A 288,358-nucleotide genomic window follows, 5' to 3' on the forward strand; every position below is an offset into this window, starting at 1 on the left:
AGCCTCCTTCTCTTTACTCCCCACAGCCCATGGCATTATCCATAGGGAGAAGTGAAGCTGCAGGAAACCTAACCTGTCTTTTGTTTGCTTGTCTAACATTTCCTTCATCTGAACACTATGCTTCTCTACCTGGGAGCCAAATAAGTTTTGCATCCATGCATTTCAACTTCCAAAACATTCAAAGACAAGACAAAACAAAACAAAACATTAACCTCCTTCCATAATGATAAGCAGACAAGGACATGACTGTGTAGATGCATTTAAAGATCCATCAGAAATATCCTCAAGTGTATTGTCAATAGGATTTGAGAGATTATGAAACAAGAGTAGTCATGGAAAGAGAGCAACCATAGATCAAGAACATGTGAGATTAAATGGAAATGGTTTCTGAATATTTAAAATTACAATTACAGCAGAAAAGTGTGGATTGGAGACTGAGAAATGTGAGTTGGAAAATGAAATGTAGAATACACTTCAATTCAGGTTTTTGAAAAATAAAGAGAATAAATGGATGAAGAAAAAGACATGTTATAGAAGGGAAGGCTGGAAACAACACGATTATAAGAGGGCAAAGGAAAGGCACCAGAAGCTGTAATAAACCAGAATTCTCTGAGAAAGGGATTTCAGATTTTATGGTCAAGCAGGCAAAATTAAAGGTATCCATATATCCTGGTGTTTTTTTAAAAAATCAACATTAAGGAAAAATCCTATAATTTCGCTGGCAGAATAAAAGTATCACATGAAGATTGTACAAAGTGGGAAAAATAATCAGACTGCTTCTTTTTATAGTAAATTCCACAGCATAATATAGCAATCAATAGAATTATGAGAACTGATGATTGTGACATAGATTCAATACTCATTTAAGATACTCATTTATAAGGGTGATAAAAACATTCTTACAAAGGAAGGTAGTTATAAAGTTTAACAGCCACATTTTTGTCCTGAAGGCTACTTAAAGAATCTCTGCAACTTCTGGTAGATCCAACCACTGCAACTTTATGGTAGATTCAACCACTATGTTTTCAATCTTAGACTTCAGTACTAAGATGGGGATAAAGAAGATATTGATCCATAGAGACTAAGACACAAAGACAAGTCAATAGCTGATGAGGAGTGAATATTAATATTTTTGGAAGCTAGAAAGCATGTGGGCATATTGTAACTCACACGAATAAACTGAACCTGAAACTCATCCTAAAGCAGCAGTTGATAACCCTCAAAGGCTCAAAGTTTAGACACAAAGATACCTCTCTAAGCAAGGGTGCTTACTTGGACTAGCGGTAAGGTTGATCAAATGTCTGTCTATAAAGTAGGTAGATATCTGAATCATCTGATCCACTCTGTGATTCTGGTGTAAATCTAGGAAGTTTGCCCTCTGGACACTCAAAACCAAAACTAGTCTGGATTCAAGATGGCAACACAATGGGACTTAACTGAAAGTCTACATTTTAAAAATGGTGAGTGCAATTGTACATATATTTGATCCGTTAGAGTTGTCTTAGGGCTCATTGATGTTCTTTTCTTTATTAGATCCCTTTTTTCTCTTTGTGTTTCATTTTGCATAGTTTCTATTGCTATATCATCAAACTCACTGAACTTTTCTTCTGTAATGTTTCTAATTGGCTGTTAGTTCTATCTAGTATATTTTCATCTCAGACACTACAGTTTCCATCTCTGTAAATTTTATTGGGTTGCTTTTATATGTTCTAAGTCTCTGGTTTTTGAACATATGAAATACATGTATAATAACAATGTTTAATGTCATTTTCTGTGAATTCTAACTTGTATGTCGGTTAGTTTCTATGGATTCATTTCCATTGATTAACTATCATTTTGTTCTTCTTTCTGGAAAGTTTCCTCTGATCTATCTTGTATGTGAATATGAACAAATGATAAAACTGACTTAAAGCTATTATTGCCATCATTATTATTAATGCAACCTTACTTTAGTCATCAATATTGAAATAATGATTTCTGTGATGTAAGTAATAGTACAAGAAAATGTTTGCTGCCATAATATATATTTAATTTGTTAGAAAACATCCATTTCTACCTCACCTTCCATATAGCATCCTAAAAGGCATTTAACAGCTGAAAAATAACTTACGATTTAATTCTTGGCATGATTATTTCTTTGAGAGGGATCTATTTACTTGGATATAACACAGTGACCCCCTCCATTCATTCCCTCTGGTCTGCATAAGCATTCTTGTCTTTTAACATCCTCAGAGTTTTATTTGATTCACAGAACAACATTGCTAACCTTAAATAATTTCAGCTCAGGACACAGATCTTTAAAAATAAATTTAATTTTATCTTGCAATAAAGAATATTTGAACATTATAATTGAAGAGTATTAGGATTTATAAAGCCAGATGGTATATGCTTAAATTACCCCAAAAGTATCGTAAGTATTATATACCTTTTATATACTTTAAAAGGAGAAGCTCATTCAGATTTTTTTTTGCAATGACCAATTCCATTTATTCTGATAAACTCTATGAATGGATTCTACTTTGAATCAGTGTTTGGATATATGAAAAGACATCCTACTGGTATTTTATTCATTCTCACCGCTCAGCTTACATCCTGCAATGTTTTCTTTTTCTGAGCTCCTTCAGTAACAGTGTGTGTGGGTTTGTGTGTGAGAGAGACAGTGCTGAGGGCGTGTCTTTTCATGTCCCAGAAATACCCACCCATTCTTTTATCCACCACCCTGAGGGGGACACCAGTATCTGCTGACCTCTTGCAGCTTGCTTGTTCCGGAAGCTGTTTATTATGTTTCCAATCTCCTGCCACCCTTTTTCGTTCAATCTCCACTTCCTGGATCATTTTCTTCCCACCTCATACTTTATTTTTTCCAGTCCTCCTCTTGTAGCACTGACAATTTTGATTTATAACATATCTTGCATGCCCTTCTCTTTTCCTTGAACTGGTAATGTATTTTCTTTTTCACCCCTATTGCCCATGTCTCTGAGTCTAGCTTATTTATTTCTCAGTCCTGAACACAGCCATCAAATCCCTTGTAATTTAGGCTCGGAGGCTTTTCACTTCCAATCTTTACCATGACTCCATTTTTTGTATTTCATATTTTGCTCTTAAAACTAAACGATTCCCTAGCAAGCCTGAGCACCAGCCCCGGACACCGCCTCCCCCCAACCCCACTCAAATTTGCTTCTCCAGGATTCTATTACATCAGTGCATTCATTTGGGGGATTTTCCTTAGTCCCATTTCCAACCCTAATTAAGTCTGCCTTGCTGCTTTCTTCTGTTCAGTCTCATCTCCATAGACCTATTTTCAGTTCCAAGTGCTCCAGATGGAGCCATACACCTGCACTTTGATGGTGGAAATGTAAAAATGTGACATTTGTGGCTCTGAGAATCTGGATGTCAAAATCCAAAACGTGTTTTATTGTAAAATGAAACAGTCCTCTCTCTGCCCCAACCCATTCCTTGCTTGTAAATTGTTTAAAGATTTGGACTACAGATTCTCTTTTCTTTCCTTTCCTACTTCTCTGAAGTGATGATGTGAATAGGCCTTGTTACACGCGGGAGAGTAACCCATTATTTCTCCCAGATAGGTTCCCAGGATTTGCTCCAATTTTACTCTAATTTTCTCCCAGTTCATGCCCACTCCTTGGTTCCCATCCCATTCTCATATCTGGATACACTACCACTACTGTGTAGACCAGCTCCTTGCAAACGTCATCAAACTCAAAATGTTAAATATGAAGGTAAATGAAACACTGCTTCTCAAAACTCTTCTAGTACCCCTAAAATCATTTTGAAAAACAATGTCCTTCTTTGCTTGTTTTAAAGTTGGCATCTAAAATTTTTCACATGCTGAATGCTGGCAAAAGACATAATTGCCTGCATACTCTCTCTCTCTCTCTATATATATATAATAATTAATTATATATTTTATTTTATTATTTATATTTTATTTTATTAATTACATATTATTTAATATATACTTATTGTATGTTAAAATGTTAATATATTAATATTTTAAATATATTTAAATTAAAATATTGAACCTGCAGATTCAGATCATTGTATTTATGACATCCTGACTAATTAAACTAATACATATCCCTTAGGACATTTGCTCTTAAGGTTTAGTGCCTATGCCAAACTCATGAGTCTAGAAATAGTTACTGAATTATTATTATTATTTATTATTATTAATTTTGTAAGTATAGCCAGCAATGCATTCTTTTGAAAAATTATTATGCAAAGTCCACAGTTGACATTAACATTCACTCTTAGTGGTGTACATTCTATGGGTTTTGACTAATATATAATGACATGTAGCCACCATTATAGTGTCAGACAGTAGTTTTACTGCCCTAAACATCGTCTGTGCTCCGCCTATTCATCCACTCTTCTCTCTCCCAAACTCCTAGCAAGCACTGATCTTTTTACTGTCCCCATAGTTTTGCCTTTTCCAGAATGTCGTCTAGCTGGAATCATACAGTCTGTAGCCTATTCACACTGGCTTCTTTCACTTAGTAATATGTGCTTAATGCTCCTCCATGTCTTTTCATGGCTTGATAACTCATTTCTTTTGAGCACTGAATGATATTCCGTTGTATTCATTCACCTACTGGATGATTGGATGACATCTTCATTGTTCCTTAAGTTTTGGTGATTATGAATAAAGCTGTAATAAACATCTGTGTGCAGGGCTTTTTTTTTTTTTTTTTGCAGTTGCAAGATTTAATAGAGTGAAAACAGAGCTCCCATACAAAGGGAGGGGACCCAAAGAGGGTAGCGGTTGCCTGCTCAAGTGCCTGGGTTTATATCCCGATCATTGTCCCTCCTGCTGTGCTCTCAGGCGATAGATGATTGGCTTTCTTTACCTCCTGTTTTTGCCTAATTCGCATTTTAGTGAGCTGTCTTTACTACCTGATTGGTCGGGTGTGAGCTAAGTTGCAAGCCCCATGTTTAAAGGTGGATGCGGTCATCTTCCCAGCTAGGCTTAGGGATTCTCAATTGGCCTAGGAAATCCAGCTAGTCCTATCTCTCAGGCCCCGCTCTCAACAGGAAAACCCAAGTGCTGTTGGGGAGGTTGGCCAACAACTGTTCTAACTGCTTCCTGCTGAATTGGGACGTAGTAGGGGTCATGCAGTTGAGATTTCCTCGGGAGGGGTGCCTTTGATGTCATTAACATCGGAGCAAGGGCTCGCAGGCCAGTCCAGGGGTCCCTGGTAGATCTTAGTCACGGACTGCATCTGGGGCTCCATTTGAAGAACCATTTGTAGCTTTACAGCTTTGATTCTGAAAGAGACAAGTTTAACAAGGAGGTTAAAGATACAGGGTCCAAAGAGGAGTAACAATATAATAGCTGCTAGAGGTCCTAAGAAGGGAGAATCCAGGGCATCCATTGGCTGAGGAGGCCCGAGCAGCCGGTGTTTTGAAGCTCCTCTGCTCTATGTTGTATTCGATCTCGAATTTCTTTAACTTTCTCGGTGATGATTCTGGATTGATTAACGTAATAACAGCATTCTTACCCTAAAACTAAACAGGTTCCCCCTCTTTCGGCGGTTATCAAATCTAAAGCTCTTCGATTTTGAAGGACTACTGCTGCTAGGGAGTTAAGTTGATCTTGCAAGGTGACCAGGGAGTTGGCTACCCATTCCGTGTCACCATTTAGTTTTTGAGATAATTTGTAGAACTGAGTAGAGATTGTGATATCGCCAATGCCAATACCTAGTCTGCCTAGCACTCCTGCTCCGATAACAAAAGGAAGAATGGGTACTCTTTTGTTGCAGGGCTTAGGTACGACATAACTGTATAAATCTTGTTCAGTATAAATGGTCATGGGGCACGAAGAATGAGAGGAAGCACATAGATTCTGAAGAGCCATTCAAACAACAATAGGCTGAGGTACCACAGACAAAAAAATATTCCTGAGGGTAGGCAGACTATTTGTGTGGGAGGAGTTACCCACCTGATGCATTGGGAGTTGGTTGTGTCTATAGTATTGTTAAATTTTACACAGGCAAGGTTTGAGGTATGGGTTATTTCCAGATTGGAAACAAGAGGTCCTACTAAAAAGGAAGTGGTGTTTATTTTTGTGCTGGAGTTTTTCCATTGTTCAGGTATAGGGATTGAAATGTATGGCCTGAAGTACAGGGGGAGGCACATCCAACAGTTAGTAGGGTTTTGGGCCGAGACCTTATGGAGCCTAGTGAGGGTGGTATTAAATAGGCTTACCAGGCAAGTATGGGTACGGAGGGTTTCATGTAGTTTTGAGAGATCTAGTTCTTTTTAGGGGCTAGGGGCACTATGTACCCAGGTCAGTTGGGAGATTACTTCCTTTACGTGTTTTTCTCTTGCCTGATCTTGAACTCCACCCCCATCAGACATACCGGTATGGGTGAAGTAAGTCCAACAGATGGTGGCTCCAAGTCCTCCAGGACAACTAGGATTAATAATTTTCCCTGTCCAATAATGAGTATGTGCATACGTGCAAAGAGTGGCAGAGTTATAGCAGTTGCGGGGCATATGGGTGTGGGCGGTGAAGGTGGGGTTTCCTTTAGATAAACTCCTATATGATGGGGCATCAATATTTCTGGGAAGCTGCATTCTTCAAGAAACTCTTGGTAAGGGGAGCTACTGGTCGTACAGTGGCATGGAGGGGGTGCAGTGAGAGTGAAAGGGGTTACTGCCTTTGGTAGGGAAAGGAGGCGGAATCCTTTAGTTTAACTTGAACAGGACGGGCATTCTTTGCTCATCCATATTGTCCTTCTGTGGCCTAGACTTCAGGGTTAATTTCTTCCTCAAGCAGGGGACAACAAACGGGTGTTCCTTCTCCTGTGTTTAGGTGTATAATGGCCCCTGCTTTTGCTAGAATGTCTCTCCCTAACAAGGGAGTGGGGCTTTCCGGCATAATTAGAAAAGCATGTGAAAAGAGTAAAGTTCCCCAGTCACAACTTAGTGGCTGGGAGAAGTGTCAGGCCTCTGAGCCCAAGCCAAGCCATCGCATCCCCTGTGACTTGCACATATACACCCAGCTGGCCTGAAGTAACTGAAGAATCACAAAAGAAGTGAAAATGCCCTGCTCCGCCTTAACCGATGACATTCCACCACAAAAGAAGTGAAAATGGCTGGTCCTTGCCTTAAGTGATGACATTACCTTGTGAAAGTCCTTTTCCTGGCTCATCCTGGCTCAAAAAGCTCCCCCACTGAGCACCTTGTGACCCCCACTCCTGCCCACCAGAGAACAACCCCCCTTTGACTGTAATTTTCCTTTACCTACCCAAATCCTGTAAAATGGCCCCACCCCATCTCCTTTCACTGACTCTCTTTTCCGACTCAGCCCGCCTGCACCCAGGTGATTAAAAAGCTTTATTGCTCACACAAAGCCTGTTTGGTGGTCTCTTCACATGGACGCACATGACAAGAAATATCTAGTGACTGACTGTCCTAGGACCCCTCAGATAGTGACAGATCTGGAGGACAGTTGTCCAGGACAGGAGAGTAAGACTGAGAAGGCCACGCCAGTGTCCCGGAGACAGTTAACCTTCTGGCCCTCAATGGTCAATCATACCCAGGCCTCTGTGAGGGTGATGGCATCAGCTGGTGCTTGCCCTGGGCACCCTCAGCCCTGCTGCTGGATCATCTGGTTAGTGGCTTCTGACTCAGAGGACCTTTGTCCCCTGGGGCAGTGGGCCTTCCAGTGATACTCTTGACATAAGGGGCAGGGACAAGGGGCCAGCTTATTTCTACTTGGACAATCTTTTTTAAATTGTCCTTGTAGACCGCACTGGAAGCAAGCCCTATTAGGCATTCGATTTGCCCAGCTTTTCCTTCTTCCAGAGCCTCCAAAGTCCCTTGCCTGAGGGCCATGACTAAAGTGGTGGCCCTTTTTTTTTCCTCCCGTTTGTCTTGTTCCGCCTGCTCCTCCTGATCTCTATTATAAAAAACTGAGGTTGCCAAGTTCAATAGGGTTTCTAAGTTTTGCTCTGAGTCTAAGGGGACTTTTGAAGAATACCCATTGTGTTTTTTCCTCAATCACCTGGGAGGAACCATCTATTGTCCTGTCCTGAAGGGAGTTCCTCCTAGGTCTGGTCGGACCTTTGTATGGTAACTAAGATCTAAATCCCTTGTAAGGAAATCTGCTGGGTTAAGGGAATTATCAGTGGTTAGTGTTAAATTACCTTTTTCTAACAGAATAGCCCCATACTTTAAGATTTTTGAGTTAGTAAGCTACCTTTTTTAACTTAGAATAATTCTGAACTGGTGAGGTGTGCTCACAACGAGGTCTCCTCTAAAGTTATTTTTCTACTTTCTTCTGTTAGCAAAGCAGTTGCTGCTACAGATTGAATGCATCCGCGGGTTACTGGGTTAAGCATTTCTGATAGGAAAGCTACGGATTATCAGTGGTCTCAGTATTTTCAGGCTATGCCCTTGTTTACACTGACAACAAGGTAGTGTTGGAATGTTATAGGGTCACAGAGAAGACCTTCAATGATCAATTATAGGTTTTTAATTTACCCTGGCTTTTAAAGGAATAGGGCACACCATTTTTTACTATTTCTTTCTCTTTTTTTCTCTTTGACTCCCTCTCTCTCCTCTGTCTCCCTCTCTCCTCTCTGTCTCCTTCTCTTTCCTCTCTGTCTCTCTCTCCTCTCTGTCTGTCTCTCTCTCCTCTCTGTCTCTCTCTCTCTCCTCTCTCTCTCTCTCTCTCCCCTCTCTGTCTCTCTCTCTCTCTCCTCTCTCTCTCTCTCTCCCCTCTCTGTCTCTCTCTCTTTCCTGTCTGTCTCTCTCTCTTTCCTGTCTGTCTCTCTCTCTCTCTCCTGTCTCTCTCTCTCCTGTCTGTCTCTCTCTCTCCTTTCTGTCTCTCTCTCATGTCGGTCTCTCTCTCCTGTCTCTCTCTCTCTCTCCTGTCTCTCTCTCCTCTCAGCCATTACAAACTTGGGACCCTGGCAAGGGTGGTGGGTAATGGGTCCCACATAACTGCCCACGTCGAGACCTGTATGCCTAAAATGGGAGGGATACCAGGGACAAGACTCCCTGGGTTTATAGTCTAGATGCCTGAGGACACAGGGTGGAGCTTCCTTAGATCCCTTTGGAGATACAACTTGCTAGAGGAAGTGAAAGTCTGAACCATTAGTACCTAGGAGGTAGGGATCAGAGGAAGTAGATTCAGAGGTAAGGAGAATTTTGGGGCTACACTTTCAAGAAAGTCATGGTTGGGACCCAGGAGGTTTGAGTCAGAAGGAAAGGTAGGGGCACACGCATGGGCGACTGTTGAATAGAGAGTTCTGGCTGCACCATGATCTCAACCAACTAATGCCAGGAGTTCAGGACGACAGCTTTCTGCCTCTAGTCGGCCCTCGGTTTCCCCAAGAAAATTGAAAGTGGAAGCTGGTTCCAGGCAGGCCAACGTTCCCAACCCACAAGGGTTAGGGGTTATTAGAAAGCCCTTCCCCAGACAGCCTCACACCTGAGTCTTAAGTCCGGCAGCCACACTAATCGTTTTTAACTGGCTGACAGGTGCCCGGTATTTTCCTCCAATTCGAAGGAAGGATAGGACAGAATAGCAAGCAAAAGTGGTCCAATATTACTCAGCACTTTGGAGGTCCCTTCGTGGTCACCAAAATGTTACCAGTGGGTTCTTGCTCCCAGAGCTCCCAAGATGGTGGCGGGCTGCTTCCAAGATGGTGGTAAGCCTCATGTTCTCTCACCCGGGGTTCTTGGCCTCATGGATTCCAAGGAATGCAATCTGGGGCCATGGGTGAGTGTTATAGCTCTATTAGAAGCCGTGGATTACAGAAGAGAACCATGGAATTCAGTGACTAGTGTTCAGTTTGATTAGGACAAACCCAGGCACTTAGCTGTGCAGGAACAATGGCAAGCCTCTAGCCCGATCGGGAGTGGCAATGGGTGCCTTGCTGGATCTGGAGCACAGCAGACACCCTGCCGGATCTGGAGGGATGGAACCAGTGGTGGGTCTGCAATGGCGGCAAACAGCAGTGGTGGATGGTGAGCGAAAGCTCAGCTCCAGCCGTAACAAACACGGACCAGAAGAGAGTGCAGTTGCAAGATTTAATAGAGTGAAAACAGAGCTCCCATACAAAGGGAGGGGACCCAAAGAGGGTAGCCCACAGGTTTTTATGTGGCTGTAAGTGCTCTACTCATTTGGATAAATACCAACAAATATGTTTGCTGGATCATATGGTAAAAGTGGGATTTAGTTTCATAAGGAAATGCTAAACTTCCAAAGTGGCTATGCCATTTTGCATTCTGTTTGATGTTTTGTACACTTTTATCTTCAGGACCTCCAATAGCATCTGGCACACAGAAGATACTAATCAATATTTGTTCATTACTGAATGACAAGAAGCACCTGTGCAGTGTATTTAAAATGTGGATGCCCCAGCTAAATCCCTAGAGATTCTGATTCAGTGTGTCTGGAGTGGGTCCTAGGAATCTGCCTGTTCAGTCAGCACCCATGGAATGCTAATGTGCATGGTCTGGAAACCACACTTTGAGAAACACTGGGAGCTCATTCTGGCAAACTTCCCTGTGTGGTCATGTCAGGGAGAGTGGTCTCAGCCACTTCAGAAAAATGGCAGTTCTTAATTCATACTATTTCTGTGTCCCTGTGCTCTATATGGCTACTACGTTGTCTTTAAAATAAACAAGGCTTTCATAATGGGAGGTGAAATTGCTTTTTATTCCAAAAAATATTTAGTTGAATGAAAGTCAATGAATATAAATGTAAATTTAGAACACAGAACGTTGGATCAGTGTGCAAGACAATGATGTTGGAAGGGATATATTGTTCAAGCATAACATAGACACTTAAAGTCTACAGAACTATTCAAATACATTCCTGCAACAAATTCAAAACTTGTACAGATAAAAGCCACAGGAATACCCTAAAACAAGGCAGTCTCTTATATAACCACAGTGCAATGATCAAAATCAGGAACTTAGCACTGATACAATGCTAGGAGGTAATCTAGGGACCGATTCAGATGCTACCAATTGTGAGACTGTCCAAAATCATGCTTCAGTTGTCCTGTTTATTGAATCTCTTTTAATCTTTTTAATAAGCAGTTCTTGAGTCTTGTTATGGCATGAGCACTACTCAACTCTTTTGTAGGATGTCTTTAATTAGGGCTTTTCTGATGTCACTTTATGACCAGTTTCAAGTTATGTTATTTTAAAAAATGTTTAAGTTTAAAAGCAATGTATTTATCATTTAGCTTAAGGTGGATGGCTCAAGCTGGTGGAAAGTGGATGGCTAAAAAGTGTTGGAAAGGTTTCAAGATGAAATTCTGATTTTCTATAAGATGAAAGATTTTGGTGAGAAATAAAAGAATTCTGTAGATCAGGGGTCTTTCTTCACATTACCACTATCCTAAGCTGAGAGAATAGAGTCTGACATAATTGAATCTATCTTTTTGTTTTTTAACTTTCATCCTCTCTTTTTTGCTTTCCTTTTCCCCATGTTACTAAGTTTTTGGGGAAACCAAGTCATTTCTCCTATAGAATGTCTGCACTGTAGAATTTATAGAATGCTTATTCCTGCTGTAGTTTTTAAATGAAATTCCCTGCAGTAGAGAAAATAGTACTCTGGTGATAGAGATGTCAAATCCTGGGCCCAATTCTAGCACAGTTACTTAAGCAAATGTTTTGTAAGCCTTTAGCAAAAATTAAGAGGCACTTGCTAAAAGTCAGCATGGGTTTTCTAAGTACACATTTTGCAAGGTTTTTCACATTCTTTTTCTTGATGCAAGACTGGTAGTCTTAACTAAAGTGTTTAGTCATGTTAAATCTGTATTTCAAAAAAATGATCGGCAAAACCTTCTTATTTTTAAGGATAGAATTCACCATCTCTCAGACACCTCTCCTATGTCAAGAACTTCATGAACGCCAACTGGAATTCTCTCATGATCCTACAAATCAGAAGTTAGGCGTCAGGCAGATTTACATTCAACTCTTAACTTTCCCTCTTCCTAGCTATGAGAACTCAGGTGTGTGAACTAACCTCTTTAAGTCTCAGTTTCCTTATCGGTAAGATAGTGATAATTATAAGACCTGCTTTACATAATGTGTAAAAATTATTGTGAAAATTAAATGCAGCTAAAAATTTTAATGTACTGCTTTGCACATAGTAAGTTCTCAATAGCTGTTTGCTATTAGTTGTCAGTGTTTCCATGGCACAGATGAGAATACTGAGGGTCCTAGAGGCTAACTCTCTGGAATAAAGTCTCTCAGCTCCAAATTTGGGAACCATCATCATTTCCACAATACCTTGCTGCCTCCTTGTGGACAAGCCAAAAGAAAATGTGAGCCGAAAAGCCATATAATTCTACAGATTTGTTTCAAGTTCAATAACCTTCAAAGGTTCTAAAAAAAATTAATCAATGCCAAAGGTAGAGTATGATATCTGTAATAGAGTGGGTCTTTATTGCCATCTCATCTGTGTGGAAATAGGGCTAAAATGAAGAGATGTTTTTCAGATGGCAAATGAAAAGAAACAACTGCAGATAATGATATAAGTGGGTTAGCATTTTTTTTAATGAATAGATTAAAATAAAAACTTAAATTTAAATGATGAGATTTAATTCACAATAAATGCAGATTTCTGAACTTGGTCTCAGAAAGAACAACTTTACAAATCCCAGATAAGTTATTTTTAGATCTTGAGCTTGCTGTGAAATGTAAAAAGGGATTTTGGTTTAACTGTTTGAATCCCTCCCTGTCGGCCCTTCAGTGAATTATTTAGTCCATAGTAAGAGAGATAATGGATTCTCCAAGTGGTGAGTCCCAAGCTCAGAGATTCCACAAGAGTGGATGGCACTGAAGAACTCCGCCTTTGTCACTATGGCACAGCATTGAACAAAAACCATGCCCCTCAAAGTTTGTGCTGTGTTGCAACCAGCTGAAGATAAATCAGATGCTGTTTTGTAGAGATCTCCTTGTCCTGGGGCTTATTGAGGCAATTCCATGATCATGAAGTAGAACAATGCATACAGCCCATCCAGCAGAGAACCAGAGGACTCCAACTTCTCCATGGGAGCCCCAGAAAGCTGCTTCTGAGTGCTCTTCTCCTTCCTCCCCATCTGGACGTCAAAAGAACCAGTACTAGACCCGATAAGTCCACCTTGGTTGCATGGGGGTGGTTTGTGTGGTAACAAATGAGACTGTCCCAGCAACTGAAGGTGACTGCTTATGGAATTACATGGAGATGTTGTTATGGAAGCACATATTCAGCCCCTTCTATAATAGGCCAAATTGTGTCCTCCCAAATTCATACACTGAGTCTTAACCCTCAGGGCCTCAGAATGTGGCTATATTTGGATATGAAACCTCTGAAGAGGTAATTAAGGTACAATGAGGTCATATGGGTGGACCCTAGGCTGGGGGGTTATCAGAAGAGATCAGGACACAGACACACACAGAGGGACGACCATGTGAGGGCACAGAGGGAAAACAGCATCTACCCAAGGAAGGGGGCTTCAGGAGGAACCAGCCCTAAGACACCTTGACCTCAGACTTGCAGCCTCCAGAATGTGAGAGAATTAAATATCTGTCGTTGAAGTCCTGCAGCCTGTGGTACTTGGTTACGGTATCCCTGGCGGACTAATACAACTTCTTACAAGGCAGCTCATTTCAACATAAAAAAAATTTCGTGTTGAAATCCCAACATACTGAGGCACATCGACACATGAGCTGATCTGCTGATAACTCTCTGTGCCAAATAGACAAAACCAGGGAAGGTGAAGATTAGAAGAGTCTGGATTCCAGCCTCTCACCTCCTCCTTCTTTTCCCCACACCTACAATCCCTGAGGATTCTTTGCAAGACAAAGTGTAGAAGTCACTGAGCTAGCACAGGTATCCGCAAACTAGAGGCCACTGCAAGCCACATTGGCCCTTCATGTTAAAGAAGGCCCATTGCAACCCACTCTATTGATTTCAGGGTCCTCTCTGCTTTATGGTTCACATTTGGAAAACCTCTTGTAAAATTAGCTTATTACAAGAGCATACGTGCCTCAAACATTCCCAGCATTCTCCAAGACAGACAGCATTGTGTGTTTTCACACACCAGAATTTTCATCATGGAAGGTGCTCGGTGATGGGTGGAACCTCTCTGAGAACCAGTTTTGAGGTTCTGGGAGCCCAACCACGTGGGGTCTTCTATTCATGAAGCTGTGGCATTCCTCATGCAGATCAGTCCAGATACCTGATCACCTTTTCTTATACATTATTAAACTTGGATCTGTGTGGCAATGGACTAGATGCAGTTGGGTCTTCAGTCATGCTAGGAGATCCTTAGGATAGCTACTGCCCTTTGCTGCTGGGTCGAGATGTGCTTCATAACTGTACCCTGCCCAGCCCCTGCCACCCTGGCTAACTCATAAATATTCTCACATGTGGTCTGTGATATTCTGAATATATACATATATATGATACACACACATGCACATATATGTGTGTGTTTTATGCAGGCTTCATTCCATAGGCTTGATTGAGAACGAGTAGAAATGTGATTGGACAAAACACACACACACACACACACACACTCACACACACACGTATAGGTTTTTGGCCCCGGTTCCCAACTCATAACTCCATAACCCTTATTGCAGTCTTTTGTTAGAATGTTGGGGCACTTAGGTCTCAGAAAACAGAACCTCTCTCTTTCACTGAATTTCTCCTGTCTTCTTTTCACCTGCCCAAGGCAAGATTGTAATCCGATTGTGGATCAAAACACCCTCTTTCTAGAGAGCGTTCTGCCCCATACCTTAGAGGAAGGAATGCTACCCAGAGATGCCAAGAAAAGTCTGAATAGACTACTTGCTGGGTTTAGAGCATGGGTGTTTTGGGTCCAATTGCATTTGTACACAGTTGTCAATCTTGCCTATATAATGAAGTCTTCATAAAACACCAGGAGGACTGGGTTCGGAGAACTTCTGGGTGGCTGAAAATGTGAAGGTCCCTGGAGGGTGATTCCCAGGGAGGGCATGGAAGCTCTACACTCCTTTGCTCATACCTTGCCTTATATGCCTGTTCATTTGTGTCCTTTGTAATAGTCTTTATAATAAACCACAAATGTATTTCTGTGAGTTCTGTGAGCCACTCTAGCAAATTAATGGAACCGAAAGAGGGGGCTGTGGGAACCCCAATTTGAAACTGGTCACTCCAAAGTTCAGGAGGCCTGGACTTGCAACTGGTATCTCAGGGTAAATCCCTGTAGGATCTGACACCATATCCAGAAAGATAGTGTCCAAATTTTTAATTAGAGGATACCCAGCTGGTGTTCACTGCTTAGTATGTGATATGGTTTGGCTGCATCCCCACCCAAATCTCATCTTGAATTATAGGTCCCATAATTCCCACATGCCATGGGAGGGACCCAGTGTGAGGTAATTCAATCATGGGGGCAGGTCTTTCCTATGCTATTTTCATGATGGTGAATAAGTCTCACTAGATCAGGTGATTTTATAATGGGCAGTTCCCCTGCACACTCTCTCTTGCCTGCCACCATGTAAGCTGTGCCTTCCTCCTCCTTTGCCTTCCACCATGATTGTGAGGCCTCCCTAGCCATGTGGAACTGTAAGTCCATTAAACCTTTATAAATTACCCAGTCTCGGGTATGTCTTTATTAGCAGTGTGAGAACAGACTAATACAGTATGCATGGGGAAAACCCCCACATTTTGTCCCAGAAGCCTTCTCTGTTGATTGTTGCAGTTTGAGAGCAGAGAGAAAACATGGTTTGAGAGTTTTTGCTACACAGGGTCCCCTCACTCCATGATGAGCAGTTACCCACTAAATATTTTTCCCTCAGTCACATGGAAGAAAGAGTATGCTGTGAGTGGATCCCTGGAAATCCTCCCAAAACTCATCTTAGGATCGCATCCTAACTCTCTGCTGTCACACCGGATGGACGATTTTTGTGAAAGTAATGGCAGCCCTGAGTTCATGGCAAAATAACACATTACTGTGGAAGGACAGAGGAGGCTGACTCCGTAATAGCTATTCTTAGGTGTGTCAGCTTGGAAAGAGAGACAGGGAATCATATGGAGATTACAGAGATTGCTTCCTGGCAGTGGCCCTATAATTAGCCTTGTAGAAGAATCCCTTCCAGTCTTTTGGGTATAACAGAGACATCCAAGTACTTGCACTGCATGCTTACTACTGAACTTCATCTTCTATCAAGGCTGTTTGAGAATGCCATTTTCGTTTGCCTTGCTGTCAAAGAGCTTAAATGCCTGTGCCCTTCCCTTGCTAGGAACACACATCGCTTCAAATGAAAGCTGCAATTATCTCCAGAAGAGTGCAAGATGGGGATTAGGGTGAAGAGAGAGGGAGAGAAATATCAGCTTTCAGACTTTGCCTTTGTGATAACTATCTTATTTATCTTTTAGATGGTTGTGAAAAGCTGAAATTATGGAAGGAGACAAATTACTATTTATCCTCCAGGGAAATTCAAAAAATTCTGGAAATTCATTCTTAATAAAAAACAAATCTATATACTTATAAGTTTTATCTCCTTCAATTCCAATGACTAAAATTGTTAATTTTAAATTTTGGCCTATTTATCTCTAGACTTGACTATTTTTCCCCTAGTCAGATAGCTACTGAAAAAAGAAAGATGGTTATGAGATAGTTATTTGTTTAATTTTCAACGTTTTCTTAGGTACTGCTATGTTACATTTTATAAATGACTTGGGGATACACACACACATATACATACATCTCTCCATATTTATTTAAAAATCTGTCTAGCATTAATGCAAAAGATAAAGTATATAAGGAAAAACAAGTTATAAATTTGTTTTAAATTATAGGAAGGCTACAATTCAATTCACTCTTTGAAGCCTTTTGAAAGGATATCATAAGATGTGTCAATACATTGCAATTAAATTCTATTTCACTGTATAATTCATTTGTACTGTGAAATCTCTGATGTTTCCTTAATTGATACATCTTATATCCATTTAAAATATACAGTAATTATTTGTGTTTATATTTGATTTGCCACCGACTGAATTTGGATTTTTATTTCCCTAAGTGGAAATTGAGCTTTCCATTAAAACAACCAAAGTCAATTTTTTTGTGCCGACGGTTTCAAGCAGTGATGAATCACCTAGACTTCACTTTATCTGTAGCTGTGGAAGATTAAGGTGGTCACAAATTCTTTTCAGTTCCTCTCTCCAAGAAAGGAAGTCTATTTGCCTACCCTTTAAATTGGGGCTGGCCTCCACATTTGATTTCACCAATAAAATAAAACAAAGTAATAGTGTTAAAGTGCCAAGTCTGGACTTCAAGAAGCCCTGTAGTTTCCACTTCCTCTGTTTAAACACTGGTATGTGAACATGCCTGGGCTGGCCTCCTGGAGAAAGTGAAACCACACGGAACAGAGGTGCAGCCATCTTAACTGTCCCAGCATTCCTAGGTGAGGCCCCATCCACATGACTGAACCCAAAGATAGCACAAGCAATAGAGATGAGCCATCCTAGCTGAGCTCTGCCCAAATTAGCAAACTGCAGTATCATGCATTAAATAAACAACTGTTGTGTAAGCCACTGTATTAGTCTGTTTTCACACTGCTAATAAAAATATACCTAAGACTTGGTAATTTATAAAAGAGGTTTAATTGACTCACAGTTCAGCATGACTGCAGAGGCCTCAGGAAACTTACAATCATGGCCGAAGGGGAAGCAAACATGTCCTTCTTCACATGGCAGCAACAAGGAGAAGAATGAGAACTGAGCGAAGGGAGAAGCCCCTTATAAAACCATCAGATCTCATGAGAACTTACTCACTATTACAAGAATAGTATGGGGGAAACCATCCCAGTGATTCAGTTACCTCCCACGGGGTCCCTCCCACAACATGTGGGGATTACGGGAACTGCAATTGAAGATGGGATTTGGGTGGGGACACAACCAAACCATATCAGCCACTATATTTTGAGTGTATAGTACTATGCAGAAACAGATAACTTAGATGGCATCTCTCTACTAAACAATTAACTGAAGACTTAATTACAAAATATATCAGTGCAAAGGCTGATAAAAGATAATAATGCAGGCCGGGTGCGGTGGCTCATGCCTGTAATCCCTGCACTTTGGGAGGCTGAAGCAGGCAGATCACGAGGTCAGGAAATCAAGACCACTCTGGCTAACACGGAGAAACCCCGTCTCTACTAAAAATATAAAACATTAGTCAGGCAAGGTGGCTGGCACCTGTAGTCTCAGCTACTTGGGAGGCTGAGGCAGGAGAATGACATGAACCTGGGAGGCAGAGCATGCAGTGAGCTGAGATCACACCACTGCACTCCAGCATGGGCGACAGAGCGAGACTCCGTCTCAAAAAAAAACCAAAAACCAAAAAACAAAAAAAAAGATGATAATATAAACCTAAGCTAATGTAGAAACTGCAATTATGTGGCAATATTTACCTTGTTCTTTTAGAGAAAAAAAGCCAAAATTATAATTTTTTATATGTGATAAAAGCAAACAAGTTTATTGGACAAACAGATTGTCTCCTAGAGCCAGTTTTTAAGAGGGATTTGTCTCATAAAAAGTTCATATAGCAGCTATATTAAAGAAAATGCAAAAGTTATTTTTTATTTCTGATTTTGGCTGGGCATGATAACTCAGGTTTATAATCTCAGCACTTTGGGAGTCTGAAGTGGGAGGACTGCTTTAGCGCAAGAGTTTGAAAATGTAGTGAGCTATGATAGAACCACTGCACTCCAGCCTGGGCAACAGAGAAAGACCCTGAAAAGAAGTAGTCAGAGAAAGCTGGAGTTACAGAAAGCCAGTCTAATGTGAAATGGGTGAGTATTTCTGGGGAAATATTTTGATAAGGAAACCAAGCTTAGAAAATCTAAACAGTTTGTATATTTACTATGCCACTTGCACTATTTTTTCCTACATATCCATTATTCCCATTGTGCTTTTGTTGGAGTTTGTGGTAATAAATTCAGTATTGCACAGTTTGTCCATGAATACCTTTAATAGAGTTATTCTAATGGTGATGGTGTTGGTGTTCTACAATTGAAAGAAGAATCCTGATTTACACATGTGTTAAGATAGAAAGTCATTCCTGACTTTGTACACACACACACACATGCACACACATACTTTTTATCAAGATTTATTTCATGAAACATTAAATGTTCAATGGTGTAAGCAATTATTCATTTGAGACTTTTTATTTCTGCAACTTAGGACAAGAAGATACTATTTTGGCTCAGACAATACTGTGTGTGGGTTACCCGTTGATAATTTTAAATATGAAAGAATAACTGCAGAGTGTTTGGGCAGTTCCAGTTTTGAACATCATGGCCTCCCTAGGGACCTGCGAGGACGAATTACATGTGAACTGCACCTTGAGTAGCATTCACTCATGTTGAATTAAACAGCAAAAAGCATCTACTCTAAACAAAGCTTGTAGTGTGTAAATAGCTGTCAGACACCTGCTTTTGCTAATGATGATTTGACATGAAATTCAGGTGTTCCTGGAGGAAGGGAGATTGCATTAGTGCCCTGATTTCTCAGCCCTTCCTGAAACCAGGCCCTTCACAATGTGACCACATTACAGCTTCTCTCAACAGAAGACAGGGGATAGTTCACCCCTAAATTTTGACTTCACCTTATTACTTGGTTTAGCCAATGGGTGTCAACAGTGGCAGAGATTTTGAAAGTGCTTGTGCTTTTTCTTGTGCTCTTGCTGTTGGCCCCCATCCTTAGATCATGCCTGAGCTACCTTGCTGGAAGATAAGAGACCTATGGTGCAGTTATCTCAGTTGATAGCCATAGGAATGAAGTCAACAGGAAACCAAAATACCATCTAGCTGAACGCAACCTAAATATGCAACCCATAATCCATGTCATGAGTTAGACAACTGCATTTTATTTCAAGCCATCAAGGTAAGGTAAAGGGTGTTTGTTGTGCTGCATTATTGTAGCACTAGATAACCAATCTTTTCTTAAGCATACCCTTGTTTGATTGACAATAGTTGTCCCTCAGTATCTAGAGGGGATTGGTTTCAGGATCCCCATGGATTCCAAAACTTGACAATACAAAAGCCTTTATATAAAACATCATAGTATTTGCATTTAACTTACATACATCCTCGTATATACAGTCAGCCACGTTCTACATCTGTGAATTCAACCAATATTGGATCCAAATATTTAGAAAAATCAAGTGCATCTGTAGTGAACAATAAACACCTATTTTTCTTGTAAATAGTAACAACTATTTACATAGCATTTACATTAGATTAGGTATTATATGTATAATTATGTACCACATAACAATGTTTTGGTCAACAACAGATCACATATATGCTGCTGGCCTCATAAGATTATAATGCCATGTTTTTACTGTACCTTTTCTGTGTTTAGCTATGTTCAGATACACAAACACTTACCATTGTGTTATAATAGCCTACAGTAGTGAGCACAGTAACATGCTGTCCAGGTTTGAAGCCCAGGAGCAAGAGGCTATCATGTATAGCCTAGATGTGTAACAGGCTATACCATCTAGATTTTTGTAAGTACACTTACTGATATTCACACAATAACAAAATCATTTAATGACACATTTCTCATGAGGACTAAGCTCTGATATTTTATCTTGCCCAAATTCCCATCTAAGGGGTCTGGGTAGTCATGCTTTACAAAACATAAATTCTCATCGGATGGGTTTCATTTAACCCTATATATTGTGATCTACATTCCAATAAGACTCTGACATAACATTATGTGACAAAAGAAGAAAGTGAAAATATTTTACCCCCAAGCATGTTTCTTTGCCATATCTTGAAATGGCCCTGCAAACCTGTCCTTTCTGGGGGAAAATTTGCATCTGTAAAGAATGTCTATTAACATAGCTAGATCTTTTTCTTCCAGGCCCTCCCAGTTCTGAAGAGATTAACTAAGAGTCTGGCACCTTTTAAAGGTCTGAATAGGAAACATTTGTCGTCTATTGTCTCTAAAGGCTGCCACCTTAAGACTTCAAAAGAATCTTGGTCTCCACGATCTTTTATCTTAACCTGAACATCTCCTTTCTATCGATCCCAGGTCTTTAGACAAACTCAACCAATTGTCAACCAGAAAATGTTTAAATTTACCTGTAGCCTGGAAGCTCCCTGCTTTTCTGGTTGACAATTACAATAACGCATTAACAACAGGGCTATGTTCTGGGTGTCGACAAAAAGAGTCAAACTCTGTAAAATATTTGGAGACATTTATTCTGAGCCAAATATGAGTGACCATGGCCCATGACACAGCCCTCAGGAGGTCCTGAGAACATGTGCCCAAGGGGATGGGAGCGCAAGTTGGTTTTATACATTTTAGGGAGGCATGAGACATCAATCAAATACATTTAAGAAATATATAAATGCGGGACAACTCAAAGTGGGTGGGGACATTGGATGTAAAATTAAATGGCAACATGGCAAGCCTAACTTGGGAGCCAAGGAGCCCCGCAGTGAAATCCTAGTGCAGTTACTTATCAGTTTTAGATGCTTGTAGAAGATCCTTAAATTCTATAAGCATCAGCTTTCTCATAAAAAATGGAGCTATTAATATTACTTCCATGAGAGTGTTGCTTGGAGAATTATTAAATTCAATGGTATATTCAGAATGCTTAGCAGAGCACCTGGCAGATATTTAACTCTTCAATAAATTATAGTTATTATTATTAAGACTGCTTACTCCTCATAGAAGCCTGAAAATTTGGGAGAAGCAGTTTATTGAGAAGAAAATTAACATTGAATTTTGATGAGCGATGCAGAAAAGTAATGAATTACCATATTTGTGACACAGAGAGTTACCTCTTTTTGAAAATGGGGCAGATTATTTTTATTATTTCATCCTGAGGGACCCATGCCCAGGGAATCAGAGGAAGCACAGCAAGGATTGAGGTCTCTCATTTGAAACAGGATGTAAACACATCTGAGGAACAAAGATCACTCAGGGCAGTTTTTAACTATGTTGATTAATCATACAAATTATAATGGATGGTGCAAACAAAAATTGCTGATGCTTCCAAAATCATTAATAATTTCTGTAGTCACGTAAAGACTTTGGGAACTATTAAACCATCAACTTTTGTATCTTTTTCATTCCAATTCCAGTGATAAAAATAATTGCACATTAGGGAAAATTCAGACTATATAGAAAAGTAAAAACAAGAAAAAAATGGAAATCTCTCTTTTCAGAGCATAAATGTTTTCTCCCAATCTTTCTTCTTCTTGACATTTAAAGGAGAGCCATAAACTACACTGAAAATTATTTTACAGAAACTCAAGACTTTTGCCTTTCTTTCTGCAAAGAAAACAATGTGTTATTTCATTGTCTGTGACAGAGGACGTTGAACAATGAACTCTCAGATTCCAAACAAAACATTTCAATAAAATACCAAACTTACTGTTTGCACCCTTAGAATTGCTATAATAGACCTCGACATTTTCGAATCCTTGTTCTACTGAAAGGTGAGAGGAAAATGTGCACAGTTGTCTGACATGAACAAGATTGTATTAAACAGCCCTATATTAGTAGGTTGAAAGTATGCTGATGAAAAGCAACTAACACAATGTGTTGAAATAAGAAAGAAAAGTACACTTTCTGATCTCTCTCTCTCTTTAGAAAAGCACAACTCTAAAATTTGCTTTGGTTTTTAGTTTATGGACACTCTGACATCTCTTTTCTTTTTTAGGGTGTTCAAAAATGACCTCAGAATGCTTCATGTGAGCTCAATCATCAATAATTGTGGTAGGAGTTTATTGGATGATCTGATACCCATTCTAATTAAGCACATAAAAGTACACTGGATTCCTCAAAATTATATCCAGAGCCATCACAGGTTACAGATCCAACAGGAGGTTTGATGAAATACACACTGCTCCTAGCTGAGAAGGCTGTTGAAAACCTACATGAACAATGGCACTTATAGGATTTAAGGTTAACTCAGGGCACCCTGGATTGAAGAGGATGACCTGAGTTGAAGTGAATTCTTAAGACCCCATAAATACAATGTTTTGTAGGGGGCCGATATAACCCAATTCATGCCTGATGCTCCTAGATCTCTAGTCTGATTTCCACCCTGCCAACCTCTCCAGTAGTCAACTCTCAGTGTGCACATGTGCTTAAGTGGTTCTGAGCCTCTCAGTAAACAGCCCAGGACAGTAAGGGCCAAACAAACCTTCAAGTATATAAAGGAAATTGCAAGTGAACAATTCCTGCAACCCAAGATCTAAGCCCTATTAAGAAAATAGATGCCTATTTATCATCTCCATTCACGTGCCTTGCAGGGGCAAAGAAATGACTAAAGACAATCTTGCAATGTATGTGCCAAAGACATGCATTTCCCTTTGAATTATCTGTGGAGTTAATTTCCAAAGATGCAACAGAACATAACAGAGCAATGGATCAGTGCCTGGCAGATCCATAAGTCTTACACTAAATGCATGACTGGTAGTCTACCAGATGACAGAGGGATTCTTCTTCATACCATTGTCCTAGCTCCGATTTACAAACAGATATTAAAAATACAGAGGGCAGATTCTCAAATCACAACCTTTCAAAGTTAACATCGAAAGAAGCCATAATAATCACATTTGTTACTAGACAGTACCTTATTTTCACCATGTATTAGTTAAGCACTTAGTTGGCTCCCCCATGCTTTGCTAGCAACATATCACGATTATGAAACTTCATAACCAGTGTCCACTCACTATATTTGAATTTCATTTGTTATGACTTCAGCTAGGTGGATGACTGACTTGCTAGACAAATATATAAAAGCATATTAAATGTATGCATAGGCAGCAGTGGCTTAATAGGATTTCTCCTACATTTCGGTATTTCACTGAAACATGCTTTATTTTCACAGTATGCTAGCTGTTAAGTGCAGGCACATGAATGAAAAAGGAATTTGGCCATTTCCCTATCCACAAATGTTATTGTTTCTACAGCTGCCTCCTCCATTTCTGTGTCGGGCTTAACCTAAAAGAAAAATTTTAATGTGAATGGAAGTCTGCACCCGGGCTCTGAGAAAGTGTGTGGAAGAAGATGGTAGGTGTGCTCATGGTAGCATGCACATCATAGGTCATAAACAATGAAGCACCTGTCCTTTACAAATATGAAAACTCAGCTATTCATGTTAATCAGACTCTTTGTCCAGGTTTCAGTTCTTTTCTTTGCCCTGCAATTTAAAAGTAATCACAACTAAATAGGATATATGGATCTCCAATCCATAAGATGAGGTGATTAGGAACTGTTGTTTGGGACGCATTGGAACAGGTGGAGATGATTAGTCTAGAAAAGACATAGCTTGCTGTTGAAATATTTGAAATTCACGTAAGAGAGGAAGAGAACTCCTCCTGTTGCGTTCCAGGGGATAGAGCTAGATCTCATAGATAAAAGCCACAAGGAGACAGAGGTAAGAAAAACATTAATATATGCTAAATAGGAGAATTCTACATACAGTACTATTTTCAGAAAGAGCATTAATACAATATCTATTTATATTCAGACAATTATCCTAGAATATTATAGTTTTTTTATAATTGTGTGTCTACTGTATACCACCTAGGAAATATTAAATACTATTTTTGTTATTGCTACTTTTATTTTTATTATTAGTTGAGAGCTTTTCCAGACATTAATAAACTCTTGGCAGACGTAGATCATACATCAGTTGCTCATTCATTGTCACCTCTATGAGCGTATTTCTGATAGTAGAAGCTCAGTTTGTGTTGTGTAATAAATAAAAAGGAAACAATGAAAGCAAATTACTCATTATTGCCTTATGGTTAAATAAAGATTAAAAAACATTGGAAACCATGTAGAGAAAGCAGGATATAATTATATTAGAAACCACTGTGTAACCATCACTAATATTAAGCAATACATTTAGTCCTGACAGCTCCTTGTAAGTGGAAGGAGACATATTGCCAACTTGTACTATCTACTGGAAAATGTAGACATTGGCAAAGCTGTCAACTGTCTCACAAGAGAGGCTAAGGGGCTTCTACAGGTATCCTCCAGAGATATTTGTGGGTTCAGTTCCAGACCACCACAATAAAGAAAATATCACAATAAAAGCAAGTCACACAATTTTTTTGTTTCCCAGTGAGTATAAGAGTCATGTTCACATTGTACTGTAGTCCATTAAGTGTGTAATACCATTGTGTCTAAAAAATACACACACCTAAATTAAAATACTTTATTGCTAAAAAAAATGTTAACAATCATCTGAGCCATCAACGATTTGTAATCTTTTTGCTGGTGAAGGGTCTTGCCTCAATGTTGATGGTTGCAGACTGACTAGGGTGGTGGTTGCTGGAGGTGGGGATAGCTGTGACAATTTCCTAAAATAAGACAACAATGACATTTGCTGCGTTGGTTGACACTTCCTTGCATGAAAGATTTCTCTGTAGCATGAGATGCTATTTGATAGCATTTTACCCACAAGTAGAACTTCTTTTAAAATTGGAGTCAATCCTCTAAAACCCTGCCACTTCTTTATCAATTAAGTTTATGTAAATATTCTAGATTTTTTTTGTTATTCCAACAGTCTTCACAAGTATATTATATATTATAATCTTCACCAGTATATTCCTTCTCAAGAAATAATTTTCTTTGCTCATTCACGAAAAGCAACTCCTCATCCATTCAAGTTTAGTCATGAGGTTGTAGCCATTCAGCCACATCTTCAGGCTGCACTTCTCCTTCTACTACTCTTACTATTTCTGCCACATCTGCAGTTACTTCCTCCACTGAAGTCTTGAACCCCTCAAAGTCATCCATGAGGCTTGGAATCAACATCTCCCAAGCTCCTATTAATGTTGATAATTTAATTTCCTCCCACAAATCATAAATGTTCTTAATGGCATCTGGAATGGTAAATCCTTTCCAGAAGGTTTTCAATTAACTTTGCCCAGATCCATCAGAGGAATCACTATTTATGGCAACTATAAATTATGAAACATATCTCTTAAATAAGAAGACTTGAACGTCAAAATGACTCCTTGATCCAGGGGCTGCAGAATGAATGTTGCGCTGAGAAGCACAAAAAGAACACTAATCTCTTTATACATCTCCATGAGAGCTCTTGGGTGACCAGATTCATTGTTAATGAACAGTAAATGTTGAAAAGGGTCCTTTTCCTGAGCAGTAGATATCAATAGTGGCCTCAAAATATTCAGTAAACCATACCATAAATAGATGTGCTATCATCCAGGCTTTGATGTTCCATTTCTAGAGCACAGGCAGAGAAGATTTAGCATCATTCTTAAGGGCCCTAGGATTTTTGGAATGCTAAATGAGCATTGCCTTCAACTTAAAGTCACCAGCGGCATTACCCTGTAAGAAAAGTTATCTTGTTCTTTCAAGCTTTGAACCCAGACATTGACTTCTCCTCTCCAGCTATGAAAGTCTTAGATGGCAACTTACTTCAACATTAGGCAGCTTCATTTACATTGAAAATATGTTGTATAGTGTAACCACCTTCATTAATGATCTTAGCTAGATCTTCTGGATAACTTGCTGCAGCTTCTAGATCAGCACTTGCTGCTTCACTTTGCACTCTTATGTTATGGAGGTGGCTTCTTTTCTTAATCTTCATGAGCCAACCTACACTAGCTTCCAACATTTCTTCTGCAGCTTTCTCATCTCTCTCAGCCTACATCGAATCAAAAAGAGATAGGGCCTTGCTCTGGATTAGGCTTTAGCTTAAGAGAGTATTGTGGCTGGCTTGATTCTCTATTCAGACCACTGGAACTTTCTGCATATTAGCAAAAAGGCTGCTTCACTTTCTTAGCATTCATGTGCTCACTGAAGTAGCCCTTTTAATTTCCTTCAAGAATTTTTCCTTTGCATTCACCACTTGGCTGTTTTGTGCAAAAGGCTAGCTTCTGCCCTCTCTTGGCTTTCGACATGACTTCCTCATGATCATTTCTTGCTTGTGATTTAAAGGGAGAGACTCTGCCTTTCACTTGAACACTTGACCTTTGTAGGGGATTAATTGGCCTAATTTCAATATTGTTGTGTCTCAGGGAATAGTGAGGCTTAAAGAGGGAGAGAGAGATGGGGAATGGCCAGTTGGTGGAGCAGTCAGAACACACACAACATTTATCAATTAAGTTTGCCATCTTATAAGGGTGTGATATGTGGCACCCCAACACAATTACAATAGTAATAACAAACATAACTGATCACAGATCACCAGGACAAGTATAGCAATAATAAGAAATATAATAATAACAAAAACTTTGTGAGAAATACCAAAATATGGCATAGGGACACAAAGTGAGCACATGCTGTTGGAGAAATTATGTATAGCTTTGCTCAATGCAGGGTTGCCACAAACCTTCAATTCAGTAAAAAATGCAATATCTGTGAAGCACAACAAAGTGAGGTAGGCCTGTGTTTGGATGAGCACTGGAGACCAAGAAATACCCAAATAACATTTAAAACACAGAGGCTTAGGGTTACAGATGTGTGTCATTTTAATCTTCCTTTAATAAAATTATTTATTGTATAGAATGATTTTCTTTAAATAATACATGCCCTAGAGAAATTACAATTTGATAAGCAAATGTTTTGCATGTGTTTTTGTTATAGGTAAGCTAGTCTACAGACTACACTAGGTATGGGTAAGCTAGTCTATATGCTATACTATGTATGAGTAAGCTACACTAGACAATACATTGGATATATGTAATCCAGTCTATAGGTTATACTGGGGATGGGTAAGCTACTCTACAGGCAGCAGTGGGTGTGGGTAAGCTAGTCTATAGACTACTTTGGGTATGGAAAAGCTAGCCTATAGGCTATACTGGGTATGGGTAAGCTAGTCTATAGACTACACTGAGTATGGGTAAGCTAGTCTATAAACTACACTAGGTTTGGGTAAGCTAGTTTATAGACTAAACTGGATATAGGCAGTCTATTATATACGTTATACTTTATATGGGTAGTCTATAGACTACAGTGGATATGGGTAATCTAGTCTATAGGCTATATTTGCTTTGGGTAAGTTAGTCTATAGACTACAGAGGATATGGGTAATCTAGTCTACATACTAAATTGGGTGCTAGTAAGCAGGTCTATAGACTCCCCTGGGTAGAGATAGGTAGACTAGTCTATAGAATAAACTGAATATGGGTAATCCAGTCTATAGACTATACTTGATAAGGATAAGGTAGTCTATAGACTACACTAGGTGTGGGTAGGCTAGTCTATAGACTGCACTGGGTACTAGTAAGCTTGTCTGTGGACTCCTATCAGGGATGCATTCAGATATGGAAACGTGCATAATGAACATGAGCAAGTGTAAGGCCGAGCCAATATTATTGCTTACAAGTTCTCAAACAGAAGGGTCAGCAATGCCTTTTTGTTGTCCGCCGAGTCTACTGGAATAAGCTTGAGTCTTTCACAATTGCCACACACAACGCAAAGCAAAGCAAAGCAGGATAATTTTACAGCTGGGCTTACTCATATTTACATAATCCAAGCCTCAGCATCTTTCTATCTCTTCTTCTAGTGACAAATAATGGTAATCATAACAAAAACCTAGTAAGACAAAGTCATTATTAGAAGTCCTTTGGCAGATAGAATCCCATATAAAATTTTTAAAATAATCTGTGGTCAGGTTGAGCCTACTTCCCAGAATTTGGGATGATTAATAGTATTGGCAGTTTTAACAGGACTAAAACATTTTGGCAAATCAAATGAAATGGTTCTAAATAAACATACTACTCATTTTGATCAATCAAAATTACTCAGTGAGTATAAATTCAGTGGTTTTAACAGAGGACAAATTTTGCAAATTTTAAAAATAGGCTACCTCTTTAAGCACTATATTAATGTAGACATAAAAATACATAGTATTTTTTGATTCATACATTTATAATATTGATAATTACGACTAGATAAAACATAATGTATTTATGCAGTTAAGAGTCATGCATTAAAATTTTTTCTTATGTGGGTCAATGATGAAAAATTTTTGTTGGTTGGAATTAGCTGTTTATTATAACATGTCTGTTGCATCGTGTGTGTGCGTGTGTGTGTGCGTGCACGTGTGCGTATGTGTTTACTTATCTATGGCTAATAGTTTTCTCTGAAAAACTAAGATGAAGAAAGACACAATAAATGTGCAGAAACTATATTTACATAATTGTCAGGGTCTCAAGAAACATCAGGGAAGTGTGACCATTTATTTCCATCTTCACAATTGCTTCTCTGTAATTAAGCTGTGCTTCTTGGTGAAGCCTTCTTGAAATGTCAGGTATTTACACCTGTTTCGGATGGTTGTCATCGGTGGTATTTTAGATTCCCCAGATTGTTTGTTAGGAGAAGTACTAGTGATGTAAGACACCAGAACTGTCCAGTTTGTAAAAATAAGCAGGGATAATTCAGATGGCAGAGACTTGATCCTGGGTTAGGGTGAGTCCTTTGTTTACCCAGTGCCCATCAGTCACAGCTGTGCTACCAAGCAGCATGTTTAAACTTTCATTAATACATCTATGACCTTCATGCTTAATGAGCCTTCAGGGGTCTCAGCAAGCTACATTTTGAAATAAACCTCATAAGGAATAAACAAGGAAATTGGAAACAGGCAGAGGAACTGGCAAGAGCATTTGGTAGTGTAAACCAAAGTCTAAACTATCAGTAGAAGCCAAAGTGACTCAAAATATCTCATGTATTTTACAAAACAGATGCTCTTCAGTTTAAGGAGAGAAACGAAAAATCTCAAAACACAGTCCAGGAAAAATGAAACCTGAATTGTACCACAGTAAAATATTATTCTTGACTTTATAAAACATTTTTCTCTACATACTGGACTCTTTAATAACAGAACTTATTATACCATTTAACTGCTACAGAAAGATGAAAGCTATTTAAAATATAGCACACCTATTATACATTGAAATTAGGAGATTTTTAGGCCATTAAAATATCCCAGGAAAGGAGAGGGTCCAAATTACTAGACTAGTTTCATGGCTTCACTGAGCCCTGACAGATCAATTTAATATTTGAACATCATTAATTTGAACATTTCTTATGTAATTTAAGGCTCACACTGCATAATACAGGGATGCATTCAGGATTTGGACTTGGAGAGATCATTTTAAAAAGCCATTAAGGTTTAGAAATAGAAGAAATTACAGTGGTTAGTAAAATACTATGGAATATTCTGCAACATGCCTCAGTTGTAAGGCTACCAGATCCTGAAGATGGAGTGAAAATTGATACAAACTAGTCGGACAGGTTTCTATACTCGTTTCAGAGCAAACATTTGTATATTTTATTGATTGTGTATATGAAAGCTAGAGACATGTGTCATTACTTTTCCCAATCGCCTTTCTCCCAACTGTTTTTCTTGGAAGAGTCAAGGTTGTTACAGGAACGCAGAAATCCATTGGAGGAACTCAGAACTGACACTACCTACTAGACACTTAGTCTTACAATGATCTTCCCCTCTTCTCTCTTTTCCTTTTCATTTATAATAGAAACAAAATTTATAGATATTTAAAACACATATGCTTTCCCCAAAACATTAAGGCACAAAAGGCATTCATTTTATGCAAATTGATCATAATCATAGCCATGAAGCAAACATATCTCATGATGGTTTTGATCTCCAATGTTTTCTCTTGCAAATAATAGGTCTCTTAATCACGTTAAAGACCTTTGGTCCTGTAGCACATGTCATTTTAAAAAAATGTATCCACAAGAGATTTGACACAAGGCACTCTTGATTGTATCTATTTTTTATAAGAAACAAAAATAACAAGGTCTAAATTGCAAATACACTTGATTTCCTCTTACTGGTACCTTTAAGAGGAATCAGAGTTGTGTTTAGAAAAGGTGTTGAGGTGTGAAAGCTGTAAATAATTGGACTCTCAAAATATGAAATAAAACCTAAAGTGTGGATAAGTTAAATTTGGAAAAGTGATTTCTGTTGGACTTCATTTTGTCTAGACTTTCTCATTTCCCATTACGTAATTTGTGATATGACACTAAACATTCTTGCACACATAAGAATTTAAGATCCCTCTTATACAATAATATTAGAAGACCCCTATTTAAAGAACATTTTCATTGTGAGGCTATTTTAGTAGATCCTGCACACTTAATAGTGGAGATAATGATAATTTTTTTTATGGGAATGATGAGGCAAATGATGAGATATGTTTACTCCCTGATGCATCATTTACCTAGCTCAACAAATGTGTGGAGTTATTGGATTTTGTTACTTATATGGGTGTGTAGAAGGGAAATCTTCTTGCTTTCTGCCAGTCTTAAGGGAGCATTTGAATCTGATAATGTCCCTGTGAATAGTCAAATAGCTATTTATCAGTTCTATCCCATACTTAAGTCATTTGACCTCCTAGTCAATATTATGAGAGTTGTGTATGAACTTCCTCCCCTAAAAACTTCAGAAGTCAATGGAATTTGATGAAAAATAAGGGAATGAATGAGGAGGAAACTACTCCAAGAACAAGAATCAACAGGGTTTTTTTAGGGGGCCTGTTCACCTTTATAACACCCCACTTTTCCAAATGACAACACTTTTTCTAGTGATTAATTAGGATTCCAGCAGAGTTTTCATAAATTTGGAATCTAGTTAAAAGGGGAATCATTAAATCGATAAGTTCAAACTAGTTTTCCTAGGTTATCTTCCTTTGAAAGTGCTCAGTAAATAAAGCAATGCTCTATACAAACAGTAGAACTACGGATATATATGTATCTATAGCTATACAGATATAGATATATAAGATTCTCGTAGATGACATCATTGTCATATATATTATATATACCTACATATGCATGTGTAGGTGGAGAGATCGATCTTGAAATTGAATTAAATTACCCTAATAATTCAGTTTTATTGTCTTTTATTTCTTTTTTTTTTTTTTTTTTTTTTTTTTTTTTTTTTTTTTTTTGAGATGGAGTCTGGCTCTGTCACCCAGGCTGGAGTGCAGTGGCGCAATCTCTGCTCACTGCAAGCTCCGCCTCCCGGATTCACGCCATTCTCCTGCCTCAGCCTCCCGAGTAGCTGGGACTACAGGCGCCTGCCACCACGCCCGGCTAATTTTTTGTATTTTTAGTGGAGACGGGGTTTCACCGTGTTAGCCAGGATGGTCTCGATCTCCTGACCTTGTGATCCGCTCGCCTCGGCCTCCCAAAGTGCTGGGATTACAGGCGTGAGCCACCGCGCCCGGCGTCTTTTATTTCTTATTTTTCTTGTTTTCTCTTGTCTTCTTTAATCTCTTTTTAATGCTAGCAATTAAAGACTTAAGAGACTCAAAGTCCTAAAATGACATAGCATTTAAATGTAAGCATATTTTGGAAATTCTAAGATAGCTGTAGAACTTATTTTTTACATAATCCTGAGAAAAAACTATGGATTTTTTTTTTTTATCACAACAGTTGAATTACACCAAGTCATTGTTTCATTGGAAATGGAAATAATATTGACAGGTTCACTTCACTCTTTGGACTTATAAATAACAATCTGAACTTCTCACCTCAGGTTCTACCTGGTTTTGTAAGTATAAATGTAGACTGTAACGTAAACTTATCCCTCTGTTCTTCAGTCAAAACTCGGGAGCATGAAAAGCTCATAGAACATCTTTCTTAAATTCATGTAGCCATATGTATTCATAGTAGATATATATATATATCTCCCCTAGATAGAGTGTTACTGATTTTTTAACATATTCTGTTCATCTTTAGGTATGGAGGAAAGTTTTCAGTCCACAGCAGGTTTGCATTTGACAGATTTTCAAGTAACCATTATTTTAGCGAAATGCATCCAGTTAAATTCAGCCTTTTTTTGTTGATTTTAGAAACCAGGGGTTTTCTTTATTTTCCACATTGATGAGTAGGGAAAGGGGTATGAAAAAGCTACTGAAATTCTGTCTAAATGGGAGGGGCTAAAGATATGCTCAAAGTTTGCTTTGTTTGGCTTTGTTTCTTTGAAATGTACACAGGGCAAGTTGGGCCATGAAGTAAAAACTTCTGAAACCTGAGGTTGATAAGCATTCCCAAATCACATCCCGTTGTGAGATGCCAAGATGACAAGTGTTTTAAGGAAGCACCTGCTTGTTTAGGTGTGACACAGGGCCACATCACAGAGGCATCATCTTTTGTTTGTTTGAGACAGGTTGCCACTCTGTTGCTCAGGCTGGAGTGCAGTGGTGCCATCATAGCTCACAGCAACCTTGAACTCCTGGGCTCAACCCATCCTCCCGAGGATGACAACCTAGGACTCAGCAGTTGTGTTCATTGCTTAAATCATGGAGCAAGAACCTTAGAATACGTTGTATTGTGAAAAGGCATGAAGATGCTCAGAGTACATCCATGAAATGGTCTTATTTGTTTTACATGTGATTATTAGCATTCCAAGCTCTATATTTGAGGACAAAGGATTCTTACAAAGCAGCATTGTTTATAAAACATTTAAAAGACAAGCAAATGATGGGAAAATCCTCTAAGTCATATATACTATACTTAGCCCCTTTGTGCTGTGATGGAAGGCATATAGGTACTAGTTCAATGTTTATAATAAGAGCTTTATAATATAATGTGAAAAAATGAGTGTACTCAGATAAAGAAGATAATTGTGCATTCAAGAAATTTGCATCATCCCTTTTTTCTACATTTTCTTGCCCCAAGTATTAATAAAAGCTTAGGTGAATTTTTAGAATATAGATTTTTTCCCATTGTTACTGTCATCTTTATTTAGCAGTGATATTTCAAACTATTTTGAGATCTTTAGTATACATATGGGAGATATGAAGGAACAAATAACAATGGTATTCTATCTGTTTCTTCTCTGAGAAATTCAACAGGTCGCTAGTGAAAGGACTGTTTAGTTGTAATAACATTTTACTATGGAACGTTATCAGTTTATACCGTGTGAGGTGTTCATTTCTGTCACAGTGAGGGAACATGCATCCTTGCTGTGTTCTCAATTTAACTTAAATCTCATGATTTCATGTTTTGAACAAACATCTACTTAATTCCTGGCTCCTACTCCCCACCCACTGGGAGCCCCCGTGCAGCTGCCGTGATTACTAATCCAACTGGCGATGGTTAGGGGAAGGTATTAAGTGAAATTTTGACTTAAGAAAGGCTAAACTACTTACAGTGCAATAGCATTTCCCCATAACATGTAAAACACGTAGAGAAATAAATAAATAAACAAATAAATAAATAAGTAAAGTCAGAGAACAAGATCACTCTTTATCCAAATAACACAGGTTGGTTTTATTGCTTTAAAGCATAGGCACAAAAATCAGCCTTTGGTGGAAGACTTGGATTTCAACTTACTATTGCCAAACGGGTTGATATAAGAGAATGTGTAGTATGCAGCTATGTATAGATGTGTACCTGAGATGTGTAGGAATCTCGAGAACTTTTTGGATGTTTCTTCCTGTGATGATGGAAAGACCTGGTAGAATTACATAACAATTCGGTGTGAGTCCTTAGCAGCGATCCTTCCTTTTTTCTTTTTCTTTCTTTTTTTTTTTTTTTTTTACTGTATGACCAAACTGATGGAAACAAAGGTAGCATGCTGATTCTGTAAGGACGCGGTGTAGGAATGTCTTATGCTAGTGAGTCCATCATGTGCTAGTTCCATTTATTTATTTATTTATTTATTTTTCCTGAGATGGAGTCTCACTCTGTTACCCAGGCTGGAGTGCAGTGGTACAATCTTAGCACACTGCAGCCTCCACCTCCTGGGTTCAAACAATTATCCTGCCTCAGCCTCCTGAGTAGCTGGAACTACAGGCACCCGTCACCATGCCTGGTTAAGTTTTGTATTTTTTTTTTCAGTAGAGATGGGGTTTCACCATGTTTGCCAGGCTGGTCTTGAATCCTGACCTCAAGTGATGCGCCTGCCTTGGCCTCCCAAGGTGCCGAGATTGCAGATGGGAGCCACCACACATGCTGGTTCTTAAGAACAAGTGAGAAGATTCTGTATTGTGAAGTCAACCCATTGCATTAAATGTGTTGTTTATATTTGCTTCAAAATCTGCTTATGACAAATTCGATGTCATTTTGTGTTGCAATCTGGTGTCTGTAGGGTTTGCCTTGCAGTTTCATGTGAAATAACATTTAAAAAAATGGTTTGTACCTATGTAGAGCTTATTCTAAACTCAGAGTGTGGATTGGTGTCTTGGGTGAGAGCTGCTGTGTGTTTTCCTTCCTGGGCCACCCTTCCTCCTCCAGACACTTCCATGTGGCTGGCTGCGGCTAACATCAGCCATCACTTATACATAGGGTGAGAAGACTTGGGATTTGGTATCTCTACTACTTGATCTCACTTGCTCCCCTTTCTTCTTAGTGCATGGAATTTACTTCCTCTGTAGGCAAGTCAAGCCTCCTCCTCTTCAGTCTTCAGGCAGTCTGAGACCTTTCTAGCCTTGCAATCTCAGAATTGCAGCATTTTATTCTCTCAGAATTCCTCTGGCAGTGCTGCTGAACTTGAAAAGCAGTATCTGGAGCTTTGTATTTTCAAGGCTTCTTTTGGCTGTTTGCCTGGAATTGAGTCCACCTACTAATGTTTGCTCAGGTACCTAAGTCATCCACACATCCTGTTCTTATCTTTAAGCTGACAATCCTAAAATGAGAGCCATGTCATCACTGTAATCCACGAGATGAGAGCCAAGGGTACAAAGCCTGAGAATTCAAAGTTTAAAAGTCTTATTTAGGATGTTTCAATAAAGGACACCTACTTATTCCTGCACAAACAATTGTGGGTAAAGAAAGAGATGGAACACCTTTTGAAATGCATATGGGTAGGAAACCATTTTTTTATTTAAAAACGTCATTTTAAGCTAAATGTGACCCTAACACACAGTGCCCCCCAAACACACACACACACACACACACACACACACACACACACACATTTTATTATGTGACATAAAAAAGTGCATTACTAAATCAAACAATCATTAAGTAATTATTTGACAATTATAAACAACTAATAACCTCTAAAATGTTTGCTAAAGTTGCAATGTTTAAAATGTATGCCAATAACTAGCTTTTACATGGTTAGCATTAGAAAACCTTATGCTGAAGGAATTGTTCTTTCTGAAGTAATTTGATTAATAAAGATTGCTGCTGTCTTGTACAAGATTCTTGCACAAGTTGGGAGAAGATTCTGCTGAGAAGGGAGAAGTCACATGGTGGTCTGGTGAGGAGGGCGGGACTAACAGCCCAGAAGTTCCAGAGCTTGTGCAAGGCCCCAGCGCCAGTAAATGTGAATGATAAGATGAGGGTTGAGCTGTCTTGTTTCCGTGCCTGAACCCTTTCCCCTGAATTTCCCAGCCTCAAAAGGCTATGATTCTGCTTTTGGTCCTGTGTATAAATCACTCCAGTTCTCCACACATGTCTGTTCAAGGGTAAGGACATCCCTCTTAGCATGGAAATGTGATTAAGCCCAATTAAAGCCATGAATCATTCCCAAACCTGCAGGACATCCCAGTTTAGCTGGGGCTCTTTAGAAAAATTGCAATTCCACAGCTCCACCTTTAGGGTAATGCAGACCTGTCACTGAGCAGAATCACAAATCAGAATGGGAACAGGGACCAGTGTCTGTGTTTGGTAATCAACTGTGGTTTAGTTCATCCTACTTCTCAGTGACCTCTTCCATTCACATAGGTTGCTATCTCTTATCTGATCACCCTCCATAACCAATACATTGGCTGAAATGATGGGAAAAATATTCCAGCTCTGCAGTCATTTTGTTTATTAGAATGTTGTGCTTGGGCAGCAATTCTATCCCCTGGGAAAGACTGAGAAAGGTCCCCTGTGGCAGGAGGTAGCATGATATGATGCAAGACGCTGGACTTTGGGTTCAGAGACAAGTTCCGATCCTGACTGTGCTCTCTGCCAGGCAATTAACTTCCTACATTTAAAAAATTCTACAAACTCATACAAATACACTTACCTAGTGTGTTGCTATGAAGACAAAATATTATTTACAGTACCTGCTCAATAAATACGAGGGTCTCATGAATCTCCTTCAGAGGGGGAGAAAGCAGAGGAAACCCTCTACTCTTGAACTTCTCCTTTTTTTCTTGAGACAGGGTCTCACTATATTTCCCAGGCCAGAGTGCAGTGGTGCCATCATGGCTCACTGCAGCCTCGACCTCCTGGGCTCAAGCAATCTTCCTACCTCAGCCTCCCTAGTAGCTGGAACTAGGAGTGTGTGTTAGTATGCCAGGCTATTTTTTTGTTTTGTTTTGTTTTGCTTTTTGTTCTTTTTCTTTTTTTGTATAGACAAGGATCTCACTATGTTGCACAGGCCAGTCTTGACCTCCTGGCCTTAAGCAATCCTCCCACCTCAGCCTCCCAAAGCACTGGGATTACAGGTGTGAGCCACTGTGCCCAGCCTTGAACTACTCAACTACTCTTATATTTATGTCAAAAACCTTACCTGACCTCTACATCCATAAATCCATCCTGCGAGATATATGTGTATATGCACACACGCACATCAAAAGTTGAGGATCATTTATGTATTCACATATTATTTTACTCATATAGAGCTATGCATAAAGAGTTTGAACCAGCATAGAAAGCTCTTTTATTTTAAAAATGAGATTAATAAAACATCCTGATAATTACTGTTTTCTAGTCTTTTGATTTTAGCTCATACAATTCTGCATGACAAATATGTTTTCTCTTTATTTGTTTTATATGTATACATGGTTTCTGTGCCTTAGTAAAAATGCCAACCAAGTTTATTTTTTTTCTTCTTTGAAGAATTTTTGCAGAGCTATGAAGGAAATGTAGAAAATAAAAGATAAGTTACTACATGGAATAAAATTCATAAAAAGCCCTTCCCTAGTATTTCTCCAAGTAGCATCAGTTGCATATTTCTGCAGAGTGCTAAGTTAATATTTTTGATAATTCAAGGATTCGAGCCACCATCCAGTTTCATTCTGCAGATGTAGGATAGTTTAACTGCTCAAGTAGGTCATAAAATACACCATTTATAAAGCATTTAGCTACACTGTACCATGCAAAGGATAACGTGTTAAACAAAAACCTTTCTTAAGGAGTTTGATATTAAAAGCATTGCAATGCAATTATTCATCCTCAAAGATCTGTGTTGCAGAATTCACAGTTTAGATTAGAGAATATCAAGGGGCAGCACTCCGAAGTGTGGCAAATTGGGGGAACTTCTCCTAGCATCTTGCACTTCATGATAACTGAAACTAAGTGCAGGGCTGGCTATTTGCTATTCTATGTTGCAGTTAGACAAAGCTAATTAGCAACATTGTGCTCAGTAAATATGTTTCAACATACATTAACCGATTATCCATCAGTGAAATATTACACAATTAATTTTATAATATAACTGTCAACAGCAGAGATGACAGGCATGATTTGAAGCAAGAGCCTACCAGAGTATGTTTCTCAGCCTTGGTACTGTTGACATTTGGGGCCACATGATGCTCCATGGGGCTGTCCTATGCATTACAGGCTGTTTTGCAACATTCCTAGTCTCTATCTTCTGAATGCCACTAACTCCCCCACTCTCTGTCCCACCACATTGCGACAACTCAGGATGTCTCCAGATATTGCCACACGTCCACTGCGGAACAAAATTGCCCTGGTTAGAGTCATTGTAATTCTCAAATTGCCGAGTTTTACATTAGTATTTTAAAGCACCCCAGGTCATTGGAATTTGCAGCCTAGCTTGACAAAATCGGTGGGCTCTTCTTGTACAACTTAAAGTCAGACCTACCAACCTGGAACATCAGCACCATCTGAGAGCTTGTCAGAAATGCAGATTCCCAGACCTACAGACCCAGAGTCTGCATTTTACTGAGACCCCCAGGGGATTTCTTTGCACATGGAGTTTTAGAAGCCATTCTCTGGCTCGTACAGCCTCCTCTTCTCAGAGAAGTCTCCACAATTCCCAGGTCCCATTGAGCAGACAGTCCAAGCAAGCAGATATAATGGTTGCACCTCGTCACCCTCACGGCCTCACAGCAGACTGAATTGGGGAAGATGCCTGACATGGTGGATGCAGTGGGTGGATGCAGCATCTGTCAGTTACCAGGTAAAGAACTAATTAGATTCTCTCTAGAGAGTTTTTGTTACTGACAAGGGCTCCAGAGATTGTGTTGGTTTTTGTTGGAAGACAACAAGAAGCAAATACTTGGGGCAAAGCTGAATGACCTGAATGGCAGATATTGACAGAGGAACCTGTCCTGCTCAGGTCTTGGCTATCTCTGCTCTCATTTTTCTTCCTTTCATTGTTTTCTCTCCCTGTCTCAGAGATTTTCCTTTGCCTCCCTGTTGCCCTTGGTGCCCAGCTGTGTGCGTGCAGTGCATCAGCTATTCTTGGCTTGGCCCAACCCTTGGGTTGGGTTGGCATCAGCTACTCTTGGGTTGGCCTTTTCCTGGCAACAAATTATACTTGTGACGAAAATGAAAATGTGTTTTACTTTAATAAAGTTGGAGGATGGTACCATACTGTATCATTAAGTTATAATGCAAATTCTATAACTGCACATTGTCTATTGGTTGAATGCTTATGAAGAACCATTTGGTGTTTAAAGAGGCATAAAAATAAATACCTACTTTACTGTCTAATATTGTTTTTAAAGATACATATGGGAAATAATCCAAAATAAAGAAAAGGAGAATTAAAAACAACTTGAGTGTTAGTAAGTAAATGAGCAAAAAACTTATATTTTGTCAACTGATAGAAATATCATACAGCCATTAAAATGATAATCCCTAAATTTGTATAACAACATTGAAAATGTTTGTGTCAATTCAGCGACAAAGGCAGAAACACAATTTTATCCATGGCAGGCAAGATTGGAGCTGTAAAACGTGTGGATGCACAAGAAGATTGGAATGAAACACAAAGAGTAAAATTTGGTGATTTAACATGAGATGGTGCACATTTTTAGATTTTTGCTTTCATAAAGTTAGATGATTGGTAAAGATGTACATGTGTTTCTGTCACCTCTATCATGTCTATCACCTCTTTTCATGTTTCTTGAAGTGTAGTGCTTCTTAAACCTTTCCTCTACGTAGGCTGAAAAATTCAGTAGACCATAGATACACTTTAATGTTAAATGAGCACAAGATGGCACAATTTTTAGTTGCTATCTTCTTAACTAATTGTTTTTCATTCCACCGTAACAAAGAGATGTTTTCAGGTGTACCTAAGTGCAAGAATGATAACTACTTTGTCTATAAAATTTGAAGTGTACTTGTCTATAAAATTTTAAGCTTTTATTTATTTATTTTAATTAAGAAAAGGGCAGCTATGAGGAGCTTGGCTGGGGCTGCATTCAGAACCCTGCTGCAGTTATTGTGAACTGTTGTGGACCCTTACATGAACTCTGTAAGCCTTGCTTTGTTGGCCATAAAATGGGGATGGCTACAATAGAACTGGCATCAAGTTATTTGTTAAAATTAAAGGGACCATTTAAATAAAAAGCACAGTGTAGTGCCTGGCAAATTATTACTATGGAAAGCATATTGTCTTTGTTGTTTCTATCTTATGTCAAACAGTAGATCTGTGTAAGGCAGATAATTATATGGTCAATGACTTACATTTTACTATATTTTCAATCTTAATATTTTATTATGATCTATAATCATTCCTATTTGACTATCACTTATTTTTATTAAGCATCAATGCTTTCCTAATACACTTCAATATTATCGAGATGATTTAATGGAAATCATGGAGACTGTTCGTTTATACTTAAATTAGTGTCTACGAGGCATGCAGACAAAACTATTTGTTAAGAAGGCCTGATTGAAAAGTACAACCCATTTTTTTACTACTTTTGACTATAATACTTTTTTCTTAATTTTTCTATTATTACATTTATATGACCTAACCTATTGAAATTACTTCCTGACACCAGCAATTCACATCTTTCATAATTTTTGGATGCTATTGTTTCTTCCCCTGAAGTGTGCCATTATCAAGATGAAGCCACTACAATAGTATTAAATATCATGGCACATTCTTATCTTTGGTCAAATAGAATTTTACAGTCAGTACTCTGGCAGTAACTGCACCATCTCAGTCTAAATCTGTTTTGTTATTCTTAATATATTCTCAATAAAGAGAATAAGATAGTTATGTATTTTACTTTAAATAACTAATTTTAAGCAAAGCTTTCACAAAAGAGGATTTCATTAGATAAAAGTATTAACTCTGCTTACTATTTGAATGCATCTCTGAGCTTATAAATGAAGTCAGCAAGGAAACAATGTTCAGCTAACTGAAATTTTATGTAGTAACATCCAGTGGAAGTGCCATCACATTCATTAATGAAAACATCTTATGTTACTTCTTGGGCAACAGTTCCCATTGAATCTGTCTTGCTTCACTGTGTCTTGAAGTGAAGTGTTATCTACTGTTTGTTTCAGACCATCTTTTCAAGGATGTTTGTATAGCAAAGAGCTTTGGAAAGATAGACTATAGTATCTTCTTCCAGAGCAAAGGGCCAGAATGTCCACCACTGCATTAGTCTGTTCTTGCACTGCTATAAAGAAGTACCTGAGACTGGGTAATTTATAAAGAAAAGAGGTTTAATTGGCTCACAGTTCTTCAGGCTGTACAAGAAGTATGGTGTTGGCCACCTGCTCTGCTTCTGGAGAGGCCTCAGGAAGCTTACAATCATGGCAGAAGGCAGAGGGCATGCAGGCATATCTTACATGGCCAGAGCAGGAGGAAGAGAGAGGGGGGAGGTGCTACACACATTAAAACGACCAGATCTCTTAAGAACTCTATCACAGGAACAGCACTATGGGGATGGTGCTAAAGCATTAGAAATTGCCCCTGTGAGTCAATCACCTCCCCCAAGGCTCCTCCTCTAACATTGGGGATTACATTTCAACATGAGATTTGGGCAGGGACACAGATCCAAACCCTATCCACCAGGATCCTTAAGCATGGGATGCCTCTTCTGTAACATATCCACTGCATTTGTAGGAGTCCATTTCAGCCTATCTGCTTCAGCCCTGTGGGACTTCGATGCAAGCAGAGCTAATGAAAAATGTGATGCTTCAGCTTCTTTTTGTACCATGAATAATAATCTGTTCTTTATCTCTGACCCAGGAGTCTCATGTCTTCAACTAGCACCTGTGACATTGTGGCAGACTAACTAGTAAACTTGCATGTAGAGTAAAATCTCAGGCCCTTCACAGTTCTTGATGTGTGTAGGTGTCAGCATCCATAGGCATAAGATGCTGGGATGGCTCTTGTGAGAAAAAAAAAAAAATTCTCAGAATTTAAATTTAGAATGGTTTCTTGTCAGAATAGTGTTTATGCTCTTTTTGCAAAGATTTTCAAATCCACTCAATCCATGTAGTTTTACACTAGCTGCAATTTTAGTTCTAACCGTTGAGGATTATTTTTTGGGTTCTGTCTTAGTCCGTTTTGTGTTGCTCTAACAAAGTACCTAGAATGGGTAATTAATAAAGAGCAGAAATGTATTTTCTCACAGTTCTGGAGGCTGGGAAGTCCCAGATCAAGGCACCAGCAGGTTCAGTTGTTTGGTAAGGGCTGCATCTTCCAGAAGGGAGGATCACTGTGTTTTCACATGGCAAAAGGCAGAAGGGCAAGTGAGCTAAATGCTACCTGCAGCTTCTTATATAAGGGCCTTAATCCCATTCATGAGGGAGGATCCCTCAAGGCACAGCCACCTTTTAAAAGCCCTACTATCTACATTGGTAGTGTTACATTGGTAAAACCTGAATTTTGGAGGAAACACAATCCAACCATAGCAAATTCCTTGCAAAAACTTATGTGTGTGTATGTGTGTGTGTGTGTGTGTATATATATATATATGTGTGTGTGTGTATACGTATATACACACACATATATAAAATTTTTATATTTTATATTTTATAAAATCTAAGGATCCATTTTATTTTAATAGAAACATTCTTAATCCTGACTGCACATTAGCCTGGGAGAGGAGGACTTCTGAGCACAGTGGCTCAAGCCTGTAATCCCAGCACTTTGGGAGGCTGAGGCAGGCAGATCACAAGGTCAAGAGATAGAGACCATCCTGGGCAATACGGTGAAACCCAGTCTCTACTAAAAATAGAAAAAGTAGCTGGGTGTGGTCACATGCAACTGTAGTCCCACCTACTCAGGAGGCTGAGGCAGGAGGATCGCTTAAACCCAGGAGACAGAGGTTGCAGTGAGCCGTGATTGCACCACTGCACTCCAGCCTGGATGACAAGAGCAAAACTTCACCTCAGAAAAAAAAATCGATAGACCAACTCTATCAAAATCTCTTATTAAATCCCATAAGACCATTTTAAATATGTTGCCAAGTTTAAGAACCATTGGCACAAAGTCACAAAATGTGACAGTTTTCCTTCTTGTCATGTCTCTTGAAGTGTAGTGCTTCTTAAACTTTTAGATGTGGCCAAATCACTTGAGGGTCTTGTAAAAGTTCAGGTTCTCATCAGGTGGGTCTGCAATGGGTACCCAATAATCTGTATTCGTAACAATCTCCCAGGTGAGGCCATGGCTTCTGCTTCAAGGTCTAAATTTTGAGTAGCAATGTCATAGTTGTTATTCTCGTAAAGCAAAAGCAAAACAATACAGAACAAAAGAAAACATAACCCAAGCATCAAGTGTTTCAGGTCTTGAGATGTAGTACATGCCCTTTTCTCTTTCCATTTTTTTTTTTTTTTTTGTGTGTGTGTGACAGGATCTTGCTCTGTTGACCTGGCTGGAGTGCAGAGGTGCATTCATTGCTCACTGCAGCCTCGACCTCCTGGACTCAGGAGATCCTCCCACCTCAGCCTCCTGAGTAGCTGGGACTATACGGAACACCACCATGCCTGGCTAGTATTTGTGGTATTTGCTGTAGAGATGCCCAGGTTGATCTCAAATTCCTAGACTCAAGTGACCCTCCCACCTTGGCCTCTGAAAATGCTGGGATTACAAGTGTGAGCCACTGCACTCTGCCATGGTACATGCTGTTAAAACAATCTTTTTTTTTTTTTTTTTTTTTTTTTAATAATACTAGTGATCTGAAAGCTAAGGTGTGGAAAAATAAAGAAATGTTGCTGTCAGGAAATCAGCAAACTGTCTCTTTATAAAATGCACTGATTTTTGCCACTGAAATCAGCATTTGCTACAGAATGAAGCCCATACAATTAGAATTTTTTAAGCAACTGAAGCCCCCCTGCCTGGCATTGGCATTTATGTAGCTGAAAGGGAGCATTACTCTAGAAAAATGCTTTCTTTCTGTAGCACATTTTTCATTAAGACCACATTGTCACTTAACTCATATTGCTTAAGAATACCATCCTGGAGACAAAAACATTTCAAAGGAATTGTACCATGACATTCCTACCATGTGGGTCATTACAAATTGCCTTGCTGTGGTTTAAAAGCAGAATAATTGAAACAGAAGCACAAGTACAAGCTCTAGAAGTATCTTCCCAGTAGGGTTTTACCCTACAGGGTACAAGCAATAAAATCATTGAGCACAGAGATGGAAATAGGCTTTGGCTCAAATCACACACACACACACACAGACACACACACACCCCCCTCACGTTCACACCTGTTTCCCTTTCTGGCTGGAGGTGAAAATTGGAATGCTATTATAAGTTTGTGCAGATGACTATAACTGAGAAATCAGGCACATCACAGGGAGATCATTGCACCTACAGCCTCATTCTTTTTTTGAAAGCTGGCAGGGTACATGCAGTATAAAATGAAGGATGAGACGGCATGTCTCCAGCAGGCCAAAAAAGGTTAAGGGGGCACTGAGGAAGTGTGGGAAATGCTCAGTTGCTCTCAGAAACAAACAATGAAATAAATACAAATACTGGAAAGAGAGACGGAAGCATGGTTGTAGCCTTAGCATGTAGTCAAGCATCCATAGGCCATGCCTCTGTGTTACTTCATCATCCATCCCCATCACCCCTCACCAGCTCTGCAGAGGAATTCAAATGTGTGTGTTTCCCCATGAGCAGCTACTGCTTTTCTTTTCTCTTTAGGTGCTCTCTCTGATTTTGCAAGAAAGAAAACAATTTAACAAAGCAATTGTTAATTGCTTTGGGACCCTGCACTCATTCATCCTCTGGCATATTTGGAGACTCAGTTGTAATAAGAATGAGATGGCCAGGCTCTGCTTCCTCTTTTTTTTTTTTTGTCCAACATCATGGTGCTGCTTCACAGGTGTTATCAACAAGAAGGTAGATGTGATGCCTGTGGCAGATTGGAGTCTTTAAATCCTTTAGATGTCATCAAGTGGACTGCTCATCTGGCTAGGAGTCACAGAACTCAATGCATCATCCTCTGCTTGATGGACTCATAGAGGGTGCCTGCCTTTCTTTTTTTTTTTTTTTTTTTTAAATTTATTTATTATTATTATACTTTAAGTTGTAGGGTACATGTGCATAACGTGCAGGTTTGTTACATATGTATACTTGCGCCATGTTGGTGTGCTGCACCCATCAACTTGTCATTTACATCAGGTATAACTCCCAATGCAATCCCTCCCCCCTCCCCCCTCCCCATGACAGGCCCCTGTGTGTGATGTTCCCCTTCCTGAGTCCAAGTGATCTCATTGTTCAGTTCCCACCTATGAGTGAGAACATGCGGTGTTTGGTTTTCTGTTCTTGTGATAGATTGCTAAGAATGATGGTTTCCAGCTGCATCCATGTCCCTACAAAGGACACAAACTCATCCTTTTTGATGGCTGCATAGTATTCCATGGTGTATATGTGCCACATTTTCTCAATCCAATCTGTCACTGATGGACATTTGGGTTGATTCCAAGTCTTTGCTATTGTGAAGAGTGCTGCAATAAACATACGAGTGCATGTGTCTTTATAGCAGCATAATTTATAATCCTTTGGGTATATACCCAGTAATGGGATGGCTGGGTCATATGGTACATCTAGTTTTAGATCCTTGAGGAATCGCCACACTGTTTTAAATCCTCAATAAAATACTGGCAAACCGGATTCAGCAACACATCAAAAAGCTTATCCACCATGATCAAGTGGGCTTCATCCCTGGGATGCAAGGCTGGTTCAACATTCGCAAATCAATAAACATAATCCAGCATATAAACAGAACCAAAGACAAGAACCACATGATTATCTCAATAGATGCAGAAAAGGCTTTTGACAAAATTCAACAGCCCTTCATGCTAAAAACGCTCAATAAATTCGGTATTGATGGAACGTACCTCAAAATAATAAGAGCTATTTATGACAAACCCACAGCCAATATCATACTGAATGGGCAAAAACTGGAAAAATTCCCTTTGAAAACTGGCACAAGACAGGGATGCCCCTTCTCACCACTCCTATTCAACATAGTGTTGGAAGTTCTGGCTAGGGCAATTAGGCAAGAGAAAGAAATCAAGGGTATTCAGTTAGGAAAAGAAGAAGTCAAACTGTCCCTGTTTGCAGATGACATGATTGTATATTTAGAAAACCCCATTGTCTCAGCCCAAAATCTCCTTAAGCTGATAAGCAACTTCAGCAAAGTCTCAGGACACAAAATTAATGTGCAAAAATCACAAGCATTCTTATACACCAGTAACAGACAAACAGAGAGCCAAATCAGGAATGAACTTCCATTCACAATTGCTTCAAAGAGAATAAAATACCTAGGAATCCAACTTACAAGGGATGTAAAGGACCTCTTCAAGGAGGGTGCCTGCCTTTCTTTAAGGCAGCTTTCTGCTTCATTTTTCTTTTTATCAGACTGTAATATCGAGCTGACTCCGAAAGTGGTCTATAATTCTGTTAGCAATACTTCTGTGTTTCTATACAGAACATTCATGTCCAGCAGCCCCAGAATTGATATATTGTGGCTGATCAGAATAGAAGAAGCCCTAGGGCACTGAACATGGAGCAAATAATCTGCTCCCAAGCTTGGTCCTGAATCAAATCCTTTGACCTGAACTAACCTGTGATGCAAGCTTATTTGACTGTTGTCTTCAGAAGGGTTTCTTCTGCAGGTGTGAGGAATAGCATGGAATATCATTCTACTGTGCCATTTGGTGCAAATTGCTATCACATGACTCAGTTATTTAATACAAAAGAGAGAAAGAGGGGAGAGAAGATAAAATTGGTTAGAAAGTTGAGGGTTGTTATTTCATACAGTGACTCTTTTTGGACTCTTGCTAAGTAAAATATGAGTAACAAGTACAATATTTTTGTTTTCAATAACCTCCAGTTCTCTGAAGGCTGAGCTGGCTTTCTGGTGGCATCTTGAAGGGGGATGGAATGTAGCTGAAGTCTATGCCAGAGAGTAAATGAAGTGGAAAGCCTGTACCTTCTGTCCTGGTGCACCTTGAAACAAAAAATGGAGAGAGAGTGTGGTGATCATAGAGCAGGATCCTCATTTCCCCCAATTATTTTGGGATGGAGCTACATAAACATTGAAATGGCATAAAGATGCTGTGGAAACTTAGCACCTGTGTCTCTCATCTCTGCTGGAGAGGTGATGAGGCTCTCAGAGAAAGCCAAGTCTTGCAAAGGCTCGTGATCTCTCACGGTTTGAGAGGAGTGGGGAGATGTTATCTGAGGGCTTGCTGGGTTAGGGGGTGGGAATTGTAGCTCACCTGAGCCATTCTGTGACATGTAGTGGATTGCGAACTTTATGTATATGTGAATGTGGAGACACAGGAATGATGACTAGGGGGTCAATATGGAAGGGAAAGTTGCTATATGCAAACTTGGAGACTAGTGACACATGGCTGGGGCTGTGAGCTTCAGGGTAGGATGCTGGCACATTCACCCAGCAGGATAGATTGGAAAGATCTAACCCAGTCCAGGAACCAAACTCTACAGGTTCCTCTGTGGCACAGAAGAGTGAGGATTCATGGCACCCACAAGGTTTTAAGACTCCCTTCTTCCCAGCACCCTAAGGTCATTGTAGATTGCCTATATATATAGATAGTATCATGGGGAGAATTATAGGGCAATAAAAAATTAACAACTGAGTATTGACCCAGGAGTCAAGTCATTCAAGAAACTAAACAGAAGAAACTGTCACACTCTGAATTGGTGGGTTGAAAGTTTGTGATTATCTCACACTCTCAATGAGGTGAGAAAGATTAGCCAGGTGTGATGGCTACTCAGGAGGTTGAGGCAAGAGAATCACTTGAGCCCAGGAGGTCAAGGTTCAGTGAGCCATGATTATGCCACTGCACTCCAGCCTGGGCAATAGAGCAACACCCCAATACTAAAAAAAAAAAAAAAATGGTTAGATCTACTTTTAAACACATAAAAAGCACATGTTTTCTTTGTGCATCTGAGTATAGAATGAGAACATTTTCAACTGAAGACTACTAAAATAGAAGGCAGGTTCCTCATCTCACTTTCTGACATTTTATGCAAAATATAAACCCGCTAATTGCTTTTTCAATAAAGCCTTCAAAGTAACATTGACATGTGGGTGATTTTCAGTGAGAGGTTGAAGAGAATTTAAGGTTTAGTCATACACTGCAGTCCCAGAGGAAGAAGGGTGACCCTTAAGATAACCACAGGGATCATTTTTGTCTAGGCTGAGAAGATGGTGGTGAGGCTTCCTGAGCTATGTGTACTAGTTTACCCTTAGGTCTTTCAGCTAGCTCTGGGCAATAAGGCTCCCACATGGTCTGATAAAAACACCACCGTGCTAAGTATCAGAGAACAAACTTAGAGTTGCATTATTAAAAACATATTTTTGCTGGAGAGTTTTACCAAAATGAAATGTCTTGCTTCTATTGGTCTTAGGAGAGATCTGACTGGTGTAAAAACATAGGGTTACAGAAATTTGGAAATGCAGTCATTTATCTATGCATATCATGCTTTCACACAGATTTCTTTCCTAGGATGCCATTTAAAAATGCATATTTTGGGTAAAAAAAGTAAGCTGTCACACATATAGACTTCTCCTAGTATTCAGCTTAAACATGCGATGATTTGGGAGAGTTGTTCATGTCCCTAATGGTTTAATTGCTAAGAGAATCTTTCCCATCCTCCACTTAACAGTTACAAACAAAAGCCCTTTGTTTCACCAGATATGTGCTTGGGAAATGGTCCATTTTAACCACATCCCATCTGTAGGGCCATGTGCAATTTTAAGCTTTAATAATTTTAGATGAACACAGGACTGATGCAAATGCCTTATTACTGTTCATTCATCAGATTTCAATTCTTTGAAGGAACTCAGGGTCAAGTCTGGAAACTCAATTTACTAAATTGCTTAGCAACACCCAGAAGGCATTTTAACCAATTAGAGACTTATAAACCTGAAACCTGGAAATTTCAGAAGAATGAGTAAGACATTTGCTCTTAATAGAACATGCTTCCATGGGTAGGATGGGATTGTTTCAATTGTAAGCACACGTGAACTTATTGAATCTTAAGGTCACCCATCCACCAAATAAATACCACAGACGAAATAATCTACCTATATAATATTTGGGGAGTTTTTTGAAGTATTGTGTCCAAAAGGCATGTGACAGGTATTTTTGATTGCAGAAGAATAAACAGAGGCTCACTCACATAAAGTTTTGAGTATCAAAGTTATGTGTTATCAGTCCATAGTGATATAAATAAATAATTGAATAAATAAACAAATGGAGGGAGAGAGAAGGGCAAATCTCCTTTGCAGAAGAATTCCAATAATTGATGTAGATACTCCATCCTCAGAAAGGTGCAACATGTTTCCCACACCTTAAGCGTGGGCTGTGCTTAGTAACTTGCAGTGAGTAAAGTAGGGGAAGTTGGGAAAAGTAACTTCAGAGTGGAGAAACCTGACGAACACTACTTGAGGTTGATTAAGGTCAACCTCCACAGTGATAAGTCATATTGACAGCATGTACCTTTGATGAGATATGATGAAAATGGCATTTTACTTCTATGGTCTTCATGCCCAAAACCTACAGCCTTTGTTGAATCATAATTAAAACATCAGACGAACTCAAATTAACAGACATTCTACAAAATACTCACCCAGTACTACTTAAAACTATCAAGATCTGAAAAATAAAGAGAGGGAGAAACTGTCACAGCCAAGGAGACATAAAAACTAAATGTAATATGGTATTCTGAATGGGGCATTAGATAAAAATAAGGAAATCTGAATAAACTATGGACTTTTGTTAATAATAATGTATCTACTTTGGTTTACTAATTTTGACAAATGTACTACACTAGTATAAGATGTTAATAATAGGGGGAATTGAGTGTGGGGAACATGGAAACTCTCTGTACTATCTTTGTATTTTTCTGTAAATCTAAAACTATTTGAAAATTATTTAAAATTTATTAAAACTATTTGAAAGTTTATTAAAAAGATTTAAAAAGTTGTACCCTGTCTAATATGGTTTGCCTGTGTCCCCACCCAAATCTCATCTTGAATTGTAGCTCCCATAATTCCCACATGTTGTAGGAGGGACACTGTGGGAGATACTTGAATCATGGGAGCGATTTTCCCCACACAGTTCTTGTGGTAATGAATAAGTCTCATGATATCTGATGGTTTTATAAGGGGTTTCCCCTTTTGCTTGACTCTCATTTTCTCTCTTGCCTGCTGACATGTAAGATGTGACTTTCACCTTCTGCCGTGACCGTGAGGCCTCCCCAGCCATGTGAACTGTGAGTCTCTTTTTCTTTATAAATTACCCAGCCTCGGGTATGTCTTAATTAGCAGCATGAAAATGGACTAATACACTGCCAATGTGATTTTTATAATAATAAGTGTTTTCTGCAAACAGCAGCTCCCATCTGATGCCCTTCATCTCAGAATGTCCTCTTGTTCCAGAGTGGATCTCATACATCCCGTACCATCTCTTGTAGGATTGCCCAGAGCTTTTGCTTATTTAACTGCTGTATTGTTCGCTGAGTTGGCATGCGTAATTCCTGTGTCTGCTACTATATGGGATACTACACTAGTATATCTCGTATAAACACTCCTTCTTCACTGGACTTTTATTGGCACTTCTGCTTTGGTACTCTATGCCTTCTGCCTTAAATGACACCTTCTTATGTACATAAATCTCTCTGCCACCTGTTTTATAACGTCCAAGAGAGATATATTAATAGTTACTCATCCTTCCTCCTTCCACGGTGTCTAGTGCAATTCATAACCAGCAGCACAGTGGGCACGGCACGTACTTCAAAAATACTTATGAGTCTGCACAATTAATTTGAGGATCTTAAAACATTTCCAGAAAGGAATGGCAGTTCTGAATCCTTGGAGATTTCCTATTTCACTATCATTATTCCAGCATTTTACTTTTAGAATTCTTTCAGGGAGATAGAAAATTGTCAGCTCATTCTTAAAGATATTCAGGGAAGGCAGTTCTATCAGCTTCAGCAGGAGTCTGTTTCAGAATATTAAAACTAACTATATCAAAAGAAACTTTTCTTCCTCTTTCACCTAGTTTGTGTCTTAAGCCACTTCCCTTCCCTCAGCCCACGCACATTGTTTTCAGCTGAGATAAAAATATAGCTGAGTGCAGTCCTATGTGGATTTGAAGATCATTAAGTTTCTTCACAGCTTTCTTTTTGCCAGACCATGATCATCTTAATCCATTTTCTATGCAGGTGGGGTTTTTGGTGATAATTTGTTTTTGGTGATTAAGAAGTTGTATGCTGTCTGATATGGTCTTTTTTGGTCATTAATTGTTTGAATTTTAAAAATTTATCAGCATCTCCATTGTCTTTGATGTCTAAGGTAAAAATCTGAGAATACTACTACTTGATTAAAAAAATTAAAATAATATTAGGAAGAAGAATGAGGAGGAAGAAGATAAGGGGATGGGGAATGACAAGAAGAAGGAGGACAAGGAGAAAGAAGGGAAGGAAAAGGAGGAGGAGGAGGAGAGAGAGGAGAGGAAGGGAAAGGGGGAGGAGAATGAACTACTAAAGCCATGTGGTAAAAAAGACATTACTTACATTAAACATTTATTATTTTGTAACTGAAAATGTACTAAGTTACTTAAAAAAATTACGATCTGCAGTGATCTTCTTGATCTTAGCCATGCCACCTAATCTTCCAAAGCCTTGTTTCACTCATCACTCAAGTGACCTTGCACCACTCAAGTGACCTTGTGCCAATAGCTATCAATTTTGAATGACACCACTAAAAGTCTCTGCCTTCCAGGAGAAAGGTATTGTGGGCTTGGATGGAATACTGCATGTGACTTTGAGTATATTTCTTCATACAGGGGAGTCAATCTTAATATTTCATGGAAACGTTGAGTAAGCAGAGAATAGGGATGAAGCTGTATGTCCTCTGAGCTATGCCAGCTCTAGGAGAGATACTACATCAAAGGGTGGAAGTGAGAAAAATACCTAGAGACTCTCATCATCAGCTTTGAGGCAACACTAGCAGCAAAGGTAACCAACAACTCTGCCCAACATCAGTTCTCCTAAAACCAGATTTTCTAAAGTTTAATCCGTTTTTAAAAAGTTAACCTAAAATCCAACTCCCTTATGAGTGCTTTTGTCTCCGAAGCAAGGTGATCATTATAAAACTGAACTTCAATGTATTTTGATCTTCTGGTGAGGAAGACATGATTAACTACATTGGGCTTCACACCGCCCAACCCACATTTGGTTGATATTTTAGGCAGAGCATTTCTAAAGCTTTCTGGTCCAGATATTGAGAAAGGGCTATCTAGAGATAGAATGTTGCAATTGGCTTTTGAGCATGACCACATACTTTTACAAAGGTGTAGAGCTACCCTGAAGGCAATAGATATATTCACTCTCAATCATTCTGAGAAAAGGTTCCTCCTGAACCATGAATTAAGATTCAAGGGAGGCCAGGTGCAATGGTTCATGCCTGTAATCCAAGCACTCTGGGAGGCCAAGGCAGGTGGATCACTCGAGGTCAGGAGTTCGAGACCAGCCTGGCCAACATGGTGAAACCCCATCTCTACTAAAAATACAAAAATTACCCAGGTGTGGTGGCACATGCCTATAATCCCAGCTACTCAGGAGGCTGCAGCAGGAGAATTGCTTGACCTTGGATGGCAAAAGTTGAAGTGAGCTGAGATTGTGCCACTGCACTGCAGCCTGGGCAACAGAGTGAGACTCTGCCAAAAAAAAAAAAAAAAAAAAAAAGACTCAAGGAAACGGTCTGAGATGAGGCAAAGGAAAACATTTTTCTTTGGGACAAGAGTGCAGTCTGACTCAGACTCTGAGAAATGCAGAATGCATAAAATATTTTCAGTTGTTGGAAGATGAGGAACTTCTTGCTACTGGGGTGTAGGCAAGGTTATTGGCAGGGCATTGAGTCAGCAAGGGGCCTTTGGCTTTGGATAGGTGAGGGTTAACACAGTCAGTAGTTATAAGATGTTTTGTATTATGTAAATTCCTTCCATTATTCCTGAAAACTTCATTCACTTCCTGCTAATGATTTCAGCCTGGTTTCAGTGGCTCCATGTTGAACTTAGACAGGGTCCATCCCCTGCCATAGAGTGGCACACAAGACAATCTTTCCCCCTAGCTGGGACGTGGTGACAGGAGCAGGAGGGTATAAGGAACAAATCACATTTTAGTTAGCAATACCCTATTGTTTCAAATATTTTATTATCAATAATATTGCAAAAAACATCCTTAGAATCAAGTCTTTCTTCACATCCTTGACTATTTCCTGAAGATGCTTTTCTTGTCAAAGGGTATGCACAGTTTTGAGGCTTTAGATTCTTGTCCCTATAGAGGCAGCAGAAACAAAATGGTAAATAAGAAACCAATTGATCTGTTCTTGAGCACACCTGAGCCAGCACCTGGGAGCCTCTTAGAAATAGCTGTGGGATACCTTGAGAGAGGTTAATCTTGAGTAACTGGACTGATAGAAAATAATCTATCACAATGATATCATGAAATAGAATTAGCTTTGTTGTTGTAGTCTGTAGCACTTTTATTAAGATGTAGTCTTAGTCATGCCATCTTTTTAGCATTTCAATAATATATGTTTATTGTGTATAATATTCAGTGTGTATATGTATTTGTGTGGGTGTATGTGTGTGTGTGTGGTTGAGACACAATAATAAAATGAATGTGTGTGAACCTACTACTCAATTCATCAATGAGGACTTTACCACAACTGAGCAATCTATTGAGTATTTTGCTCTTGAGTTTTGTGAAAATATCATTAACATGTACTCTTCTATAATTTTCTTCTTGCATTTGGCACTCTTAAGATAATTTGTTTTGTTCATGTAAGGATAGTTCACTTATTTTCATTGCTGTAAAATATTCCAACCCACGCATATATATTTTATTTATCCTAGTCCTGTTGATAACCATTTGGGTTTTTCCAAATTTTATCTACTATAAGCAATGCTGATTTGACATTCTTTTTCATATCCCCCACTGCACCTGTGCAAGCATTAATATGAGGTATATTCCTCTTAGAAGTGAAATCGTGGAGTCATTGGTTTGTGACTATTCAACTTTACAAATTAGAGACACATTGTCATTCAAATAGCTGTGTCAGTGTACACCCCAATTGCCCCAATGGTATGTAAGAGTTCCAGTGGAAACATACCTTCCCTACTATTCAGCATTTTCAGTCTTAAGTTTTATCCATCCAGTGGGCATGCATGAGATCTTTTTTAAAATTACCCTGAACACCTTTTCACATATTAATGAGCATTTTGTTTCCTGATCTGTGAGAAGTTTGTTATGTGTTTTCTCCATTTTTATTCTAAATTGTTTGTCATTTTATTTTTGATTTAAAGGAATTCTTTATATGTCTTGGATACTTACCTATTATAAATTATTAGATTTGCAAATATCTGTCCTTCCTCCTCCCCACACACACTTTATGATGTCTTTGATGAAGAGGAGTTCTTAAAATCAATGTGGTTGTATTTATAAATCCTCTTATTCGTGGTCTGTGCTTACTGTGTCTTTAAAAAGTGTTTTCCCTACCCAGGGAAAGATCATAGTATGTTTTTTAATAAAACTTTCTTACAGTCTTGTTTCTCACTTTCATGCCTGCCATCTATCAATAATGAATATTTGAAAAGACATAAGAAGTGAAGTCTTGGACCCTTTATTTTTTCTATTGATTACCAATTGTTACAACACATTAATTGATGAGACCATTCTTTAGTTGAGAATCTGCAGTGCTGCCTTTGTAATATATCAAGTTTCTATACATGAAATGGTGTGTATCTCGATCAATATACTCGTCTGTTCCAACAGTAAATTCGCCCTTCTGTGAATCAACACTTTTTATTGGCCACAAAAAGCATTTAATGTTTCATTAATGTGTTTCGCTGGATAGTTCTTGCATGTTTTTAAAAAATTTTTATTTACTACTGGATACCATGTATCTAGTAACAGTAATTAAAAAATATATTTTGTTTGTTTCTAATAAGTTTAAGTGCAATATAATTTTTATATTGATCTTGTGATAGGCCAACTTGTTAAATTCTCATATTTGTTCAGTAATTGGGCTGTGGATTATTTGGGGTTTTCTATGTAGCAATCATTTTATCTGTAATTCATGATATTTGCTTTTTTTATTCCTTATCCTCCTTTTCATTTGTGCATAAATTCATTTCTTTATGGCATAGATTATGGCCTTCAGTGCAGAATAGAAATAGAATTGTCTTACACTTGCTATGAACTGTAGATTTGTAGCAGTTTATTAAGGAAAGATGTTTACTGGGCAACATAGCAAGACCCCATATCAGAAAAAAAGCAAGAAAGAAAGAAAGAAAGAAAATAAAAGGAAGGAAGGAAGAAGAAGGAAGAAAGGAAGAAGGAAGGAAGGAAGGAAAAGATTAGCTTGATAGACAGAAGATACTTTTGAAAATATAGAAAAGCAATTTGGCAATAAATCTTTATAAAATATGGTGCATTTTATACTTTATTAGGGCATATTATTAACGATTTAATGCTGAATTATGAAGCAGACTGTTTCCACATTATAGTTCCTAATATTGAAATCAACTGGCTGTTAGCAGTAGGATTGAGATACAGCACACACAACAATTTATTTAATACTTTGGATGCTATTGATAAATACCAGTTGCTAGAATCACAAAATTTCAAAAAAATGTTTTTAATATAAATTTGCTAAAATGTAAATGCTAGCTTGAAGTTCATACAAGCAACACAGCTTTCCCAGAAGTGACTTGCTCCATAAGGTGAGTGAGAGCCCAAGGTGTTGCTCCAGGTAGCTGTCAGTGGAGAGCTGTGGGGTAAAATAGACTTGAAGTTCAAGACAGCAACCAGACACAGCCTGGGGTTGAGCCTGCTGGATGTGATCTACTTTACCTTGGGGCTACGTTGTGTATGTTTATTCTCTGGCTTTCCCAGCTCTGCTACAATAAGCTTTGTTAGCTTCTGTGACACTTACACAATAATCTCCATGTGTGAAGCCCCCAAAGTGACTTTCTGAAAAGAACGCACACAGATTGAGATCAGATGCTGAGCATCCCTCCCCAGCATGCCCTCTGTTGCACTCTGATGTATTCACACTCACCATGAAGGGCACAAGTGCCTTTTGATCTTCAGGAGGAGAATATGATCGCCGAACAGGTTTTCAGTCGTCACACCCTGCAATACTCTAATTAAATGGTCAGCATGTGCCTCATCAGGGCATCCACTCAAGTAATCTATTTACTGGATTATTTTAATATGTCAGAGTTTTTTTCAACTCGAAAACGGCCAATGCATCTCCAGAAAGGCATAAGAGCTTGGAATGATGCCCCTCTTTGTGTAATACATCTCTTCATGTAATACATAATTAGCAGTAAGAACTCTCTATTTATAACAGTAAATTATTTATTTCCAAGAATCGAGTTCATGTGATTTCTAATTCACGTCATCTTGCTATGAGGAATGGAAGTCTAACATTTAGATGGGGGTAAGGCACCCAGTCTTCTCATGCCTTTTTGCATCCTGAAAGATGTCACCATAGTGTGCATTTCACGGTGAAGGTGACCACCACGACCATTCCCTTGGCAAAGAGAAAAGTCCATTTATTTTGTACAAAGAGGCTGAAATGTAGAGTCCATGAACTTACTTCTCTTTGTCAATGCAAGGCTCTTGTTTCATAATAAAATAACATATTCAGGAAAAGAATTGTATTGAAATGTCACTCTCATGGATTTCATGAGGTTCTGAACTTAAAGTATTCGAAGGAACAATGGTACTGTCAGGTCCTTAGGCTTTGCCTTTAGATCACATGGTTTAAAAGGGAAAAAAAATCAACTGCCAGTGAACATAGGCTCTGATCTCTCATCACTCTTCATTTTTAACGCCTTTTAAAATGAAATTATTTGGGTTTAATACATACATAATCTGGAAATTCCATACGAAAATAACAGAAGTCATGCGCTATAGACTTAATGTTTGTGTCTCCTCAAAATTCGTATGCTGAAATCCTCACCCACAAAGGAATGGTATTTGGAGGTGGGGTCTTTGGGAGGCGATGAGATCATGAGGGTGGAGCCTCATGAATGGGATTAGTGCCCTTATAAAAGAGGCCCCAGAGAGCCCCCTCACCCCTTCCAACATGTGAAGGCACAACAAGAAGGAACTGACTTTGAACCAGAAAGCAGGTTCTCACCAGACACTGAATCTGCCGTGCCTTGATTTTCCAGCATCCAGAACCGTAAGCCATAACTGTCTGTTTATAAGCCACCCCATGTATGGTGTTCTGTTATAGCAGCCTGAATGGGCTAAAACACCATGGATGGAAAACTAATCCTATTGATCATGATACAATTTTTTAAGAGTAAATTAGGAGTTTGAGGCTAATACTTTTTCAGGACCTATTACTGATTATTTGATATTGATGATTAAATTAGGAAGCAGAATCTTTCCATATTATAGTTCATAATACTAAATTGATCATTTCTGCCAAGCATTTTCCTAAGGAAAAACAGTAAAAGAAAACATCATAGGTTTAAAGCTCCTAAGAGCTTTAAACCAGAGAAAGTCCTATTCCTATTAATTAGCACCCCCAACACATTTTTTTGACTATGATCCCAAGTTTCAGGGCTATTTGAATGTATACAATTTTCTATTAAACAAAGGTCTAATTTAACTGGCTTCTCACTAGGCACAGAGTTTTTCCTCATCCTTATAGGTTAATAAGAAGTGGTGATAGAAATCAACATGAGAAGTTATTATCAGATGTGAGACAAACAGACAGAATGGGGGGGGAGAAAGAGAGAGAGAGATTGATTCTGTTTTTCCTTTTCATCCTTTTTTTTTTTTTTTTGACCTGGAACTCAGAGCCAAGTGTCCTTAGCCTAAAATTTTAAAATATAAATATTCTTCTGTGGGATTTCCTTTATTTGAATCATTTGATAGCAAACATTTTCAAATATTTATATTATAAAATATTAAAGAATACAATGATATCACTTTACCTGATATATCGTACTTTTTAGAAAAAAAAAAAAGTGACTTAATCTAACCTTCAAACACTCAGGAATTCTGGACCAAACATCAGCAACCCTTTTCTGTAAAGGGCCAGATAGTAAACATATTTTGGCTTTGCAGACCATGCGGTCTCTGCTTTGCCTACTCAGCCCTGCCACTGAAGCATGCGAACAGCTGTAGACAACACTGAAACCAATGGATACGGCTGTGATCCAATAAAGCTTGATGCCTAGACATTAAAATTTAGAATTTTATATATAAAAAAGAGCAGTGGTCAGGAAGATGCAACTTCTGACCTTTGTTCTAGACCACAACCGGTATCTAAGGTGAACAGGTACCCTCAGAAACCTGCATCCAGCCACTCTAGTGTTGTAGGGCTCTAGACAATTTAGAAGAACTGTGTATCCTGTGTATGTCCTGTGTATTGACCTCCTGTGCTGTTCTGTATATTTAGACTGTAAAAATACCTTTGTCTGTGCTTGGGGTTGGGAGCATAGGGGTTATATGTACTGGGACTGAGGTTTGGGAAAGAAATCCCATATGCAATAACACACATAACCTCATTATATCAAGTTGGGAATCCCTAAACTTGTATTCAAGAATGCCGAAGGGACAGCTCGATGATTCATTAAGGGGATGATTTTTCCCATGAAACCAAAAGATTGTTTAGGTTTACTTAATGAGATACTCATTCTACCTTTTATGTTTTTTTTAACATATGTTTCATCAAAAATACATTGTTTTTACGTATTTTTTGAGAAATGTTTTTTAGCAGTCTTTGGCCAGAAGTTGTTGAATTCCACCAGACCCAAAATGCTAAAGCTCTCCAATTAATGTTTACCCTGCCACCCTCAGATGTCTGCCTTCTTCTCTTAGCCTATGAAACTCTTCCCAAGTATCACCAACAACTGCCTGATGACTAAATTCAATGATCTCTCCTCAACTCTCAACATGTATAATGGAATAACAGGGACAGGTCTGTGTTTGGAATGGAGAGAGGAGGTTATAATTATCATCATTTTACATCTTGGTTGATTGGAAGAGTTGGTATAATGTTTTTCAAATAATTGCCTCTGATCGTCAAATTCATTGTTTAAAGATTACACATAAGCCTTTTTTTTCTACTTCACAATAATGTATTGTTTATTCACTGTGTATGCTACACATTGTGGCTGAGCCCTACAGAAACAAATATGTCTTCTGTTCTCTCACACATAACTAATTAACATTGAAAATACTCTTTTCATTTATTTGAGCTGTATTAAAATGCATTTGGTAAGCTACTATATCCAGTTTTATTATTCTACCAAGAGTTTTAAAATCATTAACCATTCATGTCTGCCATGTTCAGAAGCTACGGTGAACACTTTGACTTAAATGTCAGGATTTTGAAAATCTCCAAATTATATGTTCAACATTGCTTTAGCAAAATGCATTTTAGAGTTATAAATTAACATACATATCAAATTGTCAAATACGTTAACTGCACGCATTTTCAATTAACTCACCACTTAAAGTGTGGATATGATATGAAATAAATGAAAGTTGATTATTTTAGGAGTCATTTTGCAATGTGACTATAACTCTGGCATTTACACTCAGGTAACAGATAATTAAATACCAAAACATCATGACTACCACATACATTTAATCTTTAAAATTAACTCACAGAAGATAGCTTCAAACGATGATTGCATCATCTGTAAATGACTGTAATCCAACTTCATAAATATTGATGAATTTGTGAGGTTTGAAATCATTACTATTGTTGAATTTTACTACATTTCATTTGCATTTCCAAAATTAAAATTCTTCTATGGAATCTGGGAAAGTTCCATTATTAAAGTGTCCCAAAATGGGTCACATGCAATAATCTAGGTAATAAGAAAGAACAGGCTTATGCACAGAATATCCTTACATGCATTCAACTTGATTTGTCTCTCAAGTTTGCCTGAAAAATCTGTCTCTTGACAGCCTGCAGACATAGCCTGAGACAATTATTTCCTGCAAGCACATATTCAGCAATCCAAACAAATTTTTGGTTATATTAAAATAGCAATCCTCTTATCACAAACATCAGAACTGCTCCTAAAAAACTGTTTGTATAGGGAGATAATGGGGCCACAAATTCTGGGAGCATAAAGAGGATGGACTTTAATCAACCTGGCACCTAACTCAAAGCTAATATGATGCTGTTTTCATAGGCCAAAAAGCTATGTGAAGAAGGTAACTTTACTCTCACTTAACTTTAAAGCACGTGATCTTTGTGCTGTAAAGGGTTTCATTTGGTTGGTTTGTGTTGTAAGAAGTTTATGTTTTTATTTGTTGCACACGGGATGCGACATATGATGGAGACTGCAATCCCTTTATGGCTTTATTGCGAAGCTGGAGAACTATCAGTCAAGCGTTGCCTAAAGCTTTTTGGCTCTAGAATTAGGAAGGTGTCATTGGATAATGTCTTTAGTACTGTAGATATTAGATCATTACCATGTATTGACATTTTTATCGGGAGAGTCACTCAAGGGAGAGGGGTAGTGAACTGAATACATTTTGTTTTGTAAATTTAATGAAAAGACTTAGGGATCCTTACTGCTGTTCTTTGGTAGAACTCTCATATGCATCTATTTATGCATGTAGATATGTCATGAATTTATATAGCCCTAAAAGAAAAGAACATCAGACTTCGATCACTTCCATTTGAGCTTTAAAGCTATGATAGATTTTGTACAAACTTGAGCAGAGACTAAGCATTCCTATCTAAGTTAGAAGAATTCAGCTGTGTGAATGTACACACATCAGTTGTTGCCAATTTGAGGGCCTGCTCCCACCCAACCATTTTACCCAGACTTGCACCAGAAAGAACACTGAGTGACTGCAAAGAATTTTATCAATCAAAAGATGTAACGCAACAAACTCAAGCTGGTTTGCAGCATACATTTCATACTAGGAGAAATAATGTAGTACTTGACACTCTGGGTCCAAATACTTCCAGATTTGGAAGGATATGACCTGATTGTGTAAGCCTCCCTAATAATGTTGGAGGTGGGAGGATCACCTGAGCCCAGGAGGTGGAGGCTGCAGTGAGCTATGATCGCACCACTGCATTCCAGCCTGGGTGACAGACTGAGACCTTGTCTAAAAAAAAAGTGTAGCAGTTAATAGTATTGCCTATTTCATAATGTCAGTTCTTCATGGGCATTTTCTGACTCCAGGAGGCACAGATTGGAAACACCAGGCAGTGAGTTTGCCACTGAACCTCAACCAATGAGGGCTGGAGTTGGCATAACATATCCCAGCTCTGTGTCCCTCAATTGTGGTCAACTTTGAGGCATGTTCCAGTTTCTTGGGAGACTGGACCCTTGTCCTCTACAAGGGTGCCCGCTTTTGAACATACCGTTTACTGATTTACTGGCTTTTCTCCCTTCCCTGTGTCATCTCTCCAAGTTCTCCTTGGGAAGAATCACCTCTCACATAAATGATGTACATTCTAAGCCTTGCCTCAGAGTCAGGGGTAACAGCTTCATTCAGGGAAGTTAAAACAAACACATTGTGCTCTCGATGGAAAATTAAGACCTTCGGGATTCAGTGAACCACATGAAGACATCTACCAAGTGCTAAAACTGCCACCTAGTAACTTTCAAATTAACACCTGGATAAGAAATGCATTTGATAAATTGAGACCCAGTGTACTGTCCATTTGACTACACTATTCTATACAATTAAGTAGAATGATACCACTTTGATCCTGCATCTTGTATAAGGAAGTTTTGATTCAAGCCTCTGCATTGTTGCTTAAAACACACATACAAATACATATTATCTATATGTAGATACACATATCTACTTTGCTCCATGGAGCAGCACCTGTGTTATCTAACTTCAGGTGTCACATATTTGTTGAGAAAACAGTAGGCTGAAAACTTAATCTGGGCTGCAATATTAATTGTTCTGATTCTATGAACCAAGCAAAGGTGATCCATGTTCTGAGTTTCAAAGAAACTTCTTTGGAACACAGCTCCTAAAAGTTGACTGTGCCTAGGTACTTCACCAAGAAAACTCACAAAACCCACTGGGATTCTGCTTTCCTTTGCGCATCTAGCTGTTTCCAGACTTGGGGAAGATGTTCACAGTATCTCTCAGCCTCCATGAGTCAGCTATCTGGACCAGCACAAGGATACCACTCATTCTTCTAACCCTGTACTGTGAGTGCTACACAGCCAAAGTTCAGGATCTCCCCTGGGTCTTCAGCTGAAGTTCTTGGTAAGATGAGATTTATAAATAGGAAACAAGTGAACATCAGCAATTATGGCACCAAAAACAATGGCTTGCAAATTGAAAGAATAAGAAAAAAATCTGCCTCCCAGACTCAATTTCCTGCAGAGTCCAGCAGGAGACATTCAATATATGGCATGACCCTGAACGTAGATTGGGAAAAGCCATTTTGTGAGTATAGACATTTAGAGAACATAGTCCATGCCACAGTGAAGACTTGTCAGGAAACGTGACACACTCAAATGGGGCCAGTGTACTACAAAGCAGGTTACACGTCTGGATTTTTAACATCAAAATGAACTTCCCCTATTTATCTAGTACTTATTATTTTAAATTAACAAATAAAAATTGTATATATTTGTGGTATCCATTATGATGTTTCAATATATGTATAGACATTGTGGAATGGCTAAATCAAGCTAATTAACATATCCATTACTTCACATACACATCACTTTTTAAAATAATGAGAACACTTAAAATCTACTCTTTTAGCAGTTTTCAAGCAGACAATACATTGTTATTAACTACACTCAACCTGACTACAATAGATCTCTTGAACTTATTCCTGTTGTCTAACTGAAATTTTGTATTATTCGACCAGCATCTCTTCAATACCCCCTCATCTCCAGGCCCTGGTAACCACCATTCTACTCATTGCTTTAATGAGTTCAACTTTTAGATTCCACATATAGATGAGAACATGCAGTATTTGTCCTCTGTGTCTGGTTTATTCCACTCAACAGAATATCCTCTAGGATTATACATATTGCTGCAAGTGACAGAATTTCCTATTTTTTTAAGGTTGAATAGTATTGCATTGTGAGTATATGCCACATTCTAAAAAGTCTATTCATCCACTGATAGACACTTGTGTTTTCACATCTAGGCTATGGTGAATAATGTTGCAATGAACATGGAAGTGCAGCTTTTACCCCATTTTTCCAGCAACAATTGTAGTAGCAACAACAAAACTTAAAACATAATGAACATGTGCTTTTGTACTCTATTTAATTGAGAAGCATTATTTAAAAGGCATTGCCATCTAGGAAATTATGAATCTGATTTCCCTTCCTTTGGATATATACCCAGAAGTGGGATTGCTGGTTTAATTTCAGATTAGTATTTCTATTTTTAATATTTTTGAGAAGCCTCCATACTGTTTTCCATAATGGCTATGCTAATTTACATTCCTACCAGCGGCATGCAAGGGTTTCCTTTTCTGCACATCCTCGCCAACACCAGTTATTTTAATTGTGTGTTTGTTTGTAGTTGTGACTTGCAAAGCCCCTTGTACACAGGTGGCAGTCAATGGATAATAAATGGTTCCCTTGAGTGAGAGAATGGAGTGTGTGTGTGTGTGTGTGTGTGTGTGTGTGTGTGTTTTATGCCGTATAGTAACTTTTTACTAATCCCCAATTACTCCATTGTACATACACTTTGTTTTACTTGGTTCTAATGATATAACACAAAAGAACTTATCTCATTTTCCTAGCAACAATAATAGCAGCAATGACAGGACACAAAAATAATGAACATGTACTTTTGTACTGTGCTTAATTGGGGAGCATTATTTTAAAACATTGCCATGTAGAGATTTCTATGTAAAGAACACAATTTGGAAACTGATGAATTTATTCTGATGACACCAATGCTGCCTTATCACCATCTTTCACTCTATTTTAACCTATACTAGTCCAATAATCAATAAAAGATGGTATTCCATAGAGTGTCCCCTTTGAAAATGAATTTTTGCTAAATAAACTAAAATTAACAACTGATGACCATAAAGGTTTATGAGTGATAGGGATTTAAAAATGGATACCTAATGCTTTCGTGAAAACAGTTTGATGATGATAAACTGAAAAATTTGAAAACTTAAGCGCAAGCACTTTATGTTCCGTCATTACTAACACATGGCCAGTACATGATAATACTTCATTCATTTCTACTTTTTCCTTAGTTTCCATTAAGAACTTCTCATATTTCTTGTTCTCTAAAGCTTGCATGGATGCTTTAATTTCTAGAGCTCATTGGTAGAAATACAAATGTCTTTCTAGTAAATGTTAATGAGCACTCTGATGACCATGTTGCTGTTGGTATTTGAAACTGGCAGAATCAATATTCAGGGCCTTCTGGTATATAGGCAAACATATCTGACTTGAAATTCCTCCAAGTGATTTCAACAACCCAGGACATTCCATTAAGAGGGCTTTCTTATCTAGGGGCAGTCCCATGACACAGACTCCAAGACATAAAGTGATAAACTTTAGTGAAGTTCATTATCTTTCAATTCTATTAAAAAATAGCTGACTTAAAACTGATCTTATCAATTATTTATCATTCTTTGGATACTGTGAGATTGCCTAATTCCCAAGCTCTTAAATATGATTGTAAAGATTGTTTGTTTTCCATCCAAATGCCTTCTTATAACAATCCATTTTATATAAAAAGAAATAGTGACTTCAGTGATTTTTAACATGAAGTATTGGATCTCTTTTCCCACCGTTTATGACCAAGAATCCTCAGTTAATGCTTAATAACTTTTATTGTCAAGACATCCTTTTTAATTTCTAACCTAACCTTCCCTTGTTGGCATTTAAATCCATTTATTCTTGCTCTAGGAAGATTAAGAAGAGTTGGCCAGAGTTCTCTTCATAATAACCCTTCACTTACTTGATGACAATTACTGAATCACCCTTCATGGTAAATGTCTCCAACCTTCTTCGTGTTCCCTCATTTCCTCTCTTACTATTGCTCATATATGTTATTTTAGATGCAGTCATAGTATCAAAACAGGAAGTGGATTGAGTACAAATATCTCTTTCTTATCACCATCTTTAGTTTACATTAAGAAGTTCTCACATTTCCAATTCTCTAAAGCTTACATGAATGCTTTAATTTCTACAGCTGACTGGAAGAAATACAAATGCCTTTCTCGTAAATGTTAATGAGCACTCTGATGACCATGTTGCTGTTGGTATCTGAAACTGGCAGAAACAATATTCAGGGTCACTGGGTTTAGGCTCCTCCTTTCCTCTTCTCTGGACATGGCTTCTTAGAAAGGTTGACCCTGGTGGCCACACTCGAATTACATTAGCACTTGGTCTCTTGGTTATAGCCGATAGACCCAAGGCTGCACAGATTGGACCACTGTCACATGTGTTCAGGAAATTGACATTTGGGATTGAGATTCCAAGGCTGGGATTTTTGGAAGCTGAGTTGTGCTTGTGGCTACTTTTTAGGAGGTGCCCAATCTTCTTCAGGTGAGGTCTCTGGAGTTGTCCCTGTTCCTGAGACTCCTGGTTGCTGGTTTTTGGTTTTCTTTTACTTCAAATTTTTCAGTTTCTAGTGAGAAATCTAATAATCCTTCCAGTAAGTTCCCTTTTGGGGCTTCAGATAGCAAAAACTGATGTCTACTTCTTGAAGCCAAAAGTATTCTAACTCATGTTTTGATGACTCACCTGTCAAAAAAGAAAAATAAAAGTGCTTCCTGGGGTTCCCATGGAGTGATTACATGACCACACAAACACTTCACATTATGTGACCCTGTTATTCTGAGTTAAAAGGTGGAATTATCCACATCCCTTCATGTTATACAGACATCAGAGGTGGTACAGATCACAGTTTAGTGAAGTAACTTGTTTGTACATTGGTCTCCCATTTCCTGTGAGGTTTCTGAGGGAATGGAGAGGAGTTTATGAGCTTTTGATTTGTGGTATCCTTCACTGGGGCGAGGCCATGGTAGATTTCCAACACATTTATTAAATGAAAGTTTTAACAAGTCAAATTAGTCCCTTGCTAGATCCATGTATTAGTCCATTCTCACGCTGCTATAAGGACATACCCGAGACTGGGTAATTTATAAAGGAAAGACGTTTAATTGACTCACAGTTCAGCATGGCTGGGGAGGCCTCAGGAAACTTGCAGTCATGGCAGAAGGGGAGACGAACATGTCCTTCTAACATGGCAGTAGGAACAGAAGTATAAGAGCCAAGTGAAAGGGGAAGCCCATTATAAAACCATCAGATCATGTGAGAACTTACTATCACTAGAACAGCATGAGGGAAACCACCCCCATGATTCAATTACCTCCCATCGGGTCCCTCCCAGAACATGTGGGGAGTATGAGAACTACAATTCAAGATGAGATTTTGGTAGGGACACAGCCAGACCGTATCAATCCATGTAGGTGATCTGGTCCTTTCCAAAGAAAAGAGCATTTCAGGCACTTTGACTGAAATGTTAGAACCAAAAGAAGAAATAACTTAGTGCGTATACCATGAAAAATATTTAGGGTGGAGGTATGATACTATATTGCAAACCTATCATGAGAAATGAACTATGATAGATGCATTTTACGCATTATCACTGCAGTAACGAGGTTTGTTTGGGGAGGTTGAGATAGAACTTTTTAAAAAAGTAATAATTTAAAATAATGAAGGCCTTCATGAGATAGCATTTGCACACATAAGTTGTAATTAAGTTGTGATCAGACCAGTAATAAATAATAAAAAGATATCAGAACATTCACTGCTTTGAAGGTTAGAAGGAAGTAGAAATAGAAAGGAAACCAACTTCTGTTCCTGGGGGAGAAGAATGCAACAGAAGCTTTGGGAGCCACGGAGTGAGTCTTACAGATGTCAACTACATGGTGATGAACGGAATTGTGCAATGAATGGAGAATTACAGTGAGGCACTGCTGTTAGGTTAAGGTGCATATAGGTATCTCTGTCTCATATAATTGACAAAGATTTTTTTTCAAACAACTGAATCTTATTCATACCTTTATTCCCAAAGGATGATTAATTGTATTCTCTTTTTACTCAAAGGGGATGATGTTTAGGGCTTTATCACACATGGGTCACAGTAAGTTTTCACTGATGAAGATATAATTCAGATGAGAGTGTGAGCAGAGAATGAGGGGAAATTGGGTGTATACTATCAAGGGGTACTGATATTTAAAAAATTAAATTGTTCAACATAATCCTTTCCATTCAGGCAAAATGTGTTTCTTGTACAAAATAGAGAACAGGAATGCAAAATATTTTATTTTCTGCATCTTTGGAGAGCTAAGGATGGAATAGAAAGAAAAAATGTGAAAAATAGAGAAATTGTGTGACAGAAGAAAATAATGATGGAATGAATACAGGAATGAAGATGAGGGAAAAGAAGACAGATGCAGAATGGAGACCATTCAGATACAACAATGGCAGACAGGCAGACAGACGATGCTCATGCCCACTAAGAGAAGATGGTCATAGACACAGCAACCTACAAGAACCAAGTTTAAGAATATGCAGGCACAAATGTAGATTAATTCACATAGGGTTAGTGAATATTTTTGGAGCCTGGTGGTTAAGCATTTCAGCTGTGAGGTCAAATTCTGGTTGACATCCTGGCCAGGCATTGAGTGACACTGAGCAAGTTTCATCGGACTGCCTCAAATCTCAGTCTTCTCACCTGTAAAATGTATGTTTAAAAAGTATCTACTCATAAGATGTTGTGAATTAAGTGAAATAATGAATGTGAAGCCCTTCATCTAATGCCTGACACAATCTAACTCAGGAGACAGTATTTCAAGTGCTTACAAGTCGGACTACAGAGAGCAAAACTAGATGGAGTTTTGCCAAAGTATGAAGGGAACATACTTTTCAAAGGGGAGATTCTCTCACCTCCAAACACTGATACACCATGCAGGGGACCTCTAGGTGTTGGCAGAATGTCATGTTTTTGAAGAGATGCTGTATCACAATCTGACTGTTATGTTGATTTTTAAATGTTTACAACTTATTTGATTTTTACAAACACTTTGCAGGACAAATGAACACATCTGGGGCTGTGAATATCTATCTGAGCATGCCTGGTGACCCCTGTATTAAAAAATATTTTCTCTTACAGTCACTGCTATAATGCCAGACCACTATGATTACTAATATAATTGTGATTATTTTACTTTTCTTTTGGGGGCAAGTCACTATCTTGGTGCTTTGGAGCTACCAAGACTATAAAAAAGGAAATATAATATAAACCATCAGAGAAGCTTTAACCTGAAAAATAAGTTAATATGCACAAATATTTACAATTAAATGATCTACAAGGTCCACATATTTTATAAATTTCTATGACAGAGGGAGATTTCTTTTTCATTTCAAACACAACCATGATTGTGTTTTCAAAAAAGCAGCCCCTTTGTGGTGGTCCCATTTTAAATGGATTTTACATTTAGTGCCTCTAGAAAGCTTGATATATGCTAGTTTATCAATGTCATTATCGGCATCATTATTTTACATAAAATCAGACAGCCAGCATATTTGTGTACCTCAGGACTTAAAACCTGCTTTAAATATGTTACATTTCATCAAGGTTAATGAGCTTGACACCAAATATGCTAATTTAAAGGTGGCAGGCATACGAACAAAGGAACAAAGATACTGTGTCCAAGGAAGTTTGTTGCAATGAGGGAATAAAGGTTTTAAATGTTAGTCAAGAGGGCCGTTGTTAAGTGACTTCTAGATAGTACAGTGCTGTTGTTAAAAAGAGTAAGTGAATAATAGTTACTAGTTATATAGCATTTGTTATGTGGGTGACATTCTTCTACTTCCTTAGGTGCTTTGATGTAAATAATCCTTATACTTAGCCTACAAGGCCAGTGATATTTCATGCCCATTTTACAAAAGAGGAAACTCAGACCTAGGAAAGCTATCAGTAATTTATCCAAAATCTCACAGGTTGGAAGTGGGGGAGGCAGAATCTGAATTCAAGCAGTCAAGATTTGGGGTCAATGCTTCTAAATACTATGATAAACTAATTTCCTAGAGCTTTTTGTACTGGTATGTTACCTGACTCCTCTAATAGTAGTGAAAGTTGCAAAATGAAGAATGATATGTATGATGCAATTCAAGTTACTTAAATAAGGTAGTAATACCTAATACATACCTATCTGCACGTTCTGTGCCTAGAAGGATACCCAGTAAACTCTTCACTGAAAGCATTGTATTCCGAGTCTCAAGTTTTCACTTTTGATGTTCATTTCCTTTTGTCCTATTATAAGTATGGATTTTTGCAAGGTTCTTCAATACTCAAGAATTACCGTGCTCTTTCTGAGTTTACTTGTTTATTTATTTAGGAACTCATTGTTTTACACCCAGGCAGCCTATATTGTTCTCCAATTATAACTTCTTTAAAATTCTTATAACTCTTGTGAAATTTTTCCTCTGTCCTTTCCATTATTTTGACTTAAACAGGAACTGTTGGCTGTAGACATGAGCCTCAGCCTTAGTCCTGTGAACTACACAGTCCCCTTCAATGAAATGCACTTTCCTTTTGCCAGCTTGTAAGAGGTCATGTCTGGACCCCTATTGGGGGCAGCCTGTTGGTAACCCAGGTAGCAGTTGATGGCCAGGAAGGCTACTCTTCCTATGGTCTGGCTCTGAGCAAAGTGAAAGCTGTGGCCAAATTCCCCTTTTCATGTCTTGGGAGAACTCTTCCATGGTTCCTTGGACATAAAGTGGTGCGGGATCTATTCAGACTCACATCCATTGGCTTGAGTGGCTTCTCAGGTCTCCAGTCTATAACAGAGAGGGTGCAGAAAATCCTACCAGAGAAGAGACTTGGATGCCTTTGCCCCAAGTTTTAAGGATGTATTATCATTCTTCTAAATTACTGTTTTTTGTTGGTTTATTTGTTTGCCTGGCAGCACAGGCAATAAATGCTAGGTTTTCCCACTCTGTCCCCTGAAAATCTCAGGCCAATTCAAGATCTAGGGCATACTTTTATACTTTTCCAACATACTGTGGATGTGATATTACCAAAGAGGAATAGATAGGAATGGCAGTGTCCAAGCTGTCTTCCTTTCATAAGGCTACACAAAATATTCTCAGTGGCTACATTGTCTTAAAAATATTCCAGCAAATAAATGTATCCTAGTTTGTTTAGTGTTTCTACTCTTGCTAGATGTATAAGCTGGTAATTTTCACCATATGAACATCCTTACCCAAACGTTTTAATTCTGCTTTAAATAGTTTTTAGCATGGATTCATATAAATTTGGATTCTGAGTCAAAAGGCATAGGAGTTTCTTTCATTTGCATACATAGTTCAAAACTGGTTTCCCAGAGAGTTATACTAATTTATAGGATTGCCTGCAATGTTCAGTTCCTCTAGCCATTAATCTCACCCATGACAGCATGAGATTCCTTGTAAGCCTCAATTAGGAAAAGAATTACAGCTGGGGCCTTCCTCTTTTATTCTGTAAAATCCAAAATTTTCCTCATAAAGTTCAAAGGATCTTTTTAATAACAACAACAACAACAAAGCTTAAAGCAGGAGGTGGGAAATATATAAACAATTCTCTTAAACCAAAGCCTTCCCTTTTGTCTTCTTTCTTTTGCCTCAAGATCTTTAAATGGTTGCCTCCCATGGGCTTCTCCAGGTTTTGCTCTTCCCTGGAGATTTCTAGATACCTTAGGGGAGAGTTGTTTTTCCAGTGGTACAACCCATAGGCAACTGATTTGTCCAGGAAACTGGCTGATTCTCTAGTACATTTCAGAAATGTGAAATTGCTTGGGGTCTTGAGCCACATTTTAACTTTCAGCAGAGTTTCATAATGAACTAAACAGCGATGTTTTGTTCTAGGCACTTTTCATCCACAGCTGAGTTTACAGCTAAAAGATATTTGGTCAGGCATTGTGGTGCATGCCTGTAGTCCCAGCTACTCAGGAAGCTGAGGTGGGAGGATTTCTGGATCCCAGGAGTTTGAGGCTACAGTGAGCTACGATCGCGCCACTGCGTGCCACCTGGGGTGACACAGTGGGACCCTGTCTCTAAAAATTTTAAAAATGTAAAAAATAAAAAAGTGATGAAATCCAACCTGAAGAAATTGAAGAATCTTTGTCCCTGCATTCGCAGGCTCTAATCATATTTAGGATCATTGTGCTGTTGAAAAGGAAAGTCTACCCAGGTAAGTAAAAATGCTTTCTCTTTGAAAATATTTAACTACCTTTGTGGCTTAAATTCTATTTGTAGCTTATTTTAGTTTCCAGGAAACTAAATTTCATTAATAAGAAAGAATTTGACACGAATTTGGGCCCCATGTAAACTTTTTTTCTGAGATTCCCTAGTGAAATGAATAAACACCCCTCCCTATATAAAATGGAGATCCTAAGATTCCTCTAGCAGAAACCCAAGCTTCTGTATAATCACTCTCATTTCTGTGATATTTCTTCTATTACTTTTCATGAAATACTTTATGCCATGCGTTGCTCACAGTGGCAAAGCTTACACCACAAAAGCAAAATAGAGATCCAGACACTAACAGAATTGTTGTAAAACGATCTTTGTAATTCAATCCACTCCACTGTATTATGATCTCCAGGCTTTGCTTTACTGCTCCAGGATATCTTAGACCTTTTTTTTCTATGCCTTTAAGATTTCTCTCGGTCAGGAGTGCAAATATTTGTGAACTTGCCCTATCACATTTCCACAGTTAGCCTCATCAGACGCCTAGCTGGAGAAAGTAGATTTTTCATGCACAGCCTCAGAAGGTTTTTTGCCAGTTCTCGTCTTCTGAGCCAATTCTCCAAACTGGCATAAAAACAATATTCGTGGTATTTTTAATCTTAAACCAAGCTGAATAGACTCTTCTGTCACTCCTTCCAGCTTCAGGAGAGGGATTGTTACACCTTAATTTGAGAGGCATGCATTGTAGATTTTCAGAAACACACAGTCATTGTATCAGCTTCTTTTTTCATACTTTAAGGGAAATGGAAAGTAAACATTCTATCCAAAATATTATTTGTATTCTTGCTTGACAGAACTCCAAAAAGTCTCAAGAGACAGATTTAATATACACCTTGGTTGAGCGTTGCAGCTCCAATATATTTTTAAAGATAATGACAAGCAGCCAGGTTCTCAGCCCTGTTGCTTTTGCCAAAATGGAAGGGAATGTCTGGAGAGGCTTGAATTCCAAGCTTTGGGTTCAACTAGACTATCTTCACTGCAGAGTTTCTCAATCTTGAACTGTCGGGACTGCAGCTGAATAATTCTGTGCAGGAATTATTATTGAGATCCCTGGCTTTTCTACTCGCTGGATACCCTTAGCACCTGAAGCACTTCCTCCCACTGCAACAAGCCAAAATGTCTTCGGGAGTTGCCAGATATCCCCAGGGTGGAGGGAGTGGGGAACAAAGATGGCCTTGGTTGAAAACCATGACTGTAGTCTGTGCCTTTCCAGAAATCACACTAGCTACCCAGAGGGATATTACAGAGGACTCTTCTTCATATACTTGTGTTTAATCATTTTGTTCCTTAACCCTGTAGAACTATGCTGTTCAATGTGGTAGCATTTAGCCATATATGAATGTTTAAATCAACCAAAATTAAATCCCATTTAAAAACCCATTCTCTGGCCATATGTGGCTACTGGGTATTGCATATTAGAGAATATTTCCACATCCCAGCAAATTTTATTGGACAGTACTGATCTAAAGAAAGCATTCTCAGAGGGAGACAAATCATTCCCAAGGGACAAAGAAAGGGTTCTTTCTTGAGAAGGGCAAACCTCCTTCTATTTATAAAGCACAAATATACATAATATATATTTTACTTACATAGTGTAAAATGTGTATGCAACATGTCTGTGGTGTTAAAGTTATCTGTAATAGGAATGAGTTTAGAAAACAAAAGATAAAACCCACCTTAACCGGGGCTTATGAAGAAACACTGGTTATGGATTTATTTTCCTCTTTTGAGTTATAATTTGGAACTTGAAGTGCTAGATTTGCAAATGCATCATCGCACCTTTAAGATCCTTTAATGCCATAATGAAACCTCTATTCTTATTTTCCCTTTTACTTATAGCTTTCAAACAATGTAACTGAAGCTACACATTTTCATTTAACAACAGCTAAAGAAGCTTGTGGAATTTTGCAATTCACATTTTAAGTTATTGGAAGCTCCTCTAACTAGCTTAATGATTTCTAAACAAAAGGATCCTATTCGAAAATATTAGATTAATTTTATATGATAGCATGTGTATTAGTCTGTTCTCACACTGCTATGAAGAAATACTCAAGACTGGGTAATTTATGAAGGAAAGAGGTTTAATTGACTCACAGTTCTGCATGGCTGGGAAGGCCTCAGGAAACTTACAATCATGGCAGAAGGCAAAGGAGAAGCAGGCGTCTTCTTCACAGGGTGGCAGGACAGAGTGAGTGCAAGCAGGGGAAATGCCAGATGCTTACAAAACAATCAGATCTTGTGAGACTCACTCACTGTCAGGAGAACAGCATGGGGGAAACTGCCCTCATAATTCAATTTCCTCCACCTGATCCCGCCCTTGACACGTGGGGATTACGGGGATTCCAATTTGAGGTGAGATTTGGGTGGGCAGACAGAACCAATCCATATCAACTGGAATACAATGTTTTGATATTTTAAATTTAATTAGAAAAGAAAGTTATAAATAATATTTTGATGATGAATTAATTCATATGTTTGGTTTAAACAAGAAAGTACCCAACTCATCATTGGAATGATGGGTTATTTGTAATGGACATCTGTCATTATTTTCTGGCTGGATATCTGAGGTCATTTTTGGGTTTGGGGAGATTGTTAGCCATGAGTCTTAAGGGAAGGTAAAGCTCTACTTTTTGCTACCAAAGCAACAAGGTTAGATTCTGGCTACCCTTGACCTGGACAATCATAGACCCATGACCTAGTATTGGTCATTTGGATATTCTGATCCAGGATTTTATAGTGGGGGCAGATGACACAGAGCGTGTCAGTGGCAGTTTGGAATTTTGATCAGCTGCATAATGACCTTGAGTAAATCTTCTTATGATAGCCAGTATTGACACCTGTATTTTGCATCCAATGATATTTATCTGATAAAAGTATTCTCCATAAGGTACAACTCTGGTAGGAGTTCTAGGGATGATTTTATGCAGATTTTGGTCAGGCTACCATAGAAACTCCTAGCCCCATCTCCAAATTAGTGCAAGCGCAAATTAGCCTGAGATAATTACATGAAAGCATACCATGGTGAGTTGGGCAGAGGAGGTAAAAACTTACAAATAAGAAGCTATTTTTCTGCCAAATGGTCCTTAATCCAAGGAATAATTTCTCCAAGAGAAATATCCAAATCTGTGTTAGACAGTGAACATTACTGAAGCTAGATTCCAAGTAATTTCCAAAGTAATTATACAGTTTCACTTTCCCACCACAGATGTATCTGAGTTCCAGTTCCTTCACACTCTCACCATCACTTGATATTATCAGTCTATTTTAGCTATTCTGATGTATGTACAGTGTTATGTACTTTCAGGTTTTAGCCCTTAATGCTAATCATGTTGAATATTTCTTAGTATACTTATTTGCCATTTGTGTATATTGTGTGGTGAAATGTCTGCTCACATACGTTGACGATTTTAATTGGATTTTTGCATTATTATAAGTTTATAAGAGTTCTTGATGCATTTTAAGATTTTGTTGAATTTCTGTCTTTACAGTCTTTTTTTCCATTTTCTTAATATCTTTAGAAGAGCAGAAGATTTAAAATTTGAAATTCACTCATCTTTTTTCTGGTTTGTGCTTTTCAAATCACACTTAAAAATTCATTGTATAAGTTGAGGTCACAGTTTTCTCCTTATAATTTTAGCTTTGGGGTTTAGGACCGTCTATGATACACTTAGAGTCAATTTTTGCATAAGTTGTTAAGTTGAAACTTAGATTCATTACCTTGTTTATACCAATGAATAGGTTTAAAAATTTACCCACATATATTGTTATACTACTACTAGCAGTCCTCATTCCCTTTTTTGATTCCACGTATCCATCTGATGCCATTTTTTTAATGCTTGGAGAAATTCTTTTTACATTCTTTGTAAAAGATTGCTACTGGCCATAAATTTTCTCTGGTTTTGTCTAAAAAATTTTTATATTTACATTCATTTTAGAATAATTTTTGTGCTAGATAAAAAATTCCAAGTTAATTTTTTTCTTTTAATGTTTCAAACATGCTAATCCATTGTCTTCTGACTTGCGTGATTTCATCACACACCTGGGCCTATCATGGGTAGGGGGGAGGGGGGAGGGATTGCATTGGGAGTTATACCTGATGTAAATGACGAGTTGATGGGTGCTGACGAATTGATGGGTGCAGCACACCAACATGGCACAAGTATACATATGTAACAAACCTGCACGTTATGCACATGTACCCTACAACTTAAAGTATAATAATAATAATAATAATAAAAGATATCTGAAGTGATGACTATTTTTATTCTTCTGCATAAAACGCACCTTTTTCATCTAACTCACTTTAAGATTTTTCACTATATTGCTAGGTTTAGTCAATTTGCTAAGAATTTGTCTTGATGTAATTTTATTATGTTTTGTTCAATTTGGAGTTTATTGACCTTATCCAATCTTAATTTTACAATTTTTAAAACATAAGAAACCATCAATCATTATTTTCCAAATATTTTTCTGTCCCATTTCACCATTTTCTACTTCTAGGATTACAACTGAACTTTTACCAGGCCATGTGATATTGTTCCACAGTTAATTACTCCTTTCTTTCATGCTTTTGTCTCTATGACTCAGCTTAATAATTTCAATTACTGTGTCTTCTGATTCACATGTCTTTTCTTCTGCATCTTACAATTAATCCTGTGCAATGAATTTTTATTTCAGATATTTTATTTTTCATCTCAAGTATTTATATTCAGTTCTTAGTCTTCCAATTTTCTCCTTATTATAATCATGCTTTCTTTTAAATCCTTGACCATTTTGATTATAACAACTGTTTTAAAATCCTTTTCTGCTAATCCCATCACTTTAATTTCTGAATCTGATTCTATTATTTTTATCATGGAAAATAGTTTACATTGTCTTGATGTTTGGCCTTTCTATACAATTTTTAATTGGATATGGAACATAATGCATGTTATTTATTTTAGAGTCTAAATGTTATCTTCCTTTAGGAGTACGCATTCTCACCTGAGGTAAATTTAAGTTACTTCTAGATAGAATGGATGCTTTAAAGGGTTGTTATTAAGCTTTGTCAGGACATTGCTACAGTAACCATTAGCCTAGGTTTAGTTTAGCCTTAACACTAAGACATGGTCCTACCGCAGTCGATAATAAGGCCCTAGTTCTTAATTCTATACTCTGAACAATTTAAACTTTCACACCTCAATACCCTGTGTACGCTCTGGAAATTGTTCCGCTTAAAGATCCCTGGAGATTTCTGCCCAGAATGATAGAATTTCATCAACTATATATATATGTCCTTGTTTGTAGAAAACACTTAAAAGAACCTCTATACAGATTTTTAGAGGTCTTTCTTTACGAAGTTTTGTTTTCTGGAACTCTGTCCTGCAACTCTTGCCACCTCAGCTTCCCTGAACTTTGATCTCTGTTTCATCAACTCATTGATTGCCTTCCGCTGTTTTTAAAGCCTGGAATGTTTCTCCAGGTGCAAAGGGCAATTGTCAGACTCATACACATAAGAGATCCCATTTCTGTCTTGATCATTGTATAATATCTAAAAGCAATTGTTTCATATATTTTGTCTAGTGGTCTGTTTATTGCTTATCCCTTTTTTTGTCTAAAGCATAAATCCCACTAATCCTCACAAGTTTCTGATATAAACATATCCTCAATATCAGCATTGATGTCTCTGAGTACCTTTCATTTTTTCCTATCTTATTTAAAGTAGCCACCATGCAAATTACTCTCTAACTCTTCATCTCACTCAAATTTTCTTACAAAACTTCATAAATATAAAAAACATATTTCTTACTTATTGGTTCAACTCTTTATTACATTCCTTCCCCTTAAGGCACTTGGCTTTGCACATAATAGGTGCTGTAAAAATATGGGAATTCTAATAGGTACTTAACGCTCGATTTGTGGAATGGTCATTCTACCAATTAAATTTGTAAACCTAATCTTATATATTCTTTAGTATAAGATCACCTCTTTAAGGCTTTTTCTTATCTCTAATTTTGACAAGAGGATAATTCCATATGCTTTAGCTAAAAATAACAAAGTACAAAAATAAAGTTCACTGGATGACCTTTATGCCTCAGGAAATATGCAGAAGATTACATTACAGTCATTGTGTTAATCCCACAGGTAGCCAACTGACTTTAATCAACAAATGTTACATGTCTTTTCCTGTGTTCACAGTGCTATATAGATGTTTAGTGGAAGTGGATATGGAAGTATTAGACCCATTTCCTCACAATGAGCAAATGATTCAGTGGCATGGCATATTATAGGTAAAGAATCCATGGAGATTGCTTTTTTTTTTTTTTTGGTCAAAAAATGGGAATGGTGGTTGATTCAGCTAGATGGAGAAACATATCGTAAAGATAGGATGATCATAGTGTCTTTTATTGTCTTACTAAGAAATTTTAGTTATTTTAATTATAGAGAATCTCTTGGTATTATTAAGTAGGAAAAGAGATAAGACAAATTTCTTTTGGAACTGGATTAAGAAAAAAACTAGTAAAAGGAAATAAGAGGTTATAATGGTAGCATACATGACAAGTAACAATGGCTTGGTTTTGGTTGGTGTTGGTAGAATGGTAATTAATAGAGGCAAAGCTGAAAAATAAAATGAAAAAGAAAAATAAATGCACTTGGAATCCTATCAGATATAAGGGCCTGGAGAAAAAAACTTTACATTTCCTGATCCAAGAGCTTGGAAATCAATGATGTCACTACAGGAAATAGGAAAGTCACACCCAGGGAGTGTTTAGGGGAAAAGAGAGTTCAGCAATGGGCACATTGAGATGTCAACAGCAGCAAGACATTCAGGTGTAACTATCCAGCAGATAGGTGGGGATACATTTCTGATTCACTCAGGAGTTTGGTTAGGGCTAGAATACTAGATCTGAGAGTCATCTGTAGAGGCCACACAGATCACTTTTATAAGTTCTTCCCCTTTCATAACATGGTAAGCCAATCCTCAGTAGCATAGAAGAGCTAAAAAACAGACATTCATGGCATAATACCTATAAAAGTGAATTAAAATTTGTATGTCTGAAATTGCAGACTCCCTAAATTGCCACCTTTTCAGGCTTTCTAATCAGGCTGTGATCATTAAGTTCCATCTCCTTGCTTGCTTGTTCATTGGCACATAGCTATGTTTATCTTGTCCTGAGACACATCAACATGCTGCTTGCCCAGCATCTTATAACAATGATTGCACATTTTTACTTCTGACCATGATCCTTGATGTCTGTTCTTACTCTTATTCAGTAGCCACAGCCCAACCTCATAAAGTAGTGGATTATCAAGAGGGGATAGACAGAGCAGGCTGTTTATCAAGATTTGATCCCAAATATAACCGAAGTATATCCTTAAATGACTTTAAAAACCTACCTGAAGTTCGGGGCCATAAAACATATTTATATTCAATGCAGTTCAAAACAAGAAAGCCTATAGAAAATGAAAAGATTACTGTAGTTATTTTTCAAATCCTAAAGCTTTAGATTATCTCATAAATTTTGGATTGAAGAAAAAGTTGGGAAACAGGTTACAAAAATAAGTCTCATACCCAGAATTGCCTTTTGAAATACTGTGCTAAGAAAATATTATGGATGTAATTATAATTTCTTTTTCATGGGCATGCTGCTGTTTTAGATATATTCTTCTTATTGAAATGCACGAAGTCTTTCTGAAATAGGTACAGCACATCAGAAAGAAAGATCTACCTAAAACTTGAGGTTTTACCATTTGGGCACAGGATGGTGCCAGCCACATTTCTTTTTGGAAAATCAGACTGAGAGAAAGGGGAAGCTCTTTTCCTGCTCCTTATCTGGCTCACAGTAAGCTTTAGCAAGGAGCGGGCAACAGGCTGCTCTTTCAGAAATCATCGTGGGAAGACACTGGGACCAACATACTAGAAGTGTTGGGAACAGGGCTGGACAACAGAGAAGGGGAACAAAGGCTCAGACACTATTGATGGGGAATTCTTGAGGATGTACCTAAAACTTATCTTAGCTCCCATGGCTAGTGCTTAAGGTATTGATGACACCCACTTTGTATAAGATTCTTTCCCTTTCACAAACTGAGATCCAGCAACTTCCTGCATTACTGAGACTGGCTCTTCAGCAACTTAAGCACCATCACCATAGGCACTATCTCCTCCTTGTAGGTCTTTTCATCACCGCTGGCACAGAACAGTAAGTTTCCATACCGAGTGAGTCTTATCAATAATTCTCTACCAGCACGGAAGATTGAGAGGATAATTTGAATAAAATAATTTCACAACACCACAGCTGTAACTAACTGGACTGACTAAACAGAATGTACAGACAACAGAATTTACTGTATTTGAACATAATTAATTTAGTCATTTGATGAATTGCTGGTGGCTTCTAAATACAAAGTTCATGGTTAGACATCAGAATCAGAAAGAAAGAGCCAAAAAGGTGTAGTCTCTGAATATATTTTTTAAGGGTTGGCAAGCATTTGTTTTAGACTACCAAGACAGACATTAATCAGAACAATTCTTCTCGAGTGGAGGTAAATCTTCCTCCAGGGGACATTTGGCAACACAGGGAGACATTTTTGGTTGTCACAGCTGGGAGAAGCATGCTACTGGCATCTAGTGGGTAAAAGCCAGGGATGTGGCTAAACATCCCAGGTGCACAGGCCTCCCTGTGCATTAGATGCCGGCCAATTAGATAATTCAGTTCATTAGATAATTTGGTGGGAGGAAAACAGAACTAGAAATGACCTTCAGTTCCCTTTCAGTAGGCTAGTACTTCTCACTTTGTACATTTACAAAAGTGTAGAATTTACCAATGTCCCTTTCTAAAATACGGTTTTTAATTCTAGTTGCCAATTAAAGTGTAACTAAGATAGAAAAGCTGAGTATATTCAAGTATTCTTCATATTTAGTCTTGATTCTCTCTACACTTACCTCTCACCTCTTATAATTAATTAGAATTAATTAGTTAATTTCATTATCAGTGTGTTCTGTGAAACACAATTTCCTGAAAAGCCTTTTATTCTAAGGGAATCATATTTTTTTAACTTGACATCTTGAGCAAAAAAATCCCATTAATTTCTAGTAGTAAGGTAAATGTTTATGGTTTCCATTTGCTGTCATCGGAACATAGCATAGCTCCCAACATCTGCTTCTCAGTGGAAATGTTGATTCCTTCTTCATCTCTTCTTAAGAATTGCATAAACATTCAAATCTTTTTATTTCTTGAACTTCCAAGTGTTTTTCACTTTGTGTGATCATTAACATGTCTTGTTTTGCACCTTGAAATGTTCAACTTGTTACCTCTTACATACCTCCTTAAGTGTTATATATCGTCATCACCTTTCATTCTGTGGTGGAGTTGCTGCCACCCATGAGTCATGGAGCATGGAGAAGAGGCATCACAAATGGTAATCATTTGCATCTCCAGTAGGAACTAGCACACGCACAGGCTCACAGTAGAAGTCTTAGTCAAGACATGCTTGCCGGCAAGTAAAAGATATTCCTCTAAGCATTCTTTGGCCAAAATTTTCCTCTATGAAATTTAGGGATTTGAGGACAGGGAGAACAACTGAACCTCATGGGAGGATGAAGTCTTGAACCTGTAAGGCGTCAAGGATAGTGGAGCAGGTAGTTATGTTCCATGACCCTCTCTTGACTCTCTTTAAGAGGCCCATGAAGTTTTACCTTTTTTTCTCTCTTCACTTTTGCTTCCCTTTTCTCTCTCCATGGATGTTGTCTGCTTCTGCATTCTCCCAGTCTATACATGGCTGTCAAGATCCCTTATATGTCCTGGGACTTCTGATTAACCAAGTATCTCTGCTGAGCTAATGTACCTGGTGCTGTCCTTTTTGAATACTTGGCATTCATTCATACATACATGCATACATACATAAAAGGAGAAGGAACTAATATGGGCTGATGGCATGGTAAAGGAGTATATTGAAAAGATAGTGAGCATCTCACATCATCACCAGGAAAACTGGAGAAACAAACTTGGAGTGTGGGTGGAAATAATGGGAACATTTGGAAGACAAGTCTCGCAGGCATTACCATGAAAAAGTTTATAACCATGGTGCTCAGCACAGGAGGCTGGATGAAGTCGCTGTACTTCCATTCAAGCAGCACAGATATATGGCCCACTGGTCCCTGGAAACTGAACGTTGCAATCATCACTTCCTTAGCTACCGGGAACTCTCTGTCGTTCCTGATTCTTTGGATCACCATTGACAATCTCAATGTCCTCTTGGGAGGTGTCTGGTCACAGTGTCCCATGCCATTTGGCATGTCAAACATGGTGATTTGTTTTCTGTAATAAGAGGTTACTTGTTTTCTGTTACCGTGAAAACAAGAATGGCTGGTGTGTCCCAAATATGGGACAGGGTTTTCAATGCCAAGTGATAACAGTGGGCCCATGCATACAATTTGAGGTAATCTTATTTCAAAGTCATCCTTAATTCCAGACTTAATACAAACCTTAATTCCAAGTGCAATTTTAATTTCCCTTTGCCATTTAATAGAATACATTTGCAGGTTCTGTTGATTAGGATATCAACATCTTTGCAGACCATGATTCTGCCTACAACAGTGATTTATTTAGACAGTGTGGACATAAAAGTATATTTTGTTTAAGAGCTCTAGATTTGGAGTCAGAAGAATAATCTTGCATACTGACTCCAATATCTATTAGTGATAACCCTGGACGATGTTTAACCTTCTCCTAATTTCTTTAATTATAAAATGAGAATTGCAGCACCTAATCCAATTTGTTTGCTAATACGAAGCTAGGTAGTTTCTATAAAAGGAATGAGAAGCTTCCATGGAGATTATACATGATGCCATTGGAACCAGCTATATCTTGCTGTGAATGGTGGATGTCTTGTTGTTTTATTTTTTTTTTTTTACTATTATACTTTAAGTTCTAGGGTACATGTGCAAAACGTGCAGGTTTGTTACATATGTATACATGTGCCATGTTGGTGTGCTGCACCAATTAACTCGTTATTTACATTAGGTATATCTCTTAATGCTATCCCTCCCCGCTACCCTCCCCACAATAGGACCCGGTGTGTGATGATCCCCTTCCTATGTCCAAGTGATCTAATTGTTCAATTCCCACCTATGAGTGAGAACATGCGGTATTTGGTTTTCTGTTCTTGCAATTGTTTGCTGAGAATGATGGTTTCCAGCTGCATCCATGTCCCTACAAAGGACACAAACTCATCCTTTTTGATGGCTGCATAGTATTCCATGGTGTATATATGCCACATTTTCTTAATCCAGTCTGTCACTGATGGACATTTGGGTTGATTCCAAGTCTTTGCTATTGTGAATAGTGCCACAATAAACATACGTGTGCATGTGTCTTTATAGCAGCATGACTTGTAATACTTTGGGTATATCCCCAGTAATGGGATGGCTGGGTCAAATGGTATTTCTAGTTCTAGATCCTTGAGGAATCCCTACACTGTTTTTCACAATGGTTGAACTAGTTTACAGGCCCACCAACAGTGTAAAAGTGTTCCTATTTCTCTACATCCTCTCCAGCACTTGTTGTTTCCTGACTTTTTAATGATTGCCATTCTAACTGGTGTGAGATGGTATCTCATTGTGCTTTTGATTTGCATTTCTCTGATGGCAAGTGATGATGAGCATTTTTTCATGTGTCTGCTGGCTATATGAATGTCTTCTTTTGAGAAGTGTCTGTTCATATCCTTTGCCCACTTTTTGATGGGGTTGTTTTTTTCTTGTAAATTTGATTGAGTTCTTTATAGGTTCTGGATATTAGCCCTTTGTCAGATGAGTAGATTGCAAAACTTTTCTCCCATTCTGTAGGTTGCCTGTTCACTCTGATGGTAGTTTCTTTTGCTGTGCAGAAGCTCTTTAGTTTAATTAGATCCCATTTGTCAATTTTGGCTTTTGTTGCCATTGCTTTTGGTGTTTTAGACATGAAGTCCTTGCCCATGCCTATGTCCTGAATGGTATTACCTAGGTATTACCTAGGTTTTCTTCTAGGGTTTTTATGGTTTTAGGTCTAACATTTAAGTCTCTAATCCATCTTGAATTAATTTTCGTATAAGGAGTAAGGAAAGGATCCAGTTTCAGCTTTCTACTTATGGCTAGCCAATTTTCCCAGCACCATTTATTAAATAGGGAATCCTTTCCCCATTTCTTGTTTTTGTCAGGTTTTTCAAAGATCAGATGGCTGTAGATGTGTGGTATTATTTCTGAGGGCTCTGTTCTGTTCCATTGGTCTATATCTCTGTTTTGGTACAGTACCAGTACCAGTACCATGCTGTTTTGGTTACTGTAGCCTTGTAGTATAGTTTGAAGTCAGGTAGCGTGATGCCTCCAGTTTTGTTCTTCTGGCTTAGGATTGTCTTGGCAATGCCAGGTCTTTTTTGGTTCCATATGAACTTTAAAGCAGTTTTTTCCAATTCTGTGAAGAAAGTCATTGGTAGCTTGATGGGGATGGCATTGAATCTATAGACTACCTTGGGCAGTATGGCCATTTTCACAATATTGATTCTTCCTATCCATGAGCATGGTATGCTCTTCCATTTGTGTCCTCTTTGCTGAAGTTGCTTATCAGCTTAAGGAGATTTTGGGCTGAGATGATGGGGTTTTCTAAATATACAATCATGTCATCTGCAAACAGGGACAATTTGACTTCTTCTTTTCCTAACTGAATACCCTTTATTTCTTTATCTTGCCCTAGCCAGAACTTCCAACACTATGTTGAATAGGAGTAGGAGTGGTGAGAGAGGGCATCCCTGTCTTGTGCCAGTTTTCAAAGGGAATGCTTCCAGTTTTTGCCCATTCAGTACGATATTGGCTGTGGGTTTGTCATAAATAGCTCTTATTATTTTGAGATACGTTCCATCAATACCGAATTTATTGAGAGTTTTTAGCATGAAGGGCTATTGAATTTTGTCAAAGGCCTTTTCTGCATCTATTGAGATAATCATGTGGTTTTTGTCTTTGGTTTTGTTTATATGCTAGATTACGTTGATTTTGTGTATGTTGAACCAGCCTTGAATCCCAAGGATGAAGCCCACTTGATCATGGTGGATAAGCTTTTTGATGTGCTGCTGGATTCAGTTTGCCAGTATTTTATTGAGGATTTTTGCATCGATGTTCATCAGGGATATTGGTCTAAAATTCTCTTTTTTTTTTTGTATCTCTGTCAGGCTTTGTTATCAGGACGATGATCTGCTGTTAGTCTGATGGGCTTCCCTTTGTGGGTAACCTGACGTTTCTCTCTGGCTGTCCTTAACATTTTTTCCTTCATTTCAACTTTGGTGAATCTGACAATTATGTGTCTTGGAGTTGCTCTTCTCGAGCAGTATCTTTGTGGTGTTCTCTGTATTTCCTGAATTTGAATGTTGGCCTGCCTTACTAGGTTGGGGAAGTTCTCCTGGATGATATCCTGCAGAGTGTTTTCCAACTTGGTTCCATTTTCCCCGTCACTTTCAGGCACACCAATCAGACGTAGATTTGGTCTTTTCACATAATCCCATATTTCTTGGAGGCTTTGTTCATTTCTTTTTACTCTTTTTTCTCTACACTTCTCTTCTCACTTCATTTCATTCATTTGATCTTCAATCACTGATACTCTTTCTTCCAGTTGATCAAGTCGGTTACTGAAGCTTGTGCATTTGTCACATAGTTCTCGTGTTATGGTTTTCATCTCTATCAGTTCTTTTAAGGTCTTCTCTGCATTGATTATTCTAGTTATCCATTCATCCATTCTTTTTTCAAGGTTTTTAGTTTCTTTGTGCTGGTTACGTAGTTCCTCCTTTAGCTCTGAGAAGTTTGATCGACTGAAGCCTTCTTCTCTCAACTTGTCAAAGTCATTCTCCATTCAGCTTTGTTCAGTTGCTGGTGATGAGCTGTGTTCCTTTGGAGGGGGAGATGCGCTCTGATTTTTTGAATTTCCAGCTTTTCTGCCCTGCTTTTTCCCCATCTTTGTGGTTTAATCTGCCTTTGGTCTTTGATGATGGTGATGTACTGATGGGGTTTTGGTGTGGGTGTCCTTTCTGTTTGTTAGTTTTCCTTCTAATAGTCAGGACCCTCAGCTGTAGGTCTGTTGGAGTTTGCTTGAGGTCCACTCCAGACCCTGTTTGCCTGGGTATCAGCAGCAGAGGCTGCAGAAGATAGAATATTGCTGAACAGTGAGTGTTGCTGTCTGATTCTTGCTCTGGAAGCTTCGTCTCAGGGTGTATCCCACCATGAGAGGTGTGAGGTGTCAGTCTGCACCTAGTGGGGGATGTCTCTCAGTTAGGCTACTCAGGCAGTCTTGAGCAGGCAGTCTGTCCGTTCTCAGATCTCAACCTCTGTGCTGGGAGATCCACTGCTCTCTTCAAAGCTGTCAGACAGGGTCATTTACCTCTGCTGAAGTTTCTGCTGCTTTTTGTTTAACTATGCCCTGTCCCCAGAGGAGAAGTCTACAGAGGCAGGCCGGCCTCCTTTAGCTGTGGTGGACTCCACCCAATTCAAGCTTCCTAGCGGCTTTGTTTACCTACTTAAGCCTCAGTAATGGTGGGCGCCCCTCCCCCAGCCTCGCTGCCGCCTTGCAGTTAGATCTCAGACTGCTGTGCTAGCAATGAGGGAGGCTCCATGGGCGTGGGACCCTCTGGGTCAGGTGTGGGATGTAATCTCCTGGTGTGCCGTTTGCTAAGACCCTTGGTAAAGCACAGTATTAGGGTGGGAGTTACCTGATTTCCCAGGTGTTGCATGTCTCAATTTCCTTTGGCTAGGAAAAGGAATTCCCTTCCCCCTTGCGCTTCCCAGGTGAGGCGATGCCTTGCCCTGCTTCAGTTCTTGCTGGTCGGGCTGCACAGGCGGACCAGTGCCAACTGTCCAACACGCCCCAGTGAGATGAACCCAGTATCTCGGTTGAAAATGCAGAAATCACCCATCTTCTGTGTCACTCACGCTGGGAGCTGGAGGCTGGAGCTGTTTCTATTTGGCCATCTTGGGCACGCCCCCATGGTCTTGTTGTTTTAACTAATGTGAATGGGTCACTGAACTTACTGTTCTTCAATTTCTCATCTGAAAAATGGGCACAACTTCATAAGAAAGTTGTGAAAATCAAATGAGACAATTTAAATAAAGATTCAAAGCATCATGACAGATAAATATAGTGAATACCTAACATCAGAACTGCAAATACCTATTTTCAGTTTATTTACACCAAGAATTCTCAACTTTGCACTACTGATATTTGAGGCTGGGCATTTTTGCATTGTGGGGGAGCTATACTATGCACAGAAGAATGTTCAGCAGCATCCCTGGTCTTTTCCTACTAGACATTAGCTGCTTCCCTCTTCTCCTCCCCACCCAGTTGTGGAAACCAAAATATCTCTAGATGTTGTCAAATGTCTCCTGTTGAGGACCAAATCACTCCCTCTGTTGAGAATCACTTACCTAGGCAAATACTTATTTGAGTACTATCTGTTCTTTATAACATTTAATTGGAAGTTATATATTTAGCTAATATATAAAATATAAGCATATCTATACTTACATGCTGTCTTATGTATGTAATAGGTAGCAATTTCTTTTTTCTCCCTACATTAGGGAAAAAGAGTAAGTGTGACTTCTCTAACTTTGTTGCTGGCAGCAGATAAATATCTGATTTGTTCAAGACCAAAGAGCCCATGTTTAACATCCCATTTACTTCGGGATATTCTTTCTTTTTTAACTTATCTACATTCATTTTGAGGCAATTACCACAACATACTTATCAGTTTAACTTAATCAAATGTGTGTGCATTCCCATTTTGTTAGAACACAAATCCAAAATAACAAGTGAATGGAGAAAGCTTATCTTTTTCTCTAAAACCTTTTACTTCTGCTATTATAAAGATGCTTCATGCTGTGTCTATATAAATGCAAAATGCACAGGAAAGCTAAAGCAAGCTCGATATTTTAATTAGAGTTAGGCTTGGGGAGTGGGATGATAATGACCCTAGTTTTCACTTTTGACCTGAAAGAAGATGCGAATTATATATTCTAGTAGGTGAAAAAGGGTCAGTGTGGGAAGTTTCTCAATTAAATTTCACAAGATTGTATGGATTGTTGATTAGATTTGCAGCATGAAACACTCCAGAAAATTTACCCACCAGTGGGCTTAGCACATGGGGAAATATTTCAGCAGTGAGGTAGCCATTGCAGCGATCACTTGGACCAAGAAAGTCTTTCCACATAAACCAGAGTCCAAGGGATTAAATTGTAGAGGTGAAAATGGCACTAAACCCTGTGACACAACCATCAGAATTAAAGAAATCGTTAGCCGTCTGTGTAGTATCCAAGTATTGGCATCCTATCCAAGCAAAATTAAGTAGGCCAATTAACTGTAGAAGGACAGGAAGCTCCCAGCTAATCCCATACTCTCCAGAGTTTCTCCAAAAGTTTGTGTGATAGCTAGACCACGGTTAGAGAGCAATACAAAATGGACCAAGCTGAGCAGAAAGCTTCAAGGACATATAACCCGGAGTCTAAGAGGTTAGATCCAATGGGTCGGTAAATGGTGTGCCCAGTAACTGAGGGATAGGTGATAATTGATAGAGCACATTTACAGGCTTCACAATTGTTAAAGAGTTTTAACAACCATGTCGTCATCCAAGAAAATTACATCAATCCTGGAAAATGTGATCAGAAGCCTCAGAGAGGAAGGCTATATTCATCAGGGTTCTCCAGAGAAACAAAAAAATAGAAAATCTATAGCTGTATCGAAATCTGTATTGACATCTATCTCTATATCTATACCTACATCTATACATATGTATACTTATCTGTATCTATACCTAGATCTATATATCTATATTCACATCTATGCCTATATTTGTATATCTATATCCATATCTATACCTATATCTATATGTCTATATCCATATCTATACCCATATCTATATTCATATCTAAACCTATGTATCTATATAACTATATCCATATCTATATATAGCTATCTATTGTGGGAATTAGCTCATGAAGTTTTGGTGGCCAAAACGTCCCACCATCTGCTGTCTGCAAGCTGGAGACTTGCTCCAGCTGAAGCAAGTCAGCTGAATTCCAAAGGTCTGAGAACAAGAGTCACTGTTGTCCAACTGCAAGAGAATCTGGATGTCCCAGCTCAAACAAAGAGTGAATTCTCCCTCCCTCCACCTTTTGTTCCATTCAAACCCCCAACAGATAAGATGATGCCTGCCTGCACTGATGAGGGTGATCATCTTTACTCAGTCTACGAATTCAAATGCTAATTCCTTCTGGAAATACCATCAAAGATACACCCAGAGGTAATATTTTACCAGTTCTCTGAGTATCTCTTCAGCCCATCAAGTTGACATGTGAAATTAACCATCACAAAGACCATGTATTCGATATAAAAGGACTAAATCTTGGAAAGGTTACCAAAGAGGGACACAAGTGAAGAGGAAGAGTAAGAACCACAAAGAGGTAAGCTGGTATCAGGAAGAAGGTGAAATCTAGTTTTCAGATTTGAATCACAAGATCAGAGATGGACCAGTGTCCAGCATTCAGGAAAATGTTCAGCTGATCTTCACGATGACCTGTCAGACTTGCAGAATGTGAACTTGGGAGCTGCTCTAGAGTCAGAATCCCACTATGGACAATATGGACTGGTTGTGTGTTTTGATCACAATCTAGAGACTTAAAAGTGAGTTTGCTAAAAATACTAGCCTGCCAATGGTCCCATGCTTAACACTAGCCTGCTAATGGTCCCATCCAATGAGAATACTTGGGAGACAGGTCTAGCAAGCATGACCATGAAAAAGATCATAACCACTGTGTTCAGCACAGGAGGCTGGATGAGGTCGCTGTACTTCCATCCAAGCAGCATGGACACATGGTCCACAGTCTCCTGGAAACTGAATGTTGTGATCATGACTTCCATAAGTAGCAGGAATTCTCTGTCATTCCTGATTCTTTGGATCACGATTGACAAACTCAATGTTCCTCTTGGGAGATGTCTGGCCACTATTATTTAATAGTTCTATATTTGACAAACATATTTCAGGAGAAGAAATCATGCTTTTCTACTTAATTTTAATGAATATTTGTTTTCCAAAGCATGAATAGCCTCGGGTAATATTTTACTGCCAGTACCATCAAGATAAAACATCCCTCTCCATATAAATATAAAAATAGAGAAAGCTATATCAATGAAGGACTTTCTGTCAGTGAAATTATTAGTATTATTCTCGTCTCTTGAATAGGAAATTCAGAGACTGTAAGTAGACCAGAGTCACTGAACCACAAAATGCACTCTGAAAGAAAATAACCTTTATTATCTTGCCAAAGGAAAGTAATGATGATTAGTATACGGGTATGTGTCAGGTATCTATAAGGGTCTCCAGACCAGCCTAATAATAATAGTATAGAAAATTAGAAATGAAATGGTTAAAATGATAATCAACAGAGGAGGAGAAGAGTGAAAATTAGCTTTGAACAAAGGAAGATAACTATATGTTGTCCCAAATGTATTTACTTGGGAGGCTAACCCTGCATTTTATCCACTGAAGATTATTTTGTGACTCAGCATCTCCAAGCTTCACACCAGCAGCTGTGGCCTTTGAAGAGGAAAGAACAATGGCTCTAAATGATCAGCTTTTCCTAGTGGCTAAATAAAAGTGAAGACTGTGCAGCTAATGGGAAGGGTTGAAAGGAAATATACAGATGCAACATTTGCAAGAGAAATAAAATGAGGTCAGATTGCATATCTGACAGACCCTTGACAAAGTCTTGGTGGGTAAATTCCTGGACGATGAAGCTAGAGACTTGTGGAAGATCTAATTCCTCCAAAGTCATCCTTTCTCACTGCCATGGTGCTAGGAATTGTATTCATTAGAGTATTTCCTTTATTTTTTGCTTCTTTTTATTTTTTTTAGAGACAGGCTCTGGCTCTGTTGCCCAGGCTGGAGTACAGTGGTGTTATAACAGCTAACTGAAGCCTGGAACTCCTGGGATCAAGATATCCTCCTGCCTCAGCCTACCCTCACATGGATGGGACTACAGATGTTCACCACCATGCCCTGCCAATTTCTTAATTTTTTTGTAGAGATGGGGTCTCACTATGTTGCCCAGTCTGGTCTTGAATTCCTGGGCTCAAGTGACCCACCCACCTCAGCCTCCCAAAGCACTGGGATTATAGACACAAGCCACCTTCCCCAACCACTGGAGTGTTTTCTTAATGTCAGCTCGAACTGGATAGAGCCCACTGCAGCTCAAGGAGGTCTGCCTGCCTCTGTAGACTCCACCTCTGGGGACAGGGCACAGTCAAACAAAAGGCAGCAGAAACCTCTGCAGATCTAAATGTCCCTGTCTGACAGCTTTGAAGAGAGTAGTGGTTCTCCCAGCATGGAGTTTGAGATCTGAGAATGGACAGACTACCTCCTCAAGTGGGTCCCTGACCCCCGAGTAGCCTAACTGGAAGGCATCCCCCAGTAGGGGCAGACTGACACCTCACACAGCTGGGTACCCCTCTGAGACGAAGCTTCCAGAGGAACAATCAGGCAGCAACAATGGCTGTTCAGCAATACTCACTCTTCTGCAGCCTCCGCTGCTGATACCCAGGCAAACAGGGTCTGGAGTGGACCTCCAGCAAACTCCAACAGACCTGCAGCTGAGGGTCCTGACTGTTAGAAGGAAAACTAACAAACAGAAAGGACACCCATACCAAAACCCCAACTGTACATCATGACCACCAAAGACCAAAGGTAGATAAAACCACAAAGATGGGAAAAAAAAACAGAGAAGAAAAGCTGAAAATTCTAAAAATCAGAGCGCCTCCTGCCCTCCAAAGGAATGCAGCTCCTTGCCAGCAATGGAACAAAGCTGGATGGAGAATGACTTCGATGAGTTGAGAGAAGACTTCAGACGATCAAACTTCTCCAAGCTAAGGGAGGAAGTTCAAACCCATCGCAAAGAAGCTAAAAATCTTGAAAAAAGATTAGACAAATGGCTAACTAGAATAAACAATGTAGAGATGTCCTTAAATGACCTGATGGAGCTGAAAACCATGGCATGAGAACTACGTGATGAATGCACAAGCTACAGTAACTGATTCGATCAACTGGAAGAAAGGGTATCAGTGATTGAAGATCATATTAATGAAATGAAGTGAGAAGAGAAGTTTAGAAAAAAAAGAGTAAAAAGAAATGAACAAAGCCTCCAAGAAATATGGGACTACGTGAAAAGACCAAATCTACATCTGATTGGTGTACCTGAAAGTGACGGGGAGAGTGGAACCAAGTTGGAAAACATTTTACAGGATATTATCCAGGAGAACTTCCCCAACCTAGTAAGGCAGGCCAACATTCAAATTCAGGAAATACAGAGAACACCACAAAGATACTGCTTGAGAAGAGCAACTCCAAGACACATAATTGTCAGATTCACCAAAGTTGAAAGGAAGGAAAAAATGTTAAGGGCAGCCAGAGAAAAAGGTCAGGTTACCCACAATGGGAAGCCCATCAGACTAACAGCAGATCTCTCGGCAGAAACTCTACAAGCCAGAAGAGTGTGAGGGCCAATATTCAACATTCTTAAAGAAAATAATTTTCAACCCAGAATTTCATATTCAGCCAAACTAAGTTTCAAAAGTGAAGGAGAAATAAAATCCTTTACAGACAAGCAAATGCTGAGAGATTTTGTCAACACCAGGCCTGCCCTACAGGAGCTCCTGAAGGAAGCACTAAACATGGAAAGGAACAACCAGTACCAGCCACTGCAAAAACATGCCAAAATGTAAAGACCATCGATGCTAGGAAGAAACTGCATCAACTAACAAGCAAAATAACCAACTAGCATCATAATGACAGGATCAAATACAAACATAACAGTATTAACCTTAAACGTAAATGGGCTAAATGCTCCAATTAAAAGACACAGACGGGCAAAATTGGACAAAGAGTCAAGACCCATCAGTGTGCTGTATTCAGGAGATCCATCTCACGTGCAGAGACACATATAGGCTCAAAATAAAGGGATGGAGGAATATCTACCAAGCATATGGAATACAAAAAAAGGCAGGGGTTGCAATCCTAGTCTCTGATAAAACAGACTTTAAACCTACAAAGATAAAAAGAGACAAAGAATGCCATTACATAATGGTAAAGGGATCAATGCAATGGGAAGAGCTAAGTATCCTAAATATATATGCATCCAATGTAGGAACACCCAGATTCATAAAGCAAGTTCTTAGACTTACAAAGAGACTTAGACTCCCACACAATAATAATGGGAGACTTTAACACCCCACTGTCAGCATTAGACAGATCAACAAGAGAGAAAGTTAACAAGGATATCCAGGAATTGAACTCAGTTCTGCACCAAGCGGACCTAATAGACATCTACAGAACTCTCCACCCCAAACCAACAGGATATACATCCTTCACAGCACCACATCACACTTATTCCAAAATTGACCACATAGTTGGAAGTAAAGCACTCCTCAGCAAATGTAAAAGAACAGAAATTATAACAAACTGTCTCTCAGACCACAGTGCAATCAAACTAGAACTCAGGACTAAGAAACTCAGTCAGAACCACTCAACTACATGAAAACTGAACAACCTGCTCCTGAATGACTACTGGGTACATAACGAAATGAAGGCAGAAATAAAGATGTTCTTTGAAACCGATGAGAACAAAGATACAACATACCAGAATCTCTGGGACACATTTAAAGCAGTGTGTAGAGGGAAATTTATAGCACTAAATGCCCACAAGAGAAAGCAGGAAAGATCTAAAATTGACACCTTAACATCACAATTAAAAGAACTAGAGAAGCAAGAGCAAACACATTCTAAAGCTAGCAGAAGGCTAGAAATAACTAAGATCAGAGCAGAACTGAAGGAGATAGAGACACAAAAAACTCTCCAAAAAATCAATGAATCCAGGAGTTGGTTTTTTGAAAAGATCAACAAAATTGATAGACCTCTAGCAAGACTAATAAAGAAGAAAAGAGAGAAAAATGAAATAGATGCAATAAAAAATGATAAAGGGGATATCACCACCAACCCCACAGAAATACAAACTACCACCAGAGAATACTATAAACACCTCTACACAAATAAACCAGAAAACCTAGAAGAAATGGATAAATTCCTGGACACATACACTCTCACAGGACTAAACCAGGAAGAAGCTGAATCCCTGAATAGACCAATAACAGGCTCTGAAACTGAGGCAATAATTAATAGCCTACCAACCAAAAAAGTCCAGGACCAGACGGATTCACAGCCAAATTCTACCAGAGATACAAGGAGGAGCTGTACTATTCCTTCTGAAACTATTCCAATCAATAGAAAAAGAAGGAATGCTCCCTAACTCATTTTATGAGGCCAACATCATCCTGATACCAAAGCCTGGCAGAGACACAACAAAAAAAGAGAATTTTAGACCAATATCCCTGATGAACATTAATATAAAAATCCTCAATAAAATACTGGCAAACCGAATCCAGCAGCACATCAAAAAGCTTATCCACCATGATCGAGTGGGTTTCATCCCTGGGATGCAAGGCTGGTTCAACATACACAAATCAATAAATGTAATCCAGCATATAAACAGAACCAAAGACAAAAACCACATGATTATCTCAATAGATGCAGAAAAGGCCTTTGACAAAATTCAACAGCCCTTCATGCTAAAAACTCTCACTAAATTCGGTATTGAAGGAATGTATCTCAAAATAATAAGAGCTATAATTGTGACAAACCCACAGCCAATATTATACTGAGTGGGCAGAAACTGGAAGCATTCCCTTTGAAAACCGGCACAGACAGGGACACCCTCTCTCACCACTCCTATTCAACATAGTGTTGGAAGTTCTGGCCAGGGCAATCAGACAGGAGAAGGAAAAAAAGGGTATTCGATTAGGAAAAGAGGAAGTCAAATTGTCCCTGTTTGCAGATGACATGATTGTATATTTAGAAACCCCATCATCTCAGCCCAAAATCTCCTTAAGCTGATAAGCAATTTCAGCAAAGTCTCAGTTTCAGAGCCTGTTATTGGTCTATTCAGGGATTCAGCTTCTTCCTGGTTTAGTCTTGTGAGAGTGTATGTGTCCAGGAATTTATCCATTTCTTCTAGGTTTTCTGGTTTATTTGTGTAGAGGTGTTTATAGTATTCTCTGGTGGTAGTTTGTATTTCTGTGGGGTTGGTGGTGATATCCCCTTTATCAATATCATGAAAATGGCCATACTGCCCAAGGTAATTTATAGATTCAATGCCATCCCCATTAAACTACCAATGACTTTCTTCACAGAATTGGAAAAAACTACTTTAAAGTTCATATGGAACTCAAAAAGAGCCTGTATTGCCAAGACAATCCTAAGCCAAAATAACAAAGCTGGAGGCATCATGCTACCTGACTTCAAACTATACTACAAGGCTACAGTAACCAAAACAGCATGGGACTGGTACCAAAACAGAGATATAGACCAATGGAACAGAACAGAGCCCTCAGAAATAACACCACACATCTACAGCCATCTGATCTTTGACAAACCTGACAAAAACAAGAGATGGGAAAAGGATTCCCTATTTAATAAATGGTGCTGGGAAAACTGGCTAGCCATATGTAGAAAGCTGAAACTAGATCCCTTCCTTACACCTTATACAAAAATTAATTCAAGATAGATTAGAGACTTAAATGTTAGACTTAAAACCATAAAAACCCTAGAAGAAAACCTAGGCAGTATCATTCAGGACATAGGCATGGGCAAAACACCAAAAGCAATGGCAACAAAAGCCAAAATTGACAAATGGGACCTAATTAAACTAAAGAGCTTCTGCACAGCAAAAGAAACTACCATTAGAGTGAACAGGCATCCTACAGAAAGGGAGAAAAGTTTTGCAAGCTACTCATCTGACAAAGGGCTAATATCCAGAACCTACAAAGAACTCAGACAAATTTACAAGAAAAAAAAAAAACAACCCCATCAACAAATGGGTGAAGGATATGAACAGACACTTCTCAAAAGAAGACATTTATGCAGGCAACAGACACATGAAAAAATGCTCATCATCACTTGCCATCAGAGAAATGCAAATCAAAAGCACAATGAGATACCATCTCACACCAGTTAGAATGGCAATCATTAAAAAGTCAGGAAACAACAAGTGCTGGAGAGGATGTGGAGAAATAAGAACACTTTTACACTGTTGGTGGGACTGTAAACTGGTTCAACCATTGTGGAAGACAGTGTGGCAATTCCTGAAGGATCTAGAACTAGAAATACCATTTGACCCAGCCATCCCATTACTGGGGATATACCCAAAGGATTATAAATCATGCTGCTATAAAGACATATGCACACATATGTTTATTGCAGCACTATTCACAATAGCAATGACTTGGAACCAACCCAAATGTCCAGCAATGACAGACTGGATTAAGAAAATGTGGTATATATACACCATGGAATACTATGCAGCCATAAAAAAGGATGAGTTCATGTCCTTTGTAGGGACATGGATGCAGCTGGAAACCATCATTCTCAGCAAACAATTGCAAGAACAGAAAACCAAACACTGCATGTTCTCACTCATAGGTGGGAATTGAACAATGAGAACGCTTGGACACAGGAAGAGGAACATCACACACTTGGGCCTGTTGTGGGGTGGGGGAGGAGGGAGGGATAGCATTCGGAGACATACCTAATGTAAACGATGAGTTAATGGGTGCAGCACACCAACATGGCACATGTATACATATGTAACAAACCTGCACGTTGTACACATGTACCCTAGAACTTACAGTGTAATAAAAAATTAATTAATAAAAAAAGAAAGTTTTGATTTAGACTGCCTATGTGGCCTCCAGGAGTAGATGTCTGGAGGCTGCGTATTATCATACAGATTTAGGGCTTAGCCGTAGTGGTAAGGGATATGGGGATGTTAAAGACCCCACCTACTCTATTTGCTGGAATAAACATGGAAATGAATCAACCATGTAAACAAACAAACAGAAAGTCATAAAGGTATTCTAAAAATAAAAGTGAACATTTATGTCATCTTAGTGTAAGGGTGAATTTCAAAGCATAATACGAAAAGCAGATGTCGTAAAGAAAAGACTTGAAAAAGCAATTCCTTCTACACTCATTAAAAACATCTATTGGTCAAAACATATTTAAACATCAAATTGTAAATGTCAACATGGAGGAAATATTTTCAAATTATGACACATACCAATATTCATAGTACAAAATGAGCTTTGTAAGTCAAGAAAAAGAAAACTAACACTGTGCTATAGGCTATTTATTAAAGAAATATAAATATATGAATGTAAGTCCAACTTCATTGTAAATTAAAGAAATGCAAATAAAATATAGAAATGTGTGTATATATGTATATATATATAATTCCATATAAAGAATATTTTTGTAAAATAATAAACACATGCCATATATTTAGAAAGAAGCTCTAGAGAATATGTAACAAAATATTAACAGTGGTTGTAATCATTTTATCCAAACATTATTATAATACTAAATATAATGTAAGTAGGAAAATTCTGGTAACTCCTCTTCCATTTATTATTGTCTATAATGAGCATACATTCATGGTTTCATTTCAGAAAGTAATTTTATTTTTTTGGTAGAGACAAAGTCTCACTCTGTCACCCAGCCTGGATTGCAGCCTTGACTTCCTTGGCTCAAGTGATCCTCCTACCTTAGCCTCTCCAGTAGCTGGGACTACAGCTGCTCACCACCATTCCTTGCTAAGTTTTTAATTTTCTGTAAACATGGGATCTTGCTATGTTGCCCAGGCTGATCTTGAACTACTGACTAGACCAATCCCCTTGCCTCAGCCTCCAGAAGTGGTGGGACTACAGGCGTGAGTCACCACACCCAGCCCTCAGAGAGTATTTTAAAGGATTTTTTATCATGTCAGTGGGCATGATACTGTTCTTTTACCTCACCTTAACTGCCCTTTGGATACAAAATGATTCATGTGCCCACGTGACACAACAGAAGATAGGAAGCAGTGAAACTGAGGAGAGGAATGAAAGTCAGAAACAAAGCTATGCAGCTGTCCAGGACTTCTGTCAATCATAGATATGAGAACCAAGAATGCATAAAAGGAATCAAGGAGGAACCATGCATTATTTTATTTATATTATGCAAAATAGGTTAAAATCAGGACGATGAGGTAATTTGCAAACCTTTGCAAATCAGGGAATCCCTAATTCCTTTCATGCATTCTTGGCTCTCATATCTATGATTGAGATACCATGGCTCATGGCACGCCAACAGTGATCAAGTAAAGGAGACAAGTATATTAGAAGACAGTTAGCTTATAGAGATTGATTTAGGGAAAAACAGGGAGAATAAAGAAGTAATATCCAAAAGAATGACAAAGTGTGGGTTGGAGATGTGTTCAATTGAGTGTAGTTGATGAAAGAAAAAATTAGGGAAACCATAGCATCTAGTGGAATTCTGCTAAAACCCTTCCATTATAAAGTTCTGATACCAGCATATACCTCTTCTATTAAGAATTCAGCTACAGCTAATGAAATATGACTCAGCCTTAAAAAGGAAGGAAATTCTGACACAGATTACAACATGGATAAACCTTGAGCACATTATGCTAAGTGAAATAAACCAGATACAGAGCAAATACTGTATGATTTCACTTACATGAGGCACCTAGAATAGTCAAATCCATACAGACAGAAAGTGGATGGCCATTGCCAGGGACTGGCAGGAGAGAGGAATGAGGAGTTATTGTTTAACAGGTACAGAGTTTCAGTTTTGCAAGATGAAAAAAGTTCTGGAGAAGGATGGTGGTGATGCTTGTACAACAATGTGAATATCCTTAGTGCCACTGAACTCACTTAAAAATGCTTAAAATGGTCAATTTTATGTTATGTGCATTTTACTACAATAAAAAAATAAGGTAGAGAATATTAAGTCAAAAAGCATGAAAGAGTTTTCTACCAAAGCAGTTTTAGATATGATTGGAGTTCTCAACCAAGCTATTCCAAAGAAGGCAAGGTTATCTGTGATGAAGTTAACATATGACTTTTTGTATTAGTCTGTTCTCATGCTACTAATAAAGACATAACAGAGACTGGGTAATTTATAAAGAAAAAGAGGTTTAGTGGACTCAGTTCCATATGGCTGGGGAAGCCTCAAAATTATGGCAGAAGGCAAAGGAGGAGAAAGGCACATCTTACATGGTGGCAGGCAAAAGCCTGTGCAGGAGAACTCCCATTTATAAAACCATCAGATATTGCAAGACTTATTCACTACCACAAGAACAGTATGGGAGAAACTACTCCCATAATTCAATCATCTCCACTTTGCCCCACCCTTGACACATGGGGATTATTACAATTCAAGATAAGATTTGAGTGGGGACACAGCCAAACCATATCACTTTTAAACATAATCTTATTTAAATAATCAATTACAAATTTATTGAAAACATAAGGCAGTGACCCCATAATAACACTGCTGAAGGAGACCCATGAAGTTTTAATTACACTCAATTATCATTTCTATTGAGCCAACAGATTCAAATAAAAGGGTATGGGGGTGCAAGAGACACTTGATCTGAGGAACCATGCATTATTTTATACGTATTATACAAAATAGTTTAAGGATGATGAGGTAATTTGAAAATTTTTGGAAATCAATCTGTATATGATTGTCTTTTTAAATGTCTCCTTGGATCATGATACTCTTTGACATATTTTACTCTCTGAGAAGAGAAAGGTATTTCCAACACTCTAAATGCTGTATTTCACTGATGAACTGTCCCATCCAATACTCTGAATCTTCAATTGCCCTGAAATCCATATTTGGTAGAAAACTGGGCAACATGAGTTTTCCCATTGCAGTCTTTATGTGACTACTAGGCATGCCACAAATGGCTTCCATGTTAGTGCCAGCATCTAGATGAGGCAAACACAGTGGCACCTGAAAACTCAGAGATGCTAGCAATCATGGAGCCCCTAGAGGTGTTATAGCTCTTTCTCAGGGAGTCACGAGGTCCAAGCCCTGAAAAAATGTGGCAGCTCTTCACTTCTGTACCCTGGCAAGCGAGAGCATGTTACAGCTCTCTTTTTCCTGTAGTCTGGCAAGCAGGAGCATGTTACAGCTCTTTTATTCCCATTGCCCACAGCTTGGTGAGCTGGCCAGGAATATCACAACTCTTTCCTTCCCACCACCTGCATGTCAGTGAGTTTCAGGTTCTTGTCCCACAACTGAGAGGAATAAGGTGCATGGACACTAGCGAGTGAATAAGACAGAGAAGAATTTTATTGAGTGACAGAAGGAATGCTTTCACCTGTGAGAGGAGAACCTGAAAGCAGGTTGCCATCTGTGAGGCTGAGTCTGGGTTTTTATGGACCTAGAATGCAGGAGAAGTGTGCTGATTGATCCATTGGTGGGTTTGGCAAAAGCACCATTCAATTGGTTAAAAGGCATTATCCAGAAGGAAACAATTAAGAGAGAGAGGGTAACATGGGGATAGAAGTTCTTGCTCCAGTCATGGACTCTATACAGAACCAGAGAAGCTCAGTTTTTAGGTTTAAACTATCTTTGGCTTGAAGGTCGGGTCTTACCTGTCCCTGTCTGCTAGGAATTTTTCTGTCTCCTGCCACTATCATCATCATACTATCCCCACTCCATATGCATACTTTTACCCTTCAGTGTGACTAAACAAAAGGATTCAAAGAAAATATAAATACATTTCTCCAAAAGTCTGTTCATTTTACCTATACATACAACATTATCTGTAGCAGATAAAAATACACCATCTGATAAGAACATAGAATGGTGGCAGAAATGATTTTAGATTTGTTCTGCACACCCTTTGTTTTCTCACTGGGGAAGACAAGGCCATAGAGCTGAACCAACTGGCCAAGTTAGCCAAGATTCTGTGAATCCCAACATTAAATTCTGTGCATATTGCTATAATGGTTTTCATTGTGGATTTCATGCATGCATGCCCTATAATATAACAAGTTTGTTGAGTATATGGCTTACTTGGTTTGTGCCATAGTAGTGTCTTATTTAAAGAAGTAAAATCCAAGCACAAAAACTTACTAAAAAAGAATTCTATTCTTTATCTGTGTCTCTCTAAGAATATTTAAAAGAATTCAATTTGTGGTGTTTTGGAACACTTTTATTTCTTTAATTGTCTCATCCCATATTCTGAGACCTTTCTTTCACCATGCCTCCCAATCATCCCTTCTGTCTCCCATAGTGTTTAAATGCTATTCTCTCTTCCCAACTCACACGTCTACTGAAGCAAAGCACACATTTTTACTGAAGTCATACTGGAACATTTTTGGCTTAGTTTTACTCTTATTGGGTCGCTGTTTTCCAGTCTAAAGCTTAAAATAGGCTTCCCTGGCTTTACTGATCTTCTCCTGCTTTTAAATTACGTATTATACAAGGTAAGGTGAGAAAAGATGGGCTAAATTAAGCAAACTAACAGCTCTCTAAATGATTGGTCTAAAGGATGTCCAGAATGGACCAACACACTAGTGTTGGAAGTTTTAGATTTCAGACTCTTTTGCCCTGACATGATTATCAATGAGTTGCATGCAAGGACACGAGATATCAGGAACTTTCATGTCATCTGAGACATCACAAGCATCTCAGAAGAATGAGTCAGGTTTTAAATAGCTTCCTGCCAGCTAGAATAACGACCAAGTCATAAGGTCCACTAGGAAAAGATTGAAGACATATTCAAAAACAAATACAAGATAGCCTGAAACCAGGAAAGAAAACTTTGCAGTGCAATGAGAAGTACCTTTTGACCCCTGGGACCTTAAGGACTGAATACCAGAGGTCAAGCAGGAAATGCTATGCGGAGATTGTCCTCCAGCTGCTGGGACAGCAAGCCAGGCTGTTAGGGGTAAAGCTTGAACAAACATAAGCAGTGCCAAGCTGAGTTCATCTCAGAAAAGAAGGGTTATGTCTTTGTTTAGAGGCAAAGCAAAAGCACTTGGGGCCTAGATGCTCACAAATATCACTGACCAAAGTATATTTTAGCTCTATGTCAGTTGAAGTTAGGATCAGAAACAACCACTGCTACTCTGTAAACTTTTTTTTTCTTTCTTGCTCTTTGGGGAGAATTTCACGTTTACCCTTAGTTGTCTGATAAAAACTCTGTTTGAACATTTACAATCTTGTCTCACATCAACTCGTCAGGATCCAAAATATATCGACAGATGGGAATTACGAATCCACTCTCCCAAGATGAATGATGATTGTATGAAAGTTGCAGGCTTTGCTCAGGTGGCTTGAAAATAACTGATAAAAAAAAGACTGTGAATCTTTAGCACAGAATAAGGAAAAATAAAAAGCAACTCAAGTATGTTATTATTTAATACATGGAAAATTAAAAGTGTCTACAAAAATACCTGAGATAAGATTTCAGGCTTAATTCCTAGAGGTTAGTGTTGGCCAAGTTCCATTCTGTGCAGGTTGGAATGCATCTGGGAGTATTGGAATTAATCACTTGGAGAAGAGCCCAGGCATACTTGAACACATTCCAGAGAGGATGACCATGGTGTGTTGAAGTAGCTGAATATGAATGATGATATTGAAGCATCTGAGAATTTTGATCTTGGAGAAGAAAGATTGGGGAAAATATAGAGAAGCCTGTAGGAGATGTGATTTTGTATCTGAAGATCAACCATGTAGGAAAAAAAGTTAGATGGTGCCATGATTTGGATATTTGACTCCTCCAATCCTCATGTTAAAATTTCATCCCCAGTGTTGGAGGTGGGGCCTCATGGGAGGTATTTAGATCATGGGAACAGATCCTTCATGAATAGATTAATGCCCTAGCTGAGGGAAGAGATAAGTGAGTTCTCACTCTGTTCATTTCCACAAGAGCTGGTTGTTAAAAAAGACTGGCACCTCTTGCCTCTGGCTCTCTTGCTTCCTCTCTTGCCATGTGATGTCTGCACACACCAGCTCCCTTTTACCTTCTACCATGAGGATAAGCAGTCTGTGGCCCTTGCCAGATGCAGATGCCAAAACTTGAACTTTTCCAGACATCAGAATTGTGAGCCAAATAAACATTTTTCTTTATATATTACCCAGCCTCAGATACTTCTTCATAGCAACACAAAATGGACTAAGACAGATGGCCTGATGAGGTGGAAAAGATCTTCCCCACTAGGCTTTGAGATAACAGAGTAGCTTCTCAGAAGGAAGAGGGATGTGTCAGTGGTCCCCAAGACCATGCCCACATTCAATGATTTGGTAAGACTCACAGGACTCAGAAGTTGTTATACTACTCATACTTACAGTTTGTGATAGTGAAAGGACACAAACAAAATCAGCACAGGGGAAAAGATGGATGGGCAAAGTGCAAGGGAAAGTAGACACAGGCTTCCAATGTGCAAGGGAAACTAGGCACACTTCCAAGTGTGTCCTCCCAGTGGGTGCACTTAATACCTCTGGCAAGGAGTTGTAATAATATATCCAAAGTATTGTCAATTGGGAAAGTTCACTCAAACCTTGGAGTACAGAGTTTTTATTGGAGGTCAGACACAAAGGCACATAGTCAAACATGATTTTTGAATCTCTAGACTCTTAGAAGGAAACAAAAAGTGTTTACCACAAGACACACCGCTTGCATGCACTATTTACACAATCTTGTATGCATAGTTCAAGACACTCCCCCCACCCAAAGCATGAAAAGCCCTATAATCAATGGGAACATTCTAAGCACTTAAATCACAGGAAACTAACCAAGGCCCATCACTAAAGTGGGACTTTCTTGGGAATGTGCAGGGTTTGAGCAACCCAGGCCTGCTGTGTTAAGTCTTTCCTGTACAGGGGACAAGGCTGGTGAGTCCATGGTAGAGGTTTTGTGAAAACTGGCTCCTCTTGCCTGCAGCCACTATTTTGTTTTGTTTTGTTTTGTTTTTGTTTTTGTTTTGTTTGACATGGAGTCTTGCTCTGTCTCCCAGGCTGGAGTTCAGTGGCAAAATCTCAACTCACTGCAACCTCCGCCTCCCGGGTTCAAGCGATTCTCCTACCTCAGCCTCCCAAGTAGCTGGGATTACAGGTGTGCACCACCACAGCCAACTAATGTTGTATTTTTAGTAGAGATGGGGTTTCGCCATGTTGGTGAGGCTGGTCTCCAACTCCTGACCTCAGGCGATCCGCCCACCTTGGCCTCCCAAAGTGCTGGGATGACGGGCTTAAGTCACTGTGCCTGGACTGCCTGCAGCCTTCTTTTGTATGGTTCTTTGTGCAAAAGCCAGGGGAATTGGAGAGAGATTCATTTTGATTTAAAAATCCTTGCTCTGTCCTTGCTCTGTGAATTTGAAATAAGATACTTTACTTTGGTGAATCTTTATTTTTAATTAGAGAGAGAGAGAGAGGAGAAGAGAAAGCACGCACGGAGGTCAGATGCCTCCAGCCAAAGGAGGTGAGGCATAGAGATCTGTTACCACTAAGGAAGGTATCTGAATCACGTGGCACCAAATATGTCACTGGTGGAAGGTATCCAAGTTACTGGTGGCAAATCCATATGGATCTGCAGCAACCTCAATTCTTGCCTTCTCAGAAGAAAGAATTCAACAGAGGGGCATACGGCAGGAAAAAGATGGAGGAAACTTTCAGAGCAGGAGTGGAAGTTTATTAAAAAGCTTTGGAACAGTAAGGAAAGAAAAGAAAGGAAGGAAAGTACACTTGGAAGAGGGCCAAGCAGGTGACTTGAGAAACCAAGTGCACTACACTTTGGTGAATCATGAAAGAAATAGTTAACATTGTTTATAAAGTGTGCCTGGTAGATGTTATATGAAAACTTGTTTTCTTTTCCCTTGAGTTGGGGAAGGTGAGATTCCCGGTAAATCATCATATTTATTCCCTCACCCGTTCTAAAACTCCAATATGTACATGAAATATCTGGGGATCTCATTAAAATACAGATTATGATTTGGTAGATTTGGAGATGGGCCCCAAATTCTGTGATTTTAACAAGCTCCTGGGTGATGTTGGTGCCACTGGTTCATGGACCACATGAAGCCCAGGGGGTGGCAGCACTATGTCATGGGGGAAACTAGGGAGCAGGTTTAGTACACACTCATATTTATACCCCCTGACATCTTCTCTTGTTCCATTCCCTTCCCCTCAACCTAGTACAACTTAGAGTGTTGCAGGGCAGTAATTTTCAAGCATTGCTTTTTGAAACTATCAAGAATAACCTGGCTTTCCAGTTAAAAGTGAAGATTCTGGGTCCCCACTGCACTGTCGTCCAATTCTGAGATGAAGCTTGGGAACATGCTGTTTTTGTTGTGTTTCTAAAGTGGAACCCTCTGTGATCTGATTTAGGTAGTGGAGACCCCAGGATGTCTATGAAGGAGGCTGGGATCATCAATGTGATGGAAGGGAGGGCATGGATGCTGCTTAGAAGCTGTGTTTACATAGCAAGCACCTGGTTTCTGATGGCTCAGTGTATTAGTCTGTTCTCACACTGCTAATAAAGACATACCTGAGACTGGGTAATCTATAGAGAAAAAGAGGCTAAGTGGACTCACAGTTCCACATGACTGGGGAGGCCTCACAGGCCTAGCAGAAGGCAAAGGAGAAGAAAGGGCACATCTTACATGGTGACAGGCAAGAGAGCATGTGCAGGGGAACTCCCATTTATAAACCCATCAGAACTTGTGAGACTCATTCACTACCATGAGAACAGTATGAGGGGAATCACCCCCATGATTCAACTATCTCCACCTGGCCCCACCCTTGACACCTGGGGATTATTATAATTCAAGGTGAGATTTGGATGGGGACACAGCCAAACCATATCACTGAGATTGTGTATTTGTTTGGGTGACTCAGAGGGATGTGATGGAGATTTTTGTGTGGTCTAAATCCTTTTCAAGCCACCCCTCGGTGCAGTCACTGGAGGCAGGCCATCTGGGAACCACACTTCTCCTCACTCCAGGAAGGAACAAGGGACCAAGGGACCCTAGACAAGCTATTTTACTCTTTTAAGCCTAGTTTGTTTTATCAGTTGTAAGAGAGTAATAATGCTTACCTGGAATTGGATTTTATTTCTTTTTTATTTATTTATTTTTTAGAGACGGGGTCTTGCTCTGTCACCCAGGATGGGGTTCAGTAGTGCAATCACAGCTCATTGCAGCATTAAACTCCTGGGCTAAAGTGATCCTCCCACCTCAGCCTCCCAAAGAGCTGGGACTACAGACATGTACCACCACACCTGGCTGTTTTTAATATTTTTTTTTTTTTTTGGAGAGATGCGGGTCTTGCTATGTTGCCCAGTCTAGTCTCAAATTCCTGGGCTAACACAGTCCTTCTGCCTCAGCCTCCAAACGTGCTGGGATTAAAGATGTGAGCCATACTGCCCAGCAAAAATGGAATGGGTTTTATAATCAAAGAGCTCAGAGGAGACACCCAGGAAATTCTATTTGTTCTTTTTATTGGTTCTCTTATACCTGATTGGAGTAGGGACTTCACATTGAAACTAATGTAAATGTGTTTGACATATTACTCTGTCTGTTCTCTTTCTCTCATTCAAGAATGATGCCAGGAGGATTAATAGGTGGAAGTAATACGAGCTCTGGTTTCATGGTCATGTCATTCGTTCTCCCAGCAGCTTGCATAGTGCAGCCATCAGAAGTGGTGAGGAGAATGCTCCGGAGCTGTGCACACCTAGGATGGAAAAGCTCTGTCTAGATTTCTCATTACAAGGTTACCTGCCCCTCCAACATTAAAGGGAGCATTGGCAGGAATCCTGAAATGGAAAGGGACTTGGAAGTTCCAATCTCAGATCTTCCTTTGCTTGTACAGAGAAAGAGACTGAGATCAGGAAAAGTTTGATGATGACGTCTGTCAGTATTAGGAATACAAACCTATCCTCTTTGCTCTCACACAATTATTTTATCCACTGCACCATTCTGCTTCCCTACAAATAGGAGCAAATTAGCTTCCACCAAAAGAGTACACCCTGTGGGGAAATGACTTGAAGGTCAATAATACGTATTTGTATTGACTTAAAGAATAGTCAAGCTGCTAAAAGGGTCGATGTTAGTTTTCTTCCCTTGACATATTTATTAATAATTTAGGATATGGGGAAAATAAGATGCCTTCTGGAATTAATATTAGTTGTAAAGCATCGTATATCAGAGGAAAAGTGAAGTAAAGCCAAGAGACCAAAATGTTAGATTGTGAGATTAAAATAATGCTAGATATACCTTCAAACGGGCAAATGATGCACAGTGTGAGTATAAATAAGTGCCTGTATGCTGTTTTGCTTTTTATTGTAGTTTATGTTTATGGTTGGATTAAAGTGGTTATATTTTAATTGTCTTAAAAAATGATACCAGTTGTCCTCTATCCAAATGAACCTTGTCTATCAAAGTAGTCAACTTGTAAGGCCATGTGCTTATTCCAATGATGTTGGCACTACTTAAAACACTTTTTTAATGCCTAAGGCATTTTCTTTAAATATTCTTATTAATGGCAGATTTTTGTAGAGAATCTACTATGTTTGGTATGATGTAAAAAATCTTTAGGAGAAAGTGTGTGTCCCTATAAAGGTTGTGGAAGGTTGGGAAAATCATTTGGAGTAAAACAAAAGGAGTAGATTACTGAAAACATGACGATGTTTTCGAAAGCAATCCATGTATTCTAATGGAACAGTGCGATGATGTGATGCGAGAGAAGAGCTCATCTTCCAGACCTCTCCTGGTCACTCTACTTTAGTTTGAATGTGAAGCAGTTTTAAAGGCAGATGTACTCCGAACTGCGTTCAACAAACATTTAGTCAGCAGTCTTGTTGCAATGATGCCTCCATTCTCTCCATTGGTCAAAGAAGTATGTGGGCAGAAGTTGAGCTATTGCAAAGTTCAGTGATTGCTTCATGTGGAAGGTGGTGGTAGATGTGTCACACTGATGTGAAGACAGGGAGGCCATGGCCGAAGATCTGCCCATTTAATCTGGTGCTCCCCTCTCTTCTTGATGCAAAGAGGAAAAAGAGAGACTTTAGTCTCAAAGTCAAATCAGAGTGATGCGTGGAGATGGTTAAATGCGGTTTGCCTCTGTGATGCCACTGAGCTGCAACCCTGGTTTTCTATTCTTTGCTCAACACCAGAAGCTAAGGCTATGGGAAGGGATGCATCATGGCAGCTGTACATTGAGAATGAGCCCAGAGGATAGCTTTTTAGAAGCATCTGCTCTTCTTTATTTGAGAAACTCAGCCCTTTCGAGTCGCTTGGATAAAGTATAGCTTTCTAAGGTGAGAAGAAACTTGAAAGGCAGTTCTGATATCTAATATGGAATTCTTATTATTGCATAGGTTCATTTCATATCGTTCTAGAAATTTATAGGTGCATTTCACGGTTCAAAAGTAGAAATGTCAGGAGAAAACATCAAAAAGAGAAATCCCATTTTACACTGATTGGAGATCACAGGATATAAGATGAAGGAAGGAAGTAGAAAAACATACCCTCACTCACCTGCCCGTAGTTGCTGCTTCCTGCTGGCTAGGGCGCCTTGGTTTGCATTGTATAAGACCTCTCTGCAAGAGTCTACACTTGTCTTCCTCACTGTATGGTGGCCTCAGAGTTCCTTTACCAGGGGACAAGAGTGAAAGCTTCAAGGTTTCTTAAGATTGAATTCTCAGACTTCGCACAGCATTTCCTCTGCCACATTCTGTTAGTCAAAGTACATAACAAGGCTAGTCCCAGGTCAAGGGTATGGAAATAGACTCTGTGTCTTTATGGTGGACACAGGGAGGTGCCATTCATCAGACATTATTATAAAGGCAATCTGCAACACTTCTTTCTGAATTTCCTCAAAGAGAACATGACTGGCGTCTTGATTTCTGAAATCCATGTCTTAAATCCTCAAGTAGCTCCTTTTGTGACACAGTTTCTATTTATTGAAAAGCTAAATCTGGAAGAAGGAAATAATAAAGGAAGATCTATAAAAACATTTATTCTTGAATATATATGTATGTATATATCACAAAAACTACAGGTTTTGATATTCTGCAGTTAAATTTGTTCATATGATTTTTCATTTAATTTACTTATTTAACATATTTCAATAAATAATACATGCACATGGCAGAAAATTCAAAGGTACAAAAGGGCATAAAGTAAGCCTTTTTTCTGTATCATTTCTCTCTACCACTCAGTTTCACCATAAGAAACCATATTGCCGTATTTGCAGAAAATTTGGATTTATATCATTTTATTCTATTTAAATCAAATACTCAAGACTAAATAAGAAGGAGACCCATAGAGATGGGGAAGGGGGTATATTTATTTGATTACAACAAACTATGAAGTCATCAACTGACTGTGCCACTTTCTGCTGCCTCACAGATTAAAAACATAAATAACAGAAGGAGAAAGAAAAAATTGTGGAGATGTGTACAGATAAGAATCTAGGAAGCCCCACCAGTATCTATCCTCCTGACTTGAAAAATGCCCGGCAGGGTGACAGTGGGGAGGATGATTAATTATCACTCTGGCATCCCCAGCCATCAGAAAGAGCCCTTTTTAAAGGACCTATAAAATATTAATAAGGTTCACAAGTTTATTTAGCTAATGTGGGATGCCAATACATTGTATCACCATTAGTTTTTGTCTGCGATGCTACAATGTGACTTATAAGGCAAACGTGACTACTGTTAAGACTTAGGAAATAGGTATGAGCTTGGTGGCAGGCAGGAAAGGTTACTGAGATGATAGTATTTGCAATTCAGTTCAGTAGCATACTTGGTGCAGAAGCCAAGTTGTGGAGAGTTGAGCAGTAATAGTTCAAGGACAAGTAATAGACAACTCCGTTAATAAGTTTATCTGTGAAGGAAAGAATAATAGCTACAGAAAGTCATCCAATCACATAAGTGATATTTTAATAAGAAAGACTTGAACATCAGCCTTACATATTGCTATAGGCCAACTTACTGTTGGGGTAGATCAAGCTATCTGGAGAGTCACATACATATGCCACCCCATCTTTAGCAGACACCTCATGCTCCCAAGATCTGAATCAGAGATGACAGGGGAGGAACTAAGAACTTTGGCTTGCATTTACTGAATGTTTGCTACATGCTAGACCTTGTCTTGTCTAATTTACACAAATTATGCCATTGCAACTTCACAGCAATTCAGCTGTGTACCATTGTTGTACCTGCCCTACTGGCGAAGAAACTAAGGTCTACAGAGGTTAAAAAATTTCCTGAAAGCCACTCAACTAAACCATGACAAGGCTAATATCAGACCCTGAGTAGCCTGATGACAGAAGTCACCATGCTATACACCACCCCTGACTGAGCCCCACACAAAAGAACGTCAAAACGTGCAGGGATATTTGACCGTATCAACCAATCTTGTTGTAGCCATAAAGTCGATGGATGTAGAGGTTGGGCCCAAGTGTTCTCCTTTGTCTCTCTGGTTCCCTCTCACTTACATATTTCATTGTGAATACAATTAACCTTCTTATCATCAGACAAAGCTCTTAAAGATTCCAGAGATTACTCAATAGTGCAACTTACTCTGAACACAACACAGATTTGTCCAGTCCATTGTGACTGAAAAGACTAAATAAGATAAATTTGTTCTCTTCAATGTGAGAGGCATGTCTGTAGCAGTGAGAAGTCAGGTAGGTGTGATAATTAAATTTTACGAGTCAATTTGTCTAGGCTATCATAGCCAAACACCAATCTAGATATTGCTGCGAAAGTATGTTGTAGATGGGATTAACATTCCCTATCACTTGACATCAGGGAGTTGACCCTCACGACATGATGGTCTACACCCAATCCCTTGAAGACCTTAAGAGCTGAAACAGATTTCCCAGAGTAAAGAAACTCAGCCTCAAGAAATTCAAGACAGTAACATAGAAATCCTGAGTTTCCAGCATACTGCCTCTTCTAATTATTTTAGACTTGCCAGTCCTCACCGTCATGTGAACCAATTCCTTACAAGTAAATGTCGTCAGTGGATACATATAGAAAGACAGGAACGTACATCTGCATGTGTATTTGTCTGTCTATCTATCTATCTATCTATCTATCTATCTATCTATCTATCTATCATCTACCTATATGTCAATCATTTCTCATCTATCTCTTGCTATTTATCATCTATCTATCCATGTTTATCTATCTATCTATCTATCTATCTATCTATCTATCATCTACCTATCATTTACCTGTCAATCATTTGTCATCTATCACTTGCTATTTATCATCTACCTATCCATGTCTATCTACTGATCTATCTATAATCTACCTATCATCTGCCTATCTGTCAATCATTTGTCATCTCTCTTTAGCTATTTGTCATCTACTTAGCTCTATCTATCTATCTATCTATCTATCTATCTGTCATCTATCTTTCAATCATCTATATATCTATCTGTCTATGTCATTATCTATCTATCCTATTGGTTTTGTTTCTCTGGAAAACTCTGACCAATGCAGTCAGTGTGAAGGGACAGATCAGTATGACTGATAGCTCACAGGTAAAACTTATATTTATGAAACCAGCTTTCTTTCACACTGACTGTTACTTGATTACTCACACCTAGGGCTTCTATCTGGATTTGTTCACAGTGTTTCCTTTATCTTCAGTCACTCTTCTCTTTTTTCAGTGTTTTTCATCTTCATCAACATCGATTTCTTTTTGTCTCCTGGTGGGTTTTCTTTCTTCCTGATATGGTTTGGCTGTGTCCCCACCCAATTCTCATCTTGAATTGTAACTCCCATAATTCCCACATGTTGTTGGAGGGACCCAGTGGGAGGTAATTGAATCGTCAGGGCAGGTGTTTCCCATGCTGTTCTGGTGCTAGTGAATAAGTCTCACGAGATCCGATGGTTTTATGTAGGAGAGTTCCCCTGAACATGCTCTCTTGCCTGCCGCCATGTAAGATGTGACTTTGCTCCTCATTCACCTTCTGCCATGATTGTGAGGCCTCCCCAGCCATGTGGAACTGTGAAACTTTATAAATTATGTAGTCTTTGGTATGTCTTTATTAGCAGCATGAGGACAGACTAATACACTTCCCTAAAGTTTCATTGGCACTTTGATGTTCTTTTAAGTGTTTTATCAGGCTTATCCAAATTTATAGTTCCTAAAATTTTAACTTTTGATGAAGGAAATACATGGTCAGAAATATAACATTCTTATAAGAATCACTACCTACCAGTCACTTTAATATATCAATGAAGAAGCATTGTTTCCTGTTATTCAGGAGGTGAATAACATGTTTTGGCTACAACAAATTCATGTGAAAATCATGTACAATCCAGTGAAATGAATTATTATGCAATTAATATCTGAATGCATTTGTATTTTTTCAGCTTACCACTTGTCTCTCAATCATCTAGCCATGCATGAATACTAACAGGCTTGTCTTATTTATAATAGGAACACCTAATCATTGTGTTTTTCTAAATTTTTATTTGTATTTCCGGATTATAAACCCAACTGCTAATTTAGATTGTTGTTTAGAAAAGCAACATAGCTCTTTTATTTTATCAAAGGTCATTCAGCAAATTTAATATGTTTGATGCCAGAAAAAGAAATCTCTTTACACAAACATACCCTCTACAAGTTACAAGTTAAAAGCAATATTTGTTTATTTATAATAGCAAACAATAAACTTTTAATCTCTACTACTGTCTTACATTATTTTATGCAATATGCCATAGCTAAAAAAATCTTCTCTACTTTTTTCCTATCCAGTTAGTGAATACATTTTAAGTATTAAATGGAAGAATTAGATTCTTAGGAGAGACAGAACACATATAAAAAGATGTTAATATTTAATAATAAAATTTGAAAATATATTACAAAATAAAGTAAGAAATTTTATTATCTCCAAGAGTATCCTTTTTATAAATTATTTTTCTTGGTTTCTTGTGCTGTTTAAATTTTCTTGATTTCTTTGCAATGGTATTGCTCTGCAAATACCTGAATTATGTCGTATCTACAGATCCCATGAGTATGTAGCCATAGCAACGAACAGCACAGGTAATAGTTCTGATTTTATATGGATTCATGAGCCCTCGAAATTAGACCTTTCCCACTTTAAGAAAAAGGAAAGAAACATCTGAACCTATAAGAATTAGGTATATAGAATATTTTACATGCAATGCTTACATATACAAAATGAGTGCTTGGAAGTAAATGTGAGAATAAACAGTATGCAGTGGATGAAACATATATTCTAGTTTGAAAACTCAGAAGTGCACATTGAAAGAGAAAATCTATAAACCCAACTGCTTTACATTAGTGGAAAAAGTAGTCTGAATTATGTTACAATTTGCAGGTACATACACATTTATTACTTTAAGAACTTGCACAATATGTAAAGAGCTTTGCTTTACATGAGTAACATTTTGCTAAGTGATGTCTAAACCATTATGAATTCTCAGTTAGCTAGATCAGCAATAATGACATTTTATTGTAGGAGAGAAATATCCTAATGAATGTATCTTAATCTGGTATTTTCAGAAGTGGCTTTTCATCAGGTATAGAACCTGGATTAACAGATGATTTTGCCTACATTATACTTTGATTCTCAGAAAACTTTCCAGTATGATAGATAAAAATTATAAGGATCTGATGTAAACTTCTGAGGCTGTAACTTACGTCCATTTCCTAAGGCAATACTTAAAACAAAAATTTTTAACAGCAATAAACTATTCTTGTGACCATCTCATTTTCCTCCTCAAAATTCACAACTTGTCTCCATTACTGCATGACTTTTTGTTTTGTTTTGTTTTTTAGAGACAGGGTCTTCCTCTATCACCCAGGCTGGAGTGCAGTGGAGGGATCACAGCTCACTGAAGGCTCAAACTACTGGGCTCAAGTGATCCCCCTCCCTAGTAACAGAAACTCACCCTCCCTAGTAACTGAAACTACTGGTGCATGGCACCCTGCCTGACTAATTTTTTCTTTTTTTCTTTCTTTCTTTCTTTCTTTTTTTTTTTTTTTGTACAAACAGGTTCTCACTACGTTGCTCAGACTGATCTCAAACTCCTTCCCTAAAGCGATCCACCCACCTCAGCCTCCCAAAGTGCTAGGATTACAGGCATGAGCCACCCACCAAGCCCTAAAGGACATTTAATTTTGGAAATCTTCCACCAATTCAATCCAGCCTAAATTATTTGTAGCACTCCTTCCTTTTGATCATCCATTACTTTTAAGTATCAAAATTCAACTCTCTTTGCTTCCTCATACTTTTGTATATTACATCCCACTTTCTTTCTTTTTTTTTTTTTTTGATTCAAACTTTTTATCGACTTTTATTTTAGATTCAGGGGTACATGTGCAGGTTCATTACATGAATATGTGGTGTGATGCTGATGTCTGAAGTATGATTGATCCCATCACCCAGGTAGCGAGCATAGTACCCAATGGAGAACTTTTAAATCTTGACCCCTCCCTCTTCCTAATAATTTCCGATGTGTATTGTTGTCATCTTTATGTCCACAAGGACTCAAAGTTCAGCTCCCACTTATAAGATATAACACGTGGCATTCAGTTTTCCTTTCCTGCACTAACTTGCTTAGAATTATGGCTCCATCTGCATCCATGTTGCTGCAAAGGATATTTTATTCTTTTTATGACTGCATAGTATTCCATGGTGTATATATAGCATATTTTCTTTTTTTATTTTATTTATTTATTTATTTTTATTTTTTATTATACTTTAAGTTCTAGGGTACATGTGCACAACGTGCAGGTTTGTTACATATGTATACTTGTGCCATATACTTAGGTCTTTTCAAGCAAATTGACCAGGGGATCTCCTCAAACCTCTTTGCAGATGTCTCATCTTGCTCCTTTCCTTCCTGCTTCTATATTTGTCATTTAGAATTTGAGATCTGCTAAAGACAAAGCCACACATTTCTTCCAGTTCCTGTGTGGGAAGGCCAAAGATCTATGTGTGTGTCTTACTGACATGTTCTTTCCTGTAAACGCTGTGCCTGGTGTTCCCATAAAATCTGGCTTCTTGAAAATGGCAATACTGGCTGCATTCATGTGTTGAGTGTGTTCTCTGGATCAGTCATTTCACTGGGTTCTTGGAAAGTGCACTTTATCTAATTGTCACAGATACATGAGAAGGACAATGTTTTTTTCATCATCCCTATTTTATAGATGACTGAGCTGAGGTTTCTTTGAGTTAGATGACTGAACCCACAGTGGAAAAATTAGTTCTTCATTCTAGATAATGTCTTAGAATTTTTCCAGCTCTGATGGGTTCAAAATTTAAATTTTGTCATGGAAATAAAGTAACATGAATCTCCACTACAGAAGTGGTGAATAGCTTAGCTTGGCTGAATAAAAGTTTGCATTCTAATCTGACCTTACAGATTGAATAATCAACTGACCTTCTATCGAAGAAATGAAGAAAGTCTGAGAAAATTCCCTACAATCTCTCCTTGATTTCTTCCCCATGAGTTTGCACTGAGACCAAGTTCCACCTCTAAAGACAAATCCTATGGTGTTGAAATAGCCTTTTCCTAAGGGAAAAGTGAGTCTCATTTTCATGGGATGCTAATTTTGATGCTCTGAAAAAAAAAATCTATTTAGTGGTCAAATAAATTTGGAAGTCCTCGACTAAATAAAACTGAAATGAGTTTTTTTGTTGTTGTTGTTATTTGGGGTTTGGTTTGTTTTTTTAAAAGCCATGTGTTCCTAGCGTATCTGATGTATTCACTCCTGTCTCTGAGAGGGTGATATGATATGCATGCATTGACAAATTTATCAGACTGTAGAACTCTGAATTTTTTTTTATTTTTTTTTTTAATTTTTTTTCTATTAATAAATCTCAAAAGTGTTTCTCTAAGGGACTGCTATGTTAAGACTTTTTTTTTTAGAATGCCCTGATTAATGTACAAATACCCCAAAATGACTCAAAGAACAAGCCAATGGCCTCCCCTCAGCCCAGGGTTCATTGGCTGCACACTAGAATCACAGGAGACCTCAGAGGAGCTTTAGAAAACATTCTTGGCAGAATCTGTTGAAATTTTTGGAAGCTGCCCAGGTTATTCTAATGCACAGCGAAGGTTGAGAAGCACTGGCTTAGGCTGAGCACAAAATTGGGTTATTGGAGTGCTGTGAGGTTGTGCTTGGGACTTGTGGGTGGACTCTTGGGAGGCGAGAATTGGGAGGAAGAAATTAATAGAGATGAGGTAATGGGTGAAGGAGATCCAGAGTCTGAGGAAGCATCTATGAGGGAAAAGTTAAAACCCTGCATGGACTTTAGGAGAACAAAGAGGGTTTTGAGATTGGCATAGAAAGTATTGAAAAAGAGAAACTTCTAAAAAATGAAGGGAATATACTTTCTTCCTACACATTATACTTTTGCTGTCTGCCTGCCAGTCCCAGCTACTTGGGGACAGGTAGTCAGGTGAATATTTAACTCCAAGTATACACAGTTAGCAAGCATTACAATGGTTCTGTCTTTGTGTGACTTATACTGTGCCTATCACATGTCAGTATCAATAAACATTCATCGAAGTCAACAGGGAGCCCTGATTTTTAAACTCTAAATTAACGCTTGACGTTAACACACATTCATTAAGAATCAGCAGTGTGCTAGTCATGATAACTGTTAAACCAATTCCAAATTATAGATTTTACTCCTATGAAATTGCATATCTCTAGCAGTGTGTGCAAGCCACAAATAATATGCTCTCTCTCTGCCTGGGCACTGTTATATTTATTAAAATGCATTCAATTTCTCTTTAATTTGTAAACTGGAGCAAGCAGTCAATAAGATTCTCTGCAACCTATTTATTCACCTGCCTTTGTAGCTGCTGTGCAATGACATTCCTCTACAGGAAATGGATATTTCTTTTCCAATCTTTAATAATTAAGCAAGTGTGATTTTCCCCTCATTTAGTTGCCTTAGCACTCTCTAATTAGGAGGGTCTATCTTGTATTCTATTATTTCACTTCCATCCCCTATTTCGTCATGAAATAAAAATCACGTGTTCAAGTACCTTGCAAAAAGTACATGGTAAGCTTTCTTTTAAAACCACGTCTACTTTCAGAGAAGCAGCTTTGGACTATAAATATATTTGAGTGAGGGTGAAAATGCAAAACAGATTTTGTTTTTGCTTCCATGCTTCAGATCTGAAAGTCATTAATTATTTATTTTCATCCTGAAAGCATTTTTTTTCTATCTATACAATGCCCAAGCCTCTCAAGGAATTTTAAGCAATAAAGGAAAAAAGGTTTTCTGTTTTTGATAAATAATATTGAGTTGAAAATAACTGGTTGAAGAAAGGCATTAGGAATGTTTCCATGATGTACTGTGAGCATGGGTCTGTTGGCCATGCATTATTTAGTATATTCTATATGGGGAAATACACTTTGCATTTGGGTTTTGAAAGAGAAGGTTTGAAAATGATGTTTTGCATCTGAATTCTGTTTTTTCACTAGACTGCATTTGCAGCGATGCATGTCTGCAAGAATGGGCAACTTTCATCTGATGCACGCATTCATTCTTGGTTTGACACTCCAAGCCAAGTCACATATGTTCCCACCAAGTCAGACAACTTTGATGGCTCTCTGCATCTCACTATATCTCTGTCCTGCTGATGCCACCAAATGACCAGAGATGGCCCAGACAATTTACAAGAAAGGACATGGGCAAGCCTCACGCAAAGTAAGAAACAGCTAGCTTGTCTTTGGTATTTAGCATTGTTTAAATTTATTTGCTCTTTCCTTACTTTGTTCCTGGCTAGCTCCTTGGGATTTAGAGTGCTGATGCCCAAGTATTGCACTGTAATTGTTCCGGATCTGAGCTGCCATCCCTGAGCTCCCTACCTCCAGTGTACATTTTTTTTTCCCCAGAATTACATCTCCTTCCTTTTCCTCTTTTCTTTTTTTTTCCATCGTAGTGCTTCTATCAGGCAAATCCGTAACAAATTAAGATGCCTGAAACAGTTAACATGAAAAAAGATTGTTTATTTTTATTTTTCAAATTGAAATAAAAGCACGTAGCATAAACATTGATTTAATTTTTTAGTGTAATTTCAGGCTGTTTTCTTTACAACTTAATATGTCTTCCTCTTCCAAGGTTTGGTTTCAAGGCCATCTCCCTCATACCACCCTCTGCCATGCATCCCGTCCTCATGTCCCACTCTTTCTGGAAGGATTCTTTCTTATTTGGAGGTATCACAACCTTTTTCTTAGCTTCTATTATGCATTTTATTCTGCCTGGGAGAGTGAGTTGCTGACATGCCCTTATTGATATAAGCTACATGATGGCAGCAGTGAAGTGTCACATTACCTTATCATTTTCAGTAGAAACAATCATTCTTCCATGGCCAGGTTTTAAAACCTCTTGCCATAGAAGTAATTGTTTTTACTGAAACATTCTGTTTTAAAACCAGCTGGATGTGGTGGCTCACGCCTGTAATCCCAACATTTTGGGAGGCCGAAGTGGGAGGATCGCTAGAGCCCGGGAGTTTGACGCCACCCTGGGCAACATAAGGTGACCCAATTGCTACAAAAAAAAAAAATAATAATTAAAATTTAGCCAGGCTTGGTGGCACATGCCTGTGGTCCCAGCTATTTGAGAGGCTGATGTGAGAGGATTGCTTGAGACCAGGAGATAGAGGCTACAGTGGGCTGTGATTGTGCCACTGCACTCCAGCCTGGGTGACAGAGCAAGACCCTGTCTCGATCAATTAATCAATCAATCAATCAGTAAAGTTTCCTCTCTCCCCAACCACAGTGCTAACGTTTGCTCCCCCTACCCTAAGGTGAAAGACTGGAAGGCTGGATTAAGATTTTCATCCCCAGATACATAGATCTGAGTTTAAAAATACATTGGTGTTTTGAATTATTTGTGTGGATACTGACTTTTTAAAAATGCAGTTTTTGTTCTCACTCATAGGTGGGAACTGAACAATGAGATCACTTGGACTCGGGAAGGGGAACATCACACACCGGGGCCTATCACGGGGAGGGGGGAGGGGGGAGGGATTGCATTGGGAGTTATACCTGATGTAAATGACAAGTTGATAGGTGCTGACGAGTTGATGGGTGCAGCATGCCAACATGGCACAGGTATACATATGTAACAAACCTGCACGTTATCCACATGTACCCTAGAACTTAAAGTATAATTTTTAAAAAAAATGCAGTTTTCAAATTTGCAGTTTAATTAAACTGTTAAGTTTTATCCATCTGGTGGAATATAATACTTAAAGCAGAAAAAAAAAGTCTGCTCATAACTTATGTTTATCTAAAAATTGTATTTGAGGCCACTATGTAAAACAAATAGACTGAAAAATAATAATTCTATCTCTGCGAAAACAAGGATTTGTGGTCTTTTCAGCAACTTGAATAGTTAGATTTCTCTTAATAAGTTGAATGATTTACCCTCTTTTCTTTTTTTTTTTTTGGCTAAATAAATCATATTTGTCTATTTTTAACTTCTTTTAAGTTTATGCAGAAACTCTAAAGTTGAGGAGGAAAAGCATTGTATTAACAAGGCCTATTTTCCCAGAATGAAGGGAAACTTTTGCTTGTACAAGTTTAATTTGCAAAGCACAATTTATAACACTATAAAGAGACGTCTCCCTTGAAACCAAGGGCCCTGTCATTTCTTTTCCATTCGACATCTGCAGAATAAGAGTAAATATTTCTTAATTTAGAGGAAGGTAAGGCTATTTTTCAAGTGAATCCACTAAATTAATCCACTGGAGTAGGCGTTATTTCCTTCATCATCCGTCTGCCTTAAATATAGTACCTGCACATTCGAGGCAAATGCAAAAATAGCTTCAGATTTAAATAGGTGATATTGTCTCACATATAAAAGATGAGTCTTGTTTGTGATATAAAAGTAGCTGTTTAATACTTTTAGCAATTTTCAGTGGCTTTATTTTTTCATATAGTTCCTGTATTTGGAATGTAATTAATGGAAAGGTTTAGCTTTGTCCTTGAAAAGGTTTCCATTTTTCTAGCAGGCTTGAGTCACTCACTAACAATAAACATGTTGTATTTTTAGCTACATATCCATCTATTTTCCATCTAATTCATTTATTTATTTCGAGCTTGTCCTGTCCCTAAGCTTCTAAGGTGGTAGCACATTAGGAAATGTTATCCTTATTGCGTATTCATCTCAATTTGAAGATATCAGAACTCCATCAAGAAAAGACCAGGTATGGTGGCTCATGCCTATTATCCTAGCACCTTGGGAGGCCAAGGCAGGTGGATCACTTGAGGTCAGGAGTTTGAGACCAGCCTGGCCAACATGGCAAAAACCCATCTCTATTAAAAATACAAAAATTAGCCTGGTGTGGTGGCACATGCCTGTAATCCCAGCTACTTGGGAGGCTGAGGATCGAGAATCACTTGAACCTGGGAGGCAGAGGTTGCGGTGAGCTGAGATAGCACCAATGCACTCCAGCCTAAGTGACAGAGTGAGACTCTGACTCAAAATAAATAAATAAATAGTCAAGAAATGGTTCAGGTTAGAAATCTGATTCTGGTAATGTATTTAATAAAATATCCAGTATCCAAAATATTTCAACTACATTTACATATTATTATTATGTATACCAACATGCCCATACACAGCATACATTTACACTGGGCTCCACCTTAAATTGACTCACTCACGTACACTCCCCTGGCCTGTTTAATAAAGGGGGTCATGCCTCTTGTTGTGCCTTATTGTAGACAAAACTATAAGCTCATACTTGAGGTCTCTTCTTTGTTTCTAACATATAGGACCGAGAGATGAAACATAATATGTAAAAATGGAACAGTGATAGTCAAATTTCCAAATGAGGAAATTGTCTTCTTAGGAATAGAAACCAGACGGGGACTCAACACAGTAGTGGCCAGGAACTGCTGGACTCTAGGCCCAAGAGCCAGGAGATACCCGGAGTGTAATTCCTGGGAAATTATGAAAGGTGCCCCAGGAGTCTGGGAGACAGAGCCCTTTCTTTCCAGAAATAAGAGAGTTTGAAGATACCTACTGAGCATTACCCAGAGCTGGCATTTCTATGAAATTAAGATCCTAGGGAGGAGAAAGGGAGCTGACACAATGTCACCACCAAGAACCAAGCTGAGCATGCTGCAGATTCAGTGAATGAACTCATGACCACACCACTCACGTCTCTGGGTGGGAGCTCCAACCACTGAGGATAAGACCATAAAGAAGGGCAAGGGGACAAGGAAATAGACACATGAAGACAGATGTATGTGCAAAGAAGAAAGAGAGACAGAGACAGAGTGAGAGAGACACATCTTACTCACTTGAAGATCCAAATCCCAAAACACAAGCAAAAAGAATCAAGAAGTGGAAAATGCAGTCTTCCAAATTAACCACAAGTTTAGATTTTAAAATAGACATTAAGCGAAATTCCTTAGAATGGGGCAAGCATTCTCTAGAGGAGCAGTTGCCTTCAGCACAGGACCTATAATTCCTCCAGGGAACAGGACCTCTAATGCCTCTGGAGACCACAAAGGAGAAGCAAAGGAAGACACATGCAAGAAGAAACAGCAATCATGAAAAGAGCAAAGAAAATCATGAAACAGAGATAGGCAGGCACCAAATAAAAGCAAGTGGGTATAGAAATTGCAAAATCACAACTACAGAAACAAAAGAGATATAGTAAATAATACGGTTTGGCTGTGTGTCCCCACTCATATCTCACCTTGAATTGTAATAATTCCAACTTGTTGTGGGAGAACCTCGTGGGAGGTAATTAAATCATGGAGGACGGGTTTTTCCCATGCTGTTCTCATGGTAGTGAATAAGTCTCATGAGATCTGATGGCTTTAGAAATGGCAGTTCCCCTGCACATACTCTCTTGCTTGCCACCATGTAAGACGCCCCTTTGCTCTTCATCTTCTGCCATGATTGTGAGGCCTTCCCAGCTATGTGGAAAACTATGAGTCCATTAAACCTCTTTCTTTTATAAATTACCCATCTCGGCTATGTCTTTATTAGCAGCATGAGAACAGACTAATACAGTAATGGAAATAAAATATAATACTGTAAAGTGTAGACTCTACAATCAAAGAGAACACTGAAACACAATACAGAGGATGCACAAAGAAATAAAAAATATGAATACCTAAAGAGCTGTTAGGAGATATGTTTATGGACATGGGTTAGTAAAAGGAGATGAGAGCAAACCATGGCAACAATGATTGGGTAGATAATGGATGGAAATATTCCTAAATTAAAGAAACATATGAGTTCTCATGTTGAAATACATCACTTGAGTACCAAATAAGATGATATCAGTAAATCCACAGATTGATGTAAAACTAAAGAATATTGAGAATGAAGATAAAGTTAAGTACCTTCCCAAGATATTAATAAAAAGCAGATTGCAATAGAAAAACTGTTGGTCTGTTAGTACATTCACATAAACATCAGGAAAAGTGAAAGGGTCTTGGAGAAGTAGCCTAAGTATTGAAAAATAATCATCAATTGAAAATCCAATACCCAGGTAGCCTCAGATTAAGACGAAGCTATGGAAACCACTTTCAGGTATACAAAGACTAGGAATTTACCACCCATATATACTTAATGAACACATTAACAAGGACAGTTCTTCAGCAAGAATAGAGGAATAAAGGGGAAACAATTGGGCAGAAAATAATGGGGATTTCAGATACTGTTAAACATTGGTAAATTTCATGAGCCATCCACTAAGACCAAATGATAAAGATTGCAATTATTATTTCAGGTAAACCCAATTCTAGAGGGAGGATGGTTGTGGGATGTGGTTTTCAAATACCATAAACATGCTAAATTTTAAATAACTAAAACTTATACTTTATTGAAAACATAAGTGTCATGAAATTATAAACATAAAATATTCTGAATTCTTAATAGCTCCCTCTGCCTAAAATGCTTTAACAGCAGATTTGTATGTCAACTCTGTAGTCCATAACTGTGAAAATTTGGCAAAAGCACCCAGATTCTGTTGTGTCTGTAAAAACTGACTTCCTCTAATGTCTAGGGCTGTACTACTTAAACTAAATGTGGATATAAATCCCCCAGGAATCCAGTTAAAAGCAAAAGCACCCAGATTCTGTTGTGTCTGTAAGAACTGACTTCCTCTAATGTCTAGGACTGTGCTAGTTAAACGAAATGTGGGTAGAAATCCCCCAGGAAGCCAGTTAAATGCAGATTCTGGTTCAGTAGGGCTGTAGCAGGGCCTGAGAGTATGCATTTCTAACGAGCCCCCAGGTGGTGCAGGTCCGAAAAGTGCATATTGACTGGGGAGATGAATGAGTAACACCACTTCTCTCCAGCCATTTCTAAAATAAGGGACTGTTCCTTTGGCATTTACCTTAAGTGTTTAGGCAATGCATTAAGTACAACAAAAACTATCATAAGGAACCAGATGTCACCTACGACCAGTATCACACTTTTCCATTTTCATCTCTCATAAGGCGGCCTTATAACCTCCTGTAGGTCAAAAGCAGGAGATGGCAATCTTTTTTTCCACAAAGGACAAGATAGTAAATATTTTCAGCATTGAGGTCAGATGGTCTCTATCATCACTATTCAACTCTGCCTTCACTACATTGTAGCAGGAAAGCAGCTATAGACATTATGTGAATAGAGGGATGTGTGTGGCTTTGTTCCAATAAAACTTTGTCTGCCAAAACAGGTGGCAAAGAAGATGTATTTCATGGGCCCTAGCTTGCAAACCCCTGGATGATAGGTTAACCCAAGTCACTAGGCCCACTAGTCCTTCTGAGTAATTTTGAGCAGAAAAATCCTCAAATATTCCTTGATACTTGACATTTTCTATGCATCTCAGTAATTAAGCAAGTGCTATTTAACAGTATTTTTTTGTGTGTGTGAGATGGGGTCTCGCTCTGTTGCCCAGGCTGGAGTGCAGTGGTGCTATCTCGGCTCACTGCAACCTCCGCCTCCTGGGTTCAGGAGATTCTCCTGCCTCAGCCTCCTGAGTAGCTGGAACTACAGGTACGTGCCACCACGCCTGGCTAATTTTTGTATTTTTAGTAGAGATGGAGTTTCACCATATTGCCCAGGCTCGTCTCAAACACCTGACTTCAGATGATCCACCCACCTCAGCCTCCCAAAGTTCTGGGATTACAGGCGTGAGCCACTGTGCCTGGCCTAACATTATTCTTCAAAGAACCTACCACTGAAGTCCTCAGATCTTGTGCATGAACACACTCATGGTGATCTGTTGCAGCTGGGTAACTGGAAGACTTTAAACAGGGGATCTTGGTTTTTCCACGTTCCTCCTTGATTGATTGATATCTGTCTCTGGGTAGCCTAAGTCACCTGACCTTTCATGACACAACCAAATTCAATCCCAGGAAGGTTAAGCCTGTTACCCAAGGACATAAATCTTGTTTACAAGCGGGTTGAGTCTGGATTCCAGCTTTCTGATTTCCTTGTCCAATTATTTTCTTACCATGCAAACAGTAGTCTCTGTTTCCTGTTGAATATGTCTACTTCCAGCCCTTTTGGAAGTTCACCCTCTACTTTAATGTTTTATGGTACTTGTCTGTGTAGTAATATATTTTTACCTTTTTCTCCAATGGCTTTTGATCAACTTAAGAAGTTGCAGGAAAAATGTAAATGGCATTAAATATTCAATACTCTCTTTCCCTTAAAGAGAAGTTGTCTACATAAACAGAATTAGAGTGTGATTTCTTATAATAATAGCCTTCCTTTACTAGGAAGGAAATCTATGGGGCCTTTTCTCCAGCTCTTACTGCTGTTTTCAGACAAGCAGTATATACCTAGCAGCTATCCTTGATATTGCAGGCATGACAAAGGGAAGGACAAAGAAAGCCCTTCTTTTTGCATTGGATTTAAAAGGCCTTCGCTAATACAGATATTTTTGTTTTATAATCTATTCTGTAATGTCTGGGAGCAATTTCTTTCTGTGACCTCCCCTTCCAGTGGCAGGCACGGTTATCTGTTTCCCAGTGGTAGTGCATGGAGTGTCTGTCTGCAGAGCATCTGTGTGGTGATAAGGCGCGGCAGTTCAGGCCACTTCATCTTTTGCACCATGCCCCTCACCCAGATGCATCTTATTCTTTTATTTTTCCCTGTACACTTGCTCTTGAACTGAATATTGCTGCCTTATAACTAAGTACTCTATTGTTGAGGTTAAAATGCTTAGAGATATCTGATTCTAATTTTTCACAGAAAATGCCACCTCACACATTCAGTTAATAAATAAAACAACTGGGTCATAGAGAGGCTATTGAGGAAGAGTGGAAAGGGATGAAGTAGGTTTGAGTCTCCGATCGTGAAGCTCAAAAACACTGATTGCTTTTTTATTATTTTGCCAGCATACCCTCTTTTCAGACATACAAATATGTTCATTGAATGTGTATAGTCACAAGAGACAAGGATGATATGCATTTTAAATACATATATTACAAGGGTCTTTCTTAGCAAAATTCATGTGTACCCTGCATTTTGAGAGCTTCTTCTAGCTGTTAGCCTGGCTGAATAATACACAAATTTATAATTCATGATACTCAAGAGGGAAAACGAGCAAAATAATATCATAGGATATGAACCTTGCCTTCCAGAGATGCAAATTCACCCATGCTCTTTTTATGACTTGGATGGAGTCACTTAGTCAAAATAACTTTAGAGTGGAGAATGCCCGAATGCTTTGGCACCAGCAAAGTTGTGCGAGGTTGCCAGTAAGATTCTTATATTCCAAATGCATAGAGATGGGAGTTAGCATTAAAAGCCATTAGCTCATGCCCAACATTTGGGATGTCCATTCACTGACAGTCCTCTGATACTACCTTTCAGTCTGGATTCCTTTAAACTTGGAGTTGAGGAAATGCTACTGAATCTTGGCTTATTCAAGGGTACTCTTATAGAATGACATGTACAATTATTAATCTCCCTTAGTCCTTCAAATAAATGTTATTGTCACATGCCACTTTCTTTGAAGCACCATATATATTAGGTGGTGCAACAGTAATTGCAGTTTTTGCCATTGAAAGTAATGGCAAAACCCATAATTACCTTTGCACCAACCTAATAGTTAAAAGAATTCATCATAAAACAGAAAACATATTAACCAGTGTTTTACTTATTCACAGTTATATAAAGAATGGCACTGCCTAAAAATGTTTCTATTTTGATTTGAAAGTCATAGCAATGCCCATTTCTAGAAGAAACAAAGGTGCCTATTCTAGCAGCTTATGGTCCTAACATGAGATTAGAAGTTTATTCTTACTCCTACTAGCCCCGTGGTATACACCACTCTATACAGCAATGCACACCTGTAGCACAGCATGTTATGATCCTAAAAGAGCAAAGAAAATGGGAGCTAGACCATACCTCAGACACTCTCATCCCTTTCCTTTCCCGCTTACTGAGGCCAGTGACATTTGGAAGACCAGTGTGTAATTTTCCACATTGGACAGACTTGGTTTTATTCTTGGTCAACATTGACAATTCTCTCCTTTTTAAAATGGATGTATGGTATCTAGCTCACAGGGAAGGTGTGGAGATTCACCTGAGAATACACATAAACAGCTAAGCAGAATATCTAGCCTTTAGAAGGTCTTTATGTAACCAGAACTTATTTTTCTCCTTGTATCTCCCATGAAGGCATGGACATTATCAAGCCTTCCCTGACACACATGAACAAGGTAGGTCAATCCCACCCCAAGCTCAAGATAATCTGGAATCAGTACTGTGTTGCAAAGCATATAGCTATGGCACTGACTCTGTGTTTTATGCACAGAGGAGATCAAGACATAACATGGTTTTAAACCATAGGATGTACGTTCTTTTCATGATACTTCAAAGTCTCCCACTGCCACTAGCACCAAAGTCTCAACTTCATGAATTGCCCATATAGATAGACAGTGATCAGCCTCTCGCCCCCTTCATCCCAAAAGATTTTCTTCAGTGGAAAATCTTCCTGCAAGGGAATTGTACCTCTAGAATGGGCAAGAAAAAGCAGAAGGCATGAATCTGTATAGAAATGAGAAGCAAGGGTGGCTCCCTGCTTGGATGAGCTAGGTCTCTGTGCATGAAGGTCTTCAGTGTTTTCCCGCACTAGACCGATAATTGTCTACCTATATGGGCAATTCATGACATTCAGACTTTGGTGCTAGTGTCAGTGGGAGACTTTGAAGTACCATGAAAAGAAAGTACATCTGGTTTAAAACAATGTTATGTCTCCAAGCTCCTCTGTGCATAAAATGTAGAGTCAGTGCCATAGCTATATGCTTTGCAACACAGTACTGATTCTAGATTATCTTGAGCCTCGGAGGGGGGCACTGACTTACCTTGTTCATGTGTGTCAGGGAAGGCTTGATAATGTCCATGCCTTCATGGGAGATACAAGGAGAACAAACAGTTCTGATTATATAAGATCTTTTAAAGGCTAGTGCATTAGTTGCTTATTTTGGTTCAAAATCTTAAAAAATGTGAGAGGAATCAGATGTTACTTTGAGCATTTTAAACACCTGTGGCAGAGGAGCTTGAAAAGAATGTGTCACTTTTCATTGTCTGATTTTCTAGCCCTTTGTCACAAGGTGATTTTATTCTTACGCATCTAATGACCAGGAGAAGTCATGATGGTTTCATTAGCACCTGTGGCCCCATATGGTGCCTCAAGTGTGACCAGTATAAGCATGCTAATTTTCTTAAAGGAAGCAAAATTAAACTGTGTTTCTTGTTAGAGGTGGGAAACAGGTGGTCAGCCTTATCATTCTCACTAAACCTTATGGTTTCCAGATTTAAACCACCTTGTGAGCTCTGTTAAAGGCTGTGTAATGTGGACTTTGTTTAGTCAACATGTAATTCACTGTCCTATTTCCTCTTCAGTGATCAAAGTGAAAGTCAGGCTCTTCCAGGAGTTTTCCAGTGTAGTATAAAAGAAAGAGACAGTGGAGGAGAAATTGTACTTATTGAAAGAAATATTAGCCAGATGACTCTGTGAGTGACTACAGATGACTGTTCCCTAAGTCTAGCTATTTCTTTTCTTGTAAACTTTTTTTTTTCCTGTTTCCATCCCCTAAGTCAGTATCCAGAACTTTTTGTGGTTCTTCTATGTGTTTGATTTTCAAGCTTTGACTCCATCAGGATGAAATTTCCTAATTTATGCAGGAGGAAGAGCTTTATTCAGCAAACATTCAACAACAAGGTTTGATTACCTGTTGCATGGTAACTGGCACCAAGTGCACCAATGCACCAAAACAGCAGGAGTTGCAGTAGAGAGAGAGTTTAATCATCCTAAGGGAACTAAATGAGGAGATGGGAGGGAACCTCAAACCCACCTTTCTGAGGAGTTTTGGACTGGAGTTTTTAAGGGAATTTTGGTGGGGAGGGATCTGAGGAGCAGGGGGTTGCTTATAGGGTGTGATTAGGGATGAAATCATAAAGATGTAGAAACTGCATTTTTTCATTGAGTCAATTCCTTGGAGGGGATCTTAAGACAGGCTGGCATCACTGGACCCATTGGAATATAGAATCTGGAAAATATCTCCAGTGGAGAACTTGAAGTTTCTTAATGTTAAGATGTTATCTATAGAAACAATTAAGGAAAGTTAGGACCTTGTGACAGGAGCCATGTGACTTTTTGGCAGGAAGCAGCTATAAGGAAGTGGGTTGTTGGACAAGCTGGTTAATGCTTAGCTTTGCTTCTGGTCAAAGCTTAGGCTTTTACTTAAAAACTACCCATTCGGTTGCATTAATTTCATGGTGATGGCTTCACAGGCACTGTGTTAAGTGCTCACACTGCATGAATTCTTTCCATCTCTATGACAGCCACGTGATGTAGGTGCTCATAATGTCTTCATCTATAGATGAAGAAGTGGAGAAGTTAAGTAATTTTTCAGATATACAGGTGGGATGGTCAAAGCCAAGTCTGGACTGGACTCTATATGCTTCCTCCATCCCTACATCTGCATAAACATGTTCAGACAATGAAACGAAACAATGCTTGTAAAGTATCCAACCCAATGACAGGTGTAAGAAGGCAACGACAAAATGGAAATTACCTTTTTCCCTGGAATAGTCTTATTCCTGGGACTCAGGGTTCTTGCCTCTAGTCTGTGTCCTCTGTGATTCATTCCTTTCACTATATAAGTTTTGAGCTCTTTATACTCACTTAGATAATCACATTACCATTACCTGGAGTGACGTGCAAAGCCATGTTCTTCAACCAGGAGGCTCCATCTTTCCTCAGGCAAGCCTTATTCTTAATCATTTTCTAACTCAAAACCTGTAAGCTGCTTGCAGAGGTTGCTCAATACCTCCCAGAACCTGTATTTTCCTTACATATGGCAAGCATTCAATCAATAATTGCTGTTTGATCAATATGCCAAATGTAACCCTTCATGTGGATAAGTTTAGAGAGTCTTTTCCATTGAGTCTTTTTCATTCTTTCCTGCTATAAAATCAACTATGAACAGTTGATGAACAGACTTGGCTTTGACCATCCCATCTGTATATCTGAAAAATTACTTAAATTCCCTGTACTTCTATTCCTTCATCTGTAGAAAGAGACATTATGAGCACCTACCTCACATGGCTGTCATAGAGATGGAAAGAATTCATGCAGTGTGAGCACTTAACACAATGCCAGTGAAGCCATCACCACGAAATTAATGCAACTGAATTGGGTAGTTTTTAAGTAAAAGCCTAAGCTTTGACCAGAAGCAAAGCTAAGCATTAACCAGCTTGTCCAACAACCCACTTCCTTATAGCTGCTTCCTGCCTAAAAGTCATGTGGCCCCTGTCACGAGGTCCTAACTTTTGTTGGAAAATAGTTTATTTTATAACAGGAAAGAATGCCATAGAGACAGATCACAGGAAGGAAAAGAGACAAAATCTTCACAAATGGGAGTGGAGACTTGCACTTGAAGAAAAATGTTGCCTTTCTCAGACTTTGTTAGGTGAGATTCAGTCTCTAACTTAGTGCTTCACTGTCTCTGTTCCTCACAGCATGGGTTAATCTGGTATGAGATACAAACCTATTTCAAGGCAGGGACAAATATAGGCCTTCAATTTTTTTTTTCTAATTTGGTATGGGTTATCTATAGAAGTGTAAATGGTTCACAGCAAGAGACTGCTTTTCAGAGAAGTACATGTAAGATACAGAAATCTCTAGCTGTGTCTGTACCTTAACTTTGAAAAAGAGAAACTTTTAAAAGGTAAGAGCTGTTTTTCCTAAAGAGTCATTTTAGAAAATGTTCTAGATCTTCCTGTACATAATAAGGCTTCTAAGCATTTGGGGTTATTTTAAAAATTGGATTTTAAATATTTTAAACATTAGGATTTCAGAATATTCAGATTTATTTTATTCTCCCAGCATTGCAAATACAAAGGCAACCATGCAGTACGAGAAGAGAACAGGATAAAATGAACATGGACATGACTTTAAAAAAAATTCAAAGTTCAATGACCAAATATAAATTTGCATTGTAATTTGTAAAGAATGTAACTGACACTAAAAAATTTTCTGGCATGTAAAACATGGGGCATATTCCCAGAATGCAGAAAAATAGGACAAATAGAATAAATTTAAAAAGAAATTAAAAATACAAAGGACAAAGAAAGGAATCAACTTATAATTAGTGTTCTTGAAGATGATTTAAAAGCAAATGGAGCAGAAATAATATTCAAGGTTGTAACAAAAGAAAACTTTTCTACAGAAAAGAAAAAACACAGTTGCAGAGTTGCAGATTAATTGGGTTCACTTTGCTTTGAGCAAAATTTAATAAAAATAGAACCAAACCAAAATGTGTGGTATCATCACAGTTTAAATAAAAGTGAAATATCGTCTATAATCACCCTGGCAAACAAAGTATGTGGCATGGGATGGAAGTGTTCCTGGGCTGGCTCCAACTTCTCTGTAATACCAAACAATGAAAGATCAAGTAACGTCTACAGAGTGTTGACAGGTTAGGATTCAGGGTTCAAGAATTCAACCCCAAAAAAGATTTTCCTCAAGCATAACGTCAATAGAAAGAGACGCTCAGGTATGCTGTGGTTTACAATATATACCACACAAATAGCTTTTCTGAAAAAAATTACTTGAATATATATTCTAGTTTACCAACATATAGATTAAAATAATGACCCTGCTTATAATCCCCTGATTCAATTATTTATTTAGTCAGTTTTCTAGACAATTATTGAAAACTTAATTGTAATGGAAAGAAGGAGCTCAACATAATTATTGAAAAGGAATAATAGTAAAAATTACAGTTATTTTAGTAACCACTGTTTTGTTATAGATGCCATTCACTATATTTTGAAATTCACATCATCTATTTAAGTCTCATGAGTTAAGCCTTATAGCCTGAACTCACAGAGAAAAACAGAGTTGGATGAAGTCATATACCCAAGATGATGTGGAAATTTTGTGAGGGATGCAACACAGGCATCCTGTTTCCAATATCATGGCTCATCCTCAGATTTGGTCAAAATCCAGACCAGCAGTTTACAAACATTTCTATGCTTTAGAATCATCTGAAGAACTTCAAAGACAGTCATGCCTGTGTGGCCCCCCACCTCTGAGATTATGAATTGATTTTCTGGGGTGCCACCAGGTGTTTGGAGTTTAAAACAAATCCTTGTATGATTCTAAGGTGCATACAAAGTTAAGAACCATGAATTTAAACAATCATATCTGATTTCTTCTACAAAGACTTGGAAATGATGTAAGTGGAGCAGAAAGAAGTTTAAATCTGTCACTACTCATAGGGAATAATCAACAGTAATTGCTGGGTTTTTCATTTTGACAATTAGATAAAGATTGGTTGCATAGCTCTTAATACACTGGTAGGAAATATGGAAGAGTTTCGAGGGGACATTGCAATGAAATGGAATTGAGCTAGGGCAGTAGTGCACACCTGGGGCAATTGTGTCCCTAGTAGACATTTGGTAATGTTTGAAGACATTTTTGGTTGTCACCACTGGGAAGCGTGGAGATTGACTATTGGTATCTCCTGAGATACTGATAAAAATTTGGGAAAAAGGCATGGATTCCTCCAGGTAGAGAGTATATGATAAGATTAATGACATATTCCCTAAATATTTATTTTTCCCTGAATCAAAATGACTATCTATCCATGTGTGCATGAATGCATGTTTACATGTATGCATGCATACATATTCATTTTCACTATATTTCTATTCTTTATTTTATTCCTTTCAAATTTGACCAAAAGACCTTACAACAAGTATGTTGGTATTTTGAAAGAAAATTTGTATTTGTCTCTATTTTCTTTATAATCTTTCAACTTTGACCACATACCTATACTGTTTTCTTCAACTGATACATTTTGGGTAGCATCAAAATTATATTCAGTAGTGTGCTTTGGAGAGGAAAAACATGCTGTTCCCATTTTCAAGCATGCTGCAATCCTGAATCTACTCCTTACAAAATTTCCATGTCAACTTGGATACATGATGTTTTTTTCTCTGTGTGTTTGGGTTATAATACATAACTAATTCTGTTTAATTCTGCTTTTTTCTCTATGTGTTTGGGTTATAATACGTAACTCGTGTCACCATCGTGAGACTTAAAAAAAGATAACTTATGCAAATTTCAAAATATAGTGCAAAATAAAGACAGTGGCATATAACAAAATAGTAAGTACATAACAAAACAGTGGTATTGCACTATGATATCTTCAGTAAATACATGTAAGTGTTGTACCCAGTGTCATGTCTCAGTTGCTGTCATAATCACCAACATTATTTTCGCTTTCTCCTCTTAGTTGTATCTTACGAGAGCCACATATGATCATTTAAGTCAGAGATGAAAATTCAAATGCCTGCAGGAGACAGGCAGCTATCACATAGGCATGATTCAGGCTGAGTGTGAACAGCAGGGAACTAGGGATGTCTGCAATTGGAGAGTGCTTGCCCACTGCAAGAAGGAGGAGAAGGAGGATGGGGGCAGGGGAGAAGGAGGAGGAAAAGGAGGAGAAGAAGGAGGAGAAAGGAAAGGGAGGGAGGGAAGAGTAGGGGGAGGGAGGGAAAAGGAGAAGGGGAGGGAGGAGGAGAGAAAGAGTGGGAGGGAGGGAGGGAAGGGGGGAGGGAGGAAAGAGGAAGAGTGAGGAGGAGAGGGAGAAGGGAAAAGAGAAGGAAAAGGAGAAGGGGAAAGAGAAGGAAAAGGAGAAGGAGAAAGAGAAGGAAAGGAGAAGGGGAAAGAGAAGGAGGAGAAGGAAGAGGAAGAGAATGAGGAGGAGGAAAAGAAAACCAAAGAGGAGGAGGAAGAAGAGAAGGTGGAGGAGACAGTAAACATGAGGTTCAGGCTGGCCAAACAAAGCCCTTCTGCAGGTTAGCATGGCCCCTTGTGCCTCTCCTGCCCTTGGTCCTAGGGATGCGTTGAAGAGAAAGGGGTAGAATCAGAATCTGTGAGTCTTTAAAAGAAATTTAGACACATCAGATTATTTTGAGTAAAATATATAGAAAACAAATATTGCTGTGTTGATTGCTTTTCAGAGCATATATGTGATGCATCTTATTTTCCTCTATTAAAGACCATGTGCAAGAAAGGGTAATGAGTGGAAATGAAGAAAGACAAACCCATCCTGCCCCACCTAGAGGACAAGTTACTGGTGTAACTTGCTGTTTTAAGGAAACAACATAGGGAGATCACAACTACCTCAAAAGAACTTTTCTGCAAACAAATGTAAGTTATGTTGCATTCATAAGTAACTGAAGCCAAAACCCTACTCAAAAGGGTGATACAAAAAAGGATAATTATTGGCTCATACCAACTCAATGGTCAACCATTAGCCTTGTGTGGGAACTGTATTCTTTACCAAGAATTGTAAGTATTCAATAATCGTTGGTGACAACTGTGCAAGTTTTCCCTGTTGTAAAATTGTAACATAATTTATTCCAATGAAAGAAATCCATAGACATTGCCCTTAACATTGACAGACCAACTGCCTAGAGAAATTATTTTCTGAAACTGCTTCCTAAAACAATTAGTTATTTTATACACACCAGCAATAGGACTAAAAGAAAATAGTATCAGAGATTTTTCAGAGACCGTATCAACAGAAAAAGTGTAAGCTGAAAGTACAAATTAGTTTTCAGAATAAATGTTCAGAATAAATCCTTAGCCAACTGCTACTTTTAATTAGCAAAGCCTTAAAAGCTCACTCATTGACTTAGCAAAATGTCCTCCAGGTTCATCTGTATTGTCACAAGTGGCAGGATTTTCATAACTGAATAATATTCCATTGGGTATATAGATCACATTTTTTAAATCCCTTTATCTGTTGTTGGACACTTGGGCTGTTTTTACATTGTGGTTATTATGAATAATGCTGCTATGAAGATGGGACTGCAGATAGCTCTTCAAGATCCTGGTTTCAATTATTTTAGATATATACTCAGAAGTGGGATTCCTAGATCATATGGTAGTTCTAATTTTGGTTTTTTGAGGAGCCTCCATATGGCTTTCCATAATGGCTGCACCATCTTACATTCCCACCAACAGTGCACAAGGGTTTCAGTTTTTTCATATCCTCACCAACACTTGCTATCATTTTTTTATAATAGCCAACCTAACAAGTGTGAGGTGATATCTCATTATAGTTTCATTTGCATTTGCCTAAGGATTCGTGATGTGGAGCATATTTTAATATACCTGTTGGCCATTTGTATATCTGCTTTGGAAGTGAAATAAGCCTGTCACAGAAGGACAAATAATAATTTGTGATTCCACTTAGATGAGGCATCTAAAATAGTCACACTCATGGAAGCTACTCAGGGGTTGTTAGGACCTGGAGTGGGAAACATGTTCAATGGGTATAAAGTTTCAGTTATGCTAGATAATAAGTTCTAGAGATCTGCACATCAATGATGCCTATAGTTAACAATGTGGTATTGTACACTTCAGAATTCGTTTAGAGGGGAGATCTCATGTTAAGTGCTCTTACCACAAAATTAATCAATCTATCAATCAACACAAGGAAACTTTGGAACATGTTCAGTTTGTCTATGTATTAGTCCATTTTCATGCTGCTGAAAAAGACATACCCAAGACTAGGTAATTTATAAAGAAAAAGAGGTTTAATGGACTCAGTTCCACGTGGCTGGAGAGGCCTCACAATCATGGTGGAAGGTGAAAGGCATGTCTTACATGGTGGCAGGCAAGTGAGAATGAGAACCAAGGGAAAGGGGTTTCCCCTTATAAAACCATCAGATCTCATGAGACTTATTCACTACCACGAGAACAGTATGGGGAAACCTCCCCCATGATTCAATTATCTCTTACCAGGTCCCTCCCACAACACGTGGAAGTTATGGGAGCAACAATTCAAGATGAGATTTGAGTGGTTACATAGCCAAACTGTATCAGTTTATTACCTTGATTGTGGTGATTGTATCACAGTTATTTGCAAATGTCCAAACGCATCAGATTATACAGATTAAATATGTGAAGTTATGTGTATATCAATTATACTTCAATAAAGCTGTTAAAAAATAAAAACTAAAATAAAATAGAAAATAAGTTGAAGTCCACCCACTAAAAAAAATTACAGTATAAAACATAGAATTAGGCCAGGCACGGTGGCTCATGCCTGTAATCCCAGCACTTAGGGAGGCCAAGGCGGGAGGATCACTTGAGGCCAGGAGTCCAAGGGCAGCCTGACCAACATGGCGAAACCACAACTCTACTAAAAATACAAAAATTAGCCAGGTGTGGTGCCATGTGCCTGTAGTTCTAGCTACTCAGGAGGCTGAGGCACGAGAATCACTTGAACCCAGGAGGTGGAGGTTGCAGTGAGCCGAGATCATGCTATTGTACTCGTGCCTGGGCAACAGAGCAAGACTCTGTCTCAAAGAAAAAAAAAAAAAAGGTAGAAATAGGAAAAATTTATATAAAATCTAAGGCAAAAAAAGATGCAAATAATTTATTTAAAAATTGATAGTTTGATTTAGCTTTTGTTTCTGAAAAATATAATGCGATATATCCAGAGCAAATAGAGAAAAGCACTTTACACAATAAAGCTTGGATATGTTAAAAGTCACAACTAGACAGTAGAAAAATATTCCATTTAAAAACTGTTAATCTGTATTAAAGGAATTCTGCCAAAAGAGAACTGGGAATCTTTCATGAATTTATAGGCACTGTTTGCCATCCTGATCCAATTTTTCTCTTGTTGAAACTGCTTCATTAATTTAATGTGCAAGAAATAAATATTTGATGTGCAATTAGTTGGAGATTATTATGGCCATAATGGAACCTTTCCAAATAAACAGCTGCTCCAGCACTTTAAATGCATGAAAAGCAAGGCAGAAAATGGAAAATATAATGAAACACTAGCTCTACAGGAAAAAAAGTTAAAATATTCAATTAGTGAGTAAGGCGGCTGCTCATTTAGAAGTTTGGTGGTGGTTTATCAAAGCATAACAGCATAAGAGCTGCTAAACTTTAGCCAAATATCCACCCACCTAAATTTTCATAGAAACATTCACCTGCAGATGTAATACATTCTTCCCTGACAAGAAGAGTGTTAGGAGAATAGACATTGACCAATTCCACCAATTTCTTCATGTGTTTTATTATATATACATAAATGTATACCAATGTATATTTGTTGAGTTTTGATTATTCTACGTTGGCATTTATATATGCACTATAAATATCTATTTGTATATCCACATATGAATTGTAATGATTCCACTTTGAGAGGGAATAATCTGCCTTAAAAGTTTCACATTGACTGGGCTATTATAAGTTTAAGTGAGCTTCTGAGGTTTCATAGCAGGTATGCAGACCTTGTGAAGGAACTGACACTACTAAGTTAGTTAAACTCCTTGGGAGTTTACAAAATGTTATCTTCCTTTCAAAATGAACTATAAGATTTGGAGTCAGTTGCCTCTCTTATCTACTGCACTGGGAAGCTCCTGAGGGTAGATACCATAGCTAATATCTCAGTATCTCCAAACCCTGATACAGTTCCTGACACAGAGTAGCTCAGAAGTATTCATTGAAGGAATGCCTAAGGCAATTTGCAACACAGATGGGAAAGAGATAGACATCAAAGGGTGAGTATTATGAGCTACACACACACACACACACACAAAGTTTACTAAAATAGATCAATGTCTCCTATTGAGGTGGGAGCAAAAGGATGCAATCCCATTGGCATTCTCTTCCACTGTGGACGTAATAGCAAAAGGGCAAGAGCGTTCCTGGAATCGTCAGTATTTGGCTTGTAATTACAGATTTGAATATCAAAAATAGTCACTGGGGACTGCTTACAATGACCAATGTTTTGGTATACTTTTCTAGAAAACTGACTTGGGGAAAATTTATTACTTATTGGGGCCCTATTCTATTTTGAGATTCGATTCTGTAATTAATTACATTTTACTCCTCCACTTGCTCTAAAAAACTCATTGGTCCAAGGGAATTCAATGTTTTTAAAAATTATTTCCTCTGCTCCCTGCTGCTTCCATGAGTGAAACACACGCACATATGCACACACATGCTCATATGCGTACTATGGAGAAGCAAATGAAAGAATAAAGGCATTCATGTAACACCATTTTGCCCCAGATTCAGATCCATTCAAATGTGATAGATGGACACAAACTGTCTTGCTACACATGGAGGTGTACTGTCTTTGATGGCCCTCCCATGAGTAGGTAGGATTAGTGCTTCCTTCCCTGGATTCTGGACACATGCTTACCTACAATGTGTCTAAGAAGGAAGTGATGCTGAAAGTCTCCCAACATGAGGTACTCAAAGATCATATGGCTTCTTCCCAGTGTTTGTGGCATTCTCCCCTAGGGATGCAGGCACCATGCTTTGGAGAAGCCAGGTAGTCATATAGATAGGTCCCACATCACGTCCCCTGCCAGCAGCCACAGCTGAAGTCTCAGGGATAGGCAACAAAATCTCCAGACATGTGAGCCGTCAGGCTCACAATGATGGAGCCCCCAGCTATCCTCCTAGCAAGCCAGCTGTCACATGGAACAGAGACGAGCTGTGCCCACGGAGACCTGCCCAAATTGCAGATATGTAGGGGGAAAAAAAGACCTCTGCTGATTTCAGCCACTAAGTATCATTTGTTATGAAGCAAAACACAACTAAAACACATGTGTGCCAGAATCTGAAACCACTTATTTGATAAATGTATTTTTAGCTTATAACATACCAAAGCTATTCAAATGTGTGGCTTCATTGCTACCCATATCCTGCCATCCCCACATTACACAGTAAGGAGGGGAGATTTAGTAAAAAAAATCTTCCTGTGAAGCCAGAGCCTAAGTCACTGCTGCTGCTCAGGAGCTTACATTATAATGGGAGAAAATGGGGACGAATACATAAATTAGTACCATAAAAATAGTACACAGGAGTACTTTCCAAGTTATTCATTCAATGCATGTGTACGGCACACTACTGAGTCCCAGGAGCGTTGCTCTTCATGCTATAAATGCAGCAGGGATGAAAGTGGACAAGAATCCTGCTGTCAGGAATTCTATTTCCCCGTGCACATCAATAACCAGTAGACAAGCAAACACACAAGACCCTTTCAGATCAAGAAAAGTGCAGAACACAGCCAGGGCACAGAGTTGAGAGGAATTGTGACCATAGATAGTGAGGGAAACCAGGATCTGTCCCACAAAAGATGCCTCTTTAACATAAAAATTATTTATGAGCCAAAAGTAATTAGAAAGCAGAAAATGAAGGAAATGCTGGCCCTGTCCTCCTGCTTTTCTGTCTAAAGAGAAAATATAGATTCTCCTTTACTGGAGATGACTCTAAACCTTATCAGCCCAGAGATGGCATCAGAGATATCTGCAAACAAAACTTACTCCATTAAGTTTCTTACAATATATTTACCTTCCCACCATTTCTGTCCCTTGGAAGCTAAAAACACTTTCCTTTGTCTTACCATTTCTCTGCACATTGCATTGTTCTTGGTGGAAGATATCCTGTAAGCCAGAGTTCTAATCCACTGCTATGAGTTACCTTTCATTGAGCTTTCTCCTGCATGATGTGAACAGCACAGCGAATCAGCTTCCTTTTTCCTTCTGTTGACTTGCCTTTTGTTATAGGAATTCATCCCAACTAAGCTTATGGAGGATGAGAAAAAGTATATTTCCTCCCTGATAATAGACTATCATTGAATTTTCCTTCAATAAGATGGCATTTAAGCTGAGATCTTATGGAGTAAGGTGGTTGGCCATGGCAATACATGAGGAGAGAATGAGGAAAGAGCAAATGCAAAGACATTTGAGGGGCTTGGAGGAACAGAAAGTCAGAATGTAACCAACAAGGGGGAAGTAATGAGAGGGAGATCTTTTGGAGAAATATCCCAAGTGAGTCTTTGTGGCACATATGTGTGCCAGAGTCTGAAACCATTTATTCAGATGCAGTAAAAGGGCCTTCAATTTTATTATCCTGATTGCTATGGGAAGCTACTAGAAGGTGTCAAGCAGAAGAGTCTAATAATCATTCATGTGGATTGAGTATAAGTCACTTTGACTGCTGAGTGGTGCCTGGGTGAGAATCGGAACAGGGAGACCCAGTTAGAACACTGCAGTTGACCTGCATTACCTGCAGATTCTGTATTTGTAAATCCATCTAGTTGCTACAGTTTATTTGTAACCCCCAAATGAATACTCCCTGTACTTTTGTGGACATGTGCAGAGTGGTGAAATATTCTAATACATTCCCAGCTGAGGCTGAGTAAGGAGACACTCTGCCTTCTTGTTTCAGTTCTCATACTGTAAATAACTATTCTTTTCGTGGTCTCTCTAGGGCTATGTTGTTTGTATTTTTGTGCTTTTTGTTGGCGCTTTTGCTGTTTACAATGGCCCACAAATGCAGTGCTGAAGTGCTGCCTAGTGTTCCCAAACACAAGGCAGTTGTGATGTGCCTGCCTTACAGAGGAAATACATGTCTTAGATACGCCTCATTTATGCATGCATGACAGTGCAGTTGGGTGTCAGTTTAATGTTGGTGAATCAACAATATATATCCAGTAAAGTATGTTTGCACGAAAACACAACCAAAACAAAGTTATATATTGGTTGGTTGATGAAAATGAAACTGGGGCTCATGGGAACCTAACCCTGAATTTTCTAAGAAGAAATGGTTCCGTATTCAGTGTTTGTGATGACCTCTTAGAGCACAACTACCTCCAATAAGCAGAATTAACCGCAACCCAGTAGTCCAGGTGGAAGACAAAAGTTGTAGAATTGGTGAAAAGTGGTTGAGCTTGGTCAGCTGGTGGGGTTTGGGAGTGATCTGGATGTTGGACAGCAGAAATGGAGAGGCACTGCCATGTGTGGATGCTAAGTGGACAGGCAGGGAAGTGTTGCATCAATAAAAAAGGGACCCACATGAAGAGGGCAACATTTGAACTGTTCCTTGAAAAGATGAACTCATGCTTTTCAAATTTATTTATCACATATACACATGTATTTAAGTGGAAGTTATATACTCACACAGCACAGGAACATAAAGCTTAGAAAATTTATGAGCAAAGTAGAGTTATTTCTTGTAGTATTTTTAAAGGACATGTTTGTTCTGTGTGTGTGTATTGAGAACTCAACCCTTATCTCACTACAAATGCATTAACACAAAATAAATTCATTGGCCTATACACAAAAGCTAACACAGTAACATTTCTGGAATAAATCATAAGAGAAAAATCTGCAACCATGGGGATAAGACATAAAACTATAAACTATAAAAGTAAAGAATTGATAAACTAGACTTCATCCATGTTAAAAACTTTTCTCTGGAATACACTAATACACACAAAAAAGTCAGACACGGAATGGAAGAAAACATTAGCAATACTAATCTAATAATGTAATGGAATTCAATATATATAAAGAACTCTGATAACTCAATAATACAGATCAAAAAAGCCAATTAAAGATAGCAAAAGACACATTACATAAGAAGAAATGTAAATGGCCAATAATTACACGGAATGTTGCTCAATATCATTAGTTATCAGGGAAATGTCAATTATATCACAATGCAACTCCACTCTATACCCACTAGTCTAGTTTAAGTGGAAAATTCTGACAATTTCAAGTGTTGTCAAAAATATGAATGCTTACTCACCACTTGTGGGAGTCTAATTTGGGGAAAGTCCTGGAAATTTCTCATTAAGTTAAGCATAGTGACCACATAACTCAGCTATTTCTTCTTCCTTCCTTCCTTCCTTCCCTCCTTCCCTCCTTTCTTTTCTTTCCCTCCTTCCTTCCCTTCCTTCCTTCCTTCCTTCCTTCCTTCCCTCCCTCCCTCCCTCCTTTCCTTCTTTCTTTCTTTCTTTCTTTCTTTCTTTCTTTCTTTCTTTCTTTCTTTCTTTCTTTTTCTTTCTTTCTTTCTTTTTCCTTCCTTCCTTCCTTCTTTCTTTTTCTTTCTTTCTTTCTTCCTCTTTCTCTCTTTCCTTCTCTTTCTCTCTCTCTCTCTTTCCTTCTTTCCTTCCCTCCCTCCATCCCTCCTCAACTTTATTCAATATTCATTGAACCTTTCTGATTTTTAAAACACTGCTCTGAAGTCGACAGATACTATAGAACTTACATTCAATTGCGGTGAGGAGCAGAGAATTATCAAGCAAAATTATATTTCAAAAGATTATTTCTTTAAATGGAGTTAAACGCTATGAAGAAAAAGTTATGTATTTCAGATTGAAAGAGAGTAAAAGGAGAATGTGGGCAACTTTGTATAAGGTGATTAGGGAAGCAAACCTGGAATAATGTTATTTACAGGTAGAAAAATGCAATTAATGGACATATGCTATACTGATGGCAGATTTCTATATAATCTCTGCCTCTAAATAGGTATGCATAAATCATTTTTCTTTAACCAATATGTAGGTCTCTTTTTTAACTAAAAAAATTGTTTAATAGAGAAAGAAGGCTTAGTTGAATGCAAATGGTGAGAGACATCAATTTTAAACCAGAAGTACTTCTGGGTGTTGGCAGATATCCTCCATAGACAGCTACCTCTCTGTGGTTTTCAAGATGGTGCCCTTAGGATAAAGGCATCAGCATCACCTGGCAACCTTATTTAAGGGGAAGCTTCCAGGCACTACTTCTGGCAATCTTATTATTAACAAGCACTTGGGGTGATTATTTGGTATCTTAAAGTTTGAATACCACTGGCTGTCAGTTGCAACTTTAAAAGTGCTGACATAAGATTGAGGAGGATATATTTGATTCTGAGTACAACAAGCAGGATCTTATCTTTGTGATAATGAGCCATGGGGGACTTCTTAACTTTATGCAGGAACTTCTTAGGCTGCCTGGACTGCCAAGCTCTAGTCTTTCCTGGAGAACACTGTGATGTGAGTATTAGATCTTGGGGTCAGGAGTTCTGGCCAAGTTGGAGCTCTGAGGATGCAAGAAAAATCTCTTAAAATCTCAGACTCAGTTTGCATCTTGGAGAAGAAGATCAAAGCGATAGTATATGTATGCACAACCCTATTGCCCCTCTCCAATGAGGCTTTCAAGATCATATGCATACTAAACCTAATGTTGATATTCACAGTTTTCATGCAAGAAAGGAATAGAAAGTTACTGAGTTTCTACTGTGTATCAACACCTTTAAAAATATTATCTCAATTAAAATTGCTGAAATCTTCCCCATGACAGTTTAGGGACAGTATTGCTTTCTACATCCTATAGGAAGAAATAATTAGTTGAAGCAGGAGAATAGAAATGCAAATCCAAACCTTGCTTTTGCTACAAGTTCAGGTTAATTCTAGAGGCATTCTTTGATTATTTTATTCTAAGTTCCTTTCTTTTTAAATTAAGAGTATTTCATGTGCTCCTTGTATGTGTCAACCAAGAAAGACTTTAATTTGGCTTTTTTTAATGATCCACCACCCTTCCACGTACTGACTAATAACATGTTCTAATATTATGATAGCATTGCTAAGTTCCAAAAATGCATTTCATAATTGAGATGGTAGCTTATTAATGGCAGCAGGCTTAAAATGAACAAGAATCGAAATACTTGTCTCAAGAGTTTAGTTTTTATTCCTGATTATCTAAAAACTGCTAGACAATTTTTTGCCTAATCATATCTCAAGTAGGGTTCGATGAAAACTTTTTTTTTAACCCATGGAAACATAAGCAATGCAAAAAAAAAGTGCATGTGAATAAAGAGCTTTATTTTGGAAATCTAGGGAAGAAAATATAGCACACCATTTCGCAATTTGTTTTCCTACTCAAGATTTGTGTTGAAAATACCAAGCCAAAGATAATCCATGGTTTTTAATCATATACTGCTAGATGTGCATGACCAGGTGTTATTACAACTCCCCCTATTGACCTATATCCTTCTCATTAGAACATTTGCTCTTTGCCCCAGAGTAAGGAATCTGGCCATATTTTCATTAATTCACTCTAATACCTATTTTGAGGATTAACATAGTTAATATATTTATACTGAATATTTGTCAATTTGTATAAAATTATATTTAAATATATATGACATAGGGTCAGGTGTGGTAGCTCACACCTGTAATCCCAGCATTCTGGGAGGCTGAGGTGGGCAGATCTCTTGAGTTCAGGAGTTCGAGACCAGCCTGGGTAACATGGCGAAATCCCCATCTCTAGTAAATATACAAAATTTAGCCGGGCGTGGTAGCATGTGCCTGTAATCCCAGCTACTCGGGAGGCTGAGGCAGGAGAATCGCTTGAGCCTGGGAGGCGGAGGTTGCATTGAGCCAAGAGCATACCAATGTACTCCAGACTGGGTGACAGAGCCAGCCTCTGTCTCAAAAATAAATAAATAATGTGACATAGCATTCTGTATATAGTACAAGGTTCAATGGTTCAAATGCTTCCATATGTAGGTGTGGGTGTATCTGTGTTTACATATGTACATGTACTTATGTGTGCATGCAAACATGTGTGCATGCATACATAACTCTAAAAAATCATATCTATAGTACAAATATATATACATACATATGATTTTCTTCAGTAGTATGTGTACACACATATATGCAGTACATACAATCATACATATAGTACAAATATATTTCTGTGTGTGTGTGATTTTTTTAAAAGATTTTTGTTCCACAAGGAGGCTATTTCCAATATTTGTATGGACTCTAAAGGATTAAATTAATTTATACTAGAGTCCACCTTCTCTTTTGACATTTAAAACTAGAATTTTTATGGCTATATGGTGGTATTTCAATGAGCAAGACCTTCTACATAATAAGTCATTTAATAACTTGCCATTTAAATCAACAAAATTTTGCACTCAAAACTTTTGCACTCAAAAGTATTTTAAAGTTATCTATTATTTTGAACTTTAATTCACTTATTAAACAGAAAACATCCACTTGGGAAAGTCTAATACACCTTTGGTTAACGGCACAATGTTTAAAATCCAATAAAACTTAATAAAATAATATTTTACCAACAAGAGAATTAATTCCTATGAACTATTCATCTATTTGTATAGTCTGAGGCTCATCGTAAATCAAATAAAAGCATAGTACCTCAGAGCAGAGAAGTACACCTAATATGCTTGTCCTAACATGATTTTTATTACTTGCATTTCCCTCCAGAGGAATACAGTGAATGAATTAAAGAAGTTGGCTTTTATTACTGATTCGTTGCATATAAAATGAAAAAGCCACTTTGGATGTTCAAGAATTTACATGCAAAGTAGACTAGGAATTCCAATGTCAGTTTATGGACTATATATATGTACTGCAGAAGGAACAGGGAAAACAAAAACTGAGGATGTTTTCTGGTGGACGGGACTGCCAGGAGGTCAGTGTGCCTTGGCTGAAGGAACATGGGGTGGTTTGTAAATAAAGCATACAAACTATCAGTCTAATATTTTTGGTATGGATGTCAGGATGTCTGTGGGCAAACCAAGTCAATCGCTAAATGCAAAGTTGCAGATTGAAGGCTGCTGCGGACATGGGGCTTAAGCCCCCAAGGGTGTCCTAGACATTGGGATATTAGTTTGGACACTGCCAGAGTTGTTTCAGGGGTTGGGGTAGGACTGCAGCTTTTCACATGGTTTTAGGTGAAAATGGGGGTTGATGTTACCTTTAAAGCCTGTTCAGCAAGGAGACCACTTTGCCAGGCTCTACTTATGATTGACAATAAGTGAGTTATCTGTTTCCTTTCCTGTGCCCACAACTTCACTTTACTATTGTGACATCTTTCTTAGTGAAAGAGAGCAATGCTGGATGAAAGGGCAATGGATTGTTACTGAAAACTTTGTTTTGTATGCAGAAGTGAAGTGAACAGGGGAGTGGAGGTTATAAAGTGTTATTCGGGTTCTATGTGAATACCTCTGGGTTTACTGGAACCTCTGAATGTGATGCCTTTCTCTCCTGCTAAACAGTAAGTAAGGACTGGGTCTGCTTCTGCAACATGGCACAGTATCTGGTTTGAAAAAGTACTCGATTAATATTTATTAAACAAATGAATGAGGGTAAGACAATATATAGAATGATGGGATGGATGGATGGATGGATGGATTAGTAAATGGTTCATAGTGTGCAAAAGAGGGAAGGAGGCTGGGCATGGTGGCTCATGCCTATAATTCCAGCACTTTGGGAGGCTGAGGTGGGCAAATTGCTTGAGCCCAGGAGTTTGAGATGAACCTGGGCCACATTGGGCGAACCCATCTCTCCAAAAAAAACTTAAAAAATTAATCAGGCATGGTGATGCACGCCTGTGGTCCCACATACTCAGGAGGCTGAGGTGGAAGGATCACTTGAGCCCAGGAGTTCAAGGCTGCAGTGAGCTATGATAGTGCCACTGAACTCTAGACTTGGCAACAGAGCAACACCCTGTCTCAAAAACAAACAAACAAACAAACAAACAAACAAATGAAAAAGAAAAAAGTAAAAAAGAAAAAAAGTAGGGGCAAGGCATAAAATGAAAAAGAAATGTTCATTACATCTTTTTGAAGTTATTAAAACATACAAATAAATCAGAGTAGTCCCTTCAAAGCAAGATTAGATTAGACAACACCTCTGGTAGCAGGTCTTATGCCTGGTGAGACTTGGGATCTCCTCCTGGACAAGAACTTTCTACCCTGTTATAAACATTCAAGAAAATCTCTTAAGTGCTCTAAATGATTTAGCATCTATCCCTGTGATGCAACCTGAAGCTAACAAAACCCTCCCAGATTTCTACTTAGTTCTCCCTCTTCTTTCTCCTTCTGCTTTTTCTCCTTCCCCTCCTTCTTCTCACTCTCTTTCTTCTCTTGTTCAGAATTTATCTACTTCTTTAAATGTAAGCAGGAGCGGGCTTGGTCAAAATAAAAATGTTGTAAAATCTTGATTTCGTTAGTTTGGTTGTTACCCCCTGACAATGCAGTAAGCTCAGAAATGCTAAGATTTGATGATGGAATTCGACAAAAAATTACCAGAAAATCCTGCATGTTGTACAGGAAGGGGGCCCTGAGACACTTGGAACTTTATAAGAGCATCAGAGAAACAGGCAATTGGGCAACACTGAGAAAAGGCAGAGAGGTGAGGGAGAAGATGTAAAATGTCACTGATGTAATTTTGCCTAGAACCGCCCACAGCACATCTTAAAAACTAATTAGATCTCTGAAAAGAGACACATGCATGAGTGGATAAGTGAGCTCCTTAGGTCAAAATGTTAAGGAGGTCCATAGTTAGTGAGGAAAGGGAAAGAAGAACCATCAGAATGGAAGCAGTATTCAGAAACATGAAAGATGATTATGTGAAGGCTGTGTCTAGGTGATGAAAATTAAAAACAATAAAAGAGGAACAATGCGTCAAATGAAATACAAAGAAGCCAAAAAGTCTAGGAGGCTTAGGATGCTTGAAAGGATCCTAAGAGGAGTTTCTCCAAGGGGCTGAAATGGGTATCAGAAAATATATTAGCTAATATATGCAGGAGAAGTTTACAGAGGACATTATCATAATTGAAGGGACGGGAGCGGAAGTAAATGTTTCCATTACATGTAGTTGCAAGAGTGTATCTTTAGAGATGACGATTAGATAATTCTGAAACACCAATCTTCATTTGTCATATTCCTCTACAAACCTATACTGGTGAATTACATTGAAATAGCTAAAGGACCCAAATAGCTAAAGGACCCAGGCAATTGTCAGTTGATGGTGTGCTTTAAATATATCATGTTAATATAGTGCTTGCAGTTTAAAATGTCTTCTCACATACATTTGCTCATTTAATTTCCTCAATATTCTGTGAGGCAGGCGCTAATCTCATTTCATAGTGAGAAAATTGAGGCTGAAAGTGATATCCTAATAAGGGGCAAGAGTTGTTCTTTTTGTCAGCTAGGTCAAGGGCCATTTATGCCATTTAACTCCATATCAAATGCCCTTCTTCTTTCTCTATAATTGTGGGAAGACAAAGGTTTATCCCAAATGGGTGTGCTATAAATCAGTCCTGCAAGTCATATTTCCATGCATATCAATTTTGCCAACGTACATATTGCAAAATTATTTTTGTTCTTCCATTGTTCCATCGACAAAACACTAATGATGAGAAAAATACCTAATCCATGGGTGCTACAAGAATTAAGTAAATTAACATGTGTAATCTTCCTAGAAAAGTGCTTGGCAAAAGTAAGCAGAAAATGGATATTTATCATTATAATTGTTGTTGGTGTTGTATTGTTATGACTGAAATGAAAAACAAAAGTATAGTCATGCACAGCATAATGGCATTTTGATCAATGATGGACCACATATACAATGGTAGTCCTATAAGATTATAATGGAGCTGAAAATATTCTATCACCTACTAATATTGTAGCACAACACATTACCTTTTCTATGTTTAGATATGAAAATACCATTGTATTACAATTGCCTTCCATATTCAGTACAGTACCATGCTGTTCAGGTTTGTAGCCTAGGAGCAATAGGCTATACCATATAGCCTAGGTGAGTAGTCAACTATACCATCTAGGTTTGTGCAAGCACACTCTCTAATGTTTGCACAATGACAAAATTGCCCAATCTCACATTTCTCAGAATGTATCCCCATCATTAATCAGTGCATGACTATAAACATTTTTTGGGGGAAACCAGTTTTTCGCGTGTGAGCCATCTCCAATCAGTAACAAAATGTCCTGTTCGCTCCCATATGAAGGAGAGAAATGCTTGAGTGGCAAGCAGGAATGAAAGTTCAGTTCACCTACCTGTCCCGTGTGCTCTCAGGCTCTCTTCCATCAGCAGCAAAGCCCTCCTCCCACCCACACACACAGAGTCATGCACGTACTCACACAAATTCACTCACAGGCATACAGACACAGGGTCACACACATTCACACACACCTTCACTCACACATACCACCGTGTACCATGAGTCATACCTACCACCACCAAGGACACCATCCTCCTGGCAACATCGAAAAGAAAGAAGAGAGGACTTGCAGCTTGCTAGGACTATTTCTTGATAGTCACACCTGGGCAATGCAGTATTTGATATGTCCTCATGGAAGCATCACCTTTGCTGTTGCTATCTCATCCACATGGCCATAGTCATTGCTTCACAGAGGACTGGGTAAAAAAAAAAAAAAAAAGGCAAATAATGACCACTCACAGGTTCTGAGTGGTGAGTAAATAAATGTCGGTGCTGGCTCAGGATGGCTAATGGGAACTGCTAGCAAGTTAGCTGGGGCCATTCTGAAGGGCCTGGGGAGTGTGCTGCTGGCCGCAATAACCACTTCAGAGAAGCTTCTAACAGCAATGCCAGGAAGGGACAGACAGCACTGGAGCAAATTCAGGGCATCAACTCCCAGATCCTAGCTTGGCTGCCTGTCTATTGTCCTGTTTCCTGAAAACACCAAGGAATGGAGTCATTCATTAACTCAACAAACACTTAAAGATTGCATTCTGGGTTCTGAGTGGTTTTAGGTGCTAGAAAGAGAATAATGAACAAAACCACAAGGCTTTTTGTCTTCTGGAGCTGATACTTAAATCGGTGTGAGACAGATGGTACATAACACACTAAAACAGCTGTTATTGGTTAAAATTAGGAACAATGAAGAAAATGAAAGAGGGTAATGGAACAGAAGATGACATTGGATGAGATGAGCCTCTATGAAGAAAAGGAAAGAGTAACATGCCAACGGGTAAGTTGGGGGCAGGTACAGCTGCATAAGTTGGTGGATGCAACAAGTGAGCAGAAAATTGAGTGGTGAGAAGGAACCTACCATGAAAAATAAATGTGAGGAGTATGTATTTCTGGCAGTGCAACTAAGAACTGGCAAGATAAACTGCTGAGATAAAGGTTCTAGAAAGGTGTGGTGCGTTCACAGCATAATGAACAGGAGGAGAGAGAGTTGTAAGAGGAAAACTCAGAGAGATAAAAGTGATGTACCATGGGGAAAAGATGGGTTTCATTACTTTAGATGGAGAGCGATGGACAGGTTAGTAGCCTCTCAATAAGAAGGCCTGATTTACAATTTTATAGGACCATTCCGGTTACCAAGTGGAAGGTGGTGTGAAGGGGTATTGTGAGAAAAGCAGAATGGCCTAGGGGCTCAGACAGGAGGTGCAAGCAGACATGGGCCAAAGCCATCAGATTCATAGCACATTTGCAAGACACAGATGAAAACTTGCTGCTGGACGAGATGCAGGGTGTGAGTAGATTATCGAGGAAAATGCTCTTCCAAAAGAAGTAAGCGATATAAATGATGGAAGATATTACAAAACCCAACCCGAACTTATTGCCAGTATCAGAACTAACAATTCTAACTTGAATGATTATCCATCCCCCTGCCCCCTACAAGGAGTCATTCATGAGAGACCATGAGTCTAAAACATCACTATTGAATAGGAAAAAGCCTGAGCTCTTTCTCAAAAAGGGTACTTATCCCAGACATGTTTCATATCCTGCTTTGCTAAAATTGCCTCTTTGTTTAAAATTATAAAATCATGTTTTGAACAAATTGAAAATTCATATGCAATAACTCTATTGACATGGGAAAATAAAGTGTTTGTGCGAACATGATTCACTCACACTGCCTCTTCAGATATGAACAAATCATTTTGTAGCATTGGTTTAATTCCATCTTTCTCTCCATATTGTAAAGATTATCTTTCCAACTTCACTTCAGAATAATGGTTTGTTATTATTGTAAATTGTAGCTCTTCTCCCCTTTTTTCTTAGTCATTATATAGTAGCTGATTATCTCACTTTCTGCAGGGGTTGAGGTCCCCATTTTTATTTCCAATTTGTGATTTCCAGCTCCGTATTTTATAATATTATATTTTGTGCACTTGGCTATTGCAAAATGATTTCCTATTGTCTCTTTCGGGGGCATAGATTTGTAGCAATTTAGCCTTTTTTATCCGTTCTTCCCAGAAGGCAGTTTGCTGACATTTATGGAGTTTGAACTGTTACACAGAGTGAGATGTGCTTTGCATAAGGACATTTCTATCATTGTTCTTGAAGTTAATGCTATGTGGGCTCCAGTGGCCATGCTTAAACGGAGTGTGAGGTATGAATCATTTCATTTTGATTTTTTCAGTGTATCAGAAAAGGACAAGGATATATTGCTATGCTGCTGATGGTACCAGAAATTCTTATCTGATGATGATGATGATGATGATGATGATAATGTCCTAATTATGTTCTGCGTTCAGACACAGGGGAAGCTTTTGGGTGACTATCATTAATTTTCTAGCACTGGCAGAGACTATCAAATGGAATAAGGAAGGGCAGCCTCAGAAGAAGGAAGTAAGGCCCTCCTGTAATCATATGAGGTTGTCAGGAATGAGTCACCCCTCTAACTCTTATACTGAGCCTCTCGATAGGGGCTATGAGATATATAGAGGTACTCAATGTCTACTCTGTCATTCTCCTTCCTCCCTGACAAACTGCTTTCCCAAATACCAGATAGGAAAAGGTCCAAAAACAGCAGCAAGATTCAGGACTATTGTTGCACAGGAAATGTGGTTCTTGGATCGCTAGAAATATCTGGAGACTCTGAAAAAGGCCAAGTGCTTTACTTCTGATTGTTGATGCTTGAGAGCAAACTGTGTGCAGTCCTTTTGAAGTCAACAGTTTATCAGGGCATTGCAGATACACACTTCTTGGGCCTTCGCGTATACACTCATTGAGAGGCAATTTGATGTTATATCCTTGTCTTCTCTAGAGAAACGTATTACAGAGGTGTCGATTTGGGTAGTGTTTTTATAATTTTGCAAATGAATTATTGCACATTGCATCTACTGTTACTCATAAAAGCCCACACAATATTCCTTGAATTTTAATTCGAGAAATAGCAGGAGATCAGGGTAAGGAAAAAGATTCACCCCTAGGAATAAATGTGTATGTTTTCTCTTCTCAGCAAAAAGTATACCTATGTAGGTAAATAATGAAGAGAGAATTATACACCTTTTAAGAGTCATGTTTTTGTTGTTGGTGGTGGTGGTGGTTTTGAACAGAGTCTCACTCCGTTACCCAGGCTGAAGTGCAGTGGCACAATCTCAGCTCACTGCAACCTCCGCCTCCCAGATTCAAGTGATTCTTCTGCCTCAGTCTTTCGAATAACTGGGATTACAGGCACATGCCAACACACCTGGCTAATATTTTGTATTTTAGTAGAGACAGGGTTTCACCATGTTGCCCAGGCTGATCTCAAACTCCTGAGCTCAGGCAATCCGCCCGTCTCTGCTTCCCAAACTGTTAGGAGTATAGGCATGAGCCACCACTACTGGCCAAGTCATGTTTTCAACCCATATGAGTTCATAGGTAAAGGATATATATATATATATATATATATATATATATATATATATATATAGCCATCCACAAATGTTGACCTAAATTTTCAGCCCAAGCTTCCCAAACTACTCAATATGAACACTCAGGAGTACCAAATTCTTCAGGGTTTTCTGATGGACTTTGTCTTCATGTATTCTTTATGTTTTATGTTGTGCCTTGTCTCCATTCCAGTGTTGCTTCACAATCTTTTGGTTTTCAGCTGATACAAACATCAAATGAGTGAGAAGGACAGTCTTTTGTTGGGACTGTTCATGCCTTGTCTCTGAGAATCTCAAGTGTCCTCTGGTGTCCAGAAGCCATTTTCTCAGTTATGTTTCTCAGGACACAATTCTGAGACATAAGGAGGCCTAACTGCCAAACTCCTCTTTGTGCTTCCTGCCATGGATTGTATTTCATTTCTAGATAATACAGTGAAAAGAGAGAGCCATCCATACAGTACAGTACATCCATACAGTACAGTATCAACGACTCATTAGACCTATGAAGAAAAAGGATACAAAAGGACACAAAAGTAAAAACATAAATAAATGCGAAAACTATATTCTGAACGATTTGGATCAGTGGATAACAATAATTAAAAGGTGAGCTCACTTGATGAATTTGGGGGAACAACCAAAAGATCATCAAAATTGTAGATGACTCAGAAATAGATTAAAAACAGACCTAACAGGTCACAGAATCTGAATTTCTCCTCTCCAACTTCTAAATATGCCTCACGATTTTCTTACCCACCAAATCTTTCTCCTGATCATAGACAACTCTTACCCAGATTGTCAACATATATAAAACTGGTTAAAATGATGAGAGGTCTTCAAATTTATTCAGAGTAAATGCTGCTTTAAAAATGGTCATGCAGCATTGAAATATGATCATGTTGAAAAAACATACTTCAACTGAAGTGAGACTATATAACCTGTCTGATTGTGTACAAACCAGTCTTATTTCTTCCATCTTGGTCACAATGACAATGATAATATTATTATTTTACGGATTTTCTCGACACCTTCCAGATACACAGTTGGATGATTATTTGATGTATTTATTTTTCTGAGTAGCTGATTTTAAGTCAACTCTTGTTCTTGCTACATGAAACTAAGAGCTTTTCTTTCACAGTCACATACCACAGGCTCTGGCTAACCAGCATGCAGGGTCACAGTCATGTCAAAGAAGCATCCTAAATCCAATCCTGTCTTAATTTTAGAAAATGGAAAAGATCAAAATAGCCCATGTATAAGAATAAATAGTGTATTAGTCTGTTTTCATGCTGCTGATAAGGACATACTCGAGACTGGGAAGTAAAAGAGGTTTAATTGGACTTACAGTTCCAAATGGCTGGGGAGGCCTCAGAATCATGGTGGGAGGCAAAAGGCACTTCTTACGTGGTGGGGGCAAGAGAAAATGAGGAAGATGTAAAAGCAGAAACCCCTGATAAAACCATCAGATCATATGAGACTTATTCACTACCACAAGAACAATATGGGGGAAACTGCCCCCGTGATTCAAATTATCTCCCACCAGGTCCATCCCACAACATGTGGGAATTATGGGAGTACAATTCAAGATGAGATTTGGGTGGGGACAAAGAGCCAAATCATATAAAATAGGTAGGTACATCATGGACCCTGCATAAAAAAGAGTATTATACAGATTTTAAGAGTCATGTATTTAACCCACTTAAGTTCGTGAGTAAATGATCAAAAATATAATATTGACACATAAAGGCTATTGCACCATCTATAAATTAAGTTTTTAGAGATATACATATCTTTAAGGACAGATTGATAAACAGATAGATAGATAGATAGATAGATAGATAGATAGATAGACAGACAGACCTATATATGCCCCTTGTTATAAGCTCTCATGTTTATCTGCCACCACACATAGAAAGAGAGACACAGAGAGAAGGTGAAGAAGAAGGTGAGGGAAGAGGAGGTATGGGAGGAGGAAGAGAAAGAGAAGGGCGAAGGAGGTGATAATTTTTAAAAAGCTGCAAATGCAACGCAAAAAAAAAAAAGAAAAAAAAAAAAAGACAACACCAGCACCTACAGAAAACAAACACCCACTTTAATTTTTCCCAGTGGTGGAATTGATTGTTCTGGGACCTGAGTAAAAGAGCAGGGATGTCTCTGTCTATTCTCTCTCTCGAGTCAGTCAATGTGATGCTGCTGGTCTGTGTTTGTGTTTGAATGAGGAAAGACCTGCACTCTAGTAATGACCTGGCAGTTAGCTTGGAGGACCCTGGACATATTTGTCCAGTTCCACTCAATCCTCCCCTAAAGTACCTATGGTATTATATTAGTTCGTTTTCATGCTGCTGATAAAGATATACTTGAGACTGGGAAGAAAAAGAGGTTTAATTGGACTTATAGTTCCACAAGGCTGGGGAGGCCTCAGAATCAGGGTGAGAAGCAAAAGGCACTTCTTACATGGCAGTGGCAAGAGAAAAATGAGGAGAAGCAAAAGCAGAAACCTGGATCTCACATCAGATCTCATGAGACTTATTCACTATCATGAGAATAGCAAGGGAAAGACTGGCCCCCATGATTCAATTACCTCCCCCTGGGTTCCTCCCACAACACATGAGAATTCTGGGAGATACAATTCAAGTGAGATTTGGGTGGAGATACAGCCAAACCATATCATTCCACTCCTGGTCCCTCCAAAACTTCACATTTCAAAACAAATCATACCTTCCCAACAAGCCCCACAAAGTCTTAACTCATTTCAGCATTAACCGAAAAGTCCACAGTCCAAAGTCTCCTCTGAGACAAGGCAAGTCCCTTCTGCCTATAAGCCGGTAAAATCAAAAGTCAGCTAGTTACTTCTTAGATACAGTGGGGGCACAGGTATGGGGTAAATACAGCCATTCCAAATGGGGACAATTGGCCAAAACAAAGGGGCTACAGTGCCCATGCAAGTCCAAAATCCAGAGGGGCAGTCAAATTTTAAAGCTCCAAAATGATCTCCTTTGACTCCAGGTCTCACATCCAGGTCACGCTGATGCAAAAGGTGGGTTCCCATGGTCTTGGGCAGCTCCGTCCCTGTGACTTTGCAGGTTACAGCCTTCCTCCTGGCTTTCATGGGCTGGCGTTGAGTGTCTGTGCCTTTTCCAGGCCCACAGTCAGTGAATCTACCATGATGGGGTCTGGAGGATGATGGCCTTCTTCTTACAGCTCCACTAGGCAGTGCCCCAGTAGGAACTCTGTATGGGGGCTCCGACCTGACATTTCCCTTCCACACTACCCTAGCAGAGGTTCTCCATGAGGGCCCTACCCCTGCAGCAAACATTTACCTGGGCATCCAGGCGTTTCCATACATCTTCTGAAATCTAGGTGAAGGTTTCAAAACCTCAATTCTTGACTTCTGTGCACCTGCAGGCACAACACCATGTGGAAGCTGCCAAGGCTTGGAGCTTCCACCCTCTGAAGTCACAGCCCAAGCTGTATGTTGGCTCCTTTCAGCCACAGCTGGAGTGGCTGGGACACAGGGCACCAAGTCCCTAGGCTGCACACAACACAGGGATCCTGGGCCTGGCCCACAAAATCACTTTTTCTTCCTGGGCTAGAGATAACTAGATGAAGCCAGTACCTGTAATAAATATATTCTTTGTAATACTTTTTCTTATGTCTTAGTGACATAAAACTAGACATTTAATGGTACCTAGGCAAACAGTTGAATAAACAACTAGCAATTAGTAGGAAAACTGGCTGAACATAGAAAGTTTAGTAACCATTCTAGTCAACTCTGTGTTCTTATTTTTTTAGGATTGTTGACTAGGTACTGTGGATACAGTAACTAGAGTTACCTGGGTAAGAGTTAAATACAGAATCCTCCATAAAACTAGAATAACTAGTTGAAGACAAGAAGTATAACATTGCATTCTCCTCAACATTTCTCATTTCTTGTTGGAATAACGAGTTAGTTCTGTCAATGGGTAGTAGTACCTAGGTTATTACAAAGCAAGAAATAAGAAGAGATGTCTAGAATAGGATAAGTATTTGACACCAGGATGGTGAAAACAACAACAACAACAACAACAGTGTTTTCAAATAGAAACTCTTATTTCCTGTGTGATGAATGAGTTAGAATTAGTACTGGAGATACCTCTATGAGATGTGGATTTCATTTTGGGGGAGGGGTACATACTCAACAGATGAACTGCTGGGTCATATGGTAGAACTGTTTTGATTTTCCAAGGAGCCATTATACTGTTTTTCATAATGTACCAATAACATTTCTGTCTTGTAAAGGTCCCCTTTTCTGCACACCCTAAAAGGGTTTCCTTTTCTCCACACCTTTGCCATCATTACTTTTTATCTCTTGACTTTTTGATAATACCTGTCCTAACAGGTGTGAGGTGATAGTTCACTGTGGTTTTCATTTGCGTTCTCTGATTATTAACGATGTTGAGCACATTTTCATAAACCTGTCGGCCAGTTGTGGGTTTTCTTTCAAGAAATGTCTATTCAAGTCCTTTACCTATTTGTAAACCAGACTACTGTTTTGTTTTTGTTTTTGTTTTTGTTTTTTTTGCTATTGAGCTGTCTGAGTTCTTTATATATTTTGGATATTAACTCGTTATTAGATATATAGTTCACAAATAGTTTCTCCGAAACCATAGCCTGCCTTTTCATTTTGTTGATTGTTGGCTGTGCAGAAGCTTTTAGTTTCCAGGCTGCTCACTTGCCCTACATATTTCAGCTTCCTAGACCCCCACAGTGTGTGAATGTGTGAGTCAATTGCTTAGAGTAAAGCATATCATATATATAATATTATTCATAAATAAATACCAAACAATAGTAAATAGATGTTTATGACATATATTACACACACACTCACACACACACACACAAATATCCTGTTGGCTTAGTTTCTCCTTCTCTGAGGAACCCAGCTTGATACAGACCCAGCTGAGCGAGTGTGTTTGCTGATCTTCACCGCCTGAAGCCAGTGCTTTAAACCATGAGAATGAAACATTGAGGGGCACTATGTGGACACTGGGAGAAGGAAGTGAGATGGAAAAGTTCTTTGATCGCATCCAAGAAGTGAATGGTCCTCAAGGTGCAGCAGAGGAATTTGTAGGAGAGAGGGATGATTGATGGACAGTTTTTTTTTTTTTTTTTTTTTTTTTTTCCTTGAGGCAGAGTTTTGTTCTTGTTGCCCAGGCTGTAATGCAATGGTGCTATCTCGGCTCACTGCAACCTCCGCCTCCCGGGTTCAAGCGATTCTCCTGCCTCAGCCTCCAGAGTAGCTGGGATTATAGGCATGCACCACCACATCCGACTAATTTTGTGTTTTCAGTAGAGATGGGGTTTCTCCAGGTTGGTCAGGCTGGTCTCAAACTCCCGAACACAGGTGATCCGCCCTCCTCGGTCTCCCAAAGTGCTGGGATTACAGGCCTGAGCCACTGTGCCTGGTCAATTGACGTCTTTATATAGCCCCAAACCCGTCCCAGTTAGCATGGAGGGATTTCAGGTAGGTGATACAGAAACTGGGTAACGATGGCAGGTGTGGAGAAATAGAATGCACCACTGAGTGGGGGGGGGGGGGGTCCAGGGGAACCATGTGGCAGAAATATCCTCCCGTGCCACGTGATCTGCTAAAATTGAACATGGGGCGTTTAGGAGGGCTGCCATGTCAGTTTGGGAACTATCCTTAGGGCTGCTAACCCAAATCTCCCTTTCTCCAACCAGAGCACCCTGCCTTCCTCCTCAGATGTCACTCCCCCGCCACCTCCCTCAGTCAGGTCGCGCTGGTGCTTTGTGACGTCGAAGGCCTCCCTTCCCGCCCAGGGCTCCCATTGGCCGGGTAGTGGGGTGTTGACCAATCACAGCTCGGGGACGTGGTCGCCTCATTGTCCCGAGACCGCGGGAGGGGTATATACGGGGACCCCGGGCAGCCCGCGGTTGACCGTTGGGAGACGTTGAGCTGTGGAAGATGAGTCCGAAGCCGAGAGCCTCGGGATCCCCGGCCAAGACCAAGGAGAGCCGAAAGAGGAAGTCCTCTTCTCAGCAGAGCTCCAGTAGCCCGAAGAAGAAGGTGAGGGACCCCCCCAAGCTCCTCCTCGGCTTCCCTCGCCTCCTTCCTCACCAGAATCCTCTCCCGGCCTCCCCTGGCACAGCCCCCACCCGGCCCGCCCGCCCGCCTCTGAGGAAACGTCCCTGTTCCCAGCCTCCTCCATCCTCTTCCCTCAACCAGAGCCCTTCTGGCATCTCCCTGTTGTCCTTCCAGGCTACCAGGGCGGCCAAGAAGGGAAAAGCAGCTCGTGGAGGGAGAGGCGGGAAGAAACGGGCCGCGAGCAAGATGGCGGCGGCAGCGGCGACGGCCCCTGAGGCGGGGAGCGGGCCGGCGGCCCCCGGCCCCAGTGACCAGCCCAGCCAGGAGCTCCCTCAGCACGAGCTGCCCCCCGAGGAGCCAGTGAGCGAGGGGACCCAGCACGACCCCCTGAGCCAGGAGACCCAGCTGGAGGAGCCACTGAGTGAGGGGGCGGCCACCGACTCCCCCATCTCCCTGAGCAGCGACTAAGTTCAGTTCCAGTCGCCAGACCTCAGAGATCTCACCAGCACGGTGGCCCCTGGGGAAGACAATAAAATGAATGTGTTGCAAATTGATCTCAGTGACTCCGTGTTCTCTGGTGGTGGGGAGGGAGGGGAAGGAGGGGGGAAGAGGTGGTGTGTGGGGAGGGAGGGAGGGAGGAAGGAAGAGGTGGTGTGAGGGGGGGAGGGAGGGAGGAAGTGGTGGTGTGAGGGGAGGGAGGGAGGAAGAGGTGGTGTGAGGGGAGGGAGGGAGGGAGGAAGTGGTGGTGTGAGGGGAGGGAGGGAGGGAGGAAGTGGTGGTGTGTGGGGAGGGAGGGAGGAAGTGGTGGTGTGTGGGGAAGGAGGGAGGGAGGAAGTGGTGGTGTGAGGGGAGGGAGGGAGGGAGGAAGTGGTGGTGTGGAGGGAGGGGAAGGAGGGGGGAAGAGGTGGTGTGTGGGGAGGGAGAGAGGGAGGAAGAGGTGGTGTGAGGGGAGGGAGGGAGGGAGGAAGAGGTGGTGTGAGGGGAGGGAGGGAGGAAGTGGTGGTGTGAGGGGAGGGAGGGAGGAAGAGGTGGTGTGAGGGGAGGGAGGGAGGGAGGAAGTGGTGGTGTGAGGGGGGGAGGGGGAGGGAGGGAGGAAGAGGGGTGGTGTGTGGGGAGGGAGGGAGGGAGGAAGAGGTGGTGTGTGGGGAGGGAGGGAGGAAGGGAGGAAGTGGTGGTGTGAGGGGAGGGAGGGAGGAAGTGGTGGTGGTGAGGGGAGGGAGGGAGGGAGGAAGTGGTGGTGTGAGGGGAGGGGAGGGAGGGAGGAAGTGGTGGTGTGAGGGGAGGGAGGGAGGGAGGAAGAGGTGGGGGTGTGAGGGGAGGGAGGGAGGAAGAGGTGGGTTGTGGGGAGGGAGGGAGGGAGGAGGAAGAGGTGGTTGTGGGGAGGGAGGGAGGGAGAGAGGAAGAGGTGGTGTGAGGGGAGGGAGGGAGGGGACTTTCTTGTGGTGTGAGGGGAGGGAGGGAGGGAGGAAGTGGTGGGGTGAGGGGAGGGAGGGAGGGAGGAAGAGGTGGTGTGTGGGGAGGGAGGGAGGAAGAGGGGGGTGTGGGGAGGGAGGAAGAGGAGGTGTGTGGGGAGGGAGAAAGGAAAGAAGGAAGAAATACGTGGTATGTGGGGAGGGAGGGAAGTGGGGTCCCGTGGGGTTGAGGTCAAAGGGAGAGGTCACAATTAGCCAGACAGGAGAATAAGGATTGCCTCACGGCTGAGCACGGGAAACAAATTTCCCCTTAGCAGGATGACACTTCTTCTTGTAACGTTTGTTTCTTCATGCAATCTTGCTAGCACATACACCAAGTACCAAGAACCGGATTCTACCTACTTAGGTTTCATTGTTAAAATACTTTTTCGTTTATAGAAACCGATGCAAGAATCGTTTCTATCGTCTTTCCTTTCAGCGTCCCCTCCCTACAATCTAATTAAGAAGAAAAATTGAAAGTAGAGCAAAATCTATCCACTTGAAAAATGCCTTTTTATCTTTGCAAGTGAGGAGACAAAAAGTACATTTCGTATTTCCACACATTGGAAATACACAGGTCTTTTCTATATATAGTAGAACTTACTATATATGAATATATGTAAATTTTTTATATAAATAAAATATACAATTATATTTACTATAGACAAATATATATAGTTTATATATTTACATGTAAAATATATACAGATATAAAATATGGAATATATATTTATATATAAATATATAAATATAAATATACGTAAATATAGATTATATATGTACACATTAGAAATAGACAACTCTTTTCTATATATAGTAGAACCTGCTATGTATATTTATATATTAATATATCTATTCTTATGTTTTTATATTTATAGATTACATATAAAACTATATTCTATATCATATATTTATATAAAACATATATTAACCATATATTTATATTTATAAATAATATATAAATATAGATATCAAATCTGTATATGAAACCTATCTATAAATATAAATATGTGAAAATAGATATCTAAATATAAATATATACAAAATATATATTCTATATGTGATCATTTAGAAGGTAAGGTGTTGTGATTGTTGAAGCATCGTTCACAGATAAAAAGAGAAAGGAAATTATCATTTTAAGAAAATTAAAGTACAAAATTATCACGATTCAATTCCTAGTTGTCAATACTTACAATGAGAGAATAATATAGAACTTGCTATATATAGAAAAAACGTGTATTTCTAATGTGTATATATGTAATGTACATTTATATATATAATTATATAAATGCACAGGTCTTTTCTATATATAGTAGAATTTTATATAGTTGAATTTACAATATATGTAGAAAAGACCTGTGTATTTCTATATCTATATTTAGAAAAGCCCTGTGTATTTCTAATGTGTATATGTATAATTTATATGTTTATTTATAGATAAATATATAATCTCTATATATTTATATATCTATTTCTATGTGTTTACATTTATATAGAGATCTATTTCACATATAGATTATATAAATACTTATATTCTCTATAAATATATATAAAAATGTAAAAATATTTATATTTCTATATAAGATATAAATAATATATAAATATGTAATGCATAAAGATACATATATCATATATAAAATATATATTCTATATATGATCACTTCTTTTAGAAGGTAAGGTGTTATGATTGTTGAAGCATGGTTCACAGGCAAAAGGAGAAAGGAAATTATTGTAAGAAGAATAAAGTACAAAATTATCATGATTTAATTTCCAGGTATTAATAATTACACCTACAGAATAATTCATGCCATTTAATCTTACAATGAATAACACGTTAAACTTTTACATGATTATGAAAATATGAATTTCCATATAATAAGGGTTTGAGATGTAAAGCTCTGACTTTATAGGCCATTTTCACTTGTTACATACATTGATCTTATAGCTTTAAAGATGCTAAAATTAATGGTGGCTTAGAAGAGATGGTAGCATCATTTGAGAAACAGATGGGTTCTGTTTCATCCTTTCCTTGGTGTGGTCAGGGCTTCACTTCATTAGCTTAGGAAGGGATTTCAGAGCTATGCATGTTGAACTTGTAGCTGCCTCCTACAGAATCCTACGAAACCTAGGCCACAGAAACAGGGCATTGTCCCATGTCCTGAATGCCATCATTTTGTGGTATATTTCTTTTGTATTTCTTATATGGAAATACCATATAAGGATGAGCATTCTTGGTATAACTCAAAGCCTGTTTATTTGCAAGGCTGTATTGACCCTGAACAATAAATATCTGTATGTTATGGATGGGAAACAAGTCCGCATGAAAAGCTCCTGCTGTCTTTTAGGAAAGCCTATTGGCTGTGGTTGTATATCTCTTTCCAAAGGGAAATTGGTGAACTTTCGCTATCGTTTTTTCCATAATGACAGCATAAAACTAAAATAAACTGAAACTTGTCAGTGGTCACTTTTGGAGTTGGTGTATATTAGGGAACACTTTCGCAGTGTGTTTCAAAATTAGATTCAAGGATTAATTTCATGCACCTTATTTTAATACCATATTTCCATTCAAGCTCTGCATGTTATAACAGTCTGTGATGATTCTTTTGGCACTGAAAAAATTATCCATGGCACTTAAACCGTGTTTCTTTCATCATTTCATGGCAGTAGGAGCTTCAAGTGCTATTTGTTGGGAACCCATCCTGACTAGCTCTTTCACTGGGGTTTCATGTTTTATTGTGATATTTGGCAGACTTGTGTTTCAGACATTTTCAGATTTGGAAAGTTACTATGATTTTGAAATTATAAATGCAAAAATGTCACTGAATTTACTTTCACCAACTTTTAATTCATTATAGACAATAAGTGGTTTAATCAGAAATCAGGCCAGGTGAGGTGGGTCACGCCTGTAATGCCAGCACTTTGGGAGGCCGACGTGGGCAGATCACTTGAGTTCAGGAGTTCGAAACCAGCCTGCCCAACATGGTGAAACACCGTCTCTACTAAAAATACAAAAAATAGCCAGGCATGGCGGTGTGTGCCTGTAATCCCAGTTACTTGGGAGGCTGAGGCAGGAGAATTGCTTGAGCATGGCGGTGTGTGCCTGTAATCTCAGTTACTTGGGAGGCTGAGGCAGGAGAATTGCTTGAGCCCTGGAGGTGGAGGTTGCAGTGAGCCAAGATTGCAAGATTGCACCACTGCACTCCAGCCTGGGTGACAGAGCAAGACTCCATCTCAAAAAAAAAGAAAAAAAGAAAAAAATCAGTAATTTAAGTAATCTTTTAATTTGTTGGAGCAGTCATAAATATTACATCTTCATTTAAGTCTTTCTTTATTCTACATGTTATATACACAGTTAAATTAGTTAATAAGAGTGTTAAATATTTTCCCTCCTTCTCCAACTACCCACAAGCTGAGGCTTAAAATAAGCAGTGGAATGAGTAAAGACCCGAAATAATATAACTGCAAGGGTGCAGTTTACTTTTATAATAAAATAATAAATATCAAAGCTTCCTGACATTTTAGGCAAATCTTCCTGTGTCCCTAAAGGGAGGATCCCCTTGACAACAGTCATGAACAACAGGTGATCTGCAGATTCTCAGCTGTCAAAGACAGTTGGTGGGAAAATTTGAAAACACCTTGTACATATTAAAGAGCTCAGCATGAGATGATGTCTACATACATATGTCTCTGTCTCATTAGACCACAGGAAATAGGACACAAGGAAGGCTCACGTCGATTCCCCTTGACCATGCAGCTTCCTCTGCTCCTGACTCCTAAGAACTTTCTAACCTATTGGTCATTCCCAGCTTCAGATCCCCATGCGTACGGATTGTTTTTGGCCCCACGTCAGTGATACAAGGGACATAGAATTGCTCTCAAAAACACTCTGGAATTGAAAAATGACAGGAGAAGCTCAATGCGATGGCTGGGTATCAGAGGGAAGGCCTTCTGCTGTTTTGAACACTGATGCTAAGTTCTAGAATAACTGCAGCTGCAGCCCATTGGACCTGGGCATGTGTCAGGCAGGGTGTGAAATGCTCCCCATGCACGTCCTCATTTCTCCCTCACATTACCCCTGTGGATTAATCGGGGCTCTAGAGAGACACCAACAGGTGATCAGCAAAGATAGATGAGAGGGAATTTATTAGGGGAATTAGGGGGTGAAAAGTCTCAGGGCAGGCTATCTGCAAGCTGGAGCCCCTGGGATGCCAGGAGTGTGACTCAGTTCACACCCAAAAACCTCAGAACCATGGAAGTGGATGGTGTAATTCTCAGTATAAAAGAGCCTGAAGTTCTGATGTCCAAGGGCAGGAAAAGAGAAGTCCCAGCTCCAAGAGGTAAGGGAGGAAAGTGCCTTTCCTCTGCCCTGTTTCCTCTATCTGGGCCCTCAGAGAATTGGATGGGGCCTGTCTCTATTGAGGGCATCTTCCCCACTCTGTCCACCAGCCCACGCCAATCTTCCCGGGAATACATGTGCAGGCTCACCCAGAAACAATGCTTTACCAGTTCCTGATGTATTCCTTAAGGCAGTCAGTCACCCAGAAACAATGCTTTACCAGTTCCTGACGTATTCCTTGAGGCAGTCAGTCACCCAGAAACAATGCTTTACCAGTTCCTGATGTATTCCTTAAGGCAGTCAATCACGTTGACACCTGAAATTAACCATCACACCCTGTAAAATGGGTAGTGTCCCCACTGGACAAATGAGACAGACAGTTTGGGTACCTTTCTTATACTGCTTATAGGTTATAGAGTCAGGATTAAAACTCAAGTCTGCAAAGATCAAATTCTACACTCTACCACCCTCTTAAGGACTGCTGCTCAACGCTGTGGAAGCAGCACTGTATTACACACTGTATGAGGACTGAAGAGGCATTCGAGACACATCCCCTGCTTTAGGGACCACTTCCTAGCTTGCATTCATGACAGGTGTCATGTTTCTGTGACTCTCCTATAGAACCCAGAACCAAGTGTGAATTGGCACGCTTTAGGTGTGCATAAGCTCTGCAGAAGTCCTAAGAAAGAGCAAGACAATTATAGGCTCAATTCACATAGGGAAGTTTATATGAAAACAGCTTTCAGTCAATTACTGAAAGAAAATATTTTTACTGGCAGAAAAATGTTCTGCTGGAGAATAACTAGTTGAAGGGCTTTGGCAGCAAGGGGCCCTGGACACATGTCCACAGAAGAGGGAAAAAAAGACACACAGAATAGAAACAGAATTGGGGACCCTTCAGGGAGAGGAGTAAGGAAAAGTGCTAGCCCAGCAAGCTGATATGTAATTTTGAATCTTAACTAGATTGAGAATTTGGATACAACTCAAAACTAGATAAGAGTAATTGCACTAAAAAAATGAGAGGAGCAGGGTAAAATAAAATAAAAATTCATTAATAACGAATTAAATTATTCATTCAACAAACATTTATTGGGCACCTACCATGGTCCAGGGAGAGGGCTAGATGCTAATCAAAAAATAATAATCACTGCCATGACTGAGCAATGCCTATGAGTCATCCTTAGAATGGTGCTGGAAGATAGATGGGGCTGTCTTATTCCATCCTGAGTTTACAAAAGATGACCCTGAGGACCAGCCAGGCTAAGTAACCTGTTCCAGATCACCTAGTACTTGAACCGAAGCTTGTCTGACTCCAAAGCCCACGCTTTCTCTGATACGCCATGTAGCCAGAAAAGGGCAGTGAAGTACTAAGGTTTGCTAAGGTGTTGAGTATATGGAATAAGATAATCAGGAGTATTTTTAAACTTGTGATAAAACACACACGACACGACATACACACTCTTAACAAATATTGAGGTGCATGGTACAGTATTGTGAACTATATGCCCATTATGCTACAGTGGATCCTTACAACTTTCCGGGATGGTTAATATTGCCAACTTGATTGGATGGAAGGATGTAAAGTATTGTTCCTGGGTGTGTCTGTGAGCGTGTTGCCAACAGAGATTAACATTTGAGTCAGTGCACTGGGAGAGGCAGATCCACCCTCGCTCTGGGTGGGCACCATCCAGTCAGCTGCCAGCGTGGCTACAATAAAGCAGGAGGGAGAAACCGACTTGCTGAGTCTTCTGGCCTCCATGTTCCTCCTGTGCTGGAAGCTTCCTCGAACATCAGACTCCAAGTTCTTCAGTTTTTGGAGTCTTGGACTTACACCAGTGTTTCGCCAGGGGATCTCCGGCCTTTGGCCACAGACTGAAGGCTGTGCTGTGGACTTCCCTACTTTTGAGGTTTTAGGACTTGGACTGGCTTCCTGGCTCCTCAGCTTGCAGACAGGCTATCATGGGGCCTCACCTTGTGATCCTGTGAGTCAATGCTCCTTAGTAAACTCCCTTCATATATGCATCTATCCTATTAGTTCTGTCGCTCTAGAGAACCCTAATACACTTTCTCATCTTGTATGACTGAAACTCCATGCCCATTGCACCTCAATTCCCCATTTTCCCCTCCCCCATCCCCTAGCAATGACCATTCTACTTTCTGTGAGTTTAACAATTTTCGGTATTTCATAAAAGTAGAATTGGGCAGCATTTGTCCTTCTGTGACTGGCTTGTTTCACTTGAGCATAAAGTCCTCAGGTCCATCTATCCTGTAGGAGTGGTTTCTGACATCCTCCAAACTGAGAGGGTTTTGAAACCTGTCAGACATGCACAAAGGTGGAGAGACTACTATAGTGATCACCATGTTTTCATCATGCAGCTCCAACCACTACAAAAGTCAGCTAATTCCATTTTACCTGTTACCCTCTCTAAACCTGACCCGTCCCCTGCCCCACTCAGTTATTTTAAAGCAAGTCCTAGATTACTTTTTAAGGAAACTGACTTGGGTGTGTTTAAGAATTTGCCTCAAGTCAGATGGTTTTGATTCTTCAATTTTTCCCTGGTGACAACAGTAATCCAAGATTGGGTAACAATTATTCAAACCTTACAGAAGCACATAGAGAGTAACATTTTTGGTAACCTCAGTGAGGATCTATATTAGCGATGTGATATATGCCACTGAAAGGCTCTTTCCCACCCTGTCCATGTGCTAATGTTGACCTCACAATGGTGTGAGCTTACGTTGGTCTCTAACACTGTTCACTTAACGGTAAAGGCAGACAATGATTTCATCATGGAACTGAAGCTGAAGACGCTGTTCCAACCTCTGCCTGTTACCCAGTTCCAAAGTCGCTTCCACATTTTTCAGGTAACTATTCAGCAACGCCCCACTCTACTGGTACTAATTTACTGTATTAGTCCATTTTCATGCTGCTGATAACAGACATACCCGAGACTGGGAAGAAAAAGAGGTTTAATTGGACTTACAGTTCCACATGGCTGGGGAGGTCTCAGAATCATGGTGGGAGGTAAAAGGCACTTCTTACATGGCAGCAGCAAGAGAAAATGAGTAAGATGCAAAAGCAGAAACCCATAATAAATCCATGAAATCTCATGAGACTTACTCACTATCATAAGAATAGCACAGGAAAGACTGGCCCCCATGATTCAATTACCTCCGTCTGGGTCCCTCCAATAATATGTGGGAATTCTGGGAGATACAATTCAAGTTGAGTTTTGGGTGGGGACACAGCCAAACCATATCAGGTATTATAACATAATAAGAAATACATGTTTAGTCTCTGGTCCTCAGTTTCTTGCACAGGAACTTGCCAGGAATGCCTAAAATCCTCTAGGTAGAGGTGCTAAGAGAATCTTTTGTTCTAATATTTTGTATTTCACCCTCAGTTCCTGACACAGAGCTCTTAAATCCCTAGGAATATTTTGGGTGATAGGAGCATCTTTTGTTCTCCTGGTGGGCTCCTGAACAGCCTCATGATGGGAGCTGATTGCCAGGGAAACCAACCATGTCATTAGAGGGTTAGAGCTCCCTCTAGGAAGGGGAGAGGAAATGAAGGTTGAGTTGATCACTTCCTGTCTTAGTCCATTCAGGCTGGTATAACAAAATATCTTGCTGGTGGAGGAAGAAGATGAAGGAGGAGAAGGAGAAAAATAAGAAGAAAAGAGGGATGAGAAGGGAGACAAAGAAAGAGAAGGAGGAGGAGAAAGAAGAAGAAAAGGAAGAGTGGGAGAGGAAGGAGGATAAGATGAAGATGACAAGGAGGAGGAAAAATAGAATCGTAAGAGACGTTAACAAATGACTCTCTAAGTGACAACATTATAGTAACTTTTACTGTTTTTTATTTTCAAGATTTCCAAAATATCATTAACTATATCTTAACTTGTACTTTATAAAATTAAGAGTATATAACAAAGCTGAAACCCCAAATTTTGTGAAAAGCATGATGCATAGGAGTCAAAACCTGCTATTAGGAAAAAAAAAATAGGGACAAAGCCCCAAGCATTACATGAGGTTAGTGTTGGTTGTTTTCTGATGAACACAACACAGAAGAACGTGAGTATCAGGCTTAAGGCTCTGCCCTTACTTTCAGTAATAGGGGACAAGAAAATGTCTGCATCGAAGAATCAAGGTTAAGCATAAAGAGGCTTCCTTTTAAGGAATTCTGTGGGCTCGGCATGGCCACTGCATCCCCAGCAAGATCCCTTTATTTAGTCTCAAGGCATGGAAGTGTCAAACTGTAAGTTACCCATAGTGTAGTACCACTCAGACTAAATTTAAACCAGGAAGCATAGTGTACTCAAAGCAAGTAAGCATTACTCTGAAGGTGATTGTCCTATAGACAGAAGACATGTTGTTTTGCTACCTTTTCCCCACAAATTACTGTGGTCCTATATATCAGTTGGAGAGAATGGCACTATTCATTTAGGACAAGTATGAAGAAAATAATTGTTAAATTGTTAAATCCGTAGCTTTGGCACGCACCCAAAGAACTGTGCTTTTACACAAATGAACACGAATGAATACAATTTTTGAAAACAGAGCATTCTTACTCCAAGGTAGTGTGTTAGTAGGAAACTTAGATGATCCTGATTGTACTTCAACAAAGGCATGAGTGCCAGGCAGATGCCGTTCCAACTGCTCTGTTTGGTCTGACAACTGGTTGAGGTTCCATTGGCATTCATTTGAGATGGTCACCTGGGAAACCTAAATTAACACCATCCTTTATCGGGTAGCCACTTTGGGATTGAACCAAAGAAAGATGAGCTTGAAAGGTGTGGAGCCTACAGTAGTGTTACTTGAAAAAGACCTTGTCTTTGATCTAGTTTTGTTGGCACAAGAAAATAAGCATATTTTTTGTTAGATCTCTCTTTACACTGGCTATCAGGAGGATAGTTAAACTCCTCATGCAGCACGACAGAGATTTTTTTCAGACATATTTCAGATAGCTGAGATTTCTTTCTTTGACACACACACAAACAAGTACACAAAGCATATACTTGTATATATTTTAATTTTATAATTTTGATTGCTATTATGTTAAATCTTGGAAAATTTTCAAAAAGCATTTTAAATTATTTAGCTGTTATTTTTGTTTTAATACTCGTATTAAACGATTTCTGTTGGAAACACATTTTCTTATCTCCAAAGATAGCATACACTTAGTCAATGTTTCTTATCTTCTTGGTCATCTTCTCCTCTTCCAAATGTTGAACTCTCCCAAGGCCCCATTCCTGACACCTGTTTTTCCTCCAGCTCTTCTGTCTCTGCAGACAATGTTATCTATTCCCATGGTTGTGTATAGTGTTTGTATCAGGATGACTCCAAATTCTTATCTCTTGCTCTGACTTCTCCTCCAAATTCCTAAATCCTAAATCTAACTGCCTAATTCATATCTACATTTGGATGCCTACAATGCAACTCAAAATCAGCACATCCAAAATAAAGCTATTGGTTCTAGATCCCACACAAACTCCAACTCTTTTCTTCAGTGTCTGTGTCTCAGTGAACAGCATGTGCACCCAGGTATATACACGTGATTCCTGTCTTTCCCTCATCCTACATCCATTAACAGGCTGTATTAATAACTCTTGTCAGTTCTGGTTTTACATTATATTCCACATCTGTTCAATTTTCTTCATTTCTTCTAGGGTCACCTTATTCCATGCAGTCATCATCTCGCATCTTCATTCTTGCAAGAATTTCTTAAGTGGTCTTCCAGCCACCATTAGCTGAAAACCGCCATACTTTGGGTTATAAAATATTATTCCTTTGATCAAAACTCTCCGGCACTTCCAAACATACTTTAAAATGGAAGTGAAACTCTTACCTAGCCAAGAAGTTCTTATGTGACTAGGGCTTATGCCCTTCTGCAACCTCATTGCCTCTCACTCTCTTCTCAATCATGATTGCTTCAGTTCTGTTAGCTGAATGTTTCCATTCCTTAAACACTCAAAGCTAACACTCAGGCCTAAACACTTAGGCTAAACACTCAGGCCTACAGCCTGTTTTAGAAGCTGCTCCCTCTGCCTGGAATAATCTTCCCCAGTATCTTCACATGTCTGAGTTCTTCTCATCTTTTAGATTGCAGTTTATATATCTACTCAAAAATAAATAAATAAATAAATAAATAAATAAAGCCCTGATACTACAAAATGAAGCCATCTAGATCCTTGAGGAATTATGCTGCTATAAAGACACATGCACACGTATGTTTATTGCAGCACTATTCACAATAGCAAAGACTTGGAATCAACCCAAATGTCCATCAGTGACAGATTGGATTAAGAAAATGTGGCACATATACACCATGGAATACTATGCAGCCATCAAAAAGGATGAGTTTGTGTCCTTTGTAGGGACATGGATGCAGCTGGAAACCATCATTCTTAGCAAACTATCACAAGAACAGAAAACCAAACACCACATGTTCTCACTCATAGGTGGGAACTGAACAATGAGATCACTTGGACTCAGGAAGGGGAACATCACACACAGGGGCCTATCATGGGGAGGGGGGAGGGGGGAGGGATTGCATTGGGAGTTATACCTGATGTAAATGATGAGTTGATGGGTGCAGCACACCAACATGGCACAAGTATACATATGTAACAAACCTGCACGTTATGCACATGTACCCTACAACTTAAAGTACAATAATAATAAATAAATTTAAAAAAAAAAAAAAAATGAAGCCATCTACCAGTCAGTCTTCCTAACATTTACCTGATGTATTTTTTTCATGCAACTTATTACTTACTATTTACTCGACTTTGAATAAGTCATCTTTTTACATTTTATGTTCTAGGCCTTTAAAAAGAGCGTATTTCATGAAGTAGATTTCAGTATTAAAGGAGTTAATACACATCAAGTGCTGAGAGTAAATATTCACAGAAGCAATCAATTTATTCTTCCACACAGCAGTCAGTAAATGTTGGACTAGTATTAACTATCATATTATTCAGGATATGAACTAACTTGTTTTAAATCACAGACGATAATTAAATATTAATTCTGCCATTAAGTGCCCATATCCAATTTTCAAATCATCATTGTTGCCTTCACACTCAAGCAGGTCAGATGGCCAAAGCTTAAAAGTATATAGCTAAAATTACTACACAATGACACTATAACCATTCTTGCACATGTCTTTGGTAAACACAAGTACCCACTTACGTTGGATATTTACCTAGGAATGAAAATACTGGGTCATAGAGCATGCATGTATTCAGCTTGTAGATACTTCTGAACAGTTTCCCAAAGTTCTGTTTCCAAAATACATACTTATACTATATTTTAGGTATAGTCAAAAGCTTTTCAAGTTAAGCTATCACAAAAAGGTAATTATCCCAGAATATAATCCATATGACAAAACATACTCCTATTAGCTCAAAAGATTATTATAATTAGAAAGAAATGTATCAGCATAAAAATGATACAGGAATTACAAATTACTTATCACTCTACATTTGTAATGCATATATCACTGTTTGGAATATCTCATTATTTTAATTGCAACCAATTACTCCAGTTGAAAGAGTCACAGCAAGCAGTATTATATATTTTAGGAATAAATTGAATATATCATCCAATATCTCATCCTAACATCCTACTTTTTCATTTATTAAAGTGTCAAAGTTCACATTAACGCTCATAAGAATTTTGAATCCACATAAATATATAATTAAGCTGAAGGTGAATATCTTTCAGGTGGATTTACCAGCAAGTATGAATGTTAAAATGATAGCTAACATACATTTCTACTTTTAATTTATTCAGTGCAGTAATGATACTGCTACAATACTCACATTGTTGTGTCATCTATAATGTTTAAAGATAATTAACATGAAGATGATGTTCTATAATTGCTTTATTGGTTTTTTTATTGTTTGTGAATCTAATATTGCCTCGCTATTGACTCTCTATATAAACAAATTATTTTCCAATTTCTTACAGTAGACAAATATGCTTATTCAATAAGAGAAAAAAGAAATGAATATATTGAAAACAATTTTGAATAATATATTATATCTTAAGACACAACTTCAAAGATTGTGACATAAAAATTGAATCTAATAATGTGCCTTTCTAGTGGACTTTACTATCAAAATAAAAATTCTTAGAGTTAACCTTTTGTGGTTTGGAGATAACACTATTATAAACTTTGTTACTTTGTTATATTTTTTTTAGACTCTTTCCCCAGTCTACGGACACAACGTATTTAATCTGAGTTGTATGTGATGTGTGGTGTGGTTAATTTGTTGTCCCGGTTCATGTAAAGTGTGTTAATTATTTTTAATTTGGCATTTCATTTTCACTGACTAATCAGATTCTACCTGTAGAAATTGACAACTTGTGGCTAAATTCATTCTCTTCTTGTGTTTCCAACTGTGTTTTCACTGGGCTTCTCCTTTGTGCCATTTTTTTGTACATCTTTTGATTTGGTCTTATTAATTTACCTAGATGAAGAAGTAAATCCTACAAAAGTACAAATACATTTATCACGGTCTTTATATTGGGAGAACTAACCAATTGAGTTTCATTTTTTAGAATTTGTGTTTTTCTTATCCAATATGGATTTAGAAGTGGATAGAAAATAAACCCATTTGGAACATATATGAAGCCAATTGTTGGTCTAAACTTCCTCACAGGTTACTTGAGTCCCGATCCATCACAAATACAAACACATTTAAAAACATAAAGCATTATTATGATGGAATCAAAATACCATGACTAAATCCATTTTCCCATCACAATGTCATTTCTTAGATGAATACAAACAATGTTCATATTAAATAGCCATTTCTATCATGGATATGAGTTTCTGGTGTCTTGTCTTTGCATAATAAAAAGATCTCATTTTTACATAAGCAAAATGAGCACCATAACATTGCATAATTTATGTTTGTATCTTGGCTTTGCTGAGAGTTAGATAGAATGGAAGGAAGAAGGGCATCGAAACTAGGCAAATGTGAGTTCTAAACCAAGCTCTGACATGTGTCTTCAAGTTGATCACCATACCTTTCTGAGCTGTGGTTCCATCTTATGTAGGATGGAGACAACAATACCTGGAAAAAATAATTGTAAGGCACTTAGCAGACCATAAGGTGAGTTGTCCCTCGAAATGCTTGTAGCAATTTACAATCTTCCATTACCATTTGATAATTCCACTGAATTCTCTACCCTACTGCCCATATCCAACCAGCTGTTAAGCTGTTGCTATCTGATCTGAAATAAAGTCAAGAGTAGCTGTATGGCTTTGAATGCCCAGGTGGCAAGGTAGTATATTAGTCAGTTATGGCTGCTATAATGAAATATCATAAACTGGGTGGCTTATAAACAGCAGACATTTATTGCTCACAGTTTTGGAGGCTGGAACTCCAAGATCAAGGCATGGCAGATTCTGTGTCTGCTGAACGAACTTCCTGGTTCACAGAGATGGCGCCTTCTTGCTATGCCCTCACAAGGTGGAAGGGGCAAGGGAGTTCTCTGGGATCCCTTTTATAAGGGCACTAATCTAATTAATGAAGGCTTTACCATCATGACCTAATCACCTCTCAAAGCCCCCAACTCCTAATACCATCTGGTGGAGTTAGGATTTTCTTTTTCTTGTCTTTATTGTTTTTTTGTTGCTGTTGTTGTTTCTTTGAGACAGGGTTTCTCGGTTGCCCAGCTTGGAGGGCAGTACCAAGATCATGGCTCACTGCAGCCTTGACCTCCCATGCTCAAGTGATCTTCCTGCCTCAGCCCCCCAAGTAGCTGGGACTGCAGGCATGCGCCACCTCGCCTGGGTAATTTTTGTATTTGTAGTAGAGGCAGAGTTTCACCATGTTGCCCAGGCTGGTCTTGAACTCCAGAGCTCAAGCGATCCACCCACCTTGGCCTCCCAAAGTGTTGGGATTACAGACATGAGCCACTGCACCCAGCCAGAGGTTAGGATTTCAAGAAAGGAATTTTGGTGACATAAACATTCAGTCTGCTGCAGTGGGTGATAAAAGATGATGCTGACAGTCTTGCAGGGTCTATTTTATAGAGACCCCAAGTGTCATATTTAATTAAAGCTAGTCTTTACTCTAAAGGGCAAAGGCCTTTGAATGTGCTCTTCTTTTGTCTGGATGTTCTGCTATTGTATATTCATCCATTTTCTCCCTATTCTCCTCTCTGGATTATCACATACATAATGTCAACTCCTATTTCAAGGAAACACATCTTTTCCAAGATAGAAGCTTTTTTTTAAAAAAAAAATTTCTGCCACATTTCATCTGCTCCCTTTCAGATTCCTGGTTTCTGATAGATACTACTTTCTTCATGAAGTTTGACTTCCACCTGTAATTGATTTAGGAACTGTATTAGTCCATTCTCACACTGCTATGAAGAACTACCTGAGACTTGGTTATTTATGAAGAAAAAAGGTTTAGTTGACACACAATTCCACAGGCTGTAAAGGAAGCATGGCTGGGAGCCCTCATAAAACTTACAACCATGGAGAAGGGCGAAGGGAAGCAAGCATGTCTTACCATGGCAGAGGAGGAGACAGAGAGAGATAGAGCAAAGGCAGAAGTGCTACACAGTTTTAAACAACCAGATCTTACAAGAACTCATCACTATCATAAGAACAGCAAGGGGAAATCCACTCTCAAGATCCAATCATCTTCCACCAGGCCCCCTTCCCCACATTGGGAATTACAATTTAATATGATATTTGGGCAAGAATACAGAGCCAAACCATATCAGGGATCTTTCAGGTAAACTCACATGTACTTACGTCTTCAGACACTCATCATACTACGTTGTAGTAGCTTTTGAAAATATGTCTGTTTCCCCCCATATGACTGCCATCGCAATAAAGACAGGGATGGCTTTGCCGCTGCTCACCATCATATTCCCATAATTCTACCATCTCTCCAGTTAGTTCTCCTCATTGTTCTCGCTTCCAAGACCCCAGTCCCACCAGCCTTGGACTTTCTCTTGACTAATTTACTCTCCTATTTGAGGACTCAAGTATCATTCTTTATAGGTACAAGCCCTGACAAATACTGATTGAATGACACAAGCAAGTGAGAACTATTATATATAAAGGATACAGAGACATGTTGGCCACACCTGGCACAAGCCCTGGTCACAACATAGTCTACAGTTGTTTCTGTGTCATTGCTGCTTAGAATTCATTTCATTTTTCTTCCATTTCCTTTTCAGTGAGTTTTCTAGTTTCCCCCAAAAGACTTATTTAATCATGGACATTGGAGTACTTAATTAATTTCCATTGAGCATGGTTTCAAAATATCTAACACTTACACGCAGGGTCCACTGCTTTCTTTCACTGACTTCCCTGGTGAATATTGAGCTATTTACCCACAGAGCAGGAAATACACATGGTCTCATTAATCTCTACTCTGCCTAACCCAAACCTACTCCCCTGCAAACTCAATGTGAAACAGATTGAGTATCCACTCTCATATATTATTTAGAGAGTACCATTGATTTATACATTTCCTCAGTCAGAAGGGTAGTGATTCCTTGGCCCCATACTCAATTTAACTGCAGGGAAAGTTTCTATTTGTTGAGAATACCTTTTCCCAATGCATACAACTATTACAGGGGGGTTCATCTGGTTTAGCCACAAAATAACTCTCTGCAGGTATAACAATCTGAAACATATGAGGACTATTTTGGGAATATTGTCTAAGAATAGGGTAATAGTTCAAAATAAATTGCAACAATTATTAAAGTGAAAACACTTACCCTAAGTCAGAAATCATGCTATTACCAATGTGAAGAAATTTAAAGGCAATATGAACCGTATCTCCAGACTTTTCAACAATAATGATAAACAAAGGCACAGGATTCATTCAGAACTACCACTCAGTCTCTAAATATTTTTTCTATTAGAGAAGTGCCTATTTCTTGCTAAGCAGTTCACAGCACACCTTTATTACTGTTTTCTTGTGTGCATATCTTAACTGTTGATATTAGTTCACCTAACTTCCTAAAATTACATGAACACTCAAAATATCTCCTCATACTTTATGTTTTTGTTTAATTTTTTTAAAAAATAAAATATAGTTTAGAGAAAAAAATACCTTAGTGCCAAAATCTTAAAACCTTTGGTAAAAAAAGGGCTAACAGCAGTTTAGGAATTCTTTTTCTTGTTTACTGGGGACGCCAAGGAAAAGAAAGAAAGATGACTTGGGCAATTTACCTGTAAGCTTGCAAATGTCAGACCTCTTGGAAAACACTCTAATTTTATCTCCTAGTGGGAGATACCATTACAAAGTTTTTACTATCCACTTTTAGCAGACTGTTGTAACTGGTCTGGTTAGTATTGTTTATAGACTTAGGGATATGGATTTCTGAAAAATGTTACATAAGCTGTGTAATTGAGTCTACTTGGAAATGTCTCATGAAAGAAGCATCTCCCTTCTGCATAAGGGGTGCTCCCACAAGCACTGCTTAGAGAACTCATAGTTGGAACCCAGGGTCAGAGCGTGTCCTAATGAAAGAAGAAAGGATTCAAGTAGGAGTGTGGATGGTCCCAGACTTTGCTTTGGCTGTGTGAAATTATTAGTAGCATTTGACACTGGGCAAGATTTCAGAGTGAGGCTCATTCAATAGTCCAATATGTCTAAGCTCTATGCTGATTTTATTTTAGAAGACGTTCCTTACCTTTGTCCCTAAACATATATTTTATACTTTAATATTTTATGCCATAACATTCACTATCTTTGTCATATTTATTTGTAAAGATGGAAGGCTCAAAATTAATGCACTAAGCATCTAACATCAGAAGAAAAAAAGAAGAAATAGTAGAGATATACTCCTTTAAGGATAGCTTTTCTCTTTCCTCTGAGTCTCTTTTTTTAATCTCTTTTTTGTTTGCCTTAGTCTATATATCATGTTAAAACCTATGTCAACTATTTGGTCTTTCTGGACTGCTCAATCCATGTTGAGAGTGACACTAAAATGTCAATTGGTAGCTCTTGTTTTCTAACGGTGACCTTTACAGTACAATAACTCACTAGAGACCTTGCTATTTCACTGGGTGACCATCACTCTCAGCATCTGATTTTTTTTTTTTTACTTTGGGTTGGTCAATTTCTTGAGAGAGGAATTCTGGCTGTCAGCAGTTGGTGAACAAGAGGAAAAAAAACCAACTAATGATTGTGTATAAAGAATTTAACCTAATTCAGACTTGCAAGGTTAAGAACGTTTACTTTGAAAAAAAATCAATAATGTTGATATGGAATTTTGCAATAAAATGCTTGAGGGTGGGAGCCAATAAAGCAATTCCTTCAAAAAACTATGTGAAAGTTATTCTCCACCTAGAACATTATACAATGCCAGGTAAAGTCACCAATCAAATGTGAGCATACAATACAAATATCCTCACATATTTCAAGTCTGAAAAATGTATCATCTTTTCTGAGGAAATTACTAAAGGGAGTGATTTACCAAAACAGAAAAGGACTGAGAGTAAAGAAGTAGTAGTGGCAACACAAGAGAGAAACTAAATAAATTACAGGAGCAATGGAGATAAGAAATTCCAATATCAAAGCTATGCAGCATGTCCAGAGGGAATGAGTTCAGTGGTTCAAGAACATACAGATGTTTCTGGTTATTTTGAAAACAGGCATATATTTCTGTGGGAGAGTCAGAGACAATTCAAGAAAAGTTACATAAAAACTAGACAAGTAAACAAAAGGCAATTACTAACTCCAAGGAAAACCAAAGAGATGTATTAGAAGGGAATACAATCATTGTTCATCATATGGTTTGACTGTGAATAACTGAAATACAGTGTTAATAACATAAACAAAGTATACTTGATTTAGCCAATTCCTGTGTTCATTATAGGTGGAGAGGAAGTGAAAGAAGTAAAATGGTAGTGGAAGTGATAAAAGAGATAAATCAATAAGTAATAGGTGGATAATATCTAAATCCAAAAAACAAACAAACAAACAAAAACATAAGCTTGCTATTTAAAAAAAGGAAGTAAATATCTTCAGAAAACAACTAAAATAGTTAAAAATGCATGTATTTGCAATGCCAGAAATGGAGAAGAGTGATGGAAAGAACTACTGGTTTTTATTGTAGCCCAATAAGGACAATTTCATTACAATATGCATACATAAATAAATTACATATATATATATAAATATATATAAAACTTCAGTTATATTGAAATTAAACATTTTTACAAAATTAAAGGTTGAGAATGCCCTGAGATTTTTTCCCCTATATTGCTAAAGAAATACATGCATTGTTACATGCAAATGTCAGTTTAATTTGCATAATCTTTAAATATTTTTCATCCTCTAAGTTTTGGTATCATTGGGCAAAGCTGTGTCCTTTCTTTCTAGCTAAACTTCTCCTCTGTGGAGAAAAGTCTGTCAAAATCTGGCCTATTCTTTCTCAGATTTCATTCAACCATCTTCTCCTGTTTCCTTCACCTTGGCCAAGATGAAACTGCCCCCAATTTTTTTAATGCTCTGCACCTTTTAATATCAAATTCCTTCACCTGCCCCCAGTAGAATAAAAAACTTGGAATAAGGTTGTTTTAAGTTTTTAATTCTTCAAGACCAATTAAAACTAAGGTTCCTTTCAGATGAGGCAGTCAATTTCCCTATTACCTTCCTCTGCCCACAATACTTTATTTCCACTCTTTCTCCTTTCTCCTGAGAAAGAATACTTATTTATTCACATGACATTCTTTCTGAACCAAGATGTTCAAAGGTAGAGACCGTGTCTTATTCCTCTTTACATCCTTTGGGCTGGACTAGCACACTAGCTGGCTTCCAGCAGAAGTGCAGGCAATGAACACGTTGTGAGTAAGTCAGTGGAGGAATGACCAGCAGAGGTGCAGTGTAAGTGTAAGTCATTCTTCCTCTTCTGCATGTAAAATCTGCCAGGAGCAACTGAATGCAGCGTCCCAAAACAAATATCAAAAACTAACCTACAACAATTCAAACTATTGTTGAAATACTACATTTTTATGAACCACAGAAGTGAATTAGCTCATTATCAATTTGCAAAACATGCAACTTTATGTACAAATATAATGAGATAGTTTTACAGTAACTGTGTCTCTCAGCAGAATAAAATTGTTGCTAGAAAGGAAATCAAACAAAATATTATAAGATGTGTATTTGTTCACTCAGAATGATCTTTCTGAAGTACTTCTCTTGAAATACCTTTATATCTCACACTTAATTTGTCTACACTGTATAATTACATATTATTCAGATGAAATATCAGTAATAGAAATTGTTCCTGAATTTTACAGAGGAAGTATATGCAAAGTTCTTTGAGTTAATCGTGAGCTATTTTTAAACTTCTGATTGTTAGTGTCCAGAAGGGAATGCTAAGTTGCAGTATTTTCTAAACAGTGTCCACATGTTTACATGGAATTTTGGCTTCTCTTCACCTTATCACTGAATGCTGAATTGTTACCTTCTGTCTGTCCTCAAATGCTGAATTGTTACCTGTCTGTCTTCAGAAAAGATGAAAGGAAAGAAAAGACAGACAGTCCAATATTTCTGTGAAATCTCTGACCAGAAGGGCCGAGTCTTCACTTGTCTTATTTTTTTATGTTTTAGAGACAAGGTGTTTCTCTGTCACCCAGGCTGGAGTGCGGTAGTATGATTATAGTTCAGTGCAGCCTTGAACTCTTGGATTCAAGCAATCCTCCCACCTCACCCTCCCAAGTAGCTGGAACTACAGGTGCATGCCACCACACCCAGCTAATATTTTAAAATTTTTGTAGAGATGAGGGTCTCACCATGTTTCCTATGCTGATCTCACACTCTGGGCCTTAAGTGATCCTCCTGCCTCAGCCTCCCAAAGCTCTGGGATTACAGGCATAAGCTACTGTGCCAATCCTCTCCTTATTTTTGTATGCTCAGCATCCAATACACTACTTGTGTGTTGCATGGTATATCCTTGACACTTATTTTAATGAATAAATGCACTAAAGGAATGTGCAATCTCTATAGATGAAGAAAACCCAGTGATACTAAACATGCTATAATTTGTTATAAACCATATTTTATATCCCCATAAAATCATACGTAAGTCTCTAACCCCCAGTGGCTGATATTTGGAGGTGGGGCCTTTGGGAGGTGATGAGATCATAAGGGTGCTGCCCCCAGGATGGGATTAGTGCCCTTATAAGAGACACAAAATAGCTTCCTTCTTCTTTTCCTTCTTTCCAACATGTAAGGATAAATAGAGAAGACATCCATCTACAAACCAGGAAGTGGGTTCTTTTCATCAGACCCTAAGTGTGCCGGCATCTCTGTCTTGGACTTCCCAATCTCCAGAATTGTGAGGAAAAATAATTCATTATTTAAGCCACTCTGTCTGTGACTTGTTATAGCAGCCTGTACTGACCAAGACATATAACAATTTATGAGTAGGTAAAACACAGATGATTTCTTTTTCTTCTTTTTACTTTTGGTATTTCTGTATATTACTAAAAGTTCTTAAAAATCCTCTGAGGACCCTCTACTCAAATTGTGGCAAAAAGACCAGCTGCATCATGGATATCACCTGGGCACCTGTTAGGAACAAAAATCCTCAGCCGACTCTCCAGGCCTACTGAATATGAATCTGCATTTTTAACAAGATCCCCGGGTGTTTTTACATGCAAAATTCAGTTTGGGAAGCACTACTTTAAAAAAGTTCATTGTAATAACTCATAAAATGGATCTCTCCATTTTTTAAAAAAGTACCTGATATTGTCATTAACTTTTTGTTTTCTTAATGTAAATTCCAAGTATTGAGAAATACTTGGGGAAGGGTATTACTGCCTACTTGACTGAGCCATTGAAAAGTTCATTTTTCACACAACCTTGATGATGGTGAAACAGCCAGCCATTTGGTTGCCTGGGGGAAGAGTATTCTGGGAAGAGGAAGTGGAAGCAGGTATTGCCCATGCCTTGGAAGGGCAATTGGAGTGTTCAAGGATCAGCAAGAAGCTTATTTTGGCCGGATTAGAATGATAAAGGGAGAAAGAGTAATAAAGTGGTGGGAGGGAAGTCATGTGGGGCCTTGCAGATCTTTCTAAGGACATTGATGTTTACTGCCAGGGAAATGGGGAATTCCTGGAAAGCTGGAGCCGAAGCTGGCATGATCCATTCTATCATAGAACAGTGTCTCTCTGCCTATGTGTTAATAGTAGTCTACAAGGGAAAACATTGGAATCAGGAATCCAGTTAAAATGTGAATGCTATGCCTCCAGGGTACAATGGAAATGGTTTAGAGAAGGTAGGAGAGAAAGTGGGAAGAAGTGGTCAGATTCTGCTTGTACTTGGAAGACAGACTGTATAAGATTTCCTGAAAGATCAGATGTAGGTTGGGAAGGACAGAAGGAGCTCAAAAATAATACCTGAGTCTTTAGTTGAGTAATTGACAATAATTAACATGGAAAACACTGCAAGGGAAGAAGGGATTTTTTACTTTCTTCTTTTTCCATTTTTGTTTTGTTTTGTTTTAATTTTTGGTTGTGGTGATGACTTCTGGTTTTGACATGTTAGATTGAGGCGAATATTAGCATCTGTGTAGAACTATTAAGGAAGAGTTGGATGCACAAAATTAGAGTTCAGATGAGAAGTATAAATTGGAGATAAAAATTTTGTTATCAGCAGACAAATAGGATTTCAAGTAATTAGTCTACATAAGACCAGGATGGGAGTGCATATAGATATGAAAATTGAAACATTCAAACGGTAAGGCTGTACCACAATCATGTTTAAAGGTTGTGTAGATAAGGATAAATCAATAAAGGAGGCTAGGAAGAAACACCAGGGGAGGTAGAAGGAAAAGACCAGGAGTGTGAGGCATCCACACCAAGAAAGTTTCCTAAGGTAAGAAGAGTGATGATGACTCTGTCAAATAAATGAGGCTGTAGGTTCAGTCAGCTGAGGTTTGAGGTTGCATGCGGCAATGTGAAGATCATTGGTGATTGAGAAAAACAGCATGTTCACTGGTCAGTTGTGAAGAAAACCTGGTTTAGAAGAAGAAATTGGGATAAGAAAGAGACCATCCCTTCCCTTCCCTTCCCTTTCCTCCCCTCCCCTCCCCTCCTTCCTCCATCCCTCCATCTCTCCCTCCCTACCTCCCCCCCTCCCTCCCTCCTCCCCTCCTGCCCCCTTCCTCTCTGCCTTCCTCCCTCTCTTCCTGCCTGCCTTCCTTTCTTCCTGTTAGTATTGTAGAGTTCTGTCTGGCCTGCTTCTGAATGTAGTGATCTAGTCCTTGGTGACGAGCTGATAATGACAGAGAGGAAGACTTGTCAAAGGGATAGAGAGGTCCACTCTGGTGTGAATGTGGGGTGCTTTCAATAGACAGGAACAAAGATGGTTTGAAATCACAAGAGTGAAGGGAAGAATGTGTGGGCATGATGGCATGTAGGTGGGTAGAGTTGAGGTCAGAGCTTGTGTAATCTCCCTACTGATGGTTTGGATTTTCCTAGTAAAATGGGAAGCAAGGTCATGCATGGAAAGTGAGGACAGGAGAAAGAAGGTATTGCACTATTGGACATTTCTGAGGACACAGAAACAGGTGAGAAATAAGACTCTAGGTCTGTGCTATTCAGAATGTGGTCTATAGACCAGCAGCATCAACGTGACTTGGGATCTTGTTAGAAATGAAGAATCGCCCCACAACAAACAAACCAGAATCTGCACTTTATTAAGATCTCCAAGTGATTTCAAAGCCAGCTTTTCTCAAATTTACACACTGGAATGAATCAAGACTATTCTAAAAATCTGCATGCCCAGGTCACACCCACGACCAATTTCATAACAATATTTTGGGGATTGAGACCCCAGCATCAGTAGGTTTTAAAACTACCTAGGTGATTTTAGCATGAAATCAATTTTGATGACTGAATGCTCTGGTTATTTAAACAAGTAAATAAACTCAGGAAAGCCCCCTTGAGGATAATGATCCTGTCTTTAAAGAGACCAGTCTGCTAGGCTGTGAGTTTTCTCCAGCTATATATGGCTGTTCAGGTGCAGGTGTGGAAGAGGCAATGAAGTGGATTTAATGAGGGTTGAGGTTCTGCCAAACGACTGAGAACAGCAGGTGATGTTCCACTTGCTGTCTCGCCTTCTCTCCCACCCACAATTCTCCTTTCCATCTAGAACAGCTCCCTTTGTATCTGTTCTACATTTTAGCTTTCTGGAAAAGAGTTAAAAGCAAGTGTGCAAGAGTTAAATGCACCGAAATGTACTATGCCTTTCCCCTCTGTATTCATCAGATCAAGTGTCTGATAATACAATGGGTTCCCATTGTGTATGAGTGTGTGCACAGGCAAGGCATAAGACAGACTGAATTTTTATTTAAGCTAGAATACACTCATTAGCAAATCTGTGTGACCCCAGAGTCTCGAATATCATTTCCTTTTTTTTTGTTTTGCCTTTCCATTTTTTCCTTTGTTGATTTATACACATTTCTAACTTTAATTCTTCATTTAATTTTGATAATTTATATTTTCTAATGATATTTCTCTAAAATTTTCCAGTTTGTCTTAGGGATTTGTAAATAGTGTTGCCTTAAAATCGTTTAATACCTTTTCTCTGTCCTATTCAATTTGTCATGTCTAATTTTTAAATTTTCTTTTTTTCTGCCTTTTTGTCATATTTTATAGAGTTTTGACTGTCTTGCTCATTGATTTAAAGACTAATTTTCTGGTCTTATGTATTTCAGTTTTCTCTTTTTATGAAATACAAACATATATAAAACTAAAATTTATTATAGACAAATTAGACTGATCTGTAGGAAAAGGGAAAACTAGTCATCAGAGACAACCTAGGCATATTTTAAAATGTTAATTATATTTATTACTGTCTTTTTAAAAATTTGTTTTAAATCTTTGTAGATACATAGTAGATGTATATATTTATGGGTGCATTAGATATTTTGGTATAGGCATGCAATGCATCATAATCACATTATGGAAAATTAGGTATCCATCCCCTCAAGCATTTATCCCTTGTGTTACAAACAATCCAATTATATTATTTTAGTTATTTTAAAATGCACAATTAAATTATTATTGACTATAGTCACTGTGTTGTTCTGTCAAATACTAGGTCTTATTCATTTTTTCTATTTTTTTGGTACTCATTAACCATCCCCATCTTCCCCTTACCCACCCCCCCCCCCCGCCAACTACCCTTCTCAGCCTCTGGCAACCCTCCTTCTACTCTCTATCTCCATGAGTTCAATTGTTTTAATTTTCGGATCCCACAAATAAATAAGAAGATGTGATAGTTATCTTTCTGTGCCTGGCTTATTTCACTTAACATAATGACCTCCAGTTCCATCCATGTTGTTGCAAATGAAAAGATCTGATTCTTTTTTATGGCCAAATAGTACTCCATTTTGAATAAATCCTACATTTTCTTTATCCACACATCTATTGGTGGACAATTAGTCTATATATATTCAATAGCTCTCTGTAAAGATGCTTCTATGCATATATGTACAGACTCTGCTTGCCTATTTGTATTTAAAATGGTCTCATATGACAGTCTTGATTATATCCTTGACTTATTCTTAGTTTGACATTATAGAGAGTAATGAAAGTGGGGATGGAGTTACGGAGATTGGGATTCAAATTCTCACTCTGCTACTACTTTGTGAGATTAAATGTAGATAATTTTTTATCCACTCTGATGATCTTTCTTCTCACATATTTTCTGTAGAAAGCAGAGATGATCACACCCACCTCACAAGGATGATGAGAGGATTGTGACTGTAAGTACTTACCACCTCAAGAAATTTACACCAGTGTCAATGGCCATGTTTTGATCTTTATTATTATAAGCAAATTGTTTTTCAATCCCTCAGTATGCATTTTGTGTATTTATATGATATTTTTTTACATGTCTTGGAAGTACTTTCGGTGGATTAAAGGATTTAAAAGGATTTAAATAAATCTCCTAAAATACAATAGTTAATATGATAAATAATACTGGATATTCTAATATCACTTTTGCATAGATGAAAAATTCTATTGTTTTAATGTGAATTTACTTGAACACTTTAGGGTTAAATATTTATTCTTCAATGATATGGAAGAAGAATATACCCATGAAAAGTGGATAAGTCCATGGAGCTCCTTTCAACACAGATTCTTGGAGAGAATTAATCCCTATGGCAGTGACTTTTCTTCTCTGCATCTGCCACTACTAGTTCTAAAAAAATCATTAAAATTACTTTTATATTGTATGGCTGAGATAAAGATCCTTCATTAAGAAAGAATTAATCAGAAAAATAAATTCAAATTCATTCACTATATTTAAGAAGAATTTTCCTTAAACATGTTTTTGGCAAATTTGGCAAACTGGGCAGATGCAAAAGCAATACTTTGCCTTAGGAGAATTTGGCATTAGATGAACTAAATTGTGAAAAATCAGTTATTCAATAAGTAGAGTTTATGCCACACAGTATAATATATAGTGATCTTTATGATTTTCTTACATTTTCCTTGTTTATTTTTTGCTTTATTGTGTCAGGAGCAGAGAAATAGGTTATATCTTCAGCTGTCACATTTATTTTAATTTGCCATTTATGGTTTCCTTTCAAAGATTCAGGTTTTCTCCTAACTCATTAATTCCCACATTTATTTACACTTAGTTCATTGTGCTTTTCAGTTTTGTCCAGTTTTCTTTTCCTATTTGTAACCAAGTAAGTTGAAAGAATAGTGAATGTATTTTTGTTTATTTGTTTAATGTAGAAAACTTTTATGAGTATGAACTTGCCTCTGCATACACATTAACCATATTCTGAGCACTTCAATATTTAGTAATTTCTGATCACAATGCCACCAAGTGCCACTGTCCTGTTTGCCCAACATGCTGCAGTTTCAGCATGCTTCTAAATGGACATAGTTGGTATTTCCTTTTCCTCTTTAACCCTACTTATTTATTTAAAAATATTTATTTGTTGCTGCACTGAACAAGATACAGTAGATAAGGTTGGGGAAATAGTAAAAATCTAAATACATACATGAATAAAAAGATGCTTTACAATTAAGACAGTGTGATATTAGCAAAAGAACAGACAAATCGATGAAGGAAACAGTACAGAGAGCTTAGAAATTGACCCCCACAGACATAGCCAAATGTTCTTTGACAAAGTAGCAAAGGCAATGCAATGGAGAAAAGATAGTCTTTCAACATTATGCATTTGTCAAGACTCATAGAATGTACAACACCGAGAGTGAACCCTAATCTAAAGTGTGGGCTTTGGATGATAATAATGTTTCAATGTTCGGGTGGCTGTGCATGTGCCAGGGCAGAAGGTATAGGTAAGTCTATTTTCTGTGCAACTTTGCTGTGAACTTAAAACTACTCAAAACAATTTAAAAAGATACTTCAGATAAGAGTTTTTGAAGAAAATGGCTGAGGGTACTATAGTATGATAGGAAAGAAGGAGAGGGAGCAAATTTTAATAGGTTCTGGGCTTCCTCTCTGAGGGTACTTAACATCCTCCTATTTGGGTAAGTGGGGCTAATTTCCCAATTGTCAGAGTTTGCTGCTGCTCTTGTGGGGACAGTAAAATCATTGCTACCAAATGTTATCAAATTTTGCCTGTGTGTCTATTTCCATGTGTTTAGGTGAAAGAGTATTTTCAAAATTATTATTATTAAAGTTTAGTATAAATTATTTATTGCCTAACATGATCCTTTTGATGAAACAACATGTATATACTTGCTAAAACAGAAAGAGCACTTTAATTACTTTGCATCTATTAACCAACATTATTGGTCATATTGCTCAAATTCTCCACATTTTTATTTGTTTCTGCTGACTTGTTCTGTCAGTTTCTGCTGACTTGTTCTGTCAATGACAGAAAAAGTATGTCAAACAATTTAGTATCTTTGTACTTCAAAAAACATGTGAGTGCATTTCAGATACATGTGGATGCTTTATCATTCACTTCATAAATATTCATGACGGGAATAGCTCCATTGACATTTTATCTTAATTGACGAGTGCTTTCAAGTTTTGTCCTTGACATATTTTAGTATCAAATGTTTGAGCAAATCAAACTTTGTTCCATTTTAGAGGTTTTGTTTTGTTTTATCTTATTCTTAACTTCCTTTAGTCATATGAATTAGGCAAAGACTTGAAACACTCATTTTTATATGATTTCTATAAAGATGAAACTAAGTCAAACTACTTAAAACCAATTTCGGATTGTTAAAAAAAAATAGAAAGACTTCTTAGTAACCTTTCCTAAGGTGATTAAAAAAATTAAAATATCAACCAAAACACTAAATGCAGTTGTTATCATTCAATGTATATTACTTTTGACAGGAAGTTGATGAGATAATCCAGTTCAAATTTTAAAAAGAGAGAAAACTAGACAAAGAGAAAACATACTGGCATGCACATTCCTTGGTTGAAATACTGATATTTACTTTATATTCAAAGTGCTTTCAATGTCTGATCAAATCATGGTTTCCATTTTACTATCTGATGCGCTTCAACCTTAGAGATCATTGTATCACAGCACGTCTTATTTGGTTGTATCCATTTATGTATTTCACTTGGCACACAGGTACGTGTTAATATTCATATTTTTAGAATCCACACAACAACCTAGTAATGGGTGTGGTCAAGTAAAAAGAATAATTCTTTCAGGGTGGAATCATCATTTGTACAATGCAGCTGTATTGAAACTTCTTTGAAACCCACAGCACACAGCTGAGATAGTCCAATTTTTAAAAAGAAACTTACTATACCAATTTGCAAGCTCAAGATTTTAGAATAATTTGAAAAGCTTTGAGTTCTACTCATTGCTTATTGTCATTGCTGGCTTAAATTTATTTCCCATCTAGATAGAAATAAAAGGTAAAAAGCTTAATTATTTTGCATCGTATTTCATTATTTTCTTTCGTTAGTGGTAATGAAATGAAACACATGTCTGAAGTTCGCAGAAAGACTCCTTGGTAATGACTTTCTTTAGGCATCATTGAGTTTTCTCATTTAATCATTAATTTTATTATTTTATGCAGTGCTTTGCAAAGCACTCCCTTCTGTGGGTTTACATATACATGGGTACACAACCTGTCTGCTGTTTTAAAACATTAGTTCCTGTCAAAACTATTTATGTAATTTTCAAATATTATAAATCCCCATGCTTATTTCCTATTGGCATGCTGTCTTTATTATATTATGGAATATTATTATTTAGACCTGAAGTTTTGACAAATGACACCAACAAATCTATTGATTCATTCCATTACATTATAGGAAAAGTCCCTGTTGGCAGCAATGCCACTGAGCTTCAAAACAGCGGCCTTGTCAGGTAATACAAGCCGTGGTATTTTCTTCGCCTCTTTTGACACATGGTGTAGGATAGTATGCAAATTGGTACAATTCTACAGGGCTGGAGGACAAAAGCAAAAATCAAGATTAAGCAGGGACATTTCCCAATGTGTACTGCTAACACCCACCTAAAGGTAATACAAGACATTAACGGATCATGTGAAATCTCCACTTGCAAAATTTTCAAAAAATTTAAGGAAAAAAGTGCTTTCAGTTTCTCTGACTTTTGTCAGAAACTTTTTACCTAAGTAAAGTTGCTCTTTTACTTCTTGAAATGTTTCCTGTATTTATGCTGAGTGAGTTTGACTAGTTTGCCAGCAGCTCCATCTACCTCCTGAAGCAACATTTGAAGATGTTTCTTGCTTTTATAACAATATATGCTTATATACAAAGGTATGCTTTCTCTCTATGATAATCCCTCATCTCTCATACCACTTGTAAATGCATATATATATATATATATATATATACACACACACATACATTTTTTCAAACAAACAAAAGCATTAGAGTTTTGCAGGCTCATAGAAACCTCTGCTGTTATGAATCATCTTATATTTGAAAGAATTTTAAACCTATTTTTCAATTCAGTTCTTCTCCTATGGTTCTTATGCCAAGGTGACTTCAAGAGTAATATCTATATGGCTAATCAAGTTCTGAAATAGAGATTGATTGGTGTTTTGGTCCCCACATGTCCACATGGCATTTTTCTTGACAAATCTACAGAGGCACTGATAGGATTACAGGTCATGGATAAAGGAAACTAGGTCTGTTGTGGTTGGTGTATCTGCTTGGGAGAAGAGCCTGAATCCAATATTTTTGTGGGAAAGGAAACAGACATTTGCCATGCCACCATCATTCCCTGTGTAGGCAATCCTCTTAGCAACTTCAAGTAAGTTTTGTACTCATTTGGCTGATAAATACATTTGAGTTCAAGAGGTTAAGTGACTTGTAAGTGGCTGAGATTAGGATTTGGTTTGTCTGGGCTCTTGTGACTGCTCCCTCTCTTATTTTCTATGGGAGAATAAATGTGATTAATTGGGTAACCCATATGACCGGCCTGTTGGTAGCAACTGGCAGACAAACCATTGAAACACATCTCTTCATACAGGAAAACTAGAGAGGATGGAGATAAAGACACAAAAATAGCATAGTCATTTTAGAAATCTAGATGTAAAAGAGGAATAGACACACGAGGCGAGATGATGTTTGATTACGATACAGAACAGATTCCTAAAACACTTAAATGTAATTAAAGATATAAAAAGGATAGAACAGAACATAAAAAAGTTATGAATATACAGCACTATAATTAGTTGCTTCTTTTTGAGACACAGCACTAGTTTCAGACTTGTCCATTAAAAAGTAAAAAAGAGAGAAGGCTGCTTATGAAGACAAAGACGATCTAAATGCAGAGCTTGGCAGGTGGTTGCCATTGAGGAAGGATAAACACAGTTAGGATAGCCTTCGAGAAGATCCTACAAGTGATAAAATATTGTCTAGAGTGCTAGGGAACTTTCACAATTTTATTGGCAATTTAATATAATTCAATCGCAGTCTACATCATCAAGACTTAGTATATTCAGTTCTATTTTGCAGACAGTAATGAATCTGAAATTTATGTTTGGCAGTACACTCCAGAAAGCAACATTTCCCTTGATGCATCTGCTCTGATAATTTGCTCATTTAGCTATACAAATGACACTGCAACTGACATGGAAAGCCAGTTATACAAGATTCCAACACAGCAGAGACCCTGCAAGCTTCTAAGACTTTCTCCCACTTTCAAATGTCACAAAGACAGATTCTTAAGAGTGTTTCTGAAAAAAATAGCATCTTGGAATTGGTCCATCTTCAATTAAATGATGGCAGTGATCATCCCTATGAAGTTTTGAAAGTCACATCTCTTCTTCAAGAAGGCATTTTGTGAAAGGAAACCAGGATCATTGTATATGGTTAAAAAAAAAAAAAATCTTAAAGATAGACTCCTTTTGAGAAAAACAGAAACACACAATTTAAAATCTTACAGACACTACTGATTTGAACTTAATGTTGACTGTATTAAATTACAAAATTTAAAATGTGGCTTCTGTTTTTTAATTAATTAATTTATGCATTTATTTTGAGAGGGAGTCTCACTGTTACCCAGGCTGGAGTGCAATGGCACGCTCTCGGCTCTCTGCAATCTCAGCCTCCTGGGTTCAAGCGATTCTCCTGCCTCAGCCTCCCAAGTAGCTGGGACTAAAGGTGCATGCTGCCACACCTGGCTAATTTTTTGTATGTTAGTAGACATGGGGTTTCACCGTGTTGTCCAGGCTGGTCTCAAACTCCTGAGCTCAGGCAGTCTGTCCGCCTTGACCTCCCAAAGTGCTGGGATTACAGACATGAACCATCACTCCTGGCCAAAATGTTGCTTATTTTAGCCCCTTTAAATTAAAGTTATAAATATTGTTTTTATTTGTAAATCTAGAAAATCACATAAAATAAGAATGATTCTTTTCAAGGGATCATTTGAACAATATACATTAAATTCAAATTGAATAGTGTAAATAACAAAGCAGTGACACTATCTATATTATATGTGTGAGAGGGGTTTAATACCTACGTAATGAGTTGATAGGTGCAGCAAACCACCATGGCACATGATTACCTGTGTAACAAACCTGCACATCATGTACATGTACCCCAGAACTTAAAATAAAAATAAAAATTAAAAAAAGAGAGAAAGATCATTTACGTAAGTCAAGTGTGAAAGCAGAGTCCCCCCCGCCCCCCAGCACTACTGACATTTGTCTCTGGATAATTCTTTGTAGTGAGGGCTAACCTGTGCATTGAAGGATGTTGAGAAGGATCCCTGGTCTCTACTACCCAATGGAAGTCAGTGGTAGTCTTCCTCCAGGCGTGACAACAAAAAATGACTCCAGACATTGTCAAATATCCCCCAGGGAGTGACACTGTCCCAGTTGAAAACCACTATGTTAGAATTTTTTCTTGTGATTCTGCCATTAAGAAGATTTTTTCCCCTTTTCTCATATTTTTTATCCTCTAAAATCTTCCTACCCTCACCTCTCAGAAAATGTAAGCTCCATGAGAACCTTGTTCATCTTGTTTAACACAAGCAGACCCTAGAAACTTTAATACTTCTTGAATAAGTGAATACAAATAAAATCAAAATAAATCTGCTCATGCTCTATTTGACTGGATAAAGGATGTGATTAGATTAATAATATATGTAAATCTTTGTGAGTTCTTCAGCTGTGTGTTAAATGGCATTTTATTTACCTTGGATAAGTGAACTTTACAAATAATATCAATTGTTCACACTTGCCCTATCTCCCATCTGCTTATTGGGTTGCAAATTCAACTAATAGCCATTGCAGGCAAGGTTGTGGAGAAATAAGTAAGAAACGTATTATATACTGTGACTGTTTTGTGGATTATAAACTGGGAAAAACTACAGAATGTCACGATCCCTTGTCAACTGAAAAGGAAAAACACAATTCACATAAACTGGTTGTTTGGCTTTGATTACTTTTCAATGGGATGTTCCAATAATGGAAAGGATGTGTTCATACTTGTGGGTAAAAACTAATGGTGGACAAGCTCATAGACTTCAAAAGAATGCAAATTAATTGAGGCAGTTTCAGTGCAGGCTACACTGGAAAACTGAAGAAAGAAGCAAAACGAGGTATCCGCTTTTATTAAGGGAGGTGCTAGAGCATGTGAGGATGTGAGTTCTAAGCTTGATCTGAAGCTAGACATGGGCCAAACTTAGCACAGAAGCAAAAATCTCAGCAACACCTGAAATCTAATGTTATTCAAAAAAGTGTGGATCCAGGGACTGGTAGAGAGAAAAACACCAGGCAACCAGTGACAAAGGTCAGAGAAACGAGTCAGGTACAGAGAAACTCTATCACTGGCGAACAGACATAGGGGTAGCAGGAATTCAGCCTGCTTGGATGCCAGAGCTTAAACCAGCATCCAGATGTGGGAGCTAAGAGTCCAGCAGACTTAGAGAACTAGAAGGAGCTAGTGGTAATGTGTTTCTAGTCTTTTTGGTCCCTGGTTTGAGGGACTTATTTCCTCAGAAGACTCCCCTCAACCGGGCTTCTAATAGAGCCATCACATGAGAAACGTTTTGGGCTAAAGTTGCTAGCAGGCATGCTCCAGCACCTGCAGGATGGACCATACCCTGTCTATCTCATTGTGGGGTTAGAGGAGGCATGTGCCATCTGCTGCTATTGGGTGACTAACAGGAAACTTGGTCCTGTTGCACAGAAAGCAAGGTAGGGAGAGAAGGAGGTAAGCAGAGAAGGAGAGAAGAAAGGAGGTTGGGTGGGATAAGATGATGGGTAGTTATATAAAGATATTACATCATTCATGGATTTTATACAATATGCTTAAGTTAAAAGTATACTTTACAAAGTTGCAAATGCAGAGTGTGTGTAGAGTCCTTTCCTGTAATTGTTTTGTGGATGTCATCATGTTTTGAGATCTTCCCACAATTTTTCTGACAGACTTCCCTAGAACAAAGCATGCCCCCTCCGCCTGTTGCAATCAATACTCTAGTTCCTGGAACAGACAAAATGTGAGAAGCTATAGCTCTTACAGAATGCTGTTTAATAAGAATTATTTCCAGTCTAAATGTGTGAACTTTTGGGGAAGCTTTCTATACATGTAAGCTATTGCCAGTCTTCTTTGATGACAAACTGATATGGTTTAGCTGCGTCCCCACACAAAACTTATCTTGTAGTTCCCACAATCCCCACGTGTCATGGGAGGGACCTGGTGGGAGGTAATTGAATCATGGGGGCGGGACTTTCCCATACTTTTCTCATAATAGTGAATGAGTCTCATGAGATCTGATGGTTTTATAAAGCGCAGTTCCCCTGCACATGCTCTCTTGACTGCCACCATGTAAGACGTGCCTTTGCTCCTCTTTTGCCTTCCACCATGATTGTGAGGCTTCCCCAGCCATGTGGAACTCTGAGTCCATTGAATCTCTTTTTCTTTATACATTATCCAGTCTAGGGTACGTTTTGATTAGCAGTGTGAGAATGGACTAGTATACAAACATACTCAGGTGTCCTTTGTGGAGAACAATTCTTCCCAAAATCTCCCCTCAAGACAGAACCTTTGTGCCACTCCATTTCATGCTAAACAGTCCAATTGAGAGCTCTGCCTTGCTGTATCTATTTAAGATTCTTACCATTTCTTTTATTCCCCTTTTAAAGTCACTTTCTTCTCCCAGTGCTTTCCTGAAGCTGCTTTCTCTGAGGCTTCTTATGAATTTATGCTGGTTACATCATTCTCACATCTTTGGTATGTCCAAGGAATTGACCATTCTGTTCCCTCCCCTTTGACATCAAATGAGCCCACTCGATTTTCCTGCTACTTCCCTTGTTATTTACCTGACACCATTGGTCTCTTTGTGTTCCATGAGCTCTGACTGTATTTCTGTGATTCCATTGCTGCATGCTCCTCCTGATCAATCCCCTCATCTGGCAGTTGCTTGTCTCATTTCCTTCCCTGCTTGTCTCTTCAGGATTTTGCCTGAGAAAGCTTCCTTGTTACATCTCTTGAACTTGAATCCTTGGGCTGGAGTGAGTTCTGCAAGAACCTGAGACAGACACTCTGTCTCCTTAGACCTCATCATTCCACCCATTATCACATCATTAGTCTCTATCTTTGCATTCACTATCACATCTTTAGGTCTGTTTATTTCCTCCTGAACCACTCCCTTCTTCCCCGACCACCACCACCACTCCATTGGACCACCACTCTTCCACTCCCATAGCTCTATCACCTCCAGGACAACACATACCAAATCGCCATCCTCAATGCTAACCTTTCTCCAAAGCTCCCAATTGGATTATTTTCAATGAAATGTCTACAATTCCCACATTTAATATACACAAAAGCAAATCCGTTTTCTCTAGGCCACACTGTCTCAAAGACTTGCTGTTGCTAATCATTTTCTTCCTCTTATCTTCTGCAAATAGGGTCAAAGCAGCCCACTCCACAGTGCTGAGGTTGGAGCTGGGGATAGAATGGAGATGTTTAATTCTGGTTTGCATTCATGTGATGCCTATACTTAAAGTTATAGTGTCTCCCATAAGACCGTGATATTGGGGAGCTCTTGCACCCAGACATCTGTCTCCTTCACCGGGCAAGAGCTCCACCCAAATCCAAACCCATATTTGTGGTGTTAGTCAATCCCTTCTGAGCCAAAGCAGCTTGAAAGTCCCAATATTTACCTAATTCCTCTTGCTTTAGGCTTTTCTCCAAAACTACTGGTCTGGCAATTCTTCAGAGTCTTTGCAAACTCTTGAATCTTTTAAATATACTTTAAAATGATATTTTATTTAGATTTTTAAAAATTACTTTCAGTCAGAAAGGGAATTGTTTTGAATGACCCAGCTAGCATTCCTGGAAATTCAATGATTTCTCTTTTCTCCACCATTACTTCAATTCAGACCCTTCTAATCCCATCAGAGAATGATAAAATCATCTCTAAATATGATTTCTTAAGTCATTTCTTGTTCCCACTCAGTGAATTCATATTCGTCTTCCTGAAATACAATTATGACACCTTCCTCCAATACAGTTCTAACACCTTCCTCCTTCCACACTCAGAAATGGTCAATGTTGTTCCACTGCCAAAGGAGTCATTACAAATTCCTTAGGCACAGGAATGCAAGTTTGTTTCCAGGACATGCCCTCATCTAATCTCCCTCTTTTCACCACTGTGCATTTAAAAGATGCTTCAAATAAATGAATTCCACATTAGCAAACCTTCTGTTTCTAAATATGTTTGTGCATACACCCCCTTTCTTCAGCACAGAGTGATCTTCTCAGCTTCTTTACAAGGCATCTTATTGCACATAGTGCTTACCCGGCCTCCCATGCAGAGAAGCTCTCCTATTCCCTTGTGTCAAGACTCTTTTACCTTCAACGATACTTGTATTGCTACTTTGTATTCCAGGACTGTGTTTAACATAGCTCAACATTTTAAGTACTGGTATATCACTATTAGGGTACCCTCATCTCACCCAATTACACCTGGTGTAGTGCATATTACATTAGGTAATTCATCCTTACCCTGAAGATTTATCTTTTTTAAATGTACACATGGCTTTTTAGAAATGAGAAAAATTTCAATACAGTTGGTATCACTCTTACCCAAGTCAACTGGAAAAAGAAGTAACCAAGTCAGCTGTTGAATCATAAGAGGGGTAAGTAAAGAATAAAAGAAAAGTCTGAACAGAAGTAGACTTTTAGAATAAAACTTGGAATAGGTATCACATGATAAGGTAAAGTAAATCCAGGTTTTAGAACTATCTTCCTATGCCTGGGAGAAGGGAAAGAGCCCAGACCCAAATAAGAGAGACTGAGAATGTATGTGTTCAGTGCAAAATTGGCACTGCTAGGCCTAGAACACAGTTTAGGATTGCAGACTGAGTAGGTTAAATAAAGTTTCTGCTTTTTCATCCATTTTAAGCATCCACAGAACTCTTCTAGGACAATAGGAGGAATCAGCAGACCATAATTAACAACTGCAAGTCATAAAATCAGAAAGACCAAGAACATATGGCTCAGGGGAAAACAGAAAAACAAACAAACAAAAACCTGTTCCACAGAAGAGCATAATTCCCCATTGATATGGTTTGTCTGTGCCCCCACCCAAATCTCATCTTGAATTGTAGCTCCCATAATCCTCACATGTTGTGGGAGGTAAATGAATCATGGGGGTGGGTTTTTCCCATGCTGTTCTCGTGATAGTTAATAAGTCTCACGAGATCTGATGGCTTTATAAAGGGTAGTTCCCCTGAACATGCTCTCTTGCCTGCCACCATGAAAGATGTGCCTTTGCTCCTCATTTGCCTTCCACCATGATGGTGAGGCCTCCCCAGCCATGTGGGACTGTAAGTCTATTAAATCTCTTTTTCTTTATAAATTTCCCAGTCTCAGGTATTTCTTCATAGCAGTGTGAAAATGGACTAATACACCCATAAAAGACACTAACTTCTAAACACTGACTTAAAGCTATAGGGAAAGAAAATTTGTAAATGGATCTAGTGAGCAAGAGAAGGCAATGATCATTGATTATAGAATTTTCTTAATTTCTAATTTGGTATCATTAACATGCTCTGAAGGAAGAAAGCTTATTTGTTGTATTTTAAGGAAAAGAGTATAATTAAGATTTTCTAAATTTGTGTGTGGCCTTTATCACTCTGTTTTCCCATCAGATCTTAAAAATTTGCACCCAAAATGTCCTCTACATGGTTATTAATTACAGTTGGAATGCCCTCCTGTGTTGGCCTTTCATTCATGTATAGCAAGTGAGTGAATGAATGAATGAATGATTAGTGGAATATTATACAAATTTCTTGTTTGCCTTTCTGCCTCTTCAGATACTACCTTCACTTAGAATAATGTTTAAATTAGAAGTGAAACTGGGATTATCTTCCCAGATATAGCATTGCTTTTCAATTTTGCTCATAATTTTCTCCATGAGTTGTTCATTTTAGAAAAACCCTAAACAAATATCAAATTTTTAGGCTGATTATTTATAATGTTGACTAATATTTAAATCCATATTGATAAAGTTTACTTCTGTGTGTACATCTGGCATACGAACTTTGCCTTCATTCTGAGTTGTATGTTTTAGTATTATGCAGAGAGTGTAGCAAATTTATTGTAAGATTAGCCCATTCTGTGAAAAACATCTGTCTACATGGAAGTTTAACATTCTTATCAAATGTTTGTCTTCAGATTTTACAAAAGCCTTGGAAACTTTGAAAACTTTTCTGTTCCTTGTCATATAAAACTTATCTCTTATCCTCTTCATCTTAGAAATACAGTTCAAATTGGAAATGATAGTTCAAATATCACATTGTGCTTATAATTTTAATTATATACATGATCTGTGAAGCAATGCTGCACACTTCCCAAAAGTCTGATATCCTTTGGAGAAGCAAAGAAATTCCATAAAGTAAAATTTCCCAAGTCAAATTAATTTTACACAAACACACCAACTCTCTTTCTCAACACAAATAGTTTGAAGACTTGGAGTGCCACTTCAGCATATTTGTCTTCCTTAGTTACTTACGCTCAGATGTAAGAAGTCATGTAAAGAGTTGTGTCAACTCTCTACCTGCAAACTGTAGGATGTGTTATGTGTTTGAGAATAAATTGGGCTTAAAAGGTCTTCTACCCTTGCAACTTTCCTTCTCCTCCATTTAGACTTTAGAGTCCATCTTGGGGGAAATGGCACCAGCAAAGCAAGTTTCAACCCCGGTTACCAAGCTGGATGCATGAAAAAACCACAGCCTTCCTTTCATCTTTCATGAAAAGTAAAGAAAACTTAAAGGAGGTAAGCCTTCTGTGCATGAATTTTGAAGCCTCCGTTTGAACGCAAAATGAGATTCCAAGAGAAAGAAAGAACCAAGTCCAGATCCAGGGCCATCTCGTGCATTGCCATATACCTAGAGATCACCACTGAGAAAACGCCCGCCTTCTCTCTTGCATAGATGTGAATGAAGGAAGCAGAAAGATGTAGAGAGAGTCTTTTCCCAATGCTCATACCTCCTTAAACATGGAGAAGAGTTCTGCTTCTCTTGACAGGAAATAAAAAGAGGAATAATAAGACATAATTCGGCCACCACTATCAAAGAAACATCTGAATAAGGACTCCAACTAATGGATATAGCTTAAGACATGAGTTTCTGAATATAGATGAAATCGATCCTTAAAATGATAAAAACCAACCCAACTTAAGATTAATATGTTTTATAAATTAAGCACAGTATATTTCTGTTTGTGTATTTCTGCCAACCTGATCCTCAAAATTGGAAAATATTAACACTATCCGCAGTTAATGAAGGTGTGGAGGAAAATGGTGACAGATTATATCTTGGTACAGCCTTATTTGAAGGGCAATTGCCTAGAATGTCTCAGAATTTTAACTGCATATGCCTTTGAGCCAGCAATGCTACCTGTAGAGGAATATCCCATGGAAATATTTGTAGTGTGCAAAGACAGATGCACAAAGATCAAAGAGAATCTAAGTGACCACATGTAGGAAATGATCATATGAGTTTTAGTGTACTCAGAGATGGGCAATCTATTAAAACTAATGGTTCCTGTGGTGTACTACCTAGTAGTAGGAAAAAACACAAGAGAAAGTTGCAGATTAATGCATACCTTACAGAAAGTATGAACCAAATCTATTTTTGTACTAGAAAGAAAAAAGATACACTTTTGCGTCTGTGTACCTACACACAAAGGAATATACACCAAACAAGAACAGTTAATACCCCTAATATGTGAATATGATGGACTGATTTGAAGGTGCTTTTTTGTTTTTTTAAAGCACATATACACTTTGTTTTTCAATGTGCATCACCATTTGGCATTAAGACACACACAGAATTTTTAAAATGTGCTGCCAGATGTGAAGTTTCTAAAAACACTCAATCCACGTAGTAGAAAGTAGTTGGGTATTTGCCTGCCACCCATTGAAAATCCAAATCTCAATGGGTGGCTTGACAGCTATATATAGACATATATATACGTGACTCCTGTCTTGCTTAGAAGAAGTAAACCCACCTAAAACCAATCTGCCCCATGTTGTCAGGCTCAAAAGCTTATTCATTCTAAAATAACCTTGAAAAGAAAATACTTCAGCCCAAATCACAGTTTGGAAATGCTTTGCATGTAGAAAGCAATTGTAAAAATAAGTGACTTTTTCTCCATAAAATTTCAGGAATATAATATTTCTATGAATGTTGCTGCAGATTATCGGGTGTCATGAATGGTATAATAATAAGGCTGCTTATCTGACAAATCTGCCAAATGCAAACAGAGCTTTTAATAAGAGCATTCATCAAGAGTGGGGATTATGTCAATTCTAAAAATGTCACCATAATCAAAAAACATTAGCAAGTACAAAAACTAAGTATAATATTAAAATGTAATACCTATGTAGAGTAATTCCAGTCTTTGCATTAACTCCACTTTGTATCATTATATATTCGCTTGTTTTCAACATTTTGTTATAAACCATAAATAAAAGTTTCTTTCTTTCACTTCTCCATGCCTGTTTTCCCATAAATCACCTTCTACTGATAGTCGTAGATTATTCAGGAAGAACAAGATAATGGAATCTTGTTTTCAAGTGTTTTTCTTTATTCTAAACATTCCATCTGTCTAACTATACTTATGGTATGTAAAACACCTGTTTTTATTTCCAAGGGACCAATCTAGTTCTAAAGTCACAGCTGGTGATAGTCTGAGAGGGTGTTCAGATACTATTTCTCAAGCAGGGCAGATGGCTATCAAAAGAAGCTTTGTACTTTTATTTTTTATTGCCATCAAGAAATTTGGACAAACTCACAGAACTAGAACTGGGAATACTTCAACATGAACAGTACAGGACTGCATGTGAGGAATAATCATAGGCATGTGACAGTGGAAGAGATCAAACACTAAGATTCCTAATCTCATAAGAAAAATGGCAATAGTGTCAATACTTAGGACTAAATGGTGGATGAGCAATGATTTTCAAGAGCCATACTGAACTAAACAGTTAGATGTAACTAGCTTTGGCCAGGTCTCCTTCAGAACAAGCAATGGCAGAGAACACTCCCTCTAGTCTGAAAATGAAGGTAGGCATGAAACAGGTAAGTTCAGATTGATTTGTACTAAGATGACATGTCCAGACCAATAGATGTTTTGGGATCAAAGGTAGGACTACCAAAAAAAAAAAAAAAAAAGAAAAAAAAAAAAAGATACTGACAAACTGTTGGAGACAGTGATATGGAAAATTCCTTATGTAAAGGGCAAAATTAACTCTAAAAGTAAGACTTCACCTGTTGTGTAATGGTAAAATCACCTTGGAAGGTGCAAAAAATTCTGATGACCCATACCATAAATTTGTTAGTAAACCAGATCTTTCAACCTTGGGCAATCTAAAATGCTTCTTCTTTGTCTCTAGGTTGTGTGAGTTTACTGAAACACTCCATACATGTAAAATTAGTAAAACTGATAAAAATGTACAAGAAAGAGAGCTCTAAAAATGAAATGAGAGAGAATAAGAATATAGATAATGAAGAGATACCATGAAATTACAGGTATTAGCACTTTTGACCTCATTAGCCTGAGTGAACCAATCTAATTAAAACAATTGTAACATTACATGTGCTTGTTTTGTCTGCTTTGTACAGCGCTTAAAGTATGAAGAAAATCAGATCTATCAGACTGTGATTTTAATGAAATGATTAAAATAATTTGATTAGGTGTGTAATCAATGTTTAAATGTCTATGGGAATCTAATTTGTTAAATTGATTAGCTTTTGCTTTATTGGTTACATAAATAAATATGGATATTTAGGAGAATGCTACATAAATAAAAATAAACCAGATCAAAAAGTAAAAATGGTGGTGACCTTAATGCGCATAAACTTTTGGAATATTAAGTAATTTCTTAACACTAAAAAGGGCAGATGCCTCAGTATTTCACATTGTTTATAGCTTGTACAAATTAAACTCTGGAAATACTGGTAAAGGAAGGATGAAACTAAAAATGCAATGTCCTCTGGAATATGGTAAATACATTATATAAATCTGAAGGATATAATCACTAGTTGAAAATATTGTGGGTTTAACATATTTAAATCGAGTGATAGGAAGCAAAGAAGATCACTCCATGGAATTATTTATTAGCTATTAGAATTCATTCTTAAGAGAGATTTTGACACTGAAAGGAAAACTTGCAATATAATTCAGCAATTAAAGGAATAAGTTGAAAGAATTAAAAATCAAATGATAAAATGTAAAATTGGCAAATATATTACATATACTTTATCATACATCTAGATGGGGTATGGGGCCACTTGAGAAAAAACCATTTTGAGGCTTTAAGAGATGGTGAGGATGAGATCAGTGTTTGGTTACAGATATGTCAAGTTTGAAGATGTTTCTGAGACACCCAACTTGAGGTATTTTGTAAGCAGCTGGATAAACCAGTCTGGTGCCATGGTAAGTCTGGACCAGAGCTAGAAGTTGGGAGTCATCGACTGATGGATTGCATTTGATGCTTACTCAGCATTACTCAGCTTAGAAGCATTACTAAGCATTAGAAGAGTGAGCAGGAAAAGCAGAGGATTCACAAGATCATCTGAAGATCTCTGACCCTGAACGGTTGTGCGGAAGCAAAGGTGACATTAGACATCTAAAAGAGTGCCCAAGGACTTAGGAGGAAAATGGCAGGAGGGTGCCAGTGTTTGGAGATAGCATGCCATTAATACTGTCATGACATGAAGTAAGGTCAAGAATGAAAAATGTCCCCTGCATTTGTCAACTCATACCTCTTTGGTATCTCAGCAAGAGCAATCTTGATGGCATGTGGGGGGCATACCCTACACCAGGATGGAAGAAGTGTTCCTAGGAAATGAGTAAACGGAGGTGGCAGCGGTACGATTCCCGAGAAGTTTGGCTCTGAAGGTGAGTAGAGAAACATGGTGGTGCCTTAGAAGAAAGTGGGGCCCTGGGAGGCTTTTATTTTTCACATGGTGGATATTGAAGCCTGTTAGTGGTGGAGAGTATGAAGGAGAAAGGGAGAGGTTGATGATGCCACCTATAGATGGTGGAAAGAGCTCCCCGAAAAGGTAAGAGGTGTTGGGCTACAAAGTCAACATACATTTCAGGTTTTGAGAGAGGGAGAGACATTTTCTCCATTTTGTAAAGGGGAAAAAAGGGAAGTTGGATATATTGATCATGAGAAGGTGATGGACTCCCCATTAGATGTGTTTCATTTTCTCCATGGTGTGGAAGATGAGGTAATATGCTGACTCTGAAAAGAATGGAGGTACCATGATAGATAACGAGAAGAGAGGAAGAACAAAACTGTTACCCCAGTGGGGAAAGTGAAAGATGAATGTACTAGCAAGCACTGGCTACTGACTCTTTTTAAGTGTTAAAATTAATTCAATGGAATTTGCAAACTAAGATTTTTGCAAAATGTGGGTATAATAAAAATATAACCTATAAATTATTTTATAAAGCCTTAACCCTCAAATTATTAACAAACCCCTAAAGTGATTCTATCATCTGAAGTAGAAAGACAAATATTATCATTACTAATCTTTTGAAAAGGTTACTACTGAATGCTCTATTAGTTATTAATAGTTTTCCTGGAATGGTAATGGAATTTGTATATTCATTTTCTATTAATGGCAATGGTAAAGCAGTGTACTCTAATGAGTTTAGAAATGGCTCACCAACACTACCATTCTATGTACAGAATATTTCATAGAATTTCATATCAGAAATAAAAATTTTGATTGGGATATTTCCTGGTTTCTCTCCCAAACTCCCACCCCTGATTTCTTCCATTTTCATCAACCTATCTAACCACTACCTAACCCAGGCAGCCATGGCACCAGCAGGCATTGTTGCCATCCTAGGCTTCTTCACTCCATAACCTTCCAGCCTCCCGCCTGTCCGGCTCCCACTACCATCATCCTTGTTCTCCGCTTGCAGTTGCAGGCTATTTAAGTGTGGTAGGATACGTATTTTATACATATATATATGTATAAATATGGTACTGTTTTCACTAATTGTCAAAATACATAATCTCAGCTAGTTTCTTGCATTTTCTCTGGTAGACCCCCACTTTTTCATAGCTGTTCCAAACTGAGATGATTTGTCTTTTATTCTGAAAGACAACAGACCTGCTCATGTTTCTCTTCTCTGTTCCCAAATCCCTTTGTCATAGCCAGCTTCTTTCTCTTCCTAAGATCATGCTTCTCTCAAAGAGTTCTGTCTCAGTCCTCCATCAGTGTTTTTGATTTGCCCTATGTCAACTTTCACCAGAAACTCGCTCAACAAATGGACTGCCGGTGTATTCTCTTCCTGTCTTCCATTCTCTGGCCCTTCTTTATTTGTTGACAAATATGCCTCATTCTTCTTTTTTCCCCATTGTCCTGCTGTCCTCAACCCAAACTAATTTCTATTCACACACCCAACTTTCAATTTTACAGAAGTATCTCCAACTTTTTAATATCACACATCTTGGGAAAAGTTGGTTTATAAAATACAGCAATGTTGTCTGTATAATCTGTTACTTATTACACACTTAAAAATAAATTTGTATTCCCATCACCATAGAAACCACCATCTTAGCTTTGCTTCTCAAAACGTAATGTGCATACAAATCACATGGGATTGTAGTTAGAAACGTGGTTTTTGTTTAATAGCTGGGAGATGGAGCCTGAGAGTCTTCATGTCTGATAAGCTCCCAAGGGATGCTCCAGGATTGGTTCACGGACCAGAATTTGAAACGTAAAGAGCCAGTGGATCATCACCCAAAGTCTTGTTAATTTTTTTTTTTTTTTTTAACAGGCTGTCATTTGAAGATTAAACCTAAAATCATGTCTACCTATTTTTATCTTCTCCCTCTTTAACTCATGGCTATTTGTCTTCCAAGTGCGTCTCTCCACACAATCCGTTCTCTTCAGTCATCTCCGTGGTGTCACATCCAATAGATTTTTCATCATCATCTCACTGGTTGCCTCTGCTGAATTCACAGACTACTCATACAATGAAACGGTACAACTGTGGCTTCTATGGAGGAAGAGATTCCCCTTATAGCATTACTGGGTAACATTTATGTTGTGGTTTCGAAAAAACCAAGTCATAAAAAGGTTTAAATATTTACCTCTTTCCATGTTGTTTGAGCCACAGGTCAACAAACTGAACACATGATTTAAAACCAAACTGTAAGGATATCCAGCCCCTATGCCCACAGCAGGTCAGGAATGATACATGACTTAATCATGCCCAATCAGAATTCTCTCTTAGACTTTCTTTCAGGCCTATTTAAAAAAAAAAAAAAAAAAAAAAAAAAAAAAAAAAGCATATACTCTGTGGCTGTTAATATGATAGAATGTGAGTTTTGCTCTGAGAACAGCCATCTCACCCACCATCTGTAGAAGATCTGTTGTGAAAACAGATGACATTTGAATGCCTTCATTTCAGCTGCTGTGCTCAGGTGGCCAGGAGATAGCCCTAGATTGTACAGCTATATATACTTCTAATTCCTTTCTCTTTCTTTGACTCTCTGTGGCTTGTGGTAATTTGTGCTGGGCTTCCTTCATAAGCAACGAAAAGTTTTGACAATAATCCCTCATAAATAATCTCTTCTCTATAGATTTTTATGAAAAAAAATAGCTGAGAAAATGACATGTCTACAATAGATAGAAAAATTTGGATATAAACAATCTTAGTAACTGTTTTTAAGTTTTATAAATTACCAATTTAACAATTGGGAAAATAATAAGTTAGCTATGTTTTTATGGGGTTTTATGGTCTGCCAGATGAACTTTAACATTTATTTGTCACATTTTGAAAACCAAGGTTCTGAGTGCAATTGACATTTGTAAAATTTGTGGTTTATATATGGGTACTCAACACCAATATACAATGTAATTTTCCCATTCAGCAACATAATATGTCTGGTATCACATAAGCAGATTTAATGTGCAGAGTTTTTGTATGTATCTTGCACATTTTCTGTGTGTTGCCATTTTTTTGCTATTGTGATTGCATTTTTCTACTGTTAAAATTTCTGCTGATATAAAGTATTATTAATTTCAATATATTCTTACAGACATTTGAATGAATCCTTTAACTTCTCATATTACTTTTTCAATTGATTATACTGAAATATTTAGGCATTCAGTTATTTATTTATTCCTCAATTATTGAGGACCAGTAGTGTGTTAGGTCATGTGCATGATGCTAGAGACAATTTACAATTTACAAATATAATTGTTAGGTTTTGAAGGGAAGCTGAGGGTTAAAAAAAAAGACACACACACAGAAAGAGGGTAGCTCAACAGCAAATGCAGGCTTTGTGTCCAGTATAAAACCTAAAGAAGTGGGGGACCAGCTTAATGCCAGAGCCCACCGCTGCTTACAGGCTGGGGGTACTTATAGGTATGGGCGGGAGGGGTTTGGGCAGTATGGCTTGCTGCCCGGTGGGACATTGATAAGATGTTCCCACAATGAGGTGGTTCTGGTCCTTGTTCTGGCGGGATGTCATCGTAGTGTTCCTTGTATCTTTGCCCAGCAAGATATGATAGGGACGTTTCTTTAGTTGGGGCTTTGTCTGCCCTGTGATCAGGGCAGGATGTTTCTCATGGCCTGAACCCCCGTGAAATGTTTCACTTTGATCAAGGTCAGCATAATAGCGGGGAGCTTACATAAAGGTGCAGTTTGGACTCACATTCTTGCAAGGTTTGCAAAATTGCGGGGAGCTTACAAAATGGTGCAATTTCGGCCAACAGTAATGATTCCAGTATTTTGTTCATTTTATTAGTTTTTCTTTTTCTTTGTTGCTGCATTTTCTAAGTCTTGCAGAACGGTGTGTGGAATAGCAGAGATGTCAGGCACACGAGCCTTATCCCTGATTTAATGGAAATGCTCCCATGCTTCATGACCCAGAATGAGGCTTGCCATTTGATTGTGAGTTTTTAAAAGGTATTTTATTGAAACTTCTTTTTATTCTTGAGTATAGCTATTTTATTAATCTATCATGCATATTGAAAGAAGAGCATTTTCAAAAGGATGGTCTGCTTTGACTGAATAAAACCAGAAAAGGGCAGTGTTGTGTCTACAAAAGAACTGTATGGGGATGATGCCAATCTCTCTGATATAACACCTGGAGCATTACAAACAGTCCTCACAACATCAAAAAAGACTTTTAAAATTTATTATTATTTTTATTATTATCTATAATTTTACATTATTTGTGCCAAAAGCATATTAAACTAATCCAAAAGGAAAGGTTTCTAAAGATCAGTCCCAATAGCACTAGTACCATCAGACAAAACAAAACTACTGTGAGCTAATATCTGCAACAATGTCTTCAAAACAGCAGCTGGGCCATCATGGCACAATCCTGTAATCCCAGTACTTTGGGAGGCCAAGGTGGGAGGATCCCTTGAATCCCTCCAGGAGTTCAAGGCCAACCTGGAAAACACAGCAACACCCCATCTCTACCAAAAAAAAAAAAAAAAAAAATTCTTTCTTTCTTTCTTTTTTTTTTTTATTAGTTGGGTGTAGTGGCATGCACCTATAATCCCAGCTACTCAGAAGGCTGAGGCAGGATAATCATTTGAGCTCAGGAGTTCAAGGTTACAGTGAGCTATGCATTCACTGCATAGTGTCACTGCACTCCAGCCTCAGTGATAGAGCAAGATCCTATTTCTAAAACTTAAAAAAAAAAACAAGAAAAAAGGCAGCTGATTATGATTGAGCAGGCATAATCCATATCAAAGTCATTGAAGATGTGCATTACAATAGTAAAAATACAATAACTTCCCAGCAAATGGCAATAAACCTCTTGAGGAAATAAAGTCATTTTTTGAATTAACGCAAGGATACCATTGGGAGTGAGGATGGCACTGATCCTGCTATGCTTTTTGTGAGGCCATCTTCCCCATTAGTCTATAGCACCATAGACTATTTTATTCTACTTAATTTTGTAATTTAATAAAATCCCCATTTTTAACCTTGTTTATTGACTCATTTACTTGTTACTGCTTTCTCGCCCAGTACAACAAATATTCCCTTAAGTCAGGAACCTGCTTTATTTGTTCACATCTACATATCAAGTATGTAGCACAAATCCTGGCACATAGTAAATTCTCAATAAATATGTATGGAATAGACCAGAAAGCAATGATTAAGTACCTTCTTTCTGACCCTTCTAATACATAGAAATACTTTGCAAATCACTAATATTTTGAAATGTACATTAAAACTACATTGGTACCCTCTCAATCTTCCCAGTTATAGTCAATAATTTAATTACACCATTTAAGATGACAAGGAGGCTAACCAGTAAATTGTAGCCACTAAGCAAATGTGATAGATCAATATGGAACATGGATTGAAGAAAGATCTTTATGCAAAGTATTTTACAATGTTGATTGCATATTCTAACTCCATATGCATTCTTTTTTTAACAGTAAGTTAATTATACTTCACTGACAGAGATAGTGAAGGTATTGTAAACCACAAAAATATAATATAGTGTATACTGTTGTTATATAAAATAACAACAAATGAAAATGAAATCAATTGCACTTTTTCATGCTAGTAGCCTGGTGTACTAAATTGTTCAAGGACAATCTAGCCAACTGATTTTATGTTTATTGTTGCAAGGTGACAATGATCTATGTTAGATATAAAGTATTTGCACACTTACAGGTATATTTACTTTATCTTATTGTCCACAATGTGGCTAAAAAATAAGAATACTTTTTGGTTTATATAACTAATTGATTAAAGAATTTCATCATGGAATGACTATCACCATTTAAGTAGCTTTATATAGATGAAATACATAAACTAAGGAATTTTTATTCATAGCACTCATAGAAAATAATCATGCTTTTGAGTAGAAATAATTTCTATGAGATATTCTGTAGCCATAAATTTAAATAAAACATATCTAAGACTTAGGAGAAAGAAAAGGAAATTATTTAAAATAAAGTACTAATTATTTTTGGATGTCATATTTTTTGTAAAATCTTTTAAACACAAGTTGAGAATTTCAGTGTCTGTGTTGTTCTAAGTTTGCATTAGAATGTTTTCAAACTGCAGACTGTTATCCATCAGTGATTGTGAAATTATTTAAGTGTAGCATGACAATTTTTACAAGTAAAAATGGAATAAAAACCTCAAAAAACATTACACATAATAAAAGTGTTTCATAAAAATTATTTTTATTTATGAGTATGTATTTACATATTTATATTTGCACATGTATGCCTATATGCATATGGAAATATATGTGTAAAATATGTGCATATATTTATTGGATTACCTTATAAAACAGGTCAGGCCAGGCGCGGTGGCTCATGCCTGTAATCCCAGCACTTTGGGAGGCCAAGGTGGGCAGATCACTTGAGGTTAGGAGTTTGAGACCAGCCCGGCCAACATGGTGAAACTCTGCCTCTACTAAAAATAAAACAGGTCATATTCAAGAAAGATTGGAAGTCATTGAAGAAAATGTTGTACCAAACATTAGAATACATAGGTGGCTATAACATGCAACCAAAATGTATTCAGTTCTTAGTGTGTGAGGAGGATTTTACAAAGACTGTCAGCTAAAAACAACTTCATGGTGAAATGTAAGGAATGATAATGTGATAAGCCATTTGATCTCCTTCAGCTCCTCCTCTCAGTTTCTGAGCGTTAAGGATGTATTTGAAGGCGAACACTCCTACTCTTTTACCCCACACAGAAGTTCTAGTTAAGCACCAGGTTCCTAGTTGGGAGACAGATGACAACCTCTCCTGTTTTAAAGACACATGTCAAAGCTGCGTATCTGTAAATGACAACCTAATCAAAGCCCCTTTATGTTTCCTTTTAATGCTTACTTTAGGAGGAAAGACCTAGGTACCCTAAAACAAGCACAACTGTACTGTCCTACACAGGGATTTTTTAACATAAGAAAGTAATAAAGAAATAATTGTTAAGTCCTCATCTGCTTTTTCACCAGTTGTTGGGCAGTTATTTATGTACAGTTCATCTTTGAACAATATGGGGGTTGGGGTGCCGACTTCCCCGTCCACCACTCCTGTGGTCAAAAATTCACACATAACTTTTGACTCTCCCAAAATGTAACTACTAAGAGCCTACTATTGACTGGAAGCTTTACTAATAACATAAACAGTCAGTTAAGACATGCCTTGTATGTTATATGAATTATACACTGTATTCTCACAATCAAGTAAGCTAGAGAAAAGAAAATATTAAGAAAATCACAAGGAAGATAAAATATATTCACTGTTTACTTAGTGAAAGTGGATCATCATAAGGGTTTTGTCCTCATCTTCACACTGACTGGGCTGAGGAGGTGGAGGAAGAGGAGGGGTTGGTCTTGTCTCAGGGGTGGCAGAGGCAGAAGACGTAGAGGAAGTGGAAGGGGAGGCAGGCACACTTGGTGTAATGTTTACTGAAAAAATCCACAAGGACCCTCATAGTTCAAACTCGTTTTGTTCAAGGGTCAAGTGTACATCGACTCTAAGTGGGGTCCTTTAGCAGCAAGTAATAGACCCTGGCTGTGTTAAGTCACACAGAGCAGGTACTGGAAGGATATGATATCAACAGTTCCTATTATTGGCAGCTGGTAGGAGAACGGGCTTCTAAAACTCAGCTATTTGGCATCAAGTTGGCCATCCTAGGTCACTGTGGTTGCCACTGTTTCTAAGGTGACATTGACTTTCCTCAATCATTCTCTGTTCCATAGTGGCTTCCTTTTCAGGCACGGGTCAGGTGATCAGAGTCCATTTTCCAGTGGCGTGACCCAAACCTTAGGTCCTCAGGGATACGTGCCCTTGCTTCTGCCATATAAGGTTGCAATGGTTTCCCACTAACTATTGCACTAGTACTGGTTGTAGGCTGGATAACTGCAGGGGTTACCCCAATTTCATGCACATTCTTCCCTATCCCCATCACATGGCAGCAAATCCATCTTCCCTTGACAAGTACAATAAGATCATCCATTACCAGGATTCTGCTCAGCCAGTAGAAGGAGCAACCAGAAATGGCAAAGTAGAACAGATCTTTTCCCTCACTGGGAGTGACTGGCACTAGTAACCCCCTTAGATTTGAAATTGTCAAGAAATAGTTCTGACTGAGGTTGATCAGTAGAGCTAAATTGCCTAGTTCCATGACCTTGCCAGGAACCAAGTTTTGGGGTTGATGTGTCCGCAGTGTCGATAAGCCCAGTGATCACTCCTTCGACCATTTTACCTTCTTCCTGGAGTAACTTCAGGATTTGAACGTGTGTCATCCTGAGCCTTTCCTCCAGGGGGTCCTCTTGTGAGTGATGGGTGTCCAGGTGAGTGGTGGGTGAGGGGGTAATAGTGAAGTCCCTGTCTTGGCTAGCAACAGACACCGGCACATCTCACTGTTGGACAAAAGGAGAAGCAGCCACCATAAACCTTCCTCAAGCTTCCTGGCCCTTTCACATTGCTTGTGTGGCCTGAATTATCTCACATGTTTGTTTTCTTGGTTGCTCAGGTGAACTCCGTGAAGGGAGGGATCCACAAAAGTGTCCGGTAGACTCTTTGCATGGCCCAAGTTCAATCTTGCAAGGGACAGTTTATGAATCAGGGACCCACCTGCAGGGTCATGAGCTTGGCCATAGCTGGAAGGTCATGTTGCAAAGCCATTGAACCCATCAAGGGAGGGCTGATATTCTTGGACTGCCTGGAGCTGTGGGGCTTTCCAAAAGAGTAGAGTACCCATATGCACTTTACTAGGTCTGCCCACAAAAGTGGATCTGACTATATAAATGTTAAAGAGCATTTATAAACTCAGTGAAATCGAGCATTACATAAATGCTGTTTCATCTCGGCACAGTTAAAACGCAGCTGCTGTGACATGTTTTAGGTATTGCATATGTACATACATATATATGTGCAAGTATGTTCATATTCATGTTTTTCACAAATTATCTTATTTCAAGATTAAGTTGGATGTGATATTATGACTTGTACATGACTATGTACTCACACGTGCTTTCTAAAGTATGAATAAAATTAAATCATATTTTTCCCCTCTAAGTCAGTCAAAATGGGGAAATTATACTGAGTTAGCGGATATGTGCGAGGAAAAATAAATGTGTGTTATCATTAAGTAAGCAGAGCTTCGAGTTGTGCAGTTAGAGAAAAATTGAAGTGCAGAACTAAGCAAATAAATGGTGAATTCTGCCCAAGGAAACTGTCAATTTGCAAATCAGAATCATGATAACTGTCTAAAAATCTGTACACTTTTCATGAACTGCAATAATTGCCTTCCTTCCTACTTTGAGTTATTTAGATAATTACTTCAACTTCTGATTTTATTTTGCTATCATGTAGACAAAATTTAGGCAAGAAAAATCCCAAAACACTGATCTTCCATAGTTAGGCTCCTCAACTGTAAAAGTAATAGACTGGATCCAAAAACTTTTTACAACTAATATTTATAAACATGTTTTTATGTAATTGTATTTCTCTTTTTTAATCCTCAAAAAAATTAAAAGCATAATCATTAATATCTGCGTGTTTTGAGTGCTCATGCTTGTTTAGAATCAAAATTCAATGCCCAGAGTGGTGTGACTGTATCTTTGCAAGCTTCTGGTATACACACCCCGCACCTGATACTGAGAACCCAGAATTAACAGGTTTTTTTCTTTCCTTTTTTAATATATGGCTTGTTCCTTTAGAGCACTGTTTAACTTCAAAACCAAATCTATTTTCTCTAATTGTCAATAGAAGGAGTTGGTTACCATAGTTACAAAGTAAAGCGTGTTATTGAAAAGAAGAAAAGGAAGACTAATGACATTTTTAATGACAGATTCCAAGATATAAGGAAATTGCCCCCACAGAGAATTGGGAATGTATCAAGCCGCCAATCACAGTAATTATCCTGCAAACATATCAGTATCTGGGTCAGAAAGTCCTTTCAGATTTTCTACATGCCAGTTCTACAATGCCTCAAAATTTTGATACCACAAGTAAGGCAGATCCTGTTGTGAATGCCTGTTTTCAATGAGTATGGCTGCATGAGCACACACTCCAGCAAAGATAAGCAGAGTGTGCTTGGGAGCATGCTCACAGGAGAATTGGCGCACCAGCCCCAGAGAGTGCCTAGTGTGTACCAAGTATGCGTTTCATTACACTGCTGTATTTCTCTCATGCAGGAAAGTTGCTGCAGACTGATATGTCAATGATCTTACAATATTTTTAAAGTACCATCACCTGGGTGATAAATTAATCTTTACAACAAATCCCCATGACAGAAGTTTACCTATAACAAACCTGCACACATACCCCTGAACTTAAAATAAAAGTTAAAAAGAAAAGTACCATCCACCCACAGGGTCAAATACATATATAGTCAATACCAGACACTTCAAAAAAGTCTTATGCAATGAGATTTTGTTTTGCAGCTTAAATTTCTTCAAGTTAAGGGTACATCAATAAGGAATTTATTGAAATACAGTATATCATACAAACAGAATATTCACACAAAATGATCAAAGGAAGGGGTAAGGATAAAAGTATTAAAACTGAAAATTTACCTAGTGAATAAGTGGACATAACAATTGAGAATCTATCCACTTCATGTCACTTATGGAAACAACACATTAAGATTAAACCTCATGTTAGCTAGAGTAGGAGAAACTACATACCACAGGGACCATCATTATTCTAGAGTGGGTCTGTGCAGAACGCCTCAAAAAGAGGCCATCTTTGGTGTTTATGTGCTAAAAAATTGTGTATTTTGCCTTCTGAGAACCATAAAATTGACTCAAAAATAGTTTCAAAGGGTTAAAAGGGAAAATGCATGACAATTGAAGACATGGAATTAAATTGGTTTGTCTCTAACTGCCTCGTAGTAATCAAGGGTTCATACTTGGCAAAATCTCATAAAAACAGATTTAGGATTTAAGACAGTGTAAGTAAATTAGTACAAGCCCATACACAAGTCCTCAAAGTGATGGAGAACTACTCAGAAAGTAAAAGACCTGGGATCAGTATATGATTTAAAAATGAGAAGTGAATGATTATTCTGGATTTAATTCTTATTTACTAGGCTACCTGGTTCTTTGTGTTTAGTGGTATTTTATCTATTTAAGTTCCCACAATAGATATATCCAATATATAGAACAATAGCTAAATACTCAGAGAGGTATGGCCTTGGAGAGAGAGAGAGAGAATGAATGACAACCAGCCTGATAATCTCCTAAACTGGGGGGGGGGGGGTGGTTTAGAGGAGGAAGATGAGAGGGGATAAGCCTCTTCAAAGTCTCCTAGGTTTCTGGATATCTGCTCTTAACTGCACTGGGAGCAACTGCACACACCTGTGGAAAGCAAACTGCTATGGTTTGGCTGTGTCCCCACCCAAATCTCATGTTGAAGTGTAGCTCCCACAATTCCCACATGTTGTGGGGGGGACCCAGTGGGAGGTAATTAAATCATGGAGGCAGGTCTTTCCCATGCTATTTTCATGATAGTGAATAAGTCTCAAGAGATCTGGTGGTTTTATAAAGGGGAGTTTCCCTGCACAAGTTTTCTTCTCTTGTCTGCTGTCATGTGAGACATGCCTTTCACCTTTCACCATGATTGTGAGGCCTCCCCAGTTATGTGGAACTGTGAGTCCATTAAACCTCTTTCTTTTGTAAATTGCCCAGTCTCAGGTATGTCTTTCTCAGCAGTGTGAAAATGGACTAATACACAAACCTTTGTTCCTCCAGTCCTGATCAAAGGTCTTTAACCATGAGTCACCTATTTCTCAAATCCTTCCTCTCCTACCCTGTGGCCTGGGTCAGCCTGAGAGCCTAGTTCCTTCAGTTCCAGAGCTACAGGGATACAGCTAAGTCATGGAAACACCCATGCTTCATGTCAAGATCATGCCACACATTCTCCATGGCACCTAAGTGGTGGCCCTCCATTTTCCATGTTCCTCAATTTACCCAAAGAGCCTATCCTCCTCCATTTTTTAAAGGACATGACAATTCACCAAAAATGATTCCTTATCACCTAAGTGTATCCTTCTTAATGACATTGTCAAATTCTAATAAAGTGCCTCTTACATCCTTGCACTAGGTAATAATTCAAATATTAAAAATAAACACAAATATTACAAGGAGTAATAATACAATTGAGAGTCTTGATAGATTTTCTAAAAAGGATTTGATTAGAAACTTCCATCAAAAACTGTCTGAAACATGTTTTGCATTATAAGCTTTTAAGCATTTTATTCAAACCAATTTTCTTTAAGTAAAAACTTAATAGTGTCATCAAAACCACATTGATACAGAGATTCCATTTTCCTCTTGCTTGGGGGAAAAAGGGCTTGGTTGAGTCTCACCAGGTTTGCCAGGGACAACTAGAATAAAAAGACTGAAATTTAAGCTGTAGGATATTGCAGTACAGGAAAATATACACTATTTTTATAATCTAGGTTTTCTTATCACAGATACAATTAGCAGTAACAAAAAAATCAGTAGGAAAAATTTAAACTTCAGAAGTTACCTCCACTGATACAGTAAAGGAGGGTTTCTCAGCCTTGGTACTGCTGACATTTGGGGCCACGACGTCTTAATTGTGTGATGGTCACGTGCACTGTAGGACGTTTAACACCATTCCTGGCCTCTACCCACCAGATGCCAGGGGCACAACTGGGACATGATAACCAAAAATGTCTGGGTACGATATCATCCCACATGGAAAACTATTAGACTAGATTAAGGGAATCAGTATTTTTATGTCAATTATTCATTTGGGTCCCTAAGTTTTTCTCGACTAGTTTTATATATTTCATTACTTCCATCTTTCTAAGCAAATAAATGGTTTTATTTAAAATTGCTCTGGGCCAGGCATGGTGGCTGAGGCCTGTAATCCCAGCACTTTGAGAGGCCAAGGCAGGCGGATCACTTGAGCCCAGGAGTTTGGGACCAGCCTAGGCAACACAGTGAGACTTTGTCTCTGCAAATAATTTTTTAAAAAGGTAGTCGGGTGTGGTGGCACGTGCCTGCAGTCCCAAGTACTTGGGAGGCTGAGGCGGCAAGATTACCTGGGCCTGGGTGGTCGAGGCTGCAGTGAGACATGATCTTGCCACTGTACTCCAGCCTAGGGGACAGAGCAACATCCTGTCTCAAAGAAGAAAAAAATTGCTCTGATATCCTACCAAGTTTATTGATGTGAAAAAGAAGTGACAGTTAATAAGCAGCAAAAACGGGCGGGTATGGTGCATGTCTGTAATCCTTTGGGAGGCCAAGATGGAAGAATCACTTGAGTCAGGGAGTTTGAGACCAGCCTGGGCAACCTAGTGAAACCCTGTCTCTACAAAAGATAAAAAAAATAATTAGCCCCGCGAGATGGTGCACATCTATAGTCCCAGCTACATGGCAGGCTAAGGTAGGAGGGGTGCTAAAAATAAAATAAAAATAAATAAAAATAAAAGCAGCAAAAAGACTTAATGCTGACAGTCCATAAGAACCCAAGTTCCTATGCCTGATACATGTTGTAAAGTATTAAACAATACACTAAAGAGAAGACGCAACCCCTACCTACAATGATCAATGAGCTTCCAGTGCTTGGGAAACACGTTGAAATCTGTGGAAATTTTTAGTAGATCAGGACTCTTCATATATCACTGAACATATTTACTCACCATGATATCCTGCTTGGCGATATTAACATACAGATCCAGCTGCCCTTTGTCCTGCGGGGAGATGTCCAGTCGTCCACTGAAGGGGGAGATGGTCACAGTCCGGCCGACGGGCAGGATGGGAAGAGCGTTGGTGAGGCCTCCGTCCACCCACTTCTGTGGAAAGAAACATCTCACATCAGCACATGTCAACAACACATCCCGCACAAAGAAAAGCAGATCCTAATAATATGTGTGCTTTGGATATGCTTTTAAATTGCTATTTTTGAGGACTAATCCCATTGGGGATCTGTTTTGGGGGTAAAACAAATCTTGGTACACATATCACTTACCAACATAAGAACAACTCTGGACAGAATTTAACTAGATTATTGTCTGTAAGACTTGAATTCTTACTGATTAGAGTGCATGCCTAAGAAGTCACGTGTAATTAGATTGGGGCTCATTATTCAATCAAACTAAAAAGTCAAATTTACCGTGGATGCTGAACAAAACATCCACCACCAGAGGAGGTTCCATTTTTATTATAAGAATTGGAAACTGGCATTTTCTGTGGCAAACTTAAAAAGTAAATACAGCAACTAGAAATGCTTCTAATTCCAAAGTGGTTCTTGTGCTCTTGAAGCAAGGGGCATGTCCTGAAGCCATAAGGAATGGGAGTGCTGCATCAAAGCATACATTCCTCAGTAGGCACTCAGTGCTCTCAAGCCCACCTCAAAGGGGAGTGAGTGATGGAGAAGGCGGAGGACAGAAGCCTCCCAAGGAAGAAAATGAAACAGTCTTGGGGCAATGAGGACGGACAATGAGGTGCTCAAGGTGTGTGCAGCCTCAGCCCCTAGCTCTACAGAAGTGCACGATGAGGAATGGTGACAGAAGAATCACACAGACAATATTCCTTCTGCTGTCTATTCCAAGGCCAAACAGTCTCAATGCAGCCATGATCTAATGTATTCACATGATCAGCCATAGCAATCAATAAACACAACACACATGGAAATAACGTCCAAATTGTCTAAGTTTATCTGTTATTAAAAGTAGCCTTCAGATAATATACAAAAAAAACCAAAAAGTCTGGTAACACTTGAAAGTCCTGTATGCAGGAATCTTCAGTGAAGTTTGTAAATTGAGTTGTGCTTGAATGTGTAAAATGAAATGCAGATAAAACAAATCTTTGTTATTCAACATAAAGATGGCAAGAGGAGGGAGAAAACAGGCCAAAATAAAATGTTCTCAACTCACTTAAAACCATGCATTCATTTCTTCCAATGTGTCTTTTTCATGTCCTTCTTAATTGTGTTTATTTATTATTTCATCTTTTTTTTTTTTTTTTGAGACAGAGTCTCGCTCTGTCGCACAGGCTGAACTGCAGTGGCGCCATCTTGGCTCACTGCAAGCTCCGCCTCCCGGGTTCACGCCATTCTCCTGCCTCAGCCTCCCGAGTAGCTGGGACTACAGGTGCCCGCCACCACGCCTGGCTAATTTTTTGTATTTTTAGTAGAGATGGGGTTTCACCGTGTTAGCCAGGGTGGTCTCAATCTCCTGACATCGTGATCTGCCCACCTTGGCCTCCCGAAGTGCTGGGATTACAGGCATGAGTCACTGTACCCGGTCAATTGTGTTTATTTCTAAAGCTGGTGACAAAATGAGTGGTATTACATTATTTACAAAGGCTCTAGCCAGCCACGAACTCCTCCAAAGGAAATAAAAGTAAATAAATAAAAGATAAAAATGGGTTGAAAATTCCTTTTGACAGAATTGCATTTTGGTGGAGGAGAGAGTATAAGTAGATTGGATTAAAATAAAACTGACCTGTATAATTTGCATATTGTCATTATGTTTAAAAGAATATAAAGATTATGATATGTGTATTACACATACTTATTCGTATGTGTATGTGTATATGCATGTATATATGTGTTTGTGTATGTGTGTTTATATATGTATGTATATGTACACATAAAATATAGCTGGTTATATAACTGTATTATCTAAAAGGGAGGTTTGCAAAAAAAGGCTCGAAAATATCTGATTCTGTCCCAGAACTTGCTTTTTTCCCTGATTGCTTTAGGTATAAATATCAAATTCTGGAATAGGATAATACCCAGAAGGGAAAAGAAAGACAGCTTCCAAAATTATTTCATATTGTCAACAGAAGCTGTCATCAATGATGTAAAAATTCATATAGGTTTCATCAAGAAAAATTAAAGATATGAAACTTTAAGTAACAGCTCTTCTGATTTATTCAACTTAATGAAAAGAAGGGCAATCTGGCTCATTAAATTGGAAAGTGTTCTAATTTACTGTGGGGTTAATGACTGCTGTTTCAGGGGATTGAAAATCCTTTTTCCAAATTTTGTTCACTCTTGTTAGCTTATTCTGATTAGATAAATGACAAGGGAAAATGTACAGCAGCTTATCAAACTACTTGATTAAACTTGCAATGATATCAGCTCCTTCTATAACCCTTGATGCTATAGCCCCACTACTCAGATATGCTAAATGTGGTACTTCTTACTCCTGATTTATGCTCTCATGAGCTGTATCACTCAGGACAATCACACATTCATTCGGGCATGCAGATTCCAGCAAAGTTTCTGGAAACAACTGTCACAACAACAAATATTCTTCAACCTCCAAATTAAAAGTAGAAACATTTTATATCTTGTGCTCTACTGATAGTTTAAAATCTTGCATAGTAAACACTTCTGTCCATGAATTCTCTGGCTGTTCACAACATATGGCTGTGAGTCATTCCCATCTTCTTGCTTCATGGGCAGCATTCTACATGCTGATAGCTACTTCTATGAGCTTCTGTGACTCCAAAATTGTCCTTAAGAAAAATAGCTGCTGGTCTAAAGTTTTCCTGTACGTGTGTCAGTTTTCATCACATAGCACCATCATCCTCAAAGGAAAAGGGAGAGCAAGTACATAAAAATTCCAGGGCAAAATAGTTTCAAAATCATACTCGTTACAGGCTGTACAGTGACCACCTCTCGGTCCCACTGCTAGACCTACTATTCTTTTCTCTAATCTTTGGCCATATTCTAAGTGTGTTCCACATTCAAGTCAATGCCTGAGTCCTAAGACATAGAAATAAGCAACTGCTCAATAGAAAAACAGAAACAAAACAAAAAACTCATGCCCAATTGTGGGGCAGACATCTACTGTGATTGTTCTCTGAAAGTTAAAGCATTGAAAACTACAATTAGTGGAATCACTTCTAAAGAGATAAGGCTACCTGTTACACCTAAACAGGCTAGAACATTCATCTGGCAGTACTTGTTAAACTTTGCTTTATACATTGATGTGTTATGGGTACCTATTGAGAACATGCCTTATGAATTCAAGTAACTGCTATTATGTAATATAGGTGGAAAACTTAAAAAAGGACTTGATGAGTTAATATCCACTGAAAGGGCCAGTTTATTCATTCAGTAAGTGATCCCTGAGCATCCAGTGTGTGTCTGGACGTGTGGTAGATGCTGGGGATATGTTTGTGATAGAACTTCAATGAAGGGCTCCATTTTCTTAAGGTATATTTCATTCAAAAAAACAACTGAATAAAAAATACTTTTCTGGAAGAATGAATAAGATGTTGCTATCTATAATTATTATAAATACCATGGCACAGGGCCTAATAGTGCAAAAGTGATTTCACATGTATAATTTAATATGCTCTTTACAAGAACCCTATAAGGCAGAAAGGCCATGCTCGTATATTCAGTTACCTCATGTTACAGAAGAAGAAACTGAGGCTTGCAGGTTTCCTTGCTATAGTTCACGGGGTGGCAAAGTACGGCCCATCATCTGCTTCAGTAAATAAAATTTTATTGGCACATGACCAGGACCTTTTGTTGAGATATTGCCTGCGACTGCTTCCCTCTACAACAGCACAGTTGAGTAGGTGTGTTGACAGAGACAATGCTGAGGGTATTTACTGTCTGATACTTTACAGAGAATGAAACATCTATTGCTACCGAATATACAGGCAAGAAGGGATAGAGTTGTCTTTTCACTTCAGGTTTTTTTCCTCACACACTGTAAAATTCAGGGATGCTCTATGGGGCAGGGGCAAATTAGAATTGATTTCTGAGGGGTGAGAGAGAAGAACATGTGCTTTGAACAATAATTTCATATTTGCAAACATGTCTGCATTGCTTTCATGAGACAGCCTACAGATAGCAATGCCCAACAATGCTCTTGATTAGCAATTCCTAAAATAAAAGGGAGAGGGAAAGAGACAAAGAGATACCCACCTCCTTGGACACAGGTGAGAATCTCCCAAATATGGTGAGAAGAAGACAGATGAGATTTTTTAATCAAAGAAAGACAAGTAAAAATACAATTCTAAAAGAGAGGTTGAGAAACCTGCCATACTAACCTTTACTAAGTATTGATTCTTGGTGCATTGCTTTCTTGGTTTTTGCATGTGTGAAGGATGATTAAAAATGATGACTCCAGATACCTACTTTTGAGAAGGCTCTAAAGGGTTATTTAACAGTTGACCATCTATAAACACCATATAGAAAATTTTCCCTAGAGGACTAACATGTTGTTTCAAAAATTAAACAGACAAACCAAAAAAATCTAAAAAGTCACTGAAGAATAATAGCGTCTATTTCAGAATAACTAGAAATTGATATCCAGGTTTCCATCCAGCCAAATCTAGCTGGTGACAAGGCCAGCTACCACTGTTTGCTATGACAGTGACAGAGCTGCATTTCTATGTTAAAAGTCTAAGCCATGAGGAAACAGGAGCCTAAGGACCACAGTATCAACCTCATATAAAAGCACAGTTACATGGAGTATTCCACAATTCTGTTTCCGACAGAAGTGTCAGGAATGAAAGAATAAATGACCCATAAGGCCAAATTCGCATGGACTAGGATAATACAATGGTGCATTTTCATGTTCCTGTAATAGTATACACTTAATCTTAGCCAAAAGGCCAAGAAGTGATCGTGTAATACTACAGAGTCAAAATATTACTTGAATTCCAACTCAGATGAAAGGAAACAACGCAAAATCCTACAGCCTTTCTTTTCTTTTCTTTTTCTTTTCTTTTTTTTCTTTTTCCAGACAGAGTTTCACTCTTGTTGCCCAAGCTGGAGTGCAATGGCGTGATCTCTGCTCACTGCAACCTCTGCCTCCTGTATTCAAGAAATTCTCCTGCTTCAGCCTCCCGAGTAGCTGGGATTACAGGCGTGTGCCACCACGCCCAGCTAATTTTTTGTATTTTTAGTAGAAACAGGGTTTCACCATGTTAGCCAGGCTGGTCTCGAACTCCTGATCTCAGGTGATCCGCCCGCCTTAGCCTCCCAAAGTGCTAGGATTACAGGTGGGAGCCACCGTGCCCAGTCAATCCTACAGCTTTTCTTCTGATCTGAATCTGCCAGTTCTGGAGATGATTTTATTCTGATATTTTAGTCACCTGCCAATGCTAATTCTCTTTTAAAACAAATCAGTTAAGAATTCCTCTTGAAAATTTTCATTCTTATTCCAAATTGACAAGAATCTGTGAAAACATGGCCTAAATGTGTGAACATTCCTGTGGATTTATTCTACCATTGGAAAGAGTTCATATGTAGTAAAGAAAAATCATTAGTCAAAAATATAGGACTAAACTTCAATTTATTTCCATTCATTCACTGACACATCTATTAATGAGTATGTACTATAAGTAAGGTACTAAAATAGTCATAAGATGAAGCCAGAGAAAACTACAGAACTTTTTAAAATAATATTTTTTAAAAAGCAGTTTTTTCTTTTTCTTTCTTTTTTTTTTTTGAAACAGGGTTTTGCTCTGTTGCCCAGGCTGGAGTATGGTGGTGTGATCATAGCTCACTGCACCCTCAACCTCCTCAGGCTCAGGTGATCCTCCCACCTCAGCTTCCAAAGCAGCTGGGACTATAGGCACACGCCACTATGCCTGGCTAATTTTTGTATTTTTTCGTAGGGACAGGGTTTTGCCATGTTTCCCAAGTTAAAAAGAAAAAGTAATTTTCAAAGACATCATTCCACTTTAAACCACTGGTAGAGGGTTTTGAAAGGACCCATACTGGTGTTTGCTCTAGTTGAAATTAATCTTATGTATTATTAAGGTACGATTCTTCTAAGCGATTAATAAAAACATTTTAATGCACATATTGGATCCACAAATATATCTTAATAAAATCCAGCAATACCTGCAATGTAGAAATGAGGAGGTCTGTGTATTTAACAAAAGTCACAAGTGGAGAGAATAGACTCTGCCCCTGTTTCCCGAGTCCCACTTTGTCTGCCTTTCCTGACTCAATGCCACAAACATAAGTAACACTAAGTCTCTTTTTCCCCTTCTGCCACCTCCACTTTTGTCACTTCAGAAAAACAACCAAAGACAACAAATACATCAAAACCTGAGCTCTATGAAAACATGAAAATCTAGAAAACGAGAGGTGCATTCAGCATGACTGAAATGTTTAAATAATTTAAATCACATAAAAAGCTTATACTAACATTAAAACACTGCATTTAAAGCAACCTTCACACTTCCCTGAAAATGGAAAGGAAAGATTCTAGAAAACAACGCGGCATGGAAACCCTATTAGAATGTGGGAGGTGATCAGGCTTAAGGAGAGTTAGTGTTAAGCAGAGAATGGTACTTCTAAATTGTCGCTTTCTGGTGTTATAAACAATGCGAGGCCACTGTGGCTCTCTTGTCAATCATGTGCGTGAGGCCCTTATTGCAGACTCCATTAAACAACAGAGGAAAACTGAATGCTTTCAGGAGACATAAGGTTCAACTCTACAAGTAATTATGATGTGCCTCCTATGCACAGAAACCACATGACCAGCAAGACACTGTCCTGGGACATTGCCCAGGGTCAGGGGGCTTGGGTGGGTCGCTTTCCATCTTCCTCACAGTTCTGGGCCTGTGCGTTCCCTGCTGTTTAATTGTGGCTGTCACTCTATGTTCATGCCCAAAGTACTCAATCAAATCATGGAAAGTTCACTAGAAACTCTGATTCCTCACTCATGCCCTTTTAAACATTGCTAGTCTTCCTGTCACACACCCACGACATGGCACTGGGGCTGGACAGGAAGAAAACAAGGAATGCATTGTTTGAAAAGAACTAAAGGGCAAAGCAGAGTAAGAGGCACAGCAAAGATAGAAACATTAAGGACTATCTTGGGGAAGTTGCCCCCTTCTAAGCTCACAGACTTCAGTGAAATAGACTGACGTCTTTACATCTCATTTTCCTCACATGTAAAATTGGAAGTAAGAATCCCTACAGCAGATAGCACTGGATTCTGGTGTATACAATAATAACAAAAGTTTTAGGCTGGGCACGGTGGCTCACGCCTGTAATCCCAGCACTTTCGGAAGCCAAGGCGGGCAGATCATGAGGTCAGGAGATAGAGACCATCCTGGCTAACACGGTGAAACCCCATCTCTACTAAAAATACAAAAAATTAGCCGGGCATGGTGACAGGCGCCTGTAGTCCCAGCTACTCAGGAGGCTAAGTAAGGAGAATGGCATGAATCTGGGAGGTGGAACTTGCAGTGAGCTGAGATTGCACCACTGCACTCCAGCATGAGTGACAGAGCAAGACTCCATCTCAAAAAAAAAAAAAGTTTTACTTCTTTTTTTCTGGTAACAGGAATATCGAGGGCAGGATGGTAAGGCAGACTCCTCAAATCATTTAGGACCTGGGTATTTCCAGTTCACTGTTTGGCCATCTTCAGGGTGTGATCCTTGACCTCATGATGAACAATAGCTGCTGGAGCTCCAGTAATCATATCTAAGTTCTGGGCAACAGGCAAAATGGAAAGGTATACAACTTTCCTTGTACTGTAAGTCCCACAGTTATTCGGCTCACATGTCATTGCCCAACAATAAAACAAACGGCCACACCTAACTGCAAGGGAAGCTGGGATATATAACCTAGCTGCACAGCCATAGGTCCAGATATAAATTGGGATTCTGTTACTAAGGAAGAAGAAGAAAGTGTATATTGGAAGAGAACCTGGAGCCTCTACCACCTGCCTCTCCTTCTAAGATAGAAACACTTAATTTGTAAGTGAGAGACTGGCATAATAGGGACATAGAGGAAAAATATTCTAATTACTAAGTGGCAAAGTAATTTTACTTGTCAATTCGACATTTCATTAGGTATTTCAAATGACAGCATCTGAATATGTGGAATTTTACCACTCACTCTCAACCCATTACCTTCTGCTCTATCAAAACATACACTCTCCATATTAACTGAAGCCTATTATGATTTGCACGAGAGAAAAGAAAAATTAAAAAGTTCAGCAAAGCTCAAGGAAAGACACTGATGAGGACCAATGAGATCAGAACAGAGACACTGCCTCGATCCTATCAGCCAAAGGGTTTGTAAAACTCAGTTCTTTTGTTGAGAGACCATCAATTCCTTAAGCACAGGCCTGGTGCTGGGCCCTCAAAGTGAGTGAATGAATGAATGAATGATGGTTAAAGCACTTTGTATGTACTCTTTTATTAATAAATAAATATACATTACATATATATAAAACAAATGTAATTTATTCATCCTGAATATATGCCTGATCTGATATATGCTAAATACCTTATTAGATATATGCTAAATACTTTCATTATAAAATATGTATCTCTGATATGTATTAAATATCTACACTATTTGATTATAAAACATATATCTCTGGCATGTGTTAAATAGGTACTATATTTGATTAAAAAATACATATCTCTGGTACATGTTAGACAGATACTCTGATTATAAAATACATATCTCTGGTATGTGCTAAACAGATACCCTATTTGATTATAAAATACATATCTCTGGTATGTGTTAGATATCTACTCTAATTATAAAATATATATCTCTGGAATGTGTTAAATAGGTATAATATTTGATTAAAAGATATATATCTCTAGTACGTGTTAGATAACTCTGATTATAAAATACATATCTCTGGTATATGTGCTAAACAGATACTCTATTTGATTAGAAAATATATATCTCTGGTATGTGTTAAATAGCTATTCTATTTGATTATAAGATGCATATTTCTGGTATGTGTTAAATAGATACTGCATTTGATTATAAAATGCATATCTCTGGTATGTGCTAAACAGATACTCTATTTGATTAGAAAATACATATCTCTGGTGTCTGTAAAATAGCTATTGTATTAATTATAAAATGTATGTTTCCATCATATGTTAAATAAACACATTAAACCAAATACTACATTTGGTTATAAAATATATATCTGTGACATGTGTGAAACAGACACCATATTTGAGAATAAAATGCTCATATTGAACCTGTGTCCACGCAGTGGGGGAGCTGCCTCGGATAGAATGGTGAATACTCAAAACAAACTCTGTGTAGATCACAGAAGGAAGCTGGGTCACACTCAGCGCAGACTTTAGGTGCATTCCCATGTCTAAATTTCCCTAAAAGAACTGGCATCCTGTCTTAAGTGCCAGCTCCAAGAGAGGAGCACTCTCCTCAAACAAAATGGGTTTTGGCCTTACAGTGATCAATGTGTCTGGGTAAGTCGAGACCCTTGGAAGGGAGTGGGTCTCGCAGAGGGGCTGAGGGCAGGCTGGAAGGAACCCATGCTGCATTGTCTGGGGGAGGACAAGGTGTGGAGCCCTGAAGCCTTTTCTCACCCTGATGGTGGTACAACTCTGCTTAGAAGGGGCTGTGAGTAGGACTTTACTATGTGGGGAAAAAAAATCATTCACTGCTAATAACAACAGCAACAACAGCACATATATATATACACATACACACACATATATATATGATGAAAATAAGAGCATCACAGTCAATCATTCCCATTCACGAGATCTTGATGATAAGTTATCACTGGCCCAGTATTTTTTTTCCTCTTAAAGAGAAACAAAGCTATTTATGAGGAAAAAAACATATAAACTGATTTGAAGCCACCAGAACAATCATAAAATTGGATGTTTCGAAAGAAACATATTAATATGGGGAGGAAGGTAATTCCTCAGTTATAACAAGCTTACCTGCCCTTTGTATTCCACTGGCTTCAGTCCTGCATAAATGGGCACAAAACTGCTGGCTAGGAGGACCTAGATGGATAAAATAAAGCAGCTCATGACTACATGCATGAACATTCAGACAATACAGTTGATGTAGTATTGACTAGCAAAATCTCAATAAATAAGCCCCACAGACTTCAAGTGCAGCACTGCACATAATTACATAAAAGATAATACTTTTAATAACAGAAAAGACTCTAAACAGATAGGTACAAGTTGACACACTCAGAATCAATCAACTTCACCTGGGTAAAAATCAGCATTTTTTTATAGTAGACACACAAGTTATTATAAACCAAAATTTAAGGTAAGTCTAAGTTCCTGAGTATGTAAAGGTTACAGAGAAATTATTTGTAATGTTCTATCATATACTGTAAAAACCATGTTACAGTTGCACTCCTACTTTCTGGAGGAACAACGCCCTCTGATTATGACAGGAGAGGTTAGTCCACAGCTCAGAGATGTTCTCATTTATGTCACCAGGATTTGCAAAGGGAATGACATATTTTATGTTCCAATGACGTGGTCAGGATATGTAATGGAACCCTGGCAAGCAGTGACATCAATTATGCTTTAGCTCCCATTTAAAAAGTTGAAAAAGATTGTCATTTAGGCAATTACCATTCCATACATCATAAGAAGTTGGGCTCTGATAGCTTTTCTGAAATGTAAATGTTTTATTTTGCTGTGTAGTTTCCAAATCACTAGTGTTCTATTTGAAAACATACAGCATTAGATACTGAATATTTTTTAAGCTATAATCTTTCAACTGATAAGTGAAAGACTCTGGCTGTTTGTTGTCAAAGATTTCATGAGACTTTTTTTTTCATCATACATTATTCAGAAATGGATTATGGCTCAAATGCTGACTTGCAGATCATCCATTTACAATTATTTAGAACTCAAAAGGCATTTCCTCTAAAAATCAATGTTATAGGTATGGTTTTTGGGTCAGCTCTCAAAAGCCTATTTATTCTGAACGGCAACTAAATTACAGATTCAGTCAGCAGCATAACAATTTCCATAGGAAAATCCTCTTTTGAGCTGCAACCCGACACAGCTGGAACCTACTCTTGCCATTTTTATTTCTGCACCATGTACAGGGAACCTCTATAGCTTTCTTATGCAGTGGTTCTTCCTTGGACATGTCTCCTGTTTCCTCATTACCAAAAACCCCACTGAAAGGACAGGGACTTGTGTCTCTCCTGGTATGTCCAGCCCTTGGCAGAGCTCGTACTCAACAAACATCTGTTGGGTATTTCTCTCCCTTCTCTGTGATGTGAATGGACCCAACACTCCTCCACCTACCTCAATAGTGGGACTAAAGAAGGTTGCCCAGTGCTGTTGGTGGCATGCTGGTTGCAAAGGCACAGGCCTGGTTGTAACAGCTCCTATAGCAACAGGCTCCTGACAAATGCCCAAAGAAGTTTCTGGGGCCTCAGGTTTCAGCAGTGGCAAATTCAAGGATAACAGCACAACACAGGGACTCCAGCAGGAAAGAAGGTAAGAAATAGCCATGTGTGAAAGGGTTCTGTTGCACCATGCTGGCACTAGGTGCCAGAACCAGCTATATAATTTATGGGTCCTGTCCAAAATAAAATAAATGCAGGGCCCCTTGTTCATAAAGTATGGAGAATATTGAGATGTTGGCAGCAGAGCATTAAACCAATGGTGAGGCCCTTTGGATAGTGGAGCCATGTGCAAATGCACAGGTCATACACTCATGAAGTAGACTTTGCCTCAAATATACTGTCTAATTTAATTATTTCTTGGCCCTGTCTCAAAAAGATAAAGTTGCTCAAAGATCTCTCTGCTAATACATGGTTGAGACTGCCCCCGGCACCAATTTATTTTAATATAAAATGTATATTTTACCAGAGCCAACATAAACATTTCAGATTTCTCACAATGAGTCTTTTTTTCATCTTTTGGTCAATTTTATACACATCTATCTCAATCGCTTGTTTATTGAAATAGTGAAAGCACGCTAGTTTGCAGCACTGTTTCTCAAAGGAAAGCAGGCACTTGTATTTATTTTTTATGTGCTTGTTTATTTATTTATTACAAGGCATAATAATAACCTCACACAAGGTCTGTCAACCTTCTACAAAATGTCATTGCGGACATGCCCGCATCACGACATTCTTCTCAAAATCTCAACTTTAAATGGCCCACATAATGCAATACTGTGACATTACAGCAATCATGCTTCTTTCACAAAGAGGCAAAGCAGGAGTGAGTAGCACCTTGGGTGATTTGGTGAAGATCACTTAATAAATCAATAGGAGAGAGAGGACAGAAAGCAGGCATCTTCAACTCCAACCTTCTCAGCCCACTGGTAGCAATAACATCATTGGCTTCAGAGAAAGGTTGTTTACGGTTAAGGTAACTGCATTCACCCTAACTAAACCCAGCCTTATCAGCAATTGGCTACACTTTTAAAAAAATAATCACAGACCCTAGGTATGTTTTGCAAGCACAATGTAGCTATTTAATGAACTTATTCAGCAAATGCCACACCACAAAGCAATAACTAGAGCAATTTGTGGATAGCACACATATTGTGAAATTACAGTACTTAGAGGTCTTTAAAGAACCAAAAACACTCCATAAATATAATGATTTATTTCATTATTCTGCAGAGAGACATGTGAACTGCAAAAAAATCACTAACCTTAGAATTACGGTTTGTTTTATTTTCTTTTCCCCCATGTCAAAGTAAAATGTAGAGTTCACAAGTTAATGCTTGGAACTATTTTGAGATATTTTGATGAAAAATGCTATCCAATTACTTTCCTACAGATAATAACAGTAAGAATCCTCCTGAATGATATGAAAAGTGCAGTGAACTGGAAAATACTTGTCACTCCTCCAAATAAATGTATTTGTTTTTGTCATAGCTGACTCTCCCTTTATATGGACTGATGATTTGTATATCAAACCAAGTTTAGTGGGGAAATTAGCTTTAGATAGTTAAGAGTTAAGTAGCTTTTCTTATTTGTAGTCAGCTTACTGCCATTTTATTGCAGGCAAATAGGATTTCGTAAGAAAGGAGATAAAGACTGACATTCTAAGGTCATATAATAAAATATTATGCCTAAACATATGCTTTTAGTGTATTTCACCTCACAATATTCCCAGTGAAATTCACCTTGCCAATGAACTTCAACACGTCTACAGCACTTGTTCTCAGCTGGGGGTGATTTTACCCCCAGGGACGTTTATCAATGTGTCTGTCATAACCTGGGTTAGAGGGTGGGGGGCGGTGGTGTCCTGCTGGCATCTACTGAACAGAGACCAGGGATGCTGCTCAAATTCTTACAAAGGATAGACAGCTGTCACAAGAAATAACTATCTGGGGAATAATCTGGGTCCCTACTGCCAGGAGTGCAGTGTTTGTGGCTGAGAACGCTGATGTGGAAAGCAGGGGTGTAGTTTTCACACCCTATCACTTGGTACAGCACTTTAAATGTTGGACATATGTGAAACCACTGATTTGTGTTCTTACTAAATACACAATGATAAAAATGAGAGCTAGTGTCTTCCTATAGCAACAGTATAAAACACTGCCAGGTGCACATTCTCGACATGTTCTGATTGACTCTCTTCATTTTGCATTTTATAGAAAAGAGGTGTTTAGAAAATTATGTGGCCTAGCTTCCTTAGGGATTAAATTCTCAACAAGTTTCATTTATGCTTAAAGTTTACTGTGGACTTTAATGAGACTCTAACTGTTTATACAGAACCTGCTGGTATAGTTGAAATTCAAAGACAGATTCAAATTTATCTTCCTCAGTTTTTCCAAGATAATGACCAATCTCAAATTCAGTTCTTATTTCACCTTCACAAGGCTAAATGTGAGAGGATCTTGTTAAGAGCATTCTCACACATGCGAAGAAATTCAGGACATCACTGCAATAGAGACAGGGCAGAATTTTCTCAAGATGGCCAGGGACACTACTGCGCAGGAAAGGCTTCCTGGGTACCTCTATCCTACAGCATTCACACGTGTCAAAAGACCCTTTTGGAAAACACTTGTGTATCAGTCTTAAACATGAAGAATTCAATGATTCGTACCAATTCAGGGAAGTAGTGGAACTCCACCACGTCACTGCACTGTTAATTTTTTTTTACACATCATTTTAGCTCAGCCATGGAGGTTGCATATGACTTTCTTTTAACCTAGGGGCTCACCTCCCTAGTTATGCTTTGCTGAAGGCTAACATTAAAATGTGTTTGGATTTCCTAGTTGCATGCATGCTTCTAAAGAAAAACAGCCCACAACAAAATCTGGAACTCGAAATGAATGAGTTGGTATGCAAAATGCGCACACTTGACACTCGGGGGATACTCTGTAGAGCGGCACACCAGGAGAGGAATCAGGAAGGAATCATGCAAAATAATGAACAGTATGAAGAGATGGATGTCTGGAGAGTGGAGGCACTTGAAGGTGACCATGCACATCTGGTATGTACTTAAGAGTTGATGAAATACTTTCATACATACTTCATTTGGCCTTGTTCTGAAGGTATCCATCTTAAAGATGAAGAAACCAAGGCTCCAAGAAGTTGAGACTCACCAAAGGTTCCAGAGCCCACCAATGACAGGGTTAGGTGGATGTGTACCACCCCTCCATGACTCTTTTCCATCCCCTAAATTATCTGCATTTGCAGGAACTGATCTCATCTTGGTTTTGATCTGTTGGTGACCCACAGACATAAAGGGTCATCCTTGGAGGGAACATTTTTCTGGGTGTGGCACCCGGAAATCAATCTCTCAGATGGGAAATAAAGATATGATTTTGGAGGGAGGCCTCCTGGGGCTCTGGTTAACTCTCTAAAGGGGTCTCCCCTCTGCAGGCTGCCTTTAAGTAGTTGAGCAGCAGACACCATCTGTGTTTCCCTTTGTTAGTACAGTCACTATAAGGGAGGAGCGGAATGGTTGACACCAATAAATTCTGAACAAAGGAATGCCTTAAGGCCTGCATCTGTCTTATAACGGTTTATAAAGTAGAAAAGACTGAGTTAAATCCTCATGAACATAAGATTCAAAATTCTGTGGAAATTCAACTCTAAATAAAATGAAGAGTTGGACCACACAGTCCGCAAGGGTTCCAGGAAAACAATCAACTAGCATTGCAGCTTTCAAACGAGTGATTTTCCATGCCACTACAGGTGAAGCTCATTAAGATAAATTAAGTATGAATCATCATACAAAATTATTTATTTTAAAAAAGAAGGCTTATGATGATGAGCTGTAAAATCAAATGCCTAAAGGTGGCAAGAACTCAGCAGCAACCATTTCCTGAAGTATTACAGATATCAATTAGCACATTGTTCATGAAGACAGGTGATAAGTAAGGGGTTAAAGAATAACATTGATAAGAAAAAGTAAGTCCTATTCAGCCTGAAGAAAAGAAAGTTGTGACTGAACATGGCTTTAAAATATCATGACAGATTCATACAAGGGCGCTGAGCAGGGGTGTGTATGGGTTATTATTTGTTCATTATTTATGAAATATTGGCTCCATTCAGCATGCACAAAGGGCTTTACCATTTAAAACACACTTTCACATGCTTTATCTTATTTATTCTGCACAGTAACACTAGTTAGTATTACTGTGTGAATTATTCCATTTCAGAGATGAGAAAACTGAGACTCAAAAATTATCAGTCCAAGAGGACGACGTCAGGAAACGACAGGCCTAGACATGATCACCAGGACACTCATAAAACAAGTAACCATCCTTGAGGAGATTCAAAAAGACCTCAAAATACACACACACACACACACACACACACACACACTCTCTCTCTCTCTCTGTCTCTCTCTCTCTCTCTCTCTCTCACACACATTCTAAGCTATAGGTTTCTAGTTGGATTTTCAGGTATGTAGGCACGCTGTCTGTAACAAACAGCATCAGTCAGCTAGTGGATAATGAAAAACTGGGCATTTTAAAAAAAATTCAACTATTAAGTAGCAGAACAAATGAGTTAATGATAAAAACAGACAGAAAATACAACATGGAGCAAAGTTTAAAGGAGGTGAAAATCATCAGTGTTTAGTATTTCATGCTCTCCCATGCACTTTTCTCTAACTTGAGTTTTAATCAACCTCTCTCTTTCTCTCTGTCTCCCATCCCCTCCATCTAAAGAATATCCAGATACTGGGAAGTAGACTTGTATTAGTTCATTTTCACACTGCTGATAAAGACATACCCGATACTGGGTAAACTATAAAGAAAAAGAGGTTTAATGGCCTTATAATTCCATGTGGCTGGGGAGGCCTCACAATCATGGTGGAAGGTGAAAGGCAGATGTTGTGAGACTTATTCACTACCAGGAGAACAGTATGGGATGGGGAAAACCATCCCCATAATTCAATTATCTCCCACTGGGTCCCTCCCACAATACATGGGAATTATGGGAACTACAATTCAAGGTGAGATTTTGGAGGGGGGGACACAGACAAACCATATCAAGACCCCAGGCTGTGTATTCAGAGCCAGGTGTACCAAGCCCTGGGAGACCTGCAGCTACCCATCATCGAGCTGCTTCAACACATGGCTTCAGAGCCTCCTGTCTCCACCTAAAGGGAGTGGGGTGACCTTCAGGCAGCCTCCCCAATCCCAACCAAAAAGGTCAGAAGCACCATCCTCCCATGGCACCACCTCAGACAACATTCTCCCACCATCCTCTTCTTTCACCGGAACATATATACTTGATCATGTCCCTACCTGGCAGGGGGGTTACTTTACTTCCCCTCACACTTATTCCTTTCCTACATCATCCCTAGTCTTCCCGCATTGTCACTCTTTTCTGCTAAATTCTTCCTGAGTATTCCAGGCATAAGTTTCACAGTTTAACAGTCACCATCTGCTATCATGGAACTATTCATCCTTCCTTCTTTTTAATTCTGAAAAAGGTTAAAACATCCTCCTAAACACGTAGAATGTTTCTTGTAGAACCCAGAATAAATGTCAATTATTCGATTTTCTCCTTACAAGTATTACACATTTGTGTCAACAATTTCTCTTCTGTTCAATGAACTCAAGTAATTACACGAATTCTCTGAATAGTTATTATCCAAAACAAAGGAACTAGAAAAACATCATGTTTTCTTAACAGCAACAGTTTGCTATTGCCGTTATAACAAATTACTACAAATGTAACTGCTTCAAACAAGACACATGTATTGTCATACAGTCTGAGGGTCCAAAGTCTGGTATGGGTCTCACTGGGAAAATCCAGGTGTCAGCAGGGCTGCGTCTCTTTCTGGAGGCTCTGGGGGAGAATGTGTCTCCTTGCACATTCAGGTGTTAGGAGAATTCAGTTCCACAGGTTACAGGGCAGATGTCCCCTTTTCTTTGCTGGCTGACAGTGGGGAGCTGCTTCCTTAGAAGTCTCTGTGCTCCCCTGGCATGTGGCTCTTACATCTCCAAACCAGCCATGGTACACAGAATCCAGGAAAGGTGTCCAGTTTTCAAGATTCAGGTACTTAGTTTGGGTCCACTTGGATAATACAGGATCATCCTCCTATCTCAGACCTTAAACTTAATCACATCTACAGAATCCCTTTTGACAGGTAAGGTTACATCTGGACAGGTTCTGGGGATTAGGGTAAGGGCAGCTTTGGGTGTCATTCTTCTGTCTGCCACATAAAAGAGATGGATAGGGAGGATGAGCATTTTATCCAGTGTGGGGTAGAGTTAGGTAAGAATGCTAGACGCGTGGACCACAGTCACAGCTGGGCCCCAGCCAGCTATGTGATTTTGCCCGGGTCATAGAGTACGGAGGGCCCAGTTTCTTTCTTTTCTTTTGTTTTAAATCAAGCCAGTGTAACAGATACAACCTTGGTTCATATCCATTCATTTCACACATATTACAGAGTGCCTACACAATGGCTGGCAGTGTGGAAGGTACTGGGCTATAACAGTGAGCAAACCAGAGAAAGCCCTGCCTCTTGGAGCTTACACTCTGGTGAAGGAGGATGGACAATAAAAGCTAAACAGGACAGCAGTAAAGAGGTATCATGCTAAAGAGTGATACGTAAATCAGGAGGGATGTAGGGAGATCAGGGGCTGAGAGTTCTGTCATTGTAGACAGAGAAGCCAGGGATGGACTCTGTGAGAAAGAGAGATCTGGGGGCAGAATCCCTCTCATTTTATGTCACAAGAGCACATAGTCTGTTCCTAGATAAACACGAAGATGCATGTCTGCCCACCGCAATCCTTATCTGTCTGTATTGGACATTGATGACTTAGGACCACTTAGCATGGGTTGCCCAGCTCTTCCCTTTACACTGTCAAATCTACATAATACTGTAATGAGATTATAGAATAATGTCTTCTTATAAGATAGAAAGACTCTTAACTTGTAAGTGACAGACTGACGTAACAGGGATATTGAGGAAAAATATTCTAACCTATTAAGTGGCCAAGTAATTTTACTTGTCAATTCAACATTTCATTAAGTATTTCAAATGACAGCATCCAAGTATATGGAATTTTACCACTTACTCTCAACCCATTACCTTCCGCTGTATGAAAACATACATTCTCCCTATTACCTGAAGCTTGTTATGATTTGCACTAGAGGGAAAAACAAGAAAAAATTCCAAAAGAAATACACCCTTTCCACCCTACAAATATTCAGTGTATTACCACAGCAGGCACACTGGTATTTGGAAATCAATCAGCTGAAGTATTTCCCAGAGATAATGAATTCTCAACCAACCAACTTTCAAATGTGTTTGGACAGAAAGACATCAAAACAAAATGGAAGAAACAAAACGGAATATTAGATTGAAAAGTTAAGAGACCTGGGTACCAGAAGTGGCTCCCACTGCACGCAGGATAATCTTGGGTACATTGGTACATACATCACATAAAATATTTTCATTCACTTCTCTGTTAAAAACATAAAAGGGATCAGGTGCGGTGGCTCACGCCTGTAATTCCAGCACTTTGGGGGGCCGAGGCGGGCAGATCATTTGAGGTCAGTAGTTCAAGACTGGCCTGGCCAACATGGTGAAACCCTGTCTCTACTAAAAATACAAAAAGTAGGTGGACATGGTGGTACATGCCTGTAATCTCAGCTACTCAGGAGGCTGAGGCAGGGGAATTGCTTGAACCTAGGAGACAGAGGTTGCAATGAGCCAAAAGTGCACCACTGCACTCCAGCCTGGGCAACAGAGCGAGACTCCCTCTCAAAACAAAAACAAAAACAAAAACATAAAAGGGTCACAATAACACCTATCCTAACTGACTTACAGAAGGACTTGAAGGACTGAATAAGAGAGTACATGTTAAAAACCCTACATACACTCCAAAGTATTAGCCACATAGATTTCGGGAATTATTGCTACTAAATTGCATCAGCAACTTGCTTCACATAATCAATGTGAGATCTGAACATTGCAGGAAGACACTGAACAAGTACAGGGAGCTTTTGGATGACAGTGCATCATGAGGCGGCCTCAGGAGGGATCCTGGTGAATACTTTCATCAAACATGTAATTTACTGAGCACTCAACCATCTATCGGGCCTGATAAGAGATACAGATCTAAAGAACATGGTAATGCTCATTACTTTTATATAAAGTATTGAAATCAGCACCTGCTGATTTCTTCAAATAGGAAACATGGCTTTATTACCTTAATGAGGTCCTCCCTGGAGGAAAAAGTGGAGACTAAGTGATTTTCTCTGGTTCTGGTGTTGGTGATGGATACGTGCAGTCGGTTCTGGGCCAGCTCGTGAGCGTTGGGAGGAAGAATCGACTCCATTCCACTTCTAAAGAAAAAGCAATCTGCATCATTCACCTTTAATTACTGAACGCCCTGTAAATATTTTACAAGAGAGAATGCTGAGCTTGCCACAGTTTGTACAGAGAGTCGTCAACATTCTGTCTTCATGTACTTTTGGGCAAAATGTACTCTGTATACCTTAGTTGGGCCATGATGTCATAACCGGGTGTTACTGCCCCAAAAGACTGCCTTCTGATTTCTTCGGCAAACTTGTAGGTAAACTGGTTACATTCCTAAAAAAAGAAAATTAAGAAGTGACCCTATGTGTCATTATTAAAGGTGTGCAAATTCTCCACCTGGCTGGGGCCTCACCCACCACTCTCAGGCCCTTTGCAAGGTATACACTCTCAAAATCCTCATCTTTTTTGTTTTTTCCTTTGTAAAGCACCTTAAATGGCATTTGCCCCATCTGAAAAATCCTTGAAGGCTCAATCTGAATTTTAATTGAGCACATTCTTCAGAAGGTTTCCTCAGTGCAATTAACCTTCTCTCCCACACCTATTTTGTGGTCTCAGCAGCAGTTTGATTACAACCCTGCAATAAAGCTGATTACAAATGACAGCACCAGTGACAGAAATAGGAGTGGTGACGTCTATGGTTTGCACAGACTGAACCAGTCTTCGGAGATTCATCTTGGGCACTGGTATTTTATAAAGTCTTTCAGGGATGCTCTGTCTACCCTGGACTGGGATCCACAGAGGTGACACTGTCAGTTCATCTTCACATCATCCTGCAAGGTGGGTATAACCATCCAACTTGACAGATAAGAAAACAGAGGATTGGAGAGTTCAAGTACCTATCCCAATATCTCACTAAAAATGAGTCTCAGAGCCAGGATTTACACACAAGTCTGTTTTGTATTAAATAGTGAATTAATTTGGCAATTAACTGGACACCACGTACTTGGCTAGGCACTGGGACTTGGACAGGACAAGATACACAGAAACTGTGCTCATGACATTCATAAGTGCCTCCAAGAGCAGGTGACAGAGGGCTATGAGAGCCCCCACGAGGGTGTGTTTGGCTCTCATTTAGTGCAAAAAATAAATAATAACAGGTAAACTAATTTGAGAATGAGGACATCAAGTCTCAAATTCAGGTAAATTATTCAATGTCTTAACATTGCAGAATTTCAGTTAAGTGGCTATATTATTGCAGTGGTCTCTCCTCTCCCCACAAAGATATCCACATTCTAGTCCCTGGAACCTGTGACTAGGAGACCTTTGTTAAAAGGGACTTTGTAGAGCCAATTAAGGACCTTGAGATGAGGAGATAATCCTGGATGACCTGGGTAGGACCAATGTCATCGAAAAGGTTCTTGTAAGGGAAGGAGGGAGGTAGGAGAGACAGAGTTGGAGAGATTTGAAGATGCTGTGCTTATGGCTTTAGAAATCAAGGAAGGGGTCAGGAGCCAAGGAGTCTGGGCACCCTTCAGGAACTGAAAAAGGTAAGGAAATGGATTCTCCCCTGGAGCCTCTGGAGAGAGTGAGCAAGGACATTTTGATTTTAGCTCAGTGAGACCCTTTTAGACTTAAGACCTCCAGAGTTGGAAGATGATAAACACATGCTGTTTTAAGCCACTAAGTTGAAGGTCCTTTGTCAAAGCAGCAACAGGAAATGAATACGGTGTGTGTCAACCTCCAACCTCGTGGGTTGCCAAAGGTTTCCCTCCAATTTGACACCGAGGCTGGGACTTAAACATAAACAGGAATTGGGCAGGGGAAGAAGGTGAAAGCAGAGGATAGTAAAAACAACAGCAAGAACAACTCTGAGAGGGGCACAGAGCTGAAATGCGTCCCTATGGCGAGCCACAAGTAGGGCTAAGTCACATAGGGCCTTGTGATACAAGCTGAGAAACGTGGGCCACATTATCCTAAGTCAACAGACAGCCTCTGCCCCGGGGGTAATGAGGTGATCAGATATACCTTTGGGTGACATCACTCTAAGTGCTATGAGGTAGGTGGATTGTAGGGAGCTTGAATGGATATAGGCTGCAGGAAGCTCCTGGGTGAGAAATGGGGGTAGCCCCACCAAATGTATGTTCATTCTACTGAGCTAGACTACCCATCTAGCCTATTTCTTTGTACTAATTTTAGTTATATTCAATACTCTCCATAGCCCGGACCAGACTGTAAACTTATTAAAGATGGACTTATTCATCTTTGAGTTCCCCACTGAGTCTAGCATCATGCCTTCCTCGCAAATTGTGAGGGCAGAGGAAAGACTTGCAGCATTGAGCTCTTCCATATCAACGTCTAAATTTGCCTACCACTTAAAACATGCCCTGTATCAGGTGCTCCTCTTAATTATTCATGCATAAGCTCAGAACAAGATTAATTACACATGTATTTGTCACAACAGTAAAAAGCTTGAGGAACTTACATCATCAGCAAGAACCAAGTGAACACGAATCTGAGTAGGTAGAAACATTTGCTAAAAAACACTCAAGGCTATCCTACAGGTAGATTATTTCAGATGCTAAATATAAAGTAACTAAAATAACCTTAAGTCAAAGGGTTACTTTGGCTGAAAAATTATTTTGAACAAGAACAAATGAGGATGCCCTAAGGAAACTAAGAAAATTATTTTCTACCTTCCCATGGGAGAACCAGACAAAGACATATTTTCGTCATACCAGCACCATCAGACAACACAACCCAGTCTCTCATTTAGTACAAAAAATAAATAACAACAGGTAAACTAATCTGAGAAGATGATGGCATCAACTCTCCAATTCAGGTAAATTATTCAATGTCTTAACATGGCAGAATTTCAGTTAAGTATAAGTGGCTGTACTATTGCAGTATTTCCAAATCAGGTTAATTCTAAATCATATAATACATTTTTTAATTTGCTGAGAATTGGAAACCAAGTCTACATAACTCCAAAGCTTAGGATTTGCCAGAGCTCAAGAAAAGACTGCAGTAAAAAGGAAGAAGTAACACCCTGAGAGTCCTCTACTTCAAAAATGAAACACAGTTATGGGAAGGAGGTAGCTTGTAATTCAAAGCATATGAATCTGCTAGTTTAGGGGGAATTTTCCCACCTCATTTATACCTTGCATGGCTTATGGTTCTCATCCTGTTTAATCTCTGCAGTTTTTAAATCACTTTTCTAGTTCCCTGTAAATCAACCATACAAAGACAGGAAGATAAGTGGATTTCTGAATGACTGGCCTCAAATCTAGCTTCCCTTTGATAAGCAGCTCACAAAAGATCTGAAGTGAGATTTTGATGATTAAAATTGCATAGTTTTAGAATTTTAAATGTGACTGAAATTCATTCTTGGTCATGAGGGTGTTAAATTATTATTTCATTATTGTTCAAAGCTGCTAAAGTATGTAATGATTAACAAATATAATATCCTCCAACTACAGAATCCAGCTCTCACAGTCAGCAAATGTTTGATCACTGTCTAGATAGCAGAAAACAGATTTTTAAAACATAGATTGCATTAAATAAAATACTGAATGAAGACTTATTTGTATTACTTCTGGATAAATTGCTTGGAACTCAGAGCTTCCTTTCACTGTGAGAATTAAAAAAGAATTAAATTCCTATACCATCCCACTTAATAGAAACTGCTTGCCCACATTTTAATTTATATGTCTATTTCTACGTAGCAGTGAGTAGAGACTTGTTGCCCACATGTTCAAGGCCTTGAAAACAGGCCCCATGCTCTCCTCATCATAGAAAGAGGAAATATCCTTTGCTTGAAAGGAACAGAGCTGGAATCTTAAGGATAAATAAAAACTCAAGAGTAATATGTCATTTTATTTCCTTATTTCACTATCACGCAAAATAATCTTTTCCACAACCAGAGCACAGATCCCTAATAATTACATCTTAAAAGAAAAGTCCTAATCCTTTCTGTTTCCAAGCAAAGGATTAATTCTCTGCCGTGTTAACTTAGTAGAGTCAATGCTCATGTTTCCCTTTGGGTCTTAATTTCTTGATGAGCAACACAGTCTAAGTTACTACTTAATTACCTCTATTTTTTCTGGTGCTGTTAGCAGAACAGAAGCAACCAAGGATCCCGCAGACGCCCCAGCGAAAGCTTTGACATCCTTCAGAAGTTTTTTGCCATGTCTGCAAAGTGCAGATGCTGCCCCCAAGTGGTAAATGCCCAGAAATCCACACGCTGCAAATGACAGGTTGATGTGCTTCATTCTAGCTGCAGCACTGGCAATACAAAAAGCAAAAATGCTGTAAGTTGGAATAGTTTATCCCACGTACTGTGTAGTCTTATGTTGATCATCGTTCTAAGGCTTTCTTCTAACATCATTCTCTGTTTTAAGCACAGAGGTTTCAATTAATTCTAATTAAACACAAGAATATTTCAAGGAAATCTTTTCTTTCCCTCCTCACCTTGACCCAAGTCTTATACATTAAAAACAAACAAACAAAAAAACCCCCAACATTCCACATTTACTCGGTACATAGATTATGCAATCTACGATTTAATTACTTGGCAAGAAACAGATGTATACATTCCAGTTGGAAAGGGCATTCGGTCTTTTCTCTTGACCCTTTGAAACGTTTTGCAGGGTGGGGGCGGCACTACCATTATGAAACAGAAAATTATTAGATACCGTATCAAATTCCAAATGAACAATACATTTGTTCTTGGTAAGTGTATCAGAAAAGTTTAAATATAGTTCCCTACTCCCCTTCCCCATTTCTATTGAGCACCCATATTTTTATGAACGCCAATACAATCACTCAGTAACGCAATAAGCAATCACTCAACAATGCAATACATTTCTTTGCCAAGTATCTCAAGACTAACTGAGGTCATGACTGGCGAAGGCAATTTAAGGCTCCATGAAATGTCAGCCACGCCACCACTTTATACTTGGAACATATCTAAATAGAAAATTATGTTTTCCTATGCCTCAGTGCGCACTACTTGCCCACGTGAATGCAATTGTGCCTCCACAAGGCTGTCCATTCTGAAGGCCTCAGGGTTTCCTTGGGGGCCCAAGGGCCCCATTCAGGGACCCCAAGATGAGGCACACTGCAGGGCCTCGAATTTAGGGACCTAAGACCGCCTGTTCCTGATGCACCCGGCCAGGCCCTGTGAGGGCAGGAGGCTCGGCCGCCGCAGGCTGCGCTGGCGTCCGCGTAGACTGAATCCCAGTCAATGATCCGGGGGCGAGCCCCAGTTTTGATTCCACTTCTGCAAATGGGGACGGGAAGGGGTTTGGGTGCTCAGCATCCACGCGGCCAGACCCAGCCAGCACAGGCACAGTGCCCTCCGGCGGCTTAGAGGCAGGCGGGGCCGGGGTGGTCCCCGCATCAGTCCCGCAGGAGCACACCCTTGCTGGGCCCCAGGGCTCCGTACCAATGCAGCCCCGGGACACTTCCGTGTTGAACGAGTCCCTTTAAGCAGATGGCGGAGCCCCACCGTCATTCAACGCCCTTCCGCCATCAAGGTAAAGCTACGCTCTACGCAAGCCGGCCCAAGAAAGTCCTGCGGCAGGGGTTGGTACCGCCTCCCGCGCAGACATGTGACGTCATCGCGCCGACGCAGGCGTCCGCTCGGCCCCGCCTGCTCTATTTAAACTTCTGGATTCAAGATGGCCGCTAGACCGAAGAGTCCTCCCGCGCAGGCAAGACTTACTCGTTTAGAGTCATGTTATCTTCGAGTATCTAGAGAGACATTTTAACCCACACCCTAGAGAGGCGTTGTAATCTCTGCGTATCTTTTAACGCTACTTGGCCCTCACCTGCGAATCTACTGTTCTTTAATAATCCTCATTTTCTGTGCCCCGGAAGTGCCTTCCTCTCTTCGCGTCTGTTTTCTGGAAGTGGTTCTTCTCCCTCTCCACCCTTGCGCCCGCTTGGGCGGTCCAGCTGCCCCTAGTGCCGACTCCAGGGGCTATTTGGCGGCTGAACATTCCGCATTTTTTCAAGGCGTGCCTTTGGTTTTTTTAAGAAGTGCTATCTAAAGGAGAGGCTGGACTATGGCTCTGGGGAACTTTCATATCCTCAGTTGACCTTAGGCTGTGTGACCTTGAGCAGGTAGCATAACCTGAGTTTCCCGCGTGACCTATGTGCAGATTGAGATGATAAAATGAGAGAGCTAAACCGGAAAGCTCTTCCAACATAGCCGGCCGTGAGCAGGTGGCCGTTTTGTCCTCTGGCACCACTGGCTCAGACTTAAGCAGCCTCGCTGACCGCCAAGATTGCATGCCATGCCCACCAAGATTTAAAGGACTCTGATAATTCTTTCTCTCCCCAAACAGTGTTTTCCGTATCTAATCTTAATAAGCAAGCCTGGAGGAATCTCTGACTTGTGAGTGAAGGCTCTCCAGGTGCCCTGGTTTAAGGGCAGAGATTTATTTTCTCTGAGGCTACAAAGGAGCATCTGGGAGATGCGAAAATTCTTCTACCTTTGGCAAAACAGGGAGGAGGGTTGGAGCTCTCCAAGTTGCCTCTGGTTTGAGCTTTTTCTTTCTCTCTTGGTGTGTCGTCTCTGGCCAGCAACACCTGTGAGTCCTTGATTTGGCGATTAGGGAAGATGTTTTTAGTTCACATAACTATTCTTTAGAGAAAATTGATCCTGAAAACACCTTATTGCCTGATCATAGAATGACTGCATTACTCAGAATTCTTTACCTCCACTGGAATTTAGTGAAGGGAATGCCCAACGTACATTAGGAAAATACAGGCACACTCCAGTCCTTAAACCTTCCACAATCCTCTAACTCTTTAAGGTCGAGTGTGATCCTCCCCAGAACTGCATCTTCCAGGAAGTTCATGAGAAAGAAAGGATCCCAGGTCCCATCCCTGATCTCCTGAATCGGCATCTGCATTTTAACAGAATCCTGAAGCAGTGGTCTAACTCCTTTGGTTGTGGTATGGTTTGAATGTATACCTCCAAAATTCACATATTGAAATACTAACCCCCAAGGTATTAGGAGGTGGGGCCTTTGGGAGTTAAGTCATGAGGGTGTAGCCCTCATGAATGGGATTAGTACTCTTAGAAAAGGGACCCCAGAGAGGTCTCTTTCCACCATGTAAGGATAAAAGTACAAGGAGAAGATGGTAGTCTGCAATCTGGAAAAGGGCCCTCCTCAGAACCTGACCATCTTGGCACCTTGATCTCAGACTTCCATCTTCCAGAACTGTGGGAAATAAATTTCTTTTATAAACACTCAGTCAATGCTACTTTATTATAGCAGCCTGAATGGATTAAGACAGGTGGTCTGGTGTAAAGTGATGTGTTGGCATCAGAAGTTTAAGGAGAGACTGGATTCACAGAACCAGAATCTGGGATGCTGTTTACAGAGCAAGTATTTCCTGCATTTGGACACTGTCGGCAGGTCGATTCAGGAGACAGACGAAAACTTTATCACCGGGCAGCCTGGATGAACACCACAACTTTGAGATCTTTCACTTAAAGGAAAGATAAGGGCATCCACTATTTCTACACCTGGCTGGCAGAGTGAGAACTCACCAAGGGTAAGTCTCTTTGGAGCAGCAAAATGCTCCATAATTTAACTCTTAAAATTTTAAACTAGTATTTCTTCCTTACTCCCTTCTGTCTCGTATTGTATCTTCATGTAACTAGTTAAAAGTTGAGCTCCCAGCTGGGTGAGGTGGCATGTGCCTGTAGTCTCAGCCACTCAGGAAGCTGAGGTGGGAGGATTGCTTGAACCTAGGAATTCATCTTCAGCCAGGGCAGTGTAGTGAGACCTCATCTCTAAAGAAAAAACAAAAGACGAAAAAAGTTCAGCTTTGTAATGTAAGGAAGAATATCATATTCATTCACATTTGTCTTTGTCATCTCATCACCAAGCCTAGCACTTGACATATAGTATATGATCAATAAATATTTGTTTTGGATGTTGGATTTATGTAAATTACCATTGTGATCTGAATATATGGTAATTTAATTGCCCTTTAAGATGTTTTTTTCTGTAATTAATTTGCTTATTTTTGCTCATCTGTTTTCCTTAGTAATTTAGTTTCAAACAGGTTTGTTTATTTAGCCATTTATCATATAATTATTAAGCATCTGTTGTATAGCAAGTGTTACATTGATACAGGTCATACATAGTTGAAAGAATTCAGCCCTTATCAGGGATGCAGAGTCCAGTGGGTAGGGAGACATCTGATGTGTAATTACAGAAGTGTGATGATGTGGTATTGCAAAGCCATACACAGATGCTCTGGTTGTGCACACCAGCTACGGAGTAGGAAACCTTTAGCTCCGGGAGGTGCCTGCAGTAGCACCCAGCACAGAAACAAAATGCCCCACCTTTCCTCTCCAGTGCTCCCTCCCAGGAGGTTTTATTCTGTATCCCATACGGGAGGAGAGGTGGACATGGATAAGGGATGCTTGTCCACAGCTCTGCTCCAGGGAAAGGACCATATCTCAGAATCTTTGAGTCTGATCAGTTCTTTCAGTCTACTCTCCTTGTCGTGTTATTTCATTTTCCAGTCTTGGCTTTTATTTTTTCCTGTTTTGTTTTTTTTTTTTTTTTTGAGACAGAGTTTTGCTCTTGCTGCCCAGGCTAGGGTGCAATGGCACCATCTCGGCTCACCGCAACCTTTGCCTTCCGGGTTTAAGCGATTCTCCTGCCTCAGTTTCCTGAGTAGCTGGGATTACAGGCATGTGCCACCACGCCCTGCTAACTTTGTATTTTTAGTAGAGACATGTTGGTCAGGCTGGTCTCGAACTCCCGACCTCAGGTGATCTGCCCGCCTCGGTCTCCCAAAGTGCTGGAATTACAGGCGTGAGCCACTGTGCTGGCCGGCATCTTAACACCTTAATACCTCTTGTCGATCAGCGTTACAAGTGATTTGATTTTTTTTTAAAAAAAACAAATCTCTCGTCATGTGTATTCAATATGCTTAGTTTATTCTGCCTTCTGCTTGATAACTGCTCTTCTTTGTCACTTCCTCCCCATATCTTGCAAACTGATCCCAATGAACTGTGCAGCTTAGATACGTGCACTTTAATTTCAGGGGAGTGTGACCACACTGCTGGAGCACTGCCCTTTCCATGGGGGCTTCACAGTAATAACTCAAGATAACATGCCCTCTCTGCCTAGTTTAAGCAATATCTTGTCTTGAGACCACCGTGGAGTTCAGAGAAAGGAACTTTTGCAATCTTGGAGTAGAACTCCCCATCCGAAACCATGGAAAGAGGGGCTACGTCTTTCCCATAGATCACCATCTCTAGGAACACAGTGAGGGAATAGATGAAAAAGGTCAGTGTTAATGCCACTATGTGGAGGGAGCCAGCCTGACGACAGAGGCAGCTTAGCTGGATCCAGAGCTGAGAATGAGGTAGAGAGAAACACACAGAGAGAGAAAGAGAGAGAGAGAGACAGACAGAGACAGACAGGCACCTAGGTATGGTTGCAACTCTTGAACCTGTGGATGCAAATGTAATATTATACATTGAACTGAAAAATAGAGATGGTAAGGATTTCCTGAGTATTTCTGTTATTGTATTAGAATTCCTTAATTACAGTGCTTGTAACTGGTATTCTAGATAAGTATAAGATACAGCAGATAAGCTTTCAAAGGTTTCATGCATAAACAATACATTTTATATTCCTGACTCGCTTTCCCCACTACACCTACGCTTTTATATTTGTTTCGTTAGCATTGAGTTTGTAAAGCTTGCAAACCAAACCATTCTTACTAATATAAGTGCTTTTTTACATTTCACATGGCTGTTTTCCATTAGAAATATGCTATAAAAACTGACTGCTTAAAGGAACAGTGGGTAAATTCTTTCTAAATGTGATGATATATTTTCAAAAAATAGGAATTTTATATATATACTATATTATATATATATTACATTATTACATATTTCTGTTATACATATGTTTAGATATTCATATAAAACAAAGTAAGACTTTTCTTTGATAACATTTGTGTTTTAGTCTGTTCAGACTGCTATAACAAAATACCCAAAACTGGGTGGCTTATAAACAATAGAAATGTGTTTCTCACAGTTCTAGAAGATGAATGTTCCAAGATAAGTCACTAGCAGATGGTGTGTGTTGAGTCCCTATTTCCTAGTTCATAGATGACACCTTTTTGCCCTGTCCTCACATAGTGGAAGGGGCAAGGGAGCTCTCTGTGACCACTTTGATAAGGGCACTAAACCCATTCATGAGGCTCCACTCTCAGGACCTCCTCCCCTCCCAAACACCCCACATCCGAACACCATCACCGTGGGGGATAGGATTCAACAAATACATTTTTGGGATGGGACACAAACATTCAGACCGTAACAATCTGAAAACATAATTCAAAATAGCCATCCTTTAGAAGTATAATTTATTTATGACTCAGTATATCTGATAATATATGATAATCTTTAGGTCTTTTAACATGATATTGAAACTAAGTATCAAACTATTTCTATTAAAGAGTAACATTTTAAAAATGTGACATTTATTTTATAAGCTTCATTTTAATTTAATATGTGAAGGGTTCGAAATGTAATATTATGCATTGAGCTGAAAAACAGAGATAGTAAAGCAGGTGAGCTTTCAGAGTTTTCATACTTAAATGATATATTTTATAGAAAACAGGTTCAGATCCTTGATAGCCAGGTGGTGAGTATGTGGTAACAAATGTACACATAATCCTAAATAATTTTTAAAATCCCAATCAAAGAAAACCTGCATTCTCTGCTCTGTGTACTTCATTGCAAAGCAACTGTACAGTGAACATGGCTGCTAGGGGTCCACCAATTGTGCAGACATAAATACTCCTTTCTAGCCTTCAAATATTTTTGTTATCATGGAGCTGATTATTAAGGAAATAATATCAATGTCAAATAAGTAACATTGTTGGGTGACAGGTGGACAGCTTCAGTGCCTTATGCTCCATCAAATTCACCAAAATGCTGTGTTTTAATTTGGACTACAAGATCTAGTCATTATTGGTGCTATTATCAAAATAAACACCCTAACTACTAAAACATTTAATTATCTAATCACCTCATTTCAGAGAGACAAAATAAGGATTTTGGTCTATTCTTTGTTAGTAAAATGCCTTGCTTTCCTGAGCATCCACTCCTATTACTAGAATCTTATTAATATTTACTACACTTATTGCTGCCCACTCCTTGCCAGTCCTTTGTAAACACTGTCTCATATCACTTGTACAATGTCGAAAGATAGAAATATATGGGCCAGGTGCGGTGGCTCACGGTTGTAATCCTAGCACTTTGGGAGGCCGAGGCAGGTGAATCACCTGAGGTTGGGAATTCGAGACCAGCCTGACCAACATGGAGAAACCCCGTCTCTACTAAAAATACAAAATTAGCCGGGCATGGTGGCATGTGTCTATAATCCCAGCTACTCAGGAGGCTGAGGCAAGAGAATCTCTTGAACCCGGGAAGTGGAGCTGGTGGTGAGCCGAGATGGCACCATTGCTCTCTAGCCTGGGCAACAAGAGTGAAACTCTGTCTCAAAAAAAAAAAAAAAAAAAGTTAGAAATATATAATAGATGACCCCCCAAAAAAGAGAAATATATAATAGATTAAAGGTAGCCTTTCTTTATCTTTGCAGAGGTTATAAAGCCAGGTTGCCCTGCTCTAAAGCCTGTGCACAAATTAGTGAAATACTAAGCTCTTATTATGTGCCAAGCTTTGTGTTACTCGGCTACTATGAGTCTCAGAATCGTTCTTCCTTTAATTCTTTCTAGGGTCAGAATTTGTGATTGGTATTCATAGTTGGATATTTATAATTTGAAAATGGTAAAAGTCTTAATAGATGTTATATATGAGTTTATTTTAGCATTTAAAGAACTTGTTCACGTCTTGAAAAGAAAAGTAAAGCAAGCCTAGCAATTAATTAAAACTACCCTTCTCTATTGGTCATTTGCAGCAGTAACTCTTTTTTATGTCTCCTTTTCCTGGAAGCTATGTCATAAAGTAAGTGATTGTAAAACAAACATAATTTCCATTAGGAGCAATGTTATAAAAGGGGATTATGTTATTGGCTAAGGTCTTAACTACAAATAAATTATGTATCTATTCATTTGTCTTCACGCCTTTGCTGTCATTAGATAAACTTTTTGTCTAATATATGATAAGAGCTGGGCTAGGCATTAAAAATATATTTTAAAAGAATCTTAAGATAAACTGTTCCTTTAGTTCACTGTATTTTCTTGCTCAAATGTCCTTTCACACTTCTGTGTCCCATTAAGCCCTAGTTTTTCTTCAAGGCCTAAATCAAACTCTACTTGTGGAGTTACAACCACCTCTGTTAATCTTTGCCATACCCTCATCTTTGTTACTATGTGTACATTATTGCTGTAGCATCTCTGACTGTTTATTTCAGTTACAAATATGCTTGCCACTGCTCTTTAGGTTCAGAGTTCATTTGGAGCAGGGACTATGACTTGTACTTTTTGGCTTTCTCCGGCACAGAGAAGTTAGCTAAAGCATAGTAAATGAGTAAATGTTTATAATAAGAATCTTTAAACTGGGCTGGGCACAGTGGCTCATGCCTGTGATCCCAGCACTTCGAGAGGCCAAGGTGGGCAGATCACCTGAGGTCAGGAGTTCAAGACCAGCCTGGACAACATGGTGAAACTGCGTCTCTACTTAAAACACAAAAATTAGCCAGGCGTGGTGGCAGTTTCCTGTCATCCCAGCTTCTCGGGAGGCTGAGGCAGGAGAATTGCTAGAATCTGGGAGGTGGAGGTTGCAATGAGCCGAGATTGCACCATTGCACTCCAGCCTGGGTGACAGAGTGAGACTCCATCTTAAAAAAAAAAAAAAAAAAAAATCTTTAAACTGCATGTTTCAGATATCTAACTAGCTTTAGCAGAGGAAAATATGCTACTTAGAATAATCAAGGAGCTGGAGGTAGTGCTAACTGCAGATATGGCTCGGTCAGGCACTCAGTGAATGCTGTTAGGGCCATGTATTAGTCTGTTCTCACGCTGCTGTAAAGAAATACCTGAGACTGGGTAATTTATAACGGAAAGAGGTTTAATTGACTCACAGTTCCACATGGCTGGAAGGCCTCAGAAGGGGAAGCAGGCACCTTCTTCACAAGGCAGCAGGAGAGAGAGGAGTGAGTGAAGGGGGAAGAGGTCCTTATAAAACCATCAGATCTCTTGGGAACTCAGTTATTATCATGAGGACAGCATGGGGGAAACTGCCGCTATGATCCAATCACCTCCCTTCCTTGACACATGGGGATTGTGGGTCCCTCCCTCAACAGGTGGGAATTACAATTCGAGATAAGATTTGAGTGGGAACATAGAGCCAAACCATATCAGGTCACCATTTTGCCACTTCCTCTCTATGTTTCTCTTCTTAGTCTCATTCTTCAGGCAGCCCCACATCTTCTTAGCTTATCAGTGGAGAAGTCCTTTTATCATTATCTCCCTCCCAAATTTAGAAAAAGACTCCTGTTGATTCTGTTTTTATTACATGCATGTCCTTGCAATAATCAATGTGAACAGCAAATTATGATACATGATGGTTTGAGCCCATGATGAGATGAGCATGGACTGTGCAGACAGTGGGTAAGTATGAATGGATGCACTGCAAGTCCAGAGACAGTTGGGTGGGGAAGCCCTCCTAGGAAGAGGCCTGGCGGACTTGATCCACCTGCCCACTGCAGTATTTGATAAATATTTGTTGAATTCAGTGAAAGCAAAAAGGCAGCTGTAATCTCATAAAATGGGACAATTTGCTTTACTCCTTTTGATACATAAAACTATATGGTACATATCTAATTGGCACACATTCCTTCAAGAATAGGAACACAAGTATGATGTTTACTACAATGAAAAGTTAGTTGCAATATTAGATATATTCAAATTAACAGCATGTTACTTGGCATCAATGTTGTCCAGCATTGAATTAACTATAGGGTTACTTGGGTTCTTTGAATTTCATGGGCTATTTTGGATGTGAGAGGAGGCATAAGACTTGCTCACCAAGTCAGTGTAAATGGATGATGTTTCACTGTGATAAATTTCCCCGTATGGAGCTGTGTTACTTAGAGTGCTGGCAAGAATCTTATTTTACACATAGGATGAAAGTAGATGCTAAGTAAATGTTTGTTTTTGACATCAGTGACAATAATGATAATGCTTTTCTGCCAAAAATTTTTAAGGAGTAGGAGGAGATCCCAAGGTTCTCTCCATCATCTCTTACTTTAGAACATAGCATCATAAGGCATTTTGAAAAAGAGAATAGTCACCATTTAGTGGACATCTTTTAAGGTATCATATTTTGTGTTAGAGCCATAAATAAATATGCTATTGACATAAACTTTCAAAAATGTTCTTTACAACAACTTCACTAAATTTCTAACAAAAGTAACATAATATCCCAAACTATACAGATACATTCCCTATTCCGAAGACTACAAAAAGAATAGGTAAAATGGATCAGGCGTCTGAGCTAGAAATTACAATGAAATTCCGAAAGGGCCCTGGCTGACATGTAGAAGGTGGCTCTGGTTTCAAGCTCTCTTATTATGACTTGACTTCTCAGAAAACCAGCAGAGAAGTAGGGGGATAATAGAACCCAATAACATGTGGGATAATATTTGTTGTATTGTATGAATTGATTCTATCATTCCTGGGGAAAAAATTCCCAAGTTCTAATGAACTGTCATTGATTCCTGTAAGCAGCTAAATTTAAAATAATGAAAACACAGAATTCACACTCTGTGAAGGAAAGAGATGGCAAGTTCAAAGTCATTCCAACAGTATTAATTACATGGGAAAGCCTATCCCCAAGTATACCCACCTAAGATATGTTTTGCATTTTTAAAATTCCCAGATGGAAGCTGGAGAGTCCTATTTATATTGTCCTTTTAAGCACCAAGCTTTCTTTCCTATATTTTATTCTCTCTCCTCATCTTGAGGGAGCATGATCCCACTCTTACGATGCGTTAGAAATGTCATATTAAGACAGTAAACCTTTTATAATATAAACATTTGAGTAGCCACATAGCACCTTCACATCTCACTTAAAAAGCAACAGTAGAAGCCGGGCACCGTGGCTCACGCCTGTAATTGCAGCACTTTGGAAGGCTGAGGCGGGCAGATCACTTGAGATCAGGAGTTCAAGACCAGCCTGGCCATCATGGTGAAACCCCATCTCTACTAAAAATACAAAAAAATTAGCTGGGCATAGTGGCAGGTGCCCATAATCCCAGCTACTTGGGAGGCTGAGGCAGGAGAATCGCTTGAACCCGGGAGGTGGAGGTTGCAGTGAGCCGAGATCGCTCCTCTGCACTTCAGCCCGAGCGACAGAGTGAGACTCCGTCTCAAAAACAAAACAAAACAAGACAAAAAACAAAAAGCAACTGTAAGAAGCAGAACACACCATAAATATACCATAAGGTTAAGGTTCTTCTAAAGGCTCTTTATCATTCTGGAATTTGGTTTTCCTGTATCTTCATGTATATCTACACCAAACTTTAGAAAATTCACTGAGCACCAAAGATGAGGACATTTTTCTAGTTTTATCGGATAAAATAATTCAGATTCTGTAGGGTATAGAAACATTTATAAGATAATATTTTAAAGAGGACTGAGCTTCATTTCACCATTCTGTGAACCTAGGCAAAAGTTACATTCACTTCTGTTGGAAAAGAAACTGAAATGACATCTTTGCTTAATTGTTAAAAGAGAAATACCTTCTGTTAATGCGGACAAACACATTGGTTCAATGACCCCAATTTTACTTATACTTAACATCCACCCAAACTATATTTTCATTAACTGTTAGTGTGATTGTTGAAACTGAAGGTCATTTTCCATCACTTACATGTTTTCAAATATCTTTTCTTGTTTTACTTTCTATACTCATTTTGTTTTTTACTTTGTATACTAGAATGGCAAATTATTATGCTGTATGCAACACAAAACCTCTTTGTATGTACTTTTAATTTCTATTTTATGTTTTTAGAGGAAAGAGTGTTAAGTTTATGGTTTTTAAAATTTATTTAACACACACTTGCATGGTGTTTACTGTGTGTGTCTTCTAACCACCTTACAGATATCAATGCATTTAATCATCTTAATAATGCTGTGAGGTATGTACTGCACTGGCACTAGCATTTTGAGGGTGGCTACATGATCTACAAAGAGACTAAGTTACTTTCTCAAGATCACACATTTGATCAGTAGCAGAGCCAGGATTCATTTCTTTACGATTTTGCCATGGTGCCTCCCCAGTGCCAAAGTCAAAAGTCGCAGAGTAGACCCATATTCACAGGTTGTTTACAGCAGGCATTCTCGTAGAGACATTGATAAGTGAATTGAGAAATGAGGCTGTCCGGCTGTACCCCAGCAGCATCTTGAGAGGCTCATCCTCCTCTACCAAGCTATTAAATGTTGAGTTATCAAGACTTACACTTGGGGTCTATTTCCTTGTGCCAACTAGGGGACACCATTCCTGCCCAAAGCTTTGGTGCGGTCTCTCGGCCTACGGCCTCCACATCAGGTAGTGTGATAACATGAGGACTCCTAATTTGGACTGCCTACTTATGCATAGGGACCAACTCAGGATATAACTCAGGGAAAGCCCCTGCCTAGGTGAAGGGGGAAAGCCCATCCTGCCCACTAGCACAGTCGAGGTGTGGGAGAAGGAAAAAGGGGTACCAAGGTAGAAAATTAATGTGCTTCTTCCCCCACCTTCATGGTTCCATGTTGGGAGTGCTCTTGTAGATACACACAGGAAGGTAATGGGCATGCCTGTTTTCCCACACATGGCCTTGGGGAGCTATAATACTCTAGTACAGTGGTTCTCAATTCTGCTGCTTTTGATGAGTTTAGGATGGAGCCCAGGCATCAACATGATTTTGGTGGTGGGGAGTCGGTGGGGTGGGGGTGGGGGGGTGGAGTTGAGGGGACCTCTTGGGTGAATCTAATGTATAGCTAGGGTTGAGAACCACTATTCTTAGAGAAGTTCTCTGGTTGGTCAACATGGCACCAGGGCTGTAATGCAGGTTTGGGAGAGGGATATGCCTAGATCCTGAGCTGACATAAGCAGCCTGGTGATCAAGGGATCTGGAAGATTCTGCACACCCTGATGAGGAGTGACAGAATGGCGGAGTGAATCCAGGCTGGCCTGAGATGGGGATGCAGTCTTGGGGGTAAAGAGTACAGAGTCAAGACCAGGGCCATGGAGTCCGGCATCAGGAACATAGCTAGTGCCACACGTGCCAGGTGCAGCCTCAGGGAATGCCAGTCCAGGAACCACCCAGACCAGCAGAGATAGCACAGAGCCTTCTGGTACTTGATCAGACCTCCCATTTCTTCCCCACAAAGTCCTAGGGACAGTGCTGGATATACCATTTGCAGGGTCCAGTGCAAAAGGGAAATGAAGAACCTGTGCACAAAAAGCAGGAAAAAAATTGCCATTACGAGGTTTTTCCTTACGTCTGTGGCCTATCTCCCTCAATTTGTTAAAGAGTTTTAAATTTGCTATTTAATGTCTAAGTAAAGAAAAAATTGTAAATAATTAACATGAAACTTCACCACTCATGTTTATATTGCATGATGCCAGTTTTAAAGACAAATATCAGAGCATTTACATAGGATGTGGGATTATCACAATCACACAACCCATGTTTTGTAGCCTGCACATGCACATGCATTTCATTCTGGCCTGGATAGTGAGGATGCTTTGCAAAACTAGCCCAACTTTTCTGATTCCACTTCCTGATATGCACACATTGCATCAACACTTTCCACCTGCTGAGTGAGGAAGGCCTGAAAGGAAAAGAACATGGGCTTCTCTATCTTTTGCTTTCCTCTGTGTCATCATTTTGAGCTTAAGTGGCTGGCCAATCCAGAAGATGACATGGGTAGGTAGGAAAGGTTATAACAGGCTTCCCTGGTCACATGTGTTTCTTAGTATACATTTGCTTTCTCTCTGCTTTCGAAGAAAGTTCTGGTTCAAATGGAAAAATGTGGCATCTGAGGCTGGCAGCGTTTCTTCTAACTCAGCCATGAGTATAGCACTGTCCTTTTGTACTTGCTTTGAGACCATGTGATCTCCCATGCATTGTGGGTCTGTTGTTCTTCTGTGCTCATGAAGCATCACAGACCCTATGTGTACGAAGCAGGCGGCTGAGAACAGCAGACATGCACATTGCCAGTATCTGCTCTGCTCATGTTTATACATCAGTGTCCCATCAGATGTCCCTTAGAAAACACAAGTTCAAATATAAAATTACTACAGATTTCAAGACAGACACAGTGGAGCATTAATCCAAGTATGGGGTCCTTCTGAGCATGGCGTCCTTCTGAGCATGGCATCCTTCTGAGCATGGGCTGTGTCTGACTGTGCCAGCTACCTCCCCATGAACCTGGTCCTACTCAGGGATGCTTTTCAGTATTCTCAGTTAACATCTCACAGAAAATGGGGAGAGAAGAAGCTTTCTGCTCTGCGTGAAATGAGACTGTTGTGATTATTAGATACTAGTCATAACATGAAAGAACAAAATAATTAACTCTTGGCTATTTGTTTAAAGTTTCCGTTCCTGAGATTCATTTTCTTAGCTAAGACTGCTTTGGTTGCTGAGAGAAAAAGCAGAAATTATATGTGGATAAAGAAAATTACTGTTAGAATATACTTGCTAAAAAAGTAGATTTTAAGTGTTCTTCTCACAAAAAAAATGATAAGTATAGAGATAAGACATGTTAATTAAGTTGATGTGGCATTCCACAATGTAAACATATTTCAAAGCATATTATACGTGATAGTTATGTACAATTTTTCTTTGTCAATTTAAAAAATAATAATACAGAACCCGGGGAAGAGGGAATGTCTAGGGGATTGGCACTAGGAAGTGGAAAGCCACCAGAAACCATGTGTCCTCTTTGTACTTCCAGGGTCTTGTGGATTCTCACTTAGCATCTCTTACTTCCATTCCAGGAGATCCACTTTCTCTGCTTCTCAGTGTACACACCATGACCAAACGTGGCAGCCCTCAGCTCTGGAGTTTACACAACCTCAGCTCAGTCTAACGGCACAGACAGTGTAGAGTCTCATTTTTCCTAGTCCATATTTCTGGCAGAGAGAATGTGATTGGACAAATGTCCCTGGTCCTAGCAGTGATGAATGGTGAGGACTGGGGGACCGGGACTTGGAAGCTCATGGGCTGGACAACATTCCTGAAGTTTTCTACTGCACCCTTCGTACTTGGTTAAATGTCCTGGTCATAAGTTAACTTTCTAATAGATAAATCATACATCTAGATATCTGGTTTTTCTCTTACTATTGTTTACTTTTTTTTTTTTTTTTTTTTTTTGTAACTGGATCAATATAGAAGATGAGCCCAACATTTTATAAATGAAAGATAATGAAAATAATCTGGGAGCAGTTGCAGAGCCCACGCTGTGTGCCAGTATCTTTGCTCATCGTGTTGTATTCGTTATGTCAGTGTCCGCAATAAGCACTCTGGAGCTGGGTAGAGGCACTCACCCTAAAACTCCAAGGCACTTTCCCAGGGGCATGCACAGGAAGGAAGCAGAGCCAGGAAAGAAATCCAGATTCAAATCAGTGCTCAGAGCCTGCACTCTTTTTACTAGAAAATAATAAACACGAGCTGGCTTGATTATATACTCTGTTGAGAAACTGTCATCATCATTATAGCCCTCGCTTTCTCCCTGGTGATTCATTGACTGCTGTCAGAGTTCAGAAAACTTCTGATGCTTGATTTTTTTCAAGGAACTCAATTAAAAAGATAGTAGCAATTAAGCACAGCAGATTGTCAGAAATGTTTGCCCTTAGTTAATGAGTGACTTTCAGAATAGCACTAGTGTGTCCTCCAAGATTACATGCATAATCCCACAAAAATTGATGCCAGGTGGGCCTGACCTGCGTGGGAAAGTAGATTTCTTGTGTCTTCAAGATGTTTTTCTATAACTGTTTCCAGTCTGCCCCCTGCTGGCTGATGAGAATTGGGTATTGCAAATCACAGACCCAGGCGAGTAAATGCCAGAGAGAAGCCACACTTCCCTGGGTTGAAAGAGCCAAGGAGGTCTCAATTTCACAAGGCCTTAGTCCATTCAGAAACCAGCTGACTCTCCCACTACCTGTATTTTACCCTTTCCCAAACCAGCTCCAGGGAGGCGTCAGAAACTTTTCAGATCAATTTTATCATCTGCTTGCATCTACCTGTGCTGCATGGCAAAGACTGCTTTATGTTACTTATCTGAGTCATGATTGAAATCTCAGTGCAAAATTAAATTGATATTGAAAAGAGAATAACTTAGATTAGTGTTCATCATTTTTGTGTCTCTTGTTTCATGCATCCTTTACCTTGACTCTGCAGAGCTCTTACTGATTTTAAACATAGATGAATTTGATTTTGTCCAGAATTTAAAAATCAGTCATAGAGCATAGCTACTTGTTTAGACTGTTTTTAATTTTAATTTTTATTTAAAATGTTCACTAGATTACCAGATAATCATTACTTTATTAAGCCCACTTTATGGATTCATTTTATTTTTTTAGTGAAGCAAACTAAAAGTTAAAAATGAACATAAAACAATTTCTACATTAAGTAGCATAATTATTCATTAGATCTTAAAATTAAAACTACTGCTAATGTAACCTTTAGGGTATGAAGATAGGCTTTAGAATTATGTTTGTGTGTGGATACACACACTCAATGGGGACTATTTCACAAAATAAATATATGTTATTTCTATTCTTGTTGGAATTTAGTTTTTTTAAAAAACTTTTTTTCTGATTTGCAAAGAAATACATGTTCATCATAGAAAATTTAAACAATACAAACAGGAATTAAAAGACTACCTATATAAAATTACATGTATGATATATTCGCACACGTATAGGTAAAAACATTTTGTAATTTACTTTGTAGAAATTTCTATCTCAAATTTTAATATAAAACATTGTATCAGAACCTACCAATATAAGTTATAACCTAATAAAAGAGCTGCCAGTACTTTAAGTTCTTACATAGTAAGTTACCTAATATTATGAAATACACATGACTCCTTTTTACATGTTTTGTTTTCAGACATCTTATCAATAGCCTAGACTCATGAATATCATTTTTGCACATAATAGTTATGGATAGATCAAAGATTATATTAGATGTTGGTGTCTGATTATTTACTAGGCTTTTTCACCACTGAAATGACCGCTCACCCACTGTTTTTAACAACCATGCTGGTGGAATTTGTGTCCTAATAAATTTATAAATTATGACATACCAGGGGCCTCAATACTAGAAACATTAAATGCACGAATGGCAAGGATGTCTATAAAGTAATAGGACATATTTTTTAACACATGTATCCATACTCATACTTTCAAGCAAGTGTTTTCGTCAACATAGGTTAAGAGCTTACCAGCTGTTTCTATAATTGATGAATGTGTTTCCATGAATGTATTTATTCATCAATATCAACTGAGAGTGCTCTGTGTGTTGGCATTTTCATAGGTACTGTGGACGTAATAACGAATGAATGACACAGGTAGTCCGCAGTCTAAGGAGGGGGAAAGATGATAGCTATTGCAATATAGGAATCTAAGCCATAAGTGGAAGGTGGTACAAGACAATGTGGGATCTTACCCACTCCAGTCCCAGGGGTCAGGTCACATGTGAAAACAACATGATTCCTATGCTCAATCTTGGCCATTGGAATTCCAGGGCATGGCTGAACAGTTGAGAAGGTACCTTAATCAGGATTGTATCATAGTCCCAGAAAAAGGAGAGAGCTCTTCTGGAATTGCCTTCAAAGGTTTAGGGTATTTTGTTGAATAGCCTATAGGGAAGTAAGTGATAACATTTGATGTAATTTGTATTCTTATTCTCTAAGCTAAAGTCTAACATGTAATACCTGCTGCTGGGTCAGTGTAGTATTAGAGTAACATTGACCTTTTAATAGCTCCAGGGTTTAACAGAGGGACAGGCATGCAGTAGATGCTCAATGGATGGTTATCAATAACTGACTACAAGAAAGCTGACAAAATGATTGAAGCACAACTGGAAAATTCTAGTCTAAAACCAGATAGGTGTGAGTGCTGAGAGAGATTTGCTTGTATAGCTTGCTAATTGATTATATTGCTTCCAGGAACTCTCCTGTAGTAAGAGACTCACTTGAACAAGTGAGGGCAGGTTGCCAATTCGAGTATTGGCAGCCTGAATATGCCTTGACTATTCAAGTTGAGTACTTTGATGAGGGCTATAAGCATTTGGATTTTAATGTTCTGATACATTTTAAATCAAACAATTAAATATATATATATATATACACACACACACACATATATATATAAAGTTCACTTTAAAATTACTCAGTTTGCAAGTGTGTTGATACCTTTACATATGTACACACATTCACAGACTGCAAGTTTAATTGGTGTGACTTCAGATAAGTCAGCATTTGCTTTTCTTGATTCATGCAGATTACCTGGTTCAAATCCAGGTTCCACCATCTATGGCTATGTTACCTTGGGAAGGTTATTTAACCTCTTTGTGCCTCAGTTTCTTTCTTTGCAAAATTTTTTTTTATTTTCAACTTTTGTGGATACATAGTAGGCATATATATTTATGGGGTACCTGAGATGTTTTCATACAGGCATGTAATGTGTAATAAGCATACCAGGAAGAATGGGGGTATCCATCCCCTCAAGCACTTATCCATTGAGTTGTAACCAATCCAATTACACTCTTTATTTTAAAATGTATGGGTATTATTGACTGTAGTCACCCTCTTGTGCCATCAAATAGTAGGTCTTATTCATTCTATTGTTTTGTACCCATTAACCATCCCCACCTGGCCCCCACCCCACCCCCGCTAACCTTCCCAGCCTCTGGTAACCATCCTTCTACTCTCTATCTCCATGAATTCAATTGCTTTGATTTTTAGATCCACAAATAAGTGAGAACATGTGATGTTTCTGTGCCTGGCTTATTTCACTCAACATAATTATCTCTATTTCCATCCATGTTGTTGCATATAACTGAATCTCATTCTTTTTTATGGCTGAACAGTACTCCATTGTGTATATGTACTACATTTTCTTTATTCATTCATCAGCTGGTGTTGGTGGACACTTAAGTACTTCCAAATGTTAGCTATTGTAAACAGTGCTGCAACATACGTTGGAGTGCAGATATGTTTTCGATATACTGATTTCCTTTATTTTGGGCATATACCCAGTAGTGGGATTGCTGGATCATACAGTAGCCCAAATTTTAGTTTTTTTTAGAAACCTCCAAACTGTTCCTCGTAGTGGTTGTACTAATTTACATTCCTGCCAATAGTGTACAAGGGTTCCCTTTTCTCCACATCCTCACCAGCATTTCTTATTGCCTGTTTTGTGAATATAAGCTATGTTAATTGGTGTGAGATGATATCTAATTTAGTTTTAATTTGCATTTCTTTGATGATCTGTGATGTTGAGCACCTTTTCATATGCCTGTTTGCATTTGTACGTCTTCTTTTGGGAAATGTCTATTCAAATTTTTGGCCCACCTTTTGATTGGATTATGAGATTTTTTTTCTGGAGAGTTATTTGAGCTCCTTATCTATTCTGGTTATTAATCTCTTGTCAGATGGATAGTTTGCAAGTATTTTCTCCCATTCTGTGGGTTGTCTCTTCACTTTGTTGATTGTATCCTTTGCTGGGCAGAAGGTTTTAAACTTGATGTGATCCCATTTGTTCATTTTTGCTTTTTTGCCTCTGCTTGTGGGGTATTCTTCAAAAAATTTTTGCCCAGACCATTGTCCTGGAGATGTTCCTCAACATTTTCTTGTAGTAGTTTCATGATTTGAGGTCTTAGGTTTAAGTGTTTAATCCATTTTGATTTGATTTTTATGTATGGTAAGAGATAGGGATCTAGTTTTCTTTTAAATATGGATATCCAGATTTCCCAGCAACATTTATTGAAGAGACTTTTCCCCAGTGTATATGCCTGGCACCTTTGTCAAAAATGAGTTCACTGTAGGTGTATGGATTTGTTTCTGGGTTCTCTATTCTGTTCCACTGGTCTGTGTGTCCACTTTTATGCCAGTACTATGCTGTTTGGGTTACCATAGCTGTGTAGTATAATTTGAAGTCAGGTAATGTGATTCCTCCAGTTTTGTTCTTTTTGCTTACTATAGCTTTGGCTATGCTGGGTCTTTTGTGGTTCCATATAAATTATAGGATTGTTTTTTCTATTTTTGAGAAGAAAGTCATTGGCATATTGGTAGGAATTGCACTGAATCTGTAGGTTGCTTTGGATAGTATGAACTTTTTAACAATATTAATTCTTCCGACCCATATACGTGGAATATTTTTCCATTTTTTTGTGTCCTGTTCAATTTCTTTAATCAGTGTTTTATAGTTTTTATTATAGAGATCTTTCACTTGTTTCATTAATTCCTAGGTATTATATTTTATGTGTGGCTATTTTAAATTGGATTACTTCTTGAATTTCTTTTTCACCTTGTTCACTGTTGGCATATGGAAATGCTACTGATTTTTGTAGGTTGATTTTGTATCCTGCAACTTTACTGAATTTGTTTATCAGTTCTAATAGTTCTTTTGTACAGTCTTTAGGTTTTTCTAAATATAAGATTGTATCATCTGCAAATAAGGATAATTTGACTTCTTCCTTTCTAATTTGGATGCCCATTGTATCTTTCTCTTGTCTGATTGCTCTAGCTAGGACTTCCAGTATTATGTTGAATTAACGGTGGTGACAGTGGTCTGATTTTCTTTTCTGCTGTAATAGAACAGCACTGAGTTCAGTGCTACTGCTGTGAGGCATGGGGTGGATGGCATTGGAGATTCAGGACTGTTTTTTCTCTCTCTTTAGTGCCTCTTTCAGTGATATGAAGTTAAAACCAGGTCCTATGAGTGCTCATCTGATTTTTAGTTCTTATGAAGGTGTTTTTTTTGTGTGTGTGTGTAAATATTTGTTAACTTGGTGTCCTTGCTGGGGGACAATCTGTAGAGCTTTCTGTTCTGCCCTCTTGTTCTACCTTGTGGAGTCCTGATAAGTAAGCAACAACAAGGAAGGGGCTCCAGGTGGGGGGGGGTCCCAGATGAGGGAGGGCCCCTAGCAAGGGAGAGCAGTGAATTTTTATTGAGAGACAGCCAATCACAAACAACCCACTGATACAACTACCTCCCTGCGCAGATAACCCCAACAGCATGACCTCATTTCACCCATAGCCCCTTCCAGCAGAACCCTGTAAGACTTCCCTCCACCCCCTGCCTCTTGGCAGACAGCCCCTTCTCTGCTGTGCTGCGTGTTGCACCCTTGCAATATATTTTCATACTTTCTCTAATAAATCTGCCTTTCTTTGCCTACAACTGTCTTGGTAAATTCCTTTACCTCACACAACACTGGCCCCAGCCTGTCGCACCTGCGACATGCCTCCCTCAGTTTCTTAATCTATGGATTGTGGATAATGATTATGCCTAAATTATAGAATGTTTATGAGGCTAAATGACCTAGTATATGTAAGGAGCATGGGATGCTATTTGTCAAGTGTTCAGAACAGTTTATTGTTATCCTAAATCATGACAAGGTTAACATTAAAAACTTTTCACTTACTAGATCAGAATAATCAATAAAATGTGTGTTAAGAGGGTAATGATTATACTTAAACTTTAAAATGGGTCTAAGACTAAATGAGTCAATATATGCAAAGAGTATAGACTACTGTTTGTCACACAGCAACTATTTTGTTAACGTTAAAAATATTTATATTAAAAACATTTGGATTACCAGATCAAACTAATATTTTGAAATACTGTACTATTTTTATTTAGTATGAAGCTTTTTGAATATCTTTAATGTTTTAAATATGTTGAAAAATAAAAATTACTAAAACAAGAATGAAATTCAATGGTTAACATGAGCAGTAATTTAGAACACCTTTTCTCTCTCCAGATGAAAAATATATCTTCAAGTAATACAATTCCTCGGAACTAAATACATTTTGAAATTCTAATTCACTTTCCTACAATTTATAGATCTAGCATTATTAAAATATTCATATCTTTGAGTTAATGTGGCTTAACAAATTTAATTTGCAAAACAAAGATGCTATGAAAAGAGCATGATCCATAATCACTTTTTTCCTAAGCCATATGTGGTAGACACTCCATTAAAAAGACAAGCCAGTCAACTTTATAATTCCGTAGAACTGTCAAAATAAATAAACTATTAGAAAACCAGGAAAATAACATAATTTTGGAACAAAGTGTTTCCCTAGAATTTTTTTTTCATTATTTCTCAAATAAGTAGAGTACAACCTTGGATAGGGTTGTTTAAGATGTGTGGAGATGTTTGAGGCTGTTATTTTGCACCTGGGGGGCTTTTGACCACGGTGCAGTGTGAAACCTGTGAAGGGAAGTGGGAGTGGAGGAAGATTGGATAGGAAGATCCTCAGGTGTCATTGCATCTCTGAGGAAGGTTCAGCCAGCCCAGGGGTCTCCAGTGCAAAGATCATTCATAGGGTAGTAACACAGAAGACAGAAATGGGCATACCCTAGTGTTGGTCACCATACTCCACCTTGGCTAGGAGCTCTCACAAGAAGAGTGTGACTTCCACATAAACACAGCAGCTGATCTTGAGGCATTGCAGCTGGAGGCTGCCAGCCAACTGTAGTCCCTGAAGCTAGTCAATGACTTCTTTTCCAAAGAGAGCTTCTGGTGGCACATCTCCAAGGCTGCCAGTCACCTGTGATTCTAAATCCATTCGAGTATCTATATATAGTCTGTTCCTGTGCTATAAATGCCAAGGATTGCCAGAGTTCGGTATTGCTACATTTCTGGGTGTTTGTTTCTCTACAGTGTCTTACTTGGAGACTGTTCATGTGTGTTTTGTTTTATTTAAGAGTGTGTGGGAGGAGGGTAAAGATGAGCACAAAGGGCTTCCTTGTAATTAAGCTTGTTTAGTTGGAGGGACACTTATTGATATTGTTTGTCTTTGTGTCCCCATGCAAATCTCATGTCAAATTGTAATCCCCAGGTATTAAGGGAGGGACCTGGTGGGAGGTGATTGGATCATGGGGGTGGTTTCCCTCATGCTGTTCTCATGATAGTGAGTGAGTTCTTAAGAGATGTGATGGTTTTATAAGGGGCTCTTCCCCCTTCACTCTCTTTCTCTTTCCCGCCGCCTTGTCAAGAAGGTACTCGCTGCTGCTTCTCCTATTGCTGTGATTGTAAGTTTCCTGAGGCCTCCCCAACCATGCAGAGCTGTGAGTCAATTAAACCCTTTCTTTATAAATTACCCAGTCTTTCTTTCTTTCTTTTTTTTTTTTTTTTTTTGGAGACAGAGTCTTGCTGTGTCACCCAGGCTGGAGTACAGTGGCGTGATCTCGGCTCACTGTAACCTACGCCTCCTGGGTTTAAGCAATTCTCATGCCTCAGCCTCTCAAGTAGCTGGGACTACAAGTGTGTGCCACTATGCCTGGCTAATTTTTGTATTTTTAGTAGAGATGGAGTTTTGCCATGTTGGTCAGGCTGGGCTGGTCTTGAGCTCCTGGACTTAGGTGATCTGCCTACCTTGGCTTCCCAAAGTGCTGGGATTTCAGGCATCAGGTACTTATAGCAGTGTGAAAATGGATGAATACACTTATTCTGCCTATAGTACTGTCTTAGTATGTTCAAACTGCTATAACAAAATATCATAAACTAGGTAGCTTATAAACAACAAAAATGTATTTTTTTTTTTTTTTTGGCGCTTTGGCGGCTGGAAGTCCAAGATTAAGGAGCCAGCAGATGTGGTGTCTGGTGAGGGCCTATTGCTTAGTTCTGAGACAGCACTTTCTTGCTGTGTCCTTACATGGTGGATGAGGCAAGAGAGCTCTCTGAGGTCCCTTTTATAAAGACATCCATGCCATTTGTGAGGCCCAACCCTCATTATCTCATCACCTCCCAAAGACCCCACCTCATAATACCATCACCTTGGTAGTGAGGATTTCAACATAGGAATTTAGAAGGAGTAGGGACACAAACATTCAGACCATAGCAAACAGGGATTATATTATGAGTTCTATTAGTAGTAGTAATGATAGTAGTATAGTAATTACAGTGGTAAAAGGAGGGAGAAAGAGTGGAGGAAGAGTAGCAATAGCACTAATAGCAGTGATTGTTAACATTTATTGGACATAGTACTAAGACCTTTCATGTAATACCTCATGAAATACTGGCATCACTGTGTAGCAAGGATTAATATTATTGTGACTTTAGAGATAATGTTTAGGCTAAATGACTTGAACTAATTTATTGAGCTAATAGAGACAGAAGTAGAATTCAAACCCATGCAGGAAGAGGGCCAGGCACCTTCTCTTATCTGACACCATTTAGAATCAAGACATGGGCTTGATTATTCCATTTGCTCTTTGTATAATATAAATCTGTACATTTACACTTTGTAAGCAACGATTTCCTCTCCTACAAAAGTTGATGATGATAAACCAACCTGACTTTCTCACAGGGTTAAGGTTAGAACCTAAAAAAAAAAAAAGGATGACACTGAGAAAGTGTTTTTGCAAACTGCAAAATGCTATTGTGGTAAACTGCAAACTCTTCCTAAATGAATACTGGTTGTTATCTTCCTGGTATTCAGTAGTTATGTGTTCTAAATATGATAATAGTTTGCAGCTACACAACTTTGCCAATAGCAAGTGCCATAAATTTATGCTCAGAAACTATGATCCCTGAATTTGAAAGCCAGGAAAGGTTTTAGAGATGATCCAGTTCTGTGTGTGTGTGTGTGTGTACATGTATTCTCCCAAGATGATTCTAATATATAGTCGGGGGACAAAAATGACTGAATTGGACCAACACACTTCTTTTTGATAATTAGGGTAACTGTATATTTACATAGGGCAGTTACAGTTGACACTTGTTGCTTAGTGTCCCGTCTGACGGTCCTGCCCTCTTTCACTCTCAGGTGTCACAGTTTGGATGATAAATTGTGTAGTCCCTCTGCTGATAAGGAACTGAGGCTTAGAGAGGCTGTTTCCCTTCTAAAAAGGAACTAAGTATAGTGTCTGACCTGGGCTTTTAGAGGCTACCTTGGAGTCATGTTGAACACCATGTGGGTATGCAGGATGCTTCTTGGTATTCTTAAGGTGAGAGAATTTCTTAATTTTTTTGTGACAATAAAACTGTTCAAAATAGAAGTATGCTGTGTTTCCCTGTCACTCAACTAGGTAATGCAATACTGAGGTCTGTTATCTGACCTAATTCATTTATGAGGACATTTGATTATTGCTTACAATTGCTGGAAAAAATCTTCTCATGCATGCTGTCAATTGTTCTCTAGGAAATTCTGTTTAGAAAACAAATCAAGAGCTTTATTAACTGCCTTGACACTGGTTTTCTGAACATCATCATGGATAGCAATGTGGATCCTGCTGTATGTGACATGTCTAATGACGACATTTAATGAAACCTCTAATCAAAAGACTTGAACACACAATTTGGACGTGGTGATGCAGTCTTCTTGGCTGAGACTTTTGCAGCCAATGTCAAATTTAATTTTAGTATTTAGGTCATCAGAATCCCTTATGTGCATTTCTCAGAATAATGAAGATACTTTTAAGCTAGTATACAGGAAGTTTGTATTCTGTACACATCAAAATCTATTGATATGGGCACATTTCTAGAGTAATAGTAAGTGTTTCTTTTTACCATTGGGCATATTGTTCCAGTTTGACCCAATCAGAAATGTAGATCTTGAAAAGTGAAGGTTTGCCTCCAGAGGTGTTGCCATTGAAATCCATCAGAATGAAACGAAGGACAGAATAAGTTCTTGTCACCCAGCATTAATGACTTGACCTACTTGGGGAATCCAGGGATTTTGTGATATTCCAAGGATCCCATGTACATCACCCTGCTGGAGACTATTCACCCATCTTGCTCATCGATGATTGTGGGTGAAAGTCAGAAACTGATTGGGTAGCAGAGATTCTTTCTATTACAAAGTCTCAAGAAAGCCTTTGCAAACTACACTGGGATTTCCTTTTATGTAAACAGTTCCATGGCCTCACTATGGGTGTTGGGACCTGTGTTATAGCTGTGCATATGGCCCCTCAACAAACTCTTGTTATTTGCAAAGTGTATTTTCTAATATTGAGATTTAGAGTCTAGGAAATCTATATTCTTATAATTACCTAATTTAAAAAAGAAAGACTAACAGATTTCCCTAGACATAGAGGAAATGGGACACTTGAAAGTGTTTCCTGGTTCATTCAAGCCTTGTTGAGTGCTTCTTCTCTGTGTTTCTAGTGCAGCATGCACATTCGTTTATCATGATTCATAGCACATGTACTGTAATTATTTGTTTGTGAGTCTTTCTCTATTACTAGACTGGAGAGCAGAAATCAGGTCAGATGTATTTGCATCCCCCGCACTTAGCAACAAAATTGGAACACAATGGATATTCAAAAACTTTTGAGTGAATTAATAACTGCCCACAAAATGAAGAGCACCTTGAGTATCCAGTCAAGCTGTGTGACCTCAGAGTCCTCCCACACACACTCAGGGAGCTATAATATTTAGGTTGAAGCCAAAATGATAAAATGAAATTTCCTATGAATGAGAAAGTTAAACTCATTTAATGTCTAGAGAGAATCACTGTCTTACTATACCTGCTTGGAAGAGCAAGGGAAGTAAGAAGGGCTTACCAAAATCTGTTTTTGTTCAAATAGATCAATTCATTTTAATGACTCTTCTGAGGATGCTGAAGCAGTCATGCCCATGAAAGTTCATTTTGAGTTAATCCAGTCTGTGTGGAATGTCTTTCAACATGGAAATGCCCAAAGCTTCATTAATATACTTTCTAGAGCAATGTGATTATGAGATCAACCGGAGACAACCTAATGGGAAGATTTTAAGAGGGCCCAGAAAATTCTGACTCACCATGTGAGTGAAAATCACTGCATATATCAGAAACAAGGCTGGACACAGTGGCTTGTGCCTGTAATCCCAACACTTTTGGAGGCTGAGGCAGGCAGATTGCTTGAGCCCAGGAGCTTGAGACCAGCCTGAGCAACATGGTGAAAGCCTGTCTCTACCAAGAAAAAAATACAAACATTGGCCAGTCATGGTGGCACGAGCCTGTAGTCCCAGCTACTCAGGAGGAAGAGGTGGGAGGATCACTTGAACCCGGGAGGGAGGCGGAGGTTGCAGTGACCCAAAATCACACCACTGCACTCTATCATGATGGAGTGAGACCGGTCTCTGTCTCAAGAAAAGAAACAAAAGTGTGTTACTAATCCTGCTATCACCTGCCTCATCAGTGACAGCCCTTTCTAAAGAGGTGGTTCAGCTGTCAGCTCCAAAAATGTAAGAGATCTGAGTCTGTTAGACTTTTGACGTGTTTTTCTTACGTAACGGTGCCACCTTTGAGCCACTGCATCCCCTACATGGTAAAGAAAAAATTTTAAAAAGTATGGAGAGTTGGATTCCTGAACAGAAGATGCTTTTTGTAATGTCAAGCAGTTACTGATTTCCAAGTATGTATTCAAAAGAGTATAAACCACCTGGCTGAGTTCAGTTGTGCCTATCCATAAAATGCCAGATGGCCCCGAGACACCAGTTTTGCTTACTAATCAAAAGCAATGTCGTGTATATACCAGCGTAATGTGTAGATTGATAAAGTTGTGCAATTCTCATGGGAGTAGGGGAGTTTTATAACCAAACCAGCTTCTACACCTTCACAATTTGTAATGTTTACAGGCTGCTTTGGGAATTTTTCTCTGAGGATGAATCAATCCCTTTAATCTCGTTACCATCTATACATCACTGAGGTATTTTGCTCTGTGCTTTTGCCGGTTTGCAGGATGATGGGAACTCTTCCTTCTGGATGCCAAACCAGCATATGTAAGGAACTACTGGGCAACCTCAGACTACTGGGAGCCCCCTCACACACAGAGGTCTCTAATCCCCAACCCACCAACATTACAAAATGAATTAACAGGGATTTGGAACTGTATTGCTGTCCAGAAAACAGATTTAGAGAAAAATTTCCCTGAAATTAGCCCTAGCTAGCAGAGGTGGCAGAGTTGACTAATTCATCTCTCCTTTCTTCAAGTGTCCTTTGTTTGCCTGTTTGGGAAGGGTAGTTGATATTTACTGCTAACCACCATCTGCCTTAAAGAAATTCTGCAAAATAATTAAGTTCACAATTTACTGATGGCAGAAACTATTTCATGTGACTTGGATAAAAGTGATGATGTTTCTATTTTTCTAAAAAAACAGGAGAGATGTTAAATTGTAATAACCTTGGACAGCAGTATTACTTTTAACAGGAATATATTATACCTAAGCTGCAGTAAAAGAATAATTACCTCATATGTTCATATGAATATTGTTTGTCTCATTTCTATGTATCAGTTCTTCTTCATTTTTTTAATCCAATGAAATCACATATTTTAGAACTAGGAGACTGTAGTTCTAATTTTCAGGACAGACATTTCTGAAGATTATAAAAAAATATTTTTTGACTTTTTCATAAGCAATTGAATTACTCTTCCCGGGAATAAAACTTTTTTTCATAAAACCTGCACTCTGTAGTCGTAAGAGTATTAATTCCAGTTTTCAAAATGATGAGGAAATCAGCATACTCAATTAATTTCTAAAGGTGTTGCCTGCCACTGTATTAATTCTAACTGTGTGAACTCTTTCTGCAGTGGAGGTTAGATTCCATTTTTAAAATGGCTTGATAAGAGATCTAGGGTGAATGCAAGACCCAGAAATCCATTTATATTTTCAGCCTTTTAATGCAGTTTTAGTAGAGAGATGCAGCTTCTCAGTCCTAGAGAACTAGCTGTAAATGACCCACAATGCTTGTGTCTGCTTCATGCTCTTTCTTGCAATAATCATGAATATCCTTTTGTATTTTATAGACCTGCCTGCTCTGCTTAGTTTAAGATTTCAGACAGTGCCTAATAAAACTTTTTGCAGTATTTGGTGACTCACTGGGGCTACTGGCTTGTCCTTGTCCAAACTGTCAGGAAACCATCAGTGCCTCTTCAGATCAGAGCGTTTCTGCCCATACTCCATGCAGGTGATGGCAGTTCCTGTCTGAGGTGGAGTCTAACTAGATTGCCACCCTTGTCTGAGCAGGTGATCTATCTGCTCTCAAATCTCATGAAGCCCAACATCCTAAGGAGAGCAAAATTCTGTAATTGCAAACACAGCTTCTTATCTCTCAAATATATCCAGATATTTATGTTAAGCTGCAAGGAATCTCCATCAGTTAAAACCAGCAATTACATTCCAATGTAACATGACCGATGATTTCAAGAGATCAGGGCCTTACTTGATTGCATCTAAATGCAACTTAATTCTCTTCTTGTTCAAATATCCTGTGTTCTCTATCTTATTTTATTGCATAGTTTCTTTGCAGAAATTCTGACTCAAAGCCCTTATTTGATGTGTTATTTTGTGAATCCACTCTGTATCCTAGGTCCAGACCCCTTTCTGTATGCTGGCATAGGGCAGTTATCTACAAGATGCCCTACCTTGCAGGCACCTATTTGAACTGATATTCCAGAATCCACTAGAACCCATATTTCTCTGTTTTGATCCAAATGTGTGGAGTTTTAATAATTTTCTAAGTACCCACTATGTGGCAGGTATACACACTAGACATTTTATCATTTATTCTACCCAAGAGCCTGAGTGAAAGATGGGCAGTCATTTGATCCCCATTTTAAGTTCAGGCACTTAAAGTTTACTGAAGTTAAATGACTTTCTTAAGGTGACATAGCTAGTGATTCGACCAACCAGAATCAAAAAGCTGTATGATTCCAAAGTCCATACCCTTCACATCCACAATGCCTCCTGATTAAGAACTTTGCTTCCATCACTTACTTTCTACCAGGTCTAATGAGATCTGATTGGCTGGGGCACCCGGCCACATTTTCAGCAGTACCCAGTGCCTCTCTCTCTCTCTCTGTGTCCTACATTTCAGTCAGGGTTGTGTTTTTCATGCATTCCTTATACGCACACACAGCTCCCTGTGTTTTCCTGCCAGTTTCCCTCTGCCCTGCCCGTTTTGCTAACTCCTTCTCACCTGCATCACCCACTTAAGTATTACCTACTGTGTATCACTTTCTTGACTTCCCTCCCGGCTTCCTCATTCTAAGCTCTGTGGCATCCCTCCATATATTGAATTGTGGTGGCTTGGGGTGTGTATCTCTCTGTTCTACCATGAATTCCTTAAAAAACAGTATCAGATTTTAATCATCTTTGTGTTCTCAAGATCTCATACAGTGGTAAGACCGTAATAATGATGGAATATATACTTACTTCTTTCATTTGAATTAACATTTCCTGCTACTTTGCTCCTACAGCCCTGTTCTGACTCTGATTTTTAGTCACATTACCACAGGGTTTTACCAGCTAAGAGCATGCTTCCACTCTATCTTCTTCACTCTCTTAAAATGGACCCATCAACATCTCATCCCTTCTGACGTGGGGTGTGGGCATGTTCAGAACAATCTGACCTCGAAGTCTTGTTCACCTGATTTTCTTTGTCTAGAAACTCTTGCCCTCCCACTTCACCCAGCTCTATCAAATTCCATGTGTCCTACTTTTCCATCCATGTCTACCTTGACCTCATGTTTGCGTTTTGCTTCCCTGGGAATGGTTCTCAGTGATGCTTATGACTCTGCATGGTTAGTTTACTTGCATGAATGTAAGGCCTTATTATGCTTGACTTTCTGCTTTCCCAGAGGGATACAGGAGCTTTAAGAACAGAAACACCTGTGTGTTTTTCACCTCTTGATGGAAGTCTCTATGGGGAATAATTATGTTCCCCATGTTACTCCTCAGTAAGCCCCAATAACTGTGTATTCAGCACCTGGTAAGTTATTGTCAGATCTCTGTAATTCATCCTCTCTCCTTCTCTCCATCTCTGAGTCTCTTTCTCATCTCTATATCTCTCTCTCTCCTTCTGTCTCTTTATCTCTCTTCCCCCATTCTTTCTTCTCTCTTTCTTCATTTCTCATTTTAAATGTTGATCTTACACCTTCAAATTAAGAGAAATGAGGAGGAGGTGGAGCAGGAGGTGTTGCTGAGCACTTATGAGAAGAGCTCCTTTTTAATGCCCCTCCCTGACTCTAGCACCATCTCTCTTCACCTGCCACCCTCCCATATGTCAAGTGCCTAATCAACCTATGTTCTCAATTTGCAAGTATCACAAGTTTTCTTGTGCCTCTCTGCCTTTGCACCTCATTGAGGATGCCCTCGTATTAGTCTGTTCTCATGTTTCTGATAAAGATATACCTGAGAGTGGGTAATTTATAAAGAAAAAGACATTTAATGGACTCACACACAGTTCCATGTGGCTGGGGAGGCCTCATAATCATGGTGGAAGGTGAAAGGCATGTCTGAAATGGTGGCAGGCAAGAGAGAATAAGAGTCAAGTGAAAGAGAAACCCCTTATAAAACCATCAGATCTCATGAGACTTATTCACTACCACGAGAACAGTATGGAGGAAACTGCCCCCATGATTCAGTTATCTCCTACTGGGTCCCTCCCACAACATGTGGGAATTATGGGAGCTGCAATTCAAGATGTGATTTGGATGGGGATCCAGCCAAAGCATATCCCTGTCCCTTCTCCCCTGTCTTGTTTGTTTGCCTGAATTCTCCCTACTGGTCCTTTGGACCAGCTAAATTTCCCTTTATTTGAGCTGGCATTTCAAATTATGTCCTTCCTAGATGAGGGAGAAATAGAAGTCTCCTTGATATTCTATTATAATGCTTATCAGTTGGTTCGTTACTGGTTATTTTCATATACATGATATTTATGTAAGTCACTGCTGATTTACATACATGAACCTGCCCAGATTTTGGATTTTATCTTGTTCCTCCTTGTGTCCTAATAGCATGCAGTGTACCTGGTACATCCTAACCACAAAATAATGACTGAAAGCACTTCCACTGCAGGTAGACTTCAGGGACTTGACTATGTATTCAGCCTTTGGCTTCCTTTTGATTCAAAGGAGGTGACCTTCCTTCATGAACAATAAGCACAGACATCAGCATCAATAATTTTTATTTTAAGAATTGAATTGCTTGTTTTTAAAATGCATCCTATTTTTATGAGCTTGTCATATCTTGTAAACAAGCTAGTGGCTCTCATCCAGACTACCATGAGAGCACTGGTAATTTTCTTTAGGTGTGCTTTGGTAGCATTTCATTAGGATGGAGTTACACTGCTCTTTAAAAAGCAAGTATTATGAATGTGGAGTGCTGTTGAGGGTCCTATTCTGAGCAGTTTCGGAGGGCCAAAGTTTAGTGGAATCAGATTAGGCTAGTTTTGGGGCAACTGAAGTTGGAATCTCAGTTTTGTCTTTAACCTGATGTATAACCTGGTCATGTCCCTTGAATGTATAGTTCCCTCATTTGTATAATATAGTATCTCATGCCAGAATTTTACAAGAAATAATTTGAAAATACTTAAGCATAGAGCAGAATAGAAACATAAGGGTTTAATATCGGGAGGCAGAGGTTGCAGTGAGCCAAGATCGTGTCACTGCACTCCAGCCTGGGCAACAGAGCAAGACTGCATCTCCAAAACAAAACAAAACAAAAAACAAACAAAAACAAAACAAAGAAACGTAAGAGTTTAATAATGTGGAGTTACTTAAATTTATTTCACTGTATTTTCCTATATATATACCTCTTCTGCTTATTATTATTGTCATCTTATTTTTGTTTCTTCTTCCTATTTCTTTTCACCACCTCCTCCTCTTCCCTCTTTTCTCTTCCTCTTCTCCTTCTCCTCCTCCTTTCTCTCTTCCTCCTTCTTCTCCTTGTCCTTCTCTCATTTCCTTTCATTTCTTTCTTCTTCCTTCTTCTCCTCTCCATCTTCTTTTTTTTCTCCTTTTCCTCCTTCTCTTTCTCCTCCTCCTTCTCCTCTTGTCATTTAAGGTGATGCCTTCTATTGACCTATGCTCCCTTGGATAGGAGGTTTTTGTTCGACAGCTCGGTAGGATGCTCCCTGCAGTAAAGAACTTTAGGAATTTTTGTTTGAATACATTTTTCCCTAGAAAGGAAAAACAAAAGACAAAATAAAAAGGAAAACAATATTGATGAGACAACAGTATGTCCCAGACACTGTTCCTGCTGCTTTCCACAGTGATTCATTCGATTCTGTCAATAGCCCTTATGATAGACACAACCAGCTTCCTTTTATAGGAAGTTATATAACCATCCAGCGATGGGACAGGGTTTCCCCTATGCCTGTAAAACCCAGAGCCTGTGCAAAAGACTTTAATACATGCTTTTGATACACTTAACCATAGAGAGGTACTCAGAGAGTAGTTTGGGGGTCCTAGTTAAAGAAAACAAAATAAGACAGAACTCAGTCTGCACTTCTAACATCTGTACTTGGGATCTGTACCAATATATGACCTAGACGCACCCCTGGATCTGCTCTGTAATATTGGGTCCCAGTAATTTGTTCTGGCTGTCCATCTTGCCACCCCTGATAAGCTTAGTATTTAGTTAAAAGAAAATTCCTACCAAGAAATGTATTACTGACAGTGGGTCTACTCATTTGTGTTCTTTCCTTTGTAATATCTTTGTTTTACTTTGACTGACATTTTCATGTGAAATATTCTTTTGTCTAAAGTAAAATATCTCTATTTAATTTCCTTCAAGATATTGAATTCTTTACAAGGAAATGCTGTTTTCTTTGAGGCCTTTTTTCTATTACTTTACCTTGCTGCTGCTTTGTAATTTATTTACAGTTCTGTTCTTTGTTTGAGAACATTGCTTTGCCATATGTTTCTGACTTTGTTTTTCCTGCAGATGGCTTTTTTCCCTTCTGTTTAATTTCTCTGAGACAGTCGTGTCCTATATATTTTCACATGCACCTCATTGTTATTTCGTGGCACTTCATAAACCATGATTCATGTCACACTGAGCAGAATCACTAGATGAATTTTCTAAATCTGTTTCTTGCATCACAAATGTGTGCATCCACGTGGGAATTCTGTGGAATGTATGATACTGATAAAGTTGGTTGACATTTCAACAACACTGCTTTTCAATTTTTTCCCTAAATGTTTACAAAAACTCATAAAAACAATCACTCATAGCATAATATATTTTTATTTTTCTCCTTAAAAAGATCGTCTCATTTATTGGATGTGACATGTACCCTCATGAGTCAATTCCCTACGTTTAGGTCTTCTGCAGCATTTGTTTTGAAAACAAAATCTACAAACTTTCAAAGATATTTAGTTGGGAAATAAAACAGAGATATTGTGAAAATATGAGTATTTTAGCTATTGCAGATACTCAGCTACAAAGAGTAGTGGTTCTAAATTTTACCACTTTGCTGATGCCCTGTTTTTCTCTGACTTCAAACTTTGTCCGTGCACCTCATTCTTCCCTAAGGGCAGTCAATAAAGTGGGCAACTTTGAAAAAGTATTTCTTTTCAGCTAGGAGGTGGGAAATACACACACATGCACATACATGCACATATACATACTCATGCACATATGCACACACACATCCACAGATGAATGTGTCTGTGTATATGCAAACATATATGTAGGATGGTAATGCATGGTTTGGCTGCAACTTGACTAATTTAGTTGACAGTAGGATCTGTGCAGAAGCAAAGAGGAACAGAAGAGCAGAAAAGTGAAGAAGCCTCTGTCACCCCAGTTTTTGGCTAATTTGAGGGCAGGACCGAGCATGAACCTAGGGTGTGGGGCAGTGTGTAATAAGAGCTTTTTGGTACCCTCAGTGGATAGAAGTTGCTGTTGAAGGTTAGAGATTTCTATCACAGTTTAGGCAGGAGACTAGAAATCAAGTCCCTCTGGGAGGTGGGAATAATGCTAGCGGGATGAGTCCCCATGGTTTCCTTGCCAGAGCCATCTAGCCTGAAATTTGAGCTTATTTCCTATTTCCAATAAGGAACTAAGTTGGAAAGCAGAAATTAAGGCAGAGCACAGCAGGAAGGCCCATTGTAAGTGGCCCATAGCTCAGCAGTTTCTGAACTTTCTTGCAATCAAGGCAGTGCATATTCACTGAGAAAAACACATTTCTAAACAGATAATGAAATGGAAAATAAGTAACACCCAAGTAATTACCAAGATTTACATTCAAGTTTTATTCTTTCATTTATTAGAGACAAGTGGACATATTCTCTTTGGGGTAATTTGTAGATGTGCCATGTCAGAAAATCAGGGTTGTGTACCATTGAGGGAGAGCTCATTGGGCTACAGGATGCGGATGGACTGAGACCCAGGGGACCAGCGCAACATCAGCTAAAGTGTTTGGACTGGGCTTGTGAGCAGCAGGAGACATGTCACATGCATGAGGAAGGTGGGAATGAGGAAGGTGGGAATGAGGAGAGATGAAATGGTAAAATGGTAATTGTGTGTGGAGGTGTCAAGGATTGTGTGAAGCAAAAGTATAGGGAGCTGACAAGTTAGCCAGTAGTTTGGGTCAGGGAGAGTTAAAAGCACCTGAATTAGAAAGGTGAAGGTAGACAAGAAGAGAAGAGAAGGATTTGAGAGCTCTCAGGAAGTAGAATGCAGGTAACATGGCACCTGATGAGAACTGTTGGGTGAAGAAGGACAGACATTGCGAGAAATGAAGTTCTGTGTCCCATTGGCCAAATGAGTAGAAGCTGAGTTCTCACATGGATTTGGCAGGGAGGCAATCATAGGCCTCAGTGTTGGGCATTCAGGGGAATGGAGAAGACATGGGAATAGGCTGTGGCAGGCTAAGGAACTGACTTTGGAAATGGCTTCAAGGAAGGTGGCCCATAATATATTTCTATTGTTCATACAGGTACCATCGTTTATTTCATTTCTACCTACTCCTTATGATCAAAAATCAAGGCGCAATTTCAAAATAACAACCTGGTTAATGAGATCTGTATTTTCACAGCTTTTCAGATTCCTTTGCCATCTTTCTTGGGTTCCGCATTCTTAGAGCAGTGTTCAGAAGTCTCAGGTTGGTCATTCCAGTTCATCAGGGAAAGCTGGCATTAGATTCACACTCCAGTCCAAGGAAGATGCTAGAGTTGAAAGCTATTATAAGAGAGTCAGAAAATGTCAAGAGGAACAGATCAGTGTGCTTAAGTACAACATTAAGATACATTCTGCATGGTGTTTCCAAGCAGCTGTTGGAAGTAACAGATGGCTTCTATAAGAAAATGATATAAGAAAAGTACCTAAGTCATTTTCAGCTTTGGAATGTGGGGATTTTTGAGTCACTAAATATAAATTCTATTACACTATGACAGATTATAATCTCTAACATCAAGCATGATGCTCGAAGGGAATTTGAAAGACGGTCCTCCATTTCAACTCTTCTATTTTTAAATCCTACCTTTTACAACAGGATTTCAAAGGAACCTCTTAATTCGACCTGGTCTGTTACACAAGGCACATTGAGAGAGTCATCCCCCAATTATGTGGGGCAATGTAGAAAAGGGTAGATCCTGAAATAACAGTGCTCGTTTGTTGGGTGTTTTATGTTCAGATTACACAGACACTACCCTGAAAACTCATTCACCTCAGCCTTCTCCGTCTTGCATTATGTTTATAATATCTTTAGTTAGGCAAGCGTGGTAAATAGCCTAAATTTCTAAAGTCTCTGTAGGTGAAGATGAAAAAGTTGGTAACTGGTTATAAAGTAGATTGCAAATATAATCAAGTATAAAATCATTACATCAAGTCCTTATGCTTTTAGCATTAAAATGTAAGTGAACTAGCCATCATTTTTGAAGTTAATTCCAATAAACATTTTACAAATTTTAAAAATGATAGAAAAACGGGTATAATGATGGAGATAATTTGTCTCATGTATTTTCCACAAGAGAAATTTTTTTGTAAGTTAATTTTTAAATGCTGGGTGAAAGGGCATAAAATTTTGAATTAGAAGTCTTGGGTTTGTGTTCTGGGTCTACCATTTAACTCTCATTCACAGAAAGTTCATTTTCATGTAGGACTTTCAGCTAAATCATCTGTAAAGAGGAACTTCTTATATAAACCCTTCTGTTGGGTTGCTGCAAGAGCCTCGCAGATAGCTAATGTGAGTGAAAGAATGTAGTGAGCTGCAGAGCTCAGTGCAAATTTACAGATGTCATAAAAGTATATAGTCATTGCCTTAAATAGCAATATATATACATTTTTCTTTTAAAACTTTATTCATGAGAAATTAAGTATTCCATGAGTAGTAATTCTAACTCCTTGAATAGCAAAATTGAAAGCACTTTCTTTTCCTGTAATACACCATTTGATAGCAAGACAATAATGTTTAAGACTTTCCTAGGTTTAATGGATAATGGAGATTAGAGCTCTTTTTAAAAATGATCAAATTTGTCCTTGAATAGAAAGGCATTGCAGTCAAATCACTATTCAGTTTGCTTGTCTTATTCCAACTTTCTAAGCTATTTCCTAGAGAATCATTGAATATTTGCCACCTCTTTTGAAATTCATAAATGATATTTAGGAAATAATTTTCATTTTAGAAATATAAATGGTAAGCAGCATTGAATGAGTACATCTGGTGTGCAGAATATCTAGATAATGCTATATGACAGGAGGTCTGATGTGGCTGAAAATGAGAATAATAGATAATTTTCAATGCTAGATAATGCTTTGGCCTCCCCACCCACCTTCAATTAATTTGCATCAGCTGATTTATCTAAGGACCTAGGGACACTGGGGGCAGAACAGGAAGCCTCAGTTAGGGCCAACAATTGCAATACATAGACACGTGTGTGGTGGCTTGCAGGGCAGGAGTCAAGGAGGGAGAAGATACAGAGGGAGAGATTAAGACCTTCAAGAGCCAAATCCCCACAGTGGAAGGTGTATCCCCTGAAGACAACTCATCCTACAAGGAGAAAGAACTCAGCAACATTAGCCACTATCCTGGCTTTTGGAAGAACTCAGGGAGTAAGAGATAAAACAGCTATTTCTGGTGCTAAGAGCCACTAGGAAGCAATTGTTCCTCTTCTCCTGGGTGATAGCCAGTCTGCCTGTGGTGTGTAGAACTGTGGTTGCTTCTCTTACGCCATGAAGGATGAGGATACCTCTGGGCTGCTGCAGTTGCTACAGCCTTTCCCAGGCATTTCCTGTTCTACAAAATTGTAATTTTCTTGATTTTGAAAGCTGTTTGGAGTTAAGATTTCTTGATGTACAGTGGACATCGTGCTGAATGATAAAAATCTGTCTCCTGGAGGAAGAGTCAGATATTAGAAGACCCAGGGAAAAACGACCAGGATCATTCAACATTGCTTGAATCATTTCCACTGCTTTCTGTATTGAAGGAAAGATTAGGGGATAGAGGAGATAGGAATCATGGCATTGCTTCTCTTTGCCTTTCCTTTGGTCAGCCCCTATTCCTTGATTCTGTCTCATGTTCCCATTTTAAAGGTAAGCAGTATTGGTTGCTTGAGGATAGTTTGTCCTATCGCAAACCTTAGATAATTAATAATACATATTCAGAGAGAATCCATTGCGTGCAAGGTAAGACTCCAGATTCCTGGGAAGCCATAAATCAATGAGTAAATATGGCATCTTTTACCAAAAAAGCTCAAAGGAAAAACAGAGAAATCTTATTGGGATGAGAATGTTCTTCTGAATGAATTTAATATTCTCAAAGGATTTTCTTGGAAGGATGGCTAGGGAAAGCATGCCGCATAGCTGGCATATGCTCAGAGGCATGGAAGAGATTTAAGAATCCTAGGAGAAGACAGGACTGGATTGCTCTAACATTATACTCATTCTGCAGGCCAGGAGCTTATGTACATGCATCTCATGAAAAATAAAGACTGTCTCAAACACAAGATAAAACATCGCCAAACATCCTGGGCCATCTTAGAATTTGCATGTCCTGGAAATGATTCCTTCCAGTTTCCATCCAGCGCTGCAATTCTTTGCTTGAACCTAGCTTTGGCAGAACTTTTTCTTATGCCCAGGGTGTCAGAATTAAGCTCAGGGCTGTGATGTTTGTTTTCCAGGAAGTCACTGGCACACGCCCACTCTAGGTTTGTTTTCAGATTTGTCACTCGGCTGACCTGCAAGCCTGTCCATCAGCCAGGAATCAGGAAGCCTACAAGTCGCAACTGGATCCATTTTGGTGGAACAAAGCTCAGCTGCGAATTTCAGAAGAGAAAGCATGTTCTGCTCAGAAGTCACGTTTAATTATGCAGAATTTATGTGTTTTATTTTTTTGTAACTCTTGAGTGTTAAACCATAAGTGTGAGCTAATGAAAGATAATATGTGTGAAATACCTAGCAGGGTTAGGCAGAAAGGAGACACAAAATGAAATCCATCTTGTTTGTTCCTCTTGTACTTCTCTCTCCCTTACTTTACAAGTAGAGTAATAACTTGTTAGAGGTGATTGCTTAATATAAACTTACAAAAAAATGTATCAACACAAAACAGTGCACATATATTTGTAAACGAAGATAGGAGGATACTATTAGAAAAATGTAATCTACTGTCCTCAAAAAAGCCAAGATGAATGTCCATTTGGTACATTTTCATATTGGGCTAGGTTAAGCTATACAAAGTAACAAGAGCCTTCTAATTATAAGAATGTAACATGTTTTATAGAAGTATAACTCACTGCCCCCACTAATGCTACAGCGAAATCTAACAACTAATCTGATTTCAAATATAATTTTAGAAATAGCATCTGAAGTGCATGCAGAACAAGTAAGGAAACTAAGAAGATGCATTGAACATCTAAACAGCTCCACAGCCAGTTGGTAGGTTTTGGAATTCAACTCTGAGAACTGCATCAATCCTTTAATCTTCTTCCCATTGTAGATTTTACGTGATCTTATTCAGAATGTAGAAAATGCACCCCTATTGTTAGAGTTGAGGAAGAAATAGATAAATAAACATTATAAGCTAAAAATTCACAGAATAAACAGAAGACCAACAGAATGGGAGAAAATAGTTGCAAACTATACCTCTGATAAGGAACTTGTATTAGTCCGTTTTCATACTGCTGATAAAGACATACCCAAGACTGGGCAGTTTACAAAAGAAAGAAGTTTATTGGACTTACAGTTCCACATGGCTGGGGAGGCCTCACAATCATGGTGGAAGGTGAAAGGCACATCTCACATGGCTGCAGACAAGAGAAGAGAGCTCGTGTAGGGAAACTCCCCTTTTAAAAACCACCAGATCTCATGAGACTTATTCACTATCACGAGAACAGCATGGGAAAGACCTGCCCCCTTGATTCAGTTACCTCCCACTGGGTTCTACCCACAACATGTCACAATTCAAGATGAGATTTGGGTGGGGACACAGCCAAACCATATTAGAACTAATACCTAGAATCTACAGGGAACTCAAATCAGCAAACAAAAAAGCGAATACTCCCATTAAATTGGACAAACTACATGAACAGACATTTCTCAGAAGAAGATATACAAATGGCCAAGAATCATATGAAAAAATGCTCAACATCACTAATCGTCAAGGAAATGGAAATTAAAACTACAATAACATACCACCTTACCCCAGCCAGAATGGCCATTATTAGAAAATCAAAAAACAATAGCTGTTGGCATGAATGTGGTGAAAATGAAACACTTATATGCTGCTGGTATCAGTATAGCCTCTATGGAAAACAATATAGAGATTTCTCAAAGAATTAAATGTAGATCTACTATTTGATCCAGTGATCCCACTACTAGGAATCTATACAAAGGAAAAGAGGTTGTTATATAAAAAAGCACCCACATATGCATGTTTATCGTAGCACAATCCACAATTATAAAGATGTGGAATCAACCTAAGTGCCCACCAACCAATGTGTGGCTAAAGAAAGTGTGTTTTATACACACACACACACACACACACACACACACCATGAAATACTACTCAGCCATAAAAAAAGACTGAAATAATATCTTTTGCAGCAACTTGGATGGAATTGCAAGTTATTATCCTAAGTGAAGTAACTCAGGAATGGAAAACCAAATACATGTTCTCACTTATAAGTGAGGGCTAAGCTGTGACTAGGCAAAACCATACAGAATAGTATAACAGACATTGGAGACTCAGAAGAAGAGAGAATGGTAGGAGGTAGGGGATGAAAAATTACCTGTTGGGTACAGTGTGTGCTATTTGGGTGACTGGTGCACTAAAAGCCTGGACCTCACCACTGTACAATTCATTCATGTAACCAAAAACCACTTGTACCCCCAAAGGTATTGAAATGAAAATAATAATGTAAGCAAAATACAACGTACGGCATAAATGCACAGAGCATGTATGTGATGCATTTATGTGATTTTAGCCATATTTGTATTTATATGAACTTTTCAATTGAAGATCTGGCATATGAGATTAGGAAGCCTTTAAGGAGAATATACCTGAATTTTGGAGACATGAGTTCTGTACTTCCTGTGTGCTATGAAATTTCTTGACTCAAAACTTTTTTGATTTTGCAGTGCACAGCAAAATATAACTGTCTTTTCTGGGCACATGACAGAAATTAAAAGGAGCAGGGGCTAAGTTCAAAGGAATATAATTAATGTCCTAAAGGGGTTAAAAGCATAAACTTAATCATTGCATCATCAGGTGACCTGCCAGCATGAGAAAATTGCTTAATCTTGTACAAGTTAGCTTCAGGAGAAAGTTGGTAATTCTTCCGTGATTAGAATTACTTGTCGGGCTCACTTTAAGAATACATAAATCTGAGTTTTTCCCGGTGACAACCAGCCTAGTCAAAGAAAGCATGTGTTAAGTAGAATGAAATTGCATTGTAAATCAATAAGCCCAAATTAGAATAGCACTGTACAACTTCTCTCGGTATTGTGACTCCAAAAATTTGTTATACAAGTGAAGTTAGGAGACAGATTGGAAGACAGAGATCGCAAATGTTAAAGAATGGTTGTGATGGAGGTTACTAAAGAGCTAGCTATACTGATAAAATGCATCAGATTGTTTAAACTAAAATGTATGGAAATAAAAATGTTGGAAACAAACATCTCAGTGAAGCTTTCTACACTAGTTTTGTGTGACTCCATTTAAACACAGATTACTAAAACCACTATAAACTAGAAAGTAGAGAATCTCTAGATAAAAACTGAAGAAAGCATTGAAAGGGCGTAATTCGCATAAATCATGATCTAGGAACATCATGTAAAGAATGTAACAGCATTTTCTTATCACAGGGATTCTTGCCCACTGATGAACACTGAAGCTTTCTGAAGTTGTAACTGTTCTTTCCATTCTTTCTACCCTTTTATCTTGGAATGCAGCCGAGGATACCTTGGCATAATGTGTTGCACAGTGACCACTCCACAAATTGTGAAACTGACTTTGCAAAAATTATGTCAATGAGAAAATTATGACAGTGAAAGAGATCTGAGCTCATCCACTCCCCATCTTACCTTTCCCTTAATTATTCCTGCATTATTGGGCATAGCTGATCTATCAAGGGCAGGGTCTGCAAAATATCTTAAAAACTGATCTTAGGTTTGACAATAGTGTTATTATCCGCAGGAGCAATTTGGGGATGTTCAGACACTTGAAGCAAGAGGTTGCATGATCCCTAAACCATAATTTATAATCTTATAGCTAATTTGTTAGTCCTACAAAGGCAGACTGGTCCCCAGGCAAGAAGGGGGTGTATTCAGGAAAGAACCATTATCAATTTCGTTTCAGAGTTAAATGAGAAACTAAATTCCTTCCCAAGGTTAGTTCGCCCTATGCCCAGGAATGAACAAGGACAGCTTAAAGGTTAGAAGCAAGATGGTCAGTTAGGTCTGATCTCTTTCACTGTCATCATTTTCTCAGTTATAACTTTTGCAAAAGCAGTTTCAAATCCACACTTACTTTTATCAGGGAATTTTGTGAAGTCTTGTTCTATGATTTCAAAATACTATGTTAGCTTTCAACAGCTTGGGAACACACCCATTCTATAAATTGTGGCAAATTGTACTTGCTATGGTTTCATATTTTATTATATCACATGATTTCATGACAGTTTATGGACTTATTTTCCTTTCTTTTGAGTTTTCTTGTTAGGACTTGGATCTTTTGGAACGTCAATTTCAATGATATTTATTGACTACTTACTAAGCAGGTATTATGTAGAACTACTAAAATAAGCAAACATCTAACTTGGAAAGAGCAAAATCTAAACCAAATGAGGAAAATGCAATAGGAAAAGGGTGTAAAAATGCACTAAATCTTTTCCTGAACTCTATATTCATTGTCCTTATTTTTCTTTTTCACTGTTTGTATAATACAGGGTATAATTAATTGGAATTTTTGTTTTGTTTTGTTTTGTCTCCATTCCAATTCTGCCCCTGAAACCACCTTTGCAAAATTATGACTGAGACAGTGAAAGAGATCTAACTCATTTGACTCCATGTTCCTTCCAACCTCCAAGCTGTCCTTGTTCATTCCTGGGCTCAGGCTGAACCAACTTTGGGAGAAACTCAGTTTGTAGTTTAAAAGAAGGACGATAACAACCCTTTCCCAAAGCAGACCTCCTTCTTGCCTGGGAGCTAGATTGCCTTTGTGGGACTAACATTAGCCACAAGATTAGAAATTATTTCTTAGGAGTCATGCAGCTGGAGGCTACAAAATTCTGAGCCTCCCTAAACTGCTCCTAAGATCCGTGCTTGAGATATTTTGCAGACCCTGCATGTGATGGATCAGCTGGCACCACCCAGATCAGTAAACTGGGTCATCTGATCCTGTGGTTCCCACCCAGGAACTGACTCAGCACTAGAGGACAGCTTCAACTCCCTATGATGTAATCCCTGACCAATTAGAGCTCCTGGCTCCCTGGCTTCACCCCACCCACCAAGTTGTCCTTAAAAACTCCGCTCCTGGAATGCTCTGGGGGACTGATTTGAGTAATAATAAAACTCTGATCTCCCACGCAACCGGCTCTGTGTGAATTTCTCTTTCTCTATTGCAATTCCCATCTTGAGAAATCGACTGTGTCTGGGTAGCAGGCAAGGTGAACCCATTGGGAGATTACAAATTTGGGTGCTCATCTGAGATTGCCCTTGTGGCTACTTCTGCCCATGGTTTGGTACCAGTCCTTGGTAAGGTTTCCCTTTTAATGGAAAGAAGCCCCCAAATCATTTCTTTTCTAACAGAGAGCAACCTGTAAAATCGAGCTGCAGACATAGATGACCAAGCTGGAAGCTTACACGGGTGAATGCCGGCAGCTGTGCTAATAGGAAAAGGCTACCTGGAAGCTAGGCATGTCCAACATGGTGGTTCCATCTTCCCCTTTCCTTGCCAATCACAGGTGCAGTAGGGAGCAAACAACATGGCACTCATTAGCCCACTAGAAAACCCATTTACATAATAAAAAGATTAGCATGGGGAAGCCAGGTTCTTTGCATGCTATGTAAACATCACACCTGGTCCAACCAATCTTTGAGTCCTATGTAAATTAGACACCACCTCCCCAAGTCAGTCATAAAACACCATGCACTTCACCACAAAATCGGAAGACCTACTTGGGCACCCCTCTCTCTCTGCAGGAAAGAGAGTTACTCTCTTTTTCTTTCGCCGATTAAACCTCCACTCTTAAACTTACTCCTGGGGTTGTCCATGTCCTTTATTTCCCTGGCATGAGGCAACGAACCTCTGGTATTACCCAATGAACGATGCCATTTCAATGTCACTGCACAGTTTATCCCTTCAGTGGAAACTGTGTTACATGGACTATTAGTAATAATAAATGGGTCACTACCTGGTAAAAAAAAATGTTATTTTATGATATCAGACTGCCAGTTTTTTTCTGCCTTTGCTCCATCTTGACCTTAAGATGTTCATCAACTCATTTTTTTCGAGCAAAGTACATGACTGATGGAACTGCCATAATAATAATATTTCACTGAAATATGGCATTATAAAATTTAAGTGGGTATTTGGAGCTCCATGTATTGATTACAGTTTTTAAATTTGAAATAACCAGCATCCTTTGAATATGAAAAGCTGTTTCCTTTTGACATTTAATTTACCCTGTTTAAAACGTGAGATGTAAAGTGGTGGTTTGTCAGTGAACTAGAATTTTTGTTGTAGAGTATCCAGGACTTGGAAGAGTATCATGAAAGAATTCTTTTTGGTGAAGAGTGTCAACTTAAAAAATAAATTGCTGTGTTCCAAAATAAAATTGTGTCAGAGACTGTAAATGGTGCATATTTAATCTTAATAACTCAAGATTGATGTAAGCACTGGAATATTTTATTTGAAGAAATGTGTATCACAATTACTAAATTTCTTTCTTAAAAACAGCTGCAGCAAGAGTGGCACTTATTCAGTTGTCTCTTTAACCTCTGTTATTCTGATGACTGAAGGAAAACCTTGAACCTATGTTATATGATATAAGCATAATTTGAGCTACATTAAACCACATGACAGTGCTTTGATAATTCTTGTATATCTCTTCTCTCGTTAGTCTGTTAAATGTCAGACCTTGTTTCTGTGATCTTTTGAATGAAACCAAGATAGTTCTGTGAGAAAGCAGCAATTGCAGAATTATACACCTGGTGAATTAAATTTTAACATTAAAGATAATTTAGTTTTAGATTTGGCCTCTGTGGATCTGTATCAGTTCCAACAATGTAGAAGGCACGGGCATGGGAAAGTACATTTTTCTCTAATTAAAAAAAGACAAAACCTATTTTATCTGTGCATTCTTTTGTATGCACAAAAGAATGTATATACACACAGACACACACATATACACACACACACACACACATATATATGTGTATTCTATTAGTTCTGTCACTCTAAGAGAACCCTGACTAATACAACAACTGAGCAGGATATATTAATGTCAGTGCTGAGACACTGGTTTGTGGGTATGTCATTTCCACAAAGACATCAAAATGCCATTTAGTTTGTTTTGGTCCACCATTCAATGTTACCTCTCCTTAGCATTGAATGAGAGTATTTTATTAACATTTATGTATGCTTACAATTATTTCACATCTTTGTCAAGGTAAATTATGTAGAGTGCTTTGTTTTTGAAGTTTAATATTTATAGAGTATGTGGAAGTTTAAGTATATATGCATATAAAAACTTGAATGATGAATTCTCCTACCTTTCCTTTTGTAATGTGCAGTTTTTACATGTAACAACATACAAAATGTTCCTTTGGAAACACTTTAGTAAGTATGAAATTCAGAATATATTTAGAGTATGAAATTCAGAATATATTTAGAGTAAGTCAGTTAAATATATTCTTTTGCTGAGTTTCTGAAATTCCATTCACGGATCGTTCAAAACACCATACTCCCATTGGGAGGAGAGGAGCGACTGCCTCTCATTTTTCCTTGTTCTTTTCATTTTAATTGGCTCCTATATACCACTCATATTTTCAAGGTTTTCCACATTTAAGAAAAAAAAAAAAAGAAATTCATTCAGATTCTGTTTTTCTGCCTGTAATCACTTATACAGGAATAAGTGAGTCCTTATGGGGAGCATTTAATTCCTAAAGTTTGCATTTTTCTAAAGGATTTTCATTTTACCCAAAGCGTGTGTTGATACATAAGTCTAAGTACTACTTAAGATTTCTAAGAAGATCCTTAATTGAGATCTCTTTCAGTAGTTACAGGTGCAAAATAAGCACTGCAGAAGTCCATGTGAGAGTTCTATTATACATACTGGGCTATCTGACTATTTATTCTATAGTGGAAGGATGAGAAAGACACCACAATGTACTTAGTGCTGGAACAGTTGCTATTTATGCCACCCCTTACTACCTCAAGTGAGTAACTGTGTGCTTGAAGTCACTTTGGCAGATATTCTGAAGGGAAGAAAGTTTTTGCCCTTAAAAGTTATTAGGGGTGTGTGTATGTGTGTGTTTAAATGTATGTATATGTATAAATGTGAGTGTGTATGTGTATATGTGCATATACATGGATGTATGTATACATATAACATGCATATATGTATACTTCTATGCATATATGTAATGTGAATATATGCACACACACACATATATATATGACTTTACTTTTTACAATTGTTTTTAGTTCACAACAAATTGATATGAAAGTCTAGAGATTTCTCGTTTACCAGCTATTCTCCCACCATGGCATTTCTCACTATCCATATCCCCCACTAGAGTGGTACCCTTCTTATACCCCACGAACTTACACTGACACGTTGTCACCCCAAGACCATAGATTACTTCAGGGTTCACTCTTTGTTCCTTTTTTTTTTTTTTTTTTTTTTTAGTGACTATTTTTCTCACATCACCTGTGCTAGTAGTCCCTGTTTTATTTTTCATAAAGAGAGTATTTTATTTATACTTTTTTGTAACCATGAAATGTTAGGTCGGAATATCAGAAACAAGTCACACTAAAACAAATGTAAAGATCACTTTTCTCCTGAAAATGGCAAAACAGATAACGTTTATTTACATACATATGCTTGAAACATTGCAGTTAGTCCCTTTAAATTCTAGACTGAAGCACATATTTTCTTTGTTCCATAATAAATATTCCGTTTAAAGAATGGCTGATATCAAGAGCATTATGTCTCCTAATATTGTCTCACTCACCAGCTGAATGTTTAAATGTACAGTCACAAAACACTAAATATATCCTTAGAGCAATGATGTACTAAACAAAATTCAGAGGCCATGCGCAAAGACAGCTCCCAGGAAAGTTTGCCCACAGACCAGTGGCAAGTCCTTTCCTTCAGCAACTGAAACCCAGGAGAAACAAAGTATCTTGCCTCTGCTTCTTGGAGAGGGGTTCTTCTGACACCGGAGGGAAATGGCCATCTCATCTCCCTGATGTTAGTTAAAATTTCATCTTGGATTGATAGGTTCATATCTTTGTGAAGATATCTAAATTAAGGTGATCCAGCCACCTTTTGTGATTATACTCAACTCACTCCTTAGGAGGAGCTTAACTCTGCCCTGATTTCTGTGTACACACCTGATTTATTGCACTCACAGTACAAAGGCTCTGAGATGTAAAATTGAACCAGGCAGCACTTTGCATTCTTATCCAGGAGAATCAGGGCTGTCTCAGTGCTGCTCACCCAAAACACATTGAAATCGATTCTTATTTATTTGTAAAACAGACAATGATGTTGGTATCTGTGTCAGAGGGTTACTGTGAGTGTTAGAGGAAACAATGATGGTGAGAAGCTTAGACACATGGTACATGATGAATAAATCTTAGCTATTAGTTACCAATATCTTCATGATTTTTATTGATATGTAATAGTTGTAAATATATATGGGGTAAATGTGATATTTTGATTCGTGAATATGTAAAGATCAAATCAGGGTAGTTGGGACATTCATCATCTCAAACTTTTATCATTTTTTGTGTTGAGAACATTGCAAATCTCGTCTAGGTATTTTGAAATACAGGATAACTGTAGTTACTTGAGTGTGCTATTGAACACTAGAACTTATTTCTTCCCTCTAACTGTATGTTTGTACCCATTGTCCAGCATTTCTTTTTCCCTGACATCTCTCCTACCGTTTCCAGCCTCTGGTAACCACCATTCTACTCACTATCTCCCTGAGATCAATTGTGTCCAGGAATGAATAGCAAGTAAGTGGTAAAGATGGACTAGTTGATAAGTTAATAACCATGACTGGTCTATTCTTTGTCTGCTACACTTACTTTCATCTATGTGTGGCAAGTGCCTACTTACTCTTTTAAGATCTGTGTCAAAGACCACCTAATTCTTCACCTTTTCTGGAATCCGTTAGTTCTCAAAGAAAATTGTGCCCCTTTTCCTCTCTTTTAGTGGTTCTGTACCTCTCAAACCCCATATTGTGGCTGTTATTTACTTAAACGTTACCCTTGAGAGTAAAACTTTTATCATAGTTTTATTTTTGGAACCTTTCCAGATGTACAGGAGGTGCACATTACACATGTACTAAATAAATGAATGACTGGTCATTTGAAAAAACACTGAATATACAGCAATTCTCCAATCTCTGTGTTTATGCAAACACAAGAATTAACTTTATTTGCCTAATTCAAACATTATATTGAAATTTCTTCAAACTTCGCATTTTCCATGAATTAAGCAGAAATCCGTTGTTACTAGATTTTCACTAATCAGTTAAATCTCTTTTGCCTTATATCATTTTAAAAGAGCACGTGGAAAAAAATCAGACAGCTTAGGTAGTTCACATCTCTTGAGCTCACGATTTTAAGGAGTGAAGTTCACCCTGCCACTTGCCTACCTGTCTCAGTACTCACACAACACTTGCATCAATGTCCTGCTAATGTACATGAAGTCAAATATCCATACCTGCTTTTAAGTGTGCCCTAGTCAACAAACAGGTCACTCGGTTATCATTATCTTCCATCCAGGATCAAGACAAAATAAGTGCCGGAGAAAGATGTCCTATAGAGATTCTCACAATGTACGAGTTACACATAAACAAATTAATTACTGGAGCACACATTCCTACCTTTTAGAAAGTGAAGATTTGTTAATAGGAGTTGAGAGTGAAGAAAATAAATTCTTGTTGAACTGATAAATGTCCCTTCTAGATAGTTGACATTGCCATTAAAGCATAAAGTTGCCATTTTTCTTTATCTGTCAGCTACTTATTGCACAGGCTATTCTGGCTTTTCAAAACATATCTTTTGGTCATT

The 288,358-nt window shown here is 38.7% G+C and overlaps 2 protein-coding genes and 2 long non-coding RNA genes across 8 annotated transcripts; 3 read left to right on the forward strand and 1 right to left on the reverse strand.

Moving 5' to 3' along the window:
- Positions 1-4,279: 4,279 nt before the first annotated feature.
- PNPLA4 (patatin like phospholipase domain containing 4) lies at positions 4,280-240,258 on the reverse strand. 5 transcript variants are annotated; one of them, XM_050777240.1, is made up of 7 exons: positions 238,750-238,941; positions 234,900-234,994; positions 234,612-234,747; positions 224,921-224,986; positions 214,896-215,048; positions 172,333-172,379; positions 4,280-5,283 (listed from the first exon to the last, which is right to left on the reverse strand). In XM_050777240.1, the coding sequence occupies exons 1-7, from the start codon at positions 238,927-238,929 to the stop codon at positions 5,127-5,129; spliced, it is 834 nt and encodes a 277-aa protein (XP_050633197.1). In that variant the 5' UTR covers positions 238,930-238,941; the 3' UTR covers positions 4,280-5,126. The 5 variants fall into 5 exon arrangements, with proteins under 5 accessions (XP_050633197.1, XP_050633199.1, XP_050633198.1 ...); XM_050777242.1 differs by lacking the exon at positions 4,280-5,283 and adding an exon at positions 104,514-108,627; XM_050777244.1 differs by lacking the exons at positions 4,280-5,283; positions 172,333-172,379 and adding exons at positions 211,657-213,608; positions 240,105-240,165 and having other exon boundaries at positions 238,750-238,942.
- On the forward strand, positions 71,357-135,355 carry LOC126946657 (uncharacterized). The gene is made up of 3 exons (XR_007722731.1): positions 71,357-71,650; positions 117,144-117,369; positions 133,212-135,355. It is a non-coding gene; the product is annotated as an uncharacterized LOC126946657 (long non-coding RNA).
- LOC126946658 (uncharacterized) lies at positions 148,416-151,511 on the forward strand. Its single transcript, XR_007722732.1, has 2 exons — positions 148,416-148,789; positions 150,025-151,511. It is a non-coding gene; the product is annotated as an uncharacterized LOC126946658 (long non-coding RNA).
- Positions 156,631-158,059, forward strand: LOC126946655 (testis-specific basic protein Y 1-like). The gene is given in 3 exon segments (XM_050777246.1): positions 156,631-157,491; positions 157,684-157,932; positions 157,934-158,059. Coding segments are annotated over 3 exon segments (384 nt in total). The 5' UTR covers positions 156,631-157,389; the 3' UTR covers positions 157,967-158,059.
- Positions 240,259-288,358: the final 48,100 nt, after the last annotated feature.

This window comes from Macaca thibetana, chromosome X (assembly GCF_024542745.1).
Source record: "Macaca thibetana thibetana isolate TM-01 chromosome X, ASM2454274v1, whole genome shotgun sequence".
NCBI lineage: Eukaryota > Metazoa > Chordata > Mammalia > Primates > Cercopithecidae > Macaca > Macaca thibetana.

What these genes read in the sequence shown, in the direction of transcription:
- PNPLA4 (XM_050777240.1), bottom strand. Translation starts at nt 238,929, where the DNA reads ATGAAGCACATCAACCTGTCATTTGCAGCGTGTGGATTTCTGGGCATT. An exon ending in CAGCACCAGAAAAAATAGAG is followed by an intron (nt 234,995 to 238,749) that starts GTAATTAAGTAG and finishes TTCTTTTTTTAG; the next exon opens with GAATGTAACCAGTTTACCTA. An exon ending in TGGAACCACAGCTCAGAAAG is followed by an intron (nt 5,284 to 172,332) that starts GTATGGTGATCA and finishes TGTCTCTTTCAG; the next exon opens with AATCAAAGCTGTAAAGCTAC.